Source organism: Spermophilus citellus, assembly GCF_964194105.1.
Source record: "Spermophilus citellus genome assembly, chromosome: 3".
NCBI lineage: Eukaryota > Metazoa > Chordata > Mammalia > Rodentia > Sciuridae > Spermophilus > Spermophilus citellus.
This window is the reverse complement of record NC_138184.1, coordinates 155065555-155353912: the sequence shown is the minus strand read 5'-3', so window position 1 is coordinate 155353912 and position 288358 is coordinate 155065555. Positions and strand designations below refer to the sequence as shown.

The 288358-nt window shown below is 34.8% G+C and overlaps 1 pseudogene across 1 annotated transcript; it reads left to right on the top strand.

The window, feature by feature from the left end:
* Positions 1-243073: 243073 nt before the first annotated feature.
* On the top strand, positions 243074-243716 carry LOC308643453 (RNA 3'-terminal phosphate cyclase-like protein; annotated as a pseudogene). Its single transcript has one exon. The product of its transcript is annotated as an RNA 3'-terminal phosphate cyclase-like protein (transcript).
* Positions 243717-288358: the final 44642 nt, after the last annotated feature.

The following is a 288358-nucleotide window of genomic DNA, read 5'->3' as shown; positions in this document are numbered from 1 at the left end:
TCATAAAACAAACACGTTTACTTTTGTAAGAAATATAAAATCTATATTACATTATGTCTCTGCCATTTTGCATTTCCACAAGCGATGAATCAGAGACCCTGTTGCTTTGTATATCCACCAGCACTTGGTATTATCAGTAACCTGGATTTTGATCATTTCTAACACACATGTAGTAATATCTCTTAGTTACTCTCCATTTCCCTGGTTATATGTGATGTGGCACATTTTTTCATATGGTATTTACCATCTGTATATCTTCTTATTTTTATTAATTTTTTAGTTGTCGATGTATATTTATTTGTTTGTTTGTGTATTTATTTATATGTGCTGCTGAGGATTGAACCTGTGCCTCAAACATGCCAGGCAAGCACTCTACCACTGAGCCAACAACCCCAGCTGTATATCTTCTTTTATGAGGAATCTGTTCGAGAGTTTGGTCCATTTTTAAGTCATTTTATTTATTTTCTTATTTTGAGTTTTGAGGGTTCCTTTTGTACTTCTCATTGAGCATTATTATGGTAAAGTCATGTGGGGGGATAAAGTGTGTGGGAGGCTACATGTGTGTGTTGTGTGTGTGTGAGTACCTGCTCTTTTTATTTATACAATGAGGAGGTCAGTAGGGAACATATTCCCAGGACTTTGGGTACTGTATACTTATGTTCCTAAGTTAAGTACCATAAGATGATATTTAAGATGATGAAATATAATAAGAAATATTGGGAATAGAACCCAATGACAGCAGAATGACATAATATAAAGATGAATTAAATATCTGTGCAGTGGAGTTTAACAGATTAGGTTTTCCTGAATATAACTCCATATGCACATTATTTCCATAACATTCATTTTGGTGGGGGGAGGAATAAAAGAATATTTTGGTTTTTTTTTCATCCTGAGTGTATTATTAAAATAAGCACATTGCTTCTTACTCTTCTCTCCAACTCTGATCCATATTCCAATTCCCCACTGATTTCATGTCAGCATGCTCTGTTTTTGACTAGACAAATAATACACAGATTTATTCCTACAGAAACAGTCTGGTAAAATCATAGAGTTCCTAGTTGAATAATACCCAAAAGTTAACTGCGTACTTTCCACTAGCCAGAAATAACTCACAGCAAATGAATCCACTGAGCAGTCAATGGAATATTGTAACCCTCTTAGGGGAGCCATTGTACTATGAGAGAAGCTTGAGGCAGTGAAGCAGACACACACGCACGCACACACACACACACACACACACTCTATTGTATATGGTACAAATTATGTTAATATGTTAGACTTATTGATCTGTGACTATTTTCCACTTGAAATCTTATAGGGTTAGCTTAGTATTGCTTTCATTTACATAATATCAGAATGCCACTTTATTCAAGAGAGTATTTATCATTGTTATAAGCCTGAAATAACCTGGATAGCAATGATTCTAAGCCAAGAATCGTCTTGTTACTCATATGTAAATCCACACAGATTGGAAAGTTGATATTATGGGAACTGTGTTCCTTAAACTGAATTCCAGAACATATTTGAGGGGAAAATTTAAAAAAAAAAATCTCACACTCTCAGTGTATGCACAGGATTTTGTATTTCTGGGATTAACTAGATGCATTAATTTAGCAAATTTCAGTCTCTTTGGAATTTGGAGAGAGGTTGAGAGCTGAAAGTATGGAAAAATGAAGATGAAATGAATTTTGTAGAAATAAACTCAAATTTTTCACATAGAAAAGAATTGTTACAATGCAAGACTATTTTAATATATATCATGGCCTCATTCAGTCTGCAGGTTCATTGTTTTATGCTGACAAGTGTTACAATTTTTCTGTTATTCTTGGAAACTCACACACTTCTGTAACTTTCTGTGAACATTCTGGGAGAGTGTCTAATGTGGCTAAAAACAAAGAAAGGCAATCCTTTTAAGGAAATCAATGCACGATTGAAAATGGAGATGCACTCTCAATATGCATCCACCCAACTTAAATATGTCCCTTAAGCCCAAATGTCACTGAGAATCACTGAGTCTTCCTTCTAGTTTAGAGATTCGGAAAAATCTTTTTTTTTTTTTTTTTAAAGAGAGAGTGAGAGAGGAGAGAGAGAGAGAGAATTTTTAATATTTATTTTTTAGTTCTCGGTGGAAACAACATCTTTGTTTGTATGTGGTGCTGAGGATCGAACCCGGGCCGCACGCATACCAGTCGAGCGTGCTACCGCTTGAACCACATCCCCCAGCCCTCGGAAAAATCTTTTAAATGATAGTCCAGGGGAATTCCTCACTCCTGACCTTCCTCTCCTATTACACTGATTTCTTTCTATCTCATTCCCTCCAACCTGAAGTTGCCTAAAACATTTACAACACACACACACACACACACACAATTGTATTAATTTTGTTCCCTTTGACTCTAGTCACATTTCTTGCTTCATGTAATTTTTGGGATGTACTTACTTCACTTTAACTCTGGGTAAGGAAGGGCAGTGTTTATGCCATCAGGTCTGGTAGTGTCAGAGAATGATCAAGGTGAAGACAGCAAGCTTTTGTCTCCTAGCCCACCTCACTTCTCCTGGGTATATGAGTCTCACCCATCACTTTTCCTGCAGAGGTGATGCTCCAAGAGATAAAAGAAGATGCTCAGAGATTTGTTGCCAATGAGAATGCCTCAGAGTACTCAGGACTCTACAGGAACCACACCACACATTCCTATACCCCTTACAGCAATTGTTCCTGTGTGCTTTTAAGCCTCTGTTTTCTCTAAGTGGAAGACAAAGGGAGGAAGAGGAGGAAAATTAGAGGAAGATAAAAGCGGAGCCCCTCTTTACAGCTTTCCTTTCTGTTTGTTAATACCTATGAAGATTTTTTCCAATGCTAGTGAGTGAGGTTCTGTGCTCTTCCTTCAGGGAAAGGAGAGCAGAAATAAAGATGTCAATTATATTCTGTTTGAAGAAGGAACTAGAGAATAATTGGAGTTTGGTGGGAACAGGCAGAGCTAGCAGAGGGGAATCATGCAGCCAAATTCAGATCTCTGAAGAGCATCAACAAGGTGAAAGGAGGACTCCTTGACAGAGAAGTTTGTTCCTAGCAGAACGTTTCCTTCCACACCCATTTTTCCATCTTCGCAGGTTCTCCCAGACCATTTGTCCCTGATCTTGGTCCCCCAACAGTAACTTAGAGCTCCTGCAATGCCAAAGACTGCAACCAGGAGGTCTCTTCCTATTCCACTGTCACAATCAGGCTGTGATAGCAGCCTCAGAACTGGGGATTTTTTTCTGAATTTTCCTATGTTTAATCTTTTTTTCTTTTTTGTAATATCAGTACAGGACTGTTTATGCACAACACATAGGCTAAAAAGGGTTCAGCTTAAAAATATAGCCAGTACTGATAACACCAACTTTATTCATTTGTTCAACAGCTATCTATTAAGTTTTACAAAGTTATATTCCAATCTTAAAACAAAAGTGAATATATATCTTAAATTGGCAATTAACTAAAGATTAATAGAATTAATCTGTGTACATTGAAGTTACCATTTTTCAGCTCAGATAAAGACTTCATATACTATTTCAGAAGTTGGCAAAGAATGAATTCATTTATATAAATCATCACTTTTTGATATGACTTTTCCAGTTAGATGTGCTGCAGCAGTTTTCTTATTTTCAGAACACAGATAAATTCATCCTGATTATTAACACAAATGACAATTTCCCTTTCTCACTCTGTGTTTGTGAGCATGCATATCCACACACCACATCAAAGTAGAATAGGAACCAAGAGAGCAGTGTTTATTTTTGCCATACATATGATAAAAAGAAAATGGCACTATGTGAAAACATGCTTTCTTCCTATTCAATTTTCATGCTTATTTTAAATTCATAAGATACCTTCTTCACAGGAAGAAAGCAAGCCTGCATTTAAAAACTCTATGCCTGAAAATGTATTTGAGTCCAGCTCCAGATACAGAGAAATACTGAGATATTTTATTATTAATCAACGTGTATGAAGTAAAATTTCACATTTACAATTTACAATTACTACCACATGTAACTTAAGCATCTATATATTATAATATAAAATAAATTATATAATATGCATTTTTCAGCTGTATTTTAATTTAAAAACAACCCCCAAATTAAGCTTAATTTCAAAAGAAAGGAAGAGATTGAGGCAAAATAATATTGATAGAATCAAAGAAATACAAGCAGCAGTCAGAAGCGCTAAGCAAAATTTCTGATGCCTTGTCAAATTCTATTCAATTGTTTTGATTTTACATTTAGAATATTTGAATATGAAATATTTTCTTGTGAAGGAGTTTGATTTAAAGATATGTGACATTTTTCACAATACCTATAAAATGCAACATTTATATTTCAGCACTGTGTTTGATATGCTGAACAACAAAACAGTTTTTCCTGAACTAATTAGGAGATCATAAAGTGACACTTATTTTAACTAAAAAAATTATTTCAAACCAGTGGCTTTAAAAAGATATATTACACTAACAAGGCCAAATCTGGGAGTTTGAGGAATGCTTATTATTAAAGGAGAGATGCTCATGCAGGTTTATGGTACAGAGGCTGATGCAAATAAGAGTAGCCTCAAGGTGCATAGTTTATAATCACCATTGCTCTAATGACAAATGCTCAGGTACATATTCTAAATATATATATATATATATATATATATATATATATATATATATATATACATACATATATATATATATATACACATATATACACACACATGAGTTTATAATACAATTAATAAAAATTTATATATGTGTGTGTGTGTGTGTATAGATCATCCCCCACTCACACAGCAATAAACCCACTATTAGACTATTAGAATAAAACAAGAAAAATAACAACAACAGCAGCAAACAATTATAATGAGTAACTGAAAGTCATTGACTTGATTTAAAATGAGGTCAAAAAGATCACAGTTCTTTGTAAACAAAGAAACTTACCCTGTGTGACTACTGTCTCATTCTTTCCCACAGTTCTATCCCGAGGTCAGGAGGATATATATTTGGGTTCCCAAATTCTTGTCTCCCTAAGGGAATTTTAACTCCCATATAATTCTCATCAGTAAATATGAGCCACCACTTTAAGCTGCATAACATTTCTTCAATATAGCAGATGCTAAATATTACATGTTTAACTAAGTCACACATCCAAATGATGCAATAAGTATCAGGTTATAGCTGGAAATAATAGTAATCTACACAGATAAACAATGCTAATGATATATTTAATTTAGATGAAAGAATCTTTTTATATTTTTTCTTTTCCAGTTTCATAATTTTAGCAAGCATATAATATTTTCAGATATTCCAGAATTGAATTCTAAAATAAAAATCAAAATATTAAACCATCTACTTTTATAGGTTATAGGTATTAATGACTCAAATAAAGAAGGCTTCTTAATTAAGTGCCCAATATATACGTGGCCTACATTAAATGCTGTGTGACCTTTACAGAGAAAACATGAGACATAGATATTACCTTCAAGAATACTCCTTACTTGCTTTAAATACAGAAAGCCAATCTTAAAATATTTAAGGTGCTTTTTATGAATTTTTAATCTATAACTATGAGAAAATAGGCATTTTTGGGTAACAGATGAAACTTCTTAATTTTGTAATCCATTGAACAAAACCATTTTGCCAAATACTGTATTTGTGCATTATTTAAAAGTTTGTATTTTAAATTAGGAATATAAAACAACAGGGGATAACTCCTCTAGGCAATTAAATTTTAATTTTAAATATGGAGTAGATTTAGGGACACACTTCTAAAAAAGTGTTATATTATTGTTATTATTGTTGTTATTCAATAAATGACCCATAATATGTAGATGTGGAAAATCCCTATTTTTCCAGTAGTCAGATGTTTTGAACTTGTGTTGACTGAACCATGAAAAATGGCTGATTTTATTGCTCTAGCACTAAGGAAACTGTACCTGAAAGATATATTTCTTTGTTTAGTTCCTGTGTTTTTTCCCTCTGAATTATTTGCTTTTCCTACACACTTCAGAATCCTTTCTCTTACATTTTCAAATTATTTGCTAACCTCTTACATGAACAAGATAGTCTTCAGTGCTTAAGATGAGAAAAAGGAATTTACTATTTTTTTCTTTTCCTTTTTTTTTTTTTAGCGTTGCATGAGTTTAAAGGTTTACGTATTCTAGAATGGAAAATTTCACGGAAGAGAATACAGTCACAGACGTAGACAAAAAGGGTCTTGTTTCTTAAAGAGCTTCAACTGTCTATATCTGCATAACTCATCACGATATCCCAAATGTGGGGAGAAACACAAGACAAAAGAAAAAGAAAAGAAAGGAAAAATTGGAAAATATGCTTAAGTGCTGGTGAAGTGAGCTTCTTTCAGGAACACCAGAATACAACAATATTTGGAACAATAATTAACCCCCAAATACTTCACAAAGTATAATGGCATTTCTGATAATTACTTGAAAAATTAATTCTCAGAATGTTTAATACCTAAGAGAAGTCCCTAAACAGACTGCAAATATCAAACTGGCTTCTGAAATTCTGAGAAGGGTGGGAAATGTGTTTCTAGGTAATCTTGAATCACATCCTGACAGTGCCATCTACCAGCAGCAGTTTAAACTGCAGTGGAAAAGCCATCCTATAACCAGTTTCTGACTATAAATTACGCAGTTTCTGAGGTCATGCAATATATAGTTGTGTCTAATACACAAAGCATTTTATTTTTAATTTATAATTGTAAGCTTTTGTTGTGGCCTCATAACAAATGATGGAAGTGGTTTCTAGTTACCAAGAGGGTATCAGATAATCCATGAATCACTTCATGTAGATTGACGTGGCAACCAAAATACCACCTCCTGAACTATTTGCTATTCCACAATCCAGTTTATTTTAATCACTACCAACATGTTCTCCAGGATAATAATGAGTCCTTTGTCCCCGACCTTCTGTGAGGGTTTCTCAGGCAGTGAACACTGGTGACTTCCTGCATCACTAACTTTCTCATGGTATCCTAAAGTCCAGAAAAGTCCCATCTTTTATTCTAGCACTGATTTAACTTGATTTTAGAACTGGAAAATTAGTCTTTATTTCTTATATAGCTTTAAAGTAACTGAAATTAATTACTATTAAATAATCAAGGCATTATCACAATCTGCTTTGGTATGATTTGATATGGAGCTTGTGGAATGGGAGGGGCACTATTCTAGAGTTTCCCTTGGAGTGCTGCTTCAGTGAAAAGACATTAAAATCTCTCCTGAGCATGTGGTGTAAACTTTTCCGTCCAAAAATAATAGTCGAGTGGCTCCACACTCACTCATTTCCTTCCCTCCTTTTCATCCTCTTCCTCCTCCTCCTCTTCTGACAGAAGCAGAGAAATTAATTTGAGTATTTTAAAATACATGACTTTTGGAGGCTATAGTTGTCTCTCTTTTCTGGACACAATTAGAAAAGCAGGAGAAGAAGTAAACTGGAGGACAAGCAAAGTCTATGAGGCTGAAAAATAAGCATTTTTGGAAGATGAAATGCAAATGCTTCCATGGTAACTGAATTGGCTGTGGCTTTTGGTCTACTCTAGGGATTAAAAAAATTGTTTGTGGGCATAAACAATGAAACATTGTAGACATTAGTTACTTGCCTCAAGGTATTTCTTATTTTACACATAATATCCTTTGTGGATTAAAAATTAAGTGAATGAGGAGGGCATGGGGTTGTGGCTCAGTGGTAGAGTGCTTGCCTAGCATTTGTAAGGCATTAGGTTCAATTCTCAGCACCAAAAATAAAAAAAAAATAAAATAAAGTCCATTGACAATTAAAAAATAATTTAAAAAATGAAGTGAATGTCCTACCTCTTCCTTTTCCCTCCTACCCCTCTTCCCTATCTGGAATTCATTTATTCCTCCCATGCTCTCCCTCCCTACCCCACTATGAGTCAGCCTCCTTATATCAGAGAAAACTCTTGGCATTTGTTTTTGTTTTTTTGGGTTTTTTTGGATTTGGCTAACTTCACTTAGCATTATCTTCTCCAATGCCATCCATTTACCTGCAAATGCCATGATTTTATTCTCTTTTATTGCTGAGTAAAATTCCATTGTGTATATAAGCCACATTTTTTTAAATCCATTCATCCACTAAAGAGCATCTATGTTGGTTCCACAGTTTAGCTATTGTGAATTGTGCTATAAACATTGATGTGGCTGTGTCCCTGTAGCATGGTGTTTTTAAGTCCTTTGTGATGGACATCATTATCCAAAGTACATGTATGAAGATACGAATTGGGTGTCAACATACTATATATACAAACAGAGATATGAAAAATTGTGGTATATATGTGTAATAAGAATTGTAATGCAAAAAAGGTACATGTATAAAGACAAGAATTGGTGTGAACATACTTTATATACAAAGATATGAAAAATTGTGTTCTATATATGTAATAAGAATTGTAATGCATTCTGCTGTCATGTATTTAAAAAAATAAAATCAATTAAATTAAAAAAAAAGTGAATGAAAAGAATATTTTCAGGGCATAAAGCTCAATTTTGTAGACTTCTCCTTCAAAAGCTTTATGAAGAAGTTTGAAACATCACAAATGTCACATTTTTCTTTTGTTTTTGGAAGAAAGAATATTTTGATTGTACTTGTCCAGACCTCAGTAACATAAGGACCTAGTCTTTTTGGAGAGGATCCTTTCTATATCCTTGGTAGACTTCACAAAAAGACACTACCTGGGACACAAATGGAGGTGATTAAACCAGTCATTTGGGTGGAAATCTGTCTTCATCTCACTCAAAATATTACCTAAATGTAATCTGAACCATTTAAAGTAGCTGTACTTAAATCGCATTATGTTTTCAGTTGTAAAGACTGATAACTTGATAGTTCCCAAGGGTTTGATGCTTACAGTTTAAGTACATACTTAACATTGCGTGTGCTTTCTCTGAAAATCTCCAGGGCTTGACAGAGATAAGTAAAGATGTGTAGAACTGTGTAGAAATCTGTGAGTATCTCCAAACACAATATTATTAGTCAGCTCTATAGTTTTAGTCATTCTTACATAGTATAATATTGTTACTGGTAGTTAATGGAAGATAACAAAAACTTGATCTCAACATTTTAAATATGTACCTATTTGGAAATAGCATTCTTGTGAAAATGGAAATTACTATACACTAAAAATATACTAAAGGTATTGTTTTGTGGAGGTTATGGGTTCATATTTTCACTCATTCTCTATCATAGAATTAGAACTTTGTTTCTGGAATGGCTTTCTCCTCTGGACTATTGCTTCAATCTCTAATTGTATCCCTAAGAATCTTACCATCCTTTAAATGGCACACCTAACTAACTTTGCAGCTACTGGACTGATCTGGCTAATCTCATTATACCACAATCAGTGCATAAAAACACACACTGACCCTCAACAATTGTCCCTCCTGTTGAGACTTCATCTTCCCAGTTCTCTATCTCAAATGTGAAATTCAACCACACCGAATTAATGGCAGTTACTTTAAAAGTTTTGCTCTCACTGCTTGTTTGCCATGTCACCCTTGAAATTCTTATATTTGTAATGTCTTCATTCATTTTTGAACACTTACCAAAATGGCACACCTAAGAGAAATCTTTCTTATAGTTTTTTATTCAGCTCCCCATATTTCCAATCACATCGCACTATAACCACTTACTGGGCAATTCACCAGACTACAAGAATTTTGTTAGCAGTAAGTTTGGGTGATCCATGTAGAAAGCCTAGCTCTGAAAACAATGTCTGCCAAGAGATTGCTCAGCAATAACAGTTCATAGAATAAATAAGATGGTTGAGTAACATTAGAAGCAAAGATATTGAGAGGCAGTTTGATTAAGGCACTTTTTAAGTCCACTTTCTGGAGGAAAGACACTGAGACCCTGGAGATCACAATTACTTCTCAGTATTCTTTCTACCCCTTACCTTAGCTACATAGTGACTGTCTCAGTAAGAATGCCATGCTGTATTTCTCTTCATATTTAAATAGAGTAGGTGATTAAAGAACAATGAAATTGGAATTCAATATCCTCTGCTCCATTCCTGAGATGGAGAACACAGCTTTGGGAGTTGTGACTGAGGGACAGTCTTCCCTACCAAGGAATGGCCTGCTTTCTTCTTAGCCCTCTTTCCCAAGGTACTTGGAAGCATAGTTTTTTGTTTTGTTTTTTATTGTTTTTGTTGTCCCCCCCTCCTCATTTCCTCTGGATTTTTTCTTTCTGTTTTTCTTCTCCTCCTTCTTTCTTTTTTCTTTTACATTTAGAAAAGTAGATCCTGTGGGCTAGAATCTGCTTCCAATGTGTCTTTATAGCTTTCCTTAAACCTGGCTACATATTAGAATATCTAAAGTAACTTGAACAAGAAATGAGTAGATTCACAACCAAAGATTCTGATTAAATTGGCTGGGGGTGGATCTGGGCTACTAGTAAGTTATAAACTTCTCATCTGAGTCCATCTGATTTTAATGTATGAGTAGACTTGATTATCACTACTCTTGATTTTTTTCAGATGGAATGCTGAAAGGCCTGGGCTTATATTTGATTTGTACATCATTGTTGTACAAAACTTCCAGGTCAGAGGATGTTGCATCCTCAATAATACAGATTAATAAAATATGTGATGAACAATATATCTGAAAAGATTGTTTTCCACTTGCACTTTAGTTTAAACATGTAGCCTGTCATAAATGTCTATGAGGATCAGTAGGAAAAGAAGGTATCATGGGATTCCTTACCATTAATGTCTGACTTTGTCTTGAAAAGAATGTACCTTAGTCTTGGAAAGTCCCCTTGCTGCCCCTGGGAACTGAGGCATTTGGTGAAAGAGGTTAAGTAAAAAACAAGATAAGCACTTTCTCCAATTTCTCTTTAATTCTTTTTTTAAAATATTTTGTTTTTTAGTTGTAGTTGGACACAATACCTTTATTTTATTTTTATGTGGTACTGAGGATTGAACCCAGAGCCCCGCCCGTGCTAGGCGAGCGCTCTACCTCTGAGCCACAACCCCAGCCCCTAATTCTTGATATTTTAAAAATAAATTCTCATTCTCTCAAATTTTAACTAAGTTGAATTAAAATTTTATTTAATTGAATATGGGTCTAGATTAATGTCAATTGTTAATTAAAATTTTAAACTGATATTTTAACATGGTAGAAGATAATGAAAAATGAAAAAAAAAAAGAGCTGTACTTGGCATCACAATAGAAGAGCAAATTGCACTCTGGTGCCTTAAGAATTATTGTCATTGATGGAGAGAATGAGGATTGTTTTGAGATATTGATTAGAGTGTTGGTAGGTGTTTAAGGAAAGAAGATGTTGATAATGTGCTAGTCAATTCATTAGTCTCTTCTTTTTTCCCCCAGAGAATTTGCTGTGGCCCATGGATTCTGCTAATGAGCAACTGATCTAAGACCTCTGTTCATTTTTGATTGGACAATGACACACATTTGCTTTAAAGCTATTCAACTTGTTGGTTATGTAAGGCTAATCCTATTCTATAAAATTTAACAGTCCCAGTGATATTCGGAGGATTTTTGGACCCACGTATCTTAAGGTTATATATTCGAAAGGCTGATGGCCAATTTCAGCTATACATAAAATAAAAATAAACAGATAAATCAGATTTCAAATAAAATGTATTGAGTTTTCAATTAATGAGTATGCCTGGGAATAAGGTCAGAAAGGAAATAGAGAGAAAAGCCACCTGCTGACTCTAGTTCCTGGGAATCCCAGCTATACCTCCTTTGAGTCAGTAGGTGAGATTCCCTTTTATTCATTAGACACATTCATTTTTCCTTGATGAATTTTAGTTCAATAAAATAATACCATTCTTAACCAGGAATAGTGTTAAGGAAGAAAAATAAAGTATTCCAGAGCACAGATACTTAGCTTAATCTGCCCTCTGAGTTTCTTTTGCCTTGGATTAATAAAGTTTTGAGGAAGGGTTTTCACCTAGAAGAACAGACTATGGAAAGAAATATATGTATGCATTATGGAGAAAAAACAGAACTCAAAACATGAGGAGAGCATTGTCAACGTTAAATCCTGCATTACTTCATATCGGTAAGTTATTTCTTATTATGTAATTTACACTGTAATATTTTTTAAATGAACAAAAATATTTTAAATATTTTTAGAAGTCTACATTTATACACTGGTAAGAAACACTAAAAAAATTAAAGAAAAATGCTAAAATTCCTAAAAATGACAATAAAAATGATAAAAATGTTTAGGAGCATTTATGTGCCAGGCTCTGTGCCAAGTCAACAACAACAAGAAGCTATGGATGATAACATTATGAAATGAGAAATATTATTATGGTACTTTATGGATAAGACAATCAAGGCTTAGCAGGGTGACTCTGGAGACTGAGACAGAAGGATCCTGAGTTCAAAGCCAGCCTCAACATCTTATTGAGGCCCTGTCTAAAAAAAAGGAGGAGGAGGAGGAGGAGAAGGAGAGAGTTAGCAAATTAGGGATGTGACTCAGTGGTTAAACACACTTGAGCTCAATTCTTGGTACCAAAATAAAAAATAAAGAAGGAAAGAAAGAAAGAAAGGAAGGAAGGAAGGAAGGAAGGAAGGAAGGAAGGAAGGAGGGAGGGAGGAAGAGAGAGAGAAAGAGAGAAAGAGAAAGAGAGAGAGAAAGAGAAAGAGAGAGAAAGAGAGAGAGAAAGAGAGAAAGAAAGAGAGAGAAAGAGAAAGAAAGAAAGAAAGAAAGAAAGAAAGAAAGAAAGAAAGAAAGAAAGAAAGAAAGAAAGAAAGAAAGAAAGAAAGAAAGAAAGAAAGAGGGGCTGGGTATGTGGCCCAAGCGGTAGCGCGCTGGCCTGGTGTGTGTGCGGCCTAGAAGAAAAATGTAATTTGAAAGATTGTCTTGACACTTCTGTAGAGGGTTGATCAAAAAAAGGAAGAAAAGGCTCAAGATTATTTTAGTAATTGAAATAACAATGTGTGGTTTTGAGTTATGGTTGTTAAGGTTCATAGAAATTGGTAAAAGAGAAAAAAATGAACTATCTGTAATTTTTGAGAAGCAAAAGACAGATTGGAGAGCATCCGTATTTTTTGACAAGAGAAAGAAAAATGATTATTTTTTTACTAGTGGTGCAATGCAATTTTGAACAAAAGATGTGAGAAAAATCTTTCTTATTCAAGTGAATTGTCTTCCTTTTGTGTTATTGTCAAGTCTCCTGAGCATTTAGTTCAGCAAGTTAACCTCAAATCAGTATTTTAGCTTATTTCATTGTGTCTTTGTCTTGTTCTTCAGACTTTGCCTTCTCATCTCTTGGATTTTGACTTCCTGACTGATATACCCAATCCTCCTAGTGCAGTATTCTGCTCACTTTACAATATATCAACTTGATAACTATCCCTAAGTAACCTTGATTTCCAAAGGGACATCATCACAGATATTTATCTAGTTTTCAGAGCTCAGCCATTTCTAATGGAGCTAACTGTTCCTTGGCCACAGTCCAAACACTTACTTTCTTTGTGTTCTTCATATTCAGAATACCTTCATTTTTTATTTAGTAGATCCAATATATTTATATACATATATTGGTTAGATGACAATTTGCTACCATTTTTTCTTTATGTACTTTTTTCCATATTTCTGTTCTTCCTTTGTGGTACCAGGGATTGAATGTAGGTCCCTATGCATGCTGGCAAGCATTCTGCCACTGAGCTATGTCCCCAGTCTTGTCCTGCTTTTTCAACTTGTAATTTTAATTTAAAAATGATAGCCTGGGATTGTGGCTCAGCGGTAGAGCGTTTGCTTAGCACTGGCAGAACCCGTGTTCAGTCCTCAGCACCACATAACAATAAAGGCATTGTGTTGTATCCATCTACACCTAAAAAATAAATATTTAAAAAAAATGATAACCTAAATAGTAGTTCAGTAGTATTTTTTCTGCAATTCCTTCTCTCGTTTTATTGTTTATTAACATTGTAACTTTAAATTCTTTGCAACTATTCTTTTGAATGGGAGTCTATGTGCATGTATGTGCTTTCATGGTTAGGCAGCTATACCAGAGAAAATAGATTATTAGATGTTGAATTATTGGCAAAGAGTATACAAATTTAGACATTATGAACATACTTACAGATTACTTTCCAAACCTATGTCTATGCACACCAAATATATATGAAGGCACTTTTTACCATGTCCTTGTAAGCTCTGAATGGTACCAGTTTTTTATTAAGTAGTTATGTAAAAAAGTATAACATTCTTTTATCAGGTTAATAATCACATACACCTCTTTGTGAGGTGTTTACTGTGAGTTTACTGATTATTTATAGTTATTTTTTTAAAAAATATTTATTTTTTAGTTGTATTTGGACCCAATATCTTTATTTTTATGTGGTGCTGAGGACCAAACCCAGGGCCTCGCACGTGCTAGGCGAGCACTCTACCACTAAGCCACAACCTCAGCCTGATATTTATAGTTCTTATGTTAATTTGTACTTTCTTTTTTTTATTCACTTATTAAAGTAGTTCTTTTTAATTTTTTAATACAAATTCCCAAATTTTTCTCAGTATTACATAAAAGATCTACTGTTTATTAATGTGTTATGACATCTTTATTTGGGGGTATTTTATTAAGATTAGTTAAGTTTATTCCTCTATTTGAATGAATCTTAAACTGTAATCTTGAAATAATTGTATGTGGAATGCTTAAAATGTATTAAAGCAACCATGAACTTGTTGGTTTCTTCTTCTTTTTTTTTTAAGATTATACAATAAGACTACATGAAAAAAGAGACTTAGTTTACCTAAATTCACATATAATTCAACAAATTCATAAAGCATGCATTCTAGACTTAAAAACATGTAAAAATACATCAGCCTTGTACTATTTTTAATCATTGAAGTATGTTAAATACAATTTCAAACTACCTAGAAGACAAAATTGAAGTATTTAAAAAGAATAAGAGCAATGAGATTATGCTTGCCATAAGTTGTATTTTTGTATATTTCTTCATATGGTCTATTTTAAGGCAGGCAATTTTTAGCATATTATGAAGAGCTTATATGAATAAGTATACTGTGTTGGCTCCCAACAAAACATTGTATCTGAACTTCATATTGATTTCAGAATAATAGGGGCTATAATGGGAATTTGGGACTAGATTTATAGTCGATCGTCAGATTTTTTGGTGACTGTGTTGTAATTTTTTTTTCCAGTGCTAAGGATTGAGTCCAGGACCTTGCATAAGCTTAGCAAGTTCTCTACTACTGAGCCATACCTTCAGCCCCAGTGACTATGACATAAAAAATGAAGCTTGGGAATTAAAAGAAAAATAGAAATTGAGGACTTATAGTTGGAGAGAAATGCTCAAAAAACAAATCCCAAATTATTATGGGAGTCAAGATAAATTTACTTAAACAAGAGAAATTTTCCCCCATTCATTTTCTTACTTTCCTATCAGCCAAATATTTCTTCAGGAAAATGAAATCAATATATAGAGTTGATTATGGCCATGGACCATGGACCATGCCTTTCTCTTATTTTTATTTCTGCTATCTCTTTCTTTCTTCGTGGGTAAAACAGATCAACTAGAAACTTCCTTGACCTCTTCAGGACATCTTAGATCATTAAAAAGATATTACTTACGAGTTTCAGAGTTAGTTCTTGGTACCTGAGAATTGTAACCAACAAACAGGTCCTTTGTCCCTTAAGTACATCATTGGTTCACATTCAGGATAAACAATATCTATGTTCAAACGAATCATATGGGTAAATAAATGAATGAGTCACCACTACTTATTGTGTACTTATGTTAAATAATCTATTTTTAAGCAAAATTATAGTTTATCTTAGGAAATTCAAATATATTTTAATAAAAATAAATTTTATTTTGTTTTATATGGAATATAAAAAAATACAGTAGAATAGTATAAATTACTGGGTGCTGGAGTGTTGGATATCTAGATTCTTGTCCCAGCTTTGCCACTTCCTAGCTATGTGACATTGGGCAATTTATTTGACCTACTTAAGTGGTCTTCATTATGTTGTCAGAGATTATTTCCTCCTGTCATTTGAAAAGCATAATGGAAAGAACACTGGACTAGGAGCAGATCATGGTTTGTGGTTTCTGCTCCTGGCTTCAGGATCTACCTGCTCTGGTCTCAGTTTCTTATTCAATAAAATAGAGAGATTGGATCAGGTAATTTCTAAAGCTTCTTCCATATTTTGGGACACAATTAGCTTTGTCTTCACACAGAATTTTATATTCATGAAGGAAAATGAGTTTTCTTAGTACTCCCCTTCCATAGTCCTTTATTTATCTACTTATTTATTTTCTAATGTGCAACCCCTTTCAGTGCCAGCAGCCTCAGACACAGAGGTCAGACAATGGTTCGGGGCTGGTTTGCTCTGGCATGGGACACTATGAGACTGACCGGAAAGGCCTGCCATAAATTCAAACCTATGCATCCCAGTCCTTTATTTTAAAAGTTCTGTTTGAATCTAAGAGCAAACTATGCTGAAAATTTTAAGGTTTCAAAATCATTTATGTACCAGAAAAGACCTTTGCTTGGATTTCAAACAATGGTAGGAGTGGTTTTAGGAAACATAGTCCACAGTACAACTTATTTCCCAGGGGTTTGGAAAGAAAGACCTCTCCTAAAACTCGCATTTTTGAGAAAGGTGGAGCTGAGCTCTCATCTGTAGAAAACATCTGTCAGAATCTATGATTCATTGCCAAAAGCCTTCCTTTGGAATCTTTTCTTAATAACAACACTCTATAACAAAAAGATGCTTCATGTTTCAGTGATGCCTGTATTTAGACCACCTTTCTAATCCATTTATAAACATGTCTAAGAAACAGGCTATGTCTAGACTACCAGAGAGAAAGGCATCCAAATCAAAAGAAACAGTGACAGAGCATTGTGGAGCCAGCCAGTGCCACATTAGTATATTCCATAGGTTATTTTCCTAACGAATGCAAAAAATACATAAAACCTTATGGTAGTTGATTTCATTTAAATCATTCTGTGTTAATTTGGACATATTTAAGACATATTTATCAGCTATGATTGTGCTGAGAACTCCAAGAAATGTAGGCTATTCAGGCCTTTACCAACATAAAATATAAAAATCAGAACAAGAGAATCTGTTAAAATATTTTGCCCATTTTTAAATTATCCCCTTATTGAGTTAGAAACCTTCATGTATCCTAGATATGACTTATTTCTCAGATGCATGTCCTACAAATATTTTGTTAGAAAAGCAAACATTTCTAATTTTCTGATGGCTAATTTCCTTAGCTTTTTCTGTTTTTTTTTTTTGTTTGTTTGTTTGTTTGTTTGTTTGTTTTGTGTGCGTGTGTGTGTGTGTGTGTGTGTGTGTGTGTGTGTGATAATGATAAAGTTTTGTGTCAACCTCAAGGTCACTAAGATTTTTCTCTTGTGTCTCCTTCAATGGTCTTATAATTCTTATATTAAGTCGTTTATAATCTATTTGAGTTATTTTTGCATATAGCATGAAGCAAGAATTGAAGTTTACTATTTTGTATATAGCTTGTTGTTGAATTTTTCTAGTAGTATATATTGAAATGCTTATCCTTCTCTTTTGAAATTCCCGTGAATATTTGGAAGAAGTCAGTTTTCCATAACTGTGTGAACTGATCTGTAATACTTATTTACTAATCCATTGATTGACTTGTCTATGTTTATAATATTACCTCACTTTCTTGATTATAAAATTTGTACAATCCTGAACGAGGTAACATGAAGTCTTACAAACTTCATGTCCAAAGATGTTTCACTCTTCTAAATCCTCCATAATTTTGTATAAATCTCAGGAAAAAAAGTTGTCAATATCCACAACAAAAACCACTGGAATTTCAGTTAGGATTGCATTGAATGAATTTTCAGGAAATTGATATGTTAACAATATTTTCACAAAATAATGAATTCATGACATTTCTCCATGTATATAGATATTTAATATGTCCTAGGTATGTTTTATAGTTTTCAGTGTATAGGATTTACCCATCTATCAGATTTAGGTTTGGCATTGTGAACTATCATGGCACTCCTATGGCAATAGATTGCCCAATGCATGTGACCTTAATCTCTTTTTTGCTAGGAAGATATATACCTCATAGTAGCTCTGGAGATGGGCGCAACCTATTGAGAACTGGACAGCCCAACTTTAACCTTTTTTGGAGAAGAACATTCTGTGGAAAGTCTTTGATGTTTCCCAATATAAATAAAGCAGGTGCAGGCTCCATTTTTCCAGAGTATAGAAGCTTGATCTGATCAGCTTGCCCTTCCTGCCCCCACAGTTGAAACTACTTTCTGTGTCCTATGTTTTTTTTTTTTTTTGTCCTATTTTTTCTACCTTTTATTTCTTAGTTGTCCCATTCTACCCAGGGGAAGCCATTTCCACTGCCCACATGGGATGTGGGTGGAATATATGTATACATATGCATATACATACATATACATGTATGTACATATACAAACATAGGTGCATATGTGTGTGTATATATGCCAATGTATATATCTACATATAGTTGTACATATATGTATGTGTATATATGTGTGTGTGTATATATTCATTTAAATGAGTTTTGTTGGCTTGTATATTTGAAGAAATTTTTCATTTCGTGTAAATAACTTATTATCATGAAATTTTTATATTCTTTTATTACCTTTTCATATGCATAAAATTTGTAGTAAATATCACCTCTCTCATCACAAATTTAGTAATTTGTTTCTTCTCTTTCATATTCATTACCAGTTTGGTTAGAGATTTAGCAATTTTATTAGTTTTCCCAATAATGCAGCTTTCACTATTTTTGAGTTTGTGTTTTTTTCTGTTTTCATTTACTTGTGCTTTTTACATTTAGTATTTAATTTCTTTGCCTTTTCAATTAATATGCTCAGATTTTATTAATTTCTTAATACAGAAGTTGAGAGCACAGATAATAATTTTCTTCTTTCTTTGCATGTTTACTGTAGTATCATTAGTTTGCCTCTAAGCACAGTTTTAGCTATATCTTAAAATTTTTGATATATTGTGCTCTCATTTTTATTCAGTAAAAAAACTTTCTCGTTTCTCTTTTGATCTCTTATTTGACCCCTGTGTTGTTTAAAAATTTGTCTTGAAGTTTATAGATATTTGGGGATTTTCCAGTTATGACACTTATAAGTTGTTGATTTAATTTCATTTTAGTCAGAAAATATAGTCAAATATAGTCTACGTGACCCGAGGCCCTTTAGATATGCAGAGACTTCTTTTATACTTTAGAATATAACCATTTTTGGTAAAAATTCTTTGGGTACTCAGATGAATATATATTTTATTGTTGAATGAAGTGTTCTATAAATATCAGTGAGTTCTTATTGATAAATAGTTTTGTTTTGTATTTAAGGAGGGATGGAATCTCATCCTATGTATGTGACTCTGTCTATATTTTTCTTGTAGTTACATCAATTTGGTCTTCATATGTTTTGTAGCTCTGTTATTTGGTACACATACATTTTGGACTATTTTCTCTATTGATTGACTCCTTTATCATTATGTAACATTCTTATTCCTTTCCTATAATATTCTTAACTCTTAAATTCACTCTGTCTGAATTTAATGTAGCCTTTTTAACACAGTTTTTATTAATAGTAGTATGGTATCTTTTCCCATTCAATTACTGTGATCCCATTACTCTCTTAATATTTAAAGGGAGTTTCTTTCATTCAGTGATAATTGAATGTATTTTACCTAGTCTAGCAATATTCTCCTTTTAATTGAAGTGTTTAGATTATTCATACTTAATGATTATTGATATTAATACTTCCTATTTTTTTCTGTTTCATATTTTCCCTTTTTTATCTTTTTTGGTTAGTTGAGTATTTTTGTGATGCTGACATATCTTTTTTGTTTATTCATTGGTACTCTGTAATTATAGCAATTAAGTATATAAAAAGATGATCATTGTTACAAATCTTTTGATGAAATTAAAATTAACAGTATAATGAGATACCAGTCTACACTCACTAGAAGGAGTAAAATTAAAAATTTGGGGGGGTTGGAGTTGTGGCTCAGTGGTAGAGCACTTGTTTAGCATGTGCAAGGTCCTGGGTGCAATCCTCAGCACCACATAAAAACAAATAAAATAAAGGTATTGTGTCCATCTACACCTAAAAAATAAATATTAAAAAAAATTTTTGGATACTAAATGTTGGTGGAAGAGTTGAATAATTGAAACACTTATACACTGCTGATGAGACTGTAAAATTTATATAAAAACTTGAGGAAACATTTTGGAAGGTTTTAGAAAGTTTAACAAATAATTACCTTATGACTCAGCTATTGAACAAGTAGACATTTTTGCAAGGGAAATAAATATATCCACAAGAATAATGAACATAAAGCTGGGTGCAGTCATGCACACATATAATCCCAGTGGCTAGGGAGGCTGAGACAGGAGGATCTTTAATTTAAAGCCAGCCTCAATAATGGCGAGGCACTAAACAACTCAGTGAGATCCCATCTCTAAAAAAATATAAAATAGGGCTGGGGATGTGGCTCAGTGGTCAAGTGCCCCTGAGTCCAATCCCTAGTACTGTAACATAAATATCCACAACAGCTTTATTCGTAATAGAAGTTTGAAAACAACCTAAATGTCAATCAAAATGTAATAAATAAATAAATTGTAGAATATCTGTGTAATTGAATCATGCTCTGCAACATGAATGAATAAAAGATATGCTGAGAGTGAGATGCCAGACAAAAATGAAATCTTAGTGAATTAATCCAGTTACACCATTTTTCAGGAAATTCACAGCCTGCAGTGAAAAAGACAATGTGTCCTCATCATCTCTACTTTACCAAACTTGTTAACCCAGGTTTCTATCCTTTCTAGGGTGAAAGGAGTTGGAAGAAAGGAACAGGAGGAAAGGGACAGAGTAATGTGTCCAGTGCATTTGTGATCTTGTGTTGTCAAATGGTAAATCCGACTTGCTCTCATGGAGTGTTCTACTGCACTTTCTGTTGCTCAGAAGACAAGCTACTTGTTCTTCCCTCCCTGTCAACAACCCATGTTTCCTCCCTCAGTCTTAGAATTCTAAATATCTGTCCCTTTGTTTGAGTAATATCAAACATGCAGATGATCCTCTTTGTCACAATTTAAGCACACCACTAGGCAGCTCTTTCTCATTTGGCACAACTGTAGATTACAGAGAGCACCCATTGCAGGAAATCCTGCAATGGCTCCCTAATATCTATCTATCTATCTATCTTTCTTTCTCTCTTTCTTTCTATCTATCTATCTATCTATCTATCTATCTATCTATCTATCTTTCTTTCTTTCTTTCTTTCTATCTATCTATCTCTTTCTTTCTTTTTCTGTCTCCCCACCCTCAATTCCTCAAGTACCTGTATATCTTTCCCTCAACTCCAGGATATAAATTAAGCTCTTCAAATGGTTAGATCAAATTTTCCTTAATTAATTTCAGTTAAGAATAAAAAGCACGTTTCCCACTTCCTTGCTTTTCTTCCTCTTTCTGGCATGGAGGAAAAAGAAAAAAAATATTTCTCAGCTTCTATAACCTCAAAACTTATAATGTAAAGATTATTTAAGTAGGGTTTGAAAAGAGTGCTTTTATTCTTATCTCCACACTGTTTTTTCTGCTGGTCTTATACAAGCAATAGATCACCCCAGTGAGGAATGTGGAAGCCCTTGCTTGCTATTGTTTTCTCCTTGGAATTTGAGATCTCAGCCAAAACTGGAAAGAAAAGTTTTCATTTTCACATCCTGTTATAAGAATGTATACTGCCAGTGACAGGATGTAATTGAATCTGACTATCAAAATTTGTGGTTCTCAGAACACAGGTCTGTAAGAAGCATCAATTATGAGCATCTTAAAAGAATGTGCAAGTAGGGTTAGGATATTTATTTTTTTGTTTATTTGCACTTTTTTCAGACTCTGAGCTAACATGGTATTAAGATTTGGACTGGATCACAAAACTCTAACTCTAAAAATGTCAAAATATTGGCAGGCAATCTTATTAATATAAGACCTTTCCATGAAAGTTGTCTAAAATAAAAATCATGTCTTGAAAATAGTTTCTTCTTATAATATTCTAGATTTATCTAAATTGATATTAAAATCATGATTTGCTTCTTGCAATTAACAATGTATGATTTATTATTTTGGGAATTGGATAATATGTCTAAACACCAAATAATTTTATTATGTTTTAAAATTATTAATGACAGTTTAATGTTGAAAAACTCATAACACATTAAAATGATAAAGGCTTTAAAACTTTTTCACAAAGCTGGCAGAGAATAAGTATATATTTACTAGGAGGATATGTCAAAAACAAAAATCCAAACAAGCAAGAAATTTTTAAAATTCATATTATTGCAATAAGGAAGGTAGTCCAGGTCTGAATGCCATAGCATCTCAGGTAGGTAGTTTTGCTTTGGCACTTATATATAGGAATTAACAAGTTATATATCAGGCAATAACATAGTCATAATAGTTTTATAACTGCAGAAGTCTCATCTAGTCAACTCAATAAAAAATGTTTACCTCTGTGTCTCGGTAATGTCAGGAGAGAAGCATTTCAGATAATCAATTATGAACTAAAGAATGGGGATTTATAGTGATTCTACTGGGCCTTATTGATAAAATGGCTAGGGAGTCTGAGTCAGGAAGATCTTGAATTCAAAGCCAGCCTCAGCAATGGGTGAGGCACTAAACAACTCAGGGAGACCCCATCTCTAAAAAAAAAAGTACAAAATAGAGCTCATGATGTGGCTCTGAATTTTAGGAGAGTCATAAGAAACAGTAGATGGTGGGTCTAATCTAAGTCAAATAGGAAAGGATAGTTCTTTGTAGTAAGACTCTTGCCAAGACATTGGAGGATTCTAAAAAGCAAATGGTTGTTGGTGTTTCTTAACCACCATTGTTTCTAGGAGCAAATGCTTAGGTAAATTTTGACTTCTTCAGTGAAAGCAAAAATAACTGAAACAGAGAACAAACCTCAAGGGATCAGCAAGCTTTCTTTGTTAAGCAGTGGAATGGCACATTTTCAGGGGAGAAAATGACAACTGGTTATAAGAGGGGTCTGATTATTACAGGATTTAAGTAAGAGTTAATCATAGCAGAATATTTAATGTGACTTAATCACTAGAGACTTTATTATAGTAGAATATGTTGTTGGGCAGTCAGGAAAATAGTTGTAGAACAGGAAATGGTGAAAGTTTAGAACCCCTAGTCTTCTCTCCCTGGGACCCACTGTTCTCTTTTCTCCCTGAGAGTTGTTGTTTTCCATATCCTTAATTCAGGGCTACCACTGGAACACAATTAGCAATCTTTATGTATTTTTTTAAACTGATGACATTGTTATAATTTTAATTTTTGTCATTTGCAAATAAAAAATATTCTCCTTTTCCAATCCAATATGTAAAGAGCTTAAAAGTAATAATCTTATCCTTATAATAGAAGAAGACTAAACAGAGGGAAAATCAACACCTCTACTTAGAGTCATGAGAGAATTAACTAACAGGTAACTGAAAACTGAAAAAATGGGAATATAGAGAATCCCAGTTTGCTAGCAACAGAAGCAGCCCAGAAGACAGACACTGATAGTGACACATAAAGGGTAATTAACTAATTTTTGGAGACTGACTGTGGGCTAGCTTGAGACATAAACTCTCTTGGGGTAACACTTTCAAACTGCCACATGTTCTGGAGGTTCTAGAGTTTGGCTTCCAGGAGTCCTCCAGGTTCTCAGAACAAAGATCAGAGGAAATCCTGTCATGCTTTTGGCAGGTGGAGAGGAAAAGCAGTTATTTGAAATATGCCTTAAGAGTTCTCTTCCTCCTAACATCCTAACAAAGACCTGCCCTCAGGGGATACTATATTAACATAGCTAAACCAACTTGGTTCTTTTTCTTTTCTTTTTAGAAACTGAAGGACCTTAAGGGAAGGCAAATACCCAGTTCCAACCATTCTAAACTTCTGGTCTCCTCACCTACAGTAAGGAAAAAAAAAAGAAAGAAAGAAAGAAAGAAAGAAAGAAAGAAAGAAAGAAAGAAAGAAAGAAAGAAAGAAAGAAAGGTTAAAAAGCATTTGGGAAGGTCACAGGCCAGGGGCACATGCTTACTAACATATTCATCATAGAATTATAGGCCACTTCCTCTCCTCATACACATTTCCAATTCAACTGCTATGTATAATGGTGATTGAAGCTAAAAGAAGTACAGAGCTCAGACTCTATTTGACAAGGAGTCCAAAAGGAAATCCAAAGACAAAAGAGTACACACACACACACACACACACACACACACACACACACAAAGACAGCAAAGGAAATTTTAGCCTCTGACACCTACAGATACAACAAATAATAAAGACAGCTTAACCCTAACCAGACACATAGAAAAATTTGCACTAATGCAAAGTTTTGCACTAATGCAAACTTTGCACTAAGGCAAAGTACTACAGTCTGAAGATGCAAAGTAAATAGAAACAAGACAGAGATGGCAGAGATTTGAGGATTTTAATACTGGAGATATAAAATAGTTATGATTAACAAGCTATGTGCTCCAATGGAAAGAGTAGATAACATCCAGGAAGAGAAGGGCAATCCAAGCAGGAAAACAAACCCTATGAAATAGTTTTTAATAATGTGAAAAATCAAAACTGCTGTAACAGAAATGAAAAATTCCTTGGCTGGCCTGATCCAACAGTGACTAGACTGGGCTGATCAGAGAGGCTGAAGAAATATCATTAGAAACTTCCCAAACTGAAAAATAAAGAGTAAAAAAAAAAAAACCCTGAAACAAACAAAAATCTAAGGACTGTTGGAGAATTGCAAGGGGTAACTTACATATAATGGGAATTTGATAAGAAGAAGTAAAAAAGAGAATGAACACTTGAAGTAATAGAGGTTTAGAATTTTCTAAAATTAATGACAGACATTAAAACAAAAAACTAGGAATCTCAAAAATCACCAAGAGGAATACAATATATATACACACTTATGTATGTAATATTCAAACTGCATAAAATCAAAGAAAATGAAAATCTTGAAAGAAGCCAAAAAGGACGGGAAAAAAACAATTATAGAAGAAAAATAATAATAATGACATTAGATTTCTCATTAGAAGCTATGAAAAAAAAAGGCCAATCTAAAATTTTACATCCAGTAAAATTCTCTTTAAAATTCTCATTAGAAGGAAAAACAAAGACTTTCTCACACAAACAAAAGTTGAGGGAATTTGTTGCCAGTAGACCTACATTGTAAGAAAGATAACATGTTGTTCAGAGAAAAGAAAATATTTTAGGTCAGAAAATTTCTATGCAAAAAAGGAATGGTATCAGAGAAGGAATTAAATGAAGATACAACAAAACCTTATAAAATTAAAAAAAAAAACAGAAAAAAAATGTTTTGGGTGCTTATGCTTATGGGTAAGTGGAACAAATGATGGCAATGTTCCAATGTAAAAGAGGGATGAATTGAGAGTGTTCAATTATAAGATACCTAAATATACATGAAGCAATATCATATTATTTGAAAATAAACTTAAATTATTTATAACTGTGCATTGTAAACCCTGGGGCATCATTAAATGTTTTTTAAAAAGAAATATGTTTAATAAATTTAGAAAGATGAGAAAATGAAATCCTAGATCATGATCAATTAAGCCAGAGGAGGGAAAAAAAGTAAATGAAGGAGGAGGAGGAGGAGAAAAGAAGGAGGAAGAAAAAGAGCAGGAGGATTGGAAGACAAAAATGCAAGAATGAGAGAAAACTTGGGCCATGATAAATGTCCTAGCAATGAAGCTTCTGAGAACTATTCAAAGCCAACCTTGATTGCAGTCAAGAGATGAGTACACCACAGCCTAAGGACATCAACAAACACCATATGGTGTGCTCAATGCCAGCTCTTCTTCTTTTATAATCATTCAGAATTTTTTACTGTAAGACACAAAAACTGAAAGGACAGAGGAGACAATGTATTCTAATGCATTCTAGGATTGCTAAAAATTATATAAAGGAGAACTCTAGGAACAATGTGTCATATTGTTTCTTAAGCATTTATACTTTACAATAGAAAATTGCAGACTACCCTCCTCTGTGAATCCATTAGTCATAGAAGGAGTTCTAACACCACATTGTTAGTCTTATGGGGTGAGTACTTGTTAGCCATACAACTCGGTTCTGTCAGGTGGGCTTTCAGACCAAGGTGGATGTTTACTGTGAAGACCCAATGCCCTTAAGGGCACCTAGATATAACAGTCTTGACTTGGTAAATATGTGCTCTGGGATAAGAATCTCTTTCTTCATGGATGAGGAAACCCATTTATACACAAAGTTTCAGAGCAAGGGTCTTTGACAATTTTGTAACACCAGAGAGATAATATTTCTTTGAAGAATAGAAAAAAAAATTATTAAAATGATTTACTATACAAAACCCAAAACAATCTTCAGAAAAGCTACTTAATGTTTTTGCAGAACAAGAAAACGTTTCCTGAATCTTTTCTTAAAACTTGTTATGAATATGTCACTAAGTATGAATTATAACTGAAGATTCAAACTGTGTTATGGTTCTCTGTTAGGACAAAATACAATTCATGGTAAGAACCCTGTCAAGGACCATCTCTGGGTAAAGTATAGTAGAAGAAATGGCCATATCCATTGCACCTATATGAGTGTTCAGGATGATCTCATTCTTTTCTAGTGTTAATTTTACCATTTCTTTGCAAATATGGGTTGCTACCAGATGCTGAAGTTCAGTTAAATATTACTATACCTATATTAAAAATCAGTAACGCCTACTGTAGCAAAGATACCTTATACAATATGTACCATTCTAGCAATGTTATTAACCATGTCTAATTTAGTTAGCCATGTATGTTATAGTAAATATAATGAAAACTTTTGTTCATGATAACTACTAAATAAGCCCAATAACTAAAATCTTGAAAAAGTAACATATAAAATGTTCTCTGATTAAACACATATTACAGAAGGCATAAGCAGATTCTGTCAAAGTATATCCTATGAAACTCTGAGGTGCATATGATTTTTATAAATACTGTTATGTATTTCACTGAGTTAAAATCAGCAGCATATGTTTAACATTACATGTTGAAGAAATTCCAAGTTTACATTCAATAGTTAAAGTAAACAAATGCTTAGAAACACATAAAATTCTTATAAACTGTCACTACCTAACTGTCACCTGTCAACATCCACATTTTAAATTTAACAGGTAAACATTCACTGAGTGGAATGAACACATGAAAACCATGCCTAGATAAAGTTAAAGGAAATGAACATAAAAGTTTCATGCAGGTGAAAGAAGGTAAAAGAGATGTTCCACCAGATTTGAAGCGATCTCAGGTGGTCCCTTTCCTTTATGTACTGCTTGAGCAGGATAGCAAGGAGCTTTTCAGGATTCTAAAGAGGGAAAAAGGTTCTGCTGGTTATTCTAGTGTAATCTAGGAAGTTCTATGCATCCGAACTGGCCAATATGTCTGACATAATAACTGCGTATGTCATGTGAGCATGCCTGGAGTTATCAGGATGTAAAAGCCAACAATATATCTTGACTCTGATATGTCATCCTGTGCTGCTAGCTTATCCAGATACTCAGGCAGGTGATTGGTAAAAGTATGGACTATGTCATTTCTATGTAGATGGTGTAGTGGTACTTTGCAGCTGGGATGTTGGCAGAGTTGCAGAGTTTTAACAGTTCATTTTGGAATTCAAACTCCTGTTATGCCAACAACAGTTCATTTTGGAATTCAAATTCCTGTTATTCCAGCAATACATTTCTTGCTTTGTATGCCTGACCTAACTTCTGCTTTCCTCTCTGGGCAAGTAGATAGAAAATGAATCTCTAGAATACATCTTATACTCCAGGCAAACTGAACACTAGGAGTTTCTTCATCTCCTAGCTCTTCCCATCTTCAATTTGGGAGCCTGTGCATGTTCTATTCCCAGTTGTTTCTATCTTCCTCTTCTAGAGTCTGAGGGAATTCAAATCATGGTTTTATTATTTACTGGTTTAATGACTTTTTAAACCTCTTGTACCTTAGTTAAATTATATAAAGCAAGGACAGTGGTAGAATATAACTTTTAAAAGCTCAGCTGCATATTTTCTAGGTAAGTAATCATAGGCAAGTTATTTAATCCTTGTGTGTCTCCATTTTTTACTTTGTAATATGGAGATCATAATGGTTTCTAACTTGTAGAGGTAAGGTGAGAATCAAATGAGTTAGTACATATAAACACTTGAGACAACCTGGCAAACATTAGATACAATATAAATGCTTGCTATCATACCGTACCTTTCATCACCACCACCACCACCACCACCACCACCACCACCACCACCATCATCATCATCATCACCATCACATTTTTCCAATATTCAATTGGAGAGTTCTTCATGTGATTATTGGATGTCTCTGTCTTCACTGGTCAGTGTAATCACATAAAAATTACACCCAGGTGAAACTTTAGAATACATAAGTAAGTATAGAGATAAAAAATGTAATATATAGGCTATAATATTTGAGTCCCATTTTAGTACATTACTTTTTTTAAAAAATTGTTTATTAAAAAGTTATAAAGCACTGTATTATTTTAGATAAAAACATAAAGTTAAAAATGTCTATAGATTACAAATTAATTATAAGCACATGGAAAAAATATTTACTTTGTGGTGGACAATTGGCTGCTTCTATGAAAATAAATTTCCAATGAAAGAAACAAGTGTTGAGAAATCAAATAATAAAAAAATAAAAGAAAAGGAGAATTAACAATTTTTAAAATAAGTTTTATAAGGTAACAGAAAAACTCATCACAACAGTATTTTGGACTTGAGGCAAGAGTTCTGGAACAGTGAACTGAGGATTTTGGTAAATACTCTCACCCACAAAAGCAATATAATATCAGAAAAATAGACTTTTTCAGAACTTTGTAAATAAACCAAATGTTTACAATAATCAGAGGAGCAATTAGTCTATAAAAACTACTGAACTTCAAAATAATAGTGGGTTTTGTGATATTTTAACTTGGCCCAATCCCATCCCACTGTCTGCAGAAATGCAATTTAAAAGAATAATAAGATATCATTCACACCTACTAGAATGACTGTAATAAATGAGCAGACATTAACAAATTTTGGTGAGGATGTGAAGGCACTTAGCTGATAGGAAGAGAAATTAGTGCAACTACATTAGACAACTGTTTGTCAGTTTCTGAAAAAGTTAAATATAAGATTACTGATTGCCTCAAAACTTTCATTCCAAAATCTCTACCTAAGACAACAGAGAACATATTTCCACACAAAGCCATATTCACAGCTATTCACATCATTCTCCAAAATGAAACACTGCCAATCACCTAGACAGACAACATAGATGGGTGAACAAAATGTGCCATCCATACAGTGCAGTATTATCCAGTAGAAAAAGTATTGACATATGCTGTATCAGAGATAAACTTGAAATATTATGTTAAGTGAAAGAAGCCATACAAAACATTCTGGGTGTTTTATGATTCTATTTATGCAAAATATTTAGAAGAGGCAAGTTATTGGAGAGAGAAATTAGATTAATGGTTGCCGAAATCAGGAATGGGAATTAACTCAACATCGAAGCATGGTCCTCTTGGCGGGATGATTCTAAAACTGATTTGTGGTGATATTTATACCATTTATTAAAGTTACCAGGGGCTGGGGATGTGGCTCAAGCGGTAGCGCGCTCGCCTGGCATGCGTGCGGCCCGGGTTCGATCCTCAGCACCACATACAAACAAAGATGTTGTGTCTGCCGAGAACTAAGAAAAAATAAATAAATATTAAAAAAATTCTCTCTCTCTCCCCCTCCTCTCTCACTTAAAAAAATTCTCTCTCTCTCTCTCTCTCTCTCTCTCTCTCTCTCTCTCTCTCTCTCTCCCCGCCCCCCTCACTCTTTAAAAAAAAAATAATAAAGTCTGTGAGGAGAGAAATGGAAACACACTAAAGTTCTTATAAGTGAAGTGATATAATGTCACTCTGAATAGTACTGTGATAAGTTAAAGATGTATGCTATAAACCCCAAAGCAAGTATTAAAAAAATAAAAATAAAATAAAATAAAAAAATAAATAAAGTTACCAGTAACCACTAAATTTTATATTTGCAATAAGCAAATTTTAAGATATGTAAAATACACCTGAACAAAGTTAATAACAATGAATATTTTAAGCTAAGTCCCTTTCCCAGAAATCAGGGAATACTTTGCTTGGCAAATTCCTGGACTGATGGCCTAGAATCCTGATTGGGCAGAGAGGCAGGGTTTCAATTGCCAATAATTCTTTGTGTCTGATGTGAACAGACAGGAGAATTTACAAAGAATTGTTTGGGGGATTTGTTTTAATTTTTATTTAAAAAATGACTTTTCTTCACTGGGCGAGGTGATACACGCCTGTAATCCCAGCGGCTCAGGAGGCCGAGTCAGGAGAATCAAGAGTTCAAAGCCAGCCTCAGCAAAAGCGAAGGTCTAAGCAACTCAGTGAGACCCTGTCTCTAAATAAAACACAAAATAGGGCAAGGGATGTGGCTCAGTGATGGAGTGCCCCTGAGTTCGATCCCTGGTACCAAAAAAGAAAAGAAAAAAAAAAAGGCTTTTCTTTAAAAAGAGATTTCTGCATGTAAAACTTAATTACTATATGACAGAGTCAAATATATTTAAGAAAATTTGAAGGCAAATTTAGGAAGCACAATGTGTCTTAAAATGAAAAAGACATAGTTGAGTGGCCTTTGACAGATACAAATGTTCTATAGGAAGAAAGACTGTATGTTAGTAGTTTTTCTTGGGATATTACAAAAATCATAATAGATGGTAAATTTTGCTCTTGTGAACAAAAATATACATATTTTATAATATAAATAAAAAATAAAGCAAATAAAAAAATATATCAAGTAAGTCAGATAGTCAGAGATAATGTAGAAAGATATAATCACAGAAGGGTTATGGATAGTGATATGGGAAAGGGGTTGTGGTTTCCCTTAAGATGTCCAAAACATATTCACAGATATGGTGGGCAACTCTGAGAAAGAGAACTACATTAGTTGAGGAAATTCTCTGCATCTAAGGCAGTCCCTGCAGCTAAACATAGCTGAATCAACAGCTTTCCCAGTCACAGTGGCTACACAATAGCACCCATGTATCTGTTATTTCACTTTCTACTATTTAAGTTACTTAAGTTTAACAGTAATATAAAAATAGTAAGTAGAAAATTCCAAAAATAAATGAATGATCCTTAAGTTTTGAAATTATGCACTGTTTGGGGTAGCATAATGCGATTTCATGCTATACCACTTCATCCTGAATAGGATATGAATAATCTAGTGTATCCATGCTGCATGTATTACCTGTCCATTAGTCACTAAGTAACCGTCTGGTTGATCAATTTAACTGGCAAAGTACCACAGTGTTCAAGTAACTCTTATTTTACTTAATAATGGCCCTGAAACACAAGAGTAGTGATGCTGGCAATTCTAACTGGCCAAATAAAATCATTAAATGGTTCTTTAAGTGAAAAGGTCAAAGTTCTGGCCAGAAGGAAAGATAAAAAGTTATATACTAAGGCTGCTCAGACCTACAGTAAGAATGAATGTATCTGTGAAACTGAAGAAGGGAAAAAAATGTGCTAGTTCACATCTCCACCTGCAAAATTTATGGTGATAATGCCTGCTAAGTGCTTAGCTAAGGTGCAAATAGCATTAAATTTTTGATTGGAAGACCTGAAGAGAAAATGTGTTTCAAATGATGGCAACATGTCCCTTTAGGAAGCACTGAACCTGTACAAAGACTTCAGCAAGAAATTCCCTAAAACACATAAATAATATCAAGCCATTACTACAGGCACAGGATTTTTTAGACATATTTGGATGATAAAATATAAAAATTATTGGAGATGCTGCACTTGCCAATGTAGAAGTTGCATCCACATATCCAGCACAGGTGAAGATGATGATTAACAACTTTATCTTCCAAGGTATGTCTTTGCCATGAAACCAAACTTTTCTTGAAGAAGAGGCCCAACAGAATCTACATTCATGAAGATCAAAGGAAGCACCAGAGCATAAAACATGGAAGCACAGGTTATCCGTGGTATGTGTAGCAACACTGCAGGGAATACGATAAAGCTAGGTATGGTGCACAGGGTGAAAAGCCCACAGACTCTCAGAAACAATGCAAAAAATATCTTTTTGTGTTCTGGAAACATAAAAAGGAAGTGTGGGTGACTGTCATCTTTTTAGTGAATGGGTTCCTTCAGTAATTCAACTCGGATGTGAAAAATAGCTTGAAAGGGGAAGGGTAAAATTTAAAGTCCCTTTAATAGGAGATAATGTACCTAGTCACCCAGAATTTGTTTGCTATGAAAATAAGACTGTTGAAGTTATATGTTCACCTCCAAATGCAACCTGATTGCTTCAGTCCTTTGACCAGCACATAGTTAATTTTTGTCAAAGCTACATTTAGGTATTGAAGCAGCCCTAATCTGTACATAATACAGTGCTGGAAATAATTCTATGTTGCTGTTGTAGTAACATCATCAAAGTTGTAGTAGATAAATTAGAAACAGCAACTATAGATGTCGAATAGAAGAACTTATGGAGTGAAGTTGTGAATGATTTTGAAGGCTTCCTGGGGATCTTTAGAGAAGTTAGGAAATCATTTATGTAGCAAGACAAGTTGGTGGAGAAGTATTTGCCAATAAGATTGATAAAAATTGGAAGGACATTTTGAAGACCATGAAGAAGTGTTAACACATGATAAATGGAAAGAATTTCTTCATGTCTGCCATCTCTGGACCTGAGGTGAGGCAGAACATCATGGTGTAAGAGTGTGACAGAGGAAAGCAGCTCAGGACGTGGAAACCACAAAGAAAGAGTTCCACTCACCAGGAGCCAAAATAAACTTTTCCTCATTTAAGTTGTTCTTCTCAGGTCTTTTGATCACAGCTGACTAGAACACCCATCCTTTTTAATATTCTCAACCTAGGGAACTATTAGAATGAGTTATTCTTTAGTGATTTACTTATTAATCTCCATATACAGGTGTTTAGGCCCTATGATTGTCAAACCAGTTGAGGGAGTGAGGATGTTTTTGTTTTAAGGCTCAAATCATATATTCCAAGGGATGCTAACAGCCATGAGGGACACATCAGGAAAAAGTAACAGGTGAAATAATTATCAGAAAAACATGAGTGTAATACTTTATTGCTAGATTGTTAGGGAGAGAAGACCACATAAGAATCCAGAAAATTTAGCAATAAACCAGTGGAAGAAAATCATCAAAGCATGGATGGATTCTGATGCAGGCATTTTCCATCTCTTTAATTAGTTTCCACAAAAATAAGTAAGATTATTGGTATGTTGTCTCTCTTTAGTTTCAAGAAATTTAAAGTATGAGCAAAAAATTGCAGTCACATATATGTTTTTAAAGGTCTGTTTACTTCAGTGCATTATTAGATTCCAGTTCTTTAATGTTTATAAACACCCTAATGCAGGATTATTTAGGAAAATTATTAGTTATTTCACAAAGTCTTTTAATGAGTTTTTTAGAGAAAATTAATAGCTAATAGTTACCTTTTATTGAGTAATTTCTATATGTTGGACATTATGTGGAACATTCAAATATTTTATCTCAAGGCAAGTGATACAGCTCAGCAGTAGAGCACTTGCCTACCATGCACAAGACCCTGGGTTCAATCTCCAGCACAGAAAGAAAAAAAAAACTAAAAAATGAAACAAAAACAAAACCAAAATAAATAATTTATCTCAACCAATCCTTATAAAAACTCTACCAGAGTTAATTATTCATTAATTATCCTTACCAACACAGGAGGAATCTGAGTTAGAAAGTCTAAATGGCCTGAGATTGTGCAGCTACTGAGTGGCACATCTAGGATCCAGTCCCAATCTTGGAGTTAAGTGCAAAACTTTTAAGAGCTTTATCTCAGAAAATCTTCTCTGATAGCAATAGGAGAAATATTCCTGATAGAAAGCTTAGTCTGAGTAGCAGAGATTGTAGTCATATATGAATGACATGGAAAGCACTCCTTGGTCAGGCCTGAAGCCCCAAGTACACCTTCTCACTTCAGACCTTGAATGGACAGTCCCCCACAATGAAATCATTCACTTTTGTGAGAGGAAGTTAGAGAATCAGGGAGCTAAATATTTGATCAACAACACAATCTGATAAAAACTAAAGAAGACAGTTCAGTCCCTTAAAATTTCACAGTGAAAAATTTATGATCTTTAAAATGTACTGTGGGAAAAAGTTAATTCTCTGAAGATATATAGGAAAAATCAGTCCAGTATTGGAGAAATGAAATGCAATATTTAAAGAATGAATTGCTGGAAAGCTGTCATTCCAAAAAAATTCTGAAGTGTGTCACTGCCTTAGTTGAAGCAGATGGAGTTGATCATGCCACGTTCAAGATTTTTTTCACCCCCTTTTGAAATAATTAGCCATGAAACTATAAGTACATATTTCATGTCAAATGGACAGTGGCTTCAAAGAAATTGGAGGGCAGAACTGCAAGAGAGTGATAAAAGAAGACTGACTCAAGGCACGAAAGATAAAATATCAACATTTCTTCAACAACCACTGAATGTGAGTCAGCACACATAAGGCCACTTGTTAATTGGAAACAATAGAACTAAAGTAGGTAGTTTATAACATAAGAGAAGCATCAAAGTGAAGCTTATCTTGCCTATCACCTCCAACTTTTTGCAAAATATTGGGGAGAACTTCAGAGTTTATTTAACTCTAAATTAAAATGCTATGAGTGAAAGTACAATGAAATTGCTAGAACACAATGTTAAGTAGGATACCTGGAAAATAATAAAAAGAAGGCACAGTAGGAGCCCTCTAATTCAGGATTATCAAACATATATTAGGTTAGTTAATCAAAATGTCAATTACATGACTTCTGCCACTGTCTTGTGAACTTGAAGTTTTAGTAAGGAGAGGTCAATGAGTTTTATGAGATTCAGTTTGGTTTCTGTCAGATTACAGTTACATAAATAGAAAATGAGCACAATTCTGGTTTGGCCATGCTTAAACTACTTACTGTGAAAACCTGTGTAGGGTATTGTCAACCACAAATAATGAGAGTGAAAATTATAATTTTCTGGTTAAAGCACTTTACTTATATTAAGTTCTATAATTGTAATAGTGCCTTTCAAAGACCTATTATTAAATAGCTATTTTATTAATAAGCAAGCAGAGATACTGAGAGGTTAAGTGACTTCACTACATCACAAAACTAGTAAGAAACAAAGCTGAGGCTGTAGAAGTATATGCTCTTAACCACACCACCATAAACTATGACAGCTATACTAAACCCACTCAGCTATGATGAATGCATATTCTCCCTCCTGGATCTAACCAGAGGATTCTTACTGGCTATTGCTGACTATTCTGTGGAGTATCTCCTTTTGCCTCTTCTCCAGAGAGATCCAAGTTAACATTTATGAGAATGCCATAATTTCCAGGTAGCCTCAGTGGAATCGAGTTTCTTTTCTTCAACATTACAAAACAAGATCCTGGGAGGCCAGAATGCAAAGTCAATGAAAATTTACCCAGTTCAAATATATAGCATCCAGTATATCATAAAATAAAAATGCTCGGAGGGGCTATATCTAAACTCTGCTTACATAAACCAGGAATAATGATTGAAAAATGTTTTCTGAAAAACTCACAAAAAATGTTCTAAGCAGTTCTGGAATGAGTAATTGATGTTTTTAGTATCCAGGGACATATTAGTCATTCAGAATTTAAGAAAGAAAGAAAAGCCCCAGGGATGTTTCTCCAAATCTTATTTTTCTTCTTGTTTCCTGTTGTCTGTTGCAATGACCTGTCTGAATTTTGAACACCATCATCTGCTCTCCATACAGCTAATACCACTTGAGGGACACCTGCTTATTCTGACATTTCTTCAGGTGTAGACCCAGAACTTGCAACTTATTTGCTATTTTATAAGGAGTGGTAAGCCAGAAAAGTGAACTCAGTTCTGTTTTAAGCTAGGCCATCTCTCTCGTGTTTCCAACAATGATATACCAGATGGACATCCCTTGTTTTACAAGCTTAGCAAATACTGTTTTCATCTTCTAGGGCATGAATACATCATTCCTTCACTCATTTCCCTTTCCCAAACTGAAAGTAACCACAGCTACACCTTTTGAATTTAAGTCTTAAATTTAAGGATTTAAATTTCCTGCTGACCCCAAGCATTAACTGGCCCTCCCTAGAGAAAACTGTCTCTCTAAACTCTCTTTTGAGGACTATCCCCATTTTAATTCTTGACAGAATATCTTGGTGCTGACTGCTAGTTCAAAGACTACTTGATTTCTATTATAATTTCTCATATATTTTTTCAAATTCATAACCTTGCTATATGGGAGTTCTGATCCATGACTTTCTCAACCTCCCCCTTCATCATGCCATGTCCTCAAGCCAAAAGCCTACCCTAGGGGACCTACTTATTTTTCTCATGGTCTTCATATTCCTTTTCAGTGCTAATAAGGTTACAAACTCTGTTTCCAGTCAACCATGGCTCATTATTAGATGCCTGATTCAAAGAATGTTTGGCATTTAGGCTCCTGTTGGCTGAGGATACTCGTTTTCTTTCTTTTTTCTTCTTTTTTAAAAATATCCCCTGGTGTATGGTATATTAGCATATTACCTGCAGCATAGTGAACACTTAAAAACTTGTGTTGAAAAATATAAGACAGGAAAGAAGTGAGGCAGGTAGGAAGAAATTCTAGATTGGATGCTTAGAAAACTTAGAACTCATTTAAGAATTAGTAATAAAAGATGAAAGGCTAAGATATTTCTTGGTTTCTGCATTTTAAAAATAAAATAATTATTATATTTCAACAGTTAGTTTAATCTGTTAGGAATACATTTAGATCAATAGCCATTTACAACTTAATGGCAAGATTTAACCATCATTTAACTATAATCAATGTTTATTTTGAAACTAATGCTAACATTGAAAACTGACACTTTGATAAATTCCATGTGGTGAGGTGGACAGAACATGAAATCATACACTCTTGAGTTCCAACTCAATTTAAGCTCTTGCTAGATTGTGTGAAATGGATAGATAAATTAAGCGTAGATTACCTCATTTTACTCAGGATAAAGATGGACTAAGACTTTTAGTAGACATTAGGAAATAGTAACAATTTTTGCTCTGAGGACAAATTACATAGAATATTGTATTTAAGTTTTAGAAAGAAAAAAGGATGATGTTATAAAATTTAGTTACTTAGAAAAATGTCATTAATATAAAAGTAATTAAATAAATTAATAAAAGTTTATAGAGTTTTACAAGATCATTTGATATGACCATCTACAAAATAAAAAACATAAAAGTATTTTTCCAAAAGAACTAAATTAGTTATCTCATGTTGTGGGTTTATTATATTTTCTTCAAGGAAAATTTATGTTCATCAATACCTATTATACTTACAAATTGAAAAGAGAGAGAGATAAATAGATCAAACTTGTCAGAACAATGTCTTTAACACACTTGTTTTCCTGAGTACCAGGTATTTGATAAAAACTTACTCAAAGTAAATTATTTGTACTAATGCTATATTTTAACCAATTAGTAGTATTTTAAATAAAATGCAAAAACGTCAGTTTTTACTACTTGCACTTTTTAATTCTAGATTTTAAACTAACAAATAATTTGGTATGCTATACATTCATTTTTTTTCTTTGTAAGAAAAAGTACACTAACTTTATAAAGATAGAAAGCATAGCATGACAAAATTTGAGAAAAAGTTTTTTTGTGTGTGTAGCTGTTAGTTACAATAATGGCACAAGAAGAGAAATATGGATGCGATATAGTTTGTACTCCCCAACATATTGTGTCATTTGGCCTACTAGCTACACTGGTCTATTTCACTTGTCCTCATGGCAAGCAAGGTAATGAAATAGGAAATTATTTGAGCCAAGTAATTTCACTGGAAATGATACAGTTCAATTGTAGTTGTTGAATCTTTCCAGGACAAGTTAAAATACACCTTAACTTACAAATATCCAAAGTTTTGACCTTTTGATTTTTCATAAATTTTTCTTTACTGACATGAGTTATTCTTCCCACCCTTTTCCAGTTAGCAATTTGGATTCTTTCCTGAAGAGGATTTTTCCATGCACACCACATAAAGCTATCCATCAACTTCTTCCCATGCCTAGGTTTTTATTCATTTAACCAACACCAATTTTTGTTGGAAACAAATCAGAAAGTTAGGGAAACTACAAATGGAAAAGATATGACATGTCAACTAGTATAACTTCCTATAAACAGGATTGCTTCTTATAATTTATTTTGTTTATTATATCTGACATCACCACAATAGCACCATTATCCTTTAATTGTAGAGAATGATTTCCTTGTTTAATGTTTAATATAATATCCAGTTTTATATTTTCTTCCTTCCCAGAGTTGGAGGAAAAAATGAACAGAAATATTTTGGCTGAATAATTCTCCTCCCATCCCTGCCCATGCCAAGTCCTTTCTTTTGAGCTCTGAACCATTAACTCTTAGGGCAAACAGAGGCATTCCTGAGTGAACTAAAAGAGATTTTCCTCACTGGGAAAGGAAAAGGAACAATTATTTTTCTTTTCTGAGGAAGGAGGAAAGGGAAGTTATCAAAAAGGTATTCATTTTCTCTGCTTAAAAACCAGCCAACACCACGATTCCCTTTCTTATCATCCCTCTCTCTCCAAACTTCCTTGTCTATGACTGAACTCTCACTCAATTACTCAGGAAATATACAAGTAGTTCATGGGATGTGGCATGCATTTTTCTAAACACAAGGCTTACAAAACTGAAATTCTTTAATCCCATCAAGGCGGTGGTGATGGAAATGGCAAACAACAGTTGCACACTGCGTGAAAAGTGACTTAAGAGGAAAGCACATAGTGGATGGAGATACCCAAGGACACTGTCTCTGGGATTACAGAAAGTCATCAGAAAATGAGTTTTGAGTTGTGACTTGTAAAAGAAAAGAAATTCATATATCAAGCTGGCCAAGTTAAAGGAAAAGATTATGCAAAACCTAGAAGCTGTGAGAAAGTGTGGCCTGCTTAACAAACAGTCTAAGTCAGAGGATAGTGGTCTAAGTTCTGTGAAAGAACTTATGAAAGATCTGATCTGAGAGGGTTTAAATAATAGGGGATCCCTTAGCAAAGTTTATATTTCTAAAAGTTTATTCATTTTATTGGTATAAATTATCTTCTGCAAAGATATAATTCAAAATGTTTAATTAAATCTAGATTATGGATAATCATAACCTGCAATAAGAAGAAAGGCAGGAAGGAACACTTCCAAAATAGCAAGAGAAGAAAATTTGAAATTTTTTTTTCTTCCATAAAACAATTAAAATGAAAATAGTAAAATTATTTTTTATAGAGCTCTGGAAATTGACTAGAGGCTTAAAACAAAGTTTAAAAAGTGGTTGAATCTCAATAAGAACAAAGAGCTCTGCAGCATTTCATCCTGTTCCCATTCCTCTCACCCAACTCCAAGGTACCTTTGAAAACCAATAGACTTGCATCTTTGGCAGCTGTGGCAATCAACAGCCTACGTGCCAATGTAGTTTGCAGAACTGGTTTGCAACACCCCCCTACCTCAGGCTTTTTCCTAGAATTTGCCACTATTTGATTAGTCTGGCGGCTACTTAAGGAAGTTTCAGGGCTTGTGTTTCTTTCAGGTGACTAAGATTACTCTGTGGGAAAGTCCCATCTGTAAGTTGTTTGTTAGAAACAATCAACAATCAATGGCAAGTAGCTATTTAGCATAGATATGTCTGAGATGATGGTACCAGTGGTACAGGCTGACCAAAAATCTAAATGTTGATAGAACTATCTATAGAGTCTTTGAAAACTGGCAACATATTCCTGGGATTCTAGGAGACCATGTCATGTGCTAGGCACCTGCCAGAAAAGAGAAAGATACTTGTATATATCTCTCCTATTACTTACTTTGAGGCTCTGCATAAGTAAAGATAAGGGTATAGTTATAAAATGCATTCAAGGCACACCCCAACACATAGAGGGAGCTTCTTGGCAAAGGCTGAGTGCTGTATTTGTTCATTGCATCTAGAAAAATTTCTGTCCACGTATGAGCTTATCACTAAGGTAAAAGCAGACAGTTCAGTGGTCAAACATGAAAAAAATAAAAATAAAAACCAGTCTGCAATTTAAAATTCTTAGTAAGCTCCAACTACCATCAACTTCAACACATGCAGACACATGATAGACAAGCAGTCAAAAGAGATCCATTCAAGAGTTGCATGAGGAAAAATGAGTAATCACATACTAGGAAACTTCAATATAATAGCTGGCTTTCATCAGAAACCATCCAGACTAGAAAACAATGGAAGGACATTTCAAATTACTGAAAGAAAAACACTGTTGACCAAAAATCTAATATTTGAAAAAAAAATCATCCTTCACAAACAAAAGAGAACTTAAAATTTTCTCAGACATTAAAACGAATAGATTTTATCATGAACAGACTTGTCCTACAAGAAATATTAATGAGAGAACTTTGGGCTCAAATTAATGAGCACTACATAATAATGTGATTCAATCTAAAGAAAAAAAAATGGTGTACATGGATTAAATAGATGTCACAGTATACATATCCATTTCTTTGTAAGTCTTCTTTTATTTGATATAAAAGTTAAGGCATTAATAATTATTAAGCTATGTTGATGAATCATAATGTGTAAGGATTATTGTTTTCTTCTCTGAGCATTAGGCTTAGTTTGATATTGTTTTTCTAGTTTCATTAGCAGGTAGTTTAGATTATTGATTTCAGTTTCTCTTTCTTTCTTTCTTTCTTTCTTTCTTTCTTTCTTTCTTTCTTTCTTTCTTTCTTTCTTTCTTTCTTTCTTTCTTTCTTTTGGTGGTGGTGGGGGAGGGAGGTCCTGGGGATTAAACTCAAGGGCACTGGACCACCATGCCACATCCCATATTTTGTATTTTATTTGGAGACAAGGTCTCACTGAGTTGCTTAGCACCTTGCTTTTGATGAGGCTGGCTTTGAAGATCTTCCTCTCAGCCTCTAGAGCCTCTGGGATTACAGGCATTCACCACCTTTCTGGGCTCTTTTGTTTTTTTAATGTGAACTTTTATAGTTGACATTTTACCTCTAAACACTGCTCTAAAAATGGTCTGTAAGTGTCAGTATGCTATGGCTTCATTTTTATTAATCTCTAAAGCATTTAATATTTTTGCTTGTGATGCCTTCTCTTGATCTAGAGACCATTTCAGAAGTGTGTCATTGCATTTATCTAAATTTGTGAATTTTTTAAACTGTCTCATTGACATGTAATTGTCTTTATTTGTATGATAAAAACTCTTCAAATTGACTTCAAATTGAGGCAGATTCTTTTAAGGACCTCAAATGCTGTTTGTACTGGAGAATGGTTCATAAGCACTGGAGACAATGTGCATTTCACTGCTATTAGACCAAGTTCAAAAGATGTCCATTAATGCCTAGCTGGTTTAAGGTGCTGTTTGAGTCTTGCCTTTCTTTTGTCATGTTCTTCCTACTAATTCTATCCATCATGGAAAGTGGAGTGTTGCAGTCTCTGCTATTGTTAAATGGTCTTTTTTTTTCAATTTTGTTAGCTTTTGTCACTGGTATTTGGGGCTTCTGTTCTCAAATTGATACATGTTTATTATTGCTTTTTCATCCTAATAAATTTACCCTTTTATCCATATAAATAGCATAATAAAGAAAAATAGACAAATTAGACTTAACTCAAATTAAAACTCTTGTTTTCAAGGAAGACCATCAAGAAAATGAAACCCTAACCCAAAGAATTAAAAAATCACTGCAAGTCTAAAAAATGGTAAAGGACTTGGGCAAAATGCTTGAATAGACATTTCTTCAAAGAGGATCTACAAATCCTAAATAAACTGATAAGAAGACCTCAACGTTATCATTCTCAGGGAAATGCAAATCAAAGTCCCCAGAAGTCTCACTTCACATCCATTATGATAGAAAATGAAAAAGATGGATAAAAAAAGGAGTTGGTGCTCATACTGTGAGGATATAATGCTCAAAGAAATCTCTAGAGACCCTCTCATGTTCAATTAAGCAAAATTTATTGACAGTTTCAGCCTGCCAGGCTGCCCAGTCAGTGGCATAGCAGCCAGTCACTTGTATTGAGGTTTATATACCTTTTTCAACAAGAAACAAGAGCAAGCTGGAAATGACCTAGGGTTCAGTGAGCTAGAATTGATCTTGGGTGCAGATGGTTGGGTAACAACAGGTTTTTGTGTTTAGGGATCTTGGGGTGGTGGGGATATGGGAACAGGATAAAGATCTTAAGTTTCTTTTTCTTGGCAGTCTATAAGTTTCAGTTTGGGGTTAAGAGGGAGTCCCAGAATTAAAATGGTGTTACTAATGTCTAGAATATCCCCATTATATCACATTTCTCACCGGATAGTTAAAGAATTCAACATACACCTTGGAAAACAGTAGGGTCCTCAAAAAGCTAACCAGAGACCTACAATATGACCTAGAAATTTCACTACTCATTATATTCTCTCTCTAAGATATATATATATATATATATATATATATATATATATATATATATATATATATATACTATAATACCTTTACAGCTGTTTGTAACAGCATTATTCATAATGGCCCCAAAGTATAAACAACCCAAATGTTCATCAACTGATAAATGGGTAAACCAAGGTGATATATTCATTTAATGAAATATTATTCTACAAAAATGAATAAATTCTAAAATATGGGAGAGTCTTGAAAATTATGAAAACTATAAAATGATACATACTGTATGATGCCTTTTACATGAAATATACAGAATAGGCAAATCCCAAGAGTCTTGGTCAGTACTTTCTAGGAGACAGGGAGTGAGTATTTGAATGGATTTGGGAAGGGATGCAGTTCAGTCCATAATATTCTACCCTCTGGCTCTCCAAAATCCATGTCTTTCTCATATCTAAAACTCATTCATCTCACTGCAGCAACTCCAAGTCTAAAGTCACTTCCCAAGCATCATTTGGATCAGCATGGGTGAGACTCAGGTATGATTGTCTCTGAAGCAAAATTCCTCTTCAGCTATAAACCTGTGAAACTAGGCACAGAATAATAAGCTTCCCAAATACAATGGTAGGTCAAGTACAGGATAGACATTCTCACTATAAGAGGTATAAATTAAAACATGAGAGGGATAATAGATCACATGCAAATTCCAAACCTAACTAATCGAATTTTATTACACATTATGGTCAGAGAATAATTCTGTTTGGCTGGATACTGTGCCTTCTTACTCCACCTTCCAGGTCTATGGGAGTGGCAACACCAACTTCAGGGCCCATTGAGATTCTCCTGCAACCCTGTGTGGTGATCTCACATCCTCAACTGTAGCTTGTGAATTTGCCCAGAGGTGCCAGGTTAGGGAAACCTGAAACACTAGGCCTATGGTGACAGTGAATTAATTACTATTCACTCTAAAACAGGTACATACCTAACAGGGAAATTGCTGGGTAATTTGGTTCCTCCATATTTAACCTTTTGAGGAACTGCCATGTAATCTTCTAAAATAACTGTGCTATTTTATATCCCAACAATGAATAAAGGTTCCAATTTCTCTACATCTTCAGTAGTACTTTTTATACTCCAAGGTTTGTCATTCTAAAGAAACTCTTGTGCACACCATCAACAACCTCTTATATTTTTTTTCCTCTGTCATTTGCTAATTCCATTGTCTTCCTCTATCATTCTCTGTCATCAAACTAGTGTCAGCTTAGTCCCAGAGAACAAAACATAAGGAGAATCTAGTGATGCCACATAGAGTTTTTATTTGCCTATTTTTAAAATGCTTTGATTTTAGTATTAGTTCATCTGCTATCACTAGGTTAATTTAATTTTTCCAGGTAAGTTCTCTGAAGCCATTTAATTCTGCTTAGACACCCTTGCAACTTTTTACTTCCAGATAATTTCTGGTTGCCTGGACTTCAGCTGGAGTGAGCCTAAGGCAACCACTGTGTAGTATCATAGCATTTATGAAGAGAAAAGTAATTTTTTAAAAAATCAACATAACTAATTAGCACAATAGCATAAACTACATAAGTGTTCAGTAGTTACTGGTATTTATATAGTGAATTAACTTATGGTTTTAAAACAAATTTATGCCCTTCAAATAACCTCTTCACAACCACCAACATGGGATATTTCTAAATACCAAGGGGAAAATAAATGAGTTAGAATAAATATTTTTTATTCAGTTAACTGTGAATTTTCTTAATAGCCCAAGTAAAACTGGTGCCTCTGGCTTCCAGCTGTGTAGTTCCTGTCTGCAATTTTTTTTCAAAAATGTTTCTGTTTTGGTTCACAGTGGTCACATAAACCTAGGATATCCTCTAAATTGAAGATTATCAGTATCAGGCTGGAATTAAGTCATAAAGGATTATTGACTGATTCATTAGAGCTGGTGTTGTAATGTTTCTTCAACTCATAAAATTCATTTACTGTGAAGCCAGAGCTCACAGATTTTCTGACACACAGAGTTTTCCATGGTAACAGAGATGATCTTGTCACTTTGTAATTTACTAGACTGAAGTAAGACTCAGGCCAAGCACGTGTTTGAGAAAGTTAGCGGATGCTCACAGCATGCAGAATCAATTCCAGTCCAAAAGTAAAGGCATTATGAATGCCTAAAATTACAGTCTTTATCTCTAAGGCAGGTGTTTCAAAACTGGAGTGGTCCCAATTTTTTTTTCTTTTTGGTTATTGTTTTTCTACAAGAAGTTGAAAAGGATGTTAAAGATAAGGCAGGTGTTAAGATAAGATTCCTCAACAGGAATGACTCATCAGCAGCCAATCAGGGATTTTATATCTGTGAACATGAACAGGGTGGGGGCTTGGCTATAGCTATGAAAACTCCCTTTAATTCAGGAGAAACAAATATTTTTAAACAAAAGGTTGAAATATTTCCCACTTGAAGGGGAGAAGGAATCTCAATTTCCAATTACACTAATTAGATTATGAAGAATACTCTGTCACCATAAAATTAGTGGCTCTGTTGTTGCCTATTACATTAAGGGGTATATCCTTATTATTTAAAATTTTATTGGGTGATAAACTAGGTCTCCTAGTACATTTAAGTTAAGCATATAAAAATGAAATATATTAAGAGATTAATGAACCAGCAGCAAAAGGGAACAAGCAGAAGGCTTAATACATTCAAACTAGTGCCTATGCTATGTTATTTTTCCTAGGAAGAAAATGGACTAATAGATAATGTTGAGACTGAGGTTCATTGGCCCCTTTGTCATTCACCTCCGCTGGGAATTATGGCAAGGAACAGTTGCCCTTGTTAACCTGCGAACATTTTTCACTCCCTTAGGTCACTGACTCTGGCTCAGGGGTCCAATTTTCCTTTCATTCATTAAGTGCATTGGGAAGCAGAGTTCCTAACCCTTTCCAGTCTAAATGTGGAACAATCACATCCCCTCACAATCAACTGCCAGCGTGCTGGGACCTGTACATTTCACCATGCTCTTGCAGTGACGCAAGTTTTTAACAATTGAAGGATATTAACTCAAAAACTTGTTTTCTAATTGGAGGAGCTCAAGGGATTTCAAATAAATGAACTTGTATAAACTGGAAGCTAGTACATGTGCCTTTCTAATTATTTTTGTTCAAATTAGGGGAGAAGGCATTGCTAATCTCAGAAAGCAGATTTCAGAACTTGTAGCTGGGAAGCTAACTCAGAATAACAAGACCAAGCAGTTGTGAATTGTTTAGTTAATTGAAAGAGTTAATCTTGTCTTTCATTTTATTAAGAATACCTATATTCAGAATAATGTTATTTCATTACTTAAATATGTGCACTGATGTTAATTCACTAGATTATTTCCTTTCATTAGAACAACTGCAAAGAAATAGAACTGTTCAATTGAATATTTGATGTTTGGTAGACCTCACTTTCCTCCAGTTTTCATATCTTGCGGATTTTTAAGAACAAAAACATCAACTTGTAGCAAGTATAATCCTTGACAGTAAACAAGACATTGAAACAGCTACATTGCCAACTTCATCAGGGAATATCTTCCCACACTATTTAAGTTAAGCACATCCCCTTCCAAAACCTGAAAGCTATATGTCAAACAGGACCTTCTAGGAATTTTCAAAATGTACACTAGTATTGTTAGTTAAGGAAAATTGGTTTGGAAGAATAATAGGGAAATCCTCACTGTTCTTTTCATCATTTCCTATTTCCTCATAGGAGTGAAAGAGTGTGTGTGTGTGTGTGTGTGTGTGTGTGTGTGTGTGTGTGTGTTGAGAGAGAGAGAGAGAGAGAGAGGAAAATAAGATGGGGCTATTATTAATTAAATGTTTATTGATGAAACAGTGGATATATTGTTTTACAGAAAGAACAAGTTTTATGCATGTTTCTTAGAATCTGTGATTAATCTTCACAATGGAATGTATTCATTTATTTGCCATTCAGAACTACGTTTAATGTAAAACTATATGTTAATATAGAATTCATAAATTCATCCCAAAATTTGATATTAAAAAACTGCTGGTGGGTGTGGTGGCATTCACTTGTTATCCCAGTGGTTTGGGAGGTTAATGTAGAAAGATTTCCAGTTCAAAGCCAGCCTCAGCAACTTAGTGAAACTCTGTATCTAAATAAAAAATAAAAATAAAAATAAAGCTGGGGCTATGGCTCAATGGTTGAGCATCCCTGGATTCAATATCCCCATACCAAACACAAAATAAACAACAACAACAAAAAACCTGCTGATATATGCACACACACATACATATACACAATATCTCCAATGGCAAAATAGTGTCTTAATCAAAATTTCTTGGGGCTGGGGTTGTGGCTCAGCGGTAGAGAGCTCGCCTAGCACATGTGAGGTTCTATATTCGATCTTCAGCATCACATAAAAATAAATAAATAAAATAAAGGTATTGTGTCAAACTACAAAAAAAAAAAAAAACAAATGTATAAAAAAAAAAAGATTTTTTTTTCAGTCAGCTCCTTGATTTAAGGCACCTTCTGGGCTCATTTGTCAAGTGTCCATAATTGGGTATATGATTGGAATAATTAACTATTCATTGTGTCCTTTTCAGTTAAATTATAGAAGTAATTCATGAAGACATATATCCTGAAAGATTCATACAACACAGAACAAAATTGAGCAACTAGTCCAGTGAACTAGCTTAGTCACAGAATTTTTTAAAAAATTATCTCTGTTTTGCATTTCCTTATTTTTTTCTAAAACTGTTTACTTTGCAATAGACTACAAATTGCCAATTTACAATTTTTTCAGGAGTATTCAAGAGTGTTAAATTTTCACATAGTTACAAAAAGACACAGTGTTGTTCTTCATGTTGTTCAAAGTTGTGGATTAAAGTCTTTTCTTGCTTTTTTGCTTTGTCTTGGTGTGTTAGAGCTTTTTTTCAATGGATTTTAAAAATTTATATGTTACTTTTGATTGCTGTATGGTATGTTTCACTGTATCTTTTAGATTGTTTTAATTTTTGTTTGGTTTTATCGAAATATTTCATACAGTCTTAACTTGAAGTAGTTCCAATGAAATAGTGTATTTGTTCAAGGTACAATTATTAAGGATGCTGAATGCAATGAGAGAAATAATAATAAAAAGATTTTGATAAGTCAGCACAGACTAAGAATAATAAACTAATTAATACATAAAATAATTTCTATGAAAACAGGTTATAAAAATTATGACCATAAATTTCACCCATTGCTGTCATGAATTAAAAAAAATGGTACCATCACTTTGACAGCTCTTTTAGCAATTGTTTTACAAGCTGTACTTACTCTTACTTTATGGTCCAGCAATCATGCTTCTTGGTATTTACCCAAGTGGATTGAAAGCTACGTACACACAAGAAATCTGTACACAAATATTTTTGCAGCTTTATTCATAATCACCCAAACTTGGAAGCAACCAAGATTTCCTTCAATAGGTAAATAAATCACTAAATCATGGTATCGCCAAAAATGGGACATTATTATTCAGCACCCCCAAAAATGAACTATCAAACATAAAATGACATAAAGGGACTTTAAATTCATAATACTAAAAAGTATACTTAAAGAGGCCAATCTGAAAAAGATATATACTGTATTATTCCAACTATATGATATTCTAGAAAAGGCAAAATTATGGAGATATTAAAAAAATCACTGGTTGCCAGGCATCAGGGAGAGGGATGGCAAAACAGATGGAACCCAAAGAATCTTTAGGGCTGTGGACCTCTGCTGCATGATACTACAATGATAGATATTTATCATTGTGTGTTTCTCAGAATCCATACGATGGAAGAAGTAACATCAGAATGATTATGAAGTAAGAGTTTCCAGACTCATCCAGTAGTTCTTTTTTATAGAACATCTATAGCAAAATGTATGAGCACTTGTATTTTTATAACATCTGTATATTTAATTTTCTAATGATCAATAATTTGACAGTATATAAGGTTAAGGTTTAAATTCACAATTATATATCCTGTTTCTGGTGCTTCAACATTTGCCATGGATGAAGGCCTGATTTACTCTAATTTTTTGTTCTTTTTATATGTGAGTTGATTTTGTTTCCCCAAAAGGCTTTCATTTTCCTCTTTGTCTTTGGAGCTCTTCATTATATCATGGTATTTCAACTGAAGTTATTTCTTCATTCATTAGAGGATGTTGTTGTATATATATGTTCACGAGATGCCAAGTTTCACTGGAAGATTTTTTTCTGTTACTGAAGGATATGGAAAATGACAACCACCAGGACAGGGCAATAACAACCCCCCAAAACTGTCTGACCTAGAGGAAGATGGAGGAGGAAGGCAATCATTAATCCTCTCCCAGCCTCTCCCAGTAAATCCTTTCCCAGTCACAATGCCCCCCACTCCCCCCACTCCCCCCACTGCCCCCCAGGGAAAGAAAGAAAACTTTCATCCCTTCCTGGGTTCATCCCCAGCATCTCCACCAAAAGCAAACATTCATCCCTTCCCAGCCGCAATGGGTTCCGAAGGGAGGAGGTGGATACTGAACTGCTGGGCCCTGGACTTTTACCCTTTTCCATTGCCAATGAGTCCTGGAAGGAGAAAAGCAAATATTGAGGCTCTGGGTAACAACAGGTCCCAGAGGAAGAAGATTAATAGTGAACACCAAGTTTTGAGCTTTCCCCAGTGACAATGAGTTTCAGACTTTGTACAACTTTTTTTCCTGACGGCCCAAACTGAAACATTCTGTCTCCAGTGATTAATTCACCCTCATTGAAAACTATAAAATCCACACTCACGTAACCAGTGGCTATTTTCCTATACAGAAAATAACACACCCCTATCCCCCACTCCCCACCCCCAATTTCTGATTGATTGACTCCACGACAGAATAAAGGAAAGCTTGCCAATCCATTTGAGGTTAGCTTCTGTCCTGGTTATTTTTGTTTTCATAATGGTGCCAAAACCGTGTTGGTTATATTTGCTTACGGTTGTATTTTTTTTTTTTCTTCTATCTTTGTTGATTTACTATCCTTTGCTCATTGTTAAGCTGGGGGGAACATTTGCTGAAATGTTATCAGAACTGTTCCTCATGAAAGGAACTAACCAACAGTTTCAGTGAAGTTTGCATTCAATCAGTCCTACAGATTTCTATGTTATATTCTGTCCCTCACATTGAGTCACTTTGGTGAATCTTCCACAATAGACAACATATTTTTCAGGTGTTTGTGCTACTTTATGCTGTGGTTTCCTTGCCAATTTTATTCTATCTGGTTTTTATCTCACAAAAATTTCTCTTAATCCAATCCACCAAATGCAGGGAGGCTGTATTATGTATGGTCCCTTGAGTCAGGCCGTGAATAGCCTGTTTCTCTATGTGTTGAGCCAGACAGGCATTGAAGGCACTTATTTTCATTTCCCAAAGCTGTTGAGATTAATTATCAATTTTAAAATGTTTTTCTTCTGATTTAAGGGATTTAGTTAGGAAAAAAGCCAGAAATATTTTATTAGTCTGACATAGCTGATCTCCTTACTGATCTTATCAATTGTCTGTTGTCATCTGCGTTCCATAAACTAAAATTTGTTATTTTTTGAAAAGATATAGAAAGATCTTGCCTTGTTATGAAAATGAGACTGTTAGTACAAAAGAAGAAATATCAAAGTCAAATAAGATTTTCCCCTCTTCTCCATTGCTATTATTTTCATTCTCATATATATATCATAATGGCCCACTGTCCCTAAAGAATTGGGAACATTGGTTTCACTCAAATAACTGTGTTCTTTTAGCATTATCTAAAATTTTGGAATTAGGGAAAAAATGTGATTCAAGAGGAAGGAAAAGGAAAGAAAAGAATTCATATGATTTTAGCTTTTTCTGTAGTGTTCTGGCTTATCAAACTGAAGTCTGAAATGATTGATTTGATATTAAAGATTTTTCTCTGGCCTACCTAGGGAAGATAGCATGTTTCTGAGTACAGTGGTTTAGGACACATGAATGTGGCTTTCTACCTAATTAGAAAAGAATTTTGGAAAATGAAATGTGTTCCTTCCTATCCCCTACATCTCCCACCACAGGAAAAGGAAAAAAAAAAAAACAAAACCTTCAGAATGTTTTAATCTTACCTAACCTGACTCTGAAGAATGAATCACTGAACTTCCTCCTATACACAGCCCATTACTCCTCAGTACTTCACCTACTAGTCTGTCCATCTGAAACTTTATCTATTCACTTGCCAAATCCTCTTTTTTAAAAGACATTTCTGACCCAACTCTGAGTCTTAATTTCCTCCCACTCTACTCAAGTGAAGAGTTCTAACCTCCTCCTCCAGCTGTCAAACCTGCCTACTCCCCTGAGATAAAATAATCTGCCACAACCTTGCTTTCCTGCCAACCACTCGAAAAGGTAAAAATAAATTTTTATAGCCCCTTGTCAAGTGTCAAAAAGACTATTTTCAAATGCAAAACTTATATGTCCTTTTAAATGTATCATTAGTCTACCAAATCAGTCAACTCAGATGTAAGAAATTAGTTTATCTGATTCTTACATTTTTTTCAGTGAACATACACATGCACACACATTCATGACATTTATATGGTATCTTAAAAAGTCCTTTCTATGTAATAAATTATGAATAAATATCATATCATCATTATATAATTTAGATATGTGATATCTCCCAAAAGCTCATGTGTAAGACAATGCAAGAGAGTTTAGAGGTGAAATGATTGAGTTATGACAACTTTAACCTGTTTAGTGCATTAATCACTTGAATGGATTAACTGGGTGGTAACTGTAGGTAGGTAGGGTGTGGCTGGAGGAGATGGGACACTAGGGTAATATATTTTGTCCCTGGTGAGCAGGGCTGTTTCTCTGCTTCCTGATGTCACATTCTGAGCTACACATTTCTGCCATGATGTTCTCCCTCCCCTCAGGCCCAAAACAATGGAGCCAGCCATCTATGGAATGAGAACTCTGAAGCCAAATAAACTTTTACACCTCTAAAATTGTTCTTGTCAGGTCTTTTGGTCACAGCAATGAAAAATCTGACTAAAACAATCATGATCCTGAATTATTTGGAAGTAGGTTTCTTAAATCTTCCTCACATATACCTGTATTATTCTGCTTTGTGTTACTACAAAGAACCTGACAGGCTATTTATTAAGTAATGACAGTGTTGCTTAGCTTAGTTTTGGAGACTTAAACCTTATGTCAGACAGGGGAAGTGGATACTGGTAAAGTTTATGTTATGTAAGTTTGTGTGTAAAGTAAAATTCAATTTTGACCCATATTAATGTGAATTATAATAGTATTTTTAATCTTTATCTTTTCAATTTTGTTGTTTTTTTCCTATTAGTTTCTGAAAATGGTGTTAAAAATCTCCCAAAAAGAATGTACATAAAAATTTACAATTGCTTGTCTTGTCTTCCTGTTGGATCATTAGCTTCATCGTTGTGAAAGAATATTTCTCTGTATCTAATGGTACTTCCTACTTTAAAGTGAGTTTTACTACAGAACCATAAAGAGAGAGATAGAAGAAGATCTCAGAAGATGGAAAAATGTACCCTGTTCATGGATAGGCAGAACTAACATCGTCAAAATGGCAATATTACCCAAACTTCTCTACAGATTTAATGCGATGCCAATCAAAATCCCAATGGCATTTCTTGTAGAAATAGACAAAGCAATCATGAAATTCATATGGAAAAACAAAAGACCCAGAATAGCAAAAGCAATTCTAAGCAGGAAGTGTGAATCTGGAGGCATAGCGATACCAGAGGTCAAACTGTACTACAAAGCAATAGTAACAAAAACAGCATGGTACTGGTACCAAAACAGGTGGGTAGACCAATGGTACAGAATAGAAGACACAGAGACTAATCCACAAAGTTACAACTATCTTATATTTGATAAAGGGGCTAAAAGCATGCAATGGAGGAAGGATAGCATTTTCAACAAATGGTGCTGGGAAAATTGGAAATCCATATGCAACAAAATGAAATTGAATCCCTTTCTCTCGCCATCCACAAAAATTAACTCAAAATGGATCAGGGAGCTAGGTATCAAATCAGAGACACTGCGTCTGATAGAAGAAAAAGTTGGCTACGATCTACAAATTGTGGGGTCAGGCTCCAAATTCCTCAATAGGACACCCATAGCCCAAGAGTTAACAACAAGAATAAACAAATGGGACTTAATTAAACTAAAAAGTTTTTTCTCAGCAAGAGAAACAATAAAAGAGGTAAATAGAGAGCCTACATCCTGGGAACAAATCTTTACCCCCCACACCTCCGATAGAGCCCTAATATCCAGAATGTACAAAGAACTCAAAAAATTAAACAATAAGATAACAAATAACCCAATTAACAAATGGGCCAAGGACCTCAACAGACACTTCTCAGAGGAGGACATACAATCAATCAACAAGTACATGAAAAAATGCTCACCATCTCTAGTAATCAGAGAAATGCAAATCAAAACCACCCTAAGATACCATCTCACTCCAGTAAGATTGGCAGCCATTATGAAGTCAAACAACAACAAGTGTTGGCGGGGATGTGGGGAAAAGGGTACACTTGTACACTGCTGGTGGGACTGCAAAATGGTGAGGCCAATTTGGAAAGCAGTATGGAGATTCCTGGGAAAGCTGGGAATGGAACCACCATTTGACCCAGCTATCGCACTTCTCGGACTATTCCCTGAGGACCTTAAAAGAGCGCACTATAGGGATACGGCTGCATCAATGATTATAGCGGCACAATTGACAATAGCTAGACTGTGGAACCAACCTAGATGCCCTTCAATTGATGAATGGATAAAAAAAATGTGGCATCTATACACAATGGAGTATTATGCAGCACTAAGAAATGACAAAATCATAGAATTTGCGGGGAAATGGATGGCATTAGAGCAGATTATGCTAAGCGAAGCTAGCCAAGCCCTAAAAAACAAATGCCAAATGTCTGCTTTGATATAAAGAGAAAAACTAAGAACAGAAAAGGAAGAAAGAGCATGAGGAAAAGACTACAGTAAACAAAGACGAATGGGGGGAGAGAAACGGAGAGAGAAGGGAAAGCATATGGAAATGGTAGGAGACCTTCAAGGATACATAAAATTATAAGAGGTTATGAGGGGCAAGGGGGAGGGAAAAAAAAAAAAAGGGAGAGAATTGAACAACAGCAGGGGAGGTAGAGAGGGAAGATGGGAGGGGAGGGGAGGGGAGGGGGGATAGTAGGGGATAGGAAAGGTAGCAGAATACAACAGTCACTAATATGGCATTATGTAAAAATGCGAATATGTAACAGATGTGATTCTGCAATCTGTATTTGGGGTGAAAATGGGAGTTCAAAGCACAATTTGAGTCTAATGTATGAAAGATGATATATCATGAACTATGTAATGCGATAAATAATCAATAAAAAAAAAAGTGAGTTTTATCAGACATCATTATAGCTGATATCAGTTTTCTTTTGCTTAAAGTGTGCATGATTGATACCCAAAATTTGTAATTTTAAACATTCAGGGGCTATACATTACATAGCGTATAAGACTTCTATTTTTTAATCCATATTGACAACTTTGAGTTCAGGCTAGATAATTTAATTTAAATTTAAAGGTTTGGGTGATGAATTTATTTTAATTTAATATTTTATTATGATTCTTATTTTAACAGTGGTTATGCTCTTTTCCTGTTTCTTTTAAATCTATTATCTTCTTATTTTATTTATGATCTATTAGTTTGTTAGCTTAATTATTTTGTGGTTACCCTATAAATTGCAAAATTTAGCATTGATTTATTATAAATACTTTTCAAAATAATATATTTGCCACTTCCTAGAAATATTAAGCTCTTACCTACTTTAATTTAATTTAATGCTCATCTTTTCCCTAATATTATAATGTATTTAAATCAACCAATATTTACTTAGACTTACATTTAACTTTTCTGTTGTTTTTCATTCCTGCTTATATTACTTTGTTTTAGCCTTCCATAATTTTTCCTGGGACAGAAAAATTCTATTTTAATGCTAATTTCTTGCCAATTAATTATTTTTTTGTCTGAGACTATATTATTTCACCTTGATTTGTGAAGTAATTGTTCTTGCTTCAATAATTGTTCTTTCTCCCAGGTTGTTAATATTTTGTTTTTTTTTTTTCAGCACTATGAAGATATTCCACTGTGTTTTGAATGCTGAGAAGTTGACTCTCAGTCTTACTGTTGTACATACCAAAGTAATATGGTCATTTTTTTTTCTGATTACCTTTAACATAATCACTTGGATTTTGGTTATCAACAGTTTTTCTAGCCTATACCTAGATGTGTTTACTGCATATATCCTGTTTAGAGTTCACAATGTTAGTACCCAGTTTTATTTGATGGCATTTTATAGATTCATGTTTTATAGCAAAGTTATAAATTTTATACCTATTACTCTTGAACATGTTAATCATAATTATATTTAAAGTGACATCTGGTAAATCCAATATCTGAATCACCTATGTGTCTATTTCTATTTTCTGTCCCTAGTTTTTCATCATTTGATTCTCTCAAAAAAAAAAAAATTTTTTTTTTTTTTTTTTTTTTTTTTTGTACCAGGGATTGAACTCAGGTATGCTCAACCACTTCAGCCCTATTTTCTGTTTTTTAGAGACAGGATCTCACTGAGTTGCTCAGTGCCTTGCCCTTGCTGAGACCGGCTTGAACTCGTGATCTTCTGCCTCAGCCTCCTGAGCTGCTAGGATTACAGCCATGCACCACTGTGCCTGGCTGTATGTGAAAATTTATGAAGATTTTTCTTGTAAAAAAAGATTTAACTTTTACCTGGCAATTAATTATAATATTTGTGGGTTATATTGTTTCAATCAAATTTTGAAATAATTTGAATAGAATTCATTTTCTTTGAGGGCTAATTTATTTCTGGTATGTTCTTAAACCTAGGAAGGATTTTTTTAAGATAGGGCCTCAATTTCTACATCTAATATCATGTTATAAATAAAAATCTAGATATATTTTGGGCTCCTTATCAGCTATTTTTTTCTTTTTGTTTGTTTGTTTCTTTTTTTCTTTTTTTCTTTTTTTTTTTTTTTAGAAATATGGACACTTTTATTTAGCCTTGCATCTCTGTGAGCAAAATACCTGAGAAGAATAACTTAGAGGAGTTTTATCAGGGACTCATGATTTCAGAGGTCTCAGTCCATAGATGGCCAAGTCCAAAGTGAAGCAGGACATTATGACTGAAGGGTGAAGAGGAGAAAAGCAACTCATCTCATGGTGGACAGGAAGATGAGAGAGAGGGCCATAAGGAAGATGAACCCTTCCATTCATGCCTCCAGTGATTCACCTCCTCTAGCCATGTGCCAACTGCTGACAGTTACCACACAATCCATTAAAATTACTATGGACTGCTCAGGTTACAGCTCTCCCAATCCAGACACTGCACCTTGTATCATTCCTGCTTTAACAATACAGGAGCTTTGTGAGGACACCTTATATGCAAAACATAGCATAGCTCACATAAGAGTAGGTTAAGTGGTAGGATATCCCTTAAGGAGAAACTTGTTCAGAGAAGACTAGATTCATGTTGTGTGATTTTCTTTATTATCTGTCATCTTGCCCCTCAATCTTGGTTGTCTGGGCTATTTGATTCCAATTTTTGTCTTCCAGACTCAGGTTGATGGCAAGGCTTTTAACCTTATGGTTTCTACTAGCCTCTGTGCTCAATGCTTTGAATAATCAAATGTCCCAAGGGATAATTGCCCTGGCAAATTCATCACTTATTTTGATGTCTTTTCTCCTCTCTTAGGTCTCTTTTGTTGTCAACCAATCCATTCAATTGGCTGTTTTAGATTTTGTGTTTTGCATTTTCTTTAGCTTTCTATTTATTTCTTTTTTCTTTTTCTTTCTTTCTTTTTCTTTCTTTTTTTTTTATACTGGAGATTGATACCAGGGGTGTTTAACCACTAAGCCACATCCATAGCCCCATTTTTAGATTTTATTTAGAGACAGGTTCTCATTAAGTGGCGTAGGGCCTCATTAAGTTGCTGAGGCTGGCTTTGAACTTGCTTTCGTCCTGCCTTAACCTCCTGAGCTACTGGGATTACAGATGTGGGCCACCGTGCCTAGCTTCTTCAGGTTTTCATCATTAGTTTAAGCAATAGCATTAGTGGAATTCAAGATACTATGCTATAGCCAGAAGCAGAAGTCTGCCATATATTTTTCACATGCTATCATTTAAGGGTTAGACTATAGGTACGTGAGTCAGATTATTGTGCTTAGAAGGCCAACTTTACTTTTTTGATATCTGAATATAGGCAAATTAATTATCCACTCAAGGCCCCGGTTTCCTTATATGTGAAATGGACATAACAAAATCCTAACACTAGAGAGTTGCAAGAACGGACTACTAGATTAACATATGTAACATTCTGAGCATAGAACTCACACTTGTGAAGAATATGTACAAACTACAAATGTTTCTATTTCGAAGGTGTTCTTTTATTACTCAGCAGACAGTAGACTTTGCTCTATTTTTTAAATGAACTAATTGTAATGCTTAGCAGTTAAAATTTTCTCTTTCTTATGATAAAAAGATCTTTAATAATAATCTTTATAAGAATGTATTCAATAATTGCTGCCAGAATAACTAAATTATATTTTTAAATATATCTTTTAGAATATGGCTTTATTACTCTACTCTGTCACTTTAACTGTTCTCAGAATTTCTTTAAAATGACATGAAGTGATATTTTTTATTATACCTTTCACCCAGTGTTGCAGACAATTTAATACTATTTTATGTTTTTAACTTAAATAATCAAAATTTAATTTAAATAACCAAAATTTATCAAAAATCTCTAATCAAAATTTATATCACTACTAGAAACTGTGAGTTTTGATGTTAATATTTCCATGAGCAGATTCTGAGTTTATATTTGACACTCAATAATTATTTGTTGATTTAATTTGGCATAAGTTGAAAGAAAGAAACAGGAAACAAATTCTCACTGCAGTTTAAAAAATTCAGATGATATATAGGAATTCCTGGTTCTTATAATTGTGCTTTAAAGAAAAATTTTATTTCTGTTTCTTTGAATCAGAAGAAATTATAAAATATTGTCCATTGAAACAGGTCATTTATTTTATATATTTCAAAATATAGAAAATACTTCTAAATTTTATACTTATTAATTTCTGAATATAAGCAAGACTAATTTTGGCTTGTAATAAGGAGAATTAGTTTTTGCTAAACATAATGAGACCCACTGCACCCTAATACTTGCATTAGCATCGTTTGTTACTTGAAACCAATTGATCTTACAGTTTGGTTTTATGATTAAAGTTCCCAGGCTCTTTGGTAAGAAGGACAACTCAGGCAAGACATTAAAGGAAAAAGCCTTCCTAGAAAGCCCTCTGGCTGCTCTGGTCAATTAGACTCTCTTCAGACAAGGCCTGGCTTGTTAAACCAGATCTATCTGCAACAGGACTTCATCTAGTTCCTAAGTTTGTCTGTGCTTAGTTCTGATAATGTTATATAAATTTTGGAACATTTTCATTTGCTAACATTTTACAAAACATTTGACTTTTATTAAGGTCATCCTCACTTTGAGATTCCTTCCACAAAGGGTTTAACATCACATTTTCTACTTAGGCTCCCTCTGTTTTTGCAGTACTTGCCAAAATGAAGCTTTTACTAATATGGTATAATGAGCAGCTAGAACTCTCTGGATCAGATCTTGCTCTCCTACTCCCAAGAGATATCTTGGCCACAAAATAGCCTAAGAAATCAAAAGTTTCCTTTACAAAGGTAAATCCAAACTTTTCCATGGAAAAGATACACAGTGCTGTTAATGATGATTTAAACAGTGATAGTCAAATCATGAAACTCAATAGACTTTGTCTAGCAACAAAGTGGCTTAATTATAAGAAATAACATGTGACAGGGTGCAACACAGCATTGCAGCCATAGGATATAACTCCCAGGCACAATTCTTAGTATCCTAGTTATTTCACACTTACATGGTTTGTAGGCATGAATGATGAGACCAAGTTTATTGTGTGAATACATTCGGCTCACAGAAGTCTTTACTTCTGAAAACCTTCTCATGATTTTATACATGGTAAATCAGGTAACCCCTCCAGGAATATGTCATTCTCCTAAAAATCTGGAGCAGCTGTATCTCATCAGTACCTTCTACTCATTACTTGGGAACAAATGCTTGGTGTAATACTTAGCTTTTGGATCAATTCTTATCTTAGATCCAATATGTATAAAACTCCTATTAATGAAATTGTAAGGATAATTGTCCTGAGGCCACACAAAAGGCTACAGAGTCATCTATTAAACAATGATTTCAACACTGAATATAAATTGATAAATAATGGACAACAATAACATCTATAAATATACCAATTATGATTAGTCGATGATATGTAAGGGAACATTTATTCATTGCTTGCTATATTTTGGCATTAAACTGGCAGCAAATGTAAGAATTTCCATTCCTTTAGATTTGTAGTTGAAATCCAAATGATAGAATCATATTTTGATGTAATACTGCTGTGATCATTTACAATGGAGTTATTGTGTCTTTTTGTTGATGTAGCACTGAAGATATTTTGTTTGTAAATAAGCTGAGGTGTATGGGTTTGGCTAATTATGCCTTTGTTTGTTATGGTTTGGATCTAAGGAGGACCTCAACAAAGCTCAGATTTTTTTTTTTTAATAGTACAAGGAATTCTATTAGGATTTTCTTTTTTTTTTTTTTTAAGAGAGAGTGAGAGAGGAGAGAGAGTGAGAGAGAATTTTTAATATTTATTTTTTTTAGTTCTCGGCGGACACAACATCTTTGTTGGTATGTGATGCTGAGGATCGAACCCAGGCCGCACGCATGCCAGGCGAGCGCTGCTTACCGCTTGAGCCACATCCCAGCCCGCTCAGATGTTAATGCATGCGAAAAAATGATAAATTTAAAAAAATGCAAACTAATCAGTGGTTTAATCCACTTGATGGATTAATAATTTGAATGGATTACTGAGTAGAAACTATAGGCAGGCAGGTCATGGGTGGAGGAAGTAAGTTACTGGGGCCATGCCTTGGGAATTATATATTTTGTCTCTGGCTTCTTGCACTCTTTCTCCTTCTCCTGTTATAAGCTGAGCAGCTTTCCTCTACCATGTCTTTCAACCATGACTCATCACAGATCCAGAGCAATGGTGCTGGCAGACCATGGAGCTGAACTTCTGAAACCATGAATCCAAATAAAAGTTTCCTCCTCTAACTCGTTCTTGTCAGGTATATTGGTCACAGTGTTGAAAAACTGACTAACAAAAATGTTCAAAATATTTATATCAAATGAGGCTCAGAAAGAAAACATTTTTTTTTTTACTCCAGGTATTGAACAAATATCAATTATGTGAATCTAAGCAACAACAACAACAAAAATCTATAGCTGGTTCTCTTTAACCACATCAAAGCAAACAAAAATGTTATCTGTCAAAGGCATGGTTAATATAAAAATATGGTAATAAGGGCTGGGGTTGTGGCTCGGAGGTAGAGTGCTTACCTAGCATGTGTGAGGTGCTGGGTTCGATCCTCAGCACCACATAAAAATGAAAAATAAAAAAGATATTGTGTCCACTTGTAACTAAAAAATAAATATTTAAAAAAATATGGTAATATCTTTAATGCATTATAAATTTTGTTAGTTAAAATATTATAACTAATACATTCACTGCCAACAAAATATTAAAGTACTTTCATAAAAAAGTTCAAAAATACATATTATCTGTTTTGAATTTCCCTTTCATTACAATCATTCCAAGAAAGTGTGTCTCTGTACTTGGGTCTGAAGATCTCATTATATATTTCCAAATAATCTGCTTATTATTTGCTGAAACCCTTCTGGAATTCTTCCCAGTATTGGGTTGCAACTGTTCTGCAAGAAGAATATATAGAATAGCCAATCATCTTGCTAGGCTCCGTAAGCATTTTAAGGCTGTTAATTTAAAAAGGCCAATAACTACATATTTCACCAGGTGATAGTTTTCTAGTCGTTATAATTAATGAAAATTCAGGAAATCAAGCTATAAAAATATATATATTTCTCATCTAAGAACATTTTAGAAGGTTCCTGTAACCATCCCAACTGACAAATCAATTCTTTCTTTATATGCATTACAGGGATAGAGAGGATGGAGGGGGAAGATAGGGTTGGGAGGAAAAAATTATATCTAAAGCTTTCTGGAGATGTATTTAGTTCCTCCACTGATTAGGACCTGGGTCAGTCTCATTCAACTCACCAGTTCTTTTCACATGTACTATAAGGATGGGTAGATCTCTTATAGGATGTAGTCATTAGAAAGGCTGTCCAGGGCTGGGGATGTGGCTCAAGCAGTAGCGCGCTCGCCTGGGATGCGTGCGGCCCGGGTTCGATCCTCAGCACCACATACCAACAAAGATGTTGTGTCTGCCGAGAACTAAATAAATAAATATTAAAAAATTCTCTCTCTCTCTCTCTCTCTCTCTCCTCTCTCACTCTTTCTTTAAAAAAAAAAAAAAAGAAAGGCTGTCCAAATTACAAGAGAAAGTGAGAGTGAAGCTTACCAACTTCACCATGTACCGTGATGCGATGTCCATGTAGGATTCTCCAAATCTCTCCCAGAAAGCGCGGACCACTCTTTAGGAAACTAAAGTCTCACTGAATTATTTATTAGAGTTAGCATCTGTGACAGTGATTAAGATACTATATTAAAATTTTCTTCATAAAAGGGAAAAAGAAAATATTTCTAGATTATACAGACTAAATTTCCCTTTCTTCAAATAAAAGTATGTCTCTATTAGCTAAAGAGAAAAGTTATTTTCTGCAGTCATCAGTTTTGATGCTTTTCCGGATGGTCTTAAGAATAATAGGTGTATCTTTGGGGTTTTATTTTATTTTTTGAGACAGGGTCTTATTCAATTGTTGAGAGTGGCCTCAAACCTATGATCCTCTTGCTTTAGCCATCTGAGTCTCTGCAAATACAGGCATGTGCCATCCCACCACTCCCAACAAATATGCATATTTTCTAGGATTACCTCCCAGTTCCTGTAGTAATACTTTGCATAGCTCCACCCTTCCTTATGTTTTCAATCAAAGAACAACAAATTCTGCATGGCAGATGGATAAAGGGCTCATAAGCAATGATGCTTCAAAAGGCAGTGAATCATTTGTGCCATTATATCCATCCCTCGATATGTATATGTTTCTTTTTTTTTTCTTTCTTTCTTCTTTTTTTTTTTTTTTTTTTTGTGGTGCTTAGGATTGAACCCAGGGCCTTGTGCATGAGAGACAAGCACTCTACTAACTGATCTATATCACCAACCCCTTGTATATAAGTTTCTACTCTATGACCTATAGTTCTTAAAAATAAATTGGGCTGATATAATTTTTTCTTCTGTTTTTCAAACTGTACTCAGAAATAAAAGCCTAAAATAAATAAACTGTGAATCTGGGACATGTGAGTCTCTTCTTTTACTAAGACTATCCTTTGGAAGCACTTTCTCCCTCCCTAAAAAGGTTATGCTTGGGTCAGGAGTGGTGGTGCATGGCTGTAATCCCACCAGCTCAGGAGGCTGAGTCAGGAGGATCCTGAGTTCAAAGCCAGCCTCAGCAAGAGCAAGGTGCTAAGCAACTCAGTGAGACCATGTCTCTAAATAAAAATACAACATAGGGTTTAGATTGTGGCTCAGTGGTTGAGTGCTCCTGGGCTCAATCCCTGGTATCAGCCCCGCCCCCCCCCCCCAAAAAAAAAAGCTTATGCTTTTACCAGCTAAATTTAAAAAATGGGTATTTTTCATATTATTTCCTGTATTTTTTTTTCAAATTATTTTTTCTCTACCTCTTATGTAATTTTCAAATAAATCACATTATTCCCTAGTATATATATATTAAAATATAAAATAAAAGATTAAACATGTAAACAGAAAAGTCAGCAAGTAAATAGAGACTATCTCTCTCTCTCTCTCTCTCTCTCTCTCTCTCTCTCACACACACACACACACACACACACACACACACACACGTAGGTTAAAAGATTGCAAAGGAAAAAAATATGAGATTTTGGAAGAAGCTTGAATATAAGCAGACCCCTGACTTTGGGTTCAAATAAGGGATGAGTAGAAGGGCTGAACTAATGCAGTTAGGCAGACAATTTGAAAAAAATCAATCCTCAACTAAACTAAAAAACATCCAACGAAGGCAGTGTTTGAATGTCTACCCTCAAGTCCAAGAGGAGGAATCTCTGGGGGTTTTCTGGAGAGGAGAAACTTTATTACAACATTTTCCTGGCCTGAAAGCCTAGTTAGGAGGAAGTGAACAGAACCCAGCTCCAAGGCCAAATTTCAGGCTCAAGTGGACGGACTGCCAGGACATCCTACACACCGGACAAAGACAGTGAAGCCAAGACTACCCACATTCCCAGGCTTTTAAAGACAGGGGAACCTCAAGGGGGTGCTTGATTTATGTGGAATTACTGACCTGCCCAGATGCATTTAAGAAACAAAACCTCTTCCAATATGCTCACCTGGGATTGAAGACTCTGGAAAATGGGGGTGGAAGAAGGAAATAGATTAACTTGTTCCTTGGCTAATATATTAAGACTCTTGGAAAACAGCCTAAAGTTGAGAACAATAACAATAGCCAGCAGTTATTGAGCCCTATTTGCCACACTGTTGCAATTTTACATGTAAAATCCCCTTTTATCCTCAAAAATATCCTACAAGGTATATGTCCTTATTTTATCAGTATGTATATTTTTGGAAGCCTGAAGCTAAGTTGGTTAACTAAACAACCAACATGTCATACATAGGCAATAAACAGCTAGCAAATAGTAAAGATGAATTCAAACTTAGGTCTGTCTCCTTAGGACCTGGATCCTTGGCTACGTATAGCATTGAATAAACAAGCCATTACAATATAGATAATCATGAGTTAAGAAGAAAATTTGAGATGCATATAATTTGTATGATTTTTTAACTTAAATTGATGAATCTAATGAGTAAAGGATATCTAAGAAGACTACATTCACCTGTAGAGCAATAAGAGTTTGGAGGGCCTAACATTGCAAGGTATGATTTGTAAATTTACTCTGGCTCTAAAGTTGGATTTCTGTGAATTGATCTAATTCCTTTATCAACTGTTATTAATCTAAGTCATTGATTTTTAAAATAATAACAATAAAGTTTAAAATTGAACAACTACCACGTTTCCTCTTGTGCTGTTGCTGTGCATTCACAGATGTTCTCTTTTTAAGACCAGTGCTCTGTTCTGTGGTCAGCATAAAATATGCATTTGGTAAGTATTTTAAAGTAATGAAGTAGGCAGTATTTCCCTCATTTTATAGATGTGACAACTGACACTCAGACAAAACTTACCAAATACCACAGGACCTCTGTAGGATTCAAATTTAGTTTTTCTAATGTTAAAACCCATACATTTGGTACAATATAAAAAGCCACAGAATTACAAAATCATGTTGTTATAGAAATAAATAAAGTGAATTGAAAAGAGATTTCACTTGAGCAGGTCTTAAATAATGAGCAAAATCTGTCACAGAACAAAAATGGATTGTATATGGGGATGTGGAAGTATGCAGAGGGAAATATTCTTGGCCATGCTTCCAAATTTGTTCATATTATGACATACATAATAATATTTTTGTGGCACACATTAGGAAATGGAGAAATAATTCTCAGCTGGAGACAACTTTCCTGAATTCTCAGTCTACACCTGGCTCTCTGATCAGGTACTCCATGAGCTAAGGGATTCATATCACACCTTTAGCCCACTGATTGCATACAAATAAATACTCAGGAACTGCTAGTTGGAAAACTTAATTTTACACATATAATAGAGTGCAAAAAGTGCAAATTTGAGGAAATGCATGAAATATTTGGGGACCTTGAGAAGTTCAACAGAGTTTAGGAGAAATCATAGATGATATTAGAGAAGTAGCATAGAGTCATATTATAGTCTCTCATATGCTGTTCATTGGGATTGTAAAATTACATTAAACAGGTACAATAACTCAAATAGCACAAAACCTCCCACTGAGATCCAGCATGAAATATCGAAAAAAAGAACAGAATGCAACTGTTTAAAGTTACTGGAGATTAACTAAGGCAACACCAAATTCAGGAGCCAAGTTCCCAAAGAAAATAGAAGGACATTGGAAGGAAACTTTCCTTTGCCTGTAGTTTTTCACTTTACCATCCAACAATCAGCTCTGAACACAGAAATGGATTACAAAGCAGCCGTCTAGAAACTTGAGGGACAAAATCAGGGGATTTCATTAAAACGACTCTGACATTCAGCACATAATTTCTACTCTAAGCATTTACTGACTCTGAAACTCTGAGGAATCTTGAAAATATGCTTAGAAATTAAATACCTTCACAGAGATTTTGAAAATCTTATGCTCAAAAGACAAAAAGCAGTGTTTAGCTTCTCCAAATAAGAATGATCCCATTTAAACACCTACACTCATTTTTAAATGAGACTCCTGCAAACATTGCATACAAGGAGTGAACACAAACTAAAAATTGGCCAGTTTTGCCTGGATGAAAGTGATTTCTCTGTACTTTGTTTTGCATTGGAAAAATAAACATACTAAATCCTCTTTGGAAGTAGATATCATCCAGATCCTCCCTAATTTTTTTCTACACACTTCCCAGTATTCATTAAAAATTGGTAAAACATGTCAATAAACAACCAAATAACCAAAGACTAAGAGAAAACAGACACAGATGCCTATGTGATCCAAATTTGGGATAGATAGACAGATAGATTGATTTTAAATAAACTGAGTTTAAAATGTATGATAGAGTGACAGTTTGAAAAATATCAAAAAGAAGTCAAATTGTAAGGTTAAAAATTGAAATTATAAAAGATAGGTTTAATGTTTTCTTAGAAACTATGGAAGATACAATCAGTGGTTGGACTATTGATTAATATAAAATAATTTGGAATGAAGAAAAAAGAATAGAAAAGGCAAAAATGTATAGATAAACTATGTTGCTGATTATAAGTTCTATGTGGGTTAACTACATTTATATAATAACTACAAATATTTAGAAAATAAAAGTTGAAAGATAAATCAAGTTTTAATAGGCTGAAAGTCACCCAGTACATAGTAAAAAATAATAATAATAAAAAAAATCAAGTTCTCTGACTAAGGACCTATATATGCATGTAAGGAAAAGTCACAGTGAAACATTAATTTGGATAATTAATTTTAATGAGTAATTATAATAAAAAATAGAGTTCAGAACCAGACCCATTCATATATACTCACATGATTTATAACAAAAATTATTGCTTTTTTAAAAAAAAGATAACATATGAGGTAAAGGATTTTTTAACCAGTTTGATTGTAGTGAAAGTTTAAAATGTACAAATACATGTAAATCAAATTATGCATCTTAATATAAGTAGTTTTTAATTGTTCTGCATGCCTGTAATGCTAGGTACATGGAAAGCTGGGGGAAAAGAATCACAAGTTTTAGAGTGGCCGGGGCAACTTAGCAAGACATTGTCTCAAAATAAACTTTAAAAAAGGTTGTGATTACAGCTCAGTAGTAGAGCACTTTCCTATTATGTACAAGGCTCTGGGTTCAGCTCTCACTAACACACACACACACACACACACACACACACACACACATACAGATAACACACACATTAAATTGTCAATTATACTTCAGTAAAGTTTTATAAAAAGTTCAGAATAAAAAAGGTTGTCTTTTCAGTAAAGAATGTTGTTAATTAAATTTTAATTAAAAATTGATCTTTTATTCCTCTCATTTCAGTCAGTCTTGATAGAATATAAACCTAAATGTAAAAAAATTGTAAGATCCTAGAAGATGAAAGAATATGAGCATATCCATTAGATAGAAAATTTCTTAAAATCTTTCTAAAAATAATTTATTAAATTACAAAATACAATCCATAAGAAAAAGGATTGATAAATTAGGCTGTATCAAAATTTGAAGAAATTCTGTTGATCAAGAACATACCATTAAGAAAGTGAAAAGCAAGATGCAGTGTTTAGGAGGAAAGAATGTATTTGGCAAAACAACATGCACTCAGAATATAAAAATAATTCCTGTGAATCAATTTTAAAAAAAGACAACTGATTTGATTTAATGTTCAAAGACTTGAACGGAAACTCTCAAAAAGAGGATTTCCAGAAGTCAATAAATTTGCCTGAAGGTTCTCAACCTTACTGGCAATCAGGAAATGCAATTTAAAATTAGAAGGAGTATCAAATGTTAGTAAGCATGTAAGGTACTAGAATGTCAATACACAATTGGTGGGTGTATAATTTTATGTAGCCATTTTGTAAAACTGGGCAATATTTATGAAGTTTAGTGTACAATGCCTTATCACGCTATCACAATTCCACTCCTAGTTATATACTAAAAACAACAAAAAATACTATTGTACCTCAAAATATAAATGTGAGAATATGATGGGAAAATGGATGCACAGGAATACAAAAGGAAAACTCTCTTGTTATATGCAAAAGCAAAATGAACATCACTGATAGTTGGGCCAAGGAAACCAGGCATAAAAGAATATCTATCTTCTATAAGTCCATTTAAGTTCAAAACTGGCTGCAAAATGGTGAGGCCAATTTGGAAAGCAGTATGGAGATTCCTGGGAAAGCTGGGAATGGATCCACCATTTGACCCAGCTATCGCACTTCTCGGACTATTCCCTGAGGACCTTAAAAGAGCGCACTATAGGGATACGGCTGCATCAATGATTACAGCGGCACAATTCACAATAGCTAGACTGTGGAACCAACCTAGATGCCCCTCAATAGATCAATGGATAAAAAAATGTGGCATCTATACACAATGGAGTATTATGCAGCACTAAGAAATGACAAAATCATAGAATTTGCAGGGAAATGGATGGCATTAGAGCAGATTATGCTAAGCGAAGCTAGCCAAGCCCTAAAAAACAAATGCCAAATGTCTGCTTTGATATAAAGAGAGCAACTAAGAACAGAAAAGGAAGGAAGAGCATGAGGAAAAGACTACAGTAAACAAAGACAAATGGGGGGAGAGAAAGGGAGAGAGAAGGGAAAGCATATGGAAATGGTAGGAGACCTTCAATGATACATAAAATTATAAGAGGTTATGAGGGGCAAGGGGGAGGGAAAAAAAGGGAGAGAATTGAATAACAGCAGGGGAGGTAGAGAGGGAAGATGGGAGGGGAGGGGAGGGGGGATTGTAGGGGATAGGAAAGGTAGCAGAATACAATAGTCACTAATATGGCATTATGTAAAAATGTGAATATGTAACAGATGTGATTCTGCAATCTGTATTTGGGGTGAAAATGGGAGTTCAAAACACAATTTGAGTCAAATGTATGAAAGATGATATATCATGAGCTATGTAATGTTTTAAATAATCAATAAAAATGAAATATAAAAAATGAAGCTAGTTGATAGGAATGAGCATATTGGATACCATGTATGTGCATTTTTACTAGTCAAGTATCAGGAACTAGTCACAGTATTTTTAGTTGTTCCAGAATTACTATATATTCTATTTTTTAAATTTGGTTGGTACATAAGTATGTTCTCTTAGCAAAAAATTATAGGCTATGAGACCCAACATGGCGGCCGGCGAAGAAGCAGTATTTTCAGTATCTCCACAGTAACGCGTTCAGAAAGACCCATTAATACACCTAGAATCTACCTACGGAGGGACTTCTAGCAAAATTCCGTGGAAAGGAGACCTGCCGGGAATCAGTAAGTTTATCAGAGGTGACAGTTTGTCCTAGACGAGTGAATCTTGGCCACGCGGTGCAGGGGTTCAGTCTCACTGCCAGCCGCCGCCAAACGGCGCCTCCGGCGCCGCCTGCCCGGTTCTGCAAACAGCCCCAGGCGGCCGGGCCCAGCGCGGCGATAAGGGTCTCCGCCCGCACGCCAAACAGCCCCCCACCCACCCAGCGCAGGAGGCGACGTGAAGGGAATCTAACCAAGCCTTTATGAAATAGCGAACTGGGCTGCATACGGGGGTTGCTGGAGTGCTGAAACTGGTGCTCAGAGTAGCGGCTTTAATAGAGACTTTGCACAGCTTGTTAGAGCTCCTTTCACCATTAGTCTGTAGTGAACCACCCGAACAAGCAGCAGAAAAAACAAAGAGATTGAAAAAGAGACGCTTGGCTCCCGGACGCTTTCCTGTTCAGAGCCAGGGGCGCTTTGCGCCCATATGCTTCCTCTTTCACTTCGCCCCCTGCGGAGAAGCTGAATGGGTAATCAGCAGTGGATCTTAAGTACCTGAGGCAAAGAAAGCTCAGTACACCCCCGCCCTTTTTTTTTTTTTTTTTTTTTTTTTTTTTTGAATAATGACTATACAGGGAGAGTTAGTGGTCTGAAATTGTTGGCTGGGCTGGGGTTTCGAGGCCGAAAACCCACTCCGCGGGAGCCGCCATTTGCTTTCGGCATGCTGCCTTGATGGCCTTGTCTACACGGTCCAGCAGCCACATCTAGAGACTGGAATTGGGCTGCATGCCGAGCCCTGTCCTCTGAAGGCTGGACCACGGCCTCAAGCGCCTCGGTCGCCTGTTCCCTGCTGCACCTTGGGGCAGAGCCTGCTCTGGGGTCGTTGGGCATCCCCCTGCGAGGGGACCCGTGCTCCGGAGGAGGGGGTTGGAGAGCCGCAGCGGCAGCCGCTTGGGCCCCAGGAGCTAGGCACCGGGCCGAGGAGCAGCGGAGGCCGCGGCGGCGCTGCTAAGGTCGTGGACCAGCGCGGTGCCCAAAAACGCGGTTATCGCTCCCACCAGGACTGACAACAGAGGTCCCTTGCACCAGCTACTAGGGGAGTTGCTACCTGAGGGCAAACAAACTCGCTGGGGGTCCTCAGCCCCAAGCCCTACAAACATAGGGTCCGAGGGAGGAAAACAGAAAGGGTGTGCCCAGGCATCCTGGAAAACAGGGCTCCCAGGAGCAGCAGACCCGGCGTGTGGCCAGTAATGTGGTAAGCATCACAGGCGAGTGGGGCCTGGATTGAGGAACCACAAGAGAAGGACCTAAGCACTCAGGACTGGAGACTCGCACAGTATGGGAAGAAGAGCTGAGGCACAGTGATCGGTTTCCACCTATCAAGAGGAGAAGCCTGGCCCAGCGGGCATAGCTCCACCTACTGGAAGAGAAGTTAATCGAGCTCTATGACTGCATTTATTATTATTATTATTATTCTTTTTTTTTTAATGATTATTATTAGTATTTTTTTTTATTTTTATTTTCACTTTTTGTAGTTGACGTTGTTGTTGTTCTTTAACTTTCTTATCAATGGTTTCAATTTTTTTTAATTCTTTTTATTCTATTATTATTACTATTCTTTTTTTAAACTTCAATTTCCATTTTTTAATACCATTATAATTTTTTGTTTGTTTGTTTTAAATTTTTATTTTTTCGTTTTTTCTCTCTTTCATCTCACTTTTCTCTTTTGTCTATTCATTTCTTTTCAACTTTCTTATTCCCCCTCTCTTGAACCCCACCTGCCTACACTCACTCTCTTTAGTGACTTCTTCCCTTCCCCTCTAATACCTCTCCTCCCAAGCATCAAATAAATTTATAAGAGTAAACAGTAACTCAGCAGTCAAACAGAACAAGAAGCATCATGAGCATAAAAAAGCAAGGAAGAAAAGGAGTACAAACAATGCAGGACAGCCTAAATATTCAGGAGGACCTGGAGTCATCAGAAAAATGGCCATATAAAGAACTCAAGGAACACCTTAGACAGATGGAAAGGAACCTTAAAGATCACATTGAAAAGGAATTACAAAAACAGATAAAAGAAGAAGTTAAGAATCTTTATCAGGAGATAGAGATTATTAAAAAAAATCAAACAATAATTCTAGAAATGAAGGAAACGATAAACCAAATTAAAAACTCAATCGAGACTATCACTAACAGAGTGGAGCAAGTAGAAGCCAGAACGTCAGATAATGAAGACAAAATATATCAACTTGAAAAGAGTCTAGCCAACTCAGATAGGCTGGTAAAAAATCACGAGAAAAACATCCAAGAGATTTTGGATAACTTAAAAAAACCAAACTTACGAGTCATCGGGGTAGAGGAAGGCACAGAGATTCATGCCAAGGGAATGAATAACCTGCTGAATGAGATAATTACAGAAAACTTTCCAGAAATAAAAAAGGAAACAGATATACAAATTGTAGATGCATACAGGACACCGAGCACACAAAATCACAGTAGACCAACGCCAAGACACATTGTTATGAAGCTATCCAATATACAGAACAAGGAGAAAATATTAAAAGCTACAAGAGAAAAGAGACAGATTACATTTAGGGGTAAACCAATAAGGTTGACAACGGATTTTTCATCACAGACGCTGAAAGCGAGAAGATCCTGGAACAACGTATTTCAAACACTGAAAGACAATGGATGCCAACCAAGAATTCTGTATCCAGCAAAATTAAGCTTCAGATACGACAACGAAATAAAAATCTTTCATGATAAACAAAAGCTAAAAGAATTTGTAGCCAGAAAACCAGCATTGCAAAGCGTCTTGAGCAAAACTCTACACGAGGAAGAAATGGAAAACAATAACCAAAACCATCAGCGGGAAGTGCCTCGGTAAAGACAGAGGAAGGGGGGAAAGCTAATCATGGAGAAACAAACTAAATTAGGGTGAAAAAAAAAAAAGATAAATAATCAAACATGGCAGGAAGTACAAACCATATATCAATAGTAACTCTAAACGTTAATGGCCTAAACTCTCCAATAAAGCGACATAGGCTGGTAACATGGATTAAAAAAACAAACCCAACAATATGTTGCATCCAGGAGACACATCTGATTGGAAAAGACATACACAGACTCAAGGTAAAAGGTTGGGAAAAAATATACCAAGCACACGGTCCTCGTAAGCAAGCAGGCGTGGCCATTCTCATATCGAATAAAATCGACTTCAAGACTAAGTTAATCAAAAGGGATAAGGAAGGGCATTATATACTGTTAAAAGGAACCATTCACCAACAAGACATAACAATTATCAATATTTATGCACCAAATAATGGCGCTGCGACGTTCATAAAACAAACTCTCCTCAAGTTCAAGAATCAAATAGACCACAACACAATAATCATGGGTGACTTCAACACACCTCTCTCACCATTGGACAGATCCTCCAAACAAAAGTTGAATAAAGAAACTATTGACCTCAATATCACTATCAATAACCTAGACTTAACTGACATATATAGAATATATCAACCATCATCAAGTGGATATACTTTTTTCTCAGCAGCACATGGAACCTTCTCAAAAATAGACCATATATTATGCCATAGGGCAACCCTCGGTAAATACAAAGGGGTTGAGATAATACCATGCACTCTATCAGATCATAATGGAATGAAACTGGAAATCAATGATGAAAGAAGGAAGGAAAAATCCTACTTCACATGGACAATGAACAATATGTTACTGAATGATCAATGGGTTACAGAAGACATAAAGGAGGAAATCAAAAAATTCTTAGAGATAAATGAAAATACAGAAACAACATATCGGAATCTATGGGACACAATGAAAGCAGTTTTAAGAGGGAAATTCATTGCCTGGAGGTCATTCCTCAAAAAAAGGAAAAACCAACAAATAAATGAGCTCACACTTCATCTCAAAGCCCTAGAAAAGGAAGAGCAAAACAATAGCAAATGTAGCAGAAGGCAAGAGCTAATTAAAATCAGAGCAGAAATCAATGAAATTGAAACAAAAGAAACTATTGAAAAAATTAACAAAACAAAAAGTTGGTTCTTTGAAAAAATAAATAAGATCGACAGACCCCTAGCCATACTAACGAAGAGAAGAAGAGAGAGAACTCAAATCACTAACATACGGGATGAAAAAGGCAATATTACAACAGACGCTTCAGAAATACAGAAAACAATTAGAAATTATTTTGAAAACCTATATTCCAATAAGATAGAAGAAAGTGAAGACATCGATAAATTCCTTAAGTCATATGATTTGCCCAGACTGAGTCAGGAGGAAACTCACAACTTAAACAGACCAATATCAATAGATGAAATAGAAGAAGCAATCAAAAAACTTCCAACCAAGAAAAGTCCAGGACCGGATGGGTATACAGCGGAGTTCTACAAAACCTTTAAAGAAGAATTAATACCAATATTTTTCAAGTTATTTCAGGAAATAGAAAAAGAGGGAGCTCTTCCAAATTCATTCTATGAGGCCAACATCACCCTGATTCCGAAACCAGACAAAGACACCTCAAAGAAAGAAAACTACAGACCAATATCTCTAATGAACCTAGATGCAAAAATCCTCAGTAAAATTCTGGCGAATCGGATACAAAGACATATCAAAAAAATTGTGCACCATGATCAAGTAGGATTCATCCCTGGGATGCAAGGATGGTTCAATATACGGAAATCAATAAATGTTATCCACCACATCAATAGGCTTAAAGATAAGAACCATATGATCATCTCGATAGACGCAGAGAAAGCATTTGACAAAGTACAGCATCGCTTTATGTTCAAAACATTAGAAAAAATAGGGATAACAGGAACTTACCTCGACATTGTAAAAGCTATCTATGCTAAGCCTCAGGCTAGCATCATTCTGAATGGAGAAAAATTGAAGGCATTCCCTCTAAAATTTGGAACAAGACAGGGATGCCCCCTATCACCACTTCTATTCAATATAGTTCTCGAAACACTGGCCAGAGCAATTAGACAGACGAAAGAAATTAAAGGCATAAAAATAGGAAAAGAAGAACTTAAATTATCACTATTTGCGGATGACATGATTCTATACCTAGAAGACCCAAAACGGTCTACAAAAAAACTACTAGAACTAATTAATGAATTCAGCAAAGTGGCAGGATATAAAATTAACACACATAAATCAAAGGCATTTCTGTATATCAGTGACAAAACTTCTGAAACGGAAATGAGGAAAAACACTCCATTCACAATAACCTCAAGAAAAATAAAATACTTGGGAATCAACCTAACAAAAGAGGTGAAAGACCTATACAATGAAAACTACAGAACCCTAAAGAAAGAAATAGAAGAGGATCTTAGAAGATGGAAAAATATACCCTGTTCATGGATAGGCAGAACTAACATCATCAAAATGGCGATTTTACCGAAAGTTCTCTATAGGTTCAATGCAATGCCAATCAAAATCCCAATGGCATTTCTTGTAGAAATAGATAAAGCAATCATGAAATTCATATGGAAAAATAAAAGACCCAGAATAGCAAAAACAATTCTAAGCAGGAAGTGTGAATCAGGTGGTATAGCGATACCAGATTTCAAACTTTATTACAGAGCAATAGTAATAAAAACAGCATGGTACTGGTACCAGAACAGGCGGGTGGACCAATGGTACAGAATAGAGGACACAGAGACTAACCCACAAAGCTACAACTATCTTATACTTGATAAAGGAGCTAAAAACATGCAATGGAGAAAGGATAGCATCTTCAACAAATGGTGTTGGGAAAACTGGAAATCCATATGCAACAAAATGAAACTGAATCCCCTCCTCTCGCCATGCACAAAAGTCAACTCAAAGTGGATAAAGGAGCTAGATATCAAATCAGAGACTCTCCGTCTGATAGAAGAAAAAGTTGGCTCCGATCTACAGATTGTGGGGACGGGCTCAAAATTCCTTAATAGGACACCCATAGCACAAGAGTTAATAACAAGAATCAACAAATGGGACTTTCTTAAACTGAAAAGTTTTTTCTCAGCAAGAGAAACAATAAGAGAGGTAAATAGAGAGCCTACATCCTGGGAACAAATTTTTACTCCTCACACTTCAGATAGAGCCCTAATATCCAGAGTATACAGAGAACTCAAAAAATTAGACAATAGGAAAACAAATAACCCAATCAACAAATGGGCCAAGGATATGAACAAACACTTCACAGAGGAGGACATACAATCAATCAACAAGTACATGAAAAAATGCTCACCATCTCTAGCAGTCAAGGAAATGCAAATCAAAACCACCCTAAGATACCACCTCACCCCAGTAAGATTGGCAGCCATGACGAAGTCAAACAACAACAAGTGCTGGCGAGGATGTGGGGAAAAGGGTACTCTTGTTCACTGCTGGTGGGACTGCAAACGGGTGCGGCCAATTTGGAAAGCAGTATGGAGATTCCTGGGAAAGCTGGGAATGGAACCACCATTTGACCCAGCTATTGCCCTACTCGGACTATTTCCTGAAGACCTTAAAAGAGCACACTACAGGGATACTGCCACATCGATGTTCATAGCAGCACAATTCACAATTGCTAGACTGTGGAACCAACCCAGATGCCCTTCAATAGATGAATGGATAAAAAAAATGTGGCATTTATACACCATGGAATATTACGCAGCACTAAAAAAATGACAAAATCACGGAATTTGCAGGGAAATGGATGGCACTAGAGCAGATTATGCTTAGTGAAGCTAGCCAATCCCTAAAAAACAAATACCAAATGTCTTCCTTGATATAATGAGAGCAACTAAGAACGGAACAGGGAGGATGAGCAGGAAGAAAAGACTAGCATTAAACAGAGACATGAGGCGGGAGGGAAAGGGAGAAAAAAAGGGAAATCACATGTAAATGGAGGGAGACCCCCATTGTTATACAAAATTACATTTAAGAGTTTACTAGGGGAATGGGATAACAAACATGGAGGGAAATGAATTACAGTAGATGGGGTAGAGAGAGAAGATGGGAGGGGAGGGGAGGGGGGATAGTAGAGGATAGGAAAGGTAGCAGAATACAACAGTCACTAATATGGCAGTATGTAAAAATGTGATGTGTAACCGATGTGATTCTGCAATCTGTATTTGGGGAAAAAATGGGAGTTCATAACCCAATTGATTCTATTTTATGAAATATGATTGGTCATGAGCTTTGTAAAGTTGTGAACATCCAATAAAAAAAAAAAAAAAAATTATAGGCTATGTATTTCAAATACTATACACAAGTTATATTTCAATTAAAAACTAAAAATGCATTCATCAATAATATGTATAATCTTTATACATTCTATAATGCATGTATTTAAGCCATCCTTTTTGGTCTTTGTACTGTCACTACTCCAAACTACCCATATGAGCTCATTCTGTCTTCAATTTTGACCACCTACTCATATCTCTTTCTCCTTTTTTCATGGATTCTTATAGGCCATAAAAATCTGGAAAAAGTTGACTTTTTAGGGTCCTATTTTTGTATAGATTATAATATAAAAGATGAGCTAATTCACTTCAACCTTTCTTTCATTTTATTGAAACTTTCTTCATATTATTTTGATTCCACTCTTGCTTATCTAGAGCTTCCATTACTCTCCTGAGTAAATTCTGATAGTATCTTAAAATTAAATACAGAACATTCTGTTTAGCTTTGAATTTCTACTGACCTATCTTGCAGACTTATCTTACAACTCCCAACAATATGACTCTCCCCATTTTTGTTTGTCCAGAAAATTCCATCCTGTAATTCCTACATACTAAATACTGTTATATCCTTGCTTCATTCCTCTCCTTGATCTCTGCTTGCTGTTGGAGGACCCAAACCTTCTTGTTCCAAGAAGTGTCACCTTACTGTTCAGGCCCTCATTTATGTAATCATTTTCTAAATACTTTGCATGTATAATTTCATGCTGTAATACATTTGCTTTACCTTTGATGGTTTATCCATTCTATGAAGTTTGAGTTGTTTAAAGATAAGAAATATGAGTTACATTCATATCGATAATTTAGCATGTAGAGTCTATTGATGCAAAATACCTCTTTATGTGTATTTGTGTGATTAACTTACTTGAATATTTGGAAAAATTTGGTCATCAAACTTCTAATTGCATTCTTCATTTGTGTTCTTCAATTGTGTTCTTCAATTGTGTTCTTCAATTGTGGGTTTTTTTTTTTTTGGTCTATCTCTAAATCTTGCACATACAATATGCTCAATAAATGAATTAAGTAGAGACAAATAAATGAATAAATGGATTAAACACATACTATAATGATTGAAATAACCTTCTAATTCAAAACATAAGTTCAGAATCAATGCTGAAGATTCTGAGGGACAGAGTCAACTATAGAAGAAAAAGAAACAAGTTTAGCATCTGTAGATATAATTAATAAAAATAGGACCAATTTGAGTTGTGGGTAAATTATCTTTGCAAAATGGTATGACATGTAATAGTACTTTCAAACTTCTGAATTCAGCCTAAGCTGAATATTGAGATATATAGTAAACAATGAATAAAATTCATTATTTATCTATGTCTAGTCTTATTATAAAAAGCAGTACATCTGGGATCCAGATGACTTTTAGAATTACATTATATACAATAACTCCTTAATTCTTCAATATAGGTGGAGACAGCAATCATTATCCCATTTAGCAGACTTTAAAAATTGAGGCAGTAAAAGAAAATGATTTGTCTAATGTTTCAAACATTCATTTTAGAGTATCATGTTGAATTTCAGTTTGTGGCCACATGTTTGTTCCTGAATTTATTACTAAGTTATATTACAAACATAAATTTTGACATAGTAAGGGAAGCATCCCACTCTGCAATCTACAATAGGTTTCTCTTCCGTAATCATTCAATTATGGGTAACCAGAAAGGCAATGAATATAGTGTGAGGTCTTGACTGTGAGTGGACGTTTCCCCCCTTAACTCATTCAAAATGTGTTGTCAGGGAGTTGGTTCAGGTTCAAGAGTGAGCTGACTTGTGGAGAAACAAATTCAAGTCTAAATATGAATCTTAAAGGAAGTATAAAACAGAGAAAATGAATTTGTGATGGCAACGTTGCAGTGAATAACAATTTGATTATTCCTCACAAATCACACAGAAGCCATTTCTAAAAAAAAATTTAAATAAAAAATTAGAATACTGATAATAGTTTTTCTTCTTATATTCTTATATATCATAGATTTATTCCCTTATTTTTACTTACTGTTTACTTTGAGATATTCCAAATCCTCCTCAACCCATTCTCCCCCAAATTTCCAGTCTCAGTTGTTAAAGTAAAAACAATTGTTGTTAAATGGAAAATAGGAGCAATTTTTATCATTGGCTCACCATGGTTTGGCTCAATTCTTCCAGGCTCTGCTGCAGTGAGAAGGAAGCCAGACCACACACTGAGGTTGAATTATAACACTTCAAAAAGAAGAAAAACACTAATGGAAAAAGTCAAGTGGGTTTCCAAATAGGAGGTGGTAGACAGTGAAGAAACCCTCTAAGCACAGCTCTTACAAGGCTGAACTCCACGTCCAAGGCCCCAACAGGCACTCATTAGCTCACATTCCCACTCTTCTGTGGTGGTAGGACAGCAAATGTCCATTCAACTGCACACTGTCCATCGGCTTATGTGTAAATACATTTTTAGGGCTTTTTAGCCCAACCCCCAGTTTTTTTGGCAAATTAGTCCTGTCTTTTATGAAAATAAAATAAAGTAAAAAAAGGAACTACATGGGATATTTCTCTCATAAAATGAATGCAAAATTAAGAAATGACCAAGGAAGGAAGACCTTAGGCTGCTAATGATAGAGAGACCTAATTCTGTTCCTAACTCTTCAATATCAAAGTAGGTATTGATAAGTGAAACTGAGGAGTGTAGAGCATTTTCCAGAAAAATTCAGAAAAGTTACTTGATTTCTTCTGGCATATTCTTCATCTATTATTTCTGGCCTAGGCACTTAGGATACAATACTGAGCAGAAGAAAAGACTTTTCCTTCAGAAAGATAGATCAAAATTTAAAAATAGGCAGTTGCAAAAGTAGAATTCCAATGAGTGATTTGTATGAGTATACAACACCTACTTTTGTATATAATTATAATGCACTAATTTAAATTTTAATATAGAAGAGAGACCAGTAGAGTAGAGCAAGGAGATGAGGGAATAAAAAATGAAAGGGAAGGTATTAGGGACTGAGGTTGATTAAATCATATTATGTGCATGATGAATATTTCACAATGAATTCCACTATTATGTGTAATTATAATGCACCAATTAAAAATAAAGAAATGCTGAGAATGCAAGAAAAGACAGGTGCATATTAATATTAGGTTGTATAATATTAGGGTGTATGTATGAGTGGACTAAAGGACAGGGAGAAGATATATAATAGAGTTGACCCATGCTATGACCAAATAAATCTCTGAATCACAAGGAAGTGTTTGCATTGAACACAGTAAACTGAGAAGGGCTTCCCTATGCTATAGGTTGGCTAGAGAAAGTTAAGGTCATTTGACTAGACATATGTGTTTTCATGGATTTTTTTAATAAATATTATGCAAACTTCTGAAAATCTGGATCTAGCTTGGCATTTAAGGAGTCCTTTGGGGGAAGAGCACAAAAATAGAGGAGAGACACAACAGACAAGAAAATAGACATTTTTAAGTGGCAATAAGAAACTTAGTGCTGCATACACATTATCTCACTTAATCCACTCTAAAACTGAAGATGTTGGATATAATTATCCACCTTTCATAGATGTAGAAACTGAGGTTACCAAGAGTTTGGTGACTTACTGATTGAAAAACCCACCCAATAGATGTACTTGGATTTATCATAGGACCTGATTCCGTATCCTTGCTACTCATATTTGCATACACAGTACATCTTTTCTGGAGAAATACATATTTTCTGTAGACATGGATAACGTGTCATTCTAAATTCTATCTCTAATTCAATTTAAATAAAAGGAAATATTCCTGAAAACCCAGTCTTATTGTCATAAGAGAGAAATTACAGAGACTTGCCATAACTCTGAAATTGTTAACTATTGTTTCTGCCAACATGGTCATACTTTGACCTTTTTTTAATCTTTTGTGAAAATAGATTGTACTATATCCTCTCATCACAGAAATATTCCCATAATTAGGGCTATGGTTTGGATATGAGGTTTCCCCCAATAGGTCTCTTTAATGCAAGAATTTTCAGAGGTGAAATGATTCGATTGTGAGAGTTGTAACCTAATCCATCCATCCTAGTTTGAACTGACTGTGTTGTAACTGTAGCCAGGTGGGGCATGTCCTAAAAGCCTGCATCTCCCTTATGGTCCTCCTCCACTCCCCGCCCTTTCTGTCAACATCATGAGCTGAGCAGCTTCCCTTCATCACACTCTTCCCCTATGGTATGCAGCCTCACCTTGAGCTCAGAGAGACCTCTGAAGTCCTGAGCTCCAAGTAAACTTCCCCTCCTCTATATTTTTCTTGTCAGGTATTTTGGTCATAGCAATGCGAAAGCTGACTAAAATACCTAGTCTGAAATAATAACACTCCCCTTCCTTCAGTCATAGTACTGCTGAGTATGGCAGACACTATAGGTAGGCTCACCTCATATTCAAACATAATTCATTTTTCTTCTTTCTAACTCCATATCAGATTGAAAATAATGAATTTCCCAGGCTCCTCTGGGAAGAGTGACATTGTGACCAATCTCTAGTTTAAGCCTAAATTTGCCAAATAGGATTTCTGGGAAAAATTTTACTCCCTTGGTATGAAAAATTAGACTCAGCTGGTTTGTCCTTTTGCTCATTCATTCTCTTTATAACTTAAAATTCAAATGTAATATCTGCAGATACAGCATCCATTCATTAATCATGAAGCAAAAAGCATGAGGAAATAAGTTAACACCAAGGATGATAATACAGAAAGATGGTTCCTGTGTCTCTTCTCTGGCCATGGATTTCTAGTCTTGTTATATTCAAAATAGTTTCAATTGTTTAAGCTACTATTATACATTATCTTTTGTTTTACTGCCAAAAACAATCCTGACCATAAGAAATGTGTGTGTAAAACAAGTTAGACCAATTGGAACCCTTTATCCAGGTTTTTCTGCTTGATCTGGAAGAATGACACTCTTAACACTTTGCCTGGAGGAAGTCATGCTCCTTGCAATGGAGTCCACAGTCGAGTGGAGCTCCAATGAAATTTATAAGTCTGGATTGATGAGGTTCCACACATACCGTACAAAGGATTAATCTGGCAAAACATGCTATACCTGCATATAGAAACCACAAAATATTTCTAGGAGCAAGTCTTAATGTATGATGGACCTTCCTTGTATGGGGCCTAGAGAACTCAAAATTTTAATATATAAGTTCTCCCCAAATTAATTTTTACTTTCAAATCCATTACAATCAAAATCTCAGTAAGCTATTTTTGTGGAAAGTAAACTGATTTCAAAATGTGTATAAAAATGACCTACAATAGCTGAAATGAGATTTGAAAAGAATGAAATAGTTGACTTTTAAACTTATACAGCTAAAGTAAAGCAAGGCCACATCAAAGATTAGTATCAAAATAAATACATAGATCAAAGAAATATAAGTTCAGAAATAGACATATATGTATAACTGATTTGTACAATGATGCAAATTCAATTCAGTGGTAAAAAGAAATAATAAATTGTACTGGAGGAATTTTCGATCATGTAAAATATAAAGTTAAATTCATACCTCACACCATGTACATAAATTTAATTCCATGTAGAACATAGCCCTCAATGTAAACTTAAAACTATAAAATTTTGAGAGGATAAACATAGGGGAAAAATCTTTATAACATCGGATCAGGAAAAGATTCCTTGCATACAATACTATTCCTGCAGATGTGTAACAGAGTTTTATTGTTATTTTAGTTTGCAACCCCCTAATGACTTAGGATGGTAAGTATTTTTTCTTGTGATAACTTGCCATTTTTATATCTTTAGTGAAAGGTGTGTTCGAATCTTTAGCTCACTTTTAATTATTTTTTATTATTGAGTAATACACACACACACACACACACACACACACACACACACACACCCCACACATATTTTCCAGGTACAAGACATTCACCAGACCCTTGCAAATATTTTCACAGTTTGAGTCTTGGCTTTTCATTTTTTAATAATTTCTTTTATAAAAGTAAAAGATCTTAATTTGATAAAGTTTATTTTGTGATATTGGATGATTCAGATTTGTATATCCTAAGAAGTCTTTGCTTATGCCAAGATTATAATGATTTTCTACTATATCTGCTTCTAGAAACTGTATAGATTCAGTTTCAACACTTAGTTGTCTAATCTTAAGATGTGAAGTGGATTCAGGTTCTTTCTTTCTGTGTAGATATTCAGTTGTACCATCATTTTTTCTGGAAGTCTTTCCTTCATCCATACTTATCTTCACACTTTTGACAAAATCAAACTGTTCATATGGCATGAGCATAATTTTAAATGTCTATTATTTCTATTTGCATGTCTTTAGTACCATTATCACAATGTCTTGATTATGGTAGATTTAGTAAATTCTTAAATTTGCATACTGTGTTAACTGACTTTTCTATTTCAAAGTTATGAGCATATTCTATGTCATGTGCATTTCCATTTACATTTTAGAGTCACCTTGTACATTTTTAAAGAAAAGATTCTGCCTCTGTAGTTTCCTGTACTTTATTCTGATTCAAAAATTCCAGCACCTTGTTTTTCCAAATTTTGTTTTTTAGCTTGTGAATCTGCAAGACCACCAGCCTCCTCTTGGGCTCATTCTTCTTATTCTGCAGTCTTGACATTGCTTCCAGGAGGACACTGGAGATTGCATAGGCCCACCTTGTTGTTTTCCTTCTCTCAGGGATGCCAGTCTTCTTCTGCCTGTTGTTCAATATCTCATTACAATTGTTTCACATATTTGGTCAAGTTTTCTATGCACATTTAGAAGTTAATCCTTAAAGCAGTTTTTCCTTCATGGGGAGAATTCCTGCCAGCATTTTAATATTAGTTTGGCTAGTGTATATGAGTGGCATCAGATTGTGATTTGGATTTGCATTTTCTGAATGATTCATGATCTCATCCAGCTTGAATGTGCATACTGATCCTTCATACATCTTCTTTTATGAAAGGTTTATAAAATATTTTGCTTTTTAAAATGGTGTTTTCAGGGCTGGGGATGTGGCTCAAGCGGTAGCGCGCTCGCCTGGCATGCGTGCGGCCCGGGTTCGATCCTCAGCACCACATACAAAACAAAGATGTTGTGTCCGCCGAGAACTAAAAAATAAATATTAAAAAAAAAAAAATTCTCTCTGTCTCTCCCTTCCCTCTCTCACTCTCTCTTTAAAAAAAAAAAATAAAATAAAATAAAATGGTGTTTTCAATTTAATTATAGGAATTTTAAAAAATTTTAGAAACCAATCCTTTGTAAGGAATATGAAGATTGTTTTCCAGTCTATGTCTTTTTCACTTTTTAATGATGTATTCTCAACTTAATAAAGTATAATTATTAATAGTTTTTTGTGAAACATAATATTGGGGCTCTAAGAAATATTTATCTATACTCAATATTTTCTGAAAGATTTTTTCCTATCTTATTTTTCTAGAACTTTTATTGTTGTAACTTTTATGTTTGTATCTATGATTCATTTGAAATTAATTTTACATGCATAGTGAGAGTTGAGGATCAAGGCACAATTCTTTTTCAAGTACATATCCAGTTATACAAGTTTTATTTTTTGACAATAAAAGCTTTCAATTATCTTAACACATTTGTTAAACAGTATTAACTCGTGTGTGTGTGTGTGTGTGTGTGTGTTTATTTTGAGGTACTGTTTTTTTTTCTTACTTGATATGTATTTATTACATATTTATTTATATACTAATGCCTTAATGCTCTGCTTTCTTAATTATTACACTCATATAGATAATTCTTGAAGTCAAGTAATGAAAAGTTATCCAGCTTTATTCTTGTTCAAAGTATTTTGACTATTCTTGTTGTTTGCATTTCTACATAACTTTTAAAACCAAGTAGCCAATTTCTACAAAACAAAACAAAACAAACCCAACTAGTTAGAATTTTGAGTAATACTGCACTCAATGTTTAGATGGACTTTTGGAAAACTGGCATCTAAAGAGACTTCCAACCCATGAGGATTGTTTCACCAATTATTTACTTACTCTTTATTTTCTCTCAGCAATGACTTATATTTTTCAATGTAAAGGTATAAATGTGCTTTGTAAGTTTTTTTCGAAGTAATTTTTGGTTTCATTAGCAGGTCTTACAAAAATTTGGTTAAATTTAACCCTACATATTTCATACTTTAATCCTGATTCAAATTTAGTTTTTTACTAGTATATAGAAGAACAGTTGATTTTTATGTTGATATCTTATTTGATGACCTTTGAAACTTGTTTTATTTTAATTTTTGTATATTCCTTAGGATTTTCTACTTATGCATTATGTCACCTATGAATACAGTTCTACATTTTCTAACATAGCTTTATTTCTTTTCTTCCTTTATTGAACTACAAGGACCTCCAGGACAATGTTAAGCAGCAGTGATAAAAGCAGACATACATTCCTTGTACACAATACAGTCTAAGAATGATATTAGGTGTAAATTTCTTATATGTAGGCTCTTTATCAGATTGAGGAAATTCCCTTCAATTTCTAGCATATAATTTTTATAACTTAAAAATATTAGATTTTCAGAAAATGTGTAAAACATTAGAGTTTCCGTGTGCCTCTCATTCAACTTCACCCAATCTTAACATTTTAAAGGATCAGAGTAAAATATGAAAATCAGAAAAATAACATTAGTAAACATATTACATAAATTATAGACCAAATTCACATTTCACAGTTTTTCTACCAAAATTCTTTTTCTGTTCCAGGACCCCACGTTAAATGTATGTGAAAGACCCAAAATCTATACACAAATAATGTTCAAAAGTAAGTTAATTGATTTCTATGTGTTAGCCAATCTATCACTACTTTATATATTAAATTTGAACAGTGGTAGAGTGCTCACCTAGCATGGGCAAGGCCCTTGGTCAATCCTCAGCACCACACAAAAATATATAAATAAATTGAAGATATTGTGACCAACTACAACTAAAAAATAAATATAAAAAAAGGTTGAACAAATAACGCAATAAGGAGATGTTTCTCATACAAATATGAATAGGGGAGCCAGGCACAGTGGCACATGCTTGTATTTCCAGTAGCTCAGGAACCTGAGGCAGGAGAATCACAAGTTCAAAGCCAGCCTTAGTAATTGAGCAAGGCCCTAAGCAACTTAGGAATACCCTGTTTCAAAATAAAAAGGGTTGGGGATGTAAAAAGGTGGGGGATGCAACTCACTGTATTCAATCCCTGTTTACTAAAAAAATAAAGAATGGGAGAAAGAGTAAATTTCATAGTGTTGAATTTAAATCAATAGTATCAGTATAAATGTATAGTTCATGTATATGCATATATATATGAATTTATTGCTGAGGGCCATTACCAAGTAGGAATGACGCATCGAAATTTCCTTGCCAGCGTACCCCATGTTAAATGACTTGCCTTGGAATTTCGCTGTTGACATTGCATGCGTGTTTGAGAAAGATGACCCTACTCAAGGACGAGGGTGGATCCAGGATTAGGGTGTATCCTGCAGTTTGAGGAAGTATAGTATCCCGGTCCTTGGGTTTAGGGCGTTCCCAGTTTAAGACCTTGGGTTTTAGGGAAGTTTGATGTTGAGGATTATTGCTGCTGGAAATAGGGCGTTCCTGCTACCTGAGCTCCCGTTGAGCTGTCCTGAGATTCAGAGAGCATTTTGGGAAAAAAGCCTCGTGGAGTAGGTGAATTGGGTGGCAGCAGAACTGGGATTGCCCCAGAACGTGTGTGGAGGCCGGTGTGAGTTCGGGAATAAAGAATTGCTGTTTGAATCTACAAAGCTGTGTGGTGGCTCGTGATTCTGTGCCCAGCTAAGACTGCGGCAATTTATAGCTATTATTAATATAGAATAAATACAGATACATATGCTATATTTTATTTCTTATTTAATAGAATAGATTTCTGGAAGAAATTATGGATTTCACAGCTAGAACAGGCAAATTAAAAGATGAACATGAACTCAGCGAGACCCTGTCTCTAAATAAAATATAAAATAGGCCTGAGGATGTGGTTCAGTGTCCAAGTGCCCCTGAGTTCAATCACTGGTAGCAAAAAAAAAAAAAAAAGATGAGCGTGAACCCCTATGTCACCAAAATGCAAGGACTCATTTGAAAATAATAATAACAATGTTGAATTTTAACTCATAAAATTATATTATTTCTCCATATTATTATAAGTAAATAATTTAAAAGACAATTATCTGGGCAAGAAAAGACACCTCTTCCTTATAGAATATTTCCAAATAATAAATGTGGAAGGAATGAGGGTAACATAAAATTTTGTCAACAAATGCCAACTTATATCATCTATTGAGGTGATTATGTGCTATTCTTTTTTAGTTTGTTTAATACTGAATTAAAGTAATTGTCAATATTATAATAACTAATATTATTCATATTATTATAAATATTAAAATAATATTACTTATAATTTATATTTTTAATAATTGTATTTTTGTGATGTTACATTTACTTGAATTTACCTATTTATAAATTTACTCCTGGGCTGGGGATGTGGCTCGGGCGGTAGCGCACTCGCCTGGCATGCGTGCGGCCCGGGTTCGATCCTCAGCACCACATACCAACAAAGATGTTGTGTCCGCCGAGAACTAAAAAATAAATATTAAAATTCTCTCTCTCTCTCTCTCTCTCTCTCTCTCTCTCACTCTCTTTAAAAAATTAAAAAAAAATTAAAAAATAAATAAATAAATAAATAAATAAATAAATTTACTCCTTATTATGATAATAACACTTGATAAAATTCTAATTTTCCTAATATTAATATAACCATTTCTACTTTGCATTAATGGTGTGAATGGTATATCTCATTCTACCCTTATATTTTTAAATTGTCCTGTACAAATTCTAGATCAGTTTCCTGTAGAAAGCATACAGTTTGCGTTTTGTATGCAATCTGACATCTGTTTTCTAGATAATTGAATTCATTTGGATTTCGTGCAATTATATGTACATTTGACTAGAGTGTGCCATGATTTTAGCAGTTTTCCAGATGACCTATTCACTTTATATTCCATCTTTCTCATTTCCTGAATTATTTTGAATCATGTGGGTACTCCATATGCTATTTTATTTCCACTATTACTTTATTATATATACTATGATTCTTTAAATGTTTTAGCTTATTCTAGAGTTTCAACTATGCAAATTTAGCATATCATAAAATACCATTAGGTCATAAATCAATTACTATAGATGTAACCTTTCTATGATAGTTTGATCTCTTCCTTCATTCTTTATTCAATTTTTTCCTCACATCTTTTCAAAATTTACTGTAACCAGTGCAATATTCAGTTACTAATTTTATTTAAAAAGTACATCAGGGGCTGGGGATGTGGCTCAAGCGGTAGCGCGCTCGCCTGGCATGCGTGCGGCCCGGGTTCGATCCTCAGCACCACATACCAACAAAGATGTTGTGTCCACCGAGAACTGAAAAATAAATATTGAAAATTCTCTCTCTCTCTCTCTCTCTCCCCTCTCTCACTCTCTCTTAAAAAAAAAAAAAAAGTACATCATTTTGGATTTAATGATAAGAAAAAATCATATTTTATGTCTACACATGTGTTTACTATGTCCAATGATCTTACCCCTTTGGGGATCCAAGCTTCCAACTGTTCTTTTTCCTCTACCAAGAAAATAGTCTTCAACATTTCTTGCTGTGTAACATCTTAAAACAAATTATCACCTTTTTATTCTATTTTTATTTTGTCTTCATTTTTGAAAGATGTTTTTATTGTGCGTTCATTATTATTCTTTTGAAAAGTTTCTTAAGCAATCTGTTGTCACACTTATTTTCTTTTTTTTATTGGTTGTTCACAACATTACAAAGCTCTTGACACATCATATTTCATACATTAGATTGAAGTGGGTTATGAACCCCCAATTTTACCCCAAATGCAGATTGCAGAATCACGTCGGTTACACATCCACAATTTTACATAATGCCCTATTAGTAATTGTTGTATTCTGCTACCTTTCCTATCCCCTACTATCCCCCCTCCCCTCCCCTCCCATCTTATCTCTCTACCCCATCTACTGTAATTCATTTCTCTCCTTGTTTATTTTCCCATTCCCCTCACAACCTCTTATATGTAATTTTGTATAGCAATGAGGGTCTCCCTTCATTTCCATGCAATTTCCCTTTTCTATCCCTTTCCCTCCCATCTCATGACTCTGTTTAATGTTAATCTTTTCTTTCTCTTCCTCCCTGCTCTGTTCATAGTTGCTCTCATTATATCAAAGAAGACATTTGGTATTTGTTTTTTAGGGATTGGCTAGCTTCACTAAGCATAATCTGCTCTAGTGCCATCCATTTCCCTGCAAATTCTATGATTTTGTCATTTTTTATTGCTGCATAGTACTCCATTGTGTATAGATGCCACATTTTTTTATCCATTCATCTATTGAAGGGCATCTGGGTTGGTTCCACAGTCTAGCTATTGTGAATTGTGCTGCTATGAACATCGATGTCGCAGTATCCCTGTAGCATGCTCTTTTAAGGTCTTCAGGGAATAGCCCGAGAAGGGCAATAGCTGGGTCAAATGGTGGTTCCATTCCCAGCTTTCCCAGAAATCTCCAAACTGCTTTCCAAATTGGCCGCACCAATTTGCAGTCCCACCAGCAATGTACAAGTGTACCCTTTTCTCCACATCCTCGCCAGCACTTGTTGTTGTTTGACTTCATAGTGGCTGCCAATCTTACTGGAGTGAGATGGTATCTTAGGGTGGTTTTGATTTGCATTTCTCTTACTGCTAGAGATGGAGAGCATTTTTTCATGTACTTGTTGATTGATTGTATATCCTCCTCTTAGAAGTGTCTGTTCAGGTCCTTGGCCCATTTGTTGATTGGGTTATTTGTTATCTTATTGTCTAATTTTTTGAGTTCTTTGTATACTCTGGATATTAGGGCTCTATCTGAAGTGTGAGGAGTAAAAATTTGTTCCCAGGATGTAGGCTCCCTATTTACCTCTCTTATTGTTTCTCTTGCAGAGAAAAAACTTTTTAGTTTAAGTAAGTCCCATTTGTTGATTCTTGTTATTAACTCTTGTGCTATGGGTGTCCTATTAAGGAATTTGGAGCCCGACCCCACAATATGTACATCGGAGCCAACTTTTTCTTCTATCAGACGGAGAGTCTCTGATTTGATATCAAGCTCCTTGATCCATTTTGAGTTAACTTTTGTGCATGGTGAGAGAAAGGGATTCAGTTTCATTTTGTTGCATATGGGTTTCCAGTTTTCCCAACACCATTTGTTGAAGATGCTATCCTTCCTCCAATGCATGCTTTTAGCCCCTTTATCAATATAAGATAGTTGTAACTTTGTGCATTAGTCTCTGTGTCCTCTATTCTATACCATTGGTCCACCCGCCTGTTTTGGTACCAGTACCATGCTGTTTTTGTCACTATTGCTCTGTAATATAGTTTGAAATCTGGTATCGCTATACCGCCTGATTCACACTTCCTGCTTAGAATTGCTTTTGCTATTCTGGGTCTTTTATTTTTCCATATGAATTTCATGATTGCTTTATCTATTTCTGCAAGAAATGCCATTGGGATTTTGATTGGCATTGCATTAAACCTATAGAGAACTTTTGGTAATATTGCCATTTTGATGATGTTAGTTCTGCCTATCCATGAACAAGGTATATTTTTCCATCTTCTAAGATCTTCTTCTACTTCTCTCTTTAGGGTTCTGTAGTTTTCATTGTATAAATCTTTCACCTCTTTTGTTAGGTTGATTCCCAAGTATTTTATTTTTTTTGAGGATATTGTGAATGGAGTGTTTTTCCTCATTTCCGTTTCAGAAGTTTTGTCGCTGATATACAGAAATGCCTTTGATTTATGCGTGTTGATTTTATATCCTGCCACTTTGCTGAATTCATTTATTAGTTCTAGTAGTTTCTTTGTAGACCCTTTTGGGTCTTCTAGGTATAGAATCATGTCATCTGCAAATAGTGATAATTTAAGTTCTTCTTTTCCTATTTCTATGCCTTTAATTTCTTTCGTCTGTCTAATTGCTCTGGCCAGTGTTTCGAGAACTATATTGAATAGAAGTGGTGATAGAGGGCATCCCTGTCTTGTTCCAGATTTTAGAGGGAATGCCTTTAACTTTTGACCATTCAGAATGATGCTAGCCTGAGGCTTAGCATAGATAGCTTTTACAATGTCAAGGTAAGTTCCTGTTATCCCTAGTTTTTCTAATGTTTTCAACATAAAGCGATGCTGTACTTTGTCGAATGCTTTCTCTGCGTCTATCGAGATGATCATATGTTTCTTATCTTTAAGTCTATTGATGTGGTGAATAACATTTATTGATTTCCGTATATTGAACCATCCTTGCATCCCAGGGATGAATCCTACTTGATCATGGTGCACAATTTTTTTGATGTGGTTTTGTATTCGATTCGCCAGAATTTTATTGAGGATTTTTGCATCTAGGTTCATTAGAGATATTGGTCTGTAGTTTTCTTTCTTTGAGGTGTCTTTGTCTGGTTTCGGAATCAGGGTGATGTTGGCCTCATAGAATGAATTTGGAAGAGCTCCCTCTTTTTCTATTTCCTGAAATAACTTGAAAAATATTGGTATTAATTCTTCTTTAAAGGTTTTGTAAAACTCCACTGTATACCCATCCGGTCCTGGGCTTTTCTTGGTTGGTAGTCTTTTGATGGCTTCTTCAATTTCATCCATTGATATTGGTCTGTTCAAATTGTGTGTATCCTCCTGAATCAGTCTGGGCAAATCATATGACTTAAGAAATTTATCGATGTCTTCACTATCTTCTATTTTATTGGAATATAGGTTTTCAAAATAATTTCTAATTGTCTTCTGTATTTCTGTAGCATCTGTTGTAATATTGCCTTTTTCATCCCGTATGTTAGTAATTTGAGTTCTCTCTCTTCTTCTCTTCGTTAGTATGGCTAGGGGTCTGTCGATCTTATTTATTTTTTCGAAGAACTAACTTTTAGTTTTGTTAATTTTTTCAATAGTTTCTTTTGTTTCAATTTCATTGATTTCCACTCTGATTTTAATTATTTCTTGCCTTCTGCTACATTTGCTGTTGTTTTGCTCTTCCTTTTCTAGGGCTTTGAGATGAAGTGTGAGCTCATTTATTTGTTGTTTTTTTCTTTTTTTGAGGAATGACCACCAGGCGATGAATTTTCCTCTTAAAACTGCTTTCATTGTGTCCCATAGATTCCGATATGTTGTGTCTGTATTTTCATTTATCTCTAAGAATTTTTTGATTTCCTCCTTTATGTCTTCTGTAACCCATTGATCATTCAGTAATATATTGTTCATTTTCCATGTGATGTAGGATTTTTCCTTCCTTCTTTTATCATTGATTTCCAGTTTCATTCCATTATGATCAGATAAAATGCATGGTATTATCTCCACCCCTTTATATTTACTGAGGGTTGCCCTATGGCATAATATATGGTCTATTTTTGAGAAGGATCCATGTGCTGCTGAGAAAAAAGTATATCCATTTGATGATGGTTGATATATTCTATATATGTCAGTTAAGTCTAGGTTATTGATTGTGATATTGAGTTCTATAGTTTCTGTATTCAACTTTTGTTTGGAGGATCTGTCCAATGGTGAGAGAGGTGTGTTGAAGTCACTCATAATTATTGTGTTGTGGTCTATTTGATTCTTGAACTTGAGGAGAATTTGTTTTATGAATGTCGCAGCACCATTATTTGGTGCATAAATATTGATAATTGTTATGTCTTGTTGGTGAATGGTTCCTTTTAACAGTATATAATGTCTTTCTTTATCCCTTTTGATTAACTTAGTCTTGAAGTTGATTTTATTCGATATGAGGATGGCCACCCCTGCTTGCTTACGAGCTGTCAGCCCTGGTGGGAGCCGTAGTTCCGCGCCGCGGATGCCACGCCACCTCTGATTCCCTCAGGCTGGCTATCGCGCTCATGTGAGAGCTGGGAGGGGCCCTTAAGGTTTCCCTGATGTGTGGAGAGGGAAGGCTAGGGAATTACACACCTGTAGCCGCAGGTTTCAACTAAGTTATCTCCTCCGCCGCAGTCTGATGATGTCAGTTCTCTGTCATGGTGGTGTCTCTTGCAAATGGCGACAGTTCGTTTCCCTCTGCCGGGTGACCAATGCAACGGGTGGGTCCTTACTGTCTCTCCTAAGCCCCGTTTCAAACCTGTGGCCACTACCTATGAAGGCTCGGTAGGCATTTACCTCCGTAGGATCAGAAGGGCTGACCAGTTGTTTCAGCCGGATGGATTAGTGCTGAGTCACAGCTGTTTGTCTGCGGGAAGCAGGCGAACGGGAGCTTGAATTCAGCCGATCCGGGCTCAGTTTCTCTGTGGGTCGGTGGGAGTTTCTCACCTCCTCTTTCTCGCCCGTTTCCAGCAGCTGGAGTGGTAATCACAGAAGGGACTAGAGAGGGGGCAGAGGGGACGAGGACAGCTGCTGCAGCCGCCTCTGGCCGAGGTGTGATGGTGCCCAGCAGTTTTTCTTTATAGCATTGAAACTGACAATTTGAAATGTCGAAACTTTGAAAAGAAAAAGAATTAAAAGCTTATGTGAACTTCTCAATCAAAATTCCCCCACCTTCTAGGAAAGGATGGGGCCTGGTGTGAGTCTGAGCTGGCTGATGACCTCCTTTGTTCATCACACTTATTTTCTTTGTATGTAATATGAACGTTTTTCCTCTCTGCTTTTAAGATTTTCCCTAGTATCATTAGTTTTCAGTAATTTAATTATGGAGTACCTTGGTATATGTGGTAAGCAAAACAATAGCAACCCAAAGCAGAAAAAGCATTCAGAATCTGTGAATAGATTACCTTACTTGGCAAAGGAGTATTAAGTCTACATATATAATTAAAGTTGCCTTAAAATGGTGTCATGGATTGCTGCAGTCAGCATGACTAAACTAGCAAATTCCAGCAAGGGACAATAGGAGATTGGAAGAATAAAGACTCACATACTCAGATCTTGAAGACTAAGTGGAACACTGCTCTCTGATAGAGAAGAAGGTCTAAAGAATTACACCAGCAATCTTAACTATATATGTCTCATTAATCAGATTAAAGCTATGCAAGCCTTATTTTTTGTATTCATGAAAGTTATAGAATTAGCAACAATATGCAGCTTATTTGTCAGTTACATTCTACAGTTGCAATGTGCATTGTTAGGAGCATTGTGTGACTCTCAAGAAAGTCCATTGTTTGAAGTTACTATTGTTTTGGCAGTTTCAGGAGCAGCAGAGCTGGTGAAACATTGTGGTTGTCTTAGCAAGAGAATTCCTTTATTCCCAGGAATTGTGTGTCTGAGAGCAAAGTTGAGGCTGATAAGACACTAGCAGAGAGCCTCCCCATGAAGGGCATTACCATAGCAACTGGGCATCCTACACCTTTGCACAGAAACATTCCCAGGCACCAAGCATGCCATAGCCATGAAGTTATCAGGGACCCCATCTCAGACACTGGTCTCCCAATCACTGTCACTGATTCCACAATGGACATATTCACAAGGGCTTTTAACAGTGGAGGAGAGATTCAGAAATTCAAAGGATGTATAGTTGAGAATGGCTTGCACAGTGATACACAATGCTGCTGGCCTTAAGACCAAGAAAGTGGGCTCTGAGTTAAGGAGTATGGGTGGAAATAAAACCTGGCAAAGTAAAAGAAACAGACTTTTCCTTGGAACTTACGAAAAGAAATACAGTAGCCTTGCTGCCTTCTTAATTTTGGCCCAACAGAACTATGTGCAACTTTTGATACATGGTTTTACCATAATTCACTTCTGTGCTTTAAGCCAATAAGATTTTTTAATTTGTTCAAGTAACAATAGAAAACTAACACAATGTAATTTTCTTTGTTTATCCTGTTGTGGGTTGTCAATCTTCATGGATCAATGAAGTCATAATTTTCATTAAATGTGGAAAATATTCAGCTATTAACATCTTCTAACACATCTAATCATTCTAAGTTCTGAGATTGTACAATATTATTTGATATTGCTTACAAAACCTATAGTATCTTTTTCAATCTTTCTTCCTTTTTTCATGTCCAGATTTCATTTTGTAGTTTTGATTGCGTGCATTCAAGTTTACTAATTTTTTCTCTAATGGTGTCTAAACTGCTGTTACTCTCATACAGTAAAATTCCTTTTCCGACCTTGTATTTTTATTTCTCAAAGTTTTCTTTGGTTCTTTTTCAGACCTTATGTATTTTCATATATGCTAATTTTTTCCTTTAAATACTTGAATATATTTGTAACAACCCTTTTAAAATAATCTGCTTATTTCACTTTTTCTGTCTTTTTGTTTGGTTTTGTTTCTACTACTTGTTTTTGGTAACATGTTCTTGAGTCTTTTTATGTTTATTTATTTTTTTATTGAATGATGACATTTGTGAATTTTATATTGTTGAGAGCTGAGTTTTTCATATCATTTGATCTGCAAAAACAACAGTTTAATCAGTAATTAGTATAATTTATTAGTATAACAACACTAATTATAAATAACACATTTATTAATATAATAACACTAATACTTGAAGTATTTTGAATTGTCTCTTTTTTCACTTCACTGAGGTTTGGACACCATGAATTATGAATAAAAATAATATTAAAACATTTTGTTGTTTAACAGGAAACAGACAATTAATTCCTTGATTATAGGCACTTAATCTTAAGTAGTTGATTCAGGAAATTACATAGATGGAAGTTGAATACCCAGAAATTTTCCATGTTTTTAAAGCTATCATGTTTGTGTATTAGAATACCTTTGTGTATCCCTTCAAATCATAGATCACAGGTGTAAGATCACAGAACTGGAAGTATGTGTGTATGTGTGTGTGTGTGTGTGTGTGTGTGAGTGTGTGCACACATGCATGTGTGTATGCATGCACATGGGCACCAACAGATATATGAACTTTCTACAAACAGCTTTAGGCCTTATGCAATGTAAAATCCAAGGTGTGAGCTCTTGCTATAAGACTACACTTGGTTTAGAAATACACTTAATGGGGCTGGGGTTGTGGCTCAGCGGTAGAGCGCTCATCTAGAAATACACTTAAGCTGTCTATAAATGTAGATGAATCAAATTAAGCTCAGAAAGTAGATGCAGCATGCTCAATTTCATGAGTAGGCAATGGTGGACCCAGAGCTGAAACCTGTTACTTGTAAAGCCGTGTTCTTTCCTAATACTAACTTCCAAATCACCAGAAACAAACAAATGGAATGATTTGAAAATGTTCATACATGAAAGTTATTTGGTGTATTCTCTGGCAGTCTACATAAAGAGAGACAGGCAAAAAATTTGGCCTTAAAGACTGGGGAGGATTTCTGTAGGTAAATACAAAAAGCAGGATAAGCTTGGGGATAGTACAAAGAAGTTAGGAATGTGTAAAGAACATTGTAGGAGACAGGGAAAATAAAAACAGTTAAGAGAGGGAGTTTATTTGGAAAGTACAGAAATTTGGCAAGTTGCTGTGGAGTCAGGCATGGAAAATCTTAAAACAATGATTCTATTCTTAAGAATTAGAAGTCGTTGATGGGTTTTGAACAGGAGACAGGGTAAAATTCATGTTTTAGGAAGAATTATCTGGTAGCAGCCTGCAACATAGTTTGAAAGTGGCTTTGACAAGACTACCTAAGTAGGCAGTTGTAATAATCCAGATGTCAGGTTATAAGGGAATAGTCTAGAGTGTGAGCTGTGGGAATATAAAGGAGAAGACAAATACCAGAGACAGTATGAAGAAAGAAATCACAGGCTGAGGTAAATAACTCATTGAGGAATAGAGAAATATTAGGCAAGAGGGACTGCCGTAGATTCCACAGTGCCTTTAATGCAAGCTCAGAGCTCTGGATATTACAACTAGTAGATCCAAAAAGAGTTTCCAGCATGAAAGGAATATTAATAGTGAAATAAATATTTTTATCTTATGGCACAACAATAAAATTAGAATATAGCTATAAAAACCCCAGAACCCTGTAATCTTAATTCCATAAATTATGGACTTCCTTCCCCAAATAGTAATGTAAAGTGGTTTATTTGTCACATTAGATCACAGCCAGATCGTGTCTGCTATTTTTTTAAAAGAGTGTTAGTTGATGTTCCGTGAGCTTTTTGGATTACTCTGGAAATGGCTTCTGTTGGGAGACAAAGAGGATATAAACAATTTTAGTTCAGACACCCTGTCTAGATAGGAAAGCTTTCGAACACCCTCTCCAGATAAGAATGGCTGCTGCCCCTTACTCTCACCACAAGAAGCACACCCAAGAAGGCTGGTTACTGGGTGAGAGTCTGCACTACCAGAGCAGGAGCTGATCCAAGCATGGAAAGACAAAAATTAGAAGTGGATGTTCCAGGTCAGGGAAAGTGCAGGAAGACTTCCAGCAGAGTTTGGAAAGAATTTATCTGTAAATCCCATGAGGCAATCAGAATCTGAGGAAGGGTGGTCCTGGCAAGATCACGCAGGACTGATTGTCTTCCATAGCATCCATTTGACTTGGAAAATTCATGCAGGCCTGCAGCCTCACTTGCTCTCCCTCCCACTTGACATTCTCCTGTTCCCTCCTCCTCCACTGAAAAGGCAGATTTGGCTAATACTCTGCAAAAAGAGATACCTAACTGGAAGATAGATATCAATCTCTCGAAGTTGCTCTTAACAAAACACTTTGCAAGATCGGAGGTAGAGAACATTGTATTCACTTCCCGAACTCTATGGAATTTTGAAAAATTTCCCACTGAATCAATAAATGACTTCAGTCATTCATTCATCTTCCTCTCGGTGTATAGAGGCTGAAAAGGGAGGTAGCAATAAAAGGATATTTGAGGGAGCAGTAATTTAGTATCTTCCTAAGAAGATTATAAAGGGTATGCCCCCAATTTTTATTATTGTAATATTTATTTAGATGTGATGTCACACACTTAAAAAATAAATATATGAAAGAAAAAACCTCTACCTAGACTAATTATTTATATGTTATCTTATTATCTATCAATCATCTGAAAGTTGAAAATAGTAAATTATCTTAATTGCTAAATATTACATTGTATATCCTCTAAGACAATTAACTCTTTTCAGAATATGTAAACAACAGAAGTTTGTCCCCAGGTTTTGATTTGAATAATAATAATAAAAAAACTAGGGCAACTAAAATAGTTTCCTTCAACATCCTATTATAAGAACATTATGTAAAACACAATTCTCTTAGAAAGTGAATTGGTCAAGAGTAATGTCCCCAAAATTCAACATAATATAAAAATACATATTAAGATTTTAAAATATACCAGACATTGGGTGATTAATTTTATATGTAATTTATTACTCTCCCCATTGTTTATACTCATGATATTCTTCACAATATATTTACAATAGAAGCCCTATTTGATCAAAATCGTCACTGAGTATTTTATTAAACAAGGGAATTCAGGAAGTGTCATTAGTAAATATTTAATTCATTAGAAATTTAAGCCCCTTTGTATTAGAAGGGATAAATTTTATATTTTACGAATGCAAATGTCAGCAGATGATTGTGAACATACACAAATTCTACAGGATTGCATCAGAAAGGTCTCAGCTCTGACTAAAAATGTACACTTTGCACAGGGAGTTGAACTGGTCTTACTTTGATTTGCTTTTACTCTTGCTCTCCCTCTCTTCATTGCATGACCCTGTAGTTCTTTATTCTTGGACTGTATACTTAACTACTTATTCACTTATTTCCCAATATGTGGATATTTACTTCCATTCCACTTTTCTGTTCTCTTTTCATGATCATACCTGAGGAGGCCGTAGGACCTGGCTGGCATAGAGGAAACCTCAACAGAGTCAGATATCTACAAAATGATTAGAACTTCTGAATATCCCAGGGTAAATCATGCTTACCATAACTCCATGTGACAATCTTCTGATGCTTTTCTCATCTACTAGTGTCATTAATAATGATAGAAAGAAGGTTGACTTACTATTTTCTCTGCCATGTACTGTTCTCTCATAATGCAAGTTAATCTTCACAATAATTCTCTGAAGGAAGCAATGTAATTAATAACTAAGGAAAGATTACCATTGAAAGATCTGACTAGAATACAAATAATATATTTTATATTCCAATATAAATATAATAATGTATTAGCATGTAAGTAAGATAATATAGTAAATTTTAAACTCACTGTTTAAAACCTGTTGTCTAAAAATCTTCATTTTCCCCCAAATATTATGTGTGTCAGTCTGAGGAAAAATTCTCAGAAACTGAGATTCTCTTCTCTCTCCACTCTCACCCTGTATTTTCTCTTCCCGCTACCTGTTCCACAGGTAGCATAGCTGGAGCTCCTGCAACCCTCTTCTACCAAAAGTAACTTTAAGAAAATTGTGTGCTAAGTGTGGACAAGCAAGAAAAAAGGAGATAGAGTCCTCAATGACATTGTGAAACTTCTGTTATCATTCTAAGTCTGCCTATCTTTAACTATTTTTTTAATGAGAAATAGAAATGCAATTTTCCCTTCTATAAGTTGTTCTATTGTCATTTAGGGTTTACTATTAAATCAAAATAAACCCAACGTTCCTAAGTACAACATAGTCTATTTAAATATGCTCTGTTTTCAGAGGTTTGTATTTTATTTCACCATAAGCTTCATAAAGATGTTAATGGGTATTAGGCAGGATAAAATATGATCAGACTTTTTGTTTAAGATATTGTCAACTACAATATAAGGTGAATTTAAAAAAATGTACGCACACAATATTGAAGGCAGAAAACCCTTTAGGAGGATGTTACAGTCACACAATAAAAAGATAATGAAATACGAATTTAGGAAAGCTGTGGTTGGGATGGAGGTGTGGAGGTCAGAATAAACAAGTACTTCAGATCTAAACTGTCAAGAGTATGGGGATAATTGGAAGTAGGATTAGGGAGATGAAATGGACAAGTTCTAGGGACTCTTGGGTTTCTAAAACCATGGAGTAACCAATAGTTAGTGAACACTGAGAAGAAGGAAGTCAGTGGGAAAGTTCAACTTTTCACATATTCAATTTAAGTTATTTATGGGAAAGCCAAATGCATGCATGCAGGATACAGCTGAATAAAAAGAGTGTTGCTTAACATGGGAATTCTGGCTTCCAGAATATGTGTGTGTATGTGTGTGTGTGTGTGTGTGTGTGTGTGTGAGAGAGAGAGAGAGAGAGAGAGAGAGAAGAATGAAAATTATTGAGCAGAGAGAGGATAAAAAATGTGAAAATATGTGAACACTTGACAAAAACTTGGGAACATCAAAACATAAGGGTTGATGGAGGAGGTCAGCATTCACAATTAGACAAATAACCAAAAGCTAGTGAGAAACAAGGTCCAAGAGTCATTTCAAGAAATGTCATTTCAAAAAGGAGTGAATAATAAAATCTGGTCAGTAAGCAGATTGTCATTGATTTGGGAAATAAGGAAGTGTTTATTGTTAATGAGAACAATTTCTCTTGAGTTGTTGGGTTGAGAAAGTAGCTTAGAAATTAATAATGGTAAGTACTGATGGTCGACAATTCTTTGGAGAAATTTGAATGAGAAGAAAGAGAAAACATTTAGTAATGGAGCAAATTCTATATCAGAAGATTATTAAAAGACAACTAATTTAAAAATAGGAGGTTTGAAGCTATTATTATTAAATACTAGTTGACTAACGGCATTTAGAATACCACCTGTATCAAAATGATGGGTCACATAGTAATCCAGAGAAATTCAGTCTCACTTTTAAATGTCCTAAAGAGAAAATAGCAACTCAGTACAAATTTCAAATTCTATGTAACAATGGGATGAGATTATTTTGATAGGAAATTACACATAAATTAACTCTGGTTGGATTTTGACAACAGGAGAAAAGTGAAATAAATCAAGATGACGGTTAGGTAAATGATGGGTTTGCTGATGTTTCCAGACTTGTGCTAACAGTTAGGAAAACCATAGACCAATTACATCTGTACTTTCTCACTTAGAATACAGATTCAAGAATAGACCCTAAATTAGTTACTCTGCAGTCAGCAAGCTCATGCAAATGTTGGAACTCACGTTTTTGAATTTCACCATTTCCCAAAGAAAGCTGACCCAATGATCTATATTTGGTGGTGATTTTTATTCCCAGATGTTGAAAACAGCATCATTTTTGGCAACAAGTCCTTGAGGATGCATTTTCTCTAAGCTTTAAATAGCATGCTTTAGGGAATTGGTATTACCCAAGATATAAAAAGATTAATAAGGATTTAAAATTGAATAACTCCAGTAAGTCCTTTAATGAATGTGCATCCAAACTGTTTCCTTGGTTAATATCATAACTGTATGTTTATCACAACATTCCTAAAAGATAAGTCTCTTAAGTTTGTGCCCATAGGGTTTGAGACAAAATGCAGTGCTCAGTCTACATGCCTTATTTCTTGGCATATTGTAAGCAACCTTGCATAAGTCCATGTGTGAGACTTTGGGAGCCCTTCCCCTTTGGTCCCCTGTGTAAAATCATTTTTTTAGAAAAGACATCTGAATTGTATCTGTGTCTTTCTGGCTTTCATTGAAAATGTTTATTCAATTCAATGTGAGAGAATTGAAATCTCGACAAGGAGCATGATGAATTTTCTAATTCAAACTGGGTACCAAGAGGTGGCCTGTCATCATTTCCCTTTTGTTGTACTACAAAAAAAAAAAAAAAAAAAAAAAGCAAATGAGTCTCCCTAAGAGCAGTCCCCACTTCTGTTTCAAGTTCCCCCACCAAGTCATTAAACATTCTCTGGGTTTTGTCAACAGCCTGGTAAACATCCAGAGAACGAATCACAATAAGATCGTTTATTTAACATTCCTGCTGATTACGATAAATAGTTTGGATAAAACTTCTATCTGATCCAACAATCACAAAAAGAAAGCATTTAGATATTGATGAAGTTTAGATTTAGTTAGAAATGCTTTAAACAGTAAAGAATTTTTTTTTGCACACTTTGAGATATATACATGTGTGTGTGTGTTTAATCTTTAATTCATTTTTTAAAGGCAATACCAGAGATAAACATTAATGTTGAACAATCACTAGGACAGCTCCTTTGAATCTAAGTGAAAATGTAGGCAGAGATTTCTAGGCCTAGCTATAAGCTGGAAAGCCTCAAACACAGTGGCCTATTTAATTAACTGAAAAAAAAAATTGAGTCTAAGAAGCTGTTTCCAAGAAGTGCCTTTTCAGACATTGGGTAAAATTCATAGTGGTTTTACTTGTATACAGAGAATCCAATGATTTAGGCAAAAGGGAGAAAATAAGGAATTTTAGATTGTAGATTAGGTTTAATATTATAATACATTATTTAAAATCTCTCTGAAAGCTTTCTTCAAGAAATAACTATTGTAATACTCAAGAAAGATCTAGTTATAAAGGTTGCTTAATATGTAAAACAATACTATCATTTTATGACTTGTCATTGAGATTTAAATAAATTTCAATAGATTATTTGTGATTCAATAAGTAGAGCAGATTTTTAACATAAATTCAAAGATTCTACAATAGGTCCAAAATCTCCTCTATGTTTTGCTCCTCTCAGTTTTGCTTTTATTTATCTTATGTTCCACATAAAATAGCACAATAAGAGGGTCTACAGATGCTACTCATTTAAGACTTTTGTGTCTTTTCTAAGAAATGGTCTTTTTTCTTTTTTCAAGGCTGAGTATAAACCTATTCTGTCTTCTAGAATAACCTCAAATGATATCTAAAACATTCTTTTACTTAAAATCTCTATTGACAGATAGACTGTCATTCATTAGACTTGGGTATTGGGCAGACATTTCCTCAAAAATGAATAAAATGAGCCTGGCACTCCAGAGACACAGCTGACAATAATTGTGATAAAATTTAGCTGTCAAAGGTAAATGAGAATTTTGGAAACTTTTTATCTACCACCATGAGTTTAGTAGTTTCCTGATACTTTAAACACTTCTCTCATGAGATTGGTGATGACATTAATGAATATGACTTTTTGATAATGTATAATGAAGTATGCCAACCTCTGGAAAGACAACATAAACCAGAGATCCCGTTTTCCAAGTGGCTCAATGTATGAAGTTACCAAATCACATATGTGCAAAAGAGCCATTTAAATTGTAAGATGAACCAGTGAATTTTGCTATAATGGTAAGAAACTTCATCTTTAGGTTCCAAATTCCAATTAACTTGAAAGAAACTACTGCTTGTCAGGTTTTGGCATAATATCAAAGAATATCTGCAATTATCCGAAACTTCTGCTCCCTTTTCAATTTTTCAATTATGTATCTGTGTAAAATGAAATTTTCTTCATATACCTCAACTAGAAAAAAACATGCTCCTGCAGATGGATTGCAGAATATAATGTAAGGATCCAACTGTCTTTGATTAAGACATCAAAGAGTTTCCAAAAATGTAAAATAACACCACTCTTCTAAGTTTTGGAATATATTGCTATTATTCAAAATAACTGCCATTAAGAACATTTCAATGTAGCAATTATAAATCTGCATTAAAAATATAAGGACATACAGAGGAGAGTGAAGGGACAGAAGGGGGAATGGGGGTAGGGATGATAGTAGAATGAATCAGACATTATTACATTATGTGCATATATGATTTCATGACCTGTGTAAGTCTACATCATGTACAAGTAGATGAATGAGAAGTTATACTCCATTTATGTACAATGTGTCAAAATGCATTCTACTTTCATGTATAACTAATTTGAACAACTTTAAAAATTAAAAAAATACATAAGAACATAAGAAATGCAACTTTATAAACTCTACCTCAATTTATTTTCCTGAAGACATATATGTATATATACATATATATGAATATATATTAGCATACTCACATACACACACATACACACGCGCATGTGAACACTCACACACATATTCCTTACAATCCATTTAAAGTCAAGGATTTCTTAATGATTTTAGGATTAATACAAATCATTTCAATCCATTTATCTCCATTTATTTCCTTTTTGGTAAAAGGAAAGAAGGAAATGGAGATGGGATTGTGCAAGTGCTACAACTCTCACTGGCGCAAGGTGGTGTGAACTTTGTGTTATATGCAGTGTATGATCATCCAATGCTCTGCATAGCTGGTACTCAAGATTCCTTCAGCACTACAAGATGTGTTTTAGGGAACAAGTGAAGTGATCTGATGTGCAAAGGGAGTGAAAACCATGTCCATTAGAATTTTGAAATACTGTCATAACATCATTGATAAATAAATATACAACTTTTGATCTTCTGTTTTCTGCATTACATAATACATAATTTTAATGTATTAGAGATATTTTTGCTTACATTAAATATTCATCTAAATTATAATTTCTAGGGATTGCATAATATTTCATCATATTCATTCTAAGGACATATTATGCTTGACTTAAGAAGTTTTTTTTAGATATTTCCAATTTATTATTATAAACAATCAGCTTAAGTGAACATCTGTTTATCTCTTCATCCAAAGCATTGTACTGATTCATGATTATTTCCTTAGGAAAATTCCTAGCAAAGGAATTCTTAAGTCAAAGGCTACAAACACACACACACACACACACACACACACACACAATTAAAAATTTGAAAAATTTTTCTTCAAGATTGTTTTCTGTAATAGTTCAAGTTGGCATTCTACCAAGAACTTCAGAAAAATAATTGATTTAGTAGGAATGAACATTATTTACAATATCTTTTGTGAATATCCTGTCTATATTTATTATGTATTTTGTTATTTGCATGTTACACTCTGTATTGTTAATTCGTAATTTCTTGAATGATTTTAATAAAGTCTGCCTGTTCATTCTTTTGGTTGTACTCACTGTCCAACTTCTTTATGTTTAAAGTCTCTCCATCATTTTATTATGAATGTATTATTAAAGAGTAAGTGCCAGGATTTGAGGTCTTATCAAATTTCAATAGAGAAATTTCACCTATTCAATTGTTTTTAAATCTGATAAATATGTTTCATCTTAATTCTGTCACTTTCTTTGCTTTTTTTTGTTTGTTTGTTTTCCTTTGTGTGCTTTTTCTTATCTTTTTTGCTATGTAAATAATGTTTTATTTGGCAATTTGGATACTTTGTGTTTTTCTTCTTATGAAAGTTATAGTTATTTCTAGCTTCTAAAATGCATTTTAAATCACAGCAAGAATATGTATTAGCATGTGTCTTTTAGTTAGCTAATAAAAATTTCTGTCTTAGTCTCATCACTAATCCAATCTTGCACTTCCTATAAAAAGCTCTGAATTTGTGTGTGTGAACATTTTTGTTTTATTTTAATATGACAATATTAAAACATAAAAGAAACTCAATGAAGTTCCACAGACACATCATCCAGATTCCAGTACAGCTTTGCTATAGCTATGTAACACTGTATTTAAGCCAATGTTTTCCTAATCATCATTGTCAGTAATGAAAATGAATCTAAGTAATATATTTTGAAAAATAACTCTTCTTTTATTTTCTTACCTATTTACTTTTCCAAGTCTTCTTAATATATGCACCTTATTATTAATTATTCCATTCATTATATATACGATAAATATGTAATTATTGTATAATATCTAAAAATCAATTCTTTAGACTTAACTCCATGTTTATTTGTTTTGTAGTGCATCACAAACTTTTCATACCATTATTTTCCACTCTCTTAAAATTTGGTATTATTTTCCAATTATCTATTGTACTATGTCTTCTCTACCAGAAAAGTATTGGATATTATCCTTCCTAAGCCCTTGCATATCTGATGTCAATCTCTTTATCTCACACATAAATGAATTTGGCTGGTCAAAGAATTTTTCCACTCACTGAAAACATAGGCCATTGTTTTCATATGATTTTTAAATGGTCTCTCTAATTCCAGCTTACAAATCTCAATACAGTTTTTGTTCAAATGGGATCTCCAAACACACATGGTTGAGTATACCTAAACATGTCTCTTACATTGTATAGTTGTCTGGAATGCTCTCTATGTTGTAGGCAAATTCTCCCCATTACTTTCTTCTAAGCAATCTGTTTCAATGAGCTATCTAAAGTCATCCCAGGTTACATAGATTTTCTTTTCCCCCTGGGTTACTCTGGGTAGTAGGTAATTACATGTTGCTAAATATTTTGTCATTCATTTTCTCATTTTCTCACTTAAATAATATCTCTTTGTGTGTGTGTGTGTGTGTGTGTGTGTGTGTGTGTGTGTGTGATGCTGGGAATTGAACACAGGGCCTTATGCATGTGAGGCAAGCACTCTACCAACTGAGCTATATCCCCTGCCCTAGATAATATCTTAATAAGTGACAGTTAATATTAACATTTTTTGATCTGCATTTTACCCCCAATATTGTATAACATAGTAACACAAAATAAATGCTTACTAAATAAATATATGAATAAACAGAAAAAAAGAAGCAGAACAAAAGACTTAGAAGTTGTTTTTCACTTTAAGATATCTTACACATTTGTAGAAAAAAATTAAATTTATCACTGGAAAATTAAGCAAAGTTGAGAGTGAATGAACATTTTTAATGAAAAGTTAATTTTATTGTAAAAGGTAATTAAACCAAAAGTCAATGTATCATTTCTAAGAAGAGATGATAATTGCCTCATTATGGAGTCTTAATGGTACAATGGGCTTTTAAGGGAAGTGGCTCTGATTTCGAATCCTCTTTCTGATTTCTGCCATTGTGTCATGATAGCGTCTTGGTCAAGTTTCTAATCCCACTTTACATTATTTTTCATCCATACTGTGGGAATAATAATGGTCCGTGAGTGATGTATATTAAAATCGAATGAAAAGTAATTTTTTTTTACAAATCTCTAGACTCACAATATGTCGTAGGTAATAGTAAAGCCTATTTTTTAAGTATGTTTCTAATCCCTTCAAATGCATTAATTCACGAATTGCAACTTGATGAAGTACGTAAGAGTATTAACTCAAAGATGAAACAGAGACACATAAGTAATTTCCCAAATACATACAGCATTAAAAAAAAAAAGTAGAAGCAGATACCTTTTTCTCTGTACATGCAGAGCCCACTCCATTGACCACAAGGCTATAGTGCCATCCGAATGCACAGAAATTTTTGTTCTCTCTTTTTTTATTTTTATTTTTTTCCTCCACCTGGCTTACACTGGCAGATGTCATGCACATAACCTACCATCTCTGTGGAGCTAGTGTAAGCCTCTTGGGATGTTAATGGGAAATGATAATCCTCTATTTCCCTTGAGGTATGAACAGGAGACAGGAGGTATTTAAGAAAATAAATCACTTTACAACAGGAAGTCGTAAAATCTCTTTTCTGGAGGTTTCCAGCAATGTTATTTGGAATTATTTAGGTATTTCTGGATGAATTTTATGACATTTCATGGTCCCCTTTGAGCCCGAGGTTATATAATTTTATTTAAAAAATCCACTCATGTATGAAACAGATGAGTTCCCCTTCATATGGAAAATGAAATGGCTGGTATCCTAAAGAGAGAAAAAAAACAGAATTTCTTAAGTACTCTTATATTTATTTATTTATCTTTTGAAAACAAATTAAAAATATAACAACATATGAATTTAAATGATAGTATGCCCTTTAATACTTAATGAGGGGATGGAACAAAGTTCAAAATATCTAATTTTCAAAGTCCTTTTTTATGATTTTAATATACTATATACCTTTTGGTTGAGGCAATTGAGTGATCATCCTGGCATCTAGCATCATATATATTGAGTGATGCAGAAGCAGTTACAGGGAAGGAACAGAAGAGGAAGTGACAAGACAGCAGCGGGAGAACTTACTAGGCTTGAAAAAAGGAAGCCTGTGTATATCTTCGCCCCCGTGTCCATATCAGAATATGATGACAACTGTAAAGGCAGCTCCCAGGATCAGACATTTGGACGTGGGTGGCATGAACATGAATGAGTCTATGAAGGATTTTCTTGGCTGGACACATATTTCCCCTCTTTTGCTAAAGCCATGTTGTGTGTATGAAAGATGAACTTCCCATTCCTAGTGCCGTTAGAGGCACCAGGAAGCAATAGGAAGGAGCCAACTCTTTTGGAAAACCAGGCCAATTCTTGGATAGAAGCCTTAAAATGTTGAGGTAATCCTTGTGTACAAAATCATTCTTTTGGCATTTTTATATCAAGTCACTTAAATATCCTAAATTGGAGGAAGGGAGATAGCACATTTTAAAAATAGATCGTAGTAGCCTTTTAAATGCTCCTTTGGATCAAGTCTATAATGTTGTCATAAAGCCAATAATAAAATTATATAAGAAGATGAGACATTTAGCTTCCGTAATGCAAAGGGAAGTGACTTGGATTTCCTTTGTGAGGCTTTTCCTAAGTTTTATTACTTTAGGGTAATAAAACATATAGTGAACATAGATGAATGTGGGTATAGGATGTGCAACTACAGGAGGAAGGAAAAAAAAAACATGACAATTTCAATACACAGCATTAGGCACATAGAAGATTCTCAATAAATAGCAGTTCTTTTTCCTTTACAAAAATCCTCTCAATAGTCCTTCAGTGTTGATATTGCACCCATTTTTTTTCAGAAAGAAAAATTGAGGCATAACAACTCATAGGTCAGCTTCATCTGCTTGACTACAAACCCCAAATATGAGCTTGCCACAACATCAGGATGATTCTTCTGATTGTATTCATTTTCCCCAAACTATAACAAAGACTCTAATTTCCCATTTTTAATTGGTATAGTTTTTTAGAGAGATATCTGATCGAATAGGCCTTTCTCTCTTAAGTTATTATAAAGTAGAGCTTAAAAGTTTACGTCTGTGGCGTTGACTTTATCAACTACAATTGTGCAATCTTGGAAGTTACTTTGGAAATCTCAAGTTCAGAGTAGTAAAAGGATATTAGGTGAAAGCTAAGGGACAATAATATACAGCACATTTCAGAAAGTTAGAAGAAGGAATTTTGTATAATTGTACCACAAAGAAATTATATTCAAGAGGTAGGTATATTTAACCTAATTGAAACATTTTACAATATATACATGGATCCAAATATCACATGGAACTCCATTAATATCTGCAATTTTATGATTGTAAGTGTCTATTAAACATAAACTTAAATAAAAGAGAAAAAGAAAATATGGACAGTGAGGATTTCAATTGAGAATAGCATGTTAATGATATTTGTTCTATATTAATAATAATTGTCTCTTAGTTACAACCTTGATACTGTTAGGTTTTAATACCGTTAACCAATATCCTTGGGTGTGGGATATTTGGAAACTTCCTATACTATCTTTACAACTTTGTGTAAATCTAAATTTAAAAATAAATAAATAATTTAATTAAGAAAAGACTGCCTCAAGGTCTTCATGGTTTTCTTGTGAAAACTTATGAATTAAGACATTGAGTACTTAGTCTGTACTAAATTAGAATGTGCAAATGTTATTTTTAAAAAAGTGTTAGCTTTTTGAAGGGAAGTATGGAAACACAAGAAGTTTTGAGAGGGAAGGAAACACATTTCCTTTGAACACACTTACTCAAGGTGTTCAAAGGATCAGTAATCAGACTAGAGTCTTTACCTTCCTGTGCACCAAAAGTTTGTGTAGCAGGGATCTCGTACGATGTACTTTTTAAGATCAATAAGCATCCCTCCATCTTTTAAAGAAAGTTTTCCTCCTGCTTGTCCCCACACAAAGAAGAGTCAGGGATTATTGAAAGTAAACACAAAGAAAATGATTAAATCTCAAAGAGAGCCAGACTAGTCATACCTATAAGTTAAGAATATTTTGCTTAAATACAGTTTGACCTTGGTTGTCTGTACTAGGAAGTGTGTTGGAAACTCAATATTATGCTGTCTAAGATTCTCAGTCACCAGTCACCAATCACAAATCCCTTCATTCCTTGATATTTGGCTCTGTTGCCTTCTGTTGCAATTTTCTTACATAGGATGAAAAATTCAATGTAGTGCCAAAGAAAGAAAGCATATGTGAAAAGATAGTGTGTTCATTAGGAAATGAAACTAGGTGTCAGATGAAAAGAATTAAGGACTGAAATGAAGACCTATGAATCATCCTTAGAGAGCTCCCACTCGGAGGACCTCCTACACACTGGGGGAATTGTCCTCCTGTCCTCTTCTTAACTCAGTGCTCATTTCATTTTCTAATGTAACAGTGGATCACAAAAACAATGAACCACTAACTTCAAAAGATTTTCCTATGACTATTATATAGTGATTCTTTCCAAACATGAATGTGAATGCAAATCTCCCAGAAGAGTCTTGTTAAAAGCCAAATATAACATTTAATGGTTCTTCAGCATGGCTTAAGATTCTGAATTTCTAACATGTTCTGGAACCTTTGAACCACATTTTGTTTAGGAAGTTCACAAGGGTTAACTTAAGATGTCCTATGCTATGTCTGCTTAGGAAGTTCTTATGTCATATTGTGACATTAAACCCAACATGGACCAACAGTCTGACCTATCATTTGATAAATAAACTCCTATGTTTTGAAATTTTAAAGATGTAATATGCCTTAACTTTTTGTAATATAAAGGACCTCTTAGTTCAATAATTTTTTTTTTTTGTGTGTGTGTGTGTGTGTGGTTCTGGGGATTGAACACAGGACCTTGTGTGTGCAAGGCAAGCACTTTACTAAATGAACTATATCCCCAGTCCTAGTTCAATAATTTTTAACCCTGTTTGCATTAGGGAAACGTTTAAATATGGCCCATACCTAGTCTATAGGGATTTTGATGTTATTGGTCCAGTGCAGGCCTAGGAATTAGTAAATTTCAAAGCCTATGATTTAATTCTAACCTGTAAACAAGATTGGGAACCTCTAGAACTGAGACCAGATTCATTAATGCCTTTCCACTTTCACGTATTCATTGATTAGCTTCTTCACACAACCAAGCGGTTCTAAGTTCTGAGGTAAAACATTAAATAAGTGACCACTGACCACTCAAATTAAATACATTTGAGTAAAGTTTTATATTTCTTATCCCTTCCTTACAGATGTACAATGCATATATTCAAGCTTCATATGGATCATCAGAATTTCTGTTGAGTATACAAGGAATTCGAGCTCTCCAGGGCTCTGTTAACAAGGTAATAGAAAATGGACTTTGGGTAGACATTTGTAGAGCTGTTATACCTCTGTGGGTGTGTTTAAAATCAACTTCATTGAGAACCATCTGGACTCTAAAGACAACTGTGAGAAGATCATGAATAATAGAGAATCACCCTTGTCCAGTGAAGGACATGGGTACCAAGTTGGCATCAAGGAGGTACATTCTAATAACATGTTTATCATAAGGTCTCTAAACAGCACCACCACAGTTCCTGGTCATCCTGCCTGGCTATGACAAAGCAGGGGAAAATTAAAAAGGTGTTCCAAACAGTAGGGAAGAGACGTTGCCTTCCCTGGGAAATCTGTGCAAGGAAGGAAATGAGGTGTCCCTGTGCTCAGCGTAGGACTCTGAGTACAATCAGGACCAGCTGCTGGACAAATTCTCCTTCACTCCACCCTTGGAATCAGGCCAGAGCAGGGCTTCAAAGTATATTTGGAGTGAAAGTTCATTTCAGCTTTATCAACAAACATGAGTGTGGCCAAGTAATGCTGAATTGCCCTTATGTAAACAGTGTTTATCTGTTATTTCCCTTTGAAAATAACTATTGTGTTCTTGAATAAGCCAATAAAATATTGTTTTTCTTAGTGATTCCTATTTTTTTTTCACACAGATTCCACCCTTAAAACCTACTTTTGAAGATGCCCAAGGTTTGAAAAAAAAATCAGTGCTTTTGTCCATGAATAAGAGTGTAAACACAAAGTAGAATATTCGGTATTGTTGAATATTCAAGAGCATTGTGATATGAAATTTTATCACAAGCATTTCTCCTTCCTCACACGTCAGTTTCTATGTCTGTAAAATTTGCATAATGCAAATTAAGTGAGAAAACATTCACTGTATTGAATACTATTAATGCTTTGTCCACCAATGGTTGGCAGTGTCATCCACAACTGATTCAAAATAAGCCTGTTGTATGCCCAGGTTATACATGACTCATTGGGGGGGGGGGCAGCTACAGAACACTGGAAAAGAAAAGGGTTAACTCAGGGAACTTCATGAGATTCCGTCAAATCCCAGGGCAAACTCAGGTTCCACTCTCAAACTTAGTGAGATTGATTTTGCTTTTTTAATTTGCACAGGCAGGACCAAAGGGTTGCTTTTGCATCTCCTTTGTGGTCTGTACTTTTTATAATCTGTGGTTTCTAAAACAAACAAACAAACAAACAAACAAACAAAAAAACAGAGGCTATCATGGAGCTGAGCACTTCTTCAGAGGTGTTGGCTTTGTGGAGTACTGGATCAGACAGGTGAGGCTGGCCCTCCAGCTATTACTAGGGCAGCTTTTCTCCTCACACTTCTTGCATTAGGCTGAGACTTCTAGGGAGGAAAAATTTGATAATATAAGTTGGATACCATTTAAAAAACTATAGGAAGAGCACTAACCCAAATCTAATCTATGGTCTTTAGATAAAGCACTGAATGAATAAATGACCTCATCTTTTTCTAACAATTATGATTTAACAAATGGCACTGGGGAAAACGGATATACATATGTAAAAAAAAAAAAAATTATATCCTGCACCCTGCACAAAATTGGAATCAAAATGGATCAGACTTAGGAATTAGACCAGAAAATATAACTGCTAGATGAAAATACAGGCTCAACACTTTGATATATTGGCACAGATATAAATTTCCTTAATAAGTCCTCGAAAACTCAAGAAATAAAACCGAGAATCAACAAGTGGGATGGCAGAAAATTCAAAATCTTGTATTCAGAAAAAGCAACGATTAAGAGTATGAGAAAGAAGCCTACAGAATGGGAAAAAAAAATCCTTGTCAGGTGCTCCTCTGATAGGGGGTTAATATCCAGAATATATAAAGAACTAAAAAAAAAAAAAAAAACTTAACACCAAAATAACAATCCAATCAATAAATATAAATACATCTTTGAAATGGCAACTTTAGTGGTGATTTGTATGTTAAATTTCATTTCCACCTTGATTTCCAATAGGCTTTCAGATCTTTGCTTCCATTAAAAAATGTTTGTTTCTTCCTGGAAAAATACTTTCGTCAACTTGGTTAAAATACTTCTATTTTAATCTCAGTTTTTTTGAAACATGTTACTCAAGCCTTCTTCTGGTCATTCAACTGTTTGAAGTGTGCAGAAACAAAATCAAGAACAGAAATGGCCACACGAAGAAGCTTTGGGGGGCTGTGCAAGGATCTCCAACATGTGTTCTGAAGGTTCCTCTAAATTGCTGTTAAGTTTTCAAAGATATTTGCTGATCTATGCACAGCAGCTTTTGTGTGTTTGCTGTCAGAAATATAAAGAGAGAAGCATTGGATAAACAAATCAAATTATGGTAACACTTCATTAAATGCAAGGATGTGAAAGTTCATATAATAAACATGAATACAACAAAATGACCTATTAAGCATGTGTCTCATTAAAAGACATGAAACTCAAATATTATTTTTAAATATAAAATATAAAACTTGCTAATGTTACAGAAGAAGTTTTGAAGCATTGAATTATTTACCAAATTTGACTCAGACCATTTGTATACATTTAGACTAATTTTCCAAATAATCACAGGAGAAAAACACAGGTTTTGGGGTTTTTGTTTTGTTTTGTTTTTTGTTTTTTGTTTTTTTTATATCAAGTTAATCTAACTAGGTTTGAGAGCAAAGGAGAGAAGGTCCTATTTCTCTTTTTCAGAATATCAATGAAAAGAGAATATATTTCTTTGTTTCTCTTTTTTCATTCTCTTTGTATAAATCAGTTTTTGACTCTAGGGAGTACTACAGTGAGAAGGATGAATTATAACAATTATTTCATGGGACAATCTGTACTTTTCAGAAGGTAATCATAAATAGTTCTTCTTCAGTCTTTCTAAGGGCACCAAATAAATAACAGAAAACTTGAAACACCAGTAGATTTCCATTGGCCAAAGTTTGTTTTAAAATATACATTGATAGTACCTGCCTGAAAATTGACATATGCAGGTCCATTGGGCATATGAAAAGAATGCATATCCTAGCATCTTTTTGGTGGGAGGAAATGGAGACAGGCTGGGAAATCATTCCTGGGATAATGAATAGGTAAATTGCGAAGGATTTGCTGTATGAACAGTTGTGGAGCTGTCAGATACCAAGCATTAGGTTATGCACTGCTATGTGAATCAAACTTAAAGACATAATGGTTCATGAAAAGTACAGAAGAGAATGATATATAATATATATTTGGGAACCAAATGTGTTTGCATTCTGAAAGAGAATACATATTTTCCTAGAGTACATGTAAATAAAAATATATGCAATGACTGAAGAAAAAGATTATTTCAACATCCCACACCACCACAGGCCACTAAAAATAGATGTGTGATGTCAGACCTTAAATATATGTTGTTTAAGAGAAATAAGAAACAAAAAAAAAAGACAATTTAGTACTTCATCACCCCATTTCCCATTTTCTTATATATAATTGTTTTTAAAAGAATTAACATTGAACATTGATAAGACTCATAAAAGTCATGGTTGGAGTTGACCTTGAAGTTAGTTTAATAGAACCATCCCACTGATATTGAAATTTGCACTGTAATAGTCCCTCCCTATGCCTGTCAGGTCACCACAGGAATACATCCACTGAAAAGGACTCTGAATCTTTGGAAGAAACACAATTTTCTTGAGTGTACAAAGACTTCCCCAGTTCTGTACAAAAGCAAAACAAAACAATAACAACAACAACAGAAATTCTGTAATAGGGAAAGAAATGGAGGCAGGAATAAGGCTAATCCCCTTTGTGAAATATTTAATTATGCATAAGATTTAAAGCAATGTTTACTCAAAGCTGAGTAAAAAGTTCCAATGGCATCAGTGTCCAGAGGCAGGGGGCAGACGAAAATTGTTTTAAATGCAGATTCCTGAACCATACTTCATTATACTTATCTAGACTCTCTGGTCTAGAAATTTGTATTTTAAATAAATTCTTCACTCCCATTAAGTGATTCTTTGCCTCATGAAAGTTGAAAAACTACTGTTGTAAAGAAGCAGCATTAAGTACAATTTTCTCTGCTAGTACTCCTACTCATGAAAAAACATTTAAGGTGCTCTGGTGGAAAGCTATTTTCCTGTATATGAAATTCACACTTCATCTCTCTTCTCAATCATTTCTCTAGGATATGGGATTCACATTGCAATTTAAAATAGAAGAAACAGAACTCCATTAGCATATTTTAAGTTTATGGGTTTTTATTCTTGTTGTTGAGGAACAAAAAAATAACACCAGGAATAAACTTAAAACATCATGATTACAATTATGTGCTTCCATTATGGTTACAAAAAAAAATTATTCCTTTAATGAATGTCTTTGTAGTTATCCAATTCAAAAATCATGTTCCTCTCTTCAACTGTTTAAGAAAAAACAAAACAAACACTCATTCACTGATGGAGTGGGGAGAAGGCTTTAGGGATAAGATGTTGAAGTCTGGCACTGAAACTATGCTTCTCACACATATATGCGTATCTATTTTTTATTAAGGGAAGACTCTACATGAAAATCTTGAACAAGTTTAACACTGTTTTGAAATACAAATTCCAAAGCCAAATTCATGGCTCTGAGCTGATGAGATGAGAGTTTTTTCCCCCTTGTTATTCTCTCTCATCCTTAAAATCCCAAAATTTACAATTATGCTAAGGGAAAGAAAAACATAGGAAAAATGTACTTTTTCCAACAATGTCCAGTTGAAATGGGCATATTATCAGGCGTATAATGAATGATCAGATCAATGTGGTTTGTCAGACCATTATCTTCCTTATTGATTCAACTTTGCAAATTTGGGGAATCTGGCAATGATACCAGGAATGTCGGGCCCTGGGACTTGCACAATTTTTTCCTTACTTTTCTCTCTCCAAAAGCTTAAAGCAAACTACTCACACCATCACACTCACATGAGTGTATATGCACACACTTGAACACACACACACACATAGCCTATCCCAGTGAGGACAGAAATCTGGTCCTTTGGTGCATTACAAAGAATACTAAGGGCCAAAACTTTTAGGGCTGGAAAATAGTTAATGTTCTTGCCAGTGAGTTAAAACTGGAGTATCCCCTTTGTCATAGCCAAATTTATGACATGGATCAAAAACTATAAAAAGCTACGTTGCATCCTGCCATTAAGGAGAATTAATATTTTTCAGTGGTATGTTAACCAACGTTTTTCCAGTGTCTCTTGTTAAAAGCAGATTGTTGGCTTTTCTACATGGTGTGCCAAACATTTTCATTGAAACACTAACAAGACTTTCATCTTAGAACCATTATTTCTTAATGGACTTGGATAGGGGCAATGTAAAGGAATGGCTTTGCTTTGCAACGTTGCGGCATGCGGCAATGGCCCGTCATTAGTGCATTGGGCCTTGCTGAATCATTACACATGTAGACATTTAAGGCATTTCCAGTGTGACTTGATTTTTTTTTCCCCGAAGCACAATTCATGTTTTATCTATTATGCTTAAGAAACATAGGTTCTTTTTCAACTTTTATGCATCTTTATGACAATTCCTTCTTCTATTCAGCTGTCCAGTAAAAAATCATAATAAATTAGATCATTCACATACACACACATACACACACACACACACACACACACACACACACAGAGAGAGTTTTTTGCTTTTTGGTTTTTTTATTATGAATATCTATGGAATTTTCTTCTGAACTTGGGAAATCAATGCATCCTTTAAAACCCCTGAGCCCTAACTATTTAGGAATAAACTGAATGACATCAGTTGTTTAGATTCCTTAAATATATGTAGTCTCAAATACTATTGCCTTCATGTGAAATGGAACCAATCACATAGTAGTAAAGGAAGATTGTAATCTGGGAGACAAAAAGTGCCATGAAAAAATAATGCCTCCTTTTTCTAGACTCTTCTATGTGCCTGAATTTTGATACACATGATGTGTAAATGACTCTGAAATAGCTAGTAAGCTAATACTGACAGGCTCTAATTTCTCCAATACCTCTTCTTTTTCCTCAAATGCATATTTAGAGTGAATGACAGTTAGATGGAGACATGGAAACTTTGGCTTTTGGCCTGGGCTCTCACTTAAGTGTGCTGGCCAATATTTCTATTGAGTATTTTATGATGTGGTTGATCAAATTGCGAGGTATGACCATAGGCTACTCCACTGACTCTACAACCAGCAGCTGAGAGTCACCTGAACTTAGCTATCAGAGTCAGATAAACCACAGTCCAAGAATGCATGGAAGGAGATGGTTTACTAAAGCAATACTATTCAAATCTAGAGTCTAGATTTTATGAAGTTTAATATGCCTCCCAAGAAGTTTTATGATTTGGAAACATACATGAACCTAAATACATATTACAAAATTCTTTATTTATAATATAAGTAAAGGCATTCCATTTTTATTCCTAGGAAATAAAATGTATTTTTTTCAGTTCAGTAGTTTTTGACTGAAAGTAAAAGATTTCCAAAACAAAAGTGGATTAATCAAGGAAAATTATCAATACAGCTCATGTAAGAATCTGAGAAGTTGTCTGTCCCACAAGCACTAATAGAGCAGCTCAAGTTAGCAAGGCCTCTGCCATTCACCTCCCCTTACAACTGCAAGAGTGTTGGGGCATCACTTCCTCACCCAACAATATCCAAGGACTCCTCCATGGATTTCCCCTTATGTTTTTACTTTTGTTTTTAGCAGAAAATGGAATATATGGAATATATAGATATAATTTTTAAAAAAATGTTTGAGGGAATACTGAATGACCAAAGTTTCTATTATCTCTAAATAGGCATGCTATTAAAAATATTTATAAATTGTATAGTCATTGTATGGACTATGACCAGAATAGATACATTAGCCAATCAGAGTAGAAATAAAGTATAAGACCAGTGAGGCTGTGCAAGTGAGAATAGGCTAAACTGCCATTTCCTCATTTAGACAGAAGATGATGAAAACCCAGACTCTCATGTCTTCTATCAACCACATTGTTGGTTTCTTGCCAACAAATGGTGTGTTTTACAGATGACTGAATTATTAATGTCTAGCATGGTGCTTGAAACTCAGAAGACATTCAGTTAATACTTGGTGAATTAATTCTTGAATAGATAGAGTTAATCACAGAATATCTGAATGTAGCCGAATATGAAATTAAGGAGTTCATTTCTTTTTGACCTCTTCCATCTGTTACATTCTTTAATATACATTGTCAATAGTTTTCCTTCTTTATGCTTTTGGCTTTTTGTGGGGTACAACTCTACAATAGTTGGCCAGACTATGTCATTCTCAATATAAACAACTATCCATTTTACCATTAGCTTTATAGAGTTTGCATAGACTGTAGTTTTGAATCAAATAAATATAAGCATTTCAAATAAGTACATTCTTCAAGTGGTATATTTTGCTTCTGCTATGATGGCAATTATGAGGTTAGAAATAACAGTGCATTTTATATTTTTCTTGAACTATATGGTTTATTTCCTCTTGAGCACAGAGATGTAAGCAAAATTTCTAACTTTATGAAGTCCAAAATAAATTATTTTAAGAACCATCTTGTTTTAGTATGCCAATATAGTATGCCTTGAAAATTTATAAGTGAAAAATTATAAATGATGATGACCTTGTCTCAAAATTATGAATAAAAGACTGATTATGAAATTAATCCCTTTTTAATATGCTCCAAAGAAGACTGGTGTTTAAAGCCCTACTTTAAAGAAAAGAAAAAAAAACTACCAAAAGAAAAACAATGAGAAAAGCAAAACTTTAGAAATGTGATTTAATAAAAGGGAAGGAGGAACACTATTAATATATTATTTGATGCGCTAACATACTTTTAATTATTTTAGAATTCAAACCTGCTTTCGCTTACTTGAAATTGTTGCATAACTCAAAAGAGCTCTTATAATTCAACCCAAATGGTACGGTACTTCAATGAGCTGGTGAAATTGACTCAGGACATTAAAGAGATGCCGGCAAAGTTATAAATCGCTATTCTAATCGGGAGTGAAGAGGTTAATTCAAGATTCCACTAAAAAACAGACTGGCAGGAATGTTTCCAGGGACGTGCGTATTTTTTTTTTCTTCTTCTCTTTCTCTCCTCGCTCTCCATTTTTTTTTTTTTTTTCTCAGTAGGGGTTTGGAGAAGAGGTTTGGAAGGGAAGGAGAGGGCTGGTTCCAGGCCCCTGCACTCCCCAGAGCACCGTTAGGAAGGGGGAGGGCTTCCTGCCCACCCGGCCATCTGCAGCCTTCTATAGCAGCAGGAACCAAGCTGGTCCGTCCTAAACCCAGGCTGCAACTCTGCCTGCCTGCAAGGAAGAAGCAATCCACAAGTTTGCGCTCTTCTATCCTCTCCTTTTTCCTCTTATCTCTTTGCTGGTTAGCAATGGAGCTGCTGTTCTCAGGAGTAGTTTGTATAAATAAACTATCATCTCAGTAAGTCAGAACAATACTGTTGAGAACTGTCCGGTACCAAAATACCAGGCCTGACTTCTGGAATGTGCTGGCAGCAAGCTGGGAATGTCATCATCCCCCGCTGTCACACCGTGGAACACTTTCTTGGGATCAGTGGACTTGTGTCTGATGTTCCTTCAAGTTTCTGCTTTCTAGGCTTGAGTCAATTAGAGCTGGCTTCTTTGGAAAGTGGTGTCACTTAAAACCTATTTTATGAAAGTTATTTTTGTGCCTATAATTTGGGGCTCACACGTCTGTTATTTCCTCCAGTCCTTGGCTTGCACAACATGCTGCCTATGGAAAGTAGTAAAGAGTGACAATGGAAAAAATAACAAGGGCTTTTTTACTTCCAACATCTGGAAAAAAACACATTTAAGGAAATGTTAACAAATAGGTGCAGGGATTGATAATGTTATAATATATACACTCATCCTTATAGAAGGAAAAACAATCAGGACAGAAAGAATTGTTTAAATCACTTTTCCACAAAGAATTCAATAAAAATAGTAATGAAAATTATCTTATTTAAGAAGATTCAGCTCATATCTTTTCTCGGGTCAACCAAATGACTAATCTCTCCATTTGTACCTAGGTGCTTCGCTTAAGCCCCAAAGCACCTATGTACAAAAAAGTCTTCTCAGGAAAGCCAAAACACAGGGTTCCAATTTTCAGGATTTCCCTGTTTCCACTTTTCAATAAATTTAACTATTGACTATTGCATTTAACTTCCTGGAAGCGGACTAGAGAAGCAAATAAATTCTAATGTAGAATATGAAACTTGAAAAGAAGAAAAAAATCCAAAACATATTTCAATGCAGAGATAAATGTTATAATGAAAAATTCAGTAGTAATTTTCTTCCAGGGGAAAAAAGTAGAAATGTAAAAATACATTGGTCTTCTATACCAAAATGAATTAAAGTCAAAATCTGCTTTAAGGGAAAATGAAGCATAATCTACTACGGTATTCTTAGAAGAATGGTGGCTACATTTCGATGCAGTAATTCTACTTCAACTTAATGACTTTTTTATGTCTTAGAGTAATCATAATAAATATTCCCATTTTGTCTAAATTTAGAAGATTATTTTTTACCCTGAATCAATTTGATGCTATCAGTGTAACCTAATTTATAAAGGCATTACATAGAATTTGAAAACACAAAGAATCAAATATAATATTTTTTTTTCTTAGACTTACTCAGTGTTCAGATGAGGGCAAAAAGAATCCTCCCAAATTAATATTTGGGAAAAATTAAAATCATTATAAAATACTTTAATAAACACATTAAATTGGAAAATAAGATTTGGTTTTGAAAATTAAAATTGAAAAATGAAAAATCATACTTGTAGAAATTTGTAAAGCATTAGAAAATGAGTGACTCTCTTCCAGAGACATGTGGCAAGCATTCTTGAGATGGCATTAATTCCCTTCTTGAGTCAAATCATCATAGTGTAATGTCCAGGGTCAAATTTTGAGGTTTTACATCTCAGAAATTTGATTTATTTTTACCACTGCAAAAGCAAAGGCAGTACTTTCACCTGAAAACAATTTATTAAGTTAGAATGATAAGTAATTTTTGTAAAAAGCAAATTTCCATGACCCACACAATCCACATGTTCCTGTTCCTCAATTGATACAGGAAACCAAATTATACTTCAACCAGTTTGTCAATTTCTTGTGAGAACTTGCTGTTCAGGATAAGGATGGTCCAGCTCTTATGACTAGTCATTTTCCTATGAGGGTTGATATTTCTTCTTTAAAGAAATTAATACAGAGAATAATGCTACTGTCCAGATAGGAAAAACTTGGATTCCTTTTGTCTTTTTAAGGGAAAGATAAATATTTTGGATGACATACAATTCCAAAGTATAAATCTCAGCAAACAATTTTGTCTTTAATTTCTAAATTTTTATAGGTGATTTTTTTTTTAAAAAAGTGTTACTTCTAAATTGTGACAGCACCCAGTTTGCTTCTTTTAACCGACTTTTTGAATAATTATTCAAGATGAATCATTATTAGGACAATCTCTTAACTAATGGAAACCTCCATTTTTCTAGGCTAGAGCAAGATATTCATGAACACTTAGTTATATATGTGCCAATAAAAGACTTTGAAAGTTGTTACGGGGATGTCTACACCCAGTTAACGACTTTACGTGGCCCATGTGGTTAATTGACAAAACCATGGGTAAGAAAGATTACCTCTGCTTTTTTCTTATGTGGAAACTCAGCATACACATTTTTTTAGCCACTTCTCTGATAAAGACAGAGAAGGTATTTAAACTAGGTCTCTTCACTTCTCAGTAAGACTATATCAATTTTGATAGGTGTATAACTAGATTTATTTTGACACACATATGACTGAAGAAAAATTATGCCTCCAAAACTAAAGACAGTATTTAGACGGCAAGAATTGTGGGGTTTGATTTATATACCCCCAGAAACTACATTGAAAAACTTATGACACATTCTGTATTTGCTGAATGATAGAATGAGTAAATGAATGAACTCAAGAATAGTCTGAACGCAGTAAAGTGTTCATCTGCTCATTTGGAAAATTGCAGACTGAATTTAAAGTGAATGACTTGTATTTCATTAAGTCATTTCTTTGAAATTTATATTGGTTATTTAAGATCTGTGTATACTGTATTTTAATTCATACTCACAGCTTTGCAATTTCGTTTTTATTTAGATCCTTTTGCTTGGACTTGTCAAATAAAAGGGAAAATCATTTTATATTTTTGTCAAAAAAATGTAATCAGATAAAAATACAGTTATTCACACATACAAATTGCTGTTTGACCTTGCCTAGCATGTCCCCACACCTCAATATTTGGTTAGTAGTTTAATATAGCTATGTTGTAATCATCTAATTTTACTTTTATGCTATGAGGGCAGAGATAAAGATCTATGGATCCTAGTAAATAACTTAAGTGAGTTTGGCATCTTTCAACTTAAAATATAACCTCTTAATCCCCAGACACTCCTGAAGGACCAATTCTCAGTTTTAAATTTTTAATTAAGGAATAGGTATAAAGCAGTAGGGACTTGGCTTAGTTTCTTGCCTAACACTATATGTATAATATGAATTGGTGTTTAAATTTTAAGCTCTGAGCAAAGACATATCCATGGGCCATATAATATATTTTTTTTAGTTGGTAATCAATTAAAACATGTATTTTTAAAATTCCTTTAGCAAATATTTTTGGTTGTATATTCTATTCCTGCCCTCAGTGAATAAGAAAAATATAATAAAAATTAATGATATGGATATATTGACATGTGTATTTTATAAAATACCAACTCTTAAATCTAAAAATTATTTTGTACACAGATGAATTTTCTTTTAAAGTTGTACATTATCTGAATTTCTAGCCTTGATTTAGGATAGTTAAAATATAGCACCATAATTGTTTGACAACAATTAAAATGTTGAACTATTGGAGTTTACAAATGGTAGTGGTCAAATTCACATATTTATGGATTAAACGATCTTTTATTTTTGTCTTTAATGAACTCAAGAACATTGTACTTGGTGCTGCTATTTCTCTTACTCCCAATTTTATCTTTTATGGCTAATTATAAAAACTCAAATATTTAAGAATTCAATTAAAAAGACCATTAAGGAGGTGGGGATATGCAGGAAAGAACTCTCAATATTGATTCAAGTCAATAAATATGCTTTTAGCCTTGGAACACGTTGTTTCATGCGATTAAACAGTTAGTCAAAAGCAGGGCATATGGTACACTGCCTGGTTTTGCGGGGAGGGCTGTGACATCAGCACCAGCAGCCTTCCACTGGTGGCTCCAGAGCACTTGACTTTCAAAGGGATAATTGTAGAGAAAGAACCTCAGCAGTTCCATTTTTTGCACACAAATCAGGCAACCTAGAAACTCTGAGGTAACCGGGTCATCATCCTTGCATCCGGCAGAACTAGTTTCTTTATAGAGGTGTCCAGCAGGTAATTCAGAAGATAACAAGGAAGAATATGTCAGAGAAGACTGGGAACTTAACCAGCAGGGTTCACCAAACACAAGATTCACAACACTGGCTTTTGGATCCAGGTTTATTTAGTAAGAAATAGCAGCAAGTAGTTCATGGACAAAACAAAACAAAACCCAACAAAAACAACAAAAAAACCCCGACATTGGGAGGTATAGGTAGTGTTTCATAGATGTAATTAGTTATCCATGAAGGTAGTTATTTAAAGATTTCCAAAGATAATTCGCAGGTTAGGAGATTCTTTGTAGAAAACAAATCTTATATTGGTGAGGAGCATAAGGATGAAAGAAGATATTTGGGTTATAGTGATTTCCCCTCTTGCCAGCCCAAATCAATCTTATCATCCCAGAAGTGGTTTCCTCCTGGCAGGGTAGGACATCAGCAAGTAGTGTGGAGGTGGGTGGGGAGCAAATGACAATTTCCTCTCACAGTCCACACATTAAAAAGTGTTTCCTAAATCAGCAGCAGAGGAATTAAAATTAGAAAATTGGTTGTAGTAGTTGTAGGTTTTTCCAATTTATGGCACTCATATTTTATCTTTGTACTTGAAAGTTTCAGCGCTTATACTACTGCAAAGCAAGTTGGGCTATATATTTATGTTGCAACGTTCAAAGCTGGTTTCATGTACAATTAGGGTTTCATAAACTATAATATTGGAACACACAGTTCTTCCCCCATGCAGGACTATAGTTATGACTGTGTTACCTGGAGGTATGGGTGGTGGCAGATATCCTGGCCCTTTATAGTGATAAGTCTGTAATAACAATTATGGTACAACATGGGTGAGGAATGTTGAGAAACTATGAGAAAGTTATTTACATATTTTCTTGGTGAAAACCAAAGGAACTATAAAACTTGGGAGAAGTAAATTTTGTAGGTGTGAATTTAAGAGTGACTTTTCCATTTAATTTCTCCCTGTTTCTTTATATACTTACATTAATAACTCATTTGATCCTCACAGTCATTCCATATTAACCCCACTTTTCAGATGAAGAAACTGAGGAGGTTTGACCAAGTAGATTCAGAGAAAATAAAATGGTTCTATACCCAACAAGTTCTAAATCCAAGAATCTGTATATGGCTCACCAAGCAGGCTCTCAATAAACAACATTCATCCACAATGTCTAAGGATTACTTTCCTGAATACCCTTGTTTTCCTCAAAGACCTTTCAACAGGAATTGTACTAAAAAATAAATTGGGCACAGTAATTCAATGCTCCTGTGTTGCTGTCTACTCATTGTCTCTCTTTTAAATGAGAACACATTGCGTATCCTTTCCTCAGCAGCATCAACGAATATCACTATCTAATTTAGGATTTATTCAGGAAATAAATAGCAGGTTCTAATATGGGCTCAGGAGGCGCAAATACATGTATATACATACCAGCATGAATGTATATAATTCCCTCTGCTCTGCCTAGTCACAGCAATTACTACAAAAGCTTCAGTAACTTCATTTTGGCAACAAAATGATGTATCTGTGAACCAAATGTTATCCTTAAGTGTGTTTTTCTGTTAGATCATTAGGTTTCTTTTTTTCTGTGCTTACCAGATGTGTGGAAATCAAATGGGTCTGGAGTCATTAATATTTTATGAATATGAAAAGCACTGTTCTTCCTTTGAATAAAACCAACCATTATCTAGTTAATTGACTTAAATAAAATATTTTCCTGCGTTACATTTTTTAATTTTCCTGCTGCTCTAATTCTCTCCATCACCCTTCTAGCTTCTGGAATGGATGAAAAACCTTATATTTCCTTTTCTCTCTACTTGCTTGTTAAAATCATCTCATTTCCTCTTTGAGGAGGAGTGAGTGGCATTCGAGGCCACTGCCCTCAATGTTGTAAATGATCCAAGAGCCTCATGCTATGTCATCACACGAGAATAACAGGAAGAGACTTCAGAAATTCTCTAGTTTAATTCCTTCACTTTATAGATGAGGAAACCAGGGTCTAGAGAGGGAAGTCCCCTGCACAAGGTCACATATGTAATTAGTGGAAGACCATGTTTATTTACATTGATAGGATTCCACCTTCACTGTTCTTGAAACAGCTAGTGGTCCTGCCATGGGGCACATATTGTACTGTTTTTACATGAGAAATAAATAAGTGAACATTAATTTATTTAGTGGAAGCACTGCGAACATTTAACAGTTATTGAGCCTTCCTATATGCAAAGCAAAAGGTTAGGGATCCAGTGTTCAACTGGGATGAACTGGGATGAGTTCTCAGCAGGAAAGAGCTGCTCCCTGTTTCCTAGGCAATAGTCAGAACCAGTTGGCCCTTAATAAGCAAAGGCCATTGAGGATGCTTCCTAGCATATGGGCATGGCACCATGATGATATCTCCTTTCACATGGGGTGAGAAAAGTCAAAGGGTCCCATGCTACGATTTTCAAAATCAGTCGAAGCTGTCACTTTCTACTAGCAAAACAATCATGGAAGACAAGATGTAAGCCTGCACTAGGACATTGATTCACATACACCAGTGATTCTTGAATTGCAACCTTCCTTAAATTTCATGTTCATTAAAAACAATACTTCAAAAAAAACTTTCAAATTTTAGAATAGAGTTCAGAAATTTGGCAGGTTTTTACCTTGAGGTAGATATTTTAAAAGAGTTAAAAAAATAAAAAGCCAACAATTTTCCACTCTATTTATCATCACAGGCAATTAGAGAAATGCAAATCAAAACCACTCTAAGATTTCATCTCACTCCAGTCAGAATGCCATCTATTATGCATACAAACAACAGTAAGTGTTGGTGAGGATGTGGGGGAAAAGGTACACTTACACACGGCTGGTGGGACTGCAAATTGGTGCAGTCAATATGGAAAGCAGTATGGAGATTTGTTGGAAAATTGGGAATGGAACCACCATTTGACCCAGCTATCCCTCTCTTCGGTCTATACCCAAAGGACTTAAAAACAGCATACTACAATGACACAGCCACATCAATGTTTATAGCAGCACAATTCACAATAGCTAAACTGTGGAGCCAACCTAGATGCCCTTCAGTAGATGAATGGAAAAAAAAATGTGCCATATATACACAAAAGAATATTACTCAGCAATAAAAGAGAATAAAATCATGGCATTTGAAGGTAAATGGATGAATTTGGAGAAGATAATGCTAAGTGAAGTTAGCCAATTCCAAATAATCAAATGCAGAATGTTTTCTTTGATATAAGGAGGCTGATTCATAGTGGGATAGGGAGAGGGAGCATAGGAGAAATAGATAAACTCTAAATAGGGCAGAGGGGTTGGAGGGGAAGGGAGGGGGCGTGGGGTTATAAATGACAGTGGAACGTAATGATCATTATTATCAAAAGTAAATGTAGGAAAGCTATGAAAAAATGTGCTCTATATGTGTAATAATAATTGTAATGCATTCCACTGTCGTGTATTTAAAAAAATAAAATCAATAAAAAGTACATGTATGAAGACATGAATTGGTGTGTATATACTTTGTATATAACAAGAAATATGAAAAATTGTGCTCTATATGTGTAATAAGAATTGTAATACATTCCACTGTTATATATAAACAAAAGAAGAATAGAAGTTTAGTAGATTAGACAAAGGGGAATGAAGAGAAAGGAAGGGGGATAGGAAAAGGAAAGACAGTGGAATGAATCTGACATAATTTTCCTATGCACATATGTGAATAAACCATAGAGAATCTCATGTACATCCATAAGAATGGGGTCCTAATTAGAATCAGATAAATTCCATGCTTGTATAATTATATCAGAATGGACTCTACTGTCATGTATAATTAAGAAGAATCAATAAAAAAATGTTCTGGGGGAAAAAAAAAAGAATGTCAGGCTAGATAAATGCTAATGTTCCATTCAGCTAGACATCAAAATTGTTTACATTTTTGTAGAAAATATATTTTATCATTGAAAAAATTTTGTTTTTGAGAAGTAGAAACATGTAAATATCAAGAATCAGAAATAAATTCCTAGAAGGCAGAGGGAGGCTGTTTTTGTATACACAGGTCATCAGAGAGCACTTAAAAACCGTGAGCACTCAGAGACTTGACAAAGCTCAAAAGCTGGAAAGATCCAAAATTCCAGAATTAAAAATGAGTAGACAGCTGGGAGAGGTGGCATGTGCCTGTAGTTCCAGCATTCAGGAGGCTCAGAATCATTTGAGCCCAGGAGACTGAACAATATAGTGAGACCATCTTTTAAAAAAAGCAAACAAACAAAAACCAAAAAAACAACAAAACAAATAGAAAGTGTACTTAATTTTACATGGAAATTGGCTTTTCTTGTGATAAATATAGCACACTACCAGAAACTCTCATTGTGGTATTATACATTATGTGAGAATCTTGACCCTGAGAAGACAAATCTAGTTTGAAATATTGACTCTGTTATGATAGTTTCATTAAAGATTTGGTAAATTTGGCAACTACGGAGATCAAGGAGCAGGGGCTTGTATTTATTCTTCAATCCAAATATAGTTGAAACAGAAACTTTCTCATTTACTATTCTAAGCAACAGTTCAGAAATGGGACAGATCTCACCTGTGGCCCCTTGAGTCTACCAAGTGCAGTCAGTATTCAACAGACACTGCAAACTCCTTTCTGGTCTGCTCACACTGAGACCTTCCACAGCCATTTGTTATCTCTTACAGACATTTAACAACAAACAGATTAGAAACTGAAGTTAAAGAAGTGACTAAGAACTAGAAAGGATTTGCTTAATTGCCTATTTTATGTAAAACAGGCCTTAGGCCCCAACAGGAAAGTGAGTCTGTTTCTTAACAGATAATTGCCCAGAGGAGAGGAGGAGAGTTTCAGTGACAATTCTTTTGCCAGAGGAGTCAGAAAATTGGCAGCCCTTGCCTCCCATTCCTCTCTTCTGGTATTTCACCAAGATAAGGTGGTGTGAGATCAATTATGTGCACTTTCTCCCTCCCTGGGCGTTCCAACTTTCTCTAGCAATCAAGGACAGTTCCTTTCCTTATTTCCATGCCAGTCCCTCCACCCCTCTTAAAAAATCAGTGGAATCTGCCTTGGGTTAGGAAAGTTCCAAAATACTTCCTAGGCAGAATCATGGAAATTAAAGATGTGGAGGACCTCATTGGATCCTCTAGTTCATCTATTTCTCATTAAAGAGTTTTCCAGATGGAGGATTTTCATATGTCGGATGCCTCTTCTCATTTCTGCAGGGCCTGAAGTCAGATTTTGACTTCCAAGCCTAATGTAGAGAGGTGAATAAGGCCTGCATTCAATAATTTCATAGACAGAAAAGTGCCTTATCCCAAAGGTGTTATCATATTACAACAGCTTTTGGATGGAAATAGGTGACACCTCATCAGAACAGTTACGTGAGAGTGCTGTATGGTCCTCCAAGCACCATGGGCTTGACATTTCTTTTGCAGAGAGCAGTGGTTGGTTGCTGTGTCCTGAGCACAGTGGAGCCCACTGGGAACTCAGGTTATTTTTGTTTGTTTGTTTTGGGGATTTTTTGTTGTTGTTATTGTTTGATTTCTTTTTAGGTTCTCTCTCTCTCTCTCTCTCTCTCTCTCTCTCTCTCTCTCTCTCTCTCTCTCTCCTTTTCTTTCTTCTTTATTTTTAAACTTCCCTAGGTTTCCTACTATATAGGGAATGCTGGTTTGAGATTTTTCCAGAAGTTTCCTAGAAAAGGGGAGTGTTGCCTAAGGGTAAATAGGTAGAATTGAATGAGGTCATCGTTCAATAAGACATCTTTTTAGCTAATAATTCATGTATGAATCTTTCCTTCATAGATTTCCACTCGCTTCACACAGAGCTGCCATAAATGTGCAGGAATTTATTTATTAATGTTATACTCAGTAGTCACTGATAAGTACCATTATGACTACATAGTTACGAGCACACTAAAGTCTATAATAGCCTTCTGACTTTATCACAATAAAGAAAATCCTGACTGACTTTCTTCCAATCTGTGTGAACATATAGAAGTTATTTAGCCTGAATCTCAGTTAACTCACTTATGCAATAATTTTCATAAATACAAATGTCAAAATATCTGGGCATATTTACTGAAAATATATGATAGTTTCTTTCCCTTCCCTTTAAAAAATGATAATTAATCTAGGAGATTTGGAACAACCCCCAAAGTGGAAAATAAATGTTAAATTGTTATTTTTTCCATCTCACTTTAAGAAAAAGCCCAAATTAATTCTACATTTTTTTTTCCTGGAAGTAATAGTTTGCTTTTGAGTATGTAGATCCTTGAGGAACTTTTTAAAATAATAAGACAAAAAGAGAAGAAAACATTGTAACCAAGGTAGAGTTGACAAAATTGATTGACATTAGATATTGAACTTATTAAATCCTATAGTATTCTAGTATACCTATTCTCTGATAAATGTCTTTAAAAATATCTAATAACATAAGGATCATCAAACATGCCATACTCATGGGTCAAAATGGTTAAATCTCTTTCTTGCCAGTAGCAAAAAATAACTTGAATTAATAAGCACAAAAGGAAATTATACTAATGATTTGGGGAGAATATTTTCTTGAAATCCTCTTATTTGCAATGTTTTGTTCTCTTATTTTTTTTCAAACTCCTATTCACATTTTACATTCTCAATACCTTTACCCAGGATCTCTCTTAATAAGATTATACCCAATTATAGATTCTCAATTTCTGCCCCCAAGTATACTGTATATGTAAAAATTTACAAGATCTATTTTCTCTTCATTATCACGAACTGTAAAACTAATAAGGACAGGGATTCTCTTGAGATTTTTAAGATTTAGATTTAGAATGCTTGCTTTAGCCTCAGCCACTAACACGGTACCTGCAACACAATGAGCACTTAAATACTCATTGAATGAATGAATGGGCCTGAACTTTATTTTACAGGAAAAAAAAATATAAACTTGGCTTCAGAAAGAGCCAGTGGTTATGTTCTTTCAAAGTAGGAGAATTCAGATTTCTCCTTGGAATTCTACCATAAACATCATTTTTATGGACAGAAGGTGTCTCTTGAAGTCCCATGCAGTTTCATTTTGGTTAGCATGCCCAAAGAAGTTTGGAGGAGGATAAAACTGATAACAGTGTCCATCAGCATCAAATGATGCCTCAAATAGTTCTGCTCAGACTCTGTATTAGTGACCAATATTCCAATATTTATGTACTGTGTAATAAAAAGGTGTGAATCCACTGGGGAGTAGTGTATCCTAATTGTATACTTCAGCAGACAGCATGTGAAAGCAGAGAACTAATTTCCCTTTCAAAGGGTACAGCCTCTGTTCAGTTCTGGCTGAGTAATTTATTGAGTCAAACACCACTTTTCTCAGAGCTTCTGATACTTAAAAGAAGTTATAAGTATGCACTTTCTATAAAGTCTCCTAATTTCAAAATTATGGCAGTGACTTAAAATATTATACTAAATAACACTTCAAAGACCATGCAAAATATATCCAGAGGACAGATGTGACTGGCACGTCATGTATTGGTAACTTCTGGTCTAGCTTCGAGTTATATAAATTGTGTAATCTAAGACACCTCTTTTTACTTGTAATACTTACAAAATTAGCAAAATACACTGCTTTCCAAATTATATTTCTAATATACATACTTGAATTTTTTCCTTCTAAAGAATCCCCTTGATTGTCTTGATCATCTCAGTGGTGCTCCTTAGAGGCTTTTCTGGTGCTTCATGTCTATGTCCCTTGAGTGCTGAGTAGCCCAGATAACAGAACATTGTGTATGTGGGAAACCTAGGTTCAGTCCTTGGTTCTTTCTTCCCATATCTTACTAGCTACTGCAGATCTGAAATAAGTTATGCAAATCACTTAGATCTATACCTTTTTACTCTTAAAATGAGATGACAACCTCTGTTGCTTTTTCCTAATGTAAGATCCTGTACATAAGAGAATTTGCAAATAATACAGTGCTTCAAATGTTACTCTTTTTCAAGTTTAGAAGCATAATGGCTTTATGCAACAGTCGGGGCCCACTAAATGCTTTATTTCTAGTAAAATGCTTTATTGCCAATAAAATTCTTTATTTCCAGTGACATTTAGAATGCATAACTGCATGGTTTTGTTGTTGCTGCAGCTACCAATGCACCAACATGTGGAAGTCTTATCCAGATCCCACATTTTTTTCCCTAGGTCATAATTTATCATTCAGAGGGTAGGTAGCTTATAAATCCATTGCCCCCACCTAACTCATCTTATCCTCTTTTGTTGCTCCAAATCAACTTTCTAAATATATATATTTTTTTGTGGTTGTTAATTACCTACTGTCGGTCGCCCCACATTTTACTTAAAAAATAATATTTGATGCACTCTTGTCATTTATTCTTCATTTTACGTCACCCACTTATCTTCACCTTAAGTGAAATAAGCCAAAATAAAACAAAGGTTTTCTCTAATATGCCGATGCTAATTCACAATAAGGCAGGGGGGCACTAGAGAAGAAAAGAGTTACTTTAGATTATGTAAAGTGAAGTGAAGGGAGGGGAGAGAAGGGGATATAAAGATAGGAAGGATAGTAGAATGAAACAGACATTGTTACTTTATGTATATATGGAACTGCATGACCAATGTGATTCTGCAACATGTACACTCAGAAAAATGAGAAAGTATGTCCTATCTATGTATAATACATCAAAATGCATAAATGCATTATACTGTCATGTATAATTGATTAAAACACATAAAAAATTAAATTAAAAAAGCATATTCACCACATCAGTAGCTGCTCAAATAATATGGTTTTTCTAAAACTCCTGGTTCTTCCAACTAAATATCACCTCTTACCCTTTGAAACATCTATATTATTGTTTCTCTGTAAGACTTATGCATTTCAATGATTAAAATGAAGGTACAATGGCTCAATCTTGCTCCCTCTGCAACTCAAAATAAGACTTTGGATATAACCTGTACTCAAAGTAAATTGGATGACAGGATTTTCTTTAATCCTGTTACCTCTATTTTCCCACATCAAAGTCAAATGTCATTATTCTTATTTTAATTTCTTTCATTTTATTCCTGTTATATCCACCAACTTGGCATTTTAGTCTACAGAAGACATTATAGTAAATAAAACAACTCTTAAAAGATTCTTTCTGCTTTTTATGGTAAGCAATATACTTAACACATTGGTTGAGATTATATTCTAGCATGAGTCTTTAGTGAACTTTTACACTAACACTTTTTGAAGTATAGAAATTATTATTTATTCCTACATATTGTTTCCTGTCATTAAGCTATTTCCGTGCTTAACACAAAACATTGTTCATAACAAGGAAATCATTTTTTAAAAAAATTGTTGTGTGACCACCTATACAATACACACTTTCAGAGTCTTCTTGAAAGTGAAAATATACACATCACCTCTGAGAAATCCAGTAAATTGGTTTACTTAAGAAGTTTTGTTTGTTTTTCTTCTGAAAACTTTTTATGTGCTAAGCACTGTTAGATACTACAAGGATAAATAGATAAAAAAAGAAGTGTCTTGAAAAAGCTACACAGTTTGCAATTCAAGAAGAGATGAGAGTATAGGGGCATAAATCTCTAATTCTATCTTCATGAAGTCCCACGAAGGCTCATCTGAAGTTAAGACTTGGTAGTCAGTAGACAAGAGGACATTCTGAGCAACAGGAATAGTGAGTACTGAGGCCGGGAGGTATGCACCAGCATCACAGTATGGAGAAGGTCACATAGGCTGTCAGGAATTCAGTGGAGGAGGCACAGAGGAAGATGGACCAAAAAGGCCCCACTGCAGAAGGCCTTCTGAACTATAGAGGAGAGTTTCTCTTTTTATCCTGTAGTCTGGACAATTAAATATCTGTAAGCAAGAAAGAGGTACAATAAAATGTGTGCAGGAGAGATTAGTCTGATGGTAGAAAAATGATGCATTATGGAAGGTGAGGTCAGAGGAAGGTAGACAGATTTGCAGGTTATCTGAAAAATCTAGTCCAATGCTCTGGGCTGTTACAGCAGCAACAACAAAGGGCAAAAGGTACTATTTAGGAGGATCAGCCAAAGGGATTCACAATTCTGTATAAGTTAGTTAGTGGGACACTATTTTCCCCTTGTACAACTCATGTTACACATCTCCCCCAAAGTTCTATTTTTCTAGGAATCCATGATACCATCATTCTTTCCAGCTGCTGCCATCCTGACAGGTATGGGGATACCAATCACTACTCTGAAGTTCCCAGGTTTGCTTCCAATTTCCTCCCAATGGACACTGTGTAATGGAAACCATTAGTCTTTGCTACCACAAGTCAGCTTAGTATGACAGCTTGCACATTCAAGCCAAAGGTTTCCCCAGGATCCCTGATGACTTATTTATATCTAGTCTGTCAATTAAATATAGAACATACTCTTTATTTACCCAGTACAACTTTGTTTTAATAGATTAACCTGCCAAGATTTGTACATCCCTTGTTTTCCTTTAATGGTGATCTCATTCAGCCCCTCAACAATCTCTGATTCTCCCTCATTTCCCATTCTAGCTGGCCAGCGTGAGCTCCACTGGACTTATTTTTTATATGTGACACACATTTTTTCCTTAGGCTTCTAATAAGGTCATTGTAGGAGACTCCAGGCTTCCTGTGTTTTAATTCCTCTCCAAATAAAACCTATTTCCTTTTACCAGTTAATGCCAATAAGTGAGGATAAAGAATTCTGCAGCATTATATATCAGATACCATAAAATTAAAACTGTTAGATCTACCTTTAACTTATTACTTTAGATCTACCTTTAAGTTATTAAGATACCAGAAATATAATCAAAGTACATACCAATTGTTGCAATAATTTAATCTATTTATCCCAAAATTAATTTTAAGCACAGAAAATAATTGAAAACAATCCAAATGCACTGAGGTGTTATATTCAATGTCTCAATTGTGCTATGTACATATAATGTACTAAGTAGCTGCTAGAAATTATTATTTTAGTGCATATATTTTTGTGAAAGTTATTGTACTTGATAAAGAAAAAAATAATTCCATAATTAGATAAATACTATGAACTTCTTTTATAATAGGTTTTATTATATATGATTCTATTTCAGTAATAGAATTTTGGGTGACTTTAATTATTACTATTTTGTACTTTCTGGTAAAGAGCATATTAAAAATTCAGAATACTTGCCCTCTTTATTTGAAAACACTTGTCCTGTGTTTGAGCTTTGCTAAAATTTCAGAATAAAATTCTAGTGATACAAATCACCAACATGAAATTTTAAGAGTGTTTTCTTGATATTTTATAAAGCAAAATAAATAAATAAATAAATAAATCTAAAGCAACCACAAAACCACCATCATTTCCTTTAAGTCAGCAGTCTTTGTCTGATGAGAGAGAGACGATGGGCCTCATTGTACCTGAGTCTAATCAAGATTTGTTTCATAGTGGTGATGTGATTGAATTAAATATAGATAACACACTGTGAGCAATTTAGTTAGTAAACTTTTCTAGCTTCCTATTTAAAGGTTCGTTCCTGAGCTTTATCTATTTTGAAAAACAACAAACTGAATGTTTTATTTATTTTTTCTTCCATTTCCTACACTCTTTCTGAGAGAATTGACAATCCTCCAGTCTCCAGTCCAAGGCATCAGGCATCATTATATTATTCCCATACTAAGAAAAGGAAATGATAGCTTTTGGTCAAGCTGAACTTCTGATCTGTGACTTGTCTTTATTTACTTTCTGGTGCACATTCTGACATTTTACACTTGATGACTAGTGTTGCTATATCTTGTACATTTTTCTTTTGTTCCCCATTTACTTTGGCAAGTCTCATAGAAAGAAGAGGTGACTCCTTCCAATATACAGTGGTCTTTTTTCTTTCACAATCTGGAAAATTACATTATAAAATATGAAACTCAATATTATGCCACCAACGCGTTTTGCATATTAATTCGCCAAGAAGATAAATCGAATTTTCTCATGTTTCCAGAATCCCTAGGATTACAGGGCATCCCACTCTTGCTCCCTGGATGCTCTACACTGGAGCCCCATCTGGTTTTCTTTTCTAAACGTGTTCCCCTGAGATTTTCTTTAATTTGAATTGTATTAAATTCATCAAACTCTTTAATGAGCCTTGGGCATTGTTCAACTTGTGTGGTGGCCTCTCCTGGATAGTAGCAGAGGGGAATCTTAAGTGCCTTCAGTGCATGTACTTCTGGGCGTTCCCATTAGGTCCAAGCACTGTTTCACATTATGTGAATGTCATAAATAACTTGGTTGAATGGGTCAATGTTTTCTTATCTTGAAGAGAGTCAAAGGGCAGTTTGCATTTATCTAGGAAATGCACCTCACAGATGCTGGTCTTAAAAGCTCCTAAGGGGATGGGTGGGGAAATACTATTATCCTTACATAATTCTAAAAACCTGGGGGTGGTGAACCAACTGCACAAATTCTTCCCTTTCCTTTTAATCAAGGCCACAGCAAATGAAGACTAATAAAATAAAAAGAAAAAGAAAGCAAAAACACTAGCAATTACTAGTAATTTCTTTTTTTCCTGTCCATTCAGAGTTTCTTCTTGTCACATCTTGGCTTATTTCCTTTAGGATGTCTTTCACTTGTACGCTAAGTAGGTTGTGACAGGCTTACTTCACTAGTGTCCTTGAAACAGTCTCAAGTGTATCTTCCTAAATTAGAAGAGTAAGAACCAATGGCTTTTTGTTCTGTTTTGTTTGCTGCAATGAACTGAGGTCTGACTTTAAAATTTTACTCAAACTGAGTACAAAAAAAAAAAAAAATGAGTATTGCAGCTGTATTTAAAAGCCCCCCTACATAGTCTCCACCTATCTGGATCTGTTCCTGGACAAAGTCTGTGGTAAGTCCCTGTTGAATTCTCAGTCCACCCATTTTTGCTTCATGCTCTTTGCTTCTCACTACATTCTACTTTCTCTAAAACTATAGCCATTCACTTCTGTTTACTATCTGGGAAAAATCAGCTTCTACATACCTAAGAAGTAGAACTTCCACAGTTTAGCTATTGTGAATTGTGCTGCTATAAACATTGATGGGGCTGTGACCCTGTAGTATGCTGTTTTTAAGTCCTTTGGATATAGACTGAGGAGAGGGATAGATGGGTCAAATGGTGGTTCCATTCCCAATTTTCCAGGAAATCTCCATGCTGCTTTCCATATCGGTTGCACCAATTTGCAGTCCCACTAGCAGTGTACGGTGGAACTTTTTCCCGCATCCTCACCAACACTTATTGTTATTTGTCTTCATAATAGCTGCCATTCTGACTAGAGTGAGATGAAATATTAGAGTGGTTTTGATTTGCATTTCCCTAATTGCTAGTGATGATGAACATTTTTTAATATATTTGGTGATTGATTGTACATCATCTTCTGAGAAGTGTCCAGATCCTTGGCCCATTTATTGATTGGTTTATTTGTGGGGTTTTTTTTTTTGGTGCTTAGCTTTTTGAGTTTTTTATATACCCTAGAGATTAGTGCTCTATCTGATGTGTGAGGGATAAATATTTGCTCCCAAGATATAGGCTCTATGGAATATAACTCAGCAATAAAAGAGAATAAATTCATGGCATTTGCCAGTAAATGGATGGAGTTAGAGAAGATAGTGCTAAGTGAAGTTAGCCAATCCCCCCAAAAACAAATGCCAAGTGTTTTCTTTGATATGAGGAGTCTGATTCATAGTGGAATAGGGAGTAGGAGCACGGAAGGAGTAGATGAACTGTAGATAGTGCAGAGGGGTTGGAGTGGAAGGGAGGGGGAATGGGGTTATTAATGATGGTGGAATGTGAGGATCATTATTATCCAAAGTACAGGTATGAAGACCTGAATTGGTGTGAATATACTCTGTATACAACCAGAGATATGAAAAATTGAGCTCTATATGTATAATAAGAATCGTAAGTATTCCGCTGTCATATATAAATAAAAAAATAAATAAATGCCTGAAAATTTTCTTTTAAAAGCAATATTGTGAGGTCTACTTTACTTACTTTTTTCAGTACTAGAGATGGAACCCAGGAGTCTTTACCACTGAGCCACATCCACAGTTCCCTTTTTTTTGTTGTTGCTGTTTTAGTTTGAGACAGGCTCTTGCTAAGTTGCCCAGGCCAGACTTGAATTTGTTATGCTACTGCCTCATCCTCCAGAATACCTGAAATTTACAGATATGTGCCATTGTGCCCTGCAATTCTACTTTATTTTTGAATTCTATAACTAAATTAAAGATTCTTGTAATTAATTAGAGTTTTTTAGTCAAATTATTAAGTTATGTTTTATATGCAGTAAATTGCACTTATTTTAAGTATACATTTTAATAAATTTTAAAAAAAGTATCTCTATGCAATAATCAATCCTGTCAAGATATAAAATGTTTTCATTCCCTCTCTTTCATATCTCTTCCAGAGGGCACAGCTAGAGCAAAATTTCCAAGGCAGTACTAAGCTTAGAAGGTTTTGAAACCTAAATGAAAGCTATGGTATTAACAAAGAAACTGAGAAGAATGATATGAAAAGAGGTTGGAGAGGTAGGTGGGCCCTGATCTTGCCTGAACTTTTATTTTGGAGACAGAAATTTGGTTTGTGATCTATTTTCAATGTAAACAAAACATTGAGGTCTTGATGGGGATCTTGTACATAAATGAACATTGTGATCTGATTCACTTCTCACTTTTCTTCCATCACCATCTATCTAATCCTAAACATCCCTTCTTAGGGCCCCTACTTCATGCTTCCAGGAATATATTTACAGCTGGATGGAATGTTCATCTTCACTTGAACCTTCATACTTCATTTTAGTCTTCCATTACTTATACAATAGCTTCCAATTTACCTTCTGGAATGCAAAAGGGGATGGAAGAAAAGGGAAGCAAGAAGGAATTGGAAGCTCTTTCTTGGCAAATTTTTTGCTTTAAATTTTCATCTCAATGTTTGCTTTGAGGATCCAGACTTAAGTAGGCTTCATTGGAGGTTGTAAGGAGCATCTGCTATAGACATGTGGGACATGCTGGGACTCACTAAGTTGCTGGCCATAGGAACAGCAGCCATAGGCATGCTTAGTCATGTCTGATTGTAATTGATAAGGAGCTGCAGGGGGCACTAGCCATAGGCATACTTAACATGACTGGTTACAATCCATAGGAAGCACAGCTCCACGGACATGCACAAAAAAACAGGCCCAGTTGCAGTTACATCATCTCACTGAACATAACCAATGGACATTGACTCTGCTGGGTATAACCAATCACCAACACACACCACGAATTTGCTACTATATTTAAATTGCTTGTTCTGCCACATCAACAAGGCTGCTCCAAGGACATCAGTGGGACTGGCTGCCTTGCTATCTATCCCTAGATCGACTCCACCATTCCATGATGCCCAATCATCTGCTGGAGATAACCACCAGACAATGACAACATCTGCTCGTCAGATAAGTCTCATGGCACCAGAGGTATTTTGGGGCTCGTGGTTGCCCTAGGATTTTGTGATTTGCTTGTAGTGTTTAATTAGTGTACATTAAGTGCTAGTTAAGGTGCTCCAGCACACCCATCACTTTTTGCACTAATTGTTTATGTTTGATGATTTGTGCATTCAAATATATGCTTGCATTAAAGATAATCCGCCTATGAGAAATTATTAACAGCACCACTCACACAGAAGTCAATGATAACTACAAACGTAATAAAAAAAAATGGGTTCAGCAGATAAAATACCATTTAAAGTTGTTGTACTAGCAGGTCTCTGATATATTGAAGCAGGCTTAAGTTGAGTGGACAATGTAAGCAGCTGAAGAAAACCACTTTTAACCCTTTGGTGGAGTACTCAAATTTTTAAAAACCTTACTCTAAGATTAAAAGCAATATTATACTGTGATTATATTCTAATAAAATTATAAAAATACAATTAGTAATTATTTTTATCCACAGATTATCCTAAATTGCACTGGCAATCCCTCTTCTTATATAGATATAGTTAGGGCAATCGTGCATGCCCATTGTCATTCTCAAAAGTGTCCCTGTATCAGTGATCAATTATATATTCCTCTAATTATAGTGAAACCATAGTTTTAAAGCATAGTGTCACTCTGGCTATGACACCAAATTGTGCAGTTATTGTATAATATAGCACTTCCATAGTGGGTGCTGCTATATGCATAGTAATATGAAAAGAGAGTCATAGTAAGTAGTTGTGTATTAAATGTACACCATTCAGCATTACTTTTGGCACAGAAGAAAGCACTATATACTATAGCATTTAATTTGATAGCTACTAGGGTTAGTAGGTATTGTCTGAATTATGCAAATGAGGAAATAATTTCAGAGAATTAAATTCACTTGCCCAAAGCACCCAGATCTTTATGAAGCTAGACTCCTAGTTCTCCTCTCTTGTAACAAAATGTCTGCTTAAAATTAGGACTTCAATTCTAAGAGAAATAATATAAGTACTTTAATCATGTGAACAAAAGGAGGGAAGGGAACTCATATTTCTTAAGTTTCTAACATCTACTACTCAACTAAGCCAGGCATTTAAAATACTATCTCCTTTAATTATTCCAACAATTAGCATGAAGATTGTTATTTTTTTTCACATTTTATTGAAAATGAGACTCCAAGTAGTTAAGAAACTTGCTCAAGCTCACATAAGTCATTGAGGCAGAATTTTTACTTGCTATCTCTGCTTCTGTTCTTTGCACCTAACATTGAAAAGCATGATAAGAAAAAGGGCCAACATGTGTCTCTCTCAGGCAATCGTTGACAGATGGTCTTCTTTGATTACAGTAGATAAATAAATAAATAGCTAGATGTAGAAACATTTGACATTAGAATACATTGACAGTATTTGCATAAGTGAACTACTTTAAATTATTAATATTATTATTTAATCAGGTGATATAGAAGCATATATAGGAAGGACCAATGAAGAAATGGCTTACCTCAGGACAAAAACCCTTTATAGCTTTGATGTACTGACCTATGTTTGTACAAAAGCATGTCTTAATAATTCAGTGCAGTCTATTGTACTTGAAAGGATATTTGGTAACCTTAAGATGAATCTTATTTAAATCTTGATGGATAGCCAAGTATTCCATAAAAGACACTCGGTCCTCTTTTCCTGTATTCTAGGAAGTGTTTCAAAGGGCGTGTGAATAGAACTGCTGCACACAAGCTGTGACCATTTTCTGTTAATAAACACAGAAGAACTCTTCCTACCCTCCAAGACCTCCCCTCCCCTATCCCTAGAGCACTAGAGATGACATCTACAAAATGCTGGTGTGTTTTATGGTCATTGACAATGGACAAAGGATCCTGATGTGTTGCTGAATTTCTCTGGGGTCTTTTAAACAAATCATTTTCCAATAGTTTCCAGAAGAAGGCATATGTTTTGGAGTTCTTTCTTCACACCAATTTTGAGAGGTGGCTGCTTATAGTAGTGCTGATCTACCTAGAAAATGCCAAGTGAATGCTAGTTTTGAAGAACTAGGTTTCTTTTATTAAGGAGGAAAAAAAGGACATTTCATCATGATCATCTTGCCACACTACAAAGCTGTTTCTACAGAGGCAACGATAGTTTCTTCACAAAGATCTATTGCTTGGTACCAGAGCTACACTGTTTTTTTCAATCTTAAAACTCCAAGATACTCTAACCTGAAAATTATTAAGCCCCAAACTCAGACATTCTGTTTGAACTGCAAATTATTTTAAATGTTAGTATGGTTGTATGTCATCTAATGATATATTATGGAAATTATAGGACACATTTGTTATTGTTACACTACCTTTATAATGATCTAGTTTTTTGTTTATGAAACTAATATAATGATCACAAAATAAATCATGTAAGACAACATATCATAAGGGTTAACACACTGAATATTAACATTGTAATGTTTCAAGATACAATTTCAAGATACAATACATGTTAAATCAATTTAGAACATTTAAGATTTTACTTATAACTATTGGGGCTTTTACCAAGTAGTAACTTTGTGAAAAGAAAAAAAAAGAATCACTAATGAGTGCTATTTTTTAAAAAAATATATATATTTTCAAAGTTAATTGTGGGTCTAATTATTGAAAAGTCACACATTCAAAACTATAGCCACACTACCTGGGACAATATAGAGACACAAATACTCCAGTAAAAATCAGTAACAAAACAAATTCGAGTCCCAATTTGTCGATCAGATAAATAATCCAAAGGGATACTTTTATCTTTGTTAGAGAAAAGGGTTGACTCTAGATGGAAACATCTGCATTGTTAAAGATAAAATTTAGAAAGATATGTCAAGGAATTCATTGCATAAAACATAGCTGGAGACAGAATTCTTTTTCTGAAAACTAGTATTCTAAGGGCTTTTGTGACTTCCAGTCCTTTTATCACCTTCCAGTCCTCCTACTGATCAATTGCCTGTTCAACTGCTCCTTTGTGTCTCCCCCAGAGGAGGCAACTTCATTTCTCTTGGAAACAGCTCCATTTCCTGTTCTGTGGCTGGGGTCCCTGATGCCTAGACCTTATGCTTCCATCAAAAGGTGTCATTAATTCCAGGGTACTTGACAACCCTGTTCTCTTTCAAAGACACCGAGGAAGTGGAGGAATATCACTGCCTCCCACCCTGCTGGTGCAAAATTTGTGTTTCATCTCTGGATGAAAGTTTCTGAGGAGTATTTATTCCCTGTTTGACTAGATTTAGAGAGATCTACCAACCTTTTACATTTTACTTGTGGCATTTTTTCCAACCTCAATGGGTGTAGAACTGACAATGGAGAGATGTCAGGAATTGATGTGTTTTAAGGAAAAACTCAAGGACATGGAAATAAATCACATTTAAGAAGCCAGTCTGGGACTTGTCATCCTCCTTGTTCCATTGCTTGAGTGCTATTCAGAGAACTACATATGAAAAAAAAATGAGTAGACGTTTTTATTTTTCTTTGGGTTAATATGTCACCATTGGAGGTGTAAACAGAGATTCATATCTGTAATGAAAACAATGTTGTATTTCTCAAAAGATTCACAAATCTCTAAGGAGGTAATGACTCAACTATAAACTCTTACTTAATTTTTCATTGCTAGTTGAATTTATTAATTTGATTCTTCTAAGAAAACTAACAAAATAATAAATACAATAACTACTATAGAAAACAATTTTATAGAGGTCTCCCTGTTTTCCAGAGCATTAGTTGGACTGATGTGAGGCCAGGAAAAGAGATAATAATGCTATGTTTAAAGTCACTTGTATATTAAAAGAATCACCCCAAAAGATTTCATTTTGAAAATAATCTTTTTGAGAAAATACAAATTAAAGGGTTATTTAATCAAGGGAAATGAAGATTTCCTCTGTGGTGATTTCTTTCAGAATGCATAGATCCAATCTAGGCTTCTGTTTTGAGTATGAAAATTCTCGGGCTGGGGATGTGGCTCAAGGGGTAATGCGCTCACCTGGCATGCGCCGGGCACTGGGTTCCATCCTCAGCACCACATAAAAATAAAATAAAGATGTTGTATCCATCGAAAACTAAAAAATAAATATTAAAAAATTGTCTCTCTCTCTCTCTTAAAAAAAAAGAAAAAGAAAATTCCCTTAGTAATGAAAGCTATACTTAGTAATGGTGGAATGTGCATTTCATACTTTAAGTGTTCTTGAATATAGATACTATGCCAGTGAACTTCAAGATGATGAAGTTTAATGGGCCCTGGAGTCTGAACAGATCTCACTGCTTGGATCAGATAGGAACTTTGTAACCATGTATACAGAATTCAGCATAGATCAGCAGAGAACTGTGGCTCTGGTGGGAAAGGCACGGAGGCCAGTGAGAGGAGTCCCTGGGTAAAGTAAGTGACAGGAATTGAGAGCCTTGGCTCCTCTGAAGTGTAACTGGGTGCTAGACAGGATTCCACTAGGAAACTTGCACAGGGATTATAGGGGTTTATAAAGGAAGCCAAGAAAAGCACAGTTGGTGCTGTTTGGGCAGAGTGAAGCATGGATAAAAAAAAAAAAATAGTAGACATTATACAGGACTCTAAAAGATGCAGAATTATCTAATAAAAAGTGTTGTCTTTAACCTTGGTACTGCTTTTTTGTTTGTCTTGCTGTCTCTTCTTCCTCCTGGTCATGGTCAGTGGTTGACATTCAGCTAGGTTCAATTATATGGATCCTCTGGCACTAGCGTCATCTGACCTCAGAAGTCCAATTAATTATTTTTGTGAAATAGCTACTATCTTAAAGCAGTTCATTTATACTGGCAGAAGGTCAAAGCTAGTTCCAGAATTCTGAATGCCTAAAAATGTTGGAAACTGTTCCTTTTTCATGCCTTGACAATGAAAGCCAGTTGGTAGTACTGAAAGGAGTCATGGCCCTTCTGCCTTTTTTGGTCATAGAGACTGGACTATCTGTAGGGCTTCGGAGATCAAGGCTTTGTCCTTGTCTCTTCTCAAGAGTTTTATGGGAGGCGTGTCATTTTCAGCAAAGTGAGAAAATAGACTTCAGGGAGAAAAGTGTAGGGGAATGAAGGTATGTTAAGAGGCAAATGAAGGAGTCCAAATAAGAGAAAATGGAGATTTGAATTCATGAGACACCATAGAGATAGGAAGAAGTTTCCAGATTCTGAATGTATTCTAAATGTTATTGAAACATTGGCTAAAGGGCATGAAGTAAAGAAAGGAACCTATACTCCATGATATGGTCCAAATATAGTCATCTTTTCCAAAGATTGTGGTACATGCAGGACACGTACACGTTCAATTTTATAATTAGAAACTTCAAAAATTGGCGTTAGTATAAAGATTTAAAAAATCAGATTTATGTAGCTATCTATGGAGAAGTGTTAGGTAAATGGTTTGGTATAGAACTCTAGAATTTCTAGGAAAGAAGTCAAGGTTAAAAGATTTATATATGAAAGTCATCAGAATGTTGATATACTGAAAGTTGAGGAAAAGATAAAATTATCATTTGGAGAAAGAGAATAAATAGAGCATTAATTGAGAGATTGATTGTGGTGCACACCTATGTTTAGCAGTTGGGGAATATGATACAACCTGGGAAAGGAAAGCAGAGGGGAAATGGAGAGTTGCTTTTTTTGTTTTATTTTGTTTTGTTTTTTTAAGAAAAGAAAAGAAAAAAAGAAAGAAATCACCAAAAAAAAAGGGACATTTTAGAGGCCAGGTAAAAAATATGTTCCAATGAGGCAGGCATGAATGCATGTGGACAACACCACTGATTGGTTGAGTAAAATAAGAACTGGAAAATGACTGTGATCTTATGAGGGAACAGCCAAATTCAAGCTGCTTGACTTTTCTGTAGGTACCACTTTATCATATTTCCTCAGCATTTGGAATGCAGACTAATTAGACTATTTATTTTTGAGATTATATTGGACTGCTTATCCAGCTTAAATAAGAGCCAATAAATGGTGTAATGTGTAGTATGATTAGCAACCTGAAAACCCGTGCTTCTGCGCCTGTAGCTGGGCTCCAACTCTATTAGGAGATTAGCAGTACCCTGAGGGACATTGTACCTGGATACATGAGACACTTGAGAATATGTAAATAAACCCTGCAAATGCACCCCATCTCTTGCTGGACATTAATGCACACATCTTTACATCCACCAGGAAATAAATCTAAAACCAACTTGATTGGTTTTAGCAACAGTCAAAGGTCAAAAACAACCTAGATTAATGCCTTCTGTGGACATAGATTGATGCATGATATGATTGAGTATTTGGCAAGCCTTCCAGAGATTTTTGTTTAACTTTCATTATACATAGGTGTTAAATTATCAGAGATTTCATGCCAATAAGATAGAGTTAGTCTTCCAAACTGAAACATTTACACATCTGTTAAACACCTGAATATATGTAAGTTTGTGAGTCTTGGTACTTATAAATTTAATTAAGTTCCAAATGGTATAATATTGAAGAGGTCAAACTTCTAAAATGAATATATGCTCATATTTGGCCCTCACTAATGTGTATTCTTTACTGTCAATAATTAATATTCAAAGAAAAATGGTTTTTTTTTAATTTTTGTCATTTAAAAATTGTTTTTAAGGTGAAGGGAAATAATGAATTTTAGTCCAAAGTAGTAGACTTTTAACCTTTGCACCTTCTCAGTTATTACCATATGATAATAGTAGTAAAAAAATAAATAAAAATAAAAATGCCCATCTTTTAAAAATTAAACTTAAGGTTTTTTTTCCTTTTTTTTACAAAGATATTATTTTTGTCTTCCAATGAATGGTTGACAGAAATTTTAGTTTGCATTATATTGGCATTATTGATTTTCTGTAGCTAAAGGTTAAGAAATACCTGAGTGACATTGAATGAGTTAAATATAAATATATTATAGACAATATCTTTATTACAAATTAGGGGTAAATATTAGTCAATAATTTTGTGAAAGGGGTAAATCACCATGTCCATAAGTTATTGTAATACCAGAAAAGTATTAAGTGATTTTTTATGTTCCAGTCATTACCCTAAGCTCTGATAAGTAATTAGTTCTTCAGCAGACTCCTAAGGAAAAAGACTGGCTTTACAGAGAAAGCCCCATTTTAAACAATGGAAATTGGGGTTTAGAAAGTTTAAGAAATTTGGTGAAAGAAACATGGTGTGCCAGGCTCTTAGTCGATGTTCAGTCCTGTGCTATGTTCAAGTCCAATTGTCTGCTCTAAGCCTCATGATATAACAGGCTGTAATACTTTTTACAATAAGGGTGTCTGTTCTCACAGGCCTATCAGTAGGGCTTACAGATCCATCTTTAGAATAATTTGTGATGGTCTTCTGAGCTTTTTAAGGTAATAAGGCATGAAAAATGAGGGTGACACACGCCCTGGCTCACAAACAGCACAGATGCATTACTCTTTACCAGTCATACTTTCATGACAGTCTAGAGACAAAAGGATATAAGACTGGGATCTTAACAGTTTTTACTAGTGTTCCCCTAATTTAAAAAATACTTTAATGCCTTAGATATGTGTAAGTTGCACTTTTCAGAATATCCTTTTTCAATGTGTCCATTATAATGAAAATACATATGCCATTTGACATCTGTCATTATTTATCACAATATTCTTGAACAAGCTCTTCTCTAATATTTGGGAATTTCAATTTGTTTTATTTTTCTCCCTTGAAACATTATTTCCTTTCTCCTTCCTATTCAAATTGATACTAATATAAAATATTTTTGAATTTGAAAGTCTTTCTATTAACTGTACTTCCTTTTCATTCCTGCCTGGTGAATTGAAATTGAAATTTTTAAAAATTTCTTTTGATAGTGTCTTTTTAAAAGATACAATTTTTCTTCTTGATTTAACTTTTGTTATGATTATTGATATGACAATGATCACTTTATTATATTTTAAATTATGAAGTATAATTTTCATAATAACATGAACTTATCTTTAAATGTATTCTTAGCAAAGTAGATATTGGTGTTCCTTCAATTAGTACACTGAGGTTTTACGTGTGGAAACAATATATTATAGTGAAATTTGGTATGAGAATCATATCTCTTATTGGGTAAGTGTGAGTACAACAACTGTGATAAGGGAGGTGGGAAAGAAGAATCAGCTTGACAAAGGCCCATATTCTCAGGCAGATTGGTTTTAGGAAGAACACATATGAATTTCTGGGATATTGCCATAGAATTAGCTGTACCACAATTCCATCTGTGATGAGAACCCCTTGAAAACTTAGTACCACTGGTTTTGCCCCAGGGAGGAAGAGTAGGGATTTCCATAGATGGATCCTGGAGAATAGCCTAATGACAGTGAGTGTATATGATAGAGAAAAAGACAGAGGAGAGAAAGAGAGACAAAAAGAAATAAAGCCTATGGAAAGAAAATGAATCACCGACTATATAGTATTTTACTATTTATTGCCAGGTTTCTGTTCTCACGACTAAAAGGCTCAGGGGTCACTCTAGTTAAACTGGGCTAACTGGGCTGCACAAAATAACCACACAAGAGACACAAATACCTTTTTCTTTGGGGTTGCTATGACGGCTCCTCTGACCTTAAGGGTCCGCAGAAAGACAGAGAGAGAGTGAGAGCACGTGCTGACACCGTTTATTGAGGAGAAGCTATTCAAATGAGGCAAGGGGTCAGGTTTCAAGGGGCTGAATCTATCTTCATGATGTCCACTGTCAGCAGGTTGACTGACACCTGGGTAGGCCACACCCAAGGGCACAGTAAAAGGAGGGGACACACACAAGGCACTTCCATAGAAGATTCTATCCTAAACAGGGCAAGGAGTTATATTACAAAGGAACAGGTGAGCGTAGCTCCATCCATGGGGCTGTAGCAAGACACATCCATTTCTGGGGAATGTAACTCAGTCACCCGTAAGGTTGGCCGCCCACAATTTATTTTAGATTATACAGCGTTAACAACAGGGTAATCACTTTTTACAAAACATTTGAATTGTATTGGATTACTATTTTGATGAAAACATTAACATATAAAAATTCTAACTTATAAATATTATATTTAATTTTATAACATGAATTATAATAATCTTGGATTAAATTTTAATAAATCATTATTAAAATTAGTAATATCAACCAATGGCAAAATTCATATTACTGCTTAATCTTTGAATTTCATCTATGGGTATTAGTTAAAATATTGACTCAAACATAACTGTGTAAAGAAAAATATTATCTTCCTTAGAATGTGTTCATTTAATATTTTTTTAAAATTTATTTCATTTATTGAGTACCTTGAAGGTGCCAAGCATTATCCTAACCCTTGGAGAAAATGGAACTGAACAAGATCAGGTGTTTCCAATATGAAGCTTCCACTTCAGAGGAAGAGATAAGCAATAATCAAATGAATCTATATATGCAATTTTCCCACATAAATATCCCAAAGTTTCTTGAAATTTTATCTTTGTGAATAGTGAATAAATATAACAGACACAAATTCTGTATCTTACTCAGTTTTTGAACACAAGACACATTTCATTTAATTTACTAATAAATTAGGAATTCAGGAAGATCTTAAAATAGTTTCAAAAGAGAATTCAAAGAGAAGAGAATGAGGAATACTGACTGAAGTGATCTGTAAGGAGATGCAAACCTAACTTCCTGGGTCAATTCATTCATTTTCATGAACAAGAATCGTTTTTTATTGCTACCATTTTTGTACACTTTAGAATCATTTAAAAAAAATCAGACATTGAAAGGTGAAGAAAACCCAAAACACTGTTCTAGACAGGATGCAAGTCATCATTTCTGCCTTTTCAAAATCTTTTACATCATTTTTGACAATCTATCCTAATCTATCTATTATTATTGACATAATAATCTCTGAGAATATTCTTGATCATAGAAAAAGGGCTATTGGATTCGGACTGATTTGCAACAAGAGTGTTAATTTACCATACCCACTCCTTAAGTTTGTTGCAATTCCTGAATCGTAGAGTTTTGAACAGTTACAAAGTCCATAAATAAATCCCTGCCTGGCTGTTTTCACAAAGATCTCAGATTTTGCCTTTCTAATCCAAGATTCACCAGATTTCACCATCAGCACTGGTACATTGGGGTGAATTACTATGGGATAAATTCTTCTGGAAGTCCCCCAAAGATTTTAACGTTCCTTGCCTGCCAGGAATTTTCCTTATTACCCTAAATGTAAACCTGCCTGAAAGTTAAATGTTGGGCAGGTTTTATGGGGCAAAGTTTAGAGGCATTGGCTCTGCCACTAGTCTATTTTCTCAGATAGAAGTTGTCATGCTTGATTAAAAGAGCATTATTTTCAAATACTACACTTCAGGCAAAACACTAGAGGGTAGATTTTCTTGTGCCTATATAAATGTTTCATGAAAAGTAAGGAAGCTGACTGTTTGTGAATTTTGGGGGTGAGATAGTAGTGAGTTGAATTGTGAATTCCCCCCACCAAATTTGCCCAAATTCTAAATGAGACCTTATTTAGAAATAAGCTCTCTGTTTTTGTGATTGTTAAGAATTTCAAGAGGAGATAATCTTGTGTTTAGGGTGGATCCTATATTCAATGACTGATATCCTTAGAATGCAGAGGAAGATTTGAGACAGTGACATTGTAAAGATAGAGATTCAAATGATATGTCTAGGAACCTTGGAATGTCATGGAGGCAGCAACCCTCAGAAGGTAGGAGATGGGTATGGGATAGGTCTTTCAGTTCCTCCACAAGGAACCAACTGTGCTGACACTTGGACTTTGGGATTCTAAACCCAAGAACTAACTGTAGGAGAATAAATTTCTGTTGTTTTAAGCCAGGAAGTTTATGGTAATTTGTTATGAAAAGTCTACAAAATTAATAGTGGTGGTCATAAGAATCAAATAGCATCTTAAAATACTTTTTATTTCAATTTTAAATGCTTACTTTCAAGAAATTAATTCTTGTGCTACTGGATCTTGGTTTAGTAATCCACTTTCAGGAAGCAGCCCACTAGCGTGGTTTGAAAGTTATCTGCACAATGTCAGCTCTGAAGTCTGGACCCAGGAGGCTAGTTTCTGAAGTTCAGTTGTTTAAGGTACAGATAGATCCTTTCTTGGCTTGTAGCTTACGACGGAGACTTCAGATAAGCACCAGAGTAAAACTAAACTATATGTAGATGAAAGTGTCTTAATAGCTATTATTAATTTACTATCATTATCAATACTATTACCACCATAATAAATAATTCTCAAACAAGAAGGAGTAAAATTCTCTACTAAAGTGTAATATATAGACATTTTATAAGCACTTTGATCAGTTTTTCCCCTGGGAACAAAATTACATACATAAGGACACATTTCCAGGGCTTTCTATATTTCTGAAATATTTTTACTGCTGTCATTTTACCTGTGCACACATTCCCTAGGAAGGGCTGAGTGTCTCTTCTAACCTGACTACCCTTCCCATGTAATTCTTAAAATAGTAGCACATCAAGTGAACTTAAATTTGTCTCATATCTTTCTTTTCATAAGATGAAAGGACAAATCTCTGTGATTTTTCATGGGGACTCTGGAAAATCCCTAATGTAATTTTAGGAGCAAAATTATACCTTGGAAATGTTTTTATTATTTTTTAAATTCATGCAGTTAAATAGAGATGGTAAATTGAGACAGTTGTCAAAGCCAATTTGGAAGTTTTAATAAAATTGATTAATAAGAATCTGGGAAATAATTCCAAGTAACTATCTAATGAAAGTGAGTATATAATATTTTCAAAACAAACCTTGAAGACAGTATCTTTGTAAGAGCTTTAATTCTCATGAGGAAGAAAGCTGTTTTATTTTAATTTATTGCTATTTCTTCTTAAATAATCAAAGACATAATGACTCAAAGGACAGAGAATTATTCTGGTATGATAATACCTCTGCTATGTAGGCAGATTACAAAGAAAATTCGTTCATTAGTTTAGGTGGAAAGAGAAATAGGTAAACCTAGGGAGGATGCCAACCAAAAGTGTGCATTTGTTACTAAAAATTTAACAAATTTGGTGGACGTGGTGTTGCATGCCTGTAATCTCAGTGGCTCAGGAGGCAAGGCAGGAGGATAGAGAGTTCTAGCCAGCCTCAGCAATGGTGAGGGACCAAGCAACTCAATGGGACCCTGTCTCTAAATAGAATACAAAAATAGGGCTGGAGATGTGGCACTCAGTGGTTGAGTGCTCCTGAGTTCAAACCCTGGTATGTCCCACACTCCCCCCCAAAATTTAACAAACTTTATGGCTTATTTTCAGAAGTAAAGAAAGGCCAACCAAAACCTACTTTCCAATCAGCTGTGGTGGTATATGCTTGCTCCAGTGGCTCCAGAGGATGAGACAGGAGGACCTCAATTTTGAGGTCAGCCTCAGCAACTTAGTGAGACCTTTCCTTTTTTTTTTTTTTTTTAAGTTGTAGATGTACATAATACCTTTATTTATTTATATGTGGTGCTAAGGATTGAACCCAGTGCCCCACACATGCTTGGCAAACGCTTTACAACTGAGCCACAACCCCAGGCCCTAGTGAGACTCTTTCTTAAAGTAAAAAAAAAAAAAAAAAGGGGGGGGGGTTAGGGATGTAGCTCAGTGGTAAAGTGCCTCTGGATTCAATCTCCAGTACAGAATGAAAGAAAGAAAGAAAGAAAGAAAGAAAGAAAGAAAGAAAGAAAGAAAGAAAGAAAGAAAGAACACTTTTGAAGTTTTGTCCATTATTATTCACTTTCATATTCTGGAATATGCTTTAAGGACAACATAAGGTTGGGGATTCCAGAGGAACCCTTCATCCATTTTCAAGAGGTCTGTGAGATCAAGAGCATTTTCATAATAATGGTAAGATGTTATTTGTCTATTTCATTCTCATTTTCTCACAAGGGTGCATTGGAATTTTCCAGAAACTATATATTAACTGATGTGTGATATGGCAACAAAATGGGTGGAAACAGAAGTAGGTTGAGAATCCAGCTGCCATTTGTTAAGTCATATATTAAAAATATTTACAAAAAATACGGTAATGCCACTCTTTTTGCTAAAAGCTTTTTAAAGTTTTTAAAACCTTTTCCTAAAATTGCATTCTTTCTATTAAAATGGAATTGGTTAACCAGTTATATTTTAAATAAAACATTAACCATTATTTTTGTTATAACTTTTTAATGTTACAAAAAATCTCTAAAATTATTTTATTTGGAATCTTCAAGAGTATAAAGGCATATGGAGACCAAAATGTCTGAGAAAAGCAGTTTGGGTAAAAATCAACCTTTTTTTCCCCTAAAATGCAAAAGCAGTCATACTTCTCCTTCACTATTACTCCCTGTGTAGTATTAATTACAACTTTTAATCAGAGTAACCAACTTTTATTTCTAAAGTCATTGGAATAAACACATTTCTTGAAATGTAATTTTGAATAGATATGTAGGCCATCCTCTACAGAACACACAGAAAATCTAAACCATACTGACAGGAAAGAGAGCAGTATTTAGTTGAGGAAAAAAAGTATCTCAGGAAGATGAGAAGGACTAGACACAAAGAAAGCGTGCACGTTTTAGAGATTAACAAATCCTCATTAAAATCACGAGTTATCACATAGAGTAATTCAATATTCACCAAGAGACAGGCTCCCCATTTTCTGAATGTAGCCAGAAAAATCTAACAAGAGCACAGGAAGGGGGCCTGTCAGAGTCAGAGCCAAACCAAATAGGCCTCAGTTCAAAGGAATGGGGTAGACCCCCCCCCCCCAGTGGCCACAGTCTGACCATTGGTTTCTCCCAGAGGAGGCAAAGCCTGCACCTGCCTGCAGACTCGCCAGGGTTTCTTGGGAGAGGAGCTTCAGTGTCTTTCTCCAGTGAATGTGTTTATTTTAGTTATGATGGTGTCTTTATCGTTTCAGGCTGCTTGAATAAAAACATCATAGACTGGATGGTTTATAGACAACATAAACATCTCTCTCAGTTCTGGAGGCTGGAAGTCCAAGATCAAGGCACTGGAGTTTCAGGGGTTGGTGAGATCCCAATTCCTTCTTCAAAGATGCAACCTCTGACTGAGTCCTCTCATGATGAAAAAAAAAAAAAAACAGGGCAAGTCTCTGGGACTTCTTTATAAGAATACTTATAAAAGATAAATGATAAGCTGTTATGAGCTAATGACCTCTCAGATGCCACGCCTCCTAACACCATCACATTGGAGATTAGATGTCAACTTGTGAATCTCAGGGAGAAATAAACATTTAGACTATGTCAGGTCAGGGTTTTTTGTTTGTTTGTTTGTTTGTTTGTTTTGTAGGTTTTTTTTCCTGCAAAAATGAATATAGCTCATATTACTGAATCTTACTAAAAAAAATTGCAGGTGAATGTGAAATGTCAACTGGATTTGAGGGATTTCTAGAAATTGCTTTGAGCATTTTAGGCAAATATTACACTCTTGCTAACACAAGCTGTCCATATGCTTGCTGGCTGAGAGATGCTGCTGTCTAGACTTAGAGGAGAAACACTGCATGAACACAAAATAATGAAGAGATGCTGAGTTGTTAGTAGCATATTTGGAAACATTAGAGAAATCATTCTCACAATAGTTGATGTATTGTATTAGAGGCACACACAAACTGTGTAGCTGTGTGACTGTTTATATCTCTTCTGGAGAACTTCGATCATATAATTAAAGTATTAAAATTGTGTCAGTCCTTTAACGCAGCAATTTAACTTTCAGAAACTTACCTTAATGAAACACTTGATGTAATAAAAATATTATTGTGTGTTAATAGTAATACATAAGTACAAAAAACCTAAACATGTATCAATCCAGAATAGATTTTAAAAAGTAATATTTCCTCCATTTATTCATTCACTTGACAAATATGTAAGTGTTCATAATACTCTAGGCACTATCTTTATTCTGGACACATAGATGAATAAAACAAAGAAAAATCTCTGCCTTCCTAGAGATTACATTATAACAGGAGAGACACACAAAACACAGTACTAGGAAACTGTAATAGCATTTCATGTTAGTACTAAGGAGAAAAATAAAACAGGTAATTGGGATGGTGGAAATTTTATGTTGGTGGTGGTGGTGCTCAGATTGAGCCCAGAGTCTTACACATACTAGGCAAATGCTCTATTTCTGAGCTATATCCCCAACTCAATGGCATAATTTTAAATCGGGTGTCTGAAGATGAAGATCTGTGAAATTTACTTCAATACCTATCTTAGGTAGGTGAGAGACTAAATCATCCATATTTTTGGAGGAATAGGATTTAACACAGAGGGAATAGCAAATTTTAGTGACTTTGAAGAATGGCAATGAGCACAAAGATGAGTACCAATAGGAGATGAGGTCATAGAGGACAGAGGTACCTGTCAAGAGCTTTACAGAGGACGAGGCAGAAAAGCAATGTGATTTGTCTACAGTACAATAAGATCACTCAGGTTGCCGCAGTGAGAAAACACTGGATTTAGATAAGGGAAGAAGGAAGAAGACCAGTTGTAAAGTTTCTTCAATAAATATTTTAAACAAGAGATAATGAGATTTAGAACTAGGTATTAGTGAAGGAGTAAATGAAAGATTCAGAAATTATTTGGAAATTTAACAAGATTTTTCATATCAGATGTAAAATATCAATAAATATGCTAAAAATAATTTCAAGATTTTTTTTGTTTATAACAGGAAGAATGGAGTTGAAAATTACTGAAATAGCAAAAGTAGTAAGTTTAGCAGATATCAAAAACATGAGACTTGAAACTGAACTTTGAATTTTTAAATATTTAAGTTTGAGAAGCCTATGAGAGCTTCAGATACACATATCAATTAATAGTTGTAGGTGCTACCAAGGAACTCACAGTAGATAGAAGAGTAGAGATAAACATTTGGGATGTGTAACTGTGCAAACAGTACTTAAAGATATCACATCATATATGAGCAACAGAAATGAGTAGAAAAATAAAGAGAAATTAGGAAAACTACCTGATTCACAATCACCTCAAAAAAACAAACAAACTTGGAAATCAATCTAACAAAAGAGGTAAAATATCTACCTTTACAATGAAAACTACAGAACACTAAAGAAAGGCATTGAAGAAGCTCATAGAAGATGGAAAGGCTTCCCATGCTCCTGGTTAGACAGAATTAATATTGTCAAAATAGCCATACTACTAAAAGCATTATTCAGATTTAATGCAATTCCTATGAAAAGCCCAATAACATTCTTCATAGAACTAGAAAAAGCAATCATGAGATTCATTTGGAAAAATAAGACCCAGAGTAGCCAAAGCCATCCTTAGTAAGAAAAGTAAAGCAGGAGACATCACAATACCAGAAATTAACTATATTATAGAGCCAGAATAGCAAAAACAGCATGGTATTGGCACCTAAGCAGACATGCAGATCAATGGTACATTAGAATACACAGAGACATGCCCACATAAATACAGTTGTCTCATACTAGATTGAGGCACCAAAAACATTCATTGGAAAAAAGATAACCTATTCAACAAATGATGCTTGGAAAAATAGAAATCCATATCTAACAAAATGAAATTAAACCTCTATCTCTCACCATGCAGGAAACTCAACTCAAAATGGATCAAAGATTTGGGCACTAGAACAGAGACCCAGTGCCTAATAGAATAAAAAGTAGGCCCAAATATTTATTCATCATGTTGGATTAGGATCTGATTTCTTTAACAAGACTCCTGAAGTGTAAGAAGTAAAATGAAGAATCAATAAACAGGATGGATTCAAACTAAAATGCTTCTTCTCAGCAAAGAAAACAATCAATAATGTGCAGAGAGAGCCTACAGAGTGGGAGAAAATCTTTACCACATGCACCCCAAATACAGAATTCATCTCCAAGAGATATAAAGAACTCAAAAACCTTAACACCAAAAAACACAAATAACTCAATAAATGGGCTATGGAACTTAACAGACACTTCATAGAAGAAGAAATATGACTGTTCAACAAATATATGGAAAAAATGTTCAACATCTCTAGAAATTAGAGAAATGTAAATCAAAACTACTCTAAAAGATTTCATCTTACTCCATTCAGAATGTCAATTATGAAGAATACAAGCAACAATAAATGTTGGCAAGGATGTGGGGGGAAAAGTACTCTCATACATTGCTGGTGTGACTGCAAATTTGTGCAACCATTGTGGAAAGTGTTGGAGATTCCTCAGAAAACTGGGAATGGAATCACCATTTGACCCAGCTATCCCACTCCTTGGCATATTCTCAAAGGACTTTAAATCAGCATACTACAGTGACACAGCCACATCAATGTTTATAGCAGCTGAACCCACAGTAGTTAAACTATGGAACCAACCTAGGTATACTTCAACAGATGAATGGATAAAGGAAATGTGGTCTATATACACACTGTAATATTTCTCAGCCTGAAATAAGAAGAAAATTATGGCATTTGCAGGAAAATGGATGGAGATTGAGAATATCAGGCTAAGCAAAAAAGCCGATCCCAAAGAACCAAAGTCCCAAAGTTTTCTCTGATATGTGGATATTAATTCACAAAGGCAGGGGGAGGGGAGATTCTAGGGAAGTTAGAGTTACTTTGGATTAGGTAGAGGGGAATAAAGGGAGGGGATGGGTACAGGGGTAGGAAGGATGGTAGAATTAATTAGACATTATTACCCTGCGTGCATATTGTACACATTGTGTACAACCAGAGGAATGCTCCATTATGTGTAGTGTCCAAGTGCATTCTATTGTCATGTATAACTAATAAGAACAAATGTTTAAAAAAATAGAATGAGAGGTGTACAGACCAAGCACAATTAAAATAAAATGTTTAGAGACTGTGGAATTGGGATGTCTGTCAAGAATACCAAGAAGGAAGACCTTGAAGAATGAAACCAAAAGAAGTTCAGAAAGTCAAATGAAGACAGTGTTTCAAGAAAAAGAAGGGACCCTCAGAGTCATGTAAGGATAAAGTAAAATGACAAATGAGGATTGTGTACTGAAATAAAGTTAGTGATGATCTTATCGTAGATCAGTTTCAGTGGAATTGGTATAAAAGTCTAATTGAATCTACATCTAGAGATATGTAACATTTCTAAAGCATGTTTGAGAGAAAAAGTAGAATATAAGACAATAATACATCTAGAAAGTATAGTATAAACTCAGTAAACATATGTTAATGTATGTGCATGTATGTACATCTGTATGATTGTATGTGTGTGTTTAATATTAATATTTCAATACATATATAGGAAAAGTATGATATATTAAAACCTTTACTTTTAATGCTTTTGTTCTAGCTGTTTTTCTAATGAGCATCTATTTCTTTTGAAATTAAAAATTAAAAGCCCAATAAAAACACTTCCTAAAAAAGAAGAAACAAAAATACTCAAAGAAAAAATGTGATCTCTATATTGTATAAATTATCTGTAAAATAAAAGAATAAGATGAAAAGATTTTTAATTTCTCTTAAATTAGGAAATGGTTTAGAAAATTTGGTTGTAAAGTACATTTGCATTTAAACGCTTGAGAAAGTTCATAGAATCTTTTCTTCTTACTGAGCATTATTTAGTAAAGAGTGTTCTTTCACTTAGAAATAAAAATCTGATTTCAATTGTTCTTAATGGTCTAAAACTAAGATACCGAATTTATGAAACATGAGAATATGCATTAGAAAGATGAAGGTTTATTTCTTCTCCTTAAATAATATGCTCTATTTTTCTACAGCCGAATAAATATTTAGCATGCTAAGATTTGTATTTTGCACTGATATACTCCAAGAAGACCTCAGTTTACCAAAAAAAAAAAAGATCCTTAAATGTAATCATGACCCAGGAGGCAGCTGTATTCCATTTCCAAAGAGGAAAGAAATACGCCATGCTGAATTGTTTAAAAGAAGTAATATAGTGGTGAATTTTTTTTCTTGTGATTTAGTTTGAAATATTGTGCCTAAAATGCTGAGCTTGAACTCCCATAAAGCTTGGTATGCTTTGCAAAAAAGCACTTCCAGCTTAATTTAGGCCAGGCCTCCATTTGCTTTGAAGGAATGAAAAAGAAGCATTAGCTGTTCCTAGCCTTCTCCTTAGAAAACTGCTCAAGATTTCCCTGGTGGCCATGGTGACACTCATTGTAAACTGAGTTAATGCTTGAATGAAAAAAAATGAATGAATAAACCAATGGAGTCAAAAGAAAATGGCAAGTTACCTTTCATATTGATTGAATATAAATGGAAAACCTTGAATGGCTCATAGTTGAATACATTTTTCATTCAGATGAGGCAGTTTACTCTCACAGCTATGATAGCTTGAGACATGAATTTCTATTACCAAAGAAGTCTCACTGTTCAGCATCACCTTTCCAAAATTAAGTTTCAAAAACCAAATATTTATTGTTCTCAAATTCAAATAATGTATGAAATTTCTATCCTGATGCATAGTTGCTGTTCCTATCTTACTTTTTGCCTTCTTTATAAGAATTACCATCCTCTCTCTTCTTACATTAACTCTGAAAAATACCCTCTTTCAACATCTCATAATCTGAGCTTAAGGCACAACTAACACAAATAGACAAATAACACTTCTTCTGATCTCATAGAGGGGGAAAAATTAAAGTACAAAAGCAATCATATGAAATGCATATTTTAGATTATAAAGCCACAACTGAAAATATGAGTGATGGGGTAGAGATAAAAGTCATTCAAGAAGATAATATGAAACACTTTAAAATATCTTTTCCAAATATTATATATACTATGTCAGATAGTATATATTATATATCATATATATGTTATATCAGATATTTTATATATATACATATATATTACATCAAATAGAAAGATAAAAGATTTAAACTCAATAGTGCCAACAACTGCATTAAATGTAAAAGAACTAAACATTTCTATTAAAAGGCAGAGATTATCACAATATGTTTTCAGAAATATTCAAGGACATATTTCTTACAAGAAACATACTTAAAATTTAATATAAACTTGAATGTAAAAGCATAAAAATTTGTTATCATGCATTGACTAGTGTTTAGAAAGTTGGTGCAGCTATATTGATGTCAAAGTAGACTACAAATATAGAACATTATTTGACAAGTGATAAAAAGTCAATTTATCAAGTAGACAACAATGTCAAATGTTGTGTCAATCAACTTTTCATTGCTGTGACCAAAATAACTGACACAAACAACTTGAAGGAGGAAAGATTGATTTGGGTTCATGGTTTCAGATGTTTCAATCTATGGTTGGCTGGCTCTGTTGCTTTGGATCTGAGATGAGGGAGAGCATGGTGATAAATGGCATCAGGGAAGAAAGTTGCTTAACTCATGGCAGCTTAACTCAGGAAGCAGAGAGACACACATACAGAGGGGCTGTGTACAAGAGATAGTTCCCAAGGGCATGCCCCTAGTTACCTACTATCTACTTTTCTATCCATGCCCCACCTGCCTATAATTTCTGTCTCCCCACAGTAGTCCATTTAAATTATTTGTCTATCAAAAGATTAATTCACTGATAGGGTTAAGAGGCCTCATGATTCACTCATGTCCCAAAAGCCTTACCTCCTGACATTGCTGCTTTGGAGAACAAGTCTCCAACATGTGTTCTTTGGAGGACACTCCAGATCCAAATTACAACAAATTTTAATTTAAAATGTTTTAAATTATGAAGCAAAAATTTACAAAACTAAAATGCTTACCCAAATTTGCAACAATAGTAACCCTTTCATAGGTTTAACATTCTTTTCTCACCAATTAATAAAACAGGTGAGTAAAATAGGCATATAGAAGAATTATACAATCTATTGTCATAGAGTAGGTGGCTTGAAAAACAACAGAAATCTATTTCCCGAAGTTCTGGAAGCTGAAAGTGTGAGATCAGGGAACAGAATGGTTGAGTTCTGATTAGGGTCCTTTCATGACTTTCCCTTGAATCCTCATAGGGCAGAAAGAGAACTTTAGAGTTACCTGGAGTGCTTTATATAAGAACACCAATCCATTCATGAATGCTTTACCCTCATGACCTAATTATCTTCCAGAGTCTTACATTTTAATACCATCACGTGAGACTTAGGATTTCAGTATGCTAATTAGGGGGTATACATGAACATTTGCATCCATCAATCTACTGCACATCTATAGTCCAAACAACTGTAATGAGTGCGTGCACACACACACACACACACACACCCACACACACACACACTTCAAGTGCACATGAAAATTGACCAAGATATACTGTGACATAAAACAAATTTTAACTTCAAAAACTTGGTATTAGGTGGGGTCTCTGCTCTCTAACAAGAATGAAGTCAAATTTAAGTCATTAAAAAAACTGATTTCTTTTTAGTGCTGAATAATATAATTATTTAAATTAAGACTAATTAAAATCAATTAAACCTCAATATCATTCACAAAGAAAAAAAATCCCACAAATATATATGTCAAAAGTTTGACAGGGATTCTTTGCTGTATAATAATGCTGAAGGAAATTAAAGAAAACTTGGATAAAGAGAGAAGTATACCACACTCATCAGTTGGAAGACTTGATTACAAAAAGATGCTAATTCTTTCCTAAAGTTGTCTACATATTTAATACAACTTCAATCAAAATTTCACATCAGGTCTTCCTATATAAATTAAAATCTGTTATAAAAACTTTGTATGAAAATGCAAAAAAAAAGATTAGCCAGAATAATCTTGATAAAGTTGAACTTGAAGTACTTGTTTATCTGATTTTATATCTTCTTATAAAAATATAGTATATAAGCAAGTATGTTATGTGGTATTGGCATAAGAATAAATAGATCAATGGATGAGAATAGAGAGCATATAAATAGACCAAAATATCTGTAGTCAACCTAATTTTGAATAATTTCTTAGGCTACTTAATGGGGAGAAAAAATACTTTTCAACAAATGACACAGGAAACTTTATAAACCTATTGGGGGTGGGTGGTCCATTAACCCAAGCTTCACACCAATCATTCATGAGTAAACTGTCATCCTATTATAAAAGCCAATAGTATAGAGCTTTGGGAAGGAAAAAAAAGACTATGTTTGCATAGTTAGACTAAGATAATTTTGAAAGAAAAAAACTCTAATTTGAAAATAAAAAGTTGATGAGCTGTGCTTAATCAAAACATTTATATCAGGTGTGGTGGCACACACCTGTAATCCCAGTGGCTTGGAAGGCAAAGGCAGAAGGATTATGAGTTCAAAGTCAGCCTCAGCAACATTGAGGTGCTAAGCAACTCAATGAGACCCTGTCCCTAAATAAAATGCAAAAAAAAAAAAAAAATGGCTGGGGATGTGGCTCAGTGGTTGAATGCCCCTGAGTTCAATTCCCAGTACCCTTGCCCCCCAAAAACACTTTTAAATAATTGCTCAACAAAATAAATCATGAAAATTCAAACCATGGACTGGGAGAAAATATTCGCAATTAGCATAATTAACACCTCACAAAACTGCTTTCAACAATAGATTAAGAATTACAAAGGCAAAAGAAAACTTAAGAATGGGCAAGATACATCAAAAAGGTATGTGAATAATCACATGTATTTTTTTATCATCAGGTAAATGCAAATTAATACTAAAAGGTACTAAGTACTGCTCAACACTCACTAAAATTGGCAAAATTACATGCACTTCTCCCTTGGTATTTGTGGGAATTGGTACCAGCACCAATGAGGATAGTGAAACCAGAATATGCTCAATTCCATTATATACAATGGCATGATATTTGTATAAAATGTATACACATTCTCCCTTAATCATCTCTAGACTACTTGTAATACCTGACTTATGTAAATGCTCTATGAAAGTTGTTATATAGTTTAAGGGAAAATGACAAGGAAAAATTTGTTCAATATACACATAATTTTGCATTAAAATTTTCAATCTGCAGTTGGTTGAACTCATGGATGAGAAATCTACAGATAATAAGACTGACTACATACAAACACACACACACACACACAACACATGCAAATAATTTCAAATGTTGGACATGATGCAGAACAACTAGGATTCCCTCATGTACTCTATAAGTGTGTGTGTGTATATATATATATATATATATATATATATATATATATATATATATATATGGCGTTGTGTGAAATTATATACCTGTGTATATAATAGGAATGTTGGTGAGTTTTAAAAATTGAGAAATAAATTTTTAAAACTCCACTAGTGAGTTTTAAAAATGCTACAACCATAACAGAAAGTGCTATTTTCTCATAAAGTTAAAGAGAACACCACATAATGATCCATTAATCTTTTCTCCTACATTTTAACCAAGAGAAATTGAAGCATGTTTATATAAAAGGTCATGTGTAAGAATATTCATGGGAATTTTATTTATAATGGGCTAAAACTGGGAAAAATCAATGTCTATTGACTGATGAATGGAAAAATAAATATGGAGACTCAGAAATTAAGTAACATTTAGTATAGAAGGTATCTTAATGACTGTATTAAGCAAGAGAAGTCTGATACAAAAGTGTATGTATTGTACTTTCCATTTATTTGAAATTTCATAGTATCAAAATTAAACAATAGTGATAGAAATCAAAATAGCCATTGATTTTTATAAAGGGGTTTAAATGAGGCAGGAGGGGACTTCTAGGTTGGTGGAAATGTTTTGCACCTTGATAAGGCTGTAGTTATGGGTGCATATGTTTGTCAAAAGTCATAAAACTCATACCCTTAAAATTAGTGCCATTGATTGTACTTGAGTTTTACTTCAACTTTAAAATATTGACTCATGGAGCTCTGATTACTAGAATTCACCTACTGGCATCAGAATATAAAATAAATATCCTACCTCTATTTTAACTGGGAATCCCAAAGATAATTCTATTTAATCAGATGTCATGATAATAACATTTTACAGCAATCAAGTATACATAGTTTTAAAACAAATGTGACTTTTCATCTTGAAATTTAGGTTATTAACAGAAGATAGAAGGAGAGCCCCAGTTTTCTGACCACTAACTGGTCTAGCTCTTGTTTCCCCATATCTAGATACAGCAGTCACCTTAATAGGACTTGCTTGACCATCCTTAGTCAATGGTCACTCACTGAGCCCAGTGCTGGCTGGGCTCTTGGGTTATAAAGGTCAATAACACCAGGCCTCTATCCACAAGAAGTCTGAAGTTTAAATTGACTGAACACAACATACTGTGGGTAATCTGTTTTCAAGTACTGTACAGGCATCAAGATGTAAATGCATTTCTGCATTATCTGGCATGCAGAAACCACACATCTTGATCAATATAAAGTCTATCAAAAGTGTTCATTTAAAAGCCTTCAGACTTTTAATTCATGAATCAGCCAGCTCTTCAAACCTTAAATAGTAGTTTTGATTCTGACGGATCAACACACTAAATGTGTGCCTTTATTTCTCAACTGGAAGTGGAGGCCTCAAAACCCCAGAAAGGAAACATTTGGTTTGGCCTTTTTTTAGCTGTCCTCATTGAGAATATATGGACAGCTATGAGAAAGAGGGATCCTGTTAAGTTTCTATAAACCACCAACCCTGACACCACAGAACAGTGTGTTCCTTTTGTTGATTTTCATAGTCCCTGAAACTTGAAGGTGACGACAGGAAGAAAAGTTCATCTGTAGTGAAATGGAAAAGTTACCCTGGAATAACTAGAAGCTTGGTTCTGCATAGTATGTTTTATCTAATAAGAAGAATAGTTTCAATTGTGCTGTAAAAATTAAAGCAGTTTTTAATTGTTCTGAAATGGTAACCTTACCAAGAATATCATTTAGGCAGAATATGTTTTTTTTTTCCAGAATGTTTTTTTTATACTCAAGTTTAGAATTATAAGGCTTCATTTTTCATTTTTAAATTAACAGAAAAGAATACATATAGTAACCTTTTAATCTTAGGTTGACATATTAAAATTCATAGCTTTTAATCTGGAGGAAAATAAAAAATGTTAATATTTTATGGTGCCTTTCTGACCAATTACAAATATCCAAAATCACTATGTAAATAGTGAATTATGGAGCAACTTAAAGTCTTGCTTTAGTGAATGTTAGAAGTGATTCTTAATTAAAATTTTAAGAGTTAAAAATGTCTTACCTTTTCCATTTTTCATATAAAATGTGATTTTAAATTAGTCAGCAGAATTAAAAAACACTTAAGACTATAAATTTTATCATAAAATCACAAAATGAGAATAATGTTAAGAAAACATTTAAATAATAATCAGTGAGAAAGGCAACTGGTATTTTAATTGAAAAACTTTAATCAGCAAATGACTGTTTATATGTAGAATAACTTGTTAAATCTTGCAGGCAGACTGAATGAGAAAGTGATCAAAAGGAAAACCCAGTCTTTATTTCTAGATTCACTACTAATTAGATGTGTGGTTTGGGATAAAAATAGAGGACTTTAGAATGAGTGAGGATCTAAAGAACCCAGTGAGAAAGATGGTAATGACTAACGGTAGAGCCTCTGCTTTAAAACGCCCAGAATTTGTCACTTCATGACACAGATGTTACATATTCTGTAAATTACCTGTGATTACCTCAGCATAAATAAAGTGATATGAGTGTGCAATGTTGGTTTCAATCTGTTCTCCAGGGACAATTTGTTAACTTGAAGAATACTAATGAAGACTACATGTCCTGGGGATGGTTGACTATTACTTGGAAAAGGCATACCAGAATCCCATTCCACAGATGATGGTCTTCAACTCTCTTGAGTCTTCTTCACTGCTCATTGTTGGATGATGTATTAACTAGTCTAAGGAAAGTCATCAACGATTTTCCTGTGATTATATGGATGTTGTCTCAGATGACATAGTCTTGTCATTTCTGCTTGTTTGAATTTTAGTTCAATTCTTCAAAATGGTGACCTACATTGAGGATTATGTCCCTTATTATGAGTCATGAACTGACATAGTTCTTCCAGGAGCACATTGCTGCATTTACTTCATGGGACCCTCTCAATTAAGTTCATTCTAAGAGTGCCCCCAAGAACAAAGAAACATCATGAAATATTCAGGTTGAATACCCAATCCAATCTGTGTGAGCTTGCTAATAAATATATCTGTGGGAGAATTCAGCAATAAACTTGCTTTAATTTAGCATACCAAATGTTATAAATGCTATAGATATCTATCTAAAGGAAGCCCAAAATTCTGAAATCAGTTTAGGTAAGTTCATAACCACAGCCTATTTGGGTTTTATTTTTATGTTGGTGTTTCAGAATGCCATTTGTTAATTTGCAAAGAGAATATCAAATTTTAAGTGGACCAGAGCATGTGTATTTGCTGATAAACACATTACCTCTTCTAGTTTTAAAGCTCCCCTGGGAAATATACTTTATATTGAGCTGACATTGACTACTGTGAAACTTTCATGCATTTTTCAGAGTTTTTGCCTTCTGGGCCACACACATATCCTGTCTAAAATCCAATCCCTCCATAGCAGAAGCTAAAGTTTTAAATACAAACTCAAGGTAGAAGACCAAGAACATGACTTAATTTTTCTTTGTGACTGAGACTTCACTCACCAGCATAATACTCACTCTCAGTCACTTTGAGTGCTTGGTCACTTCAAGTTACATGAAAACCCCAGAGTCTTACAAACGTAAATCCATGCAGGGAGTCCTTTCTGTTCTTCAGTCCATATTTCTTTCTTCTGATTTATATATTATTCAAGACCAACTGATCCCTTGAAGAAATCTACTCTTGTGCAAACTGGGGACCCTGGGGTCTGCAATGCTGTTCACAGCTCTGGTGCTTAAGGGAGGGCCTCCAGCTGCAGCAGGCAATTCTACTAGTACATCCTGCCATTTCCTTGTAACAGCATTTTCAGAATCCCTGTAATTGACAGGATCCCAAATTATGGCCTTCTTCCCACTATAGGGAAAATACCCCTGTTCAAGGAATTTCTGTGTCTCTAAGTTTCAAATTTTCAACTCTTAAGAAGTATCCCATTTGGAAAAAAGAAGAATATGCAGACTGATTCCTAATATTTATAAAAACTGGAAAAAAATAGAAGTGGAGAGTAAAATGTCATCATCTACTATTTAAACATGTTTTATCCTTTTACTTTGATATGTCAAACTCTAGAATGATATGGGAAGGGAGATTCCCAGTTCACATCTGAATACAGAAGTGTGAGGAAGCCAGCCTCAAGCCTTCTGACCTCCATTCCAAGCCCTGGCTCCTGTCTACCTACCATAAGGTTGCTCTATGTACATCCACGTGATCATGTAAGCCAGACATCTCAGCTCTGTCCTTGTCCCTACACACAACTTCCGCTTGGGCACTTGCTTAGTCTAGGGAAGTACATTACCAGTGTTGTCACCTGGAAGTGTGCTGAGGCACTGTGGACAAGGGATTCTAGAATTGTAAGTACTGGGATGGTGGGCCAAAAAGGGAGAACTTGGACTTCAGATGGGCATTTATATTTGAGCCCCATTCTAATCTTAGCTCTTTGGGAGAGGTGTGCCTGGAGACTGATCTTGAACAAATGCTAGCATTCTAGATTGGAAACCATCTCATCTATTACTGAGGTTTTTTCTCACTATTTGCTTTAAGGACACCAATTTCTCTCTGGGTCAATACTTCTGCAACATCAGCAGAGCCTGAAGGGAATACTCATTTTGCCAGCCACCTCAGCCTTTTTGACTGAGAGAAGTGTAATATTTTCACTAAGAACCTAGGAAGAGAAACAAAATCAACAAGCAGAAATTGAAAAACCATAGAAACCATAGAAATGGATGTTTCTTTATCTCATAGAACATTTTTATTGATTAAAAAAAAAGAAATAACAAATGACAGGGCTAGGGATGTGGCTCAAGCTGTAGCGCGCTCGCCTGGCATGCGCAGGGCACTGGGTTCGATCCTCAGCACTATATAAAAATAAAATAAAGATGTGTGTCCACCAAAAACTAAAAAATAAATGTTAAAAAATTCTCTCTCTCTTTCTCTAAAAAAAAAATCAAATGACAGTGGAATGCATTACAATTCTTATTTTTGCTGTATCTCATAGAACATTTTATGGATGAACTCCCAAAATATATTAGCAAAATAGCCAAAACATAAGTCAAAGACACGTGCAGACAGACAGACACACACACACACACACACACACACACACACACACACATACTGACAAAGTTATATACAACTGGGTAACTAATAAATTCTTCAGAAATAATTTATTAATAAGTTAATTTTGTTAAATGCAGCATATATGCTAGCCACTGCTCTAAGGGCTTTGTCTGAGATACTTATTTAATCCAAAACTGTTATTATCATCCCCATTTTACAGATGTGGAAACTGAAGCACAGAGAGATTCAATTTAAAAGATCATTCACATTTACTTGCTAAGAAGTGGCATAGACAACATTAGATTCAGACCATCTGGCTGTGTTGTCTAGGCCTGGCTGGGAGGCTAAGCTGTAGTAGGTCTACTATGTGTTAGGTGGTTTATGAGGTGTTTTATATAGATTAACTAACTCAAACTGTGACATAGGTATAATTACCACTGTTTGACAGATGAGAAAACAGAGGTTAGCTAATTTGCCAAAATTATAAAACTAATAAGTGGCTGAGCTGGATTTTAGTAACTTTGTCAAAGTTCTACAGCAAATAAATGACCTAATTTGTTTCAGGTTTGTTTAAATTGTGTTCAGGAGAAATTGTCTATGAAAGCAATGCATAATGTTTTTAAACACTTATAGAAATGAACGACTAATCTCCAATTTAGACATAAAAGAGTTAAGTTGCAATATATGGGAATTTCATGGAGCTATTTGCCCTTTAACAATGCTGATAAATGAGGCCTTGTACCTCACTGCACACAGAGGATATATGATATGACTCCAAGTCCTATAGCTGAAATGAAATCCAAGGTTTGAACGATACATTATAATTGACTTTATAATTGACTGCTTGATTTTTCTCTGGGATGAAAAATTCCCTCAGATATAGAAAGCAATATATCCATTATGTATCAAATACTGTATTTCATTTCTATATAAATCTATGGATAAGATAATCAGTGATTTTATATCTCCCCACAAATGAAATAAAATTTGAAGAAAACTGAAGAAAAAATATCAACACCAAATCACTTAGTATCAATTCCACAGTACACTCCAAAACTTGGAGCACATACAGGAAAGTATGGAAAAAATGACTACATGTGTTCTTCCATTAAGAACAATTTAATTTTCCTTTTGAGCCTTTAGCATGAGCATAGGTGCAGTATTTTAAAGCTGAAAAAAAAGTTGTTAAATGAAGCAATGCACTCTATTTCTGAAAAGAGAAATATCTGCACAGTTCAATATAAACCAGAGAGACTTATGGTCACAACCATATTCTATAATGTACTCATTTTGTGATAAGGGATCTTACTTGAAGAAATATTTGTGACTTATTATTCTGGCTAAATTATGCTTCTCAATCTTCACGAATCAATCTCCACACCCCCCCCCCCCAAAGATCTTGAAAATACTAGAAGTTCTGAAGAGAGAGTCCCTCTAGAAAGGGAGAGTAGCCAGTAGTTTTCATGGGATGTTGACTAGTAAAAGAAATGCAAACACAATTATAGGAAACTCGTGGATCCTTTAAAAATAGTAATCTCTGGGTGGGCGCTTGCCTGGCATGCATGAGGCCTGGGTTCGATCCTCAGCACCACATACAAATAAAGATGTTGTGTCCGCCGAAAACGAAAAAAATAAATAAACATTAAAATTCTCTCTCTCTCCCTCTCTCTCTCTAAAAAAAAAAAAAAAAAAAATAGTAACCTCTGTGCCACATTACTTCAAATGAGAATGCATGTCAGTATGGATCTAGGTTTACTAAGTCTGATGCTGTTGTTGTTGTGTGAATATTAGTGAGTGTCTTTTACTTTCTCTAAACCCTCCTCACAGCTATACTATAAATATCAATGTATATCATTGCAAAATTTATCCGTGTTGTTTGTTAAGCTTTGGAATTTGGCTTTCCAAGAATGCTGAAGCAATGAATAGGAGGCCATTAGTGAGAATGGACCCCACACATCTCCTGACACCAAGTATGCCTGGACACAACCCATACCTAGTGGGAAGCTGCTCTCACATATTTGGCAGTCCTGCTGGGGCATGGAGCCATCGGCAACCTGGCTGTACCAAATCTTTCCCTAAATGAGAGGGTCTACTTGGAAGAGTGGGAGCCAACATCGCTGGTGGCAAGACTTAGAATTGAACACTTGGAGCAAAGGGAGATGAGAAGGAAAATAAATATGTTGTGGTTCTCTTGCCAGCACCAACAGTGGATAAAGAAATCCTTTAACTTAGTGGTTTGGAAAAAGGGACCTTCAAGGTGAAGAATATTTTTCTTTTGTTCAGTGTTTGAACTCTGTCCTGTTTCAATGTGTGATTTATAATTCACTGTGGTTTTTTATTGCTGTTGTTTGTGGCTTTTTAAAAAAGAAATGAATCCAAATCCAATAGGAAGTGACAAAAAATGATTATCCTCCAGAGTATAATAAAGTTATGCACAAAGTATTTTTTAAGTTAACTTGAAAAATTTTTAAAGGGGAAAATATAATGTCTTCAGGATCTGCTATGTGCTTGACAATATGTTAAATGCTTAGCACATTTAGTACTCATAATTACACTAATAAAATATTTTTATCTTTGGTGGATGTAAAATTTAAGGTACAATGAACAAAGTTAATGTGTCCAGAGTCATACAACCATAAATGTTATTTGTGGCTCTACTTTTATTCAACAGAGTAACCTGTTCTCTGTTACCATACTGTAATCATATGTATTTTTCTCATTAGTTATTAAATAATTTTGTCATATAATCTTATACCAAATACAAATCTAGACACTTTTCAGAATTTTCCATTATTGTTTCTGTAATTAGATTTTAGCAAACTCTTCGTTGAGATATTTCCAACTTTTCATGGTTATATGATTAGAATCAAACATTATTACACAGAATAAAAAAATTAAATTAGAAGATTAATGCTAAGAAGTTAGCCAATCCCCAAAAACCAAATGCTGAATGTTTTCTTTGATATAAGGAGGCTGATTCATAGTGGGATAGGGAGAGGGAGCATGGGAGGAATAGATGAACTCTAGAGAGGACAGAGGGGTGGGAGGGGAAGGGAGGGGGCATGCGGTTATTAATGATGGTGGAATGTGAGGACCATTATTATCCAAAGTACATGTATGAAGACACAAATTGGTGTGAATATAATTTGTATACAACCAGAGATATGAAAAATTGTGCTCTACATGTGTAATAAAAATTGTAATGCATTCCGCTCTCTCATATAAATAAAAAAATTAAATTAGAAAATTATCTAGAGATTGTATAGTCCTGCAATGTCCATAATAGTTACTAGCCACATGTGGCTATTTAAATTAAAATTATTAATTAAAATTGACTTTGGGTTTCAGTTTTACATGTAAGGAGTTTGGAAATGGCCAGTCCATCCTAACAAGTTAAAAGTTACACAATGAAAAAGCAACAATTCTTAGTCCAAAAAAAAGAGAAGCAGGACACAATCAAATTGTGCCCCAAGACTAGAAACACAGACAGGCAAATACAAGGAGCCACAACTTACTGAAGCTAACTCACAAGTGGTGAATCACCTCCGGGGTAGGAAATCCTAAACTACAATTAACAAATTGCTGGAGATTTAGTGTGGGCACTTCTGAGGGTTAAAAACTCTGGGGGAACTCAGTCATAAGGGGACTCCCACCATTTTGTGAGCTTTACCTCCAGGAACTTGACCAGGTTCTCAACTTAATCATCATAGAAAAATCCTTGCAGATTTCCTGTAGGGAGAGGGGAAACGGAACTGCTTATATCCACCAGAGCTCTCTGGCAAGGATGTGGAGAAGAGGAACTCTCATTCATAGCTGATAAAACACAAAATGTACAGTCACTTTGGAAGACAGTTGGGTGATTTCTTACTAAACTAAACAAACTTTTACCATTTGATCCAGTAATCACACTTCTTGGTACGTACCCAAAAGAGTTGAAAACTTACATCCCTAGAAAAACCAGCACACAAATGTTTGTAGCAGCCTTATTCACAGTGACAGAACATGGAAGCAATCAAGATGTCCTTTGGTAAACAAATAGTTAAATTTAACTGTGGTACATGAGAAATGGAATGTTATTCAGCTTTAAAAAATTATCAAGGCATGAAAAGACATGGAGGAAAGTTACATTCATATTTTACTAAGTGAAAGAAGCCAATCTGAAAAGTCTAAACTGTGATTCCAACTATATGGTATTCTGGAAAGGGACAAATGTTTGGAGAAAGCAAAGAAATCAGTGGTTGTGAGGGGTTCTGGTGAGCAGGGATGAATAGGCAATAGAACTGATTTTTAGGGCAATAGAACTGCTCTGAATGATATTGTAATCCTAAATACATATCAGATACATTTGTTCAAAGCCATAAAGTGTCTAACACCAAGAGTGAACCTTAGTGGAAAGTAAACACTTTAGGAAATTATAGGGTGTCAGTGTAGGTTCATCAGTTTGTTCAAAGATTCCATTCTTGTAGGACGTTGGTAAGTGGGGAAGCCCAGAAGTTCTACTTGTGGTAGGGGAGTATATGAGAAATCTCTGTACCCAATCTTTGCAGCTTTCTCTCAATTTATCTGTGAAACTAAAATTTCCCTTAAAAAACACTTTTAAAATTAAGTGGAATGAGAAGAATTAGTTCTTTTGTCATAGGTTTCAAGATTTAATAGGCACATGTGTTTTGTGGCTACTGAATGGGAAAGTGCAGGTAGAATGTTACATGTTCTTAGAAAGTTTATTTGAACAGTGTAGCCATAGCCCACCCTGCTTTATGAGTTAGATGAAGAAGCAAAAGTCCAAAGAAACAGAATTATAACAAATGACTCTGGTGTTACACTTTCTCATTCTGCTGTCTTGTCACAATAATGCAATATCATACAATAGGGTTTTTTAATAATTTTTTAATTAATGCGTTAAATTATACATATGTGGGGGATGCCATGTAATAATCAAATACTGCATGCATTGTCTAATATTCAGATTAGGGTAAGCTTATCTACTCAAAAAATTGTCATTCTTTGTGGAGAAAACATTTAATATCTTCTCTTCTAGCATTTTTTTGATATATAGTATATTATCTCCAGTCACTCTACTGTGCAATAGAATACCAGATCTTATTACTCCTGTCTCCATTTAACTGAGTACCTGTTTTATGTGATTAAAAATAAAACAAAACCCCCCCCAAAAAATCTCTGGTAAATAATTATAGGAATGCTATGGTTTGTATGTGAGGCGTCCCCCAAAAGCTCACATGTGAAATGATGCAAGAAGGTTCAGAGAACCTGAAAGCCTTAACCCAATCAGGGAACTAATCACCTAATGAGATTAATTGAGTGGTAGCTGAAGTCAGGTGGGGTGTGGTTGGAGGAGGAGGGGCACTGGGAGTGTGGCTTTGGGGTATTTATGTGTATCTGGTAAGTAGAAAGCTGTCTCTGTTTGAGGATCATTGTTTGAACTGCTTCCCTTTGCCCACACCACTTCCACCATGATGTTCTGCCTCACCTTAAGCCCGGAGGAATGGAGCCTATTGTCTATGGACTGAGCCCTCTGAAATTATGAGCCCCCGGGTCCTTAGCCACAGCAGTGAAAAAGCTGACTAAAACAAGGAAGAACTACAGGAAATTTTTTTTCTTGCTTCTGACATAAAAATCTGAACAGGAAATGACATTTTTTGTTGTTGTTATTAAGAACCTTATTACACACTGTAGGGTTGATGGAAAAGGGAGTATTTACCTAGCCAAATAGTATGTTTTTCATTAAATGGCTTCATAACCTTTAGAGGATCAAAAAGCTACTGTGAAATCTCAATGAATAATTTATTTTCCTAGGTGAATATACCAGTAAGAATTTACCTGTTATTTTTAAGTAGCAACCATTTAATGTGAAAAGTTTTCAAATGTCTATTACATTTATATAATAAAACCCCATCATCTGCCCAGATCCAACCCAATCAAGCCTGGTTGTAGAAATCATTTCATCACTCAGGGGTTGGCTACACTCCAGGATTTGGTGACAGGAATCCTTGCTCACTGTTTACTATTCCTATCCCTATAGGTAATTTTTTTAAACCCCAGATGTGTTACCTATAAGAAATTTCAGTTTCAAAGCTGTATACAAGGATGCTATAAACATCACCTCATTGATCTTTATTAGTAGTCATTTTTTTATAATGTAACCCTAGAAACTACATTAATAATGGTAAAGTTCTCAATATATGATGATTGGTCTTCTAGAAACTCAAGTACTTTATTTTGCCTCTTTAACTGGATGATTCCTGTAGATTTTAAGTCATTAATATGAAGTTCATTTATATATGGTATATCATTCATAATCGTATAATCAAAAAATTTGTGTTGGAAAAAAACAAAATTAAAATGGAGACAATTAGTATGAAACTTTTTTAAAAAAATTATTTATTTACTTTTTTATTTATATAACTGGGAATTGAACCCAGGATCTTGTGTATGTTGGGTATACACAGTTCTACTACTGAACTACATCCCCATATCCCCATCCAGCAAGAAATAATTTTTGAAATGTTTTTAACTTTAATTATCATACTATTTGGCAGTTGTAATTTCTTCACAATGCTTTCACATAGTTAATTGTATGAAGTTTGTGTATGTAAATCTACATTTTTTTCACTTGTCCCTAAAACATCATATAAACCATTTCAAACATATATATTGGAACACTGTGATTAGGATGAAAAAGTCTTTTTTGTACTCTATACTTTTTTAATGTCAATATATAGGATCAGTTGCTGATTTTTGGCATAGTAATTATAGCTGACCTCTAATAATATTCTGTTGTATCTTTGTGATTATATCAGCACTACTACATTGTAATTTATATCAGTTTATTAAGAAACATATAAAGTAGTTTAGACTTCAAACTTTCCTAATAATGTTCTCCTCATAAAGGAAACAGCTAGCTGAATTCTAGATCACAGGGCGGAAAACAAAGAACAACACTGTATCTGAGAGCTTGTTCAGTAGCCCAGAGCTTATTGTATTCCAGAAGTCAGCAAACCTCCATCCTATGGCTCACACATAACATAAGCCTTTAATTTTCACACTTGTAAAGTCTGCTTTATATTTAAAAGATGCTGATAGATGTCAACATTTTATGAATACGTCCAGTGTATATGAGGATACATTTATCTCTGAGATATAAACCAGAGTAAATATCTTTGCTAGATTCTATAAAGTAGACTGGACATGAAAGTCTTGATATGATAAAAATTTGAAGATAAGTAATTTTTCACAAATATTACAACCAATTCTTTCCATAATTAGGAAGAATCTCATAAAAGAATTTAAAGAAACATAGATTTAAATAATTACCCTGTAGTGGAGAAGTTTAAGTTTTTGTTGTTGTTGTTGTTGTTGTTGTTTGTCTGTTTTTATTTTTTGGTACCTAGAATGTAATCCAGGGGCACTTAACCACTGAGCCACATCCCCAGGCCCTTTTTGTATTTTATTAGAGACAGAGTCTTGCTGAGTTGTTTAGTGCCTCACTAAGTTCCCAAGGCTGGCTTTGAACTCTCAATCCTCCTACCTCATTCTCCTGAGCCACTGGGATGACAGGTGTGTGCCACCTTGCCCAGCAAGTTTCAGATTTTTAAAATTTGTTCTTCACCTTGTTTCTATTTCATCCAAGTTCTTATGTCTTTTCTTTGTTTTAGTTGCTTTCTTTTCTTTTAGGGATTTAACTACGCTGTTTAGAGATTCTTGACAGTTGTTTTAATTTAAAGGTATAGCATAAAGATATAACTTGATTAAAAAAAACAGAACTTGAACATTGGGAGGCCACATTATGGGTGCTCTGCCTGTGGTGTTTCATAGGGGGACCCCCCCCCCAGGCTCCCTGCCGTCAAGTGCAACATCTGCAGGCCTCTTCTCATGGACTGGTTGATTTCTGCAAAGAATTTTCTCTGAACTGTTCCCAGGGCAAATACTTATTGGAAAAACTATCTCCTCCCTCCACACCCCCCTCTAAAAAAAGGCCCAATGGAGTTCTCTTCTCTTTGCTTGTGCTACCACTGAGAACCAAAATGAATAGATAGATGGTCCATCAAACAAACTGACTCTACTCATTGAAATATTTGATGAGAGTTACTGGAACATATTTAAGCCCACACAAATAGGACAGAAAAGAGCTGGTGTTTCAAAACCAGGTCAATCTGACTGCACTTAACCACTTGCTATTTCTCACATCTTTTTTATCCCTCCTAATCAAAATACCCAGTTCTTGAAAATTGCTTATCTTTATCACTATGATTGTCAATGTGCTTATTTTGTGTGTATATTATCCCTTGATGAATTTTTTTAAATAAATATAGTTTTTTTGGTTGGAGATGGACAATGAGGATGGACACTGAGATGGTGCTGAGGATCAAACCCAGTGCCTCACACATGGTAGGCAAGTGCTCTACCAATGAGCCACAACCCCAGCTCCACTTGATGAAATTTGATGGACATTATCCACAGACCAGTGGTTCTCCACCTTCAGTTGCAACATAATTGCATGTATGGTATGGAAAACACCAGCTGTCCTTGGCCCCATCTGCAGAGATTCTGATTCAGTTGGTCTAGGTTGGAGCCTTAAAATGTGCATTTTTCTAACAAGTTCTCCCCAGATGATCCCCATACTTTACATCCAGAGACCACACTTTGAGAACTACAACCACAGGGCTAAATCCATGTGAAGATCATCAGGCATAGAAGCAGCCAATGACTTCAAGATGCAGTCACTGATGGGGAGAACTTCTAATGACAATCAAGCCTGGTTGTATTGTGATTTGTAAAAGCCTTATTCAATTATAATTTTAGGTGATAACTTTTATAATGACTGCTAACTTTTTACTTGCCTTCTTAAATTTGTCTTTTCATTCACTCAACATATCTTTTATTGAATTATAAGATGAGATACAGGAGTGTGATGATTAATAAAAGGAAATAGCATGATAAAGGCAGATGATGGAGAAGAATGTGGTGGTATGTTGGAACCACAAGTGTCCAATTTGGCAGAATTATGAGAAACTTGTTGACTAGCAATTAAGATTGTTAATGTTAAGTGTTAATTTGACTGGACCAAAAGGCCCAGATATTTGTTCAAATATTATTCTGGATGATATTTACATTTAAGTTGGTGGATTTTGAGTCAATCAGATTGTTTTCTATAACCCAATTGCCTTAAACCCAATCAGTTGGAGTGCTGACTAGAACAAAAGGTTGACCTTCCTGTCAAGAGGAAATTCTTTAGCAGACTGTCTTCACACATTTGTCTGTACCATGGACTATCTTCTGGGTCTCCATCCTGATGGCACCTTTGGACTTGAACTGTTACATTGGTACATCCCTGGGTCTTCCTTCAGCCCAATTACCCACTTTTTGGAGCTTTTGAAGTTACCAGCCTCCATAACTTCATGAGTCAACAAGAGTCAATTCCTTAAAAAAATCTCTCTCTCTCTCTCTCTCTCTCTCTCTCTCTCTCTCTCTCTCTCTCTTCACACACACACACACACACACACACACACGCACATACACACACAGAGATATGATAGCTACCACATATATAAAAAGATAGTATATGTGTGTATATGCATATCTAGCACTTACATGTGCACACATACTAATTTCCATATCTGTGCTAGCATTCATATTTATGTACACATAGGCACATATATAATGATACATACGATATGCGTAAAATACATAGAAAAATGGTTTCAAATTAACTTTTTCATTACCTATCAGTTTGAATAAGAACTTTTAAAAAAGCAGAGGACAAGTCAAGGTGACATGGAGAAAATACCCACCTTTAACAGAAATAGCAAAACCAAAGGAGATAGGAGTCAAAGAAGGGTAGTGAATTTGAAGTTGGTATTGGAACGTGTTAGATTTGATTTATTAAATAAATGCCCACGAAGCAAATTTAGGTAGTCAGAAGTAAAAGATAAATAAAACAAAATAAACTAATTGGGGAGAAAAACAATAGTTAAATTCCAAATTAACTGTTAAGATTTTAACACATAAGGGTGTCTATTTTCTATTAAGGATAATACAAAAGTTTATTAAAATGAATAGATGAACTACAATATGTTATAGCTATTTCTGCCTTTGCCTATATTAGTTAAAATTTTAGTCAATTATATGGTATAAATTCATTAACTAGACATTTGTAATGCATTAATTATGTTTTTCATCTCATGGTTCAGATGAACTGCTGCTTTTCAAAAGTGGGCACACATGTCAGGCATCAAGCTCTATTAATTAGAATAGTATTGATTTATTAATGCTGAACTATTAAAGGAATGAGATCTTTGGTCATGTATGTGATTATATTGTGGTCATACAGATATATGTATGACTGGTTATTGTTGATCCCCTATCACATGCCAGACTCTGTGAAGTATTTATTTCTTCCTCAGAAAATATTTCTCCCCTAATCTATACAAGAAACACTAAATAATTTGCTTGAGAACTACAGCTAGTAAGGATCCAGTTTGATCTGAACCCAAGTTTTATGTGATTTTGACAACACTTAGATGTGTGGAATAGTTACCAGAAAAGGTTTTTTCTTTCTTGGTGGTTATCAAAATTAGGTACTTCTATTGGTTAGAAATCTTCAAGAGCATTTTGTGGATAAAAGTTTTCTGTTGTTTTTGTGTTCTAATCAGTCACACAGGAAGTTGTAATAAAAGTTCTCTCATGGTAAGACACTGAGGTTTACTTCAGCTACTGTCTCCTCCCACTCTCCATAAAAAGTTTATGAAGCACAGACCATAAAGAATACAACTGAAGACAGAGACTCACAGAACAGGGTTGATGTAATCCCTGCTCTGCAAACACTCTTCCTATACACCATTTGTAGAAAAGCACAATAAGACTTTTCAGACATCTGTTTTTGAGGTTACAGAAACCGAATCATCTACAGACTTCAAATGGCTTTGAAAATTTAAACAGATTCTGCCATATTGGAAACTAACACCAGTCAAAATGCATTATCTTAAACTCTTCTTCTACATTTTATTTGTATAATTATTCCATTATTAATTAGACCAGCACCAAATATATTTACTGTACCTGAAGATACTTTTATAAAATTAAAATAACATCATATATTAAACTAGATTGCATATTTATTGTCCTTTGCATCTTAAAGATTTGACAAAAACCAGGGCAAAAACCTTTGAAGATGGTCCAGAATCCTGCAACAGAAGGGGATGTGTCAGGAAATTGACTTCTCGAGGTGGAGAAGTTCCTGGATGCTCTGTGACTGGACCACAAATTGGTTAATAGGCAGGATGGGCAAGTGGCCAATTATAAAATGCACTGTAAAAAGTTACCGGAAGATGACCCCCACAATCAAGAACCTAAATTTTCCTGCTCACTGATTTCTCATAGGTAAATCTATGATTTTTTTTTCCTATAGGTAAAATTTGTAATATTTCAAGTACCACCTACATTCCTGAAGAAACAGTCCATACAAGGAAGTTAGCAAAAGCAAAAATACATAAAAGTAAATACAAGTAGATGCTTTTAAAATACGTAACTAACTCAAATAAAATATAAAAGCCACTTTGTAAATGTTCCTTATGGTTGATTATCCTACATGAGCAAAGATAGGAAAGCCACTTCCAAAGCAAATTCAGTGAAGTTGGGAGTGTTCCTTCAGGATTAATAAACCTTTTAAGACAGAGACATTTCTCTTTTAAGCAGGAACAAAATTAGGTTTATTATAAACTTTTTATTTAATAAAAATATTGAAATTTCTTGAATTGGCAAATGCCACAGGCATGCTTGCCCTAAATATTTGCAGGATCTAATACCCACATGCTATGTGTGAATATTTTAAAACTACAATTTAAGCTCTGCCTATTTCATTGGGGCCCTTGAAGCCTGTTTATGCATACTTCTCATATCTGAGGCTCCCAGGGTATCACTCTTCTCTGAGTTTCTGTAAGCCTGAGCAGCAACCTCTACCTGCTGGCACAGGGCATGGTCAAGTCCAGCCAAGTGCTCAGTATGCTTGGTTTGTCACTGGAGATGCCAAATGCAGAATGGGGCTGATCACCAAGCTTCCCAGGGAGACAGGGTATTATGGTTTGGATATGTACTACCCGCAAAAGCTCATGTGTGAGACAAGCAAAAATGTTCAGAGGTGAAATGATTAGACTTATGAGATCTTGTAATCTGATCAATGAATTGATCTGCTGCTATGGATTAACTGGGCAGTAACCATAGCAGGGAAGGTGTGGCTGGAGGAAGTAGGTCACTGGAGGTGTGCCTTTGAGGTTTATATTTTGTCCCTTGTGCGTGGAGCTCTCTCTCTCTCTCTCTGCTTCCTCTGCTGTACCCTTCCACCATGAGGTTTTGCTTCACTTCAGGCCCAGAGCTCTGGGGCCAGCTGATCATGAACTAAACCTCTGAAACTGTGGACAAAAATAAACTTTTCCTCCTTTAAGTTGTTTTTGTTTGGTTTTCTGGCCACAGTGATTCAAAGCTGACTGAAACAAGGCTGCGGGGATTCCTCACATTCTCTTTACCTTTTCACTTCTGGATTTCTAGGCAGATCTAATCACTTTCAGAAGCAATATAATAACCATTTGGCTATCTATATGTATCCTATAACATCACATTGTAAATCATAAATATGTACAATAAAATATCAAAATCAATCAGGAAAAAAAAAAAGCTAAATCAACCAAGGCACTGGGAGCAATGGAATGGAGATATTTGGAGAATCCAGTCTGACTAAACATTCACTTTGAGTGATCTGAGCAGTGGGCTTGAACAAAGCAGGTCCTTTACTTCCAGGACCCTCCTCTACCTCCTTTACACACACACACACACACACACACAAACACACACACACACCCTCTGTTTTCTCTCAGCCCTGTATCCTTTGTTCAGGAGACAAGGTTTGTTTCCCAAGAGTCCTCCCAAATGACTCTGTTTACTTGTTTGCTCCCTCAGTGGACACCATACCTTCAAAAATCTTCTTTAACTATCAAGAAGAAAAAAAAAAAGAAGTGTTTGTATTTTGATATTTGAGGTAAATGTCAGCCCTTTGAAGGCTGGGCTCACTCTGAGAGGTTCATTTTGCTCACCTATTTTAACATCATCTTCACCCATTTGTTGTTGTTGTTGTTGGAGGAGGAGAGTCTAGCAATGCAGACAAATCTGCAGGAGGAATTTCTAGTTATCTAATTGCCACTTCAATTATAATTGTATTGTTTCTTATCATACAGTACTTAGGATAAGGCCTTTCAAATCTTGAAAGGTAGAGTTTTTTTTTTTTTAATAAAAATTGTTTTATTGGGGTAAGAACACTTCACAGGAAATCCACCCTCTCAACAAAGTTTTAAGTGTATGATATAGTCTCATTGGCTAACGATACATGCTGTATATGCAGATCTGGAGAGAAGGGTAAACTAGTCTTTTTTCCTTATGGTTACATTGAGTTTATAGAAGAAAAGAAGGTGACGCTCAGAGCTCGCCTTTCCAGGAAAAATTTTCCCTTTCCACCCCATGTGGTTCTCTTGGGAGGGCTGTCAGGGAGGCTTTGAGGACACAGGAAACTGAAAAGAGAATATGATCAAGGATTGGACAGCCCAAGTGTTTCATGTCCTGATAATATAATCATATCATGACAAATTAAGCTAATCAGTGTCCAGAAATTCTTACAGAAACATTGAGAGAAGCATTTTCTTTGTTAATGTATTTTTTAGTGCATTATAGCTATATAGAATGTTGGGATTCATTTTGACATAATCATACATGCATGGGATATAATTTCTTCATTTTAGTCCCCAGTACTTCTTCTTTACCTCCTCTCCCTCTCTTCCCCCTTCTTCTATTGATTTTCCTCTGCTTACATATTTTTTTCAAATAGGCATATTATAGATACACATAAAGGGGAAATTCATTGTGGTATATTTACATATGTATATAGCATGATTTGGTCATTTTCATTCCACCATTCCTCCTTTTTTCCATTCCTTCTCCCTCCCCCTTATTCCCTTGCTCAATTCCACTGATCTCTCTTCTATTTCAATGGGATTCCTCCCACCCCAGTTCCATTTTTTCCTCCTCCTTTTGGCCTACCTTGGCTGAATCTTCTGGCTAGCATTTCAAGGACCATGTTGAATAGAAGTAGTGAAAGTGGATATCCTTGTTTTGTTCCTGATTTTAGGGGAAATGCTTTCAGTTTTTCTTTAGCATGATGTTGGTCTTGTGTTTGTCATCCTTAGAATTTTAATTTTTGAGGTAAGTTGCTTCTATCCCTTGTTTCTCCAGTCTTTTTAACATGAGTGAGTGCTGGGTTTTATCAAATAATTTTCCATTAATCTATTGAGATGATCATGTTATTTTTGTCTTTAACTTTGATTATTTGTTGAATTATATTTATTGACTTATATACATTGAACCAGTCTTGCATCCCTGAGGTGAAACCAAATTGATCATGATATACTATGTTCTTAATATTTTTTAAAATGTGGCTTACCAATATTTTTTAAGGATGTTTGTATCTATGTTTATCAGGGATATTGATCTGAAGTTTTTCCTTGATATATTCTTGTATGGTTTTGGTATCAAGGTGATACTACTTTCATAGAATATATTTAGCAGTGTCCCCTCCCTGTTTTATAAAATAATTTGAGGAGAATTTGCATTAGTTCTTCTTTAAAGGTCTGGTAGAACTCAACTGAGAAACCCTCTGGTCCCACACTTCTCTTTGTTGGAAGTCTTTTAATTATTGCTTCAATCTGATTGCTTGATATTGGGCTGTTTAGATTATCTAAATCTTCATGATTCAATTTGTGTTGATCATATGTGTCTAGAATTTGTCAGTATCTTCTAGATTTTCCAGTTTATTGGACTATAAATTTTCAAAAGAGTTTCTAATGATCCTCTGGATTTCAGAAATCTCTGTGGTGGTAGCTTGGTTTCATCTCCAATTTTGTGGATTTGGATCTTATGTCTCTTAATTTTGATTAGTTTGGATAAGCATTTATCAATCATGTTTATCTTTTCAAAGAACAAACTCTTAATTGCATTGATCTTTTACATTGATTTTTTTATTCTCAATTTTAGTAATTTCAGTTCTAATCTAAATTATTTTCTGTCTTCTACTGATTTGGGCATTAGTTTTAACTTCTTTTTCTAGGGCCTTGAGTTATAACATAGATTATTTATTTGGTATATTTTTTAAAAAATATAAGAACTCAATAATGTAAACTCTCCTTTTAGAACTGCCTTCATACTGCTCTAAAAATTTTGATGTGTATTTCTATTCTTATTCGATTCCCCAATTTTTTTTTTATTTCTGTCCTGACTTTTTCTATGATCCATTCCTTATTTAAAAGTGTATTATTTAATCTTAAGGATTTAAAATGTTTTCTGATTTTTATCATTGCTAATTTCTAGTTTTATTCTAATAAAATTTGATAGGATGCAAAAAAATGTTTATTTTTTTCTAAGCCTTGCTTTTTGTTCATCAAGAATCAAGAAGCTATAGGATTAGAGTTCTCAGTTTGCAATTTGATTCCCTTCTGGACAAAGCCAAACAGAAGCACAGAGAGATGAGAGATAAAGTTCTAAGTACAATGTTTGCATCTCTGAATCCAGCTGTGCCCACTTACAAAGGCCAATAAATCTATTGATTTAGTCTAAACTGCTTAGAATTGAGTTTGTATCATTTACAACAAAAAGTGTCTGAAATAATAGCATTTTGTTCTGAAAGCAACCATTCCTTTTGATCTTAGGCAAATTCATCCAGATGTCCTACAGGCACATTGCTTACAAACTAATGCTCTTTTTTTTCCCTCCCTCCTGTATCCTTTATCATCAATTAAATTTTTTTTTCCTCCTTCTACCCCACTTCCATAAGTACTGCCACACCCCTGAATATTCTCAAATTGTCCTCTCCTCTGATCTTCCGCTACTACTGTTTATTCCGTAAGCTCAATATTGTGGGGCTGAATTATGAAAAAAAGTTTATTTTAACTGTTCTCACTCCTCTCCAGTTTTGCCCACTTCCAGACTATATTTCATGTTGTTTCCAGAGGAAGTCTTCTGAGGTATGCATTTAAACATGTGACATCTACATTAGTAGTTTCAATAGTTCATCACTGCCTAAAAGACAGAATATAAATTTCATAGCACAGGTTGATTTCCTACTTTGGAATATGGTTTCAGATTCAACATCTCTAACCTTGTCTCCTGCCTTTACCCTGCACACAATCTGTGGTCCATCCATAATAAACTACCCTCCTTTACCCTCAGTGACTTTTCTAGCACTGTCCCTCACCAGAAAACTGTTGTGTGTCCTTAAAGACTCAATCAAGCCTTGCTTCCTCCTTGTAGATTTGGTTTTTCAAGGTTCTACATAAACCACAGACTCCAAATCCTTCTACTTTGTAAGCTCAGCATTTTATTTGTGTCCGTTATTTTTAAGTTCACTGAGAGAATTAGTAAGGAGTGATTACAAATGAACAGGAGGTTGTAGAAATGTGTGCAAGAACTTTGCTGCAAAGAGACCATGTTTATCATCTATTGTTCTTGAAGTCAAGGCAAATGCAAAGATTCAGTTCTCTTGATCCTATACCATTTGGCTGGCTCAGTATATTCATTTTATGACACACTAGTGATTTCATAATATAAGCTCTAAATGTGCTTCAGTATTTGTTGTAATTTTAGGGAATATTCCATACTTTTTCTGTCCTGTCAACTTTCAGTATAGCTTTTTATCCCCTAGGGCCCAACTTGTAGCTTTCTCTAAATTAGAAAACTGGATTAGAGATTCTCCTATGTTATAACCAGCTTTTTGCTTTGGGCTTTTCCTCAAGATCTCTGACTTGGATTCCTTCTGTTGGCTTTCCCTACTCCCAAGATTTATATTTCTTTACATTTCTTGTTTTACCACAAAGCAAATTTATAATATTATTAATGAAAAGAATTAGGTTCTATTGCTCTCATTTTCCTCTTTATGTGCACAAGAATGTGTGTACATACATACGTACATACATGTATATGTATGTATATATATTTCGTAATGCCTTTAAGTTTAACTTATGGTCACTCATTAGATTACCAATTATACTACTCTCTGTTCCATATTAATAATGTCATTGTAGAGTATATCTATTGTAACTAGACTGTTTCAACCCATTCATTGTACCACTTCTTAATACTGACCAGAGTCTTCTTTTAAGTCTGGTTAGCACAAAATATGGATATTGTTTTAGCCATGAACACAGTTTTGAAAGTTCAATAGTCATCATGAAATCTAACCAGATTCTTTCTAAATTTTTTTTGCAGTTGCTTAATGTCCCTTCCTAAGTCTTGCTTTTTTAGTATCTAAACAGAAAAAAAAAAAACTAAAGTTCCTATTTATTTCTCTAAAGTTCCTTCTGCAACACCAATTTCTTCATTTTGAAAGAGTCTAGTTAAGCCAGAAATAGTGTGATTTATTCATTTGAAATGATAATTTCAGTCTATCTGACCAGACTGGGCCACTGAGGCTTCCCATGGCAACAACACCTGAGTCAAGGTGGTTCATCATTAATTCTTATATAACATGATGAAAAATGCTGGAATTTTAGAGTCATTGGTGTGCTGAGAAACTCTGAATGCGCAGACAAGACATGCTGAATACATTCTGTGCATTCTGGTAAATACATCAAGGTAATAATTACTTCCACATTTCCCCTTTTAAATACACATTTTTTACTCAGGGCCACAGTTTGCCCTTACACACACCCAATGCATTTCAGATTTCTGTGTAATTTAAAGAAAAAGCATTGCTGAGGTGAGCCAAATTTATATATGAGTTCTTTGTGTAAGCTATTTCAGAGCTACAAAGGCTCTGTCCCCATGCTTATATACAGTTGTTTTCTCATAATGGCCTTCTGCCATCAATTGGAATAAATTTCTTACAGTGCCCCAGATCCCAATATGAGAAAAGTTTACTTATTTTTTATTATTTTTAAAGAAAGAGTTCTTATGTATGTTTTTAAGACTGGAGGACTGGTATACATTTTCAATACCCGTGATCTGGACATAGTAAAAGAGGTGGTATGTTGGGGGAAAGCAGTGAACTGCAATGCCAATGGAAAGAATGAGCTTGCTCTCTTGCTTTGGAAGCAAGAGAGAACATATATGTCTCTCATATATGGAGACTGAGGACAAAGCAGTATTATGCATATTTTAAGACACAAAGAAAATGGAATAAAACATTACCTGTAAAATAAAGCAAGTTTATATCATTTATGAATAGCATTATGTTCTACTGCACTCATGTTCTCCATTATGCATATAGGGATTCTCATATTTAGTTTCATAGTGACTTTAAATCTTCCTTATTATTATCAATTGGATTACCAATTATACTGTTCTCTGTTCAGCACTGATAATGTCATTTCTGAATGACATGTGTTCATCTCCAGGTATTTTGGTTTCATTAACATCAGAGAATGACTTTAATATTTCTTAAGTTACTGTTTTTTCATATCGAACTAGTTTTCTTAGTTTCAACTGTTACTTCTAATTATATTTCACTTGAGAACATTTGGTGCTTGATTTTGGAGTGTAGATTCTCTTTGAGTATCATCTGCACAATTTCTGAAATCAGTGGATGGTTTAGAGATGCCTTGGGAAGTCACTAGATTTTGCTATGCTCCCTACTATTGTCCATGCTTTACATTAAAATACTTATTTAAACAGCCCCAAATTTTATCTATGGTTTTGAAAACAGTAAAGTTAAGTGCATCTTGTAAATTGAATATGTGTCTGTTCAGAGACAATCAAAAAGAAAAGGCCATTGAAAACTCAAGAGCAATGTTGTTATGTTTTATTGCAAAGAGTATTTAAAAAGCCAGATATTGTGATGCCAGATACATTACTTTAGTGGTTAGCTCCTTGGCATCCTGACAGAAGGTAGAACTTGTATCTGGAGTAGCCTGGTGGGATAAAAAAGTCATAGCTTTAATTTTAGTGCCTCAGACTACACAAAACTGTCTGAGTCTTACATGGTTAGCCCTGGGAACCATCATGTGTTCAGCACCATCCCTGGACATTTTGTGGAGGAAGTTTTCCAGGAAAACAGAAAATACAATTTTTATGGTTTCCTTAGATTTTTTGCATAAGTTTTAAATTAAAAATGACTTTCAAATAATTTAACATATGAAATTCAAACCTTGATTTAATTGGCCTATTTTTCAAAAGAGAAGCCTAGAATTCAGTAAAATCTCATGAAAATATTTTCTTTACTTAAACTTTTGAATGAGTAAATCAAAATTTTCAGTAAAATGTATTTAAAGTTATATATTCCTTAGTCATATTTATTTCTCTTTATTGTAAGTAATCTACTCAGATCTTAATTCCAAGTAGGCTAAGGGGATCTGAAGGCAAGTACAATATCCTAGTATCTTCATTTTCAGAAGTGACACAATTTAAACATATCAATTTCAAGCAATAAAATAGAAAATGCCACCAAAAGCACAAACCAAAAAAAGCCAGGACCTGACAGATTTTCAGCCGAGTTCAACAAGAACTTCAAAGAAGAATTACCACCAATGTTCCATGAAATAGAAAAGAAGAGAAGCCTTCCAAACTCATTCTATGAGGCTAATACCACCTTGATACCAAAACCAGACAAAGACACACCAAGGAAAGAAAACTTCAGACCAATATTCCTGATTAACATAGATACAAAAATTCTCAATAAAATTCTTTATAATGATCTAATTTTTTGTTTATGAAACTCTAATATAATGATCACAAAATAAGTCATATAGGACAACATATTTTTTAAAAAAAAATAGTACATAATGATCAAATGGGGTTCATCCCAGGGATGCAAGCCTGGTTCAACAAATGGAAATTAATAAGCAAAATTCATCACATCAATAGACTTAAAGACAAGAATCATATGGTAATCTCAATAGATTCATAAAAAGCATTTGACAAAATACAATATGACATCATGTTCAAAAGACTAGAAAAACTAGGGATAGTAGGAACATAACCTACTATTTAAATATTGTAAAAGCTATCTTTGCTAAGCCCAAGGCCAATATCATTCTAAATGGAGAAAAATTGAAAGCATTCCCTCTAAAAACTGGAACAAGACAGGGATGCCCTCTTTTGCCACTTCTATTTAACATACTCCTGGAAACTCTAGCCAGAGCAATTAGACAGATGAAAGAAATTAAAGGGCTATGAATAGGAAAATAAGAACTCAAGCTATCACTATTTGCCAACATGATTCTATATTTAGAAGATCCAAAAATTTCCATCAGAAAACTTCTAGAACTAATAAATGAATTCAGCAAAGTAGCAGGATATAAAATCACTCTCATAAATCAAATGTATTCTTGTACATCAGGGATGAATTAACTGAAAGAGAAATTAGGAAAACTGTCCCATTCACAATAGCCTCAAAAAATTTAAATACTTGGGAATCAATGTAACAAAAGAAGTGAAAGACCTCTATAATGAGAACTATAGAACAGTTAAAGAAAGAAATTAAGAAGACCTTAAAAGATGGAAGGTCTCCCATGTTCTTGGATAGGCGAAATTAATATTGTCAAAATGATCACAGTATCAAAAGTGTTATGTAGATTTAATGCAATTCTTATGGAAATTCCAATGACATTCTTCATAGAACTACAAAAAGCAATCATGAAATTCATTTGGAAAAATAAGAGACCTAGAATGGCCAAAGCAATCCTGAGCAAGAAAAGTGAAGCAGGAGTCATCACAATACCAGACCTTAAACTATACTGCAGAGCCATACTAACAAAGATGGCATGATATTAGCACCAAGACAGACATGTAGACCAATGGTACAGAATAGAAGACACAGAGACAAACCCACACAAATACAGTTATCTCATATTAGACAAAGTTATCTCATATTAGACAAAAACATTCACTGGAGAAAAGACAGTCTATTCAACAAATGGTGCTTGGAAAAATGGAAAACCACATATAACAAAATGAAATTAAACCCCTATCTCTCACCATGCATGAAACCCAACTCTAAGTGGATCAAAGATTACACACTAGAACACAGAGACCCTGTGCCTAATAGAAGAAAAAGTAGGCCCAGATCTTCATCATGTCTGCTTAGTACCTGATTTCCTTAACCAGGCTCCTAAAGCACAAGAAGTAAAATTAAGAATCAATAAATCCATCGATTCAAACTAGAAAGCCTCTTCTCAAGAATGGAAACAATCAGTAATGTGAAGAGAAAGTCTAGAGGATGGGAGAAAATCTTTACCACATGCACCTCAGATAGAGCATTAGTATCCAGGATATATAAAGAACTCAAAAAGCTTAACACAAAAATCAAGTGACCCAGTCAATAAATGGGCTACAGAACTGAACAGACACCTCACAGAAGAAGCAGCATGATTGGCCAACACATACATGAAAAAAATATTGATCATCTCTAGAAATTAGAGAAATGCAAATTAAAATCTACACTGAGATTTCATCTCATTCCAGTCAGAATGGCAATTATCAAGAGTATAAACAACATAAATGTTGACAAGGATTGTGGGAAAAGGTACACTCCTGCATTGCTGGTGGGACTGGAAACTCATGCAACCATTATGGGAAGTGGTATAAAGATTTCTCAGAAAACTTGGAATGGAACCACATTTGAACCAGTTATACCACTCCTCAGCATATACCCAAGGGTCTTAAAGTCAGTATACTATAGTGATGTGGCTATAGTTTGTCACTAGAGTTCAAAGCAGCTCAATTCCCAATAGCTAAGCTATGGAACCAACCTGGTTGCCCTTCAGTAGATAAATGGATGAAGAAAATATGGTGTATATTACTCAGTCATAAAGAAGAATGAAATTATGGCATTTGCTGGTAAATGGATGGAACCAGAGTCTATCATGGTAAGCAAAATAAGCCAATCCCCCCAAAACAAAGGCTGAATGTTCTCTCTGAATTTTAATGCTGATTCCCAATAGGCAGGGGTGAAGGAGGAGGACTGGAGGTTCACCAGACTGGACACAGGGAATGGTGGTAATGAGGTATGGGAATGGGAAAGACAGTAGAATGAATCAGACATAACTTTCCTATGTTCAAATTTGAAAACATGACCAGCATAACTTCATATCATGTACAAACACAAAAATGGGAAGTTATACTCCATGTATATATAATATGTCAAAATATATTTTACTGTTATGTATAACTAAAAGAACGAATTTTAAAAAGAGTCAAGAAAAAAATAATATAAATTAAAAAAAATTTTAAAAGACAGATCTCTGTATAGGTCCAGCCAGGCCTATGTCTCTTGCTTTTGTGTCAATCTTCACTTATGCATGTTCATGTTAAGCTCTATAGGTACAAAGGTACCAAAAAAGGATATAAAAATAAATAAATGACACTTTGAAAAAAGCTATGTCTTACAAAGAAGCAAGGACTTAGGACATTTTTCCAAATGGGAACATGTATCCCAAAAGCTTTAGTTTAACTCAGGATTGGTGAATCTTATGGGTCTTTGGGAAGTCAGTGGCAGAGACTAAAAGCTGATAACTTGAAAAATCAAAAGTTTTGAGGAGCTGTTCAGGCAAATCATCCTAGGATGTCATCAACCCAAAGAAACTAGACAAATAAGGTAAAAGCAGATGAGATAAGAAGGCCAAAGAAGTGAGTGTAAAAAGAATCAAAAGTAGCTGAATAAGACCATTAGGCATAGTGATATTTTACAGGAGAGAGGGGAAGGATAGAGAGTGTGACTGCAGCTATGACCTGGGACATGCATAGGAAGGGATCAAACTCCTGTGGGTCACAATGACTATTTTTTGTGATGACACATCTTCTCACTCTGCATCAAGTAATCATGCAAAAAGCCATTAAGATGTTTTAAATAATTGTTCCTTTTTATTATTATGAAAATATTATGATTAATTAATAAGAATTGCAAAAGCAATGTGCAGCATTATCTAATATTATTTGAAATAAATTCCTGTATATACACATATGTGCACATATACATAAAAGAAATTGGGAGTTTACACACTGAGCTATTGACAGGACTTGCTGAGGGGTGGTAGAAATATGATTACTTACCATTTTATATATAACTTTTCTATAAAATTTTGTTTGTGAATGTGTATTGCTTTTGTAGTAAAAAAATTAAACATTTATAAATGTTGGAGAAAATATAAATTTATACCTAAATAATTATCAAAGTAAATCATTGCTCTTCATTATAATCAACATGATCATTGGTTATAAAGGGAGGAGAAAAAAACATCAAAAGTACTGCATAGTACTTGCATTGTGATCTTCATTCACTGACAGTACAGAAGTGAATATCAAAAGTATCTCAGTGAATATCAAAAGTTCCTTAAGCTGGGCACAATGGTGCATACCTGAAATCCCAGCAGTCATGAGGCTGAGGCAGGAAGATCTCAAGTTCAAAGCTAGCATCGGCAACTTAGCAAGGTCCTAAGCAACTTAGTGAGACCCTATCTCAAAATTAAAACTAAAAACATCTGGGAATGTTGCTCAGAGGTTAATCATCCCTTGGTTTAATCCTTGTTACAAAAGAAAACAAAAAAAAAGGAAATGTTTTTAAAAATAGTTGGTCTCTTTATGTAGCTTAGATTTGGCTAAATTTCTTTGTCCTCTCAACCAGTGTCACCAAAAACTAATATGGAATGAGAACACAATGACACTTATTATAAAAATAAATTATTCTTCATCTGCACAAATCCTGCTACTAAGGCACTGTCAGCAGCTCACGCACTCAGAGTGATGTCCTTGTGAGTGTGGATGGCTGGCAGTGTTGAGTCACTCAGTCTCTGTCACTTGATCCCCTTCTGATCAGCAGCAAACATTTGCACAACAGCTGGTACATAATGCTAGGATTTGGTTTTATATATGAAATTAAAGAGATAGTCATCACAACTTAGCATGAGGAACACTGTATTCTATATAACCACATAACTGCCCACCAACACATGTATTCAAAAATGGGACCAAATTCCATGTGGTATACTAGACATATTAAGGATTCATCTGTTTTAATAAACCCAAACCAGAATTTCTATAGGTATTGTATGCCTAAGAGGTGGGTGGACTACAATGGTGGTTTATGAGGCAGAAAGAGGAGTTCTGGGCTTAAGGGAGCCATCTTACATTTGATTAATAATTTTCCTTGGCCTAAATCTTGGTTTCTAAAAACAAGAGATTGAGCTAGCTCATTATGTTCTAGATTTACTCAACCTATATAAGTTCATGAAGTGGTACTTGCTGCGGCACTTCCCCTTTCCTGTACCTCGTTATTTATAGCAGGGATGGAACATGTGACTTCATCATTTTACCAAATGCTCCAATAATACTAAAAATATTAGATACCACTGGATTAGCTGTTTGACATCCTCCATTCTTTTCTTTAAAATGCTAATGGTACAGGAGGCAGAACTCATCACATTGTTGTTAACACATTCATCTGTAAATGGCTCAGGTGAAGGATTTGCCTTTTGCAACAATAAATTCCAGGACTCTTTAAGCTCACATCATGAATCCTCTTTGCATAACTGAATGGCCAAATACAGATTCACTAATACATACTGTACATTGTAATCAACTAATAAAACATAGGAGTTCTTGAAAGGAAAGCCTTCGGACCTGAAGCTGAAGTCTGTTAACCAGAAGGAAATCAGTCTTTCTTTTCTAACTTGTAGTCTTATCTATAGTTACAAAATTCTTTCACAACATACTCCTTTTGCACCATACTCTTGTCCTAAGATTTGGAGTATGGTGAAATGTTGCAGGAACCATGGAATTTAGGCTTGAAGCTGTGAAGCATATTAAGTGTGGGCCCTACCAAAGAAACGAATGGAATAAAATAAAAAATAATAATAGAACACAGACACACCTTTGCTCACCCTCAATCATCTACACATGTACACACACTTCTCCCACAAGTAGGAACATGTGCACGCCCCTCTGAACACATGCCGTGTCACACTTCAACTCTGGATTGAGTTTTTAGTTGATTAAACACATGAAACTGAAACTATCCAAATAAACTCTTTTGGCAGTTATTGAAAGTCTTTTGAAGTAAGCCAGAATGCCTCTGCAGTCAATGTTTCCGTACTGAATCAGTCCCTGTCACAGAGATGGTGTGTTTATTTTTTATGTTGGAACATAGATTTCTCCTTTCATTGCACCAGCTCTGCTAAGATAAAAATTAGAGGAAAGAAAGCAACATTCTGTGGGTCTTTTCCTCACCTCTGTGATCTAGCAATGCATATATATATTTTTTTTTTAAATTTTATTGATGAGGTAATTTAATGTGATCAGAAATTAAGCAATAGATGCTTTCTAGTGCATTTTTACATGACTTGTTGAGTAATATTAACTTTTCAATTGATAACTTTTTCAATTTTTCATGAAAATAAAAATTAGATTTTTGGTTTATTTCAATGTTGGCAAATTTTATTTTCTAAAAATTTTCCACTCCCTCTTTAAAAAATTTCATCAGTTACCATAAAATGAAAATAGAATGGGACAAATGCGATAGGCTATATTTTGGTAATTTGGCTTTTACCCTTGCCTTTGAACAATATGGTTTTCCTAGAACAATGCTTTTAGTCTTTTTTTAATTAAGGTGTAATTTAAATTATAGTAAATTTCACCTTCTTACTACATATTTCTCTTTTGACAAATGTATATTACTTGCAGTAAATATCTCTCCAATAGGTGAGCCCCTGAAAACCATGGATATATTCTCTATCACTATAATTTTTGCCTTTAAACTATTATACAAATGGGGTTATACAGTAAATTGCTTTTTGGAAATGTCTCACTTGGGATGTTGTGTAAGAGACTCATCCAAGTTGTTAAGTGTACCCTAGTTTATTTCTTTTCATTTCTGTGTAGAATTTCATTATCTGAATGTACTGTAGATTGTTAATACTTCTTTCATGCTTGGCATTTCCTCACTAGTTTTATGTTTTTATAGTCATGTGGTCTGTTGGAGCTTGTCATTTGTGACAGGAACTGACCAGGAGGGACCCAAGTGAAAAAAATTTCTACAGGTATTTTAAGGATTTCCCCAAAGTTTTTTCTTTCTTTTGCCAGGTCCCTTTATTGCTCATAAGCAAAAATTTCTATATGCCAAACTTAAAACTTAGGTACAAAATACAATAAAACTTAACATCTCCAAAAGTGAACTCATAATTTTCTATATCCCACATAAAAATATTTTTTCCCTCCCAAAGTCCCTGTTTCAAACAAACTGGCTAAATTTTGAAGTCATAGATAGTCATCCCCATCAACCATCATCTCCTCTCAGGCTCCTAGAGAAGCTTCCATACCGCCTTGTCAGGAGCCTGTACTCACACTCTGTTGTGCATTTAACTGTAGGCCTCCCTCCCCCAGGACATATGCATCATAGCCCCCTAAATATCTGAATGTGAAGTTATTTGAGAAAAGCCTCTTTGCAGATGTAATTAAGAATCTCACAATAAGATCACTCTGGGTTGTACACGTGGACTTGAAATCCAAAGCAAGTGTCCTTGTAAGAGACACACAGAGAAAAGACACTGTGTGAGAATAAAGGCAGAGATGGAGCTATCACAAGCCAAGAAACACCTGGAGACACCAGAAACTGGGAGAAGCAAGGAAGAATTCTCCCTTGAAGCCTTTGGAGGGAACTAGCCCATCCACACCTTAATTTCAGACTTCTGGCCTCTGGAACTCAGAGAGAATAAGTTATTGTTTCTTAAATCTACCAAGTTAGTGGCAATTTGTTACAGTAACCCTCCTACACTAATGCAAGGTACTTATTAACAATAACCTCATAGATTTTTTAAAAAATTAGTAGTTTTAGGTTTAAAAAGTTGAGCAGTATTTGTACAGCATTTCTATACGTTCCCTCCCCTGTAAGTTTCCTTATTATAAACATCTTGCTTTAGGACATATGTTTATTTCAATAGTGAGCCAATATTGATATATTACTATTGAATAAAGCCCATAGTGTACATTAAAGTTCACTCTGTTGTACATTCTATTGGTTTTTTTACAAATGCATAATGACATGGATCCATCATTGCATTATCACACAGAATGGTTTCACTGCCCTCAAATACCTGTTTTCTACCTATACATCCCTCCCTTCTCCTAAACCTGCCTTTTCTAGGATGTTTTATACTTGAACTCATGCAGTAAGTAGCATTTTGAGATTGATTTATATCATTTAGCAATATTAATTTAAGATTTTTTCATGTCTTCTGGTGTTTTTATTGCTCGTTTCCTTTATTTCTAAACAATGATCCACTTTTGAACATGAGAGATTATAGATTTTTTTCACCTTTACAGGCTTAGCATCTTGCCCGGAATAGGAGACACAATCAAAGTTCACTGAATGAATATATATGCAAGAACATACATAGTACAGGGATGAGTCACTGAATAAACACTGAACACATTTAAATGACTCACGGAGTATAAAGTGAAAATTTGGAATCTAATAAAATGACCAAAGTGATGATTTTCTTGCTATCATGGATAGAACCCATTTTTTTATCTCAAGCTAGAATTTTTGATATCTTTATAATCTTTAAACAAAACCAAACTCCTGTATCAGGTGACTTTAGAATTTGAATGTAAATAATATAGAGAAACATATGTGTGTGTGTATATTGCCTATAACTTAATGTAACTTTAGGAAAATAGATATTCTAAAATTCTGACTCTATCAAAGTAAATTTTTGACTCATATATATAAAAGTGCCAGAAAATGATATGAGAAAAATATTTTTCATAGAATGAGTCACTGTATCTAAAAGCAATAGGTAGTACACAGTCCAATCAAAATATCTTAGGTGCCATTTAATTTCACAAAACCCAAATACAGAAAATTCCTTTATTATTAAAAAAAGATTGCTAGAGGAAATATTTGAATAGCTTCATACAATTGTCAGCTTATAATGTCATTTTGGATGCAGTTTATTTGTAGTGAGTTCAGGGAAGATATAAGGAACCAATCCATCAGGAAACTTTATATTAGATCATTGATTCATGTTCAATCATATTATCGATAAATCCCCAAAAGGAAGGCTTTCCTCCCTTTGTAAGAATATCCTTAACTAACCTAAAAATTCATATTGCCATCTGGTGATGGGCAGAAGCAGATTAATCATTTTATTTTTGAATAATGAAAAATTCCTTGCCCCCAAATTATTGGGCAGGAAAGAAGAATACTATATTTTGCTTATGATCTCAAATGGTTTTAAGTACATGAAATCTGCAACATAAATTTTCTTCATTTCAGTTATCGTTACTTGGTTTATTCTTTATTAAGAAATATATCTTTACTTTTGTAAGAAAGTTTATTTAAGCAAAAGAGAAAAAAATACCAAATTTGGCTTTTTCAGAAGACACAGATTGCTGAAACACAGCATGTTTTTCCCCCACCCAGTCACCTCCCAACACCTCTAACTTTAGTCTTCTGCTTTTCCAGCCTTCTCTTCTCCTTTTGTTTATGATGAAACTTCTGACACATTTATCATCTTTGGTAAAGTAAATTGTTAAAACTGAGTTGTTGCCAGCTTGCTGGTGAATATGGAACAGAGCTAAAACCCTTCTGAAATAACCTTTATCGTTTGATTGATATTTCTTTTCTGCCTGAAGCAATCTTGTTTTGATTTGTTGTTTTTAAGCTTCTTTGATTTTTTGCAACATACTTTGACATTTGACTAATAGAAAAATGTTTGCTTCTTTTCTTAGTCATTATTATGTCAAGTGATTCATTTCTTCTCTCTTTTTATAACCTCAGGCGTTCTTACTGGTGCCGCTAAATTTATCATGCAGCTGTTAAAAAAATTCTCTTCTATAATTCTAGTGTGTACACTCTTATAGTGTTATGAAACACAACTTTAAAAATATTTGATGAGGGCTGGGGATGTGGCTCAAGTGGTAGCGCGCTCGCCTGGCATGCGTGCGGCCCGGGTTCGATCCTCAGCACCACATACAAACAAAGATGTTGTTGTGCCCGCCGAAAACTAAAAAATAAAGATTAAAAAAATTCTCTCTCTCTCTCTCTCTCTCTCTCTCTCTCTCTCACTCACTCTTTAAAAAAAAACTATTTGATGAATAGTTTAATGTGTTTGGTATATATGACAATATCTCTAAATCTATTGCTTTTCCCTGGAATCAGAGAAGTCTACAGAGAAGATGGTCCTCGTATAAGAACCTTCCAGTGATTTTGAATTATAGTCACTTACTCACTTTTCTAGTGTTGTAACTACATGACCCTGTCACACACCATTTTCTACTCATCTATTCTGTTTATATTCATTGATTTAATCAATAAACCTCTATTGACCATTACTTATTTGTCATGCACTGGGCTGAACACTGGAACTATAAGTTGATGTGACATGGTCACTGAATTTAAATAGCTCACACATCTTCAGGCTTATCCTGTTCAAGAGGAGGAGACACATGTTTAAACACAATAAAATGGGAATAGCAACATATTTCCCTCACATAAACATAACTGAAAAAAAATCATAAAAGAGATGGCTTTAAAAAGAAAAGGCACTTTCAGAAATGTTATAGATTGGGAAGAAACATTTGGATTTTAACACAAGGCTTTGTAGCTTATGACAAAATTTAACACCCCTTAATGATTAAAAAAAAAAATCTCTCAACAAAGTAGGAAGAAAAGGAATTTACCATAGGGGAAAAGCCCACTTATATTCAATATAGTACTGGAAGTCCTAGACAGAACAATTAGACAAGAAAAAATAATAAAAGGGATCCAAATTAAAAGGGAATAACTATCTGCAGATAGTATAATCACATATGTACAAAATTCCAAAGACCACATACATACACACATATGCATGTGCGCGCACACACATGCACACACACACACACACACACACAGAAACCCTGTTAGAACTAATTAAGGGATTCATTAAAACTTCAGGATACAGATTTAACATATAAAAATCTGTGCATTTCTGCACACTAACAAGGAATTATCCACTATCCAAAAAAGACATTTTTCATAACAAACATAACCAAGGAATTGAAAATCTTGTACACAGAAAACTATAAATCACTGTGAAATAAATGAATACATAAATAGTTATGTATTCTAACCCATAATAAATATTCATTTATTATGGGTTAGAATATTAATATTATTAAAATGCCCATACTATTGAAAGAAATCTACAGCTTCAAATCAATCCCTATCAAAATCTCATTGGCAAATTTTCAGAAGCAGGAAAATCAATCCTAAAATTCTTTTGGAACTATAAAAGACCCAGAATTGCCATAACAATCTTGAGAAACAATGAAGTTAGAGGCAACATACCCCCTTGATTAAAAATATATTACAAAGCTATAGTAATCAAAGCAGGATGGTACTGATATAAAGACAGACATATAGATCAATGGAAAAGAATATAGAGTACAAACATGAACCCACAAAATATTTTCAACTCATTTTTGACAAGGGAGCCAAGAATACACAATAGGGAAAGAATTGTCTCTTCAATAAATAGTGCTAAGAAATCTATATACTTATATAGAGAAAACTCATCTTACAATGTGCACTAAAATCAACTCAAGATGAATTAAAGACTTGAAACAACCAGAAATGGCCCTGGGTGAAAAGCTTCATGACATTAAGTTTGACAATAATTTATTGGATTTGACAAGAAAAAAAGTATATTTAGACAGCAGGAATGCATCAAACAAAAGGAAAAAAAAAGCTTCTGCACATCAAATAAAACAGAGTGAAAGCACAATCTATTTGTAAATTATACATCTGATAAGGAATTGACATTCAAAATACATAAGGGATTGCTACAACATAATAGCAAAAATCAAATAAACCCTCTGGCCAAATTTTCAAAGAGTTTGAACAGACTTTTCTCAAAAATAAGATGTAAAAATGACCAACAAATAAATGAAAAGATGGTTGACATCACTAATCAAGAGGGAAATGTAAATCAACGATAGTGGATAGCACCTCACACATGTTTGTCTGACTATAAAAACAACAAAGATAACAAGTGTTGTTAAGGATGTGAAGAAAAGAGAGCCCTTATTTACTGTTGATGTGAAAGTAAAATGGTGGAGCCACCATGGAAAACAGTATTGCAATTCCTCAAAAAATTAAAAATAAAATTACCATGTGACCCAGCTATCTCACTTCCTGGTGTGCATCCAAAAGAATTGAAATCAGTAAATTGAAGAGATGTCTGTCAGTTTTCACTGTAGCTTTATTCACAGCAGCCAGGATATACAGAAGCAACCTATATATCCTCCTATGGATGGGTAGATTTTCATATTTGTGGGATATATGCACAATGGGACATCATTTTGCCTTAAAAAGAAGGAAATCCTGTCACGTGATAATAGGAATGAAACTTGGGAATAATTATATGTGACAACATGAATGACATTGGAAAACTCTATGCAAATTAAAGTAAACCTGTCACAGAAGGACAAATACAATATAATTCCTCTTACATAAAGTGTCTTTAAGAATCAAAGTCATAGAAGCACAAAGTCGAATGATGAGTGTCGGAAGCTGAGGGCAGGAGAATTGGGGAGTTTCTGTTCAACAATAATAAAGTTTTAGTTATTCAAGATGAAAAAATTCTAGAGGTCTGCTGTACAAACTTGTACCTACAGTTAACAATATAGGGTTGTATTGTGTCCTTAAAAATTTGTTAAGAGCATAGTTCTTGCTCTGACATGATAAACAACAACCTCAAAGATAATGGCTATTTTATTATGTTGTGGTAATAATGTCCCAATTACATATAAATGTCAAAACTCCAAGACTCACCAAACAGTATACTTAAAATTTGTGCATTTTTTTGTATATTAATTAAACCTCAATACATGTATCAAACAATAAAATAAACTCAAAACTTTCTAGAACCTATCCACACGCATAACAAGAGTTTCTGGTGAAATTTTTTTTAGCAGTCCAGAGCCAAATTGCACATATTGATAGGATTTTGAAGTTATCAAGGGAGAGGCAAGAATGTGGGATATAGAGAGATAACAAGGAACATAAGAACGAATATGAAACTATTAGGGGATTATTTAGTAAATGAGTCCCATCAGGCATCAAACTTAAAACATTTTTCATGTCCCCCTACTTGGGCCCTTTATTAAAGTTCTCACTCCACCTCTTATTTATATTTAAGGTTTTTTCCCCTTGGTTTTAAATTCAGTCTTAATTCTAAAACTCCCAAATTAATTTTTCTGGTCTAGTCTTATTGAGTTCCACACCTTATATCCAGCTACTCTACTTTTGCCATAAAATATCTACAGGTGCTGACTTAATCACAGATTTCTTCAGATCTTCAATCTTTGGAACCTCCAGTATTCTTTGAACACAACATCACCCGACCCCAGGCCCATTTTGCAGCTCAAATTTTTTCCTGTAGGTCTTTCTTGACACTTCTGTCGACTTCAATGGTCATAAATAATCCACTATCAAGTCCTACAGACTTCAACTTTGTCATAAGTCTTTTTTTCTACTTTTCTTCACCTGTACAATCACTTCAAAGGCTCTCTTGCTTGTTGTATTCTTGTCCCTTTTCAAACTACTCTGCGATATTCCAAATATAGTCCCCAGAAAGGTTTTTTAAAGCCAAATTTAAGGATGTTTCCTCGATTCCTTAAACTTATTGACTATTGATTATTCAAAGGTTTCTCATTATCTTTCATTAAAATTTACAATCTTCACAGAATCTATAGACTCTCACACAATCCAGATATTCAATATCTCTGAATGTCTTGAGACACTCTCTCCCTTGCTTACTCCATTTCCTAAAGGTCTTAAGTTGTTCCTGTACAAATTTTCTCTTCTCAAAGTACACAATTCAGACTACATTAAGGTCCTGCTATGGTTTGGATATCATTTGAATAGAGTCCATGTGTGGGAGGCCTGGTCCTCAGTAATGATGATGAGGAAGGACATATAAGAGATGGAGATTTTCCAGTTGCTCCATGGCTCATGATTTAAGCAGAAGGCGTACTTCTTCCCAGCTGGTGTGTAAAAGAAGGAATTGACTGAAATTCAATATTGGACAGTCAGAGTCTCTTACAGACTCAGAAATCCAGGTGCATTGAACAAAGAATAAGGTAGAGTAGTTGGAGCCAAGCCAGTTGTGGCAGCAGCAGTGGTGCTGGTTCATGACAGAGGAGGGATGACACAAACAGAGAGACACACACAAAGGACAAATTAGGCCTGGAGAAACAATTAGATCAGTAAAATAGCCTGAACTTAGCTCATTCAGAGCCTACAGAGTAAACTGGTAAGTGCTTTGAAAAGTGCTCTGTATTTTTCCATTGGCAAGTGAAGAGCTAGACAAAAGCCATCTTGAGAAGGCCAGGAACTTTCTACTGTAGGAGGCCAGGAGATCATAGCAGACATTGCCACAGTGTCCAGGCAGGTGCCTACTGTGTGTCCTAGGGTGTCTCTAGCAGAACACAAATAAAACAGGCACAGGGAAGATTGTATCCAGGGGAATTCAACTCAGAAATATGGAGGGGAGTACAACTTACTTTCCCTAGAGTCTGGGGGTTCACATTACCAGCTGAAGAAGATTGGGAAATGGAAGAGGTGGGTATAAATACATTCAGGGAATAAACTTGGGAAGCCATATTTGTAGGTGGGAGAGTGTGTGAGACCTGTGGAGCACTGGCTCCCCTACCCCATGAGGAGAATTCTAGGGAGGCTCCTGAGATTCAAACTCCCAGAAGAGACTGGCATCTGCCTTGCCCCAGGAGTGTGTTGATCTAGTCTCTTCAGGGCAGATACCACCCATCAAAATCCCTAAGGACTATTTAGATCAAGTTCCAGCCCCTGGAACTACCTCCTTAGAACTCTGTATCATCCCTGCCCTGGGAGTGCATTGATGTGGTTTGTCAAGACAAAACTCTAATGAACAATACTTCCCATTTCATCCTACCTTATACCGATGAGAAGGGAAGTTGAAACTATTTCAACCAGATTCAATTCTAGGCCATACATCTGGAAGCTCTGTGAATAACACAAGAAGAAGAAGGGGTAACAACCCTAGTCCTTTCTTTCAGTCGTTCATATTCTCTCTCTCTCTCTCTCTCTCTCTCTCTCTCTGTGTGTGTGTGTGTGTGTGTGTGTCTCTCTCTCTCTCTCTCTCTCTCTCTCTCTCTCTCTCTCTCTCTCTCCATAGCCTAAGAAGAAATAGAAAGAAGGAGAGTCAGGCATAGGCTACGGCCATTCATTCTCAACAATAGCTTTAACTACTTTGTTGGAGATAATTCTTTTTCATTAAGAATCTTGTTGTTTCTCTCTTTTTTTCCTTTATGTGTGTTCTTGCTGTGCTGATTGATTTCATGAATATATGAACACATTTCCATATTTGCCTCTGTTTTCTCATTTTTAACACTTATTTACTGTAATTATTTTTTCTTGTCTTATTTTTTGAGGGTTAAAGTTTTTGTTTGTTTCTCTTATTTCTCTTCTTCTTCTTCCTTTTCCCAGTAATAGCCACATTCTCTTGTTCTTGTTCTCTCTCCCTTTAGTTTTTTCTTTTATTTTCTTTCTTCTTCTTGTTTATAACCATCACTTGCTACATATTTTCTCCATCCTCTCTGACTTGGACATTCTAAACTTTCTTCTACTTTCATTTCACATTTTTTTTCTCTTAATGATCTATAGTTTTACAATCTTTTGAAACCATTTGGTTTATATAATTCTTACCCCCACCATTCTTGCTGAGGCATTTATTAGTACTGTGGATTACACAATTGACATCTGCTGTTTACATCAATGCCAGATCTAGTACATGGTTATTTATTGTTTTGCTGTTGGCAACTGCTGACCCCACCTTCCTGTTCTTCTGGTAAGTAGTGTTGTAGATGTTAAATTAGGCACCAGGTATTTATATTAATGCTGTGATGATTTGCTTTGGTTGTTTCTATGTTTTATTTCTTCCATTTCTATAAGGTACTAGAAATCTATAGGGACACTAAAAGTTCATAGATTCTGCTGCTGAACAAAACCCAGCAAATGTACTTTGCTCCACGCACAAAGTAACCACACTCAAATTTCAGCTATACTTTAATACAAAGAACAGGAGAAACAAAACTTTCAAACCAACAACCAATCAGGTCCCAAGCAGAAATGGATGGGGTAAGAGGCTGTACATAAAGTAATGTATAGAATTTTTAAAACCTCAAGAGAAAAGTGTCAGGTCACATTTAGAGAAGAACAAATCAGCACATATACTTGTGTTTTCTCAACACATACACTGAAATCCAGGAGGGATTGGAATAATGTGTTCCATACCCTGAAAGAAAATAACTGTCAACCAAGGTTGCCATATCCAGAAAAGCTATCCTTCAGAATCAAAGAAGAGATAAAAAAAATTTCCAAAATAATCAGAATTCATGACTACTAAGCTGGCACTATAGAAAATATTTAAAGAAATACTATATATATGGAAGATATATATATATATATATATATATATATATATATATATATATATATATAAACACATTCCAGAGCTCAGAAATGAGCAAATCTCATTTGAAGAGTAGCTAAGCAAAGGAGAAACAGGACCAAATTAAACATGATATATGAAGCAGATGACAGGAATTAAGAAAACATCTCTATAATAACATTGAATGTAAATGGTCTCAACACTCTAATTAAAAGACACAGGCTGGCAGAATGGTGTCAAATACAAGATCCAACTATATGTCGTTTGTAATAGACTCACCGTGCAGGCAAAGACAGCCACAGACTGAAAGTGAAAGGATGAAAATTGATATACCATGCTATAAACTTTTCTCAGAAGGTATTAACAAAGTTCTCATGGGACCCCTGAGTTAGTTCTTGTGAGACTTGTTAGGAAAAATGAAAGCCTCGTCCTCCCCTCACTCTGTCTTCCTGTCTGGTCATGTGATCTCTCACACAGGCTTTCACCAAGATGATTCTATCTGCCACAAGGCCCTCCCAGAGCTGAGCTAATGCCAGAGCCACTCCAGAACTGTGAGCTATATAAACCTCTTTTCTTTATAAATACATAGCTTCAGGTATTTTATTATTGTAAAAGAAATTGGACTAATACAGTCCCACCTTGACAACCTTACCTTGTTTCTATGATGTCCCTATTTCCTAATACAATCCCATTCTGAGACACTGGATATTAGGGCTTTCACATGTGAGTGAAGAGCCACAATTTAACCTAAAATACAAAACAGATGTGTATCATCCCCCAGGATACAGTTTATAATCTGAATCAATAACATTATATGGTGGTATGTCCTTGATATTCAAACATGTGAGCCAAGAAATCAGAAGTAGAAATGACCCCACTTATCCTGTTCCCAGTGGCACACTAGGAGACTGTAATCACTTGGATACTCTATGATGGATCATCTATACCTGTTGGCAAGTGGACAGTCGAGAGCTCATTGCTGTACCACTCCCTGTGAATTGCCTTCAGCCTCAGGCAGTGATTGGTCCATAGTGATAATCTCTCCCTGGAGGACAGCTTGTGGTCAGCGACTAAGTGATGTGAAGTCACAAAGCTTGGTCCTACAGCCTTAGTTGGGACAGCTCTGAAGGACCATCCGAACTACCATAACATTATATATTGCTTCTTTTACTTTTATTGCATCAGTTTCTTTTCCTTTTGTACAAAAAATCCATTTGACTCTAATTTCCTTAGATGACTCCATCTTCTTAAGCTTCTATTGTCCCTGAGGACTTTATCTTCTTGATATTATATTTACTTATAATATATATATATATATATATATATATATATATATATATATATATATACCTAACACTTTCTGACCACCATCCATTTTTATTCCTGTCTTTTGCGGTTTAGCTCTTAAAAGGAGTTTTTGCATTTGATATTTCAGCGTATCCACCATGGTTCTCTTTCCAATCAACTTTGAATGCCCTTTGTGAATACATGTTCTGTGGAAAACACTCACATCAAGATTGCCAACAATTTCATTGTTAATAAATCCAACAGAACCGGTTAAATCATCGGATTACAAAGCCATTCTTAATAATGCATGACATTTGGCCTGTCTCCTGAAATACCCTTTTTTGACTTCTTTGATAGCTGCCAGATTTGTATTTTTCCCACCATGGTTTAAAACTGTTATCAGATAATTTCATTGACTTCATGTGTCCTGCAACTTCCAGAATTATTGGGGTTTCTCTGGAGTTCTTGGCTTCTTCTGTCAATGCTTCATAATGCTCCAAGGGTAATACCATTCAGTTTGTTGGCCTCATTTACCATCCATAACTCTAGTGCATAGCTTTATTTTGAGTGTAAAATTCTACCCTATCTCCTATTACCTTCTTGCAAACCCACATTTTCAAACCCAAGTTCATAATCTTCCTTGGTCCTCCTTTACTATCTATATATGACTACTCCATTCACTAAGCAACACAAACCTGGAAACTTGACTTTTTCTTCACTTCTTCTGCCTCCAATTCACCAAACAACAACCAGAAAGTGCTTTTCGAAATTACACTCAATTATGTCAGCCCCTCTCCAAATCCTCTTATTGATCTTTGTTATCCCCAACATAAAGACCAATTTTGTTTGCAAAGCTCATGAAAATATTTAGGAACTGAGTTCCTTTATTGGAATACTCTATTTTAATTACTCTTATCTCTCATTCCTAGAAGAGTATGGTGGCCTAAGTTTGAATTCAATATTTACTGTCTGTGTGATGTTTATTATTTGTATGGAGCAAGGCACTAAGTTTGTTCATACTTTATTTTCCTTTAATATTAAAAGAAAACACTAGTAATCACTTGTACAAGAATTAACTGACATCTTTAAAATTCTTCAATGGTGTGTGGCAAGTAGAAACCACGTTATAAATTTCAATTAAGTTCATTATTATTGATAGTAGTAGTAGTATCTCATTATAAACAATAAATTTTTCCAGGGAAGGTGCTGTGGTAAATAAAGTGAATATTAATTAAATAATTAATTAAATTAAGCAATTTAATTAGATATTAACTAAACAATTAATTATTATTATATATTATTGTTGCATGGATAAAATAATACAAGAACTCTATAAAGAAAACTCATGATATTGCTTACTATTGTACTTCTTTAGAGTCTAAATAATTGTGAAAAAGAAGCACATTTCAAAAAACTAAAGTAAGTACAAACTGTGAGATTTATTAGAATGAAAACATTCTAATGTCTATGAAAACAGACATTAAGATTATCCCACGAAACTTGATAGAGTCTTGAGAAACAAGATTCTAAAATATTCACAACGAGAAAATTATATAAATCTATCATGTCTATGACATCGAAAAAAGTATATTTTGCAAACAAAAGCTCAACCAAAGGATGACTTTCAAAGTTTCTTATTTAAACCTTCTGTCTAAGACTGAAAACTCAACAACTTGCCTTATCAAAGACTGCAATCAATACAGCAAAGCTTAAGAAAAATGGAATGAGCAAGCTGCTCCCCAGACTATGAAGGTTGTTAGAGTTTGACAGAGTCAGAGCCAGCTCCACCATATGGTTGCTGAAAAATTCACTCATCAGGCAGAGCCATAAAACTGCAGTATATTTCTAGAGGCATAAAACCCCTACCTATTAAGGATCAAAACTAACCAGTGACAGAGAATTTGCCAGGAAGGGAAGTAAAAGCAAGATTAGAAATCTTCAAAAATGGCCTTATGATGTTTGTACTGCATATAACTACACAGCAGACAGGGAAACTTCTGCAGACCACAGAGACAGAGACACAGAAACCCAGTCTGTCCCTGCTCCCGGTACAGGCCTATCTGAAGACCTTTTCATCCATGTGTCTTCGTCCTACAGCTAATATATATTTCCTTCTATTCCACACAATTTTCAGAATGAATCAAGTACTTTTTTATATACAAAACCACAGCATTTAAGTATGAAGCATGTGTATATTTCTAAATCAAAATAAGTCCAACTCTAAGTCACTTGTGAGAAATTCTCTCTCATATTTCAAATCCCTAGGTCCCAAGGATTGTACATAACCCAGAATGTTTTAAGAGAACCTGGTTTTTTGAATTTCATTTACTAATGTACAATGATGAAATGGAAGTGGTCTCCAGAAGGTGGATTTTTACCAGACTGAGACTCAGCCCCCAGGATCTAGACATCAAAGAGTGCCCTAAGTTTTACCCTTCAAAGCCCTCCCATACCCTCAGTGACTCAAAGAAACTGGTAGCATCTTTCAAAGTAACCTAAATAATGGATAATCAAAATGAAACTTCTTTTTTTTTCGCAGCTTCTTTGAGTTTTATTCAATAGGGAAATCTTGTTCCACTCTTGGATGGAAAGCTAGACTCCATGAATTTAGCTCATTCTTACATAATTACTCACTTTAAGTCACAAACACTTCTTTATTTCAATAATTCTCAGGTCCACAATGAAATTTTCTTTAGAACTGTGATCTAGATCAAGCATAAAATCTCTCCTTTGGTCAGATTAGCTATAGTATGGAGCCTGTGAAAGGGGCAGGAGAGCGAGAATTAAATACATTTGTTATACTCTTTTGTCTTGGCATATGATTAAAGTAGATGTGTGTGTGTGTGTGTGTGTGTGTGTGTGTGTGTGTGTGTGTTACCAGGGATAACCACTGAGCCATGTCCCCAGCCCTTTTTATATTTTATTTTGAGACAGGGACTCATTAAGTTGTTTAGGACCTTGATAAATTACTAAGTTTGGCTTTCAACTTACCATCATCCTGCCTTAACCTCCTCAGCCACTGGGATTACAAGTGTATACTACTATGCCCAGCAGTTAAACTGAACTCTTTTTATCTTGTGAGGTACCTGCAGTCTTTTCAATGATCTCCCACTTATGGAAACTTCTATCCTAAAGCCTCATGACCATTTGCTCTTCTAAGCAGTTACTATGGACTTTTCTTTCAGAGTCTCAGTAAACACTCTCCTCTCTGTTGGAATCTTCTCGGGCCCCTAGTCACCTTCTTCACAATGATCTTAGACAGCTTTGTGTTAGCTCTCTGTCTGACACATGGCCTACAGAGATCTATAGGATGTGTCCTTTGCTCTGACAAACTCTAGGGGTACAGAATGTTCATACTGCTACAGTATTCGGCTGGCTCTTTTCCCAAACAACTGGCTTGTCCTTTTGCCTACCAGTGCTCTCCATGTTATCCCCAACTGCTAGGAAACACGGACCTTAGCTCTCCAAGTTATCTTTTCAAAGCCCTGCTCACCGGGCTTGAAAATGTGACACAGACTTAGGTGCCTCAGATGGAGGGTGCCTAGTTGATTGTAGAGCTCACAGCAGCATCTTCTCATAAGATATTCCCCATACTCCAACTCCTTATGTATCTACATCTGCTGAGAGTTCTTGGAGTGGTGAAACTGGAACTCCAGATACTTTTTTTATGAGTATGAACTGCATATAATGATGTGTCTCATATCTCGGTCTCTCTCCTTGGAGTGTATTTGAAACTGAGTCAATATCAGTCACCTTCTAACATCCTGTCACAGCAGCACGATCTGCTAACACTAGAGCCATCACAGTTTTGGAGCAGGTTCCCAGACTTCCCTGTAGGATCACTGTTTATTCCTTTCTTTCTTGTTGATTTCTAGAAAAATACAATAATTTCTTCTCAATTTAAGTTGGCTTTTAACTTTTAATCTTCTCAATTTAAGTTGGCTTTTTGCATGTTCGATTTAGAGTAGGTAAATAAAATACTTATACCAATCTTACATTTATCTAATGAACTGACTCTTATCATATGATTAATGAGTGAAATAATTTCTAGGAATTTTTCATGATCTACAGATCAGTTATGACTTGGAAATTTTATATTCACATATTATACTAATGTACATCATATGTAATTTATCAATATTAAATTATATAAACTATACATACATATCCACATTGTTAAATTTCACTATTTAATTACTCAATGCATCTGGAAACTCTGATATCTGTATTGAATGATGAATCTTTAGTACTAAAATATTCCTTGGACATAAGAAATGTAGTAAAAAAATTTTTAAACTTTTACTGAGGGCGAATATAAGAAAAATCAATAACTTTGAACATCTGTGGCTATTTCCAGAGATATCTGACAGGTGGAGTCAAAAATCATTCATTGCTAAAGTCCTCCCTGCTTCTACTTTTGACATCAGGTAACTATATCTGAATCTTTCCTGTATGCTGATGTATAAATAATGCAATGATATGAATCACAAAAAAGGAGCTGCCTCACTACTAGTGAGCCATTTTTTTTAACATAAAAGAATGACAAGGACCATTCTGAAATATTTGCTTGAGGTTACAGAGCTGAATCTTGATTCCTATATGTTAGCAGGAGTTTAAAATTGAACCAAGTGTTTGGACAAATGAGGATAATAACAATGACTAGTTTGTCAATTACGTGAGCCTTCAAATAAAATGATATAAATTTGAAAACTCCAAAGCACAAAAGCTCAAGTGGAAAAAGAATTCTATTTCAGATGAAGGTCCTGATTTGCTGTCTTGCATACAGATTGTTGAGTGGCTACTGTATATGCGACACATGAAATATTTCAACTGTCAAGTGAGTAACAAACCATGTTAGTTACCTCCTTCCCAATAATATGAAAATGAAAATTCACCTAGCTCAATATGAAACTATTTTTTTCTCAACATTTGACCCAAGGATATACCAAACAAGAATGTTCTTGAACTCAGAAAAAAAAAATATGAAATCTATTTTCTCAATTCATTGTTTTAATTTGTCATAGAATTTTCTTCTCTATGTGGATTGTGTGTGCACACATGCATGCGTTTTTATACCCAGGGAGACAGAAGGACAGAGGGAAAGAGTGACATTGAGTTTATTAATGATAAAAAGGTATCTCTGTTAATGATTCAAGATTGACAATGTGGAAATAAGAGTAGTTCATTTAAATGTCCTAGGACATGAGTTTTTCTGACCACACGGGTGAGAGTGTTCCTATCCTTTCAACAGTTAGGATGTGTTTACAGTGTGCTGTGACATATCTTAAATGTTTTTTTAGGAAATGGTATATACAACTTATTTAAAAATATGGAATACACATGACACCAATTTATGTTTTTAAAATGTGGGAAACACAACTAATAGTTGTACCAAACAACTGGCTTGTACAGTGAGGAATGTGAGAACTGTTTTTACATGATTTAATAGGAGATAAAAATGTTTCTTGGTGTCAGAGATAAATGAGCAAAAGATAGAGGAAGATCATGTTTGGATCATAGACAAAATGGAATAACTTAAAAGAAAGTGAGTTCTCCATCATCTGAGTTTGGTCAGATAAGAGATGTCACACATGTCTCTGATGGGTTTGTGAATCCTGTTCCATCAGAAACCACTATGCTGGACTGTGATGGGCCATATTTAAGTGGGTTAAAGTGGCATATGTAGAGATATAGCACTTGGCTCCCTACCACAAGCAAGGGACTCATATTGACATCTACTGTTGGGCCTTGAACTGAGTAGACAAAAAAGGTCCAGAGTTACAAAATAACTTCTTTTAGACCTTTCAAAATGGCCAAATCTTCCACTGGGCTCTAAACCTACTCTAAATAATCCTGTATGAATTGATTCAATTCATCCATATATTCCTTTGTTTTGTTTTGTTTTGAATCATGAATCTATTCTTTATAGAATTCATAATTTAAAAATTTGTATGATACAGTGACAGACCAAAAAAAGCACTTTAATTTTTCAACATCTGTACTATTGTGATTTATAACTTCTTTTTATTTATTTATATTTTTTTTTGCCTTACATTTTTTTAAAGCAGTATTTGGAAAGACAGGAATCCATTGTTTGTACTGAATGGTATATAAATATCTGAACCGAAGTACAATAATGGGTCTGTTGTGCATCACACAGTAGAACCAGTAAGATAAATAGTAGCTGCATAAAAATACCTTATTATGCTTATTATAAACACCTTTGACTTTATCTAAGCATAGCCGAGTAGAGTTGCCATATTAACTTGGTATATTGCAAAGCAACCATGAAGCATATAAACTTGTATGCATATTTGTTTGTAGAATTTCCTAATCATTAAATGAGGGTTAGATGTGGTTCATCTTTAAAGTCTGAACATTATTCTATACATATGGAGCTATAACCTTTTTCTCCCATATGGTGTTATATTTATTTCCACAAAGGAAAAGTGATGACAGAAAAAAACTTTAACAAAAAGATTCCAAAAAATATGTATTAAAACAACAGTAGATTTCCCATTAACAAAGAATTCAGTACCTCATTTTTCAGCCAGTTGAAGGAGCGCCGAGAATATACTGGCTTTGGAAAAGATACATGTTTCCAGCCAAAACTCTTCAAAAAAGTTCAATGAGAATAATTTCCATTCAGGAATTCCATCTTTCATAAGCCAGGTGTCAAGACTGTCAAACCTTTGGACTGTTTAGTCTTATCAAACCTAATAAAACAATCATACATAACCACTAGGAAACAGTTTGTTGCTCTTTTCCTCACAGCATCACTTTCAAATTCAACTCAGTTTACTAAAAACCAGTTTTGCATTCTTGAACATCTTGTTCATATTTCTAAAGAAGCTTTTTCTTAAAAGTATGTCAATAAAAGGAGTCATTCAAATATATACATAAAGCAAGAATGGTATTCAGATGGTTGTATATTGAATTTAAACCACAAGACATGAAATCTAAATGGTATTCTTGCCGGAAACATAAAAGTCATTGGTAGAAATCTTTTAGGCTTATCTTATTGAAAGTTCATAGGAAGTCATATGATGCTGGCTGGGTGTTACTTTGTGCCAAACATTTGAAATTTAGTACAGAAACAGGGTTTGCAGATTGACTTCTCCTAGCATGGTTCTGTTTTGTGATAGGATGACTTTCCTTGCAGAATTATGAGCTGAAGTATCCTTGTTTTCCTTGTTTCTTAAGTTTCTGGTTCTACAGAAGGAACACAGCGAAGGGAATTTCTCAAGTCTAATATTTCAAGCACCACTTATGATATTATTTAGACCAATTCCTTGGTTTAACAAGGAAATTTTATTAAAATTTATTAAAGTCTCTTTTAAGTTTCTCCATTAATATATTGGTAAATAAGAAAGAAATTAATTTTCCCCAAGGGCTGATATGATTGTTAGGTGTTGTACTAGCATAGGATAAAGAATCATAGAGACTGTGTTTTGGCAATTCTGTCTAGGTTACATTCTCCTGATTAGGGGAGGATAATGTAAATCACCCCTTTAAGCATTATACTCCTGTGGTGTAATATTTATGAATAACCTTAGCAATTCCTAGATTAAAGAATTCCTGGCCATTAAGGAATTAGTAGCTATGCTAACCGAGTACCAGATTATAGGTTCTTTCGCACATATTGTTTTGTCTGAGAGTTTCAACTCTCCTGTGGGGTCCTCAGTCAGTCTTGCCCTTAGTTAAGGGGAGGTCTGAGCTATGACTCATTTTCAGATCATTAAGTCCATTGGATCTTTTCCAACATAGAATACAATCAGGTTTAAGATCAAGTCCTTGACCTCTAAACAGTTTTCACAGATGAGTACATAGTTTATCTGTCATGCCTGAGTCCTCTCTCATAACTGACCAGATACTGCAGTTTCTTCCAAAATGCTTGGTCTTGTTTGCTTTAACTGTGTCTCTCTGCAAACTAGAGTCTTCTCCTAGTACTTGTCACTGGGTCCAGATCTTCTATTGCTGACCTCCAGGATATCCAGTTGTCAGTCTAATCTAAGCCTCAATGATAACCGGCATCTCTTTGTGTTGTATTTCACAACATGGGGAAAAAGTTGAAAATCACTTATTTTTAGAATTATGGGGGAAATATGGAAGTAGAATTTGTCATTTAGTTTCAAGTATGAGTCCTTTGCATCACAGAACCTCTTGCAACCTAAAGAGGAGCTGGCTCGGGGATTAACTGGTAAGCAGGGAGATAAGTGGCTGCGACATGGTGGTATCCCAACAGCCAAGCCCGCACTGACCCCCGGGCTGAGTTCGGGATTGCAGACGGGGAAGGAAGCGGTACAGTCCCATCCCCCACAAGGGACACTCCACTAAGGCAACCAGCGGCCACCATCTTGGAGAGCTGAAGTATCCACCGCCACTCTCCGACAGATTGCAACAACAAAACAGGAGAAACCAAGACTAGCAGGAGAAACCAGGAGACTAGAGGCAAGGCCCTCACGACTGGGCAGCTGTAAACTGCAGGCCTGCCGGCGACAGTTCACCCACTGCCCGCGTAACTGGGCAGTAGGAGAACGCCCACCCGCTGGCGACTGATCACCTGCCCGCGGCCTGTGATACTGGGTGGCTGGAGACTGCCTGCCTGCTGCGACCGCGAGCTGAAACCAAACAGAGACAGTCCAGTCACACCCCCCCATTAGGGCACCCCGGCAAGGAGACTGGGGCCCGTCATAGCAGAGTAGTGTCGTCACTGGAGCTCGGACGTCGGAATTCCTTCCCAGCGAATCCACGTTAGCAGGCATAGTTTAACAACACAAAGGAGAGACATCAGAGTAATACAGAAACAAAACAAATCTATAGAAGAGAGCAGAAACACGACAATCAAAAAGAGCTGGAAAGTAACGTGGACAACATGAGAAAACAAGGGAAAAAAGGATTACAAACAATGCAAGACAACTCAATTCTACAGGAGGACACAGAAACATCAGAAACAGGGATAGGGAAAGAACTCAAGGCATACCTAACTCGAATGGAAAGGAATATTAGAGAAGACATGAGACAGCAAGTCCAAGAAATAAAAGTATATTTTGAAAATGAATTAAACAAACAAATTCAAATGGCAAAGAACGAGCTCTACCAGGAGATAGAGATCTTAAAAAAAATCAAACAATAATCCTAGAATTGCAGGAAACTATAAACCAAATTAAAAACTCAAACGAGAATATTACAAATAGACTTGATCAAGTAGAAGTCAGAACATCAGATAATGAAGACAAGGTTTATCAACTTGAAAAGAATATAGTCAACAAAGAAAAGATGCTTAAATCCCACGAGCAATCTATTCAAGAGATATGGGATGCCATAAAAAAACCAAATCTGGCTGGGGATGTGGCTGAAGTGGTAGCGCGCTTGCCTGGCATGCGTGCGGCCCGGGTTCGATCCTTAGCACCACATACCAACAAAGATGTTGTGTCCGCCGAGAACTAAAAAATAAATATTAAAAATTCTCTCTCTCTCTCTCTCTCTCTCCTCTCTCTCACTCTCTCTTAAAAAAAAAAAAAACCAAATCTGAGAGTCATAGGGATATAAGAAGGCACAGAGATTCAAACCAAAGGAATGGACAGCATATTAAATGAAATAATTCTAGAAAACTTCCCAGAGATGAAAGATGGAATGGATTGCCAAATCCTGGAAGCCTACAGGACCCCAAACATTCAAAACCATAATAGACCAACTCCAAGACATATAATTATGAAGATAGCCAACGTACAGAACAAGGAGAGAATACTAAAAGCTACGAGAGAAAAGAGGCAGATTATATTCAGGGGTAAACCAATTAGGTTAACGACCGATTTCTCATCACAAACTTTGAAAGCGAAAAGATCCTGGAATAATGTATTTCAAACGCTAAAAAATAATGGATTCCAAACAAGAATACTATATCCAGCAAAATTGAGCTTCACATTTGACAATGAAATTAAAATCTTTCACGATAAACAAAAGCTAAAAGAATTTGCAGCAAGAAAACCAGCTCTGCAAAGCATTTTGAACAAAACACTACAAGAAGAGGAATTGAAAAATAGTGCCCAAAACTAACAGCAGGAGGTATCTCAGTAAAGGGGGAGGAAAATAACCAAAAAGCAAAACTAGCCAAACTAAAATAAATAAATAAAGAAGCATGCCTGGAAGTACAAATCATATCTCAATTGTAACCTTAAATGTTAATGGCCTAAACTCACCAATAAAGAGACATAGGCTAGTAACCTGGATCAAAAAAACAAATCCAACAATATGCTGCCTTCAGACATACACAGGCTGAAGGTAAAAGGTTGGGAAAAATCATACCACTCACATGGCCCTCGGAAGCAAGCAGGAGTGGCCATACTCATATCGAATAAAATCAACTTCAAACCTAAGTTAATCAAGAAGGATAAAGAAGGTCACTATATACTGTTAAAAGGAACCATCCACCAACAAGACATAACAATCATCAATTTGTATGCACCAAACAATGGAGCTGCAACGTTCATAAAACAAACTCTCCTCAAGTTCAAGAGTCAAATAGACCACAACACAATAATTATGGGTGACTTCAACACACCGTTCTCGCCATTAGACAGATCCTCTAGACAAAAGCTGAATAAAGAAACTATAGAACTCAACAGCACAATCAATAACCTAGACTTAACCGACATATATAGAATATATCAACCATCATCAAGTGGATACACGTTCTTCTCAGCAGCACATGGATCCTACTCAAAGATAGACCATATATTATACCATAAGGCAACTCTTAGTAAATATAAAGGCGTGGAGATAATACCATGCACCATATCTGATCATAATGGAATGAAATTGGAAATCAATGATAAAAGAAGGAAGGAAAAATCCTACATCACATGGAAAATGAACAATATGTTATTGAATGATCAATGGGTTATAGAAGACATAAAGGAGGAGATGAAAAAATTCTTAGAATCAAATGATAACACAGACACAACATACCGGAATCTATGGGACACAATGAAAGCAGTTTTAAGAGGGAAATTCATTTCTTGGAGTTCTTATCTCAAAAAAAGAAAAAACCAACAAATAAATGAACTCACGCAACACCTCAAAAACCTAGAAAAGGAAGAGCAAAACAACAGCAAATGCAGTAGAAGACAAGAAATAATTAAAATTAGAGCAGAAGTCAACGAAATTGAAACAAAAGAAACCATTGAAAAAATTGATAAAACTAAAAGTTGGTTCTTTGAAAAAATAAATAAGATAGACAAGCCCTTAGCCATGCTAACGAAAAGAAGAAGAGAGAGAACTCAAATTACTAACATACGGGATGAAAAAGGCAATATCACAACAGACACTACAGAAATACAGAAGATAATTAGAAAGTATTTGGAAACCCTATATTCCAATAAAATAGAAGAGAATGAAGATATCGATAAATTTCTTAAGGCATATGATTTGCCCAGATTGAGACAGGAAGACACACACAATTTAAACAGACCAATAACAAAAGAAGAAATAGAAGAAGCCATCAAAAGACTACCAACCAAGAAAAGCCCTGGACCGGATGGGTATACAGCAGAGTTCTACAAAACCTTCAAAGAAGAATTAATACCAATACTTTTCAAGCTATTTCAAGAAATAGAAAAAGAAGGAGCTCTTCCAAATTCATTCTATGAGGCCAATATCACTTTGATCCCAAACCAGACAAAGATTCTTCAAAGAAAGAAAACTACAGACCAATATCTCTAATGAACTTGGATGCAAAAATTCTCAATAAAATTCTGGCGAATCGAATACAAAAACATATCAGAAAACTTGTGCACCATGATCAAGTAGGATTCATTCCTGGGATGCAAAGATGGTTCAATATACGGAAATCAATAAATGCTATTCACCACATCAATAGACTTAAAGACAAGAACCACATGATCATCTTGATGGATGCAGAAAAAGCATTTGACAAAGTACAGCATCCCTTTATGTTCAAAACACTAGAAAAACTAGGGATAACAGGAACTTACCTCAACATTGTAAAAGCTATATATGCTAAACCTCAGGCTAGCATCATCCTAAACGGAGAAAAACTGAAGGCATTTCCTCTAAAATCTGGAACAAGACAGGGATGCCCTCTATCACCACTTCTATTCAATTTAGTTCTCGAAGTACTAGCCAGAGCAATTAGACAGACAAAAGAAATTAAAGGCATAAAAATAGGAAAAGAAGAAATTAAACTATCGCTATTTGCGGATGACATGATAATATACTTAACAGACCCAAAAGAGTCTACAAAGAAGCTGCTAGAGTTAATAAATGAATTCAGCAAAGTGGCAGGTTATAAAATCAACACGCATAAATCAAAGGCATTCCTGTATATCAGCAACAAAACCTCTGAAATGGAAATAAGGAAAACCACTCCATTCACAATATCCTCAAAGAAAATAAGATACTTGGGAATCAACCTAACAAAAGAGGTGAAAGATTTATACAATGAAAACTACAGAACCCTAAAGAGAGAGATAGAAGAAGATCTCAGAAGATGGAAAAATGTACCCTGTTCATGGATAGGCAGAACTAACATCATCAAAATGGCGATATTACCCAAAGTTCTCTACAGGTTTAATGCGATGCCAATCAAAATCCCAACGGCATTTCTTGTAGAAATAGACAAAGCAATCATGAAATTCATATGGAAAAACAAAAGACCCAGAATAGCAAAAGCAATTCTAAGCAGGAAGTGTGAATCTGGAGGTATAGCGATACCAGAGGTCAAACTGTACTACAAAGCAATAGTAACTAAAACAGCATGGTACTGGTACCAAAACAGGCAGGTGGACCAATGATACAGAATAGAAGACACAGAGACTAATCCACAAAGTTACAACTATCTTATATTTGATAAAGTGGCTAAAAGCATGCAATGGAGGAAGGATAGCATCTTCAACAAATGGTGCTGGGAAAATTGGAAATCCATATGCAACAAAATGAAATTGAATCCCTTTCTCTCGCCATCCAAAAAAATTAACTCAAAATGGATCAGGAAGCTAGATATCAAATCAGAGACACTGCATCTGATAGAAGAAAAAGTTGGCTACGATCTACATATTGTGGGGTCGGACTCCAAATTCCTTAATAGGACACCCATAGCCCAAGAGTTAACAACAAGAATAAACAAATGGGACTTACTTAAACTAAAAAGTTTTTTCTCAGCAAGAGAAACAATAAAAGAGGTAAATAGAGAGCCTACATCCTGGGAACAAATTTTTACCCCCCACACCTCCGATAGAGCCCTAATATCCAGAATGTACAAAGAACTCAAAAAATTAAACAATAAGATAACAAATAACCCAATTAACAAATGGGCCAAGGACCTGAACAGACACTTCTCAGAGGAGGACATACAATCAATCAACAAGTACATGAAAAAATGCTCACCATCTCTAGCAATCAGAGAAATGCAAATCAAAACCACCCTAAGATACCATCTCACTCCAGTAAGATTGGCAGCCATTATGAAGTCAAACAACAATAAGCGTTGGCGGGGATATGGGGAAAAGGGTACACTTGTACACTGCTGGTGGGGCTGCAAAATGGTGAGGCCAATTTGGAAAGCAGTATGGAGATTCCTGGGAAAGCTGGGAATGGATCCACCATTTGACCCAGCTATCGCACTTCTCGGACTATTCCCTGAGGACCTTAAAAAAGCGCTCTATAGGGATACGGCTGCATCAATGCTTATAGCAGCACAATTCACAATAGCTAGACTGTGGAACCAATCTAGATGCCCCTCAATAGATGAATGGATAAAAAAAATGTGGCATCTATACACAATGGAGTATTATGCAGCACTAAGAAATGACAAAATCATAGAATTTGCAGGGAAATGGATGGCATTAGAGCAGATTATGCTAAGCGAAGCTAGCCAAGCCCTAAAAAACAAATGCCAAATGTCTGCTTTGATATAAAGAGAACAACTAAGAACAGAACAGGAAGGAAGAGCATGAGGAAAAGACTACAGTAAACAAAGACGAATGGGGGGAGAGAAACGGAGAGAGAAGGGAAAGCACATGGAAATAGTAGGAGACCTTCAATGATACATAAAATTATAAGAGGTTATGAGGGGCAAGGGAGAGGGAAAAAAGGGAGAGAATTGAACAACAGCAGGGGAGGTAGAGAGGGAAGATGGGAGGGGAGGGGAGGGGAGGGGGGATAGTAGGGGATAGGAAAGGTAGCAGAATACAACAGTCTCTAATATGGCATTATGTAAAAATGTGAATATGTAACAGATGTGATTCTGCAATCTGTATTTGGGGTGAAAATGGGAGTTCAAAACACAATTTGAGTCAAATGTATGAAAGATGATATATCATGAGCTATGTAATGCTTTAAATAATCAATTAAAAAAAAAGAGGAGCTGGCTCAAAATCTGCACGTCTAATGACCATGTTTCTAATATCCAATCTAATCTCCAAAGCTCGATTCCAACATCTGACAGGTTCATTCAGAGCCTTAGCAACGTCAGAAAACTGTCAATGATATTGAGATGAGATTAGAAATTGTTCGTAGAACAGAGTGAAAAAATCAATAAACTGAGGCAAAAGGGAGAGGAAGAAAGAGGGTTTGTATCTTATGACCTCTAAACACATCATCAAATGTATAGAACAAATCAAAGTAACTTAGTGACAGTGCCTTAGAGCCACACCTGATATGGAAAAATTTTTAGGTAAAAATAAAATCATTATTTGGTTATTAAACATATAACCTGCATCATCATCAATATGATTTTAATGTACTTAAACTACAGATTTTTTTCCACACACAGACACAGTTTGTACTATATTTATCTGTATATTTCTTTGTTCTATCTGAACTTTTGGGTTAAATCTATGTTTGTGAATGGGATCATAAGTGTCTTAGTTGAAAATGAAATGCTCTTTCATTTCCTCATGCAGAGTCAGTCTAATGATAATGTTCATATTTTTTAGCTAGCTTCTGTTCTATAAATTATCATTCCACATGGCATTCCATTGTTTGAAAATTGATGCCACTAACCTTCTTTTAGGAAAACATTGTGTTTAATAGGAAGTCTGGGCAGTGTTCTTCTACAAGAAGGGAGAGAGGGTGCAGCTTGAGGAACAATATTAGGTTTTGCAATTGAATTGTTCTTCTATGAATTACTTCCTAAAAACTGATGTAAGCAAGTAACTCTTCCAAGTCTCTAAAAACTGCTTTACAACAGGAAGTATCTCAACAATTTACTGAAAATATTTGCACCTCTTCACTCAGGAAATGAGAATCCAAAGCGATTATTATCTTTTTCTCCATACGGAAACCTATCACAGATGCCCATGTCATCCAAAACACATCCTAGCCCTGGGTATGTGCCTATGTCAAGAAACACTGATACACTCTTGCAGAAAATGCTTCTTTTTTACCCTACAATGTACATAATTTTAAATGAATTAAATGCATGCATCACTGGAGTAGGGAAAGACTTTTTAAATTATTATTTATTATGATGGTCTCTGTGCCTAGCTCAGGTCCAACACAGGCTAGATTCTTTTTTTTATTGATTATTCAAAACATTACAGAGCTCATGATATATCATCTTTCATACATTAGACAGGAAGGAAGAGCATGAGGAAAAGACTAACAGTAAACAAAGACGAATGGGGGGAGAGAAAGGGAGAGAGAAGGGAAAGCACATGGAAATAGTAGGAGACCTTCAATGATACACAAAATTATAAGAGGTTATGAGGGGCAAGGGGGAGGGTGAAAAAAAGGGGAGAGAATTGAACAACAGCAGAGGAGGTAGACAGGCTAGATTCTTGATAAATATTTGCCAGATGAATAAATGAACACTGAATATTCTCAACTGCTATCTGGCAGTTGCTAAATGAAAGACTCTGTTTCCTCATTATGTGATCCATATACCTTAGAAAGGTCTCAAGGACTCCTGAATATCTGATTATCCTTCCGGGTAACAAGGCTCATGGATTGTCTGTATTGTGACTGAGAAAGGCAAAATATGGAGACAAAAGCTATGTGAAAAATGGAGAAACAATCTCATGAACCTCAACACTAGGCAGGATTCCTTTATTTTATTGTAATCCAGATTATCATTGTCCTGTTATGATTTTAAGCAAATGAATTTTTCTTTCTGGGTATCTTGCTACCTCTGTTAAATGAAGATAGTTTAGGTCTCCCTGAGAGTCTATATTCTAAAGTCTGAACAACTAGCAGTACCAAATAATTGTGACCATGATGAGCAACTGGGAGTATCAAAAGCTTCTGGTGGGATTTTTTAAAACTTTGTTCCAATTAGTTATACATGACAATAGAATGCACTTTGACACATCATATATAAATGAATTTTAAAAATCTGAACACTCTAGCAGCATCTTATAAAATGTAATATACATCTCCCATAGAACCCAGCACTCCCACTCCTAGGTATCTACATTGAAGAATGAAAATATTAGAACAAAAATTGTGTACATAGTATTTATGTAAGCCTTGTCTATGATCATTAAGAATTGGAGACAAACTTGATGTCCTTCAGGCAGTGAAGCTAAAACCAACCATGGGTACATACTTCTGTTGGAGTATTAGTAGTAAAATTGAGTAAATTATTGAATCAAACAACAACATAGATGAATCTTAAATGTTTTGTTGAGTGAAAGAAGCCAGAAGCAAGAGACCACATACTATATGGTTACATTTACATGGACAGCTCTGGCAAAGGCAAAATCATATGGTGAAAAACAGGTCAGTGATTGTCAGGACATGGGGAGTGAGGGAAAATGATGTCTTCCCAGTTTGGGGGAAATTTTGAGCGAGAGAACTGTTGTTTTATGAATTACAGTAGATGGGGTAGAGAGAGAATATGGGAGCAGAGGGGAGGGGAGGGGAGGGGAGGTAGTAGAGGATAGGAAGGGCAGCAGAATGCAACAGACACTAGTATGGCAGTATGTAAAAACGTGGATGTGTAACCGATGTGAATCTGCAGTATGTATACGGAGTAAAAATGGGAGTTCATAATCTGCTTGAATCAAATGTATGAAATATGATATGTCAAGAGCTTTGTAATGTTTTGAACAACTAATAATAAAAAAATGAAAAAAAAAGAAAAAAGAGACCAAAGGGAGGTAGGAGTTTATCACCTATAATAGATCAAATATCATGGAGCCTAGTATCTGAGACAGTGCTATTGTTACTATGCCAACACTAAATTGTGGGAAATATATTTAACCTTGACATCCTTCAGGGATATAATTATAGAGTTTTGCAAACCCACATATCATAAACAATCCTTAGTATTTATTAAACATTGAGTGTTATCCAGCAAAAATATAAAAATAAAAAAATAAAATTATTATAGTAAACAAATGATCCTATGCATTTGTCAAAATCCGTGGAAACATACATAAGAAAAAAGCAAGTTTTACTGAAGGTAAATTTCAAAAGAAATCAGGCAGGATTTGGGAAAGGGGACAAAGAGGAAATTGACCATTTTATGTAAATAATTTAATTACATTATAGGGGATGGAGACAAAAAAAAATAGCCAAAACAATGTGTTTTAGTTGGCAAATCTGTTTGTCTGGAGATATGAATTAGGAATTCTAAAACTATTTCATTTGGATGTTAGGTTAGTACTAATAAATATACTGTTGGTAAGAGCCAGTCATAATACTATGAAATAAGGAAGTTTTAATAATGAAAAAGGGAAGATTAGAATGAATGCTGTGGGGGCTGAACTGGAGTGGATGGTATTAGTACTGACTCATTGTTAAAAATATATATATATATATATATATATATATATATATATATATATATATCTACTTACTTATATATAAGTATACACATATCCACACACATACATATACATACAAGAAAATAGATGTAAAAATAGCCATAGATATGTGTGTATGTATGAATGAGCATATACTTATACAAATATGTGAGGTATATGCTTATTTATACATACATATGTTTATATGTAATATAAACATACACATATACACATTTATTTACATATAAAAATGCATTATATATACACATTTATACATAAACACATATATGTATATACATTATATAAACATATATTTATTTATATATATACATATACTTTTAAATATACATATGGAGCTTTATCCACTCAATATGGCTAGAATTAGTGAATTCCCAGAGCAAATAAGCAAACCTAGGGCCCAGATATTGATTTCTAATTACCACTCACCAATAAATGAAACCACCACTCCTGGGAGAGATGATTAATTCTAGAAATGAAACAGAAAAATATAGATGGGTCTTGTGCATCTTTTAATACCAGAAAACAAATAGCTGGGGGTCAGGTGGATGGATGGAATCATAATGAAATGACACAGGGATCAAGCTAAAGATCTCTTGATGGATAAAATTAGAATAGCATGAACAAAAAATAACTGGTACTTGACATGAAACCCCTAAAAATCAACAAGTTCTTACTAAAACAAATAAATCAATTTTTTAAATGGGTATAAAGTTCTGTCTTCCTTTGTAAAATAATTCCAATTAATAAATAGAGAAGAAGTTGGGGGAAATGGAAACTCACCAGTATAACATCAGAGTAAAAATTACCACAGGCCAGAACCACTGACGGATCCTAAAATGAGGGTATAGAAGTTAAAGCTGAAGCAGTGTATTTACATAGTAGTTTTCCACTTAAATCCAGCAGGAAAAATTATAAGTGTAGAGTGGGAAATCCTAGTAGGCACCCATGACCAGATTAACACTAACTTCACCAGAAGTACATATCAACGTCTTGTACCTTCTGTTATGGTGTACTGAGGATAAAAACATAATTCTCATTAATTCAATACATCCAGTCAAATCATGAGAAAATATTAAACAAACCCAAGTTGAGGGATCTTTACACAAAATAACGGACCAGTTCTCTTTAAATGTGTCAAGTTCATGAAAATCAAGCGAAGACTAAGGACTGTCATAGCTTGAAGGAAACTTGAAGCCATGGCAATTATTAAAATGCAGAATCCTGGATTTGACCTGAAATGAATGAATGACATTTATGGAAGAATTGGTGAAATTAGACCTGCACTTTGGTTAATACTGTTATTCCAAGGTTAATATCTTCATTTTATAAATGAAGATATTTTTAAAATTAAGAATTTTACATGATATTAACATAAAAAGAAACCTGGTGAAGAATAAATGAAATCCTTGGAACAATTTTCACAATTATTTTGTGAATATCAAATTATCTCAATATTAAAAAATCAAATTCCTTGTTTATTTAACCAGTATGTTATCAATGCTTTTAATTCCATGATGTCAATTCGAGAGTAAGTATTATTTAGGTCATTTCTGAATTTTCCTCTTTGAGTTTTTTTTTTTTTGATGACAGAAATTTAATAAAATTTAATAAAAATTTAATATAATGCCATGAGTATAATTTTTATTAGGCAAGATTAAATATGTTATTGTATTAAATAAGCACAAAATATTTAGCAGCTTAAGAAAAAATAGTTTATTTCTCTACCCAAACAATATAGAGTGTGTCTTCCAAGTTATTAGGGAGCTCTGGTTCACAGAGTAATTCAAAGACCAAGGTTTCTTTCATGGTTTTCTCCAACATCCTCTAAAGTGTCATCATATCCAAGTTGGAGCTCAAAGACAGAGAAAGGAAAATCTGAAGAAAGAACTGCCTGATCTAGAAAGTATACTGGAAATGGCACACATCACTTGAACATAAACCCAGATATGAACTACAATTATACTTCTATGGAAGAAGGGAGGAAAGCTGCTGTGGGTAGCTAGCAAACTCTGGTGCAAGTATAAAGAGCACTTTAGGGATGCCCAACTTAACATCTATTTACAATGTTGATGAACTCGTACATAGCAGAGTCTTAAAGAAATATTAGTAGTACATAAATATTCATGGCAATAACTAATATGTGAGTAATAGATTATACTTTACATAGAATTTTTGTGAAATGTTGTGCTTAGTTATGTGGAATAAATATAATAATTCTAATATATATGTATAAATTAAATCAGAAAGATTACATATCTAGTGACATAGCTGGGATGCCATTCCAGATTTTCTGACACAACTTAGGCATTTTTCTTTATAGGTTATTTATGCATACTCTCAGTTTGTCAAGAATGATTTGAAAATTTGAAAGAAAAAAAACTGAAAAAAAACTCACCCCAATATTCTCAAAATCAGATTTGTTAGAAAATTGTATGCTCTGTTCTTAGAGAATTAGGAGTAAGAATGAGTCAAATTCTTCCTTTGAACTTGACTCAGCCATATTTGTTACATTTGTAATAACTGTTTCATTTAGAACAAGGAGCCACTAATTCTAGGCTCTGGTTAAACGCCAGACCTCGAAGTCTTCTCTATTATTCCAAGAGCACATTTCCAAATATTTTATTTTCTTAATTTGTCTAATGCTCTGGTTTTGTCCCAGGCCATTCTTGTTCAACTCCAAGTTCAAACAAGAGACTTTCAGTCTCACAGTCTCTCATCTCTATCCCAATTTGTTTTGGCTGATTGCCTCCCACTGTGGCCACCCTGTTTCTCTCACTCACACAGTTGATACCACATGTCAGTGCTGTCTTCAGGGAACATTTAAAATGATAAGGTTATTTAGAGGGAGTACTGTTCAAGGAAAGCAACCCAGAATGGGGAACTCTAGTCTATAACATATCATGATGATCTACCTACTTACTATGGAGTGATTAAATGGAACCCTGTATATTACAAGTCCTAAAGCAAGTATTTGGTCCTTCTTTCCTCTTCATACAAAGTATTTGTCAACATTGTAATGAGGCTGTCAAGAATGTTAATTTGATTTTACATCAAAGGACAGGTAATCTTTCTAAAAGGAGTACAAAATGTTCCCAAAGAATGAGACTCACATTTGTACTGGCTTATTGTGCTTTGAAACATCAGTGAAATCACATCCTGATGGTTGATGAAGAGAGCATTTTTGCTGGACTGAAAAGAAATCGGAACTTGCTTCTCAAATTGGCTTCTAATATTCTGCTAAAATTATTTTTTAATTCAAATATATCCAGTAATTTTAATAAAATAAATAGATTCCCCATGTTAAAAAAAAAAAGGCTTAGAGAAGCCCATTTTTTCTCTGAAGCTATGGGGCTGGGTGCCATGTTGAGATATTAACTTATTTTCTCCTTTCCCCTTCTGCAGGTACTGAGCTCTAAATCATTTTAGGAAAGATACAAGACAGGGCAGAAGAGAGAAATTGCCACAAATTCTTTATGAAATTTTTCTGAATAGTTAAGCTCTTAGGAAAACCTAGAGGATTTTATGGCATCCACTCTGAACACAGAGGGGGGTATATTATCTTCAGACTAGGAAAATGAGCCTGGAGTCTGTGAAGAGGGAGCAATGGCGGGACAGCCCCAGAGGTAGACACAGAGTGCTTTCCATCACTCCTCAGGGGATCTGACAAAATTCCAAATGAAAATGCTCAAATCTGTTGTACAGTTTAGTACAAGCTGTGCAAAAAGGCCCTGATTTAGTCGGGGCTCTCCAGAGAAATTGAAACAATAAGAGGTTGGTAGATAGATAGATAGATAGATAGATAGACAGGGATTTATTGTGGGAATTGGCTCATATAATTATAGAAGCTAGAAAGCCTTATCATCTACCATCTGCTATCTGCAAGCTGGAGAGCCAGAGAAGCTGGTGATATAAGTTGAGTCTCACTCTGTAGACCTGAGAACAAGGGAAGCCAACCGTAAAACTCCCAGGCTGATACCAAAGGTTTTTTAACTTGAAGGTTCCAGTGTGGAAACAGAATTACAACCTGGAATTCTGTTCACTGAAGTCAGGAGAAGATGGGTGTACCAGCTCTAAGAGAGAGCAAGTTTGCCTTTCTGCTGCATTTTTGTTCTTTCTAGGCTTTCCACGGATGAAATGCTGCCTCTTCCAATCCATTGAGGATATAGCTTCCTTATTCAGTCCACTGATTCAAATGCCAATATCTTCTTGGAACACCCTCCCAGATACACCTACAACTAATGCTTTACCATCTACCACTTATGTTAGGTATCCCTTATCCCAGTCAGATTGATATTTGAAGTTAATTACAGGTTCATTTTGCCAACCATGTTAAGAGAAGCATCAAGAAATTGCTGAACTTGATAATAGATATCACAAAGGTAATTCATAGGAACCAAGGTTTACATCTAGGAGGGCCAATGCAGCTGGGAAGCCCAGGACTTTTTCCATGTTTTTGCATCAAAATCTCTAGAAATTACCTAGGAAATCCCCTCAGTACTTGGAAACTAGGACATTTGTCCCACCTCCTCTCCAATATTGATAAGTACATGATTTGCAAAACTAGTTTAAGAAGGATGGATATTTCAATGATGAAAATTGAATCTTCTACCTATTCTAAGGAATGGGGATTCAGTGACAGATTTTTTTTTAATTGTAGAAAAAAAAGTTCTTTAAAAAAAAAAAAACAGCACAGCCAAAACCAAAAGCAATACTTCACATAATGTCAGAAGAGGTAGTAAAAAGAAATTTGTTAGCTTCCAATTCTCCACTGAGCCAAAATATTTGTAGAACTACCAGAGAAATAGTCTTATCATTGCAAAAGTTGGAAAATATGCTAGCATTCCTAATAAAGCTTCTTGGGGAATGACTAGTTGACCCTGCAAAGAATCAAAGAAAGAAAAAAAAAAGAAAACTTAAGAATTGGGAAATTGTGCTGTAAGAAGTCATATAGAAGCAGGAAGAACAATTACAGTCTAAATAATGTAGATAAAAATGGTAACACAATTAAATGTTTAAAAAGTGAAAATTACTAAAAATAAATATTAAAAAAAATGAAAATTATTTCAAAATAAGACATTTAATACAAGGGTAATAATTCAAAGAAAATTCTAATAATTTACAAATCATATAGACAAAGATAGGAAAGTAAGTGTAAAAGCATTCTCAATATTTCAACTTATTTTAAAAAGGATAAGAAGTGTTAATCATTTATTATACAATAATATAGTCATATGTTTCTAGAAAAATAATAAATACATATTTAATAAAAAACAAAATTAAAGGACAAAAGAAATAGGAAAAAGCATAAGTAGAATGTATAAAGTACTCAAGTAGATTTAGTCATATTGTTTAGAATAATAAAGTTTGATAAGTTAATCTCCCTCTTAAATCACAAAACTCTCTATTTATATTTAAAAACATATTTTTTTCACGAGCCCATGCTATAATAAGAGAAATGCTTAAGGGGCTGGAGACGTGGCTCAAGTAGTGGCACACTTTCCTGGCATGCGCGGGGTACTGGGTTCGATCCTCAGCACCACATAAAAATAAAATAAAGATATTGTGTCCACCTAAAACTAAAAAAATAAATATTAAAAAAGAAAGAAATGTTTAAAATCAAAAATGGCTTTGGGCCATTCTATATTGCTCTCTCCTGAAGTCTAATGTTATAACAATCAGTAAAGAGACTGTTTTATTAAAAAAATTAAGACCAGAGGACAGAAAATGGATGCAGAGACATAGCTTCACAATTTTGGAATGACAGTCTATGAATAAGCAACCTTGGCATAATTTGCCCTGAAGAATCTTCAGAGGGCTCCAGAACTGATGCCTTCAAGTACCTCTGTAAGTAGGATTGGAGGTTGAGAAAAGAAAGATCTGTTAGAGCAAGATCTGGTTGAGATCTGTTAGGGAAGCAGTTGTCTCCTGAGACATCTCCTGCTCTGTGCTGAGTGACTGCCCTCACCTACAGCGTGCTCATAGGTTTATTCTCCAGACACTTCAGAGGGTCTCTGTCTGAATGAGGGATGCCAGTTAAGAGCAAATGAACTATTACAGAATGAGCAAAATCATAAACAACGACAGGAAGATGAAGAGAACACCTGCAAACTGAATGGAAAGATGTTCTGCACAATTTTACCAGCCTTTTCACTGAATACTAGAGCCAAGACTTCACTCTGGGAAAACTAGGTTTGTTGTTGTTGTTTTGTTTTGTTTTGTTTCCCTTTGGGAACCCTGTACAGCCCAAGAGAAGAGGATTTAAGAAAATCACATTGAGAGAACCTCAACAAATGGCAGAAATAATCTAACTGTGAATCTCCAGTGGGCCCTGTATACAAGCAGAGTTTATTATCAGCTTTTCAGAAAAATCCTTCATTCCTAAATACACTAAGGAATCCAGGATTACAGGAATTTTGCGAAAGCCTCTCATATGAAATATCAAGCCAAAGCAAACGAAAGAAAGAAATGGAAGAAATATATGAATAGGGATGGGAAAAATAACTTATTAATAATCTCAGAGTAACACTGAATCTATGATTCAAGTACATATAAATTATTTTTAAATAAAGAAGAATGTTGAGAACAAAAATTTTCTTGGCAATTAATAATGTCATAAAAGAAAAGAAAAAAAATATGTAAGATTTGATTAGAAAAAAATAAAGATGCAAAACAAGAACCATTTGACAAGGAAACTAGAGATTTAGCAAGAGATGTAATATCAGAATAAATAAGTCACTACAGCAAGAGAAAACTGAGAAAATAATAAATCATCAATGATATAATTTAAGAACATTTCCAAGAATTAAAGATTTGGATGTCTAAATTTAAAATGTCCATCTAGTTCTACACCAAGCACAACCTTATGAAATTTTCAATACTGTAATAGAGAGAAGAAGATATTCTACAAGTTTAGAAAAAAAGGAATATACAAGATGCATATAAGACCAAAAAAAATGAGGTATCCCCTTTCTTTCAAACAGAAACACTAAGAATAAGAAAGAATGAAATGCTAAGAACTCAAAGTCATGTCTTCAAAATTCTGAAAGAAAATATTTATCAACCTAACAGAATTCTCAACCTAACAATTCTATTGCAGCTAACATATCAATTGTGAAGATAGTTTGAAGACATCTTCAGAAAATAAATGTCTTAAAACAGTCCCCTGTCACTTTAAAAAATATCTTATAGAATATGGAACAACCAAATCAAGAACTACAGAAACAAAAAAAGATATGAGAATTCAGAAAACACAAAATCTATATCACTGAATAAAGGGAATACCTAGGAGAATAACTGAAAATTGCATCATGTCAGACAATTTCAGACAGACAAAATGTCTGGTAAACCTGGCCCAGATTTTCATTTATCCTTGTGTTGATTTAACTATGTTCTGATAAAGGTCTTATCCTCCATTTCATTCCGTGTGAAATGCAGAGCAGCCCCAATCATGCCCTAACCATGCCTCTGCTGGATGTCTAGCCTGTGTCCTACACCACATTCCTGTCAGGTATTAGACTGCAGTGATCTCTGCATTTTGATACCGACTCTTGGCCTTAGGCTCTGGTTTCTTCAAAATATAACCCTGAAATTGTTCTGTAAAGACTGTCCAACTTAGCTTCTTTGAAAATCCTTCACTGATTGATAACATTATCTTTTCCTTGAGTTCATACAATACTATGTTTCATACTAATAATTCACACTTATTGGTATGAAAGCACAGGCTGATCACATTTTTTTTCAAAATCATTGAAAAAATAAAATGAGAGCAAGGTTAAAAATTTATGCAGATATGCCAAACTAATGACAACATTAACAGTACAAAACTAATGACAGATAAGAAATACTAATTTGAGATAAAGTATATTTTGAGGCCATGAAAAGGAATTGTTGATAAGTGTGTTGACAAAGTGTACAACCCACAAAGAAAAACGTAGTAGTCTTCAACATGTTACCCTGTGTTGTCCAATGAGTGCACATTGATAAGCTGCATTAGAATTCATGAAGCAAATGTTATTTGAAACCGGACAGAAATACAACTCGTATGGGAAATTTTAAGTCAACAAATTAAATACACAAAAAATATGACACGGGCTTTGAAATTTAAAATGAATTAAGTGTTATGCTACACTTAAATACCTAAATAAAATAGAAAATTTTAGGAAAATATAAATCACCAGAATTGAACCAAAAAGAAGCTCTAAATAAACTTTGTTAGAAATTAAATATCCAACAATTTATTCCAATAAAAGGTTCTACACTAGATTTTTTATGATAGTAATTCTTCTCAAATTTTCAAAGAAGAAATGATAGGAAAATAATTGTATGGTCTCATTGTAAGGTATATTTCCATGTATATAAATAAAGGCATACTGAGAGAATGAAATTTCTTGAATAGCTAAATGACCTATGATAAAAAGATAAAATTTAGCAGTAAATTGGCAAACTGGGAAGAGCAGAAGAAAAAAGCCAATCTATGAGACAAACATTTAATATACTTATTATATAAAATTCTTAAAGGCAAATTAAAATCGTAGACTATAATTTTTAAAAAGGCAAAATGTTGAAGTTACTCTTAAAGAAGAATTATAAATGGCCAAGAAAGTCATGAAAAAGTTATTTGCTAACTTCTCTTCAAATAAATGAAAATTACATCCACAAACATACCAAATATTAATGTTTTATAAGGTTAAATAGAACAATTATTAATGCTATGTAAGGTGGGAAGAATAAATATACAAAACATTTTGGGAAAGAAATGTAGAATAGTAATAATAATAAATAATAATAATAGAAATAATAGCAGTAATAATAATAGAGATATATAAAAGTTTTCATACTTTTTTACCCAGAAAAAACAGTTCTAGAAAGTCATCTTAAGTAAATAATCGCATGCACATAAATTGATATGTAAGCAAAGTGACTCAGAATATTCTCTCATAGACAAACCTGAAAAATAATCCATATGCACATCAAGGAGTAAATGGTTTGCATATAAGGCAATTCACCTATATAGGATTGTTTTAGTCATTAGAAATCATTTTGGGGGGTTGGGGCGATAGCTCAGCTGTAAAGTGCTTGCTAGCATATGTGAGGCCCTGGGTTAAAAAACATTCCTTCCTTTAAAAAAAAAGAAATCATGTTTTATAAGAATAGTTAATGAATGAAGATTACTGCAATATGATGTTAAATTGAAAAGCTGATTACAAAAATTATATATATGATGCAATGCCAATTTTAAAAACTGCTTGAGTTGGGTGCATGATTTTTTTTTTAGTTCTAACTCACTGTACATAGCTGCTAAGGAAATAAAGAACTGAACACTATACCAAAGTTTTAATTGTGTATCTAAACGATGGGACTATGGGTGAAATTTATTTTCTTTCCTAGGTTTTTCATTGACTTCGGAATACTTTTATTCAGAAACAGTAAACATCATTGCAAATAGCAAGTTGAAATTCTCTTCAAGGAATTGGCAAACGACAAACATGGAACAAATGGTTCTCCGAGGCATTTGATTGCTATTCTAGCCTCAGTCTTCCTACTGGCAGAAGCAGCCCAAAATAACCAATAAAACTTGTTCGCACAACTGTGCTGACAATGATATTAATGCCTAGAACAACACAGCAGTCAACTAAGGGAAAACCATGCTGGGTTCAACTCAATGAGAACCAGAGTAAAGTAAAAGCAAACGGAGAAAGATGAAAGTGACAAGAAAAGCAAATGCTAAATTCAAGCTCCCAGCCTGGGTGGGCATTTTGGGTGGGAAACTAATGTCTCTGGAGTTTGGGTTCACTGACCACAAGTGGAACAAAGATTGGCAGAGCAGGCCAGATTGAGGCAAATAGCTATAAAAGTGTTCTAGCCTGTGAGCACCGCCCTGAAACAGGACTAACCACCTGAACAAAGGAAAACAGTGCCCAGAATTTCTCTATTCAGGAAACAAATCTAAAGAGCAGGAACCAGAGCCGTGTGCCAACACTTCCCAAGATCAGAGGCCAAGAAAATAGCATAATATCCGAAAAATAATTTGTTCAGATTCTCAGAAGACTTTCTAACTGAACTCTCTTGAATTGAGGAGTTTATTTCTAAGGATCACTTATGAAGGAGGTCTGGGTATAGCCTTATCCTAAAACCATGAGGTTATTTTTATATGGTAGGAGACTTTTCTAAATTATATGAACTACTTCTGATATATTAAAAGAGACAGCCAATCTATTTGGATCACAAGACTGCTTTTCTTACTTTAAATAAATACATAAACACACTTTTATAACTATGTATAGGTATGCTTAGCAGCCTCAATTCTTTTTATTTTAATTAACTTATTATATATTCCACATGCAGCAACTAACCTTCATATGCTGAACATTTAATATGCCCTAAGGAGTATATAATCTTATAAAATTCACATGTACTCCCAATTTAGTATAGAGAATAGGTATTGATGTATAAACATAATAAAAATGGGTTTTACTAGTCAGGATAGGCTAAACTGTGCTACAGTAATAAATAAATGATATTTACATAATAAATGTTTATTCGCCAGGTCTGAGGGACGTCAAGAGGTTCTCTAGATCAATATTTGACTGAACAGACAGCCAATAATGTAGGAAGCTTCTGAAACCTGGCCTTCAAGAGAATGCCAAAAGCAAATATCTGAAATTCAAGGTCTCAGCTATTAACAGCAAGATTTATTAAAGCTGGACACACAGACTAGTTAAATAGAGCTGAGAAATGGAAGGGTAAAAACTCCAGGTTGCAGAGAAGCTAGAAAATGTTGACTTCCTCATACTTACAAAGAAGAAATATTTTAGTAAGCATATAGTGTTAAGGTTGTTATATGTTCTAGCACTTAGTGTGGAGGCAGTCATATGTTGTAAACTGTATTATGCAAGTAGAAAAGAAACCTGCAACAGTTTGGTTACAATAAGATCAAAGATTGAGTTGGCTCTTGATCTTTCCAGCCATTGCTCTCAATATTTGTTGGTCAAAAATCATTTGAAAAATAAGAGACCCAGAATAGACAAAGCAATCCTTAGCAATAATAATGAAGCAGGAGGTATCATAATACCAGACCTTAAACTATACTACAGAGCCATAGTAACAAAAACAGCATGGTAATGGCACCAAAATACACACATTGACCAATGGAACAGGATAGAGGACAGAGAGTCAAACCCATGTAAATACACTTATCTCATACTAGATAAAGGTGCCAAAAATATTCACTGGAGAAAAGATAGCCAATTCAACAAATGGTACTGGAAAAAGTGGAAATCCATATGTAACAAAATGAAATTAAACACCTATCTCTTGCCCTGAACAAAACTTTACTCAAAGTGTATCAAAGACTTAGGCATTAGATTAGAGACCCTGTGCCTAATAGAAGAAAAAGTGGGCCCAAATCTTCATTCACCATGTCAGCTTAGAAACTGACTTTCTTAACAAAACAACAAGTAAAATTAAGAATCATTAAATTGAACGGATTCAAACTAAAAAGCTTCTTCTCAGCAAAGGAAATAATCAGTAATGTGAAGTGAGAGACCTACAGAATGGGAGAAAATATTTACCACATGCACCTCAGATAGAGCATTAATCTGCAGGATATATAAAGAACTCAAAAACTTAATACCAAAAGAACAAATAACCCAATCAATAAATGGGCTATGGAACTGAATAGACAGATTACAGAAGAAGAAATACAATTGATTCAACAAATATATGAAAAAATATTCAACATCTTTAGCAATTAGAGAAATACAAACTAAAAATACACTGAGATTTCATCTCACCTAAGTCAAATGGCAATTATCAAGAATATAAACAACAACAAATGTTGGCAAGGATGTGGGTAAAAAAGTGCACTCGTACATTGCTGGTGAGATTGAAAATTCGTGCAACCATTATGGAAATCAGTATGAAAATTTCTCAGAAAACTTGGAATAGAACCACCATTAGACCCAGCCATCATACTCCTTATGACTTAAAATCAGCATGTTACAGTAATACAGCTATTTATAATAGCTCCTCACAATAGCTAAACGATAGAACCAACCTAAGTGGTCTTCAACAGATGACTGCATAAAGAAAATGTAGTATATATACACAATGGAATATTACTCAGCCATAAAAATGAATGAAATTATGGCATGTGCTGGTAAATGGATGGAGCTGGAGAACATCATGCCAAGTGAAATAAGCCAATCCCCAGAAAACAGAGGCCAAATCTTTTCTCTGATATGCGGATGACAATTCACAATAAGGTGGGGGCATCTAGGGAAGAATAGAGTTACTTTAGGTAGAGGGGAGTGAAAGGAGGGGAGGGGTATGGGAGAAGAAAAGATAATAGAACGAATAAGACATTATTACCCTATATACATATATACCTATATGATCTGTGGGATTCTACATCATATACAACCAGAAGAATGATAAGTTGTACTCTATCTATGTATGATTCTATCAAAATGCATTCTTCTGTCATGTATAACTAATTGGAACAAATAAAAAATAATCAGTTTCTGTGTGTGTGTTATATTAGATCAATATGTATTACTATTCCTGATGCAAGAACATGAATTAAAATGCAGATATTTTTCCATAATGGTATGTTCTGAAGTTTGTTCTGTTTAATTCAAATCATCTGTTCCATTCTAACAAAGAGGAATTCTAAAGAGGAGCAATTCCAATGACAAATATGTTATGGTGTAGTTATAAGGTATTCCCCAAAAAGTTCCTGTGTGAAACAATGCAAGAACATTCAGGTGGTTATGAGAGCCTTAATCCAATCCATGTATTCATCCCCTGGTAACTGAAAGCAGGTAGGGTGTGGCAGGTGGAAGTAGAACTTGAAGGCAGTCCTTTGGGATGTATATATTTTATGTCTGGTGAGTAGAGTCTCTCTCTCTACTTACTGATCATCATCTGAGCTGCTTCTCTCCACCTCAATCTTCCACCATGATGTTCTACCACACCTGGAGCCCAGAGGAGTGGAGTTGACCTTCTATGGACTAAGACTTCTGTTCACAGAAGAAACCGTGACTGAAACCATAAGCCCCCACGGAAACTCTCCCTCCTGCAGAATTGCTCGTCAGGTCTTTTAGTCACATAGGGCAAAAAGCTGACTAAAAGAGTACTACTAAACAAAATCCTAAAACATCAGACCTCGGTAATTTTTCTTGCAGAAACCAAAATACAGCTCTCAGCTTGAACACAGCAAAAATGCAAAGAAGTTATGAAAAAAAAAAGATGCTATGAAAACCTAGTAAATAATATTTTTGAACAGCTATGATGTTCTGAGCTCTCCAGGCCTCTGAGAATGCAAAAAGGTATGTGGCATTTCCATGCTGGTAAAAGAGTAAACACATTTAATTAAACCCTAATACCAAGGCTGGATAAAAATAATTGCTATCTAGAAGAATATTCCCAAAGAGATCCGTTAATGTTATGATTCAGTCAACACTTGTGCTTAAGTAATAGTTAACAACCCATTGTTAAGCTCCCATAACAATCTACACTCTGAAATCAACCTAAATATATAAAGCCCTAGTGTAGTCCCATGATGGTTTTAGAAATAATGGCCCTGTTGTACCAGGGCCTCCCATCCCCAGTTACTTCTTTATCTGCAAAAAAAGCACCATACACATTGAGATGCTTTGTTTCGTTACATTAAATGGAAAGTTTACACATGGAGACTGCCCAGTACTCAGTACATATGCTACACTATTTGTCCTTAAGTCTAGGGATTTCCTTCACTTGGCATGAATTATAGGAGAGGTGCCTAACACCCAGACTGAGTGAGTTATTCTAGCTTATGGTGGTGTTGGAGAGAAAAGCGCATAAACCAGAGGATGTCATTAGACCAGTGACAATGGAGGAGAAAATATCCAGCGCTGACAGCCCTGCTCACTTGCAAGCTGATTGGTGTCAATGTGCAGAGCAGTACAGACAGAGTGGCTTAGGAAGGGTTTTGCTGCATCTGGCGAGAAAGGAAGTGTAACAGCAAAGAGAGAACGAAATATTGAATGTCTGTGTTTGCTCCACCTAGGAAAAGCAGACACAATGAATCTACAGTATGTATAGAGAAGGAACTAACCACATGTATTAATACAGTCTTTGTGCCTCAGCTGTAAAACAGGTTCTGGACTTGTAGTTAAAGTGGCTGCACAGATGGGGCCTTTTCCCCTTTCTTTGTAATATTCCATATTCTAATTATGACTTGCACTGCTTCTGGCATGAAAGCAAGACCACTGATGTGGCCCTGAGAGTAGGCAGGATAAAAAGCCAGGCCCATGAACTCATGCGGCTGCTCTTTCCACTTCTCTTTTCCTCCCTCTGCTAATTCAGTCAGATTTTTTTTTTTCACAGTATTTGGAATTCTTCGATCTGTGTCTGGTTGCTTTGCACTCACTGAAAAAAAAAAGAAGATCCAACCTTCCTAAGTAACTCAATAGTTATTGGCAGAAGAGAAAGTATAGACTGATGAAAATGTGGTACAAAAGTATCCAAAGTGAGATACTAATAACTGATCTCAGTGAAAAAGAACTTTCAAGGACAAATGGAATTGTCTACAAGTCTATGTAAAATCAGGTGTGAAATTTATACCATGAAGTTCATGTCTCCCTTTCTCATGTGGTACTTCATTTGGCCCTAAAAGTTAGCTTCTCTGTTTCTAATTTATAAAGGAATTAATACCATAAGATTAATGAAAATCACTTAATTAGAAAAATCATCCTATTTTGTTTTTATTATTGCTGGTGGAACCTTGTGAATTTTCTGTTCTCTTTAAATTGATATCTAACCATTGAGTTCTAGAAGATACACTGAACTTCAACATTCTATCAAAATCTTTGGAAAAACAATATTCTTAAAACTAAATGGCTCTCATGTAAGCTATATATCAGGAAATATAGGAAAGAATCCTACACAATTTGCATATATGTTCTGGCTCTTTAAATATACTGCCATAATTCTCAGAGTCTTTTGTTAATATGTAATCTTTTAAAGACATTTAAAGAAAATCTTTCTCATTGTCTCTGCTAAAGTCACCCCTGCCAACCCCCCAGGATCTCAATAATGACTTTGGCCATTTGGTAATCAGCGGCATTGTTATATCATTCATTCATTAATCCACTTATTCATCGGATAGATGTTTAGTGAATGGCAACTATGTGCCAGGCATTATTATTCTAGTAAATACAGTAGTTAACAGAGCAGAATGGAGCACATGCTCCACCAAAAGAAGACATATTCTTATAATAGAAAAAACAGGCAAGTAAAATATACAGGCAGTTAGCCATCGATAAGTGTTATGGAAAAAATAAAGGAAGCTATATAAAAATAGAGAAAATGGAATTTCAAACTTAATAGATGGGAAATGCCTGAGGATATTTAAACACATCTATAAAGTGATATAGGCATACATACATTTGTGGTGGAAAATTGTTCCATAAAGAAAACAAATGCAAAAGCTTTGAAGGCAAATTATGTCTGAAGTATGAAAGGAAGAGCAAGATGACCAGTATGGTTAGAATAGAACATGCAGTAGAAGATGGTCAGATCCCTAGCCATACCAGATTATGCAGACCAATGTAAGGACTGGCTTTTACTCCGCATGAGATGAGAAGCCATTGGAGAGTTTATGTAGATGAGTGACCTGTATAAACTGATGTTTCTTAAGTCTGCTACACAATGAACTGTTGAGATCACAATGGAGGAAATGGGTCACTAGCTAGAAGGTTATGCAATTATTCAGAAAAAAGAATGATGATGACTTGTGTTAAACCAATAGCCATGAAGAAAGTGCAAATTGGTAGGATTACAGATGCATTTTAAAATTAGAGTGAGCAGCACTTGGTGACAGATTGAGAAACCAGGGTCGTGTGGAACTCCACAGATGGTAAATAAGAACTAACCATTGGATTTAGCAAGATGGAGTTCATTGGTGTTTTGATAATAAACTTTGATAAGAGTAATATATTCAAAAGCTTGATTGGAGAGAATTTTAGAGAGAAGGTAGAAGAAGAACTAAGAATAGTTAATTTAGACTACATTTAAAAGGTTTTTCTATAAAAGAAAATGAGGAAATCAGTGGTAGCTGAGTGGAAAGGTACATTCAATAAAATTATATTTTTACACCTGGGAGAAATAAGAACATGTTTGAAAGTTGATATAAATTATCCAGTAGAAAATGGGGATAAATGATCCAGGAGGGAGAATATCTTAAAAAAAAAGAAAAACCAGGCATTCTCCAGAAGGGCTTGTCATTGGGTAGAAACACCCTTAACTCGTCCATTGCCCAAGGAATACATGCAAGTAGGTGGTTAGTCATTATGGGAGGTACTGGTTGGTTCTCCCTGTGCTTATTTCTATATTCTTTGGAAGCAAACTCATTGGCCAGATTTAGGATTTAGGAGGAAGTGTTTGAAGTTTAAGGAAAGAAGAAAAAGTAGGAAATATTTTTCAGGGAAAGTGAGAGGATGAATGAACTGGGGAAATATAATACAATTGTTACACTGCATTAAAATACCTCTTGAGAATAGCAGTCATAAATTTAAAGGAAACCAATCATTATGTTTGTATTCTTCCGAGGCCACATTTAGCTGTATAAAGGTAAATGTGAAGCAGGCGAAGAGATTGATTTAATTACAGGTTAAACAGGTAGGAAATTCTGCAAACCTATACTGCAAGGAGAGAATTCTTATAATAATGGGTCACAAATTGCAATGTTAGTAAATAAAGGGACATGAAAGGGTGGTTATGAACAAGTAGTATGATTAATTTATTTCAGCCTGCAGGTGTGAATACACAAGAACTGAAAAAAGGAGTAGTCATGGACAGACATGTCTAAAATTGAGATCTTTGGATAAGTTTTATTGTTATTAATACAAAAGAAACTATAGGACATAATTATAGTACTGGTTGTCTGATGTTCAGGGAAGGTGATCATTTCAGAGATGAGGAAGCAAAGAAACCAGGAAGCCAGATTGATTGGAGCAGCCAAGTTTTGAAATAATCAAAAATCAAGTCAGTGATAGTTTTGGAAGAGAGCAACTCCTTATCTCAAAATTAACTTCTTGAAAGAAAAGGGGGAGTAATTATTCAGTTAATGAGCACAACAAAAGAAAAATATATAATCTCAAAAGCATTAGCATTGAACCTATACGGATTTATGAATTAAGGAGAAAGGATTACCAGACATGGAAATTACGATGAAGCACATCTGCCCCATCTCCAGGCCCAGGGGTAAAGGAATGAGAACAGAAAAGAGTCATTCAGAAGGAGGGCTCTAAGGAAAATCATGTCCTCAAAGGATTGACCGCAACACAGGAGTGGTTCTCAAACATGGCTGCTCATTTCATAAATAGATTGGGATAAATGATAAGTAACTAGGTGGATGATAAGTTGATTATTGATAAATGTTTTTCAGTTTTACTGTTTAAAGTTTTACCCCAAGATGTCATAGAAGGCCTGTCTATGATTCAACCTAATTTTTCAGACAATTAAATTATATGAATAATGCTCTTCATAGCCTCTGTTACAAAACAGAAGAACAGAAAAATTTAAGGAGAAAATGCATTTGACCATGATTCCTCTAAAAGGAGGTTGTGCACATAAATTTACATTAGCCCAGATAAATTGATTGAATATGAATGGTCAGGAAACAAACTTAATTTTTTTTTATATTAAGGGGGAATTCTCCAACAATAATAAAGAGTAATCCTGCTTTATACATACGTTGAAGGTAAGAATTAGATGTACCACTAGGCACAATTCTGAGATGGCTGTTGACACAACTGCAAGTGGGCCAGACAGCCATGCAGAATGAAATGCCCAGGCTGCGTCCACAGTCTCCATCTTCAAGGCACTCATACCCCAGATGGCCTAGAAATCCAGTGTCAGTCTACTATGCTAGTAAGAAATGTCATTAATCTATGTGAGGCACTCTGCTGGCTAATGGACAGAGCACAAGTCAAAGGACCCATCCCTTCTTCACGTTTACACTCTTCTTATTCTTGTGAATATGGGTTTCTCACCACTAAAAATGCAGGACAATTGTATGCATCCACACAAATAGAGAGGGGATTAACTTTCATTGCAATATTTCCTTCTAAATATATTGACTGGCAAAACGTTGTTAAAATTGAGGATTGGGAAAAGTTTTTACAAAACCTGAAATGAGGAGCCAAATCACAAACTCAGGGAACACCAGTTTCTAGATAAATTTTCTGTGATTTTAAAAAAATCAAAATCTGTCACACCTGATATATGGACTAGATGGTTAAAATTAACTTCTATATCTTAATTTTTTTTAAATATGAATATTAAGAGCACAGATGAGATTAATAAAGGACAAGAGAAATTTGAGGGGAAAATGCATTTGACCATGATTTCTCTAAAAAGAGGAGAAAGATGGAAAAGAGAGGTGTTGAAAAGAAAAAATGAAAATCCCCAAGGCAACCCAGCAAAGGATGAAGAGGTTCTCTCTTAAAGTATAAATAGGTCTTTGTTGAATTTTAACAAGCCCTCAAAGGACGGATTCCTGGAGATGTCTACAGTTCTTCATTTAATGTGAAAATACTTTACACTTTCCCTTAAACAAAGAAATCACCCCCCTGGCCAGGAGCCAGAGCTTGCACTCTTTTTTTTTTTTTTTTTTTTTTTTTTTTTTTTTTTTTTTTTGAGGCACTACAGGAAAAGAGAAGAGAGAGGGCAAGCACTTCCACATTCAGGTGGGGAAAAGAATGTGCCCCACTTCCCAGAGTCCTCATCCACAGCAGCAGTTCTGGCCCCTGATTAATGAGTCCTCCCCTGCTGCTGGCCTTTCTGCCCCAACTGCTACTCCAGTTTCAATTTTCACCCCGAATTTGGAAGTGCCTCCTCAGTGAAGAAAGCCCTGAGATGATGTGGAGGGAATAAAAGGGAAATGCACATATTAGTGCTACCTGGCCAGCAGGAAATTTGAACTATATCAACTGAGATGGCCCAAAGAGCTGTTGAAATGTAAGATAAGTTCAGAATGGGATGACTGTGTCATGAATGTGAATTTCTACTTGGGGGGAGACAAGGAGGTCAGAGTTTGAGTTAGAAAGTTTATGAGACAATGGTGCACACCCCGTCATTTTTTCATTGCATCCTGCTCTGGCCTGGGACATCTCTGAGTCACAGCTGCACTGTGGCCTTTGTTTTTTAACCTCCTGAAAAAGACATTCTGTACCATTTGAGTGGTTGAGCTGATTTGTGGGCTGTGATTTATTTCAGTATGTTTATATAATATTTATGGACATATGTGATGATAATAACACCTATATTTTCATGCTATCTGCTGGGCACTGTTTGTGTTTTATCCATATTAATTCGTTGAATCTCTCCAAGATGATTATATGGTAAAAACTGAAGCACAGGGAATGTATGTGAATCATCTACAGTCCCACACCTAGGAAATGGCAGTCCTGGGATTTGGTGTTGGCAGTATGGCTCTGGAGTCTAAGCTCAGAAGCACTAAACCATCTGCCTCTCTTTTCCAATGGAAACCATGATAGTTTTCAAGGATGGAAGCTTATTTCAAGAGAAACTATCATTTTATAAAGGTAGAAAAAGAGGGTCTGAGAAAGCAACAGAGAATAGTGGCTAAGCGTTGGGACTGGGTTTGAATCCTGCTTCCTTCATATTTGCAAGTTGCGTGACCCTGAACAAGTAGTGACCTCCTAAAAATTTGGTTTTCTCATCTGTGGTATGGGGGTAATAACGGCAGAGTTACTGTCAGGATTAAATGAGATGATATATATTAGGTATAATAAGCAACACATACCTAGCACAATAAAACTGGAATAAATGGTAACAATTAATTAATATCTTTTAACACACCTTTCTCCTAATCTGTTCATGAATTTACCCCAACGAAATTCAAACTTTTCTGTATTTCACTCTCAGAATATGTGTTAAAAGACTGTTTTACATAGACAACCAAGAATTTTAAAATGGCAATGATGTTTAAGGTTTAAAGAAAGAAAAATGAAAATTATTTTTAGCACCTCCAAATTTCTGACAACAAGCTGATGATATGAAACAAATAATTAAACTTAGAGAAAAGTGAGAAGCAGCCATCCAAGACAAAAGGAGCATCTAATTCCTCCTTTTTAGTTTGCTCCCCAAAATGTCCTTCGGTGTTAGGTTTCTTCTGAGCCATTTACTTCAGAGTCCCCATGTCCCTGGAGTAGCGGTTGCTTGTAGTCTGCATTATGGTTTCTAGTACCAAAGAGAGTTTTGTGACCAGATCACCCAAGTCACTGAAGTTTCAAGCTGCCAAAGACTTTGTGGTTAAGAAGAATGGTAGAAAGCGTCTATAATTTAAGACCAGGTTTTTTTTTTTTCTTTTTTCTTTTTTCCACTGCACTGATTCAATGTGCACTATGTGTGCACATGTGTTCCAGTACAGATGGAAACTCAAATGACTATCAGACCCTTTGGTGTGAGTTCAAATTTCCTGAAGGTGTTGGAATGTGTGTAAAATATCAGATGCCCTTTTGCTCGTGCTTTTTAAAATAAATATATTTAATTCTCTGCTGATTCAACATTGAATTTTATTTAGGGAAGACTTGAGTGTCTTTGAAAAACTGTTCATAAAAAACGTTTTTGAGTTTCTGGCAGGTAGCTGATTTTAATATTAAGAAGTTGCATTTGATTTGTCTATAGCAAAAAAAAAAAAAAGTTGCTGTGTTTATGTGTTTTCTCCCTACAAAATCTAAAATCTTTATTCTTGTTCCAATACTGTTAGTCATATTTTACAGAATTATTGGTGAGCTACTGTCATCACCCTAAAAATGCATTTTTTCCACTTAAGTTTTGTTTGGGTTCTTTGTTGTTGGTTTTTGTTGTTGTTGTTGTTGTTGTTGTTGGCGGGGAAAGGGTGAAGGAAGAGTTAAGCAATGTTATCAATCTAGATGCTTGACTAAGTTTTTTGACAACTGCAAAATAGTTTTCTCTGACCTCTTAATTTTACACTAATCACATTCATTAAAGGAAGAAGAAAGAAACTCTCCATCCATTTTGTGCTTTAAGTAGTTAATTCTATATATAGAATGGTTTCTATCAGCTTCCTAAGTATTTGGCTAATGTCTGAGGATCAAAATGCCAAGAAAATTTTAAAAGGGTGTTTGGGGCAGATAAAATTTGTAGCTGACACCTTGCATTTTCATTTTTAATTAGAGATTCAAAACACTAACCATCAGCATCAATCAACCTTGTAGGCAGGTTGGATATGTAGCTGCTTATACAACATGCTTTGCAAATCTTGTAGAGGTGTTTCTTGTTGTTGGTTTGGTCTGGTTTGCTTTGGTTTTACCCCAATCAGTTCCCAGAATAGGAATGTTTGCTCCCTTTCCCATAGCAGAAAAATCTACCATTAGAGTCACTCCTATGGATTACAAAACAAAGATTAATTTAATTCCATAGAATGCTACTACAAAATATGTTACTGTGTCCGTCAGGTCAGGCTGCACTGTGCTGTGATAGGGAATAACCTTCCAGTGACAGCAACTTAATACAATAAAGGTTTTATTTGTTCTGGTTCACATTACATCTCTATCACTACAGCGGGGCTTCGGTTCACCACAGTCACTCAGATTTTTCTCACTAACATTCTAAAAGAAAAAGGGATTCCTGAAAGACTCTTGCTATAACATGTGCTTAAACTTCCAGGGTGGCACCTGTCACTTCTGCCTCAACTCCTTGGCCAGCAAAAGTCACATGGTTTTCCATGAAAGGGCCAGCAAGTACAACCAGTATGTATCTGAAGTTGGGGAATCTGAAACACTTGCTAAGCACACTAATGAAAACCATCAGTTACCTCAAAGGATGACTTCTGATTGTTGGAAATTTCTTGCCTCAGGAATCTTGAAGAGTGAGCAGAGAAGCAGAGACAAGCCTAGCTGAATTGGAATGCTTCAAGAGATGGAAGGCAAAGCGAGAAGGTTCTGCTTAATTAGAAGCAAAGAGCAGTTAATAGACAAAAATAAAGAAGAGAGACCAATTACCATGCAACTTTGCTCACATTGGTTTTGCCTAAAACTATGCTGTTGAAATTAGTGTGAAGCTTTTTAATGTTAATGCAAAATGCTTTAAAGCCATGTAACTTAATCAACATTATTTATGAAAAGATTATTGTTCAAAATTGTTACACATTTACATTGGTTGGGTACTATAAATCATACAGCCAGGTCATTTACATTTGCTTAACATCAAATGAAAATAGTTGAATTTGAAATGTACACACACTAAGACTTATGTATATAAGGTTATATGTATATTCAGGTAAATATATTTAAAACAACCCATGGATTCACTAATATGGATAATTACTTGCCAAAAATATCAACTTTCCTTTCAGTACTCTAAGAAGTCGCATTCCAGTTTGTCTGTTTCATTCTTAAATGTCAATGTCTTCATAATTAATTGCTCTTTTATTTATAGCCACTCTCTCTAAACATGAAGCTACCCTTGAATGCTAGATTACTCATTTTTTCTTGTGTCTCAATAGCTAATTCCTTTTTATTTCTGGAGAGCATTCCCTTGTATTGCAGCAATCCATCTGCTGATGGACATTTGGGTTGTTTCCAGTTTGGGGCCACTACAAGTAAAAATCCTTTGTATTTAGGTACAATTCCTTGTATGGATATATAAAATCTCACTTCTCTTAGCTGTATACCAAGGAGTGGGATGCTCAGATCATAAGAAAACATATTTTTCACTTTTTTAAGAAATAGCTAAACTGTTTTCCAAAGTTTTTGTGCCATTTTACATTCCAATGAGCACTGTATGAGGAATGATCAATGACTAACCCTTTGGTTGATGTTCTCAAGGTAACAGCTCTTCCTTTGTTGAGAGAAAGTTTGCAATTGGCGATGAATCTTTGGAGCTAAAGATTGTGTGATGAAGAATTCCTCCAGGGGAGGAGGCAAAGTGGTTTTCTCTTGTCCTGAAAGTAAGGTCCTGAAACCCATTAAGCTCATGGAATCAGGAAAAATTAAATGTATCAGAGGAATAGCATATTCCGTGCATTTATCACCTCAGATGGAACACTAGATTGCAGATTCTGCAAGAAGCATCTTCAACAAGTTCATGCCCAACATCTATATTTACACAGACCACAGGAAAGGAGTCAACTCTGGGATATCTCCAGGCTTTGGGTTGTCACTGGTTGCTGAGACCACCAATGGCAACTTCCTCAGTGCTGAACTAGACTCCAACCCAACCATGCTAGGATGTTACTCAAAGAAATCTACAGGGGTGGATTGTAAACTAGACTAACCAAACTCTGGCTCTACTGCTCATGACCCTTGGACTACAGGAAGTTTTCAAAGCCCTACTAGGACCACTCTCTCCTTACACAATAGAATTTTTGTAGCACTTTAAGAGATGTTTCCAGATTATGTTTAAAATTGAAACCAAACCACATGGTGAAGAACTCAAGGATGGGGATAAAATGCTGATGACCGTTGTGGGTACTGCCTTCTCCAACCTTAGCCAAGAACCTCAAGTGATGCTGTCAATTGTCTCATGTTTTCACAAATAATAATACAGTCTCTTAGATTTCAGTCATCCTAATAGGTTTATGGTAGTGTCTTACTGCAAATCTTAGTTTCTTTAATACTGATCATGTTTTTGTATAATTATTCACTATTTGTAATATTTTGTGAGGTATCTATCAGTGTGTGGCTGATTCTTGGTTCTATTTGTAATTGACTTGTAAAAAGTCTCTGTTCTTGATAGAGATCCTTTGTTTGATATGTATGTTGTGAAGTTTCTTCTAGGTTGGAACTTGCCTTTTTACTTTCTTAACTATGGTTTTAGAGGAGAAAAAGACTAAAAATACATGGTTATATCTTGGGTTAGATGTTACCTCTTCTAAAGGAAGGAACTGCCTACCCAGTTATATCACATTCCTTTGGGACTAAGATAGTAGGCATTCTTAAAGCAAGAACAGTTGAAAAACAGAGGCACTCATAACATCCACCACCACAATAACAACACACATCTCCTCAGTGCCTAGTTTGTTGTGCCCATCAATGTGGTTGGCTTCTCTGAAAAGGAGTCACTGAGACAGAGACCTTCCAACTCCAAAGTTATACAACTTTCATCTCTTCCAAATGCAGTACATTTCTGATAATGTTTCATGATTTCAAAAAGCAGTCAATGAAATAATGCATATTTCTAAACACCCACTTTGGTGAATCTGGCTCTTTTAAATACTGTAATACTAAGACATAAAATAGAACTGAGCAGGTGATGATTTTTTAAATTAATTAATTAATTTTAAAGTAGAATGCATTTTTGACATTTTATACACAAATGAGCACAAATTCTCATCTCTTTGGCTGTATATGGTGCAGAGTCATTCCAGTGGTATAATCATACATGTATATAGGGTATTTCATTCTACCATCTTTCTCATCCCCCAAACCCAACTCCTTCCCTCACCCTCCTCTACACAAACCAAAGTTTTTTCATTCTTTGCAGTGATGATTTAAATATCCAGGATCAAATCTCCTTTTATTCATCCCAGTTTTCAGGAGTTGTTTGAGTCAAGGATACAGTCTTCCATAAGATAACTAATATAAGTTGTTCATTTTTGCTTAATTTTTCTTAGTGGGTACCAACATATACTCTTATATTAAAGCAAAGAGTATCAAAGTCTACTGTGAGGAAAATATGCATTTTGGGGGTAAAATGAAGTTTCTAGAAAATTATATTCTTATTATGGCTTATTTCAATTATATGCTTCTGGCCAAGGATATTTTTCAGTAACATTTGTCACTTGTTCACTCTGAAAAAAAAAATATTGTGTTTTAAGCCACTAAGAGATGATGTTCTAGTCTTTAATAGTAGTTAAAATTTACACATACTTAAGGTAAGCTCTGGCTACAATATAATCAGTTAAACATTTCAAACTAGTGGGCTAAAATAAAATAATTTCAAAAATTCAAACCAAAAGAAGCTAGGGAAAAAAATATATATAAACACACACACATACATACATATGTATACACACACATAGATATATGTGTATACCTATATATGGAAAATATCACAAGCAAACAGGGAAATGTAGGTTCAAACACAAACATGTAATTAATATCAGTAAAAACTAACCCAGTAAAATTTAATGGAATTAAATTCCCTGTAAAAGGCAAACATTTGTCAGACTGAATTTATCAACAATGGCAACAACTCTATGCTTGTCCAAGACGTGTAAAAATAGTTAAAAGTAAAAATTAAATAGTTAAAAATAAAGAACAAAAGTAAGAAAATCGGAAAACAAATCAAAAGACTTGAAAAACTACTCTAATGATATTGATATCAAAGTGTATTCTAAGGCGCAGACATTAGTAGAGATTAAAAAAACTTCATAGTGATGTTTCAATTGATCAGAATGATATAACATAATAAATAATCATATGCTTTCACAGAAATACAAGGAAAAATAGAAAAACAAATATGGAATATTTTATAAATTTTTACCACCACCACAACAATACACATTTCCTGGGCTGCAAAGCATTAATCGACAATAATATAAAACCCAATATGAAAAAAATCTAGAAAAATATGAAAACAGTAAATTATTCCAACCAGGAGGAGATTATCCCAGTAATGCTAGGTTGGCTCAATTAACATTAATGGGATAAAGAAAAAAATTATATTATTTTGATTTTGCATGCATAAAAAGAAATTATTGAACACATATGAGCTTTCATTATTTATTTTTAAGAATCTTTGTAAAACTTTATTAAAAATTTCATTCTGTAGTAAAGTATCTACAAAATCCACAACAAAATACAAAGTTATAAAATACTAAAAGCTTCCCCTTGATATCCCATTATCAGCACTGATTTTAAATATTTTATTGGATACCCAAACAATTATAGTAAAACAAGAAAGGAAACAATATGTCACACTTCACAGTCAGAAAATCAAAAATAATCTACATCAAATTATTAGTTAAGAAAATGAGTAAAGCAATGTTGCTGGATACAAGAGTAGCCAGGGTTCTCCAGAGAATCCTGAGAGTGAGAGATTAATGAAATGACTGGTATCAATTGTAGGGATCAGCAAGGTTGAAATCTGCAAGATGAGCCAGCAGGCTGAAAATTCAAGTGAGGGTTGACACTGCAAGCCAGTAGGCAAAGAGCTCAGGCAGGATTTCTGTATTGCAATCTTGAGGCAGAACAGCTTCTTCGGGAAACCTATCTTTGCTCTTGAGACTCAGGATTGGATATGGTTGGATACAGCTTTTCCCATGTTATGGAAGTAATTTGCTTTATTCAATTTCTAATGATTGATCAGAGAATTGCTCTTAATAAAGAGCTATACAACTGGTGTTTCACAAACAGTTGGGAACAACAGCCTAGCCAAGTTGACAAATAAAATTAAACATCACAGTCCACCCCCTGTCAATGTAGAATCCACATACATCTCCTTATAAAATATTTAATTTATAAAGGCAATAAGGAAGTCATACTTTCTCCTAATAAGAAACAACTATCTTGCATACAACTGAAAGTACACTAATACTTTCACCACAGGAGGATGCAAAGTTCATGTGTTATGATCACTCTTCATTATCTTGTCACTTATATACTGAGATGTAAAGTTAACAAAACTTATAGACTGTGATATGAAATAAATGCATTTCATGTTATATAATAAGGGAAATTAGAGAAAATAAAAAATACTGTACACATGCAAAAATATTCAGGACAAATAGGGAATAAATATAACAATTACAATGCTCATTTTTGTAACTAGTCACATGGTCATATCTACATTTATAACTACTTTGCACTTTATCTTTTTGCATTAAAAATCACCTTAGCTGTTCATGATTTCTTTACATGGTGCAGTGACCCAAACTTTTTTCCTGAAGAGTATAGGCCTTCAATTGTTCTGCCTGAATTATTGTGTTTTTCCACTGACTTTAATCAAAGGGCATGCTAGTACTGAGAGATGCCCTAAGGGGTCTCCTGTATTTCAGACATATTCTTCCTTATCTATAATAGCAGTCCAATTTCTTCTCAGGATCAATCACCATAACCAGAATAGAATTTTCTTTGCTTATTGATTCAGAGGGACAAGGAGCCCAAAGTCACCAGGTGGCAGTCTTAATATCCAGTTCAATCTAATCATGTATATCTCCTGGTATAAGCTTTATTCTCTTGGGATGTAATCTCTAGACCAAGAGAATATAAGATCATGGGGTCAGGAAGGAAAATTTTGCACGTGAATCACTAAAGATAACAGCTAGTGGTACCAGTTCCATTTCTACACTCTGTATTCCTTAGATCCATGAATCCTCCCTGTGGTTGAAAGAGCACCATTTTGGGAACTGATTGAGAGCATAGACAGCCTCCAGGAAACCTTGCACTTGTCCTGTAAGTTTATTGTCACCTTGCTGGCACTATTACTGAGTCTTCTAAGGCCATTCCACCTGCATCTCACCATATTAAAAAAAAATCATTAATTCTAAGTTATCAATCTAAATGTAAAACACTCAAGTTGGTTTTTGTTTTTGTTTTTGTTTGGTTTTTGTTTGTTGGTTGGTTGGCACCAGGAATTGAACCCAGAGGCACTTAAAAATTGATCCACAAACCCAGCCTTTTTATTTTTTATTTTGAGACAGATCTCACTAAGTTACTTAGAGCCTCGCTAAATTGCTGAGGCTACCTTTGAACTTGTGATCCTCCTGCCTCAGCCTCCTGAGTCACTTGCATTACAGGCATGCACCACCATGTGAGGGTAACACTCAAATTTTAAAAGACAATATAGCAAAACATTTTTATGAACATAGTTTAGGAGAAGATTATTTAAGAGCACAAAAAAAAACCCTACTAAGAAAGACTAAGAAAGTGAACTTGCATTAAAAAATTAAATTGTTCATCACAATACTATTCAGAGAATTAAAATAATAATTAAGTAAGAGAATATATGCTATTCTTAAATGAGGCAAAAAGCTACACAAAGGAATATATAAAGAAGACCTGTAATCCAAAAATAAGCCATTCAATAGGCAAATGACTTAAAAACAGGAACAAGATTTTTCATAATACTTTAAATTAACTACAAGAATTCCAAATACCTTTCACAGTAGAATGAACAAGATGTAGTATATGCATGTAATGAAATTAAACATTAAAATAAAAAAGTGTATCTGAATAGAACAATGAAAGTTGATTGCACAAAGTATGATATTAAATTCAACGCTTTGATCCCATTAACAAATGTTCATAAAATAATCAACATGATTATTTGATATTTAATTTAGGATTTGTTAGGGAAGGGATAAAGAAAAGAGTTTTGGAAGGAGATATTTTAAACACCCATAACTGAGAAAGTATTTTAGAATATGAAGATGAATTAACTTTTGACCAATGGAATAAAATGTACAAGAAATATGAACAAGCATGAAATATAAAATAAGAAATGTAGGTGGCTCAAATTCATATGAAAACATGCTTAGTGTATTTCTAATCAGGGAAATGCAAATTTTAAAACAAGATCCCATTTTATGGCTACCTTTCAAAGAAGCAGCTTTTAGTTCTTAGCATCATATGTTGGCAGCATGTAAGGAAGGAAAACTTCCAGAGAAAACATGATTCATCACTTTATGCATTTCAGTGAAGTTTAACTTGATAAAACTCTCTGGTTAGATAAAAAATACCTTAGGAAAATCTTCACATATATAGCAATGATTATAACAGCAATAAATGGAAACAACCTGTCTTTCTAATAGGAGAGGGGATAGGTAATGTTACATTGTTATAATGGAATACGTTCACAGTTTTAAAATATAAGTGTATATTTATGTGTTCTTAGCTCATTCTTTAATATCTGTTTTTCTCTTACTATTTTATACATATTCTAGCTGGATGCAGTGGCACATGCCTGCAATTCCAACACCTTGGGAGGCTGAGACAGGAGAATTGCAAGTTCCAAGCCAGCCTCAGCAACTGCAAGGTGCAAGGCACTAAGCAACTCAGTGAGACCCGTTCTCTAAATAAAATACAAAGCTTAGTGGTGGAGTACCCCTGATTTCAATCCCTGATACTAAAAATAAAACTATTTTTTACATATTCTATTATATATGTACATATTTTTATATATTTATTTTAGTTAGGTATATATGACAGCAAAATGCATTTTGATTTATTGTACACAATTGCAGCACAATTTTTCATTTCTCTGGTTGTACATGATGTAGTGTCACACCATATATGCAGTCATATATGTACCTAGGGTAATGATATTCATCTCATTCCACCATGTTTCCTGCCTCCATGCCCCCTCCACTGCCTTCCCTCCTCTTTGCCCAAAGTTCCTCTGTTTTCCCATGCCCACACCCCATTATAGATCAGCAACCACTTACCAGAGAGAACATTCAACATTTGATTTTGGGGGATTGGCTTACTTCACTTAGCATGATATTCCCCAACTCCATCCATTCATTTACAAATGCCATAATTTTATTCTCTTTTATTGCTGAGTAATATTCCATTGTGTATATATACCATGTTTTCTTTATCCATTCATCTGTAGAAGGGTACCTAGGTGGATTCCATAGCTTAGCTATTGTGAATTGAGCTGTTATAAACATTCATTTGCCTGTGTTACTATAGTATGCTGATTTTAAGTCCTTTGGGTATAGACTGAGGAGTGGGATAGCTAGGTCAAATGATAGTTCCATTCCAATTTTTCTAAGGAATCTCCATACTGCTTTCCAGATTGGTTGCACCAATTTGCAGTCCCACTAGCAACTTATGAATGCGCCTTTTCCTCCACATTCTCACCAACACTTATTGTTGTTTGTATTCTTGATAACTGACATACTGACTGGCATGAGATGAAATCTTAGCATAGTTTTCATTTGCATTTCTCTAATTACTAGAGATGTTGAAAATTTTTTCATATATTTGTTGATCAATTGTACATGTACATGTCTGCGTGTATATAAATATATACATGTATGTGTATATACATTTATATATGTGTACATGTATATTCATATGTACTTTCCTACAAATATAGACATACATACATAACTATATAAAGTGTGTGTATATATATGTATTGTATCAGGGTATCTTGAAAATAGTAAGAGGTAAAACACAAATGAAGAAATATGAATAGTCAACAAATATATGAAAAAAATATTCAACATTTCTAGTAATTAGAGAAATGCTAATCAAAACTACTCTAAGATTTCATTTCACACTAGTCAGAATGGCAATTATAAAAATATAAGTAATAATAAATGTTGGTGAGGATGTAGGTGAAAAATGTTCACATAAATTGCTGGTGAGTGAAGAATGTTCACATAAACTGCAAATTGGTGCAATCAGTATGGAAAGCAGTATAGAGATTTCTTAGAACATTTAGAATGGAACCACCATTTGACCCAATTATCCCACTTCTTGATATACACCCAAAGAACGTAAAATCAGCATACTACAGAGATGCAGTCACATCAATGTTTACAGCAGCTCAATTCACAATAGCTAAGCTATGAACCCACCTAGGTGCCCTTCAACAATGGATGGATAAAGAAAACATGGTATACATACACAATGAAATATCACTCAGCCATAAAGAATGAAATTATGGCCTATGCTAGCAAATGGATGGAACTGGAGACTATCATGCTAAGTGAAACAAGCCAATGCCAAAATACTAAAGGCCGAATGTTGAAACTAACCCACAATAAGGTGTGGAGAGGAAGAATAAAAGTTCAGTAGATTAGACAAAAGGGAATGAAGGGAAGGGAAGGAGATGGGAATAGGAAAGACAGTAGAATGAATTGGTCATAATTTTCCTATGTTCATATATGAATATATGACCAGTGAAACTCCACATCATATACAACCAGAAGAATGGGATCCTAATTAGAATAAGTTATACTCCATGTATGTATTATAATTCAAAATACAATGTACTATCACTTATATCTAAAAAGAACAAATAAAAAAATGAGTTATAAATATATTAATATATTTTCAAGATTTTCTGATATGTATACCAGGAACTCTATTGTAATATATTTCTGTATTATATTTTCAACATATATACACATAAGATACATATGTCTACGTACACAATGTTTATAGATGTATATGATATATGTAATGTATTTGCATATGTGTATATATAAATTCACACACATACACACACTCACATATGTACTATTAGGAGATCTCAAAAAATGTAAAATAAAGAATAAGTTATGAATTATTGTACTAATTCAGAACATACTGAAGCATATAATATAGTACTGAATATTATTTACATATACATAAATAAATAATAATATTTTTATTCTAAATAATAAAATAGTAAACCTGGAAAGAAAAGATAAAAAAATGTAAGGATGGATGTTTAATGTGATTGGAGAGAAGAATAAAGGGGTCTTCAAATTTAAACTTCTCCTTTCTTAAAAAGAAAAATAAATTCACTGTAAATATGACAAAAAAAACACATTTGTCAAATTAGGCCCAAAATTCAATGTTATGGACAGAATTGTGTCCCCCTAAAATTTGCAGTGATTATTGTATTAGTCTGAATATAATCCTTAAATTTTAAAAAATCCTTCTTTTCTTTAATTCATTGCCATAAATAGCAACATCATGTTGACCAAAGAGCACACCTAAACAGAATATTACAATTTTAAAAAGGAAATAAAGGTATTATTCAAAATTAAGTCACTATATGACTATTGATATTATCAAATCCTTGCAAGCCAGAACTGGAAGAGTATCTATAGTACCTAGCCCAGAGCCTGTCATTTATCAATGCTTGAGGTTTGTTACATAAAATGAGTACATAAATTAAACAGAAATTATAGAGTTACCTGGGGAAGAAATTCCACAAACCAACATTCTTCTGAAATCCCATAATAAAGACACAAAACTACAACAACAATAACATTTCTTTTCAGGTGTTTATTGTCTAGAAATACGTTTTCCAACTTCTAATGCTACTCTGAGTACCTACAGACCCCTTGGTCTAATAGTCTCTTAATTTCCTCTTTATACAAATTATTAATTCCTCTCTATCCATAATTAAGCTCATCTTTTGCTCTATTTATGGTCTCCTTTCTAGGAGAGATAATCTTCCTTTTCTAGACCAAATCTCTGATCTTTCTGTACTAAACAAAGGCATATGACAGCTTTCTTCCTTGCCTCTTCTGAGCTGATATTACTCAAATGGAGATCACTCCTATTTTCTAGCAGTCCCAAGAGATGTACTTCAGCTTATTCAGGAAAAAAAAATTGATTTCTTTTAGCTTATGATCCTTCATTTTTAATTGATATATTAATAATCTACCATTGTTGGGAACTACATGTAGATTATGGGCCTAAATAGAATTTCTAGAAATAAAGATTTCAGGAAAAATGTAAAAAGGAAAGTGTGCCTCCAAGAAAAAAAAATGTATAATCCCTTTAACTTTTTTAAACATCATATATGTTCCTACTTCCCCTAACTTTCCAAGCGTGTTAATTCAAATTGGTCTCCTAAGTATTCCCTCCTGTTGGTAGCATTTGGCTACATAATAAAATGAGCAGCTGCCTCTGAGCATTTGCTAATGCTTCCTTCCTCCAGAGGAGATTAGTACAAATTTAAGTTAGTACAAATTTAAGTGTTAAGTCCCACCTGAGGCATGATGGCCTCTGTTGGGTTTTGGCAAGTTCAGATAATTGCTACAAAAATAATTTGCTCTTATTTGTATAATATAGAGCTCTAGTAACAATATTTGAGCTGTATTATTAACCCACTTTACAATAAATGTTGTTATGGCCTTGGACATGTGGTATCTATTAAGTAACATCTCCAAGAATGAGAGCTACTTACTTGTTAAGTGGAAACTGAAATGTCAAAAATAATTTGGCAGAATGTAAAAGTATATGGCAAATGTTGACAGTCTTTCTGAAATTATCAAAAATGCAGATTACTTAGGCGTTAATAAAAAGAAATAATAATAGTATTTCTGGGACCACTTATGGAAAGATTTTAACATCACTTCACATAGCATGACATATGAAAAATTTCCCAGTGCAGTTAAAATTTCAATTATGGCACAATACAAATTTTATAGACATTTAGGAGTATTGAAAAAATTAAAATAGGTAGCAAATGATTTATAAAGCATGGACATTGATTCCCTGAGACCTTCTAAATTTATGATGAATTAACATTTATATATGAAGAAAAATAGCACTTTTATGGATTTTTTGTTTTTAATTTTTAACACTATGACTCCTTCATCTTTAAAAATGATTTGAGATAGTCTAACTTTAGGGACCATAATGCAAAACATGTTAATTATTTTTTTATGTAAATCATCAGAAATCATTGGGTGGAGGAAAGTCTCAAATACATTGGCCTGAGGTTAAAAGTGGTATTTCATTGCTCAGAAAGAAAATTGTTGTGTGATATCACATGCAATACAAGACACATTCAACTATTTGCCTCTAATTCCATACCACTCAGAACTTGAGCAAGAATTTCCTACAGGAAATTGTTCTACATAGTTCAATCATATCACTCATTGTGTGGGGGAATGATGGAAACTAGCAACATCAAAATAGCATTGGAAACACTACTAAGTAATATATATTTGCAAGATATGCACCACTTGATCCTCAGTGTGGCAGAGTATTGTAATACTAATTCTAGGACTGAAAGTAATCTGAAGAAGTCTACCATATCAAGCTATATATAGGTGGAATAAAGAATTCAAAAAGAAAAAAAACACAGTTTTGGATCTTTAATTCTCTAGCTTGCCAGTTTCCATTGATAAATCATAATATATTGCATTTCTTTTATTTAATCAAACTAATTTTAAAATTGAGTTTCCACCACACAAGGCTTGTAGAAGATTCAACCGGAATTATTCTTGAGACTGCCTGAGAGTGCTACCAAGGTGTTAAGATGTGAGATGTCTGTGGTCACATGTTGATAGTTGACACTGGTAGACATAGAAAAGTCCTGGTGTCTCATTGTTTGTGGAAACCCTGATGCTCTTCCTTTGCATCAGGTATCTGATGGGTATCTGGGAGTTCACTTCACAGCAAGTTCCAGAGGCTTATGTGACCTGTGGATTTCTGTCAATCACAGAGGTCACAGGAAAACCCCACATTTTTCAGCTTCCCAAAGGTATTGCTCTCTTTCCTACCCCATAGAATCCCAAACTTAGGCTGTTGCTGAGTTCGACAATGATCTACATTGTACAGCTTCTGTTTCTGCCCTACAAAACCCCCTAAGGACAAGAGTATCAAAGATTGCCAACTGCTTAGAATGAAGAGCTGGGGAAATAGGGAAACAAAATATTGCCACGAAAATCAGTAAAACTGATTAAAAGCTATGAGTAGAATTTAATTTTAATGCTACCTGACCTAAAATGTATAAGATATTTTATTTTGTCTTGTCCTTTCAAAGTAGCTCATTCTAAGAAGTCATGAAACACGATAGGATTTTTTCTCTGCTCACTTTTGACCAGTTTCCCTTGAACTCAAGCTACAATTGACTTTATCACTCTCTAGATGTCCCTCTCCCACCTCCCTCCATCCAAACATTCCTTCTTTCTTATCTATTCTGCATTGGTAATTACACTGACAAGATAAATCCTGAGAAGTGCAGATTGTTTTATTGATTATATTGTTTATTGATTCTCAAATTATCAGAAATATTTGTTGGTACAAAGTGGATTTTGTTCTTGGCATATTCCTTCCCCAGTCAACTGGTGACGTTATGCTTGCTAGAGACTCAGTTACTGTTTTTTATTGTTTTGGATTTTGCCAACTAATTTATTTGGATCATTATTTCTGATATTTAGATTGTCTTGTGGCACTTCCTCCAGAAGCCTTGTCTTGCGGGGTCCAACTGGCTACAAGCAGGTTTCCCTTTGTCCATCTTGTACAACACCACACAAGAATCCAGATAATGTTCTTTTACCTGGGTGTGGTATCACTCAACAACTTTCATTCTTTCCTCAAATGTAAATAGGATTAAGATCAGGATATTCAGCTCGGCATTTGTAATTTGCTAAACCTACCTTATTTTCTTCTTCTCAAATCTCTTTAAAAGCAAAAACTCCCATCAATTTAGGCAATTACCTCACAGTACCCACTATGCCACAGGCCCCTAAATCCCTGTCTTCATGGAAATTATTTCCCTAGGATATGGTAGCCCTCTCCGTCCACATACGGGGAAAGCCTCAATTCTCTCTAATTAAAGGTCAAGGCCTGCCTTCATCAAAAAGTGCTTCAAAACTTGGTTTTTAGAGGGAGTAGTGTCTCTTACCCAAAATTCCCATCTTTTTTTCCCCTATACTATGCAGAATTTCTTCGAATACACACTCATTTTACACTTCCGGTTATTGCTCTTATATTTGAAATCATTCATATGACTGATTTTTACCTAGGAGTCTATAATCTTTTCAGTGACACTGTGAATTTTGAGTAGGAGGCTCTCTTTCTTTGCAGGCCCCACACACAGCTCTGCACAGCCTGTGAAACCCTGTCATCCTGCCATTTAAGATGTGTGAAGTGAATGAACAGGCACTCCTCCGCCTGGTTACTATGGCAGAAAGCTCAGAGGAGAAAATATTTCCTGTGCAGATTAACAAAACAAATTATTGTATCATGTTGAAATATACTAATTTTGTTCCTTTAAAATTTTCACCTAACATTATTTTAAAATGTGTCATGCTTCTACATACATATGTATGCTAACATCTATATACATGTATATATGCGTCTGTGCATGTATTTCAAACCAGTTCCTATTATAAATAAAATAGCTAAGTGCATGTCCTAATTTGTGATAGAGAAAGGAATCCAACATTCTCCTGGAATAGATAAAATGGTAATTTAACTAGGGGATGTCTTTCCTCCAAAAGAAGTAAAAATAAAAAGAAAAAATCTCTCCAGCAACTGAAATTCAACCTAATTTTTAAAAACACTTTGTGCGCATATAAAATATAGTTGAATCATCCATTCACAAAAGCAGTAAAACTCCAAATACTCAGTTCTGCTCTCTAGAATGGCACTATCGCACATTTCTGCTCCAGAATAATTGTGTGGATGTATCTGGCTGCTAAACATGAAAGGGTGGGTGCTGAGCTGCTGGCATCTGGCCCAGCATTTAACCCTGCTGTTTTAGAATGCCATAAAATAAGCACAATTTAATCTTCTCAAATCATTTGGTCAGTGACTGTGATTCTGCAGAAAATAACTTCAAAGAAGACAGGCAACTTAGCTGGTACTTGTTTACGTGCCTGAGTGTCAATGTATTTTGGAATAGAAAGCAAAGACCTCAAATCCTGTGGCACATTCTTGGGATTAGACATCAAGACTGGCCTATTGAATTTCCATGGTGGTAGGGGTGGGCTTGAGTTGAAATAATTAAGAGATAATGTCATCAAATAAAAAATCAAAGTCATTACAAGTGACTGTACATTACAGTAAAACAATGGAACAACTTTTTTTTTATGTTGGTGACAGTGGGGATTGACCAGAAGGCCTTGTGCATGAAAGGCAAGCACTCTACCAACTGAGCTATATCCCCATCCCACATGGAAAAACTTTGAGAGAAGGAAACAGAATTCACAGTATAACACATTTACTCTGACCTGAAGTAGAAAATTATTTCCTTCAAGTTACACTATACCATAACTTCACTGAATATATTATGTGGGTCCAAAATACAAAGTGCATCATTTTGTTTCATGGTCACATGGGGATTTTTAATAAACCATTACTTTTTGAAACTATCATTTAACCGTTTTGGAGAACAGCATGTGATTTATATCAATAATACAGTTGCTCTTATGCGGAGACATATTCCACAAAAAGCCACTGACCAAAGCAGAGAATGCATTTCAGCTTAAGAAAACCAAGCTTGAATTAGTCTAGTGTGAGCGAACCTGTTGTCCAAGTCACCTGAGACATGGTTCATAATTAAAACTTGTCTTGTTTAATGAAAAAAAAAAAGATGTATAGAGAATCAAAATTCCTTTTTCCCAAAACATTCATATGACTCAGATTATAGGTAAAAAAGAGTGTCTTTACTCTATTGAAATTACTCCTAATTTCAATAACACAAAGCAATTCATCTCTTTTTACATTATTATTATGGACCAACAAAGATACACTCCCTAGCTTATTTTTATTAATAACCCTAAGGTCATTTCTCTGTCCTTCAGTTTTTCCAACATCTGTTGTGCAAACATTCTATTTTGTCCCCTTTTGTTGTATTTTCAGTGAACATCATTTAATCCTTTTATCAGTCCCACTGTCTTGAGGGACTCAAGTTGCTTCTCTTTCATTTTTTTGCTCTTTTTCTGTATATTCATTGCCACTTCATATTAACTTTCTTCCCCACCAAAGCTGGGCCCCATGATTTTTCCTAATATCATGTCCTTACATTGTACTTTTTAGATTGTTACTTTTACCTCTGGTTTAGTCTAAATAATTACTTTTTGTAACTTTGTCCCGGCTAAATTGATACCAACAGAAATATATAAATTCCCTTATAAAATATAACATCAGCTGAAGCAATCTTTATATTAATTCCCATTTAATCCAGCGATTGTCCAGATGTCCACATTATCTCAGTTCTATACAATTTACTCAGTGCAAACTATCTCTTGTCCTAAACCTCAGGGAAATGGGTTATCCCACCAGGAAAGCCACCTACCTAGATCAAGAGAACTGCTAGTCAAGGATGAAGGTATCTAAAATAGTAGTGGAGGACAGAATGAGTGTTCCTTACTCTCCAAAATATAAACCACTGAAAAACTCCAGAATAAAATCTAATATTTTGTGATTCCTCTACATAGAAGAGACTCTCTTTTCTTGAAAATTAGCACCCAACACCCTGACTAGCATAATGACTTATCTGTTTCTTCATGCTCCTTGAAAAAGGGAAATTGAAGTAACTGATGGTCAGGTGTAGCATAGAATTCAATAGAACTTTTTTTTTCCTATTGATAAAATCATTTTCTTTTGAGAACTGGAATTTCTCAATTTTCACCACCTAAGTTTGTGGTAATAAGAAGCACAGTTTCCCAAGTGTGTTACTGAGAGTAACAGTAATTTCTACTTCTACCATCTTGGTTTCCAAACACATGTATTCAACTTGAGGACAAAGCACCCTATAACAGCATGTGTTATAGAGTACATGCTCAGTTTTAAGGATGGTGACGTCCTGGAGTCTGGATCCTCTTTCCCTTACAGAGTAATACTTTCAAACTTTTATCTTTAAGAAATCCAGATGCTGTGTCTCCAAACTAGTGTCTCTGTATGGTTTTGTAAGGGAAAGAACCAGTGGATTCCCCTGATTATGTGCCTGCTGCCACTTCTCCTCTTATACAATTATCTGAATTATTGGCATGTGTCAGTACAAAAACATATTTCAAGTCCTCGGACAGTGGATCTAGACAAGGCTGTTTAGGCATGAAAGTCTATCTCAGGGTAAAAGTATGTGTGAATTACAGTCCTGGTGAATTTCTGTCCCTTTCAGTGTGAAAAGCCAAATGTAGTTCATCAAGAAGCTGATTCGTTTTTTCAAGAGGCAATGATATACCAGGGTCCAAGGTGGGTCTCTTTGCTGGCAGTGTGGACTTCAGCAGTGGCAATTCAGTCCGTGACAATCACTCATTGACACTGATAAGTGTGTGTCCATGCTTCAGAGTCCATGTGTGGGATCCATGGGTGCACCTTTCATGGATCCATTGCACCAGAAGAGGAGCTGAGGATGGAAGCTGGGGGACATCACTGGCTAAGTCATTCTAGCAACTTGGATAGTTTGATCCCATTCAGCAGACATTGTGTGTGCCCTCTGATGGACCTGGACTCATGAATCAAAGATGTCACATTTTTTACTTACAGTAATAGGATCAATTGCTTCTCCGAAACTCATGAGCCCCAATTTTCCATTCTTCCAATTTAATGCACCTCTCCAAATACCTTGGTTATTTGCCACTATCCATGGATTCGTGTTTCTTTTGAGAATTTTCTTTCCATACAAAGTGGATACAAAATAGACTACTCTGAGCTCAGCTTATTGGTTGGGTTTTCTTTGATTATTGCATTTCAGAGAAACCTCTGAACAGAGTTGGAGTGAATCAGGCATATATTCCAGCTAACATCAACATAATATGCCAATGGTTTACTAAACCTATTAGTGAAAGGCATTCTCCTCCATAAGCTGGTTATACAGTTTCCTTAAAACTGCTATAGGTTTCATTAGAGGGATATCTTCTGGTGCACAGTGGTAGATGACATGAATGTCTGAGCCATCTGCTTGTGAAACTTGCTTTTTTTCTCTCTATTCCTACTCATGTCTGATTCTGGATATATCACTTCCATCTTATGACAAATTATTACTAGGTCCACTGACCACATTATTTAAGTAATCTGAGAAGTCAGTTTTTGATGGACATCTCTGAAGGCTTCATCACTTAATATCCCGTGTCCAGAACTCTGTGCCTACTGGGGAACAAATGCATATCAGAACATAAATAGGTATGTAGTTCTTTGCAAAAAATACTATGTATTTGCTCTATAACTACAAAGATCTGTGTTTTAATATTTTTACCACAGATACTTCTGGTCTCATACATACTATTTCAACGTAACTGAATTACTTGGCAGTGTTATATGCTTACGAATGTTTTTCTGATAAGAGACCTATAAGCTTTTAGAGAATGCCACAAGAGTCTAGTTAATGGTGTGGAAATATCCAGAATCCCTGTTTCACCCTCTTTCCTTTCCTCTCTCTTTTATGAATACTCACATTTCCGCTCACATGACAAATCTTCAGAGGCATTCCTGACTATCACTCTAAAGCAGCTTCTTGGGCACATTTTACCAGCCCACATTTTTTTTTCTTTCAACCTAGCATGTTTTAATATCTCATATGTATTATTTATTTATTTATTTTTGTTGGCTCAGTAAGTCATACTCATTTTTATTGGCATTTCCTTCTTAAATGTCCTGCTCTAATACACGAGGCTTAACCATTTAGATCTTCTTCTTTAAATGCTAATTTTTCATAGGTTTTTGTTTACTAATCCCCTTCTCTAATTTCATTTTCCTCTCTAGACTATTTCACTCACTCTCATTGGTACAAATACCATAAAAAATGTATAACACCCAGTGATAAGGAAGGCCCAAAAGTCTTATCTGACATTCTGAAATTCATAAAGTTCTTCTTTTCTACAAAATCCACTGTTTCCTGAAATGACAAAATAGACTTTATTTTACCTCATATCCTGTGATTCTTTATGCATTGTCATATAGAATTTTTATTTTAGTTTATTATATGGTGCTCCCATATAAAAGGACTACTTCTTATAGAGCTTAATATACTAGTTTTTAAAGTCTGAAAAACCAGAAAATTGGATAGGTAAGAGATCATAGACCTATTTCCATCCAGATAAAGAGATTAATCTAATTATTTTCTTAGTATCCAAGAATTCAACACGATTGCTTTGCTCTTCCCATTGAGCAACTGAATCTCCACTAGCTTTTCCTAAGAATATCCAGTGCTTCAACCATATCAGACTAGATTCCTGCATGCACCCTACTGTTCCACATCTTCCATTGGAGAATAAGTTCTCATGTCCTATTCCCATAATGTCTACATGTCTCTGGGAATTTTTCCTTAGCTTAACAAATTTTGAGTTAATGAATGCCATTTGGAGACACTTTTGGGTTCAATATTATTGTTGAAAACCCTTACTGCACTGAATTTCAAAAACGCACCTCCTAATATTTCTCCTACTACTATATGAGTAGCTCCACGAGTTGAGAGACCATGCCACATTCCTATAATCTAACATGATGCCTAGCTCTGTTTTCTATAAATATTCATCTGGCAAATCTATCATCTCTCCAAGTCACCTCAGTGTCTCTTTTTGTATTCCTCATTTCTGTTAACTGCACTAACAGATATCTTGTCTCACAATCAGAAGGCCTTCTTCATCTTCTCTGTCATTTTTCTTTAATTTTCACATTGTTCACTCATTCACGATATCTGATAGAACCCACCTCCTAAGACCTTCTCAATCCATCCTCTCCTCTACACCCTACGACCAAAACCACATGCCCTGATTATTTCTCATGAAGGTTTTTGAAATGTCTTCCTGTTTCTATGTCTGCAAATTCATTTCCTATGGAACCCATTAGCACTCTAAAGGGATGCTTTAATTGTGTTGCACGCTAATTTTTTTTAAGCTCTAAATGAATTTACAATTGTTACATAATGTTCAAAATTATTAGCATGCTAGAAATGTCCTTCATGATTTGTGCCCTATTGACTATCCTAGAGGGCATTGTGTCCAACACCAAAGTGTTTTGCTTCATTACAGTTTCTCAAATGACATACATGACTTGAGCTTTCTTGCTCTTTGTGGAATGTAGGCCATATTGGCCCCATGTCACATTTTGACACAAGTTAAACATTCAGTCTAAATAATGGTTTTAAAAACTTCCCCAAGCAGAGCTACTTTCTCCCATATCTGTTTTGTGCTCCATACTTATCACATATAAAGTACATATTCCCTAAAGATAAGCATGCTGTTAATATTTTATAGCTTGAATGCAAAAAAGCTTATATTGTTATTTTTTTAAAGTATACAAAAAAGAAAATTATATTCTCGTATAATTTAGGCTTTCCAATGTAATAAAATAACATTAAAAAATTATATTCCAATATAATTTGCTTTGTGAAGATAAAAAAGAATGCAAATAAGAATCCAGTAGTATTTTAAAACATCTTTAAGTTTCTTTCCTATAAACATATTTAATATTAGCAAATTTGTTGATTAGATTCACTATATTAATAGATTAAATTATCAAAATGGCAATTCATCTCTATATAAATGAATAATCTTCTAATAAAATCCAATATCCATAATTAGCGCCAAAATATATGTAGTTCTTTAATGATGTTAAAGTATTTTCCTATCACAAGCCAATGTAAGTAGAGTATACTTTAGGGCAAAATATGAAGCTTAACTAGTATTAAAGTCAGAATTAAGATAAGAGTATCTCTTATCAACCTATAAATTATGAAATGCATAAGAAAAAATAGCAACATAAGACAAAACAGAATTTTAATTATTTATAGATTGCATAATTTGTGAGAAAAGTAAGATTATAAAAAATTATAACAAATTTCAATAAAGTCGCCACTTAAATAGTTTATTTTTCTTTACCAATACTAACCACATGTAAAATGGATATTCTGTTTTCAAAATTGATCAAAATATAATATAAATATAAGTAAAGATCAAAGAAATAGCCAAAACCTACATGAATGTGATTTTAAAGTTTTATAAGGGACAGTAAAAAGATCTTGAATACAAATATATATTTTGAATTCCCAGAGAGCATTCTCAGAGAGCATTTTTTTTTAACTCAGGGGCACTCACTCAACCACTGAGTCATAACCCCAGCCCTGTTTTGTATTTTATTTAGAGACAGGCTCTCACTGAGTTGCTTAGTGCCTCACTTTTGCTGAGGCTGGCTTTGAACTCATGATCTTCCTGACTTAGCCTCCTGAGCCACTGGGATTACAGGCGTGTGCCCTGTGCCCAGCCCAGATAGCATAATTTAAGACAATATTTTAAAAATCAATACTTCCTAAATTACCAGGATAATTCAATGCATCACCAATAAAAGCAGACATTTTCTTCCTTTGATTTCAAACAAAAGTAACACTAAGAAAATTCTTTGAAATATAAGCAACAAGTGTGACCTATTCCTACATAACAGTAAATTTTGCCATAAAGTGATTAGAAACATTTAATATTGATGCAGAAACAAACTTATCAATAGCACAAAATGGAGAATCTAACAATTGATACAAAGATATATGGGAAAATAATATACATTAAAGTTGGCATTTCTGTGTATTCTAGATCATTCATTGAGCAATATTGGACCAAGTATCTTGCATTTGCGTAATAAATGCAACATACTTGGAAAATAAGCCTGACAGCTGCTTTTCTTCCACCAAAATAAATTCTAAATAAATTTCAAATTGGTAGACATGTTAAAGACAAAAAAAATGTACTATAAGAAATCATTTGTAAATATCTTTCATCTTAAATAGAGAAGTTTTTCTAGTCCATCACAAAATTCAAAAGCTATAAATGAAAAAAAATAATTTCAAAATATAAAATATATAAGCTTAAATAAAAATCCCTTAACAAGCTTATAAGGCAAAATTATATGAGAAGACAAATAGTCAATAGTTATAATACTGCAGAAGTCCTAGAAATCATAACACAAGTAAAGAACAGTACAAAAGAAAATTTGGCAAATTCAAGCATTGGCATTCATCATTGTTATTCAACCCTACTTTCACCTCACAAATTACTGATATACTCTTGAACACTTATAGCTTAAATTTTCTGGCCAGAAACTTTCTTTTCAAATTATGCCATTGAATTAGCAGTTATTGAGCATGATAAGAAGAAGAAATATTAATTATTTTGGGGGAAGATTTTATCTTACTTTGGACTTTGACCATAATAGCTCTAATAATTTTTTATTGTCTAAATTCAATTTTAAAAATGAAAATTCTTCACTTGGTAAAAGGCATTCTAAATACAAGAAACAGAGTAGGTTTGAACTGAATCTAGTATACTTGAACTTTGGAAATATGTGTTAAATATCTAATTCAGAATGATTAAAAATGAGCTATAGAACCATGTAAGGTGATCTCCTTACATATATGTTCAGTAAAAAGACCACCTTAATAATTTTTACTTTTTTATGGCTCCATTTGGAGTTAATTCAGGATATTTTTAGGTTATTAGACATAGTATTTATCCATCTTCCAAAAGCTAAATAATTTTTATTTTGTATAAAGTCACAGGACGACTAAAATTCTAAAGCCTCAAAAACTCTAAAATATAAGTTGATAATAAAAATTATTCCAGGATAGGAATATGAATGATTTTGAAGTTTCTGTTATAAAATCAGAGGTTACAATGTAAAATATATGATTCATCATTACTTTTTTGCTTATTATTTATACATTTAATAAATGTGTGTGTACATACATACATACATGCACACACATGCATGCTACCTTATATATGCATGTGTACACATATCAATAATGTAAATGTATGTATAAATATAACATGCACACAGACACACATGTGCCCTAACACTACATCTCTTGGCCACTAGAACCAAAACGCCACGTCTCAACCACAGTTACCCTCACTTAATGGTTTAAAAGCAAGGTTACTCCATTCTTCAGTAAGGCTATTTTTTAATTTTGAATCATTTCCTCTAGATTTCCACGGTAAAATATATTTTTAATATTTATATTAAAAATACTGAATGACCTTATTAGCTGCAAGCTATAAATGCCACAAAACAGATTTGGAAATTGGAACACACCCAACGTAAATGGTTACCAACAGTGAATGGGAAGGCACATGCAACAGGGCAGTAAAGCCACCACACAATACGAGGAAAGTCATTAAACGGCCTGGAAAAGCATCAAGATGGCTGGCCTCTTTGTAGTTCCAGCACAAAGACGGAGCCCTATTTCTAAATATTTTCCCTGGTGGGGAGTAACGGCAGAAAAACAATCCCAGATGTATTCATTTGTGTAACTATTTGCTTCTTGTAGCATATAGGCATGGAAAAATTATTGAAGGCTTCAATTCTGGAGTTGTATTTTTTTAAATGTCAGGCTTTTGAAAAATAGCACCATTTTTCTTTAAAACCGTTCATTTACCTGGAATGTTGGCCAGCAGACCTATAATATGGACTTGGTTTTGTTAAGATTGAAAAAATGCCCAATGGCAAGAGGAGAATGGGCAATTTTAGTGGATAAAACTAAATATGAACCCAAACTCAACTGAGAAAATTGTCCAAAAGAGTAAAAACCACTATTTTTACAGGTCTAAGTCAGCCAAGGGATTCTAGATTCTGGAAAAACAAACAAACAAACATGAATTTAAAGAAAAAAATATATATCTAGAAAATATTCTTTAAAATATTCTTTAAAACAGAATTTTTTAAATGAAGTTTAAAGCAGGATCAACTTTATACTCATGTATTCTTTTTTTCTTGAAAGCACCTTCTAATTGAAGATGATTCTAGACATTGAGACAAGAGCTCCAAATAGTAAAAATTCATTTTTTTATAAATCAATTTTAAAACACATATGGATTTATAGTTCTCTATAAGTTTTTAAATTCATTTAGTTTTTAAAGCTTTAAACATTTGTGTAATCTTAAAATTAATGAAGTTTCTCTTAATCTACATATAAAATGGCTTCATTTCTACAAATGATCTGTTAAGTATTAATTCTGCTTTCTACATTTAAATATATATTAATTTGAAAGCACAGTCTCTAGTAAGGGGTTTGTGCGTGTGTGAGTGCTCGTGTGTGAATGTATGTGTATGCCAAGAAAAAGAGATTATGATCAGTGTCACTTGATTAGACTTTTTATTTGTTCTAAAGGATACTAGGTATCTAAATAATTGAATGAAATAACAAACATTGTGTAAATACCTTAGTACTAAAATAAATGTTGGTTGCTGTTATTGTTTATTACTAGTTTTTTTTCAGAATATAAAAGGATATGTTTGACTTTATCATACATTTTGTAAATATTAAAGAAGCACTACAGTTTCCCAGGCACGGTCTAGCCCCTGAGATTTTAACAGTAGTAATGAAACCTCATTTCTCCAAGATGCTGCTTCTGAAAAAACCATGAGAGTAATATTCCTGATTATTTTAGGAGGACAATCTGAGACAAGAGACAAAAGAGAAGATGTTTTCATTCATAGACCTCTAAATGCTTCCTAAGCATTATATCAGCCTCCACATAATTCACGTAAGGGTTCATCAGCTGCGCATGTGGAACTGATCTCCTGCGCCCTGGAGGAGAAAGGTCTCTGACTCAAGTGATCTGCTTTGAGACACACCACTAGCCACATGAGGATGACACCAGAGAAATGGATTGGATTAATTTCAAGCTAAAATACGGAACTCAATCTAAACCATAGAAACTCACCTCCATCTGATTTATTGCTTTCTCAGACCGCTGAAGCTGCAAATAAAATTTATGAGGGAAGAACAATAAATTAGGATCAGATAAAGCCATAATTTTAGGCCTCACGTTGCTTGTACAGTTGGATTTTAACACGTAAAGCTGGGAGCATAATATGAACAAGTTAATAAAATCAGCCCAGTGCTGACTTATAAAAACATTAAAAAAAAATCAGTTGGTTCAACCAGCCTCATTGACAACTCAAAATTTCAAAAAACTACATCACTTATATTCAATGAACATGAAAACTTTAGAAAAGTTCATAAATGCGCACAACATAAATTCGTTGGTCTTGGAATATATTTGGGGGATGGGGAAGTTGCCTTTAAAGTTAAAACTATAAAATCACCACATAATAAAAGCCTGTGCTTTGAACACTAATTGCCCATTTTTTTTAAAAAAAATAAGGCTCTTCCTACGATTGATTATGAAGACGCCATGTATGAACTTTCTTTGGCTTTACTGAGATGTGTTTTATATATTTTTGGTTCTACCATTCTCTTCCATTTCTGTTTGATTTTCACTTTACTAATATGTATTAGTATCAATAAGGCATTACATCTATAAAGATTCCTACCGCGTTTTAATTGAGAGTAAATTGCCTTCCATAAATGGGGCCTCCTACGGCCTGGAAGGCTGGCCCACCCTAGTGGCTGGGCACAACTGCTTGTTTGAAGAGTTAAACCGAGGCACGATAGCCCACTTTGTCAGCTGCCTAAAGGGAAGTTGTCAAGTCTGGGACCCTGCTGCTTTATTCCTATAACTGTGTTTTAGAAACACCTCACAAGTGGAATTGTGGTTGCCTCATCCAGAAAATGTGGAAAGGATTAATGTGGCATGTAAAACAAATCACTCCTGAGCTCAGCTGAGAAAGTGGGTATTAAAAGCACTCCAGTCAAAAGAGCTTTAGTGAGAGGGTCATGGTGATATACAGTCAGCATATGTTGGGCTGGTAATGCTGCAGGGTGTTTGGAAATGGTAATGGTCCATGGGTGTAAAGTCTTTCAAGACCTCTTAAAGGCACATGTGTTTCTTGAGCATGTTCTCCAAACAAGGACCTGTTATGGGTTAGATTCACTGAAGCTTTTAAACTTTATTGATTGGTTTGTGGGATTCCAGGTTCACTTACTGCTTTAAAAAAATGTTGATAAACACAGGCAAGAATCCCACTTTAATCTTAACCTTATGAATCAATAAACAATGTGGGATGTTGCCTCCCCATCGATTACAGTACACGCTATTTATTTTTATTATGGAAGTGTTTGCTAGTTTTCAGAGTTAATGGGCAATATATCTATGTTGTTCTTCTAAATCCAGGTGTTTTGTAGATTTATTTTGGGGGAGAAGAAAATGGAGAGACCTGAAGATTTCTTGCTATTTGAAATATGAACCATAACCTTAATAAAAACTTGTGGGTTTCAAGTTGAGAGAGAACAAATAAACCTGCTAAGTGTAATTTCATAAACTGAAACGATTTTCCTTAGTATTTCCACTTTGGGAAGGAAATCATTCAGATCTCACATTGTAATGCAAATACATTATTAAAGCCAAAATTGGATGAACGTTTAGAAAGAAAAAATAGAATGCACAAGGTTCATAGGTATAAGTAAATTGTTTCTACCTATTTTCTTTTGGTTTATATTTGAACTTTTTTAATGAGATGCTTATATTTTTCCTGTAAGTTATACCTTATCAATTCACTCATTTTTCTAAGTAACATACACCAAAGGATCATGCAAAGTATTTGAAAAGATGAAAGCCCAAGCGAAGGTCATAATGAACAAGGGGCTATGCATTTAAGTTGTCGGCACATGTGCATAAAACAAGTAAGGTAAGACCTGATAAAACATCAAGACTACTTAGCAGGAAGAACTAGTTAACTAAACTAGAAACCTCATTAGTAAAATTAAACAAATAAAAATATTATGTGAGACTTAAAAAAAAGTTAGGATGCTATTGAGTTTGGGTTCAGTGCTCCCAATTTTGGTCCCAACTTATAACCATGACTGCAAATATTTTTTCACCAACTTCAAGCATGACATTATTTGTTACCTTTGCTTTACTGCAAGCCTGGTAAAAGTCAAGATCAATAATTTCTCAGAAACAGTTCCACTCTACACTGAAACTACAACCAGCCTGAGGGACACAGCAGATATAAAATTTCTTGCCATCCCTGTAAAACTCATAAAGCATCACTATGGCCTTGTTTTCAAATTGAACTTCCTGTCTTCGGCTCACCCATGTCACTGCTCTCTGACTAACACATTTGGCAGGGAGGAAAGTGTATGGTAAGTGATCATGGTCAGTATATTTGATATGAAATGGGTATATATAGAAAACAGATAAAATATTACATGAGGATAGCAAGAGAGTAAGGGCAAACAAACTGACTATATCACTGTTTTTTTCCTAAGCAAGCAGGAAATATTGTGGCTATGTATGCATCCCATTCAAAGATACAACTCCTGTTGTTGCCTTCCATGTGCTCACGTACAGCTGAGAAAGACATACACAACTTTCTGTGCCATGATCTATGAGTCACTATTCATGGATGGATTGCTCTCATCTCCTTTTGATCTCCAAGTGCATTTATTACACATAAATATCTTCATCATCTACAAGTCAGCGTGATCTGCAGTTGCATCTTTCTACTTTGCTTATAAAGTTACTCTTCATGGACTCCGGTGACAGTAAAATATTCCTGAATTATATATAAATGGGTTCAACTTTTACGTTCTCTGTTAGAAACCACCACTTACAAACATAAAATGATTCAAATATATCAACTTTAGATTCAGAATTTTTCAAACAATTTATGTTAAAAATCCAGAAGGTCAAAGAACAACATTCATCTGTTCTGTATTATTGACAAAGGTATTTTCTTCTTCTTATGTTGGAATGATGACAGGAAATGGGTGATCTTGACAACAATCTTTTGTTGTTAAAGATGTATGATTCTGTACCTGCATGAAATATTTTGCCACTTTAAATTGAAAAGGATTCTGGGCCTGAATAATGGATTCTACAGTGTCTAATAGTAACCAGAGTTGAATTCCGGTAACTAGGAAATCACTGACCACTTGTTCCCCACACTCAATGGTACCAAATTTGAATGCTTCCTCAAACACACTAATTGGTGACCTGGACTATGTTGAATTTTGCAGGTTTCCACATCTCCCAGACAAACTGCACATGAGGCAGACTAACTCACACCAAGATGTGCTGCACACCTGTAGAACAGATGACCGATTTTAATGCGCAAAGAAAAACCTCCACAAAATAATATGTTTTTTTTCACATGGGTATATACAATTCAGACAGCTAAGGGGCTGAATCATGCCATTTAGCTGCAAGTTTTCATTGGTAAAGTCATTTTATAGGGCTTAAATTTTATATAGTCCAGTATCAAGTAGTACTCCTAATTGCATGACTTCAAAGTAGACATGTGAGCCCTACTTTCATATTATTTTAGTGGCAAGCAATCACTGCCCTTCCAATTGTTCCTATGAGGTCCTATATTAACAATATCATTGGGAATTTGATTTAACTTCAATTTTTTGTGAAAACTGTGCCTCCTTCTTTGAATGGGAATTTGAACACCAAGATTAAATTGATAGAGAAAATCAAGTCTGAATCAGTTTACAGCCCACAGGGACATTGTGAATCCCATAAAGCATTGTTTCAGGAACCTGGTTAGTGTTCTGTACACCTGCTTAATGTTTTTTTTCATCATCACAAATGTCAAAGTGCTCAGTGAGTCACTAGGGTTTGAATGACAGCCATGCGCAAAGCAAGCAGTTATGTTTTTTCACTACCAAATTGGACCATAAATGATGAAAAAGAGGTCAAAAAGGAAGTATGGAACCATACAAATTTGAAAGGGGAAACTGCTAATAGCCATAAACCCGGTGCAATCAAAGGCTTGGCAAGTCACTGCAAATTACCTGCTCTGTGAATTACCGATTGCACTGCGTTATGATATAGAACTTTCTAACTCCTTTCATCTGTAGTAACAGGGTTTCTAATAGCTCACAGATCAAAAGCAAGACTCTGCAGTGGAATTTTGATACAAATACACCAAGGTTGCACTAGCTCAATGTGTATGAACAAAATGTTAATATACATCTAATGTTGCTTTGAGTCAACTGATAATTTAATATAATGTATGTGTTTTATAAATCAAACTTACCAATATAATATTAATAGAAAAGGAAGATTGTAGGCACACATGACTAAGTTTAAAAAAAGTGTGCAATCTTGAACAATAATTTTAATAGAGATTATTGTATGTTGGTATACTTTTAAGAAAGACCTTGGCAATCTTTTGGATATAAGATGCCAAGCTCCTAAATCCTTTCTTATAATACAGAAATGTGGGAGTCAGAAGTACTCTAAAATCCCTCACCAAATATTTTCCCTCTAGGAATAATATGTGTTTAAATACCTGTTTCTTTTAAAATATGAAATGCCCAAGAAAGGTGAAGATTAAACTGATTTTTCCTTTTGCATCTTTGCTGGAGATCATGGGTACTGATTAAACAGACATTTTTATTCTAGGTAGAGGAAAAGATAAACTCTGGACCATGAGATAGTTTATACTAAAGATTGGGCTGAAATGCTACCAAGCTAGATTTTGCCGAGACACAAAAGTAGTCCTGATGCCTGGGAGGTGGAAAAGAAGGAACAGCAGATGAGATACGTTGTTGCCAAGAAAAAAAATTCAGTTATGCTTGAATCATTTGTTCTTCATAACAACTGATATGCTAGAAACCAAAAATAATTTTCTCATTCATTCTTGGATTGAAGTTTTTATGTAACTCATGTAGATCTTTTGTTAAGAAGAATTTTCTTTTGTAAGAATTATTCAATTGATATTAATCATTTCCCTATAGTTGCAAATACAGTAGTGAAACAGGAGACATACTATCCTTAAAATTATTGAAATGCATACATGAAAATAAAGAAACAAAGGTTGCAGTGTGTACTAAAAAGAACTCAAGATTATTTATATCCACAAGACACTAACAACAAAAGAAACAACAACAAAACCCTAAAAGTAAATAGCACAAAGATCAGTAGAGAGAAGGGAATGGGAGAGGGAGGAGTGAAGGGAAAGTGGAAGTACTCGAGACTGAATTAGAGCAAAAATTATATTCCATGCTTTTATAATTAAGTCAGAATGAATCAAAATGTTTTGTGTAACGAAAAAGAACCAATCAAAATCAGAAAAAAAAGAATGTAAGCAAAAGGCTGAGAGGTTTTTGGATAGAGTTACTAAAGGGGCTATGATGGTCAGGAAAGGCTCTCAGATGAAATGGTATTTGAGCTGGGAGATGATCGATATTAAAAAGCTAGCTTTTGTAGATCAGAGTAGATACGAAAGATCTGACAGGTGATAAGAATAAAAATTGCAAAGGCTATTCTGAGGGCCAGAGTCCTGGAAGCAGGAGTAGGCAGATAGTTATGGCTGCATATCAATTATAATTGCTGTTAATATGTAGTTTATGAAATACAAGTTGTTCATGAGAGTACAGTATTCACTGACTCCTTTGTTGCTTGCAACTATCATGCAAACAAGAAATTTTAGTCCATTAGTAAATAGAATGATATGAATAACATTGATCCATACTATAACAGTAGGTAATACTATAAAAGAAACTCACACAAACAATATGGCAGGGCTTCTCAATGCTTTTCTTGCCCTCACATACAGAGAAAATCATATATGTATAGCTCACTGGAGTAAGCAGAAGGAATTTAACAGTGTCTATAAAACATTTTTGGTGATAAAAGGACACTTTCTTAGCAATTTATAATTATAAAGACAGAAAGCATTAGGGAAAATATTAAATTTTGAATTCGTATCATACATTCAAATAAAATATTTTCAAATATACAAGGAGAAGTTTGAAGTAGTATCTACAAACTACTACTACTACATTTGAAGCTTGAAGAACTCATTCTAGTCTTTCACTAACAAATGTAATGTTGACATTTCTAAAAGAAAAAAGTGATTTTTAATAAAATTGAACTTTTTCATATATTTCAAAATAGGACTCAGACTATGTACACATTGCAACCAACGTGCTGTAAGCTTAAGCGTTACTGGGAGAATACACATGTCAAAAACAGATGTAAGTATTCTTCATACGTAAAAACAGGTTGAAGCTGTCATGAACATCTAGGCCTACAAAGAGTGCTTGTAAAACTTCCCTACCCCACCAACATATACGATGATACTTGTGTATCAGGGACCCGAACTCCTCTATAATCTGCTAGGGATGCACAACTAACACAATCTAAACCTGAGTTGGGAATATATGTCCATATGTAGAACATTTCCTTAACCACGGAGAAAGACTATTCAGGTTGTCAGATGTCTGCAAGCATTATTGGGCCTTCCCTCAGATCCAGGTGTTTGGGGGCCATATATCTATGAATCATCTGAATATTGCTCAGTGGTAGAGCCTATTGAGCCAGGGTGCCAGTCATCTCAGGCCTCACCTGGACTCTCCAGGGCTACAACTCACTGCTGAGGCCACTTGGAAAATTCTACTTTGCAGAACAGTTACAGAATCAGGGCCTATGCCTCCTTCAGAATGCATAATTCATATGCACAAAAGCACAAAACATGTGGTCATTAGACTTTCAAATCTAACTTTCACAACAATAGAAGATTTTTACTTCATCATGTTCCTCCCCAGCCCCCTTTCTCTCTATTTTTGTTTATTATATTACTGAAGATTTAACCTAGTACCTCACACATGCTAAAGGCAAGCACTCTACCATGAAGCTATACTCTCAGCCCTTTCTGTTTTCTCTTACAGGGAGAACTTCTGAGACTAAAGGAAATACATCTTTGCTATGTAGAGACTAATGCCCTGAATTTTAAAATTCTAACTTATTGTATATGATAGCATAATGCAATACAATTACAATTCATATTATACATATAGAGCACAAATTTTTATATCTCTGGTTGTACACAAAGTAGAGTTACACCATTCGTGTATTCATACATGTAATTAGGGTAATGATGTTCATCTCATTACACTGTCTTTCCTACCCCCATGCCCTCTCCCTTCCCCTCCCTCCCATTTCTTTGCCCTGTATAGTGTTCATCTAATCCTCCAATGCTGCCTCCCCAGCTGCATCACGAATCAACAAACTTATATCAGAGAAAACATTCAGCATTTGGTTTGGGGGTATTTGATAACTTCACTTAGCATTATATTCTCCAACTACATCCTTTTACCTGCAAATGCCATGGTTTTATTATCTTTTAATGCTGAATAATATTCCATCATTTATATATACCACATTTTCTTCATCCAGTGCTGAATTTTTAGTGTCTATTTTAAGGATTCATCTAATATAAGGACAGAAATTGGGTGGGAAGAGGCCTCGATTGACTGATTGGGTGAATAGAGAAATTACTACACTAAGATAGCACTATCTAATGACAATATAAGCCACATCTCTAAATTAAAATTCAATAGTTTCTAATAAAATATTTTTAAAAGTGAAAGGAGATATGTGTCATTCATTTTAGTAATATCTTTTAACATAAAAATCTCAAACATATTAATTATAATATATAGTCAATGTTTTAAAAATTATGGAAGAAACACTTTACATCCTTTTTTTGGATAGTCTTCAAAATACCAATCTAAAGCATATCTCATTTCAGACCAGCCATCTTTCAATTTCAGTAATCATATGTGGCTAACGGATACTATATTGAATTGAGTTCTCAAGAGTAACCCAAGCAAAAGCCCACTCTAATTATTGGCTTCCTGATAAAGAAAGGTATCTTGTCCAGGTTGCTACAATCATTCTCAGACTTTCATTCACGCCATGGTTAAGTACAGAAAGCTAATGATCAACAGCTGCCTCAGTACCTCCACATCAAACTCTAGGCCATATCAGGTCCACCATGCTCCCACATAAGTAAAAAGTGGAAGATGTGTTTAATACACTCATATTCAATTGCCCAGAGGAAAAGAGGAAAGAAATTTAAGCAAGAAGAAAGGTTTCCTATGAAGATTGTTCAATTTTTTTATTAATTAGCATATATTTTGGAAAGTCTTTACAATGTTCCAAGGAATACAGAATGATTCTAAATCCTTAATCTCCTTCCTACCCAGAAGAAGTGAACAAAGAGATCAAGTCAGACAGCAGAGATTCATTGCCTGACTCACATGGTAGTAGAAAAATTATAGTGCTGGAGAGATTGATTGAAGTACAAAAGGAAGAAAAATCACCATTTCTCAGTTCTCATCAAAATATCTAAAATGTTTTTTCTTTGAAACACAAATAGTTGATCTTCACCAGAATATCAATTTGAATGTTTAAAAATACTATGGTAATTATTTTATCATGGAGTAACTTTTCCAATATTGAATTTGAATTTGGGCCCCTCTGATTTTCAACCCTTGCTTTGTCTGTCATGTGTGCACAACCTGTTTCATATTTGTGGAATTTATTTATTTAAATGTTTCCCTTTACATAGGCCCAGTGCATACACAAAGGCATCACAAAAAGTAATATATCAAACCCCAAAGTGTATGTTTCACATATATACACAAAGCACGCTATTTTTGAACTATAACCTTTATTTTTCCCACAATATGCATTTTTTTCTAAAAAAATAAATTTTGAAAGGAATTGCCAAATCCATTTGGAACTTCCAGTTTAAATTCAAAACAGATCCCCAAATGTCTATTGGGATATATCTCTAGTATGACAAAGAACGCGCACCTGTGATTACCTAAACCAGCCAAAAAATGGCACCATTGCTTCACATAAATGTAGTCACAGATATTTTTTATTTGGTTATAGAATTTTATCATAAATCCCGTGGCTCAGTGTAGAATTCTATCTGTCCTACAGGTCTACTTTTTGCCTTTAGATAACATTTTACAACAGCAGCCTGATGTATTGCTTCTGTCACCCTTTGACCACTAGAGGAACTTAGAGCAGCACAATGGGTGAATAATGAGACAAAGGGAATTCTCTGCCCTTCTGGATCAGTCTATGCATATGGTCATAATTTTTCAACTTTATGGTAATAAGGGGAATGTGTTTATCACTCCTCTGCTCCTTCTCAAGTCAATCCTCCATTGCTGGGTTTCACGGTTGGCCATAGAAAAAATAATAAGTGAGATGAACAGTTGAGTTTTACAAGAAAATAATGAATGGTGGGAAGAGTGACAGGTCTGCAAGATTCAGAGAAGCACTAACCTAATGAGATGGTCATCTTCAGATTCCTAAGAGTTTAGCTGTAAATTGAAGATAGCTTGAAAATTCTCAGGTAACTTGTTCCATCATCTTCTGCTCAAGAGGACAGCCCACACTGGCTTTGGAGTAATTGAAATAAAAATCAGATTTTTTTTCTTTTTTTACAATTGTATACCACACCTATATCACTTTTTCTGCTTTACCTATAATCTCTAGTATGATGTAGATGTTTTCATATAAATAAGTTTTTCAAAAAATTAATTAAATAGTAGTTATGTTGCTTGGACTCAATATTTCTGAGTTTGGCATAGCAGCATTCTATTCTGTGAAAGAGGTTTTAGTTACCCAGGTGTATTCAGGTCAAAAAAATCTTCACATGATACACAATATTTGCAGGTTTCACTTCATATAAAGTTTATGTAAACAAAAATGCCAATAAAATGTAAACTTTAGTTGATGGTACACATAAGGGTTAAGGGGTAAAGAGTACTGATATCTGCAATTGACTTTAAAATGCATAAGACCAATTCATTAATAGATAAATTAATCGATGGATAGATGAAGAGTAAAACCAGCAAATTAATAGAATCTAGGTGTTCATTATATGTTCATTATGCAATTGACTTTAAAATGCATAAGACCAATTCATTAATAGATAAATTAATCGATGGATAGATGAAGAGTAAAACCAGCAAATTAATAGAATCTAGGTGTTCATTATATGAGTGTTCACTGTATAAATCTTTCAATTTTTTGTATGTTTGGTAATTGTCATAATAAAATAATGGAAAAAATTTATGCAGATGAAATTTTTAGGACTGTTACTGAAAATGAAATGTTGAAATGAATAAAGAATGCAGACATTAAATGTCGCTGCACACTTTGAATAGAGGACTTTGATGTTTTGCTTGATATTCTATTTAAATCAGAATTTGTGTGATTATGTATAAGGAAATGATTTCCTTATATAAAGGGAATCTGTCCTTTAAAATGAAGGGAATAGGAAAAAATGCAGAAGTTAAACTGGCCAAATTAAAATGCAGAAACTGAACTGCATTGAAGAGCCTATATCCAGATGTTTCACCAACAAATCTACACAATGCCAAGGAGCAAATGGCATCAGCTCTTCCTCTATATGGAGGGGCAGGAAGACACAGTAATTAACTATAACACTTTAACACTTTGAAGTCAAGACTCTCTATGTTTGATTTTGTGCAACCCTCCCCCACCTCAACTTTTCCCTGTACTCTGAGTCTTAATTTAATCATTTACCCACTGGACAAATTTCTAACTTGTACTCCTGAGGGTCCTTCTGAGGAATAAAAGAAAATTGTGGGTATTAACAATTATTATCACACACACACACACACACAGACACACACACACATACTTGTACACAAACACAAACTAAAGAAAAAAAGAAAATTTGATGGAATTTTAAAAAGAAAGTTTTTGACCAAGGGTATAATAAAAAAAAAAAAATAAGCTACAAAGAAAGAATCAAACTATGGAACTTCTGGGGTTTTACTTTATTATTTTTTATATTTTTTTGTCCCCACTACATGGGTTGCAGCAATCTTCCCCCATACCCATCCCCCAACACTGAAGCAGTAGCAGCAATGATTATTCCTAAGCACAAGTCTGAATGAAAAGACACATTATGAATTTTTTTCACTTTCCCTGCAAATCTTCTCACAATCTTCTCATAAATAAATGGGGCTAGAGTCAAGGAAACTGGTCTAAATCCCTTCCTTACTACTTGGACTGTTACCAAATCATTCATCACAAACACAGGCAGATTGGAGCTTCTTTTTCACATATATTTTAGGGAGGTCTGGTTGGGTTAAGGGAAAGAGACAAAGGAGGCTACCCTCAACTATCCAGGGTATTTTTTGCCAATCTACTACTTTTAAAAAAATACATGCACAACATACTTTTGTCAATAAATCTTCAATGTGCTTAAACCAGAGGCACTGAAAACTGCTTAGGTAGTTCAAAAGTATATCTATAGCTCTTTGCAGAATAATGCTCTGACAAGAGAAGATGAGAATTTCTGTCTCTAGGTTCGAAAGTCAATGACCTCTAAGAATTGCTAATGATTTTCACTGGACTAGAATTCACTGACTTTTCCAAATTCAGTGTTATTTCTACTTATACCATTATTCCTCAGCAAGGAGGATGAGTATGTTTTGAGGCTTCAGGCCAGGGCAAGGACAAAAATATCCTGGTCCTAGGGAAATTATGTGTGGTACATACATACAGTCCTAGGAAAATATATGTATGGTAAAGAGTTACAAAATCCAAGATAGATTGCTCTATACAATTGCTCTTAAGTCTGCCTGGGATTCTGCGTTCTATTTTGAATATTTGAAGCAAAACTTCATTCCACAGAGCTCTCAATGAGAGGAAAAAGAAAGGGGAAAAAATAAATGAAGAAGAAATCTAATGCAAGGCAGAGCAAGGTTCAGAGTAGGAACAGCTCTAAAAATTACTTTCTTTCCACTGAAAGTCTTAGAGGGAGTATACAATTATTTATGGGACTTGGAAGTAGAAGTTAACCAGGTCTTATCTTTTCTGGCTCCTGTGCTTGAAAAAAATTTCCCAGTTGTGGTTGGGACAAGGAGACATTAAGTGAAAAACGCATTTTATATTTCACTTAGTTAAACATGATCAAAGGTGCCCTTAGAACATTTGAATGAGAATTTTTCTAGTTATGCAGCACAGTCTGTATAAGAATATAATCATTGGTTATATTGATAGTTCCTTTTCTAGGGGCAACAAAATTTTTCCATTCTTTGAAACCCACTGTTTTACTGCATGGAAGAAACACACCTGTTTCTGATATACAGCTATTTTCAATTCACGTTAACTGTGAAAAATTCATAAAATGGAAAAAGAAAAAAACCCTGTGTTCCTTATTCTGGTGTTAAATATAATTTGGAGCTTCACATTATCAATTACTAGAAAAAAATACTGAGTACCAACAATATGTAGGTAAGTCATCATAGAATGTAATAAATCTAAAAATGTTTAGAATATTCACAATAGGTCAGATCCGCTTGGTGGCTCCAAAGGTGTGCTATGAAAATAGCAGAGAAGGAAGGCAGTGCTAGGTGTAGATTGATTTTAATTAGGATGATCAGGGAGTGTTCTGTTGGGAAAATAAGATGATAGAGGGGAAATATGAAGAAAGGAATTAGGGAAGTCAGGGCACAATCAACGTAGATCTTTGGGGTAAGACTTTCCCCTACAGAAGTAGCAACAATGGCCTTCAGGTGGGGAGTTCTGCAAGATTTTGAAAAGAGGACAACGGTGCTATAAGTGGAAGCTTGAGACAGGAAGGGGTAAGAGATGAGTTCTTAGAGGTAACAAAAGGCCAGATTATATGGGACTTTCTAAACCATCATAAGGGCTTTGGTTTTTTACCAAGAGTGACATCAAGATATTTTAGGGATTGGGAAAGGGAGGATGATATCTGCTTTGTGTTTTAATATAATGACCAAACCAGTATGGCTGCTCTGTTGAGCATGCACTCTAGGGTATGAATGTAGAAACTGAAGCAAGTGAAAGAGAAGTTAATCATGATTATTCCAAAGTTAATCAATGATTATAATTACCATTTACTAAGAAAGGCAAATATAAAAGTACCCCCAATTACTAAAGAGGTAAAGCAGACTTGAGGAGAGAGAACTATTTTTGGATACAGCCCATTTGAGGTTCAAAGGAAAGCTGAAAGTGAAGATGATTTGGAAGTATCCATGGACATTTCCATCAGGAGTTGAGCAATGAGTTCAGGGCTAGACATATCTACTTTGGAATCATCAGTGTACAGATGGAATCTAAAGTCCGCAAATTCAGTGAGATCATCAAGGGAGTAAGCAGGTATTGATTAAGTGTAAAACTGAGCATGTTTAAGACTCCATACTGATGACCCAAAACCAAGAGAAAAAGAGAACAGTGAGCGCAAGAGTTGCCATTGAGGAATAAAGAAAATTAGGAAAGTGTGTCCTGACAGCCAGGTGATATAAAAAAATGAGGGTTACAACTTGTGACTATATAACAGCAAGGAAAAAGAAAACCATGATGGTATAAAAATATTACAAATTTAATACGTTAAGTGGTGTGTGCAAAAGAACTGTAGTTCAAGTGCCTTGGTACACTTAGGAGGGACTTCCTGCTGTATGAAGTAAGTAGTATTCAAGCCAAGTGTTAAAAGATGGGTAGAAGTGACTGGTAGAAGAGAAGGAAAGGGAAAGAGTTGATTTAAAGAAGAACTAGAGAAGGGAAAACACAAGCTTTATTTGAAGAACAATGACTAGTCCTTGCTTGCATAGGTATATGGGATCTGAATTCTACTTTCTGTACATTTCTTAAGTAAAGATTCCTGGGGCCAAAAGATGTTCAGATATCACTGCTGTTGTATGCTTTTTTTAAAAAAAAAAATTCAATGTGTTCAAGAAGTTTTACCACGATGTTTAAGCTCATTTTTTTCTCCCCTGCCCCATCAATATTTCACCTACCAAACGTTTATTTTCATCCACAAGTATAGTAATGGCATAGAGGAAGTCTACCTGTATATTCACCTCTTGAGTTCTTGTTTTGTGTAAATTGTGGTAGGAAGAAAAAAGGACTTATATAACTATATAAAAAATTCATTGCAATACTAGTCCCTATCATATTGCCAATTCTAGGAGCATGCATTCTAGCGTATGAATGTAGAAACAGAAACAAGTGAAAGAAAAGTTAAAGAGGGAGAAGGTCAAGGCAAGGAAATATAAATAACAAAAGGCTCAATCTTTGGACAGTTGGACAAATTTATTAGTTAGGACAGTTTGCCTTGGTAATTAGAAAATAGAAGTTCCATGCTGTAGATTTAGAGTTTGTTACAGCAAAATCTGACCTATGCTCAAGTCCATGAAGACAAGAGAAAAAAAAAGTTGTCTTGCCTACACCCATTTATAAAATTCCTTAGGAATAATAGTCACTATCTCTGAGTCTGATCAACTCATGGCATTGAAGAAGGAAAAAGAAACATAAGGAATCACAAGATATCTTTTTTCCATACAGACAGGAAATATTGAATAGATTCTATTCCTCAAAATACAAACACCATACATTTTTATACATATTATTTTAATGTGACTTTAAATTTTAAGGTCAATATAACTCACAATCTTTCCCATCTTTGTATTTCTAATGTCATAGTGAGATACACTGCGCCAAAGGACCAGTTTTCAGTCCATATTCAGACACCAATTTAGTTGTGTAACTTCTTTACACCTCATAGCTCTTATGTGCAAAATTCAGGAGTGGGAAAGAAATAGAGTGGAAATGACACAACACTGTGAGCCACATAGACATCATGGTTGTATGATGTCAGGCAAGCTACAGAAGCTATTTGAATTTTAGCTATTAAACTGAAAATTAGAGAGAATAACAGCTCTCTCGCACATGCACAGTGTTATGAGGATTAGAAGAAGTCATGTATGGAAAATTTCTGGTCCATAGTAGACAATAAATGTTCATCTCCTTCCTTCTTTTTAACTTGAGTATTTCCAGTCCCAGTATAATATCAAGACTGGCCCCTCAGTTTTGGTAAAAACCTCTTAGGAAAGAAATTATATAGTTTCACCACTATTGGCTGTCTTGCAACTAAAAAATAAAATTAAATTGGCATCCAGTCTGTTTCAGCCACTATCTTTAGAGTAAAATTAAAGTCCTGGCAGGTATCATATATCACATGAATAGTGAGAAAAAACCCGGTGTTTTCCTTGAAAGAAATTTTAAGATTATTTGGAGGGAAAAAAAAAGTGAGAAAGGGAGGAAGTTAGTTGATAAATAGTTATAAAGTCTATAAATTTTAAATGAACCAAGGAGGGAGAGGGCTTTACTGTGTTTCCCTCCCCATTGATTACGTATTATGACTGGCATGACATAGCCATCTTTCTTCCTCCCAAATCGGGGGAAAGTTTCCTATGCTAGCAAGGAAGTTTATGGTAGGAATGTCAGTTCAGTGAACAATCCTATGCTCCATGTAAGAGGAAATGTATACCCTGCCACTTTGACCTTTCTATATTTTTCATATTTTTCTGGCTACAGATCGCAACCATTCCTTTCAGTTGGCAAATTAAAGTCTAATTTGCTGGTGCCTTTGTAAAAACAAGGCTTCCCTCTTACAAATGGAAGTTTTAAAGTCCTTTTGTTTGATCTTCGACAATTCATATCTTTCAATATCATATAATTCAGTATTTTAGACACAGAAAACGCCCCCCCCCATTTGAAGAAAGTGCAATAGTCACCATCCCTTAGCACCATTCATTACTCAATATTTCAGTTTGTCACACAGTATAAAATATAAATGAAGAAAATGAGGAAGGGAGAGGTAGCAGTAATTTACACCTAGTCTAGAAAGTTTGGCACTGCAGCCCCAAGTGGATGGAGCCAGTTACAGGGGAAAAGCGTAACCAGAGACGATGCAAGTATAGAAGATGAGATCATCCACCAGCAGCAGTCTCCCAAACTCATAGACACTTCTGGATTCATGGGGTGAGAATGAGCAGTGCAGAGCACTGTAGAATTCATTTGTCATGTTTGAATTTGTTAACACACATTCTCAGGCTGTCATATTGTAAGTGAAAAATACAACATGGAAAATTCCCATGTTGATTGAAATCATGATGGTCTTAAACATCAGAAGGACAAAGGGCAATATGAAACTCTAACATGCTATTTAAGAAGAAAAAGTATATAATTTAGGAAAACCTTACAATCATCTTCCTTCCCAAATAATTATGTATACCATCTTTGACACAATTTATTTGACTTAATTAATTAAATCCAATTCATTTAAATGCCTTTGTCTTCTGTTGGGCATGGTCAAAACTGGTCATTCAGTGGGGATTTTTTTTTCCTAAACTTTTTCTTGAAGACAATTAAAATTATCGAGAAATTACCATTAGAGGATCAGGGATTGATCTTTACCTTTCTTTTTGCTTTTCTCCCATAAAATTCAACATGAATATTATTTCAACTTTAAAATCAGGAGTAGGAAATGGAAAATCTATCTTAATAGACTTAGAAAATGTCCCAGTATGTATTATCAAACATTAAAATGCTGTACATACTTTTTTTTGGGGGGGGGGAGGGTGCCTGGGGTAGCAGTTGGAATTTTAAAAAGCAAATATTTGCACTAAAAAATAAAAAGGTATAAAAATAGACATTATAAAATTAGGAGAAAGGTCAGGAAAACTGGAAAGGATATTTAAGGGTCATAGCCATATAGATCAAGGCTTTTCAAATTTTAGAGCACATATAAATAACCTAGGAACTTGTTGAAATGCAGATTCTGAACCAGGAGATCAGAGGTAGGAGACCTCACAATCTACATTTCTAACCACTTCCCAGGAATGCCAGTGCTGCTGGCCCACAGATTACATTTTCAGAAGCAGATCCCCAGACCACTAAAACAGAAGAAAAGTTTACCTTAGAAATTGCATCAAGGAGAGGATGTGCAGGCAAGATGGCGGCTTGAATGCAGCGGGCAGCGGTGGAAAGCTTAGATCAGCCTTTCCACAGCTCCTGTAGCAGCATCTGCCCCAATTTCAGCTGAAGACTGAGGGTCCCCAGGGACTGGAAGAAATCACAGTGCTGGCTTGGAAAGAAGAAGAGGAGCCACAGCCGCCGCCGCCGGCCGTGCCGCCGCGCTCCCCTGAGCGCCGCCGGTCCCTCCCCGCTGCCCGGTAACAGGCCGCCCCGCGCCTCCGCGCTCCCACCACCGCCGCCACAGGCCCGCCGGAGCCGGAGCCGGAGGGAGCGGAACGGCCCCGCACCCCGACCGCCGCCACCGGCGCCTCGGACTGGGTCGCGCCAAAGCCGCGTCCCGCCTCGCGCGAGGAGGAGGAGGGCGCGTCGCCGACGTGGGAACTGGACCTGCCGAGTCCAGTCCGCGGCGCCCGCGCCGAGCAGTCCGCGGCGCCTGCGCCGAGCGGCCCCCGCCGCTCGAGCACCCCCGAGGTCCCTGGGCGGCTGAGTGTGGTTTCGCCGCTGCCAGGCCCGCACCGCCGGAGCCCCGCGGAGCCGATGCCTGGGACGGAGCCTAGGCCTGTGATTGAAATCATCAAGTCATGAGCCAAGGTGGAGGGAATCCATCACGACTTCAGCGCGAGCAGTAAGGCTGCAGCCCCAGGTGCACGGCTCTATCGGCCCCATCTCCTTCTCCTCTCCGCCTCTCCGCCTTGCTTCTCCCCAGCTGTCTCTCCTCCCAAGCTCAGTCTCTAAATCTAGATTTCAATTTCTTTCCCCCACCCCGCCCGCTCTCCCGCGTGTCCGGTACCCGGCCCCCGCGGCCCGAGGCGCCGCCTCCCCTCCCCCAACCCGCACCCCCTCTCCGGGGGTCCCGAAGGCCGCTGCCGCCACCGCTGCTGCCACCGCCTCCCACAGAGCATCATAGAGCAGACTCTTCACCGCGCGAATGAGCTGCCGAATTAAATGAAACAGCTGATAAGATGAGAGACAATTTAAAATCCAAGTGAACCGAGAACACGCACTGAGCCCTGATCCGCTGAATTCAAACTCCCGGTCACCTGCTTCCCGCAGACAAACAGCTATGACTCGGCATTAATCCATCCGGCTGAAACAACTGGTCAGCCCTTCTCATCATACGAAGGTAAATGCCTACCGAGCCTTCATAAGTAGTGGCCACAGGTTTGAAACGGGGCTTGGGAGAGACAGTAAGGACCCACCCGTTGCATTGGTAGCCCAGCAAAGGGAAACAACGTCATCAGACTGCTGTGGAGGAGATAACTTCGTTGAAACCGACAGCTACAGGTGTGTGATCCCACAGCCTTCCCTCTCCACACATCGGGAATACCTTAAGGGCCACTCCCAGCTCTCCCGCAAGGGCACCTCCCAGCTCTCCCACGAGTGCTACAGCCAGCCCGAGGGAATCAGAGGTGGTGCGGGTCCTCGCGGCGCGGATCTACCGCTCCCACCAGGGCTGACTGCTGAGGTCTCTTGCACCAGCTACGGGGAAGTGGATACAGGAGGGCAAGTAAAATCCGCTGAGGATTCTCAGCCCCAAGCTCTACAAACTTAGGGTCTGAGGGAATGGCAAACTGGAAGAGTGTACCCAGTCGTTCATGAAAACAGGGCTCCCGGGAGCAGCAGACCTGGCTTGTGCCAGTATTGTGGTGAGAGGGGCCTGGCTAGAGAAAAAGTGGGAAGTGACTAGACACAAGAGGAGGCCCTAGACACTCAGGATTGGAGACTCGCCCAGTCTGGGAGGAGCTGCAGGAGATAGAGATTATAAAAAATAATCAAACAATAATTCTAGAAATGAAGGAAACGATAAACCAAATTAAAAACTCAATTGAGAGTATCACTAACAGAGTGGAGCAAGTAGAAACCAGAACGTCAGATAATGAAGACAAAATATACCATCTTGAAAAGAGTCTAGCCAACTCAGAAAGGCTGGTAAAAAATCACGAGACAAACATCCAAGAGTTATGGGATAACATGAAGAAACCAAACTTACGAGTCATCGGGATAGAAGAAGGTACAGAGATTCAAACCAAGGGAATGAGTAACCTGCTGGATGAAATAATTACAGAAAACTTCCCAGAAATAAAAAAGGAAACAGATATACAAATTGAAGATGCATACAGGACACCGAGCACACAAAATCACAGTAGACCAACGCCAAGACACATTGTTATGAAGATATCCAATATACAGAACAAAGAGAAAATATTAAAAGCTACAAGAGAAAGGAGACAGATTACATTTAGGGGTAAACCAATACGGTTAACAACGGATTTTTCAGCACAGACACTGAAAGCAAGAAGGTCATGGAACAATGTATTTCAAACACTGAAAGACAATGGATGCCAACCAAGAATCCTGTATCCAGCAAAATTAAGCTTCAGGTATGACAACGAAATAAAAATCTTTCATGATAAACAAAAGTTAAAAGAATTTGCAGCCAGAAAACCAGCATTGCAAAGCATTTTGAGCAAAACACTACATGAAGAAGAAATGAAAAACAATAACCAAAACCATCAGTGGGAAGTGCCTCAGTAAAGACAGAGGGCGAGGGGAAAGACAACCATGGTGAAACAAACTAAATTTTTTTTTTTTTAAAAAAAGGATAAACAATCAATCATGGATGGAAGTTCAAACCATATATCAATAGTAACTCTGAATGTTAATGGCTTAAACTCTCCAATAAAGCGACATAGGCTGGTATCATGGATTAAAAAACAAATCCAAAAATATGCTGCCTCCAGGAGACACATCTGATTGGAAAAGACATACACAGGCTAAAGGTGAAAGGATGGGAAAAAATATACCACGCACACAGTCCTCGCAAGCAAGCAGGGGTGGCCATCCTCATATCGAATAAAATCGACTTCAAGACTAAGTTAATCAAAAGGGATAAAGAAGGTCATTATATACTGTTAAAAGGAACCATTCACCAACAAGACATAACAATTATCAATATTTACGCACCAAATAATGGTGCTGCGACATTCATAAAAAAAATTCTTCTCAAATTCAAGAATCAAATAGACCACAACACAATAATTATGGGAGACTTCAACACACCACTCTCACCATTGGACAGATCCTCCAAACAAAAGTTGAATAAAGAAACTATAGATCTCAATACCACAATCAATAACCTAGACTTAACTGACTTATATAGAATATATCAACCATCATCAAATGGCTATACTTTTTTCTCAGCAGCACATGGATCCTTCTAAAAAATAGACCATATATTATGCCATAGGGCAACCCTCAGTAAATATAAAGGGGTGGAGATAATACCATGCATTTTATCTGATCATAATGGAATGAAACTGGAAATCAATGATAAAAGAAGGAAGGAAAAATCCTACATCACATGGAAAATGAACAATATATTACTGAATGATCAATGGGTTACAGAAGACATAAAGGAGGAAATCAAAAAATTCTTAGAGATAAACGAAAATACAGACACAACATATCGGAATCTATGGGACACAATGAAAGCAGTTTTAAGAGGAAAATTCATCGCCTGGTGGTCATTCCTCAAAAAAAGAAGAAACCAACAAATAAATGAGCTCACACTCCAACTCAAAGCCCTAGAAAAGGAAGAGCAAAACAACAGCAAATGTAGCAGAAGGCAAGAAATAATTAAAATCAGAGCAGAAATCAATGAAATTGAAACAAAAGAAACTATTGAAAAAATTAACAAAACTAAAAGTTGGTTCTTCGAAAAAATAAATAAGATCGACAGACCTTTAGCCATGCTAACGAAGAGAAGAAGAGAGAGAACTCAAATTACTAACATACGGGATGAAAAAGGCAATATCACAACAGATACTACAGAAATACAGAAGACAATCAGAAATTATTTTGAAAACCTATATTCCAATAAAATAGAGGATAGTGAAGACATCGATAAATTTCTTAAGTCATATGATTTTCCTAAACTGAGTCAGGAGGATACACACAATCTGAACAGACCAATTTCAATGGATGAAATTGAAGAAACCATCAAAAGACTACCAACCAAGAAAAGTCCAGGACCGGATGGGTATACAGCGGAGTTTTACAAAACCTTTAAAGAAGAATTAATACCAATACTTTTCAAGTTATTTCAGGAAATAGAAAAAGAGGGAGCTCTTCCAAATTCATTCTATGAGGCCAACATCACCCTGATTCCGAAACCAGACAAAGACACCTCAAAGAAAGAAAACTACAGACCAATATCTCTAATGAACCTAGATGCAAAAATCCTCAATAAAATTCTGGCGAATCGAATACAAAAACATATCAGAAAACTTGTGCACCATGATCAATAGGATTCATCCCTGGGATGCAAGGATGGTTCAACATACGGAAATCAATAAATGTTATTCACCACATCAATAGACTTAAAGATAAGAACCATATGATCATCTCGATAGATGCAGAGAAAGCATTTGACAAAGTACAGCATCCCTTTATGTTCAAAACATTAGAAAAACTAGGGATAACAGGAACTTACCTTGACATTGTAAAAGCTATCTATGCTAAGCCTCAGGCTAGCATTATTCTGAATGGACAAAAGTTGAAGGCATTCCCTCTAAAATCCGGAACAAGACAGGGATGCCCTTTATCTCCACTTCTATTCAATATAGTTCTCGAAACACTGGCCAGAGCAATTAGACAGACGAAAGAAATTAAAGGCATAAAAATAGGAAAAGAAGAACTTAAATTATCACTATTTGCAGATGACATGATTCTATACCTAGAAGACCCAAAAGGGTCTACAAAGAAACTACTAGAACTAATAAATGAATTCAGCAAAGTGGCAGGATATAAAATCAACACGCATAAATCAAAGGCATTTCTGTATATCAGCGACAAAACTTCTGAAATGGAAATGAGGAAAAACACTCCATTCACAATATCCTCAAAAAAAAATAAAATACTTGGGAATCAACCTAACAAAAGAGGTGAAAGATTTATACAATGAAAACTACAGAACCCTAAAGAGAGAAGTAGAAGAAGATCTTAGAAGATGGAAAAATATACCCTGTTCATGGATAGGCAGAACTAACATCATCAAAATGGCGATATTACCAAAAGTTCTCTATAGATTTAATGCAATGCCAATCAAAATCCCAACGGCATTTCTTGTAGAAATAGATAAAGCAATCGTGAAATTCATATGGAAAAATAAAAGACCCAGAATAGCAAAAGCAATTCTAAGCAGAAAGTGTGAATCAGGCGGTATAGCAATACCAGATTTCAAACTATATTACAGAGCAATAGTGACAAAAACAGCATGGTACTGGTACCAAAAC